At 36.8% G+C, this 254,182-nt stretch overlaps 1 protein-coding gene and 1 pseudogene across 6 annotated transcripts; both read left to right on the forward strand.

Moving 5' to 3' along the window:
- The first annotated feature begins 35,599 nt into the window (after positions 1–35,599).
- R3HDM1 (R3H domain containing 1) lies at positions 35,600–235,542 on the forward strand. 6 transcript variants are annotated; one of them, XM_054562490.1, is made up of 26 exons: positions 35,600–35,752; positions 116,356–116,564; positions 118,152–118,362; positions 133,350–133,391; positions 133,858–133,947; positions 138,642–138,756; positions 140,307–140,385; positions 147,378–147,437; positions 147,523–147,663; positions 151,866–151,974; positions 152,302–152,397; positions 154,355–154,392; positions 154,476–154,526; positions 154,634–154,860; positions 156,666–156,920; positions 159,641–159,792; positions 167,779–168,090; positions 170,229–170,352; positions 193,997–194,151; positions 196,920–197,071; positions 220,455–220,558; positions 222,553–222,725; positions 228,211–228,355; positions 232,422–232,504; positions 232,963–233,047; positions 234,011–235,542. In XM_054562490.1, the coding sequence occupies exons 3-26, from the start codon at positions 118,192–118,194 to the stop codon at positions 234,364–234,366; spliced, it is 3,315 nt and encodes a 1,104-aa protein (XP_054418465.1). In that variant the 5' UTR covers positions 35,600–35,752; positions 116,356–116,564; positions 118,152–118,191; the 3' UTR covers positions 234,367–235,542. The 6 variants fall into 6 exon arrangements, with proteins under 6 accessions (XP_054418465.1, XP_054418464.1, XP_054418468.1 ...); XM_054562489.1 differs by having other exon boundaries at positions 167,776–168,090; positions 234,011–235,541; XM_054562493.1 differs by lacking the exon at positions 156,666–156,920 and having other exon boundaries at positions 154,634–154,812; positions 167,776–168,090; positions 234,011–235,541.
- Positions 200,739–202,287, forward strand: LOC129061739 (vimentin-like; annotated as a pseudogene).
- Positions 235,543–254,182: the final 18,640 nt, after the last annotated feature.

A 254,182-nucleotide genomic window follows, 5' to 3' on the forward strand; every position in this document is an offset into this window, starting at 1 on the left:
AGAAATAAATGTAATGATATATGTGAAAGAATGAAACACTGAAAACTATAAAACCTTATAAAAATTAAATAAAGGGTGGAATAATAGATAAAAATAAATGGAGAGCAATTAAATAAATTGAAGAATAATTCACATTCATGGATTAAAATACTCTATATTATAAATATATTAATTCTCTCCAAAAGGACCTATACATGCAGAACAATCCCAGTAACATTTTTTTCTGCAAATTGATAAATGATAGCCATAATTTAGAGGCAATGCACAGAGCCAATATAATCTAGAAAAAATTTTTAAAAAAATGAAGCTATATGCTACCTTATACCAAAATAGCTTTATAAATTTACAGTAAGTTAGAAGTATGGTACCAACAAAAAGACTGGCAATCAGACAAATATTAATAAATAATCTATCTATATACTTGCACCGTCCTAAATGGTAGCCACTAGACACATGTGGCTATTTAAATTTACATTAATTAAAATTAGCTAAAATTAAAAATTCAGAGATAGAGAAGGGTAGAGGGATGATAAATGGTGAGGGAAGGAGACTTGGGGTGGTGAACACACAGTACAATATACAGATGATGTCTCATAGAACTGTACACCTAAAACTTACATAGTTTTATTAACCAATGTCACTCCAATAAATTCAATAAGAATGAAAAAATTCAGTCTTTAGTTGCACTGGTCACATTTCAAAAACTCAGTAGCCACATGTTGCTAATTACTACTAAATTAAACAGTAAATATACAGTAGCTAATTAGTAATAAATTAAACAATAAATATACAAACATTTCTATCATGGCACAAAGATCCATAAGAGGACACTTATCTAGAAAGATACACGTAAGACAATGATTTATGATAAGACACTCTAGTGCAGTGGAGAAAAGTTGGTCTTTTCAATAAATTGAGATGGATCAATCAGTCATCCATATATAAAAATTAAATAAATAAGTACATAATCAATGATCAAGCCTGACCCTTACCTCATACCATGTAAAAAAATCAAATCTAGGTAGACTATAGATCATACTTGTAAAAAATAAAACAATAAGGTTTTTAGAAGAAAACATAGGAAATTATCTTCACAACCTTGAAGTAGACAAATATTTCTAAAATATGATACAAAAAATGTCAGGCATAAAAGACAATACTGATAGAGTATTTAACGTGACATTAAAATTGAGAACATCTGCTTACCAAGATTATTAGAAGAGTGAAAAGGTAAAATCATAGCCTAAGAAAAATTATATGCAATACATCTATCTGACAAAAGGCTCATTAAAAATATAAATCTGACAAAAGACTTCCAGAAAACAAGAAAAGGGTAGACAGAAAACCCAGTAGGAAAATGGGTAAGACACAAAAAGGCACTTAATGAAAGAAGATGTCTAAATGGCTAATAAGTATATGAAAAGGTGTTAAACTTCATTTACCATCAAAAAATGCAAATGAAAACCTAAATAAATATCACTATATAATTACCAGAATACCAAAAATAAAATTAAATATAGACAATATAAAGTGTTGGTAAGGATGTGGTATAACTGGAACTGTTAGATACTATCAATAAAGGTATATATTGGTACAACCATTTTAAAAAATGTTTGGATAAATGTAGTTGAACTGTGCTCCACCGTCCCCCTCCCCCCCACCGCCCCAATTCATATGTTAAAGTCCTAAAATCCAGTGCCTCAGAATGTGACCTAATTTGGAAAAAGGATTATTGAAGATGTAATTAGTTAAAATTAGGTCATTAGGGTGGGCTCTAATCCAATATAACCAGTATCCTTTCAAGAAGGAAAAATTTTGCCCTGGCTGGTATGGCTCTGTTTGTTGGAACATCAGCCAGTAATCAAAGGGTTGTGGTTTGATTCCCAGCTGGGGCTGGGTTGCCGGTTTAGTACCTGGTCTGGACATATGCAGGAGGCAATGGATTGATGTTTCTCTCTCTCTCCCTTTCTCCCTTCCTCTCTCTCTCTAAAAGCAATGAAAAAATAAATGTCCTTGGTTGAGGATAAAAAAATGTTCTAGGAGAAAATTTTGACATGAATAGAGGGAAAATGATGTGAAAAGCCACTGGAAAAAGATAGCCATCTATAAGTCACAGAGTAATACTTAGAGGAGAACATCTCCACACAGCCTTGGGAAGAAATCAATCTCAGCAAACCTTGATTTTGGACTTCTACCTTCTAGAACTGTGAGACAATAAAGTTCTGTTATCTAAGTCATCTACTTGCGGTGCTTCATGAAGACTGACCTGGCAAATATGTACTTTAGCAGTATCTACATAGTGGAAAATATGCATATTTTATGACCCAACAATTTCTCTTCTTGGTATACATACAAGAGAAATATACCTACACTTACCAAAAGATTTGTATAAGAATGTACATAGCATTGTTTTTGTAAGAGCCTCAAACTAGAAACAACCCAAATGCATATCAACAGTAGAATCAATCAGTAAATCATAGCATATTTACACGATGAAATTTTATAATATATGGCGATGAGAATAAACCAAAATCAACAATATGGATGGATCTCACAATGATGTTGAATGAAAGAAGTCAGACACAAAAAAGTGTGTGTGTGTGTGTGTGTGTGTGTGTGTGTGTGTGTGTATGTGTGTGTGTGGGGGGGTAACAATGATATAGTTGAATATGTAAAAGTAATTTATGGTGTTAGAAGTCAGGATTATGGTGACCTCCAGAGAGAAGGGAGGTAGTGGTGACTGAGAGAAAGAAGAAGATTTCTAGGATGCTGGTAATGTAATTCTATCTCTTGATCTTGGTGATGGCTATACTATGGAAATTCTTCAAGTGGTACACTTACGTTCTTCACACTTAGTTTTTTACAAGTTGAGTAGTTGAGTTAAACAGCAGAATCATGAAATATAAGAGAGATCTTTAAAAACAGACATAATGTAACACAGACACAGAAAGTATAAGAAACACAGAATAGGATGAAAAGGTCAAATATAAGTTTAATTGAAATTGCAGAAAATAATATAGCGCATGAGTAAGAATCAATATTTGAAGAGGAAATAGCTGAGAATTTTCCAGAATCAACATGATACAAATCACAGACTAAAAATGTACAATAATTCCAAACAGGATTTTTTAAAACGGTTTTATTTATTGATTTTTAGAAACGGGAAGGGAGGGAGAGAAATATCAATGTGCAGTTGCCTCTCTTGCACCTCCTACTAGGGACCTGGCCCGAACCCAGGCAAGTGCCCTAACTGGGAATCGAACTGACAACCCTTTTGTTCACAGGTTGGCACTCAGTCGACAGAGCCACACCAGCCAGGGGCTTCACACAGGATTTAAAAAATACTGAATAGATTATAGTGAAACAGCAGAACCCCCAAAACAAAGGAAAACCTTAAAATCACATACAGATAAAATCTCTACAAAGCAATGAAAATTAGACTGATTCCTCGGTGGGGTTTTGTTTTGTTTTAGAAAATTTTCAGGAGGAATATGGCGGAGGAGTGGAAGTCACACTGACCAAACTGGAATTGTAACTAAAATAGTGGAGAAATCATCTGGAAAACAATGGAAAGATAAAGAGAGAGGAGCCTTGGAGCCTCGGACAGACAGCGGAATCGACTTTCACACATCCTAACGTGTGAGAAGTACGGTGGAGGCTCGAGAGATTGGGCTGGGCACCCACAGGCACCAGCACCAGGGGGACATTGAAACGGCCAGTTGGATCCCCCTAAGAAAAACAGGGTCTGAATCATAAGCAGGGACCCCTAGACTACAACATCTGAAAACAAAAAAGCACAAAGACAAAAAACAATTGCAAAAAGCAGAGTGGCGCTCTCTGCCAGAGACAGGCAGCTGTAGATGTAAAGAGACGTTTAAAGAGACAAAGCAAAATTTGCACTGGCAGCCGCCTTCCTTGATCTCTGGGTAGAGGTGGGAGCAGAGTGGGCTGGAGCCTGAGGAAAGATTGGTGAGGAAAGCTTTGTGAAGAGAACTGAGACGATGGCCAGGGGGACCGCGGTGATAACTCACCTCCCACTCTGAAGCTACCATCTTGCTCAGGCATAAAGGAATCAGTAAACCTGACTTCTGGGCACTCCGTCCAGGACTTGCCGGCGCAGACCAAGGTGCTAAGTACAACGCGCCCCGTCAGAAATAGTGGATCCCTGGCAAAAGGGGACACAGAGCTGCCTAGAGACCCTTGAGGAGAGACTGGAGACGGAGGCATTGGGGAAAGAACTGGAGGAGTAGCCAGGGATTCCTGGAGCCAACTCCTGCCCCATTCCACAGTCTCCATTTTGCACAGGCCACGCCCCCAAAGAGGCAACAGTGAGGAAGCAAATATTAGCTCAGCCTAACACCTCCTAGGACTGTGCGCGGGCCTGGGGGCTGAGTGCAGTGCGGCTGGCAGATATAGTAGATCCCTGGCCAAAGGGGACAGAGAGCTGCCTAGAGACGCACTTGAAGAGAGACTGGAGATGAAGGCATTGGGGAGAGAACAGACGGAGTACCCGGGTTCCTGAAGCTTACTCCTTCCCCATTCCGAAGTCTCCATTTTGCTAAGGCAGGCTACGCCTCAAAGAGGCAGCAGCAGGACAGGAAATAGCCCTGCCCTCAGGAAAGTCCAGCCCAGACAGGAGCTGCTTGCAGGCCTTGGTGCTGAGTGCAGAGCTACCTGCAGAGACGGTAGACCCTGGGCTAAAAGGGACACAGAGGTACCTAGAGACTCTTGAGGACAGACTGGAGTCAGAGGTGTTGGGGAGAGAACTAAGGGAGTAGCCAGGGGGATCACGATGCTGACTCCTTCCTCATTCCACAGTCTCCATCTTGCTCAGGCAGACTGCTCCCCTGAGTGGCAGCAGCCTCTAAGGACAGGATAGTGCCACCCTCAAGAGCCACTGCCCCGCCCTGTGGTGCCTAAGTCTGACAGCTGAGGGCAGAGTGGCTAGATTAACAATTGCAGAGATGGAAATACAGTCGATTCCTGGAAGGCTCAAACAGACTGCCTAAGGTCAGTCACAGTCAACAACTGACATCATCAGAGGCAGACAAGGAAAGGGAAAGGGAAAGGGAAAGGGAAAGGGAAAGGGGAAGGGAAAGGGAAAGGGAAAGGGAAGGGAAAAGGAAAGGAAAGGGAAAAGAAAGGAAAAGGAAAAGGAAAAGGAAAGGATAAATAAAAAAATTAAAATACCCGCCTACTACCACAGTTTAATCCACAAAGTCAGGAAAAAAGACTGATCAAATGAAGCACGAGCAACTAAAAAAAAAAAAAAAAAGGGAAGAGTCTCACATATAATTGGAAGGAAAAGAAACACCCCACAAATAAGGGGAAAGGAGGAATCCCCACAGAGCAACCTAAATGAAATACATGCAAGTAAACTACCACATATTGAATTAAAAACAATGGCTCTAAGGAAGCTCAAAGAGCTCAGCGAGCTCAAAGAGAATCACCAAAAACTACAGGGAAACCACAGAGAACTTACTGCAAATTATATCAACACGAAAAAGGACATAGAAACTATCAACAAAAACCAAGAGGAAATGAAGAATACCATTTCTGAATAGAAGAACACAGTAGAAGGAATCAAAAGCAGGCTAGATGAAGCCGAAGATCGAATTAGCAAGCTGGAGGACAAGGTAGAAAGAAGTTCCCCTAAAAAAGATGGCGGAGGAGTGAATGGGAGTCACGCCGACCTCCTCCTCCCAAGACCAAACTGGAATTGTGACTAAATAGTGGAGTAATCACCTGGAAAACAATGGAACTATAGTGGGAGAGGAGCCTTGGAGCCATGGACAGACAGTGGATTCAACTCTAACACATCCCAACGGGTAAGAAGTGTGGTGGAGGCTCGAGATGGTGGGCGGGGTGCCCACGGGCACTAGCACCAGAGGGACATTGAAACGGCCAGTTAGCTCCCCCTGAGAAGAACGGGGTCTGAATCATAAACAGAGGCCTCTAAACTACAGCAGCTAAAACCAGGAAAATACAGACAAAACGCAACCCGGAAAAACTTAGGGGCGCTCTCTGCCAGAGACAGGTGGCTGGGGATGCAAAGAGACATTTAAAGGGCCAACGCAAAAATTGCAGTGGCAGCCGCCCTCCTTAATCTCTGGGTAGAGGCAGCAGCAGAGTGGGCTGGTGCCTGGGAAGAGACTGGTGAGAAAAACCGTGTGAAGAGAACTGAGATGGCGGCCGGTGGAGCCCCGGTGATAACACACCTCCCACTCTGCAGGGACCATCTCACTCAGGCATAAGGGAATCAATTAACCTGCCTTTTGTGCGCTCCACACACAGATTGTGCGCCTGTGAGCTGGGGCACTAAGTGCAGACTGGCTGGGAGAGCCTTGAGGAGAGACTGGAGACGGAGGCATTGGGGAAAGAACGGGAAGAAGAACCAGGGAGGCCCGACTACCTCCCCGTTCCGTAGCCTTCATTCTGGGAAGGCAAGGTGCTCCCCTAAAGAGGCAGAAGGAGGGTGCGCACGAACCAGACTGCCCGGGATTGAAACGCAGTCTGCACAGGTGGTGGATCCCTGGCCGAAGGGGTCACAGAACTGCCGAGAGACCCCTGAGGAGAGACTGCAAACGGAGGCATTGGGGAAAGAACAGGAGGAGGAACCAGGGAGTCCCGACTCCTTTCCCTAGTCTCCATTGTGTGGGAAGAGGCCACACCCCCAAACACCCAAAAGCCTAAAAGCACACAATAGAGAGCCCAAAACCACTCAGTGCAGGCGCGCACACTTGCACCGCATGGCCGGCGAGGGTTGGCGAGTGTGTGTGTAGACCCGCGCAGTCTGGCAAGGCCTCCCACAGGTTGTCACTGATGGGGCCTGCGAGGGAGTGCACAGATCAGTGAGCGCAGGTGTAAATCGACCCGTGGGGGCTGCAAGTGCAGAGCAGGCCGCAGAAATAGTGGATCCCAGGCTGAAGGGGTCACCAAGCTGCCCAGAGTCCCTGGAGGAGAGACTGGAGACAGGATTAACCGGACAGTCCTGGATATGACTTCCTCCCATTTCCATAGTCTCCATTTGGCGAGGGCAAGCAACGCGTCCAAAGAGCCAAAAGTGAGGAAAGCACACAACAGAAGACCCTAAACAGACCAGTGCCAGGGTACCCGCTGGCCTGGGGGGCCAGACGAGTATGTGAGGTCGCAAAAAAGCCCCCTGGGCTGGGGCAAGCACACACAAGCACAGGTTGGCAGGGGATCCTTCCAGGCCCAGGAGCACAATCAAGGAGCTGGCATGAGAGTGCAGAGCGATCCACAGAAATAGTGGATCCCTGGCTGAAGGGGTCACAGGACTGCCCAAGGCAGGAGTCAGACACAGACAGTAGACTCCTGGAAGGCTCAAACAAATGACCCAAGGTCATATAGGGTCAACACTGATATCATGAGAGGCAGGCCCAAAAGAAAAGTAAAGGAAAATAAATAAATAAATAAATAAATAAATAAATAAATAAAAAGACCCACCTACTACCATAGAAGTTTAATCCACAAAGTCAGGAAATCTAGACAGCCCAATTGAAGCAGAAGGAAAAATAAATAAATAAATAAGTAAATTACTTAACAGACTCTCACAACAGTGGGAAGAAAAAGAAGTTCCCCCCAAATAAGTGGAAAAGGGGACTCCCCACAGAGAGAGCTAAATGAAATAGAGGCAAGGGAACTATCAGATATTGAATTCAAAACTATGGCTCTACGGAAGCTCAATGAGCTCAGCCAGCTCAAAGACAACTATGAGAAACTGCAGAGAAACTATCATGATCTTACAGCAAACTATATCAGCCTGGAAAAGGACATAGAAACTATCAAGAAGACACAAGAGGATATGAAGAATACCATTTCTGAACTGAAGAACACTGTAGAAGGAATCCAAAGCAGGCTGGATGAAGCCGAGGATCGAATCAGTGAGAAGGAGGATAAGGTAGAAAGAGCTCCCAGAAAGAACAAGAAATGGAAAAATGACTCAAAAAGAATGAAGAGGCATTTAGGGAAATGCAGGACAACCTGAAACGCAATAATATCCATACAATAAGGATACCAGAAGGAGAAGAGGATCAAGGGATAGAGAACATCCTCAAAAAAGTAATGATGGAAAATTTCCCTAATTTGAGGAGAGAAAGGGTCTCAAGGATCCAGGAGGCACAGAGGACCCCACTCAAGAAGGACTCAAAGAGGTCCACTCCAAGACACATCATCATTAAAATGGCAACTATCAAAGACAAAGAGAGAGAATCCTCAAGGCAGCAAGGGAGAAGGAGAAAGTAACATACAAGGAGGCCCCGATACGGCTAGGAGCTGACTTCTCAACAGAAACACTACAAGCCAGAAGGGAATGGCAACAAATATTCCAAGTCATGAAAAGCAAGGCCCTACAACCAAGGCTGCTCTACCTAGCAAGGCTCTCAATTAAAATAGAAGGGGAAATACGGAGTTTCCCAGACAAAAGAAGGCTAAAAGAATACATCTCTACAAAACCAGCACACCAAGATACGCTCAAGGGACTGGTTTAAGAAGAGGAAGGAAAAGAGTGAGAAAAAGAAAAACACAGGTACAAAGACAAAAAATGAATAAGTTTCTATCAGTAATATCTCTCAATGTGAATGGACTAAATGCCCCAATCAAAAGACACAGGGTAGCTGAATGGATAAGAAAACATGACCCACACATATGCTGCCTACAAGAGACCCACGTCAGAGCCAAAGACCTACACAGATTGAAAGTAAAGGGATAGAAAAAAATATTCAAAGCAAATGGGCAAGAGAAAAAGACTGGGGTTGCCATACTTGTATCAGACAAAGTAGATTTCAAAACAAAGGCCATAAAAAGAGGCCCAGAGGGACACTTTATAATACTTAAAGGAAGAATCTATCAAGAACACATAAACATTGTCAACTTACATGCTCCCAATATAGGAGCCCCCAAGTATATAAGAAAATTGTTGGATGACTTCAAAAAAGATATAGACACTAATAGTAGGGGATTTCAACACCCCACTGTCAAAAATGGACAGATCTTCCAAACAAAACATACATAAACATATTGTGGCACTGAATGACACACTGAATCAAAGAGGCTTAACTGACATATATAGAACCTTACATCCCAAAGAAGAAAAATATACATTCTCTTCAAAGGCTCAGGGCAGTTTTTCAAAGATAGACCACATGAAAGGCCACAAAGCAAACCTCAGCAAATTCAGGAAAATTGAAATGATACCAAACTTTTCCTTGGACCACAAGGGATTGAAGCTGGAAATCAACCTCAAAGAGAAACTTCAAACACTTGCAAACTCATGAACACTCAACAGTAGACTATTAAACAATGAATGGTTCAATAATGAGATAAGAGAAGAAATCAAAAAATTTCTGGAAACAAATGAAAATGAACACACAACAGTCCAAAACCTATGGGTCACAGCAAAGGCGGTCCTGAGAGGGAAGTTCATAGCAATACAGGCTTACCTAAAAACGATAGAAACATTTCAAATAAAAGACCTAACACTACAACTTCAAGACCTGGAGAAACAACAAATAAATCCCAGAGCAAGTAGAAGGAAGGAAATAGTCAAGATTATAGCAGAACTGAATGACATAGAGACAAAAAGAACAATTCAAAGGATCAATCAATCCATAAGCTGGTTCTTTGAAAAGATAAATAAAATTGACAAGCCTTTAAGCAGACTCATCAAGACAAAAAGGGAGAGGACCCAAATTAATATCAGAAACTAAAGAGGAGAAATAACAACTGATACCACAGAAATACAAAGGATCGTCAGAAACTATTATGAACAATTATATGCCAAGAAATTTGAAAATCTTGATGAAATGGACAAATTTCTAGAAAAGTATAATCTTCCAACAGTGAAGGAGGAAGAAACAGAAAGCTTGAACAGACCGGTAACAGCTGGGGAAATGGAAGCAGTAATCAAGAAACTCCTGGCACACAAAAGCCCAGGGCCGGACGGTTTCACAGGAAAATTTTACAAAACATTTAAGGAACAGTTAACCCCTGTCCTTCTCAGACGATGTCAAAAAATCCAAGAGGAGGGAAGACTCCCAGACTCTTTCTATGAGGCCAGCACGCCCTGATCCCAAAACCAGATAAAGACCCTACAAAGAAAGAAAACTACAGGCCAATTTCGCTGATGAACACAGATGCTAAAATCCTCAACAAAATATTGGCAAACCGCATCCAGCAATACATTCAAACGATTATCCGCCGCTATCAAGTGGGATTCATCCCAAGGATGCAGGGATGGTTCAATATACACAAGTCAATAAACGTGATACATCACATAAAGAAAAGAAAAGACAAAAACCACATGATCACCTCGATAGATGCAAAATAAGCATTCGATAAGGTACAGCACCCATTTATGATCAAAACACTCAGCAAAATGGGAATAAATGGGGCATTCCTCAACGTAATAAAGGCCATATATGAAAAACCTACAGCCAACATCATACTCAACGGGCAAAAACAAAAAGCTTCCCCACTAAGACTGGGAACACAACAAGAATGTCTGCTTTCACCGCTTCTTTTCAACATTGTATTGGAAGTCCTAGCCACAGCAATGAGACAGTAAAAAGAAATAAAAGGCATCCAAATAGGAAAGGAGGAAGTAAAGCTATCATTGTTTGCAGATGTCATGATAGTGTACATAGAAAACCCTGTACTCTACCAAAAAACTCCTCAACCTAATAAGTGAATTTGGCAAAACAGCAGGATACAAAGTCAATATTCAGAAATCAAAGGCATTTTTGTACACCAGCAATGAAATAGAAGAAGAAGAAATCAGAAAAAAAATACCATTCGATATAGCAAGAAGAAAAATAAAGTACCTAGGAATAAATTTAACCAAAGACGTAAAAGCCCTGTACACAGAAAACTATACAACATTGAAGAAAGAAATTAAGGACGACACAAATAAATGGAAGCATATACCGTGCTCATAGATTGGAAGAATTAATATCATCAAAATGTCCATACTACCCAAAGCAATTTATAGATTCAATGCAATCCTTATTAAGATACCAATGACATATTTCACATAAATAGAATAGACATTCAAAAATTTATATGGAACCATAAACGACCCCGAATAGCCGCAGCAATTTGGAGAAAGTAAAACAAAGTAGGAGGGATCACAATACCGGACATCAAACTGTACTACAGAGCCACTATACTCAAAACAATCTGGTACTGGCACAAGAACAGACCCAAAGACCAGTGGAACAGAATAGAAAGCCCAGAAATAAGTCCAGGTCTATATGGGCATCTAATATTTGACAAAGGGGGCAGAAGCATAAAATGGAGCAATAACAGCCTCTTCAACAAATGGTGTTGGGAGAGCTGGACGGCTACATGCAAAAAACTGAAATTGGATCATCAGCTGACACCATACACAAAAATAAACTCAAGATGGATAAAAGACTGAAATATATGTCGCAACACCATAAAAGCCCTAGAGGAGAACATTAGCAGGAAACTCTCAGATATCGCACGCAGCAATTTTTTCACTGATATGTCTCCTAAGGCAAGGGACATAAAGGAAAGAAGAAACAAGTGGGACCTCATCAAATAAGAAGCTTCTGCACGGCTAAAGAAAACATCAGCAAAATGAAAAGGGAGCCAACCATATGGGAAAATATATTCGCTAATGATACATCAGATAGAGGTTTGATCTCCAAGATATATAAAGAACTCACTCGACTCCACTCCAAGAAGACAAACGATCCAATCAAAAAATGGGCAAAGGACCTGGGCAGACGCTTTTCCAAGGAGGATACAGAGGGCCCATTGAAAGGATGCTTGGCATCACTAGCCATCAGAGAAATGCAGATCAAAACCACCAGGAGGTACCACCTCACACCGGTCAGAATGGCCATCATAAACAGATCAACAAACAACAGGTGCTGGCGAGGCTGTGGAGAAAAGGGAACCCTAGTACACTGTTGGTGGGAATGCAGACTGGTGCGGCCATTGTGGAAAGCAGTGTGGAATTTCCTCAAAAAACTGAAAATGGAATTGCCTTTTGATCCAGTGATTCCCTTGCTGGGACTATACCCTAAGAATCCCAAAACGCCAATTCAAAAGAACCTATGCGCCCCAATGTTCATAGCAGCACAATTTACAATAGCCAAGTGTTGGAAGCAACCTAAATGCCCGTCAGTAGATGACTGGATGAAAAAATTATGGTACATATACACAATGGAATACTACACAGCAGAAAGAAAAATAGAACTACTAAACTTCGCGACAGCATGGATAGAACTGGAGAGCATTATGCTAAGCGAAATAAGCTAGGGGATGAAAGACAAATACCATATGATCTCACCTGTAAGTGGAACCTAACCAACAAAACAAATAAGCAAGGAAAATATGACCAGCAACATTGAAAGAAAAGAGAATCCAACAGAGTCAAGAGGGAAGAAGGGAGGGGTGGGAAGGGAAGGGAAGGGAAGGGTAGGGTAAGGTCAAGTCAAGGAACATATAGCAAGGACTCATGGACAAAGCCCAAGTGTGAAAGGATTGAGGGAGGGAGGTGGGGGAGAGGGCAGGTGAAAGTGGTGGTGGTAAAGTTGAGAGAAATGTATTTGAACAAAAAAAAAATTTTAAAAAAAGAAAACTATCGTAAAAAATTTAAAAAAATTTCAAACTCACAGAAAAGCCGCAACACCAAGAGTAATACAATGAACAACACACTTAGACCACTCACAAGATTCACTCTGTTAACATTTTGGCTGATCCATTCAAAGTTTTTCTAAACACACACGTGTCCTTCCCTTTTAGGAAAATGTATTAGAAGTAGGGTGAAGGTAGTAGGATTCTTCACCTCCACAGTCTTTATCATTCCAAGAGCAAGAACATTCTATTCAATTGCAATACCATTACCTCACCTAAGATAATTGACGTTAATTCAATAACATCACTATAATAGAATCCAGGTAAAATTTTCCCAGTTATCCTAAAAAAGTCCTCTAAAGTTTATCTTTCTACTTATCCAGGAACTAATCAAAGTTTATGTGTCACTTTCAGACATTCTAGCTCTTATTTATCTCTCAACTTATAGCATTCTCATTCCTTCCCTAGGTTTTTCATGACATTGACTCCTTTGAAGACTTTAGGTCAGCTGTCCTGAAAAAATGTCCCACGTTCTAAACTGGTTTGACTGCTTCCTTATGATTACCAGCTCAAGTATTTCCAGAAAGGCCACTGCTAAAGAATGTTGCATATGTCCCATGCACCACAATGTGTTTGTACGTGTCCCACTACTGGCAATACCAACATTACTCACTTTGTAATTTTTCACTTTGTACTTAATAAGTCATCTGTAGGATAATATTTTGAGACTCAAGAGCACACTTTTTCATGGCAACTGTGGAAACCAGAAGACAGCACACTACAACTTCCAAAGTGCTAAGAAAAAAATAAGGCTATCAAAGTAGACCTGTATGCCAACCAAAATATCATGCATGAATGAAGGCAAAATAAGTTATATCCTGAAATTATCACTTCATGATCCAGTAAGAAAAAAGTTACTATGTACACATACACACAAAGTTTTGCAACAGAGCTTTGTTTTTTATACATTTGCCAAGGATTTAACAGTTTTACCATGTCTTCAAAAAAGTACCTTACCTGCCATCTCTTCTAAGGGCAAAAGTGATGCCATCTTTCTGAAAAGGAAGCAGCTTTGCTCTTAGTTTGTCAGGTAAAAAATCCAGCTGTTTATAAGATTCACTTGTCAAACAGGAAATCTGAGATGTAAGAGGCTTTTTTATATCATGAAGTCTAGGCATGATGATCCTAAAAATCAAAGAAATCACAAAAGGGAAGAGATCGGGGAATTAGAGAGTTAAAAGATAAATAATAATATTAACATATTTATTAGTAGCCTTGATAAACTATCTATATTAAAAATTAAATCATGTTCCCATAGTAAGCTATTAGGAAAATTTAAAACACTGCGTCCAAAAGCAATTACTTAATTCACTATCTAAAAACTCAGTATCCTCTATTTGATCTGTATCTCTAATTGAGCCATAATTTAGCCATAATCCTATTTTAATAAGCAATAAATATATTACTGAAAAGTTATAAATCAACTACATTTTTTACCAAGTGAATAACTTAAAGGACAAATTTGCTATAAAATATTAATCTTTTCATAATTTATAGATGTATATTTTTATATCACACCATATTTTCTAAGATTGGAATAAAACTGCATTTTAAAAATAATAAAATACAGTCCTGGCTGAGTGGCTCAGTTGGCTGGAGCATCATCCTGTACATCAAAGGATGTGAGTTCGATTCCTGGTCAGGGAGCATTACCTAGGTTGTGGGATCGATCCCTGTTCAGGGTACCTAAGGGAGGCAATCAATCGATGTCTCTCTTTCTCTCTCCCTCCCTCCCTCTGCCCACCCCCCTGGAAATCAACAAACATATCCTCAGGTGAGGATTAAAAAGAAAAATAATTATAAAACATAATGACATTAACTCTAAATGTATAACAATTACTCAACATTATTATTAAATGAGATTGATTTTAAATATTAAAATGAATTGTTTTAAATCAGTTGAATCCACAGTATAAACTCTGTCTGATTAGCATATTCCTTTCCTCTGGGTTTCCACAGATATAATTTTAGTATTATACCACATTAAAATTTCATATCTGAGGATAGAAAGGTAGCAAAATAACAAAAATGCAAACTTACCAGACAACATAGAAATGATATGAAGATATGCCATAAACCATGCTGTTTTCTGACTGTACATAAATCAAGTAACCAACATAGCCCTTTAGTGCATGTGCAACCAATGAAAATATTATGATTATTGAAAATGAAAAAATATTTCTGTAAACATAACCATTGAATTTACATGTCAAATTTGTTATAAAAATTTCATATCTAAATTTTTAGACCTCTGCAAGAAAAAGCCCTATAAATCACAAACTATAAGGCTTCTCTCATAATGCTTTGTATTTAGATTGTACCTATTTGTCTGTTTATATATAATCTCATTCCATCCTTTAAAAAATTTGCTTGTCTCTCGTTACTTGGAGATGTATGAACTTTAGTGCCCCTCCCCCTCAAAAAATAATTAACCTCTGTGCCCAATGTCTAAGAATCTTAAGAATTCAACAAGTATTTATTAATTTAAAAATAGGTACTATAAGCCACGATCTAGAGAAGCAAGGACCACACATCCTTACAGTTGAGGAGACTAAAAATAAACAATACGATTCATTACAATATAAATATTATGAAGAAACTTAAGAAGGCAATGGCCCCTTTCGTTAGACTGACCAGAAAAAGCCTGTCTCAGGTGATGCTTGGTCTACAGTCTCAAGGATGGGACAGAGACAGCCAGGTTCAAAACCAAGAACAGCACTCCAGACAGACAGCATCAGCAAAGGCCTAGTTGAGAAATGGATCGGTGTTTTTTAGCAGCAGAAAGGAAGCCAATGTGGCTGAATCAAGAGAAAGAATGGTATGAAATGAAGCTATTCAAGAGTCAAATCACAGAAGGCTTTGATAAGGACTTGGATTCTCTTTTAAGAATGAAAGGATGCCAAGGTTTCCAAGATGGCTGCAGAGTAGCTGGAAGCTCCCTCCACTTGCTCCCAGCCCCTGACTGGTCTTGCAGCTAAACTTCAGCTAAACAGAGCAATCAACTGGAAAATACATCTAGGTGTGAGAGTGGGTGTGCAAATGCCTGCCCACCTGTGAGGACACTCAGGATAGCAGGCCATCCAGGCTCTCCTGGCAGAGCTGCTGCCACTGTTGCCCAGCCCAGCATGTCTGCCCGTGCAGATTTGGAGCAGGAACCATTTTGTGGAAACCACAAAATCCTCCTCTGGAAGAAGCTGGAGCAGCTGCATCTTGCCCTGGGACTTGTCTCTGTGCCCTCCACCTGGGTAGGGCCACATACCCAGCCCCTGCTGGAGCCACAGTCTGGAGCCTGTGGTATTTGCCAGGGAGAGGGCTGTCACCTCCCTTGCCCCAGGTGCTACTGGAACCGCAAAAGGGACAGAGTCCAACCAAGGAGGCTGCTGATCGACAGAGGAGCTGGGAGCTCCAGGGATGGAGAGAGGCTGTCAGGACAGCAGTGGCTGCAGAGACTGTGGCAGGAGCAGAGCAGAGGGAGCCTGATGCTGAGACTCACTGGAGGGAGTGGAGCAAGCGCCCCACCACTGTCTAGTGTTACAGTTTTGCTGCTGGACTCTTCCTTTCCTTCCCTCACCCCATCAGGATGATATAAGACTTGAAAGAAGATGATGCATACAGGACATAATGTTAATTTGGGAGGGAGGGGGAAAGGTGTAGGTGTGAGAGAGAAGCCTCGATAGGTGGTCTCCTGTATGTGCCCCAACTGGGTATCCAACCCACACCTAGAAGCCCTTTCAAGGCAGAAGCAGTCATGGTACGGGTGGAGCCAGCTGGGGGGAAGTTCCCACCAAGGAACAGGCTAATAAAAATCCGGAGTAAAATATAACAGAAAAGTCCACATAACACACACAAGGGATATTCCTAGAGTACCCAGATGCGGAGATCAAGGGGACTGCACCGTGGAGGCCTTTCTGCTCTGGGAAGAGACAAAAATCCTAGAGATAAACTTATCATCTTTTTTGTTTTTCCTTAAAGGGGCAAAGCACAGGTTTTGTGTTTGTGGCTACCCAACTTGGGCCCCAGAGAGGGAAGGGTGGTGTGAACTGGAGTCGCAGGAGCAGAGTCTGGAGTGGGAGGCACTGGGCAGAGTTTTGGAGGAATGGCTGTGTGATTTTCGGGGCCTGGATATAGCTGGGCTCCACAGCAGCCATCTTTCTTGATAAGAGCTAGCTCCTCACAGGAAAAAAAATCAATCACTTTACCCTGTGGGATATTGCTTCCCCTGCCCTCTGGAAATCCCCTCACCACAAACTCTGATATCCTGTTTGCTCCACTCAGCAACGTTTTTTGTTCTTTTTTCAGTTTTGCTCTGCCTTGGTGTTCTGTTTTGTTTGTGTTGTTGTTTTTTTCTTTCTTTCTTTAATCTGATCCTGCACCTCAACCCTTGCTGAGGAGGCAGCAACATAAACAGACTCAGGGGTTGTCAGACTGGGGTAGGGTGCAACAAATCCATATGCAGATAAGGATACTTGTGTTCCCCCTCACAGGAGAGCTACAGAAACACCCTCTCCAGTCCAGCAGATCAAAAATCTGTGCTTTGGAAGCCTAATAGGGGCCCCACCCTGCAGAATACAGAGAAATAATCCTGGGCAGACTCAGACTAGTGACTCAGAGGAGGGGCACACACCCACCATCTTCCATGAAGTCTGAAAGGTACCTGCCGTGGAAGATCCAGGAATCACGGCCACCTGTTTCTGCCAGAAGCCCTCTAGAAATAGTGGGGTCTCTAGCTAACCTAAGATTGACAGCAGGCCAGCAGGCAGAGACAGGCAGAAGTGGATCCTACGGTGACTTGAGACATTTGCTGACACACCCCTGGACCCAGAGCTAATAAAAGCCAGCTTTGCAGAGCACCTTGGCCCACCCTGGTAGCTACCAAGCCTGGAGGAATCAGCCACAAACTGTGGACTACCTATAGCTTCAAGAAGGCACCTGAGGGACAGATGTGGACAACACCAGGCATTGGCTTACACCAGACTCAGACATCAGAGCAGTATCCAAAGGGAGAAAACAGAAGGCAATATCTAAACTGTGCTGAGACAAATCCACTTTGTTCTTTTTTCATTATCTTAACTATGTTTTCTTTTTCATAGCCTTTTTATTTATCTTTTTATCTATTTTTTCTTTTTCTTGTATTTTTGGTGCTCTAATTTTTCATTTTCACCTATTCCATTCTTATCTTTGATTACCCCACTCTTCCCTTCTTCTCTCCTTTTGTTACCTTTTCTTTGTTCCTTTTCCTTGTTTCCTCTTTAAATTCATTATGAGTAGTAGTTCTCTTCCCCTTTCTCCTCTCATGACTACTGTACCTTCTTTGATCTCCCCCTATTCTTTTTCCTTTTCCCTCTTCCCTACTATTACATTTTACTTTCCGTTGTTATCATTTGCTCTCTTGCAGTTTATATTTCTGGGGTGGTCAGGAGCGTTCCTTGTTTTTGTGTTGTTTTACTTTGTTTTGCCAGCACCTATATAAGAGCATACAACATGTGGTAGGGGTTGAGTCTCTCAGCTACCCGGTCAGAGGGGAGTTTCCACCACAAATGGACCAATAATAATCAGGACCCAAATGCAACAGGAAAGTCCACATAACCCACACAGAGGTCATTCACATCAGGAGATCAAGCTTGGAGGCTGCACCACTTGGTCCCACAGGAATCCTAACATCCAAGGCCGCTCCACAAGACAGAGAGTCAAAGCAAATCAATCAAATACATAGAAAAAAAGACAAAGAGAAAATTAAAATGGGGAGGCAAAGAACAACCCCCTAACAAAAGAAAAGGAGGAATCTCCACAAAAAGACATCAAGGAAATCGAGGTTAGCAATTTATCAGACATAGAGTTCAAAGTAATGGTTATAAAAATGCTCAAGTAACTTAGACTACAAGGAACTTAGTGGGACATACATCAGCATAAAAATAGGACATGGAAATCTTGAATAAGAACCAGCTGGAAATAAGAATGCAGTATCAGATATGAAGAATATACTAGAATAAATTAAAAGCAGGCTAGATGAAGCAAAGGATCAAATCAGTGAGCTGGAAGACAGGGTGGGAAAAAAACACGCAGTCAGAGCAACAAAATAAAAAAAAAAAGACTAAAAGAACAAAAATGGATTACGGGAGCTTTAAGATAAAATTAAGCATAACAACATTCTTATCATAAGGATAGCAGAGGGGAAAGAAAACAAGCAAGAGATAGAAAACCTTCTTGAAAAAAATGACAGAAAATTCCCCTAATTTGGTAAGGGGAAATGTAAGTCCAGAAACTACACTGGCTTCCAATCAAGAGGAACCAAAAAGAAGCACAATCCAAGACACATTACAACCAAAATAGCAAAATTTAAAGACAAAGAGAGAATCTTAAAGGCAGCAAGGGGGAAACAGCTAGAAACATAAATGGGAGCTCCAATAAACTATGAGCTGATTTCTCAGCAGAAACACTACAGGACAGAAGGAATTGGCAAGAAATATTCCAAGTAATAAAAACCAAGGATGTCCAACCAAGACTACTCTATCCAGCAAGGCTCTCATTTTAAATGAAAGGCAAAATAAAGAGCTTCACAGAAAAAAAGATGGCAAAAAGAGTATATCCCCACCAAGCCAGCACTGCAAGAGATGTTAAAGGGACTACTTTAAGACAAAGAAGAAATAGAGAGAGCAACACAGGTACAAAGGGAAAAACTGGCAATGAATAAGTACTTATCAATAATAACCTTAAATGTTAATGGAGTAAATGCTCCAGTCAAAATAAATAGGGTAGCTGAATGAATAAGTAAACATGATCTGGCCCTAGCTGGCATGGCTCAGTGGATTGGGCGCTGGCCTGCAAACCAGTGTCACGGATTTGAGTCCCAGTGCGGGGCACATGCCTGGGTTGCAGGCCAGATCCCCAGCAGGGGGCGCATGAGATGCAACCACACATTGACACTTCTCTCCCTCTCTTTCTCCCTCCCTTCCCCTCTCTAAAAATAAATAAATAAGATCTTAAAAAAAGAAAAAAGAAAACATAATCTGCATTTATTCTGTCTAAAAGAGACCCCCCTCAGAACAAAGATCCACACAGACTAAAAGTGAATGGATGGAAAAAAATATATATTCCAAGCAAACAGACATGAAAAATAAGCTGGGGTGGCAATACTTATATCAGACTAAACAGGCTTCAAAACAAAGGCCATAACAAGAGAAAAATGAAGGCCACTACATAATGCATAAGGGAGTCATCCAACATGAGGATATAACTCTTGTAAACATATTATGCACCCAATATAGATGCAATGGAGAGCATTAAGCTAAGTGAAATAAGCCAGGCAGTGAAAGACAAATATCATATAATCTCACCTATAAGTGAAACCTAATCAACAAAACAAATGGATGAGCAAAATAGAACCAGAGACAAGGAAATAAAGAACAAACTGACAGTAACCAGGGCAGGGGGTCGGGGGTGGCAGGAGATAACAGGGGAAAGAAGGGGAAGGGGCATGTCAAGGAATATGAGTAGAGGACTCATGAGGACAGACAAGGGGTAGGGGGGACTGACTATGGGAGTGGGGGAAGAACAGGGCAGGGAAGAGAATGGGGAAAGAGGCAGGACAACTGTAACTGAACAGCAATTTTTAAAAAAAAAAAAATTGACCTAACGTTAGCCAGACTCATCAGGAAAAAAAGAATGTGAGCTCAAATAAATAAAATCAGAAATGAAAGAACACAAGTAACAACTGATATGACAGAAATACAAAGTATTGTAAGAAATTATTATGAACAACAATATGCCAAGAAATTGGACAACCTGGGCTAAATGGATAAATTTCTACAAACATACAACCTTGGAAAACTGAATCAGTAAGAAGCAGAAAAGCTGAACAAGCTGCTAACAACTAGAAAATTGAAGCAGTAATCAAAAAACTACCAACAAAAAAAATGTCCTGGACCAGATGGCTTCACAGGCAAATTTTACCAAACATTCAAAGAAGAACTAACACCTATCCTGCTCAAACTATTTCAAAAAATTCAAGAAGAGAGAAGACTCCCCAACTCTCTTTATGACGTCAGTATTATCCTAATATTGAAACCAAATACAGACAATACAAAAAGAGAAAATTAGGGCCAATATCCCTGATAAGCATAGATGCTCAAATCCTCAACAAAATATTAGCAAACTGGATCCAGCAATACATTAAAAAGATCATACACCATGATCAAGTGGGTTTTATCCTGGGGATTCAAGGATGGTACAATGTTCACAAATCTATAAATGTGATGCATCACATAAACAAATAAAAGACAAATTTCACATGATCACATCAATAGATGCAGAAAAAGCATTAAAAAATCCATCACACATTTATGATAACACTTCTCAGTAAAGTTATAATCGAGAGATCACACCTTATTATGATAAAAGTCACATATGGAGAAAAACTACAACCAACATCACATTCAATTGACAAAATCGGGAACAACACTGGGATGTCTGCTTTCACACTCTTATTCAACATAGTACTAGAAGTCCTAGCCACAGCAATTTGACAAGAAGAAGAAATAAAAGGCATCCAAATTGGAAAGGAGGAAGTAAAACTGCCATTATTCATAGATGATAGAATATGGTACATAGAAAACTCTAAGGGTTCCACCAAAAAACTACTAGACATAATAAATGAGTTTCGCAAAGTAGCAGGATACAGAATCAATACTCAGGAATGGCATTTTTATGCACCAATAATGAACTCTCAGAAAAACTAAGAAAAAAAAATCTCATTTACTATTGCAACAACAACAACAAAATAAGGTATCTAGCAATAAATTTAACCAAGGAGGTAAAAGACCTGTACTTGGAAAACTATAGAACACTGAAGAAAGAAATTGAGGAAATACAAATAAGAGGAAACATACCATGTTCATGAGTAGGAAGTATTAACATCATTAAAACATCCATACTACACAAAGCATTTCATAGATGCAATGAAATTCCTGTTAAAATACCAATGATATATTTGATAGATCTAGAACAATTATTCCCAAAATTCATACAAAACCAAAACTAGATCTTGAATAACCTCAGCAATCTTGAGAAGGAAAAACAAAATCAGAGGTCTCAAATACCTGATATCAAACTATACCATAAGGCCACTGTAATCAAAACAGCCTGGTACTGGTATAAGAACAGGTATACAGATCAAAGTAATGGAACAAAGAGCCAAAAATAAACTGACACCTTTACGGTCAATTGATATTTGACAAAGAAGGCAAGAGCATAAAATGGAGCAAAGACAGTCACTTCAATAAATGGTTTTGGGAAAACTGGACTGGTACATGTGAAAAAATGAAAATAGAGCACCAACTTAAACAATACACAAGAATAAACTCAAAATGAATAAAAGACTTAAATTTAAGTCATGAAGCTATAGAATCCTAGAAGAAAACTTAGGCGATAAAAGCTCAGCTATCTCACACAGAAATATTTTTGCCGACGTATCTCCTAGAGCAAGAGAAACAAAGGGAAAAAAAACAAATGGAACTATATCAAATTAAAAAGCTTCTCCACAGACAAAGACACCATCAGCAAGAAGAAAAGGGAATCCACTGAATGGGAGAACATATTCTCCAATGATACATCTGGATAAGGGCTTAATCTCCAAAATATATGAAGAACTACTACAACTCAACACCAGGAAGACAAACAATCCAATTAAAAAATGGGCAAAGGACCTGAATAGACACTTCTCCAAGGAGGACACACAAATGACTCGTAGACATATGAAAAGATGCTCAATGTCACTAATCATCAGAGAAATGCAAATTAAAACCACAGTATTACCTCACATGTGCCAGAATGGCTACCATCAATAAATCAACAAACAAGTGCTGATGAGGATGTGGAGAAAAGAGAACCCTACCTAGTACATTGCTGGTGGGAATGCAGACTGGTGCAGTCACAGTGGAAAAAAGTACAGAGTAGCCTCAAAAAATTAAAAATGGAACTCCCTGTGACCTAGTGATTCCACTTTTGGGAATAGATCTGAAAAATCCCTAAGCACCAACACAAAAAATATACAGGATCTTGTGCAAATAACACACCCTTTTTGTTACAAACTCTTTTATTACAAAAAGCTTTTATTACAAAATCATAAGAATGTAATTCTGTAACATAACAATATCACACTGAAGCACACCACATGACATTTTAGGTGAAACATTCAAATTAAAATTATAAATTATTACACCCATATTACTACCCTCCCAACCACACTCATGCAGGCATTACTTCTGCTGGACCCTTTATATATACCCCTGTATTCATAGCAGCATTATTTACAACAGCCAAGATCTGGAAAAAGTTTAAGTGCCCACCAGTAGATGAGTGACTAAAAAAGCTGTGGTATATTTACACAATGTAATTCTACATAGCAGTAAAAAAGAAGGAACTATTTAGGTTTGTGACAGCATGGATGGACCCAAAGAATACTACACTATGTGAAATGACCCAGGTAGTGAAAAACAAATACCATATGATCTTACCTGTATGTGGAATCTAGTAAACAAAATAAACTAATGAACAAAATAGAAACAGAAGCACAGTTACATGGAAAAGACTGACAGCTGCCAGAGGCGGGGTGACTGGATGAAAGGTGAAGGGATTAGTCAAATTACATGTTTATGCATGACCCATCTACACAGACAGTGATGAAGGGATTGCCTGAGGGAGGGGGCACTGGCTTGAGGTGGCAAAGGGAGAAAAAGTGGGGATAACTGTAACAGCACAAATAATAAAATACAATAAAAGTAAATAAAATATTCAGACTTTTCATAAAAAGATAACAAATTGTTACTCTAGACAAACTGATTCTATAAATTCATCTTAGTAAAACAAAAATTGTCAGTGAACATGGTCCTAATTACTATGGTAATTTGGCTACACAGACACAACCACAAAATGTAGTGAAATGAACTATTTAAACAACTCTTGGGTGACTTAGGATAAAAGATTTGATTACTCAGTCCTCTTCCCCTCCCATCTCACTGATAATAAGAAGCAAATGAACAGAGATGAGGGAATAAGACTAGAAGCTTCCAATCTTTGGAAATACCTTTCCCCAATTAAATACTGAATTAACCACATAATAACATAATTAATTCCAAGTTCCCTATTGGAAATACAAGTTGGCTCGAATAAATTGCCACTTTCTATAACTAATGAAAATGGAGATCTATTGGACATTTCTCCTCTAAATAATTTCAATATATGAATTCCAGAAACTAGAGAGACACATAAAAGCACAATTTGTGATTATGAGTTTAGAAACATAGTCAATGAAGATGTCTACTTATATAGTCAAATATTTTCAAACTGACTATACACAAAGTTACTCACTTATCATAGAAACTCTTCAGATTTGATCAGGACTTGGGAATGCATCTATTTTATATATAAACATACTTCATGCTTATACCACGGTGTACATTCCATTGACATTTGTATATCTGTATATTTGATACAGCTATATTTATATTGTCATAAGTTACAACCTAAATTTAACAAGTTGAAAACATGTTTTATTGTCAGTAAAACTGAATATTCTAAAATGAATAAAGATCAATTTCCATAAGTTATAGAATTATATAATATTTTAAATGTCACATAGGGGTTTTAAAAACTGCCATATCTAATATTTAACTACTTTAAAAGCAAAGACACTAGAATCTTTCATTGTATAAATAACCATTTTCAGAATAATGATAAAATAGCTCCCACTTATTAAGAGACCTCTTTCTATGAGGTATTTACACCAGGAAACTTTAGAAAATCTCTTGTAATATCCAAAATAACTCACAAAGATAAGTATTATTATCCTCATGTAAAGGACAAGAATTATTGGTAATATTCAATACTAAGCCTGAAATTCAGAGAGGCCTAATTTAAAATTCTGAATTTTTGACATTATGCAACACTGCATCTTAAAATCACTCATTCAATAAATAACTATTGATTACCTATATGTATCAGGCAATGCAGAATGTACCAGGTATACAAAGATAAATTTGCGACACTGTATCATCACCTCCCACCCCAATCTAGGACAGAAATAAGTTCTAAACAGCCCTGACTGGTGTGGCTCAGTTGGTTGGACATCTTCCTGCAAAGCAAAAGATTGCCAGTTCGATTCCAGGTCAGGGAACATGCCTGGGTTGAGGCGTGTGCGGGAGGCAACCAATTGATGTTCCTCTCTCATCGATGTTCCTCTCCCTGTCTAACTCCCTTCCTCCCGCTTCTCTAAAAATAAGTAAATAGGATTGGCCATATTAAACGGCAGCGTAGGTAAACATGGCTTGCCTCTTCGCACAACCACATCAAAATTACAACTAAAATATAAGACAACCGCCACTCAAAACCTTCAGAAAGTAACTTAAATGGAAGACTGGCAACTACAGAATTAAAGAAACTACATCCATCCAGACTGGTAGGAGAGGCACAAGTGCCTAATCGGCTGGTCCCTCACCCAGTATGGTGGATTAAAATTTGGGAGGGATATCTCTGGAGCAAGGAGTCACAGCCCCACAGAGGCCCCCCAGTCCAGGGTTTCAGTGTCTGGAAAATAAGTTCCCACAACTGCACACTGCAAAAACCAGCCAGGACTGAGTCAGTGGAAGAAAATTCTGAAGCCCCAAGTATTTCCTCTTAACCTGCACATGGGCTTACCTACTCGGACTCACTCCCTCAGAGCTCCAGCTCTGGGGTAGCAGCCTCAAGGGCACCAGTGTCATAAAGGGAGGGACTGAAGTGTCTTGCATCACTGTGACCAGAAGCCATTGTCCCTTTTCTAAACCCTCCTCACACAGAGCCAGCAAGCTACTGCCATATCTGAGACTCCATCAACCTGGCCAACAAGGTTTGGCCCACCTCACCTGGGTGATCCCAAGAGACTCAGCCCCACCCAACTTATGGGCCCACCTAAGCTGCTTTTCCATATAAATGACTGGCCTGGGCTCCTGCTCACAACTTTCTAAACCCTCTCAAACAAGCAACAGTTGGCCTCAGTGAACCCCAGGACCTGCACCAGCAGCAGTCAACCTACATTCACAGTTTGGTTTCGCCTAGGAATTTCCAAATCCAGCATAAGTAGCAGCATTCTGATTGGTGTGTCGCTCAGTCAGGGTCTCCAAGGGTAGAATGCAGTTGGGAGCTGACTTGGCCTACACAACCCAGGAAACACCAAGGCCAGCACACCCAGTAGACAGTCACAGACCACTTCAGAATACCCTCCACTCTGCCCCTGCACAGCTGATGCTCCACAGAGGGAGGAGGTTGGTCACAAACAATCCTTGCAGCTGACTGGCCTGGGTAAATCCCTCCCATTGATCTGCTAACAGCAATCCAGGCTCAACTACAACAGAAGGGTGTACTCCAGGCCACACAGAGGACACACCTTAAGTAGCCAGCTTGAGTGATAGAGGAGGCTGTGCCACTGCACCCTACAGGACATCTACTACATTAGGCCACACTACCAAGACACAGAGGCAAAGACTCCACCTAACACATAGAAACAAACACAAGACAAAGAAACATGGCCCAAAAGAAAGAACACATCAAAACTCCAGAAAAAGAGCTAACCAAAATGGAGATAAGCACTCTATCACATGCAGAGTTCAAAACACTGGTTATAAGGATGCTCAAGGAATTTAGTGAGGGCCTTAACAGCACAAAAATATTCAATCAGAAACAAAGGATACATTAACTGAAATAAAGAAAATTTACAGGGAAAACAACAGTACAGTGGATGAAGCCAAGAATCAAATCAATGTTTTGGGACATAAAGAAGCAAAAAACAGCCAATAACAATAAGAAGAAAAAAAGAATCCAAATAAACGAGGATAGCGTCTGGTACAACTTCAAGAGGTTCAACATTTCCATCATAGGGTTGCAGAAAGGAGAAGAGAAAGGAAGGAATTGGAAATCTGTTTGAAAAAATAATGAAAGGAAACTTCCCTAATTTGGTGAAGGAAATAGACATGCAAGTCCAAGAAGCACAGATAATTCCAAACAAGATGGATACAAAGAGACCCACTCAAAGAAACATCATAATCAAAATGCCAAAGGTTAAAAGTAAAGAATCTTAAAAGCGGCAAAAGAAAAGGATTTAGTTACCTACAGGGGAGTTCCCATAAGATTGTCAACTGATTTCTCAAAAGAAACTTTGCAGGCTAGAATATCAGCAAGAAATAGTCAAATTTAAGAAATGTAGGTACTTACAGCCAAGATTGCTCTACCCAGCAAAACTATAATTTAGAATTGAAGGGTAAATAAAGAGCTTCCCAGACAATAAAAAACTAATGGAGTTCATCATCACCAAATGATTTTTAAATGAAATGTTAAAGGGACTTAAGAAAAAAGAGAAAATCAAAACTATGAACAATAAAATGAAAAAGAAATAGATATCTATCAACAATAGAATCTAAAAAACAAACTAAGCAAACAAGAACAGCGACAAAATCATGGATACAGAGAGTGTTTTGATGGTTGCCACATGGGAGAGGGGGTATGGGGTAATGGGTGAAAAGGTGAGGCGATTAATACAAATAGGTTGTTACAGAATAGCCATGGTGATGTAAAGTACAGTATAGGAAATTGAGTAGCCAAAGAACTTATAGATGTGACCCATAGACACCAACAATGATGAGGGGGCTACCTTAGGGAGTGAGGGGTGCTGGGTGGAAGGCGGCATATGGGAGATATCAGGACAACTGTAATAGCATAATCAATAAAATAAAATACAAAACTAGAAATAAAAATTTTAAAAAAATCTTTTTAAAAGGAGTTATAAACAAGTAACTGCCACACAATATAATACGCACTATGAAAAGAGTACGAGGTCTGTCCAGAACGTAGCCAGCCATGTAATATGAAAAACAGAAACATTTGTTGAAGAAGACACAAGACAAAATAAACATTGTACAAAGGACAATGATGCCTCAGTCCCCTTTAAAGTAGTCACCTTGGGATTTCACACACCTCCCCCAGCTTCTTTTCCACTGTTCGAAACACTGCAAAATCCTTTGTTGGAACTTCCATTAGCTGTCCCATCATATTTTCCTGAATTTCATCAATGGTCTGAAATCTCTTCCCTTTCAAATGTGGTTTTAGTTTTGGGAAAAGGCTCTCCTTGGCTGCCAGGTTACATTGATGGAAGGGAGGGGAGGGAAGGGGAGGGGAGAAGAGAAAGGAAGAAAGGGGGAAAGAAAGAAAGGAAGAAAGGAAGGAAGGAAGGAAGGAAGAAAGGAGGGAGGGAGGGAGGGAGAGAGGGAGGGAGGGAACCTAAATAAATAAAATCAGGAATGAAAGAGGAAAAATAACATCTGACACCAAAGAAATACAAAGGATCATAAGAAAATATTATGAACAATTATATGCCAACAAACTGGACAACATGGATGAAAAGAATAAATTCCTAGAAACATACAATCTTCCAAAAATAAATAAGGAAGAATCAGAGAACCTGAATACACAGATTATACCTTGTGAAATGGAAGCAGTAATCAAAAAACTCCCAACAAAAGCCCTGCACTAGATGATTTCACAGGTAAATTTTACCAAAATTCCAAGAAAAACTAATACCTTTCCTTCTCAAACTATTTCAAAAATTCAAGAGGAGGGAAGGCCTCCAATCTCATTTTAAGAGGCCAGCATTTTCCTAATACCAAAATCAAATAAAGATACAAAAAAATAAAATTATAGGCCAATATCCCTTATGAACATAGATGCTAAAATCCTCAACAAAATATTAGCAAACCAAATACAGCAATGCATCAAAAAGACCATACATGATGATCAAGTAGGATTTATTCTAGGAATACAAGTTTGGTACAACATTCAAAATCAGTAAATGTGATTCACCACAAAAAATAAGGAAAGATAAAAACCACATGATAATATCAATAGATACAGAAAAAGCATTTGATAAATCCAGCACCTATTAATGATAAAAATGCAAAGTGGGAATAGAAGGAACATACCTAAATATATAAAAGGTCATATATGACAAACCCACTGCCAGCATCACACTCAATGGGTAAAATTACAAACATTTCTCTTAAGATAGGGAAGAAGGCAGGAAAGTGTGCTTTCACCTCTCTTACTCAACAGAGTACTGGAAGTTCTAACCACAGCAATCAGACAAGAAGAGATAATAAAAGGCATCCAAATTATAAAGGAAGTAGTAAAACTGTCTTTCTTTGCAGATGACATGATACTGTACATAAAGAACCCCAAAAATTCCACCAAGAAACTACTAGAACTGATAAACAAATTCAGCAAAGTAGCAGCTTATAAAATTAATATCCAGACATTGGATTCATTTGTATATGCCAATAACGAACTAACAGAAAATTAAGAAGACAATCCCATTCACAATTCTTTCAAAAAGAATAAAATACCTAGGGATAAACTTAACCAAGAATGTAAAAGACCTGTACTTAGAAAATTATAAGACGCTGAAGAAAGAAACTGAAGAACGTATAAGTAAGTGGAAGCCCTTATCATGCTCTTGGATAGGAAGAATTAACATCATTAAAATGTCCCTGCTACCCAAAGCAATCTATGGATTCAATGCAATTCCTACCAAGATTCCAATGACATATTTCACAGAACTAGAATAAATATTTCAAAAATTTATATGGAATCACAAAAGCCTTCGCATAGCATCAGCAATTCTAAGAAGAACAAAGTTAGAGGAATCACTCTACCTAATATCAAAATACACTATAAGGCCATAGTAATCAAAACAGCATGATACTGGCATAAAAACAGACACATAGATCAATGAAACAGAACAGAGAGCCCAGAAATAAGCCCGCACCTTTATAATTAATTAATATTTGACAGAGGAAACAAGCACATACAATGGGCTAAAGATCGTTTATTCAATAAATCGTGCTGGAAAAACTGGAAAGATACGAACAGAAAAATGAAACTAGACCACTTTCTAGTTATAGCAAACACAAGATAAAATTCAAAATGGAATGAAGGCTTAAATGTTAGACCTGAAACCATAAAAATCCTAGAAGAAAACACAAGCAGCAAAATCTTGGACACTGCTCATAGCAATATTTTATCTAATATATCTCACCAGGCAGGGGAAACAAAAGAAAAAAATGTACAAAATGGACTATATCAAACTAAAAAGTTTCTGCACAGAAAAGGAACACATTGACAAAATAAAAAGGCAATCCACAAAATGGGAGAACATATTTACCAATATATCTGATAAGGAGTTCATATCTAAAATTTATTAAGAACTTACAAAACTCAACACCAAAATAACAAACAACCCAATTAAAAAATGGGCAAAGGATCTGAATAGACACTTCTCTAAGGAAGCCAATACACGAAAAGATGCTGAACCTCACTAATCATCAGAGAAATGCAAATTAAAACCAAAATGAGATATCATCTCACACCTGTCAGAATGGCTATCATCAATAAATCAAGAAATATCAACTGCTGGTGAGGATGTGGGGAAAGGGGAACACTTTTGCACTGTTGGTGGTAATGCAGACTGGTGCAGCCACTGTGAAAACCAGTATGGAAATACCTCAAAAAATTAAAAATGGATCTGCCTTTTGACCCAGCAATCCCACTTCCGGGAAAATGACTGGAGAAATCCAAAACACTATTTTGAAAGAACATAAGCACCCCTATGTTCATTGCAGAGTTATTTATAATCACCAAGATATGGAAGCAGCTCAAGTGTCCATAAACAGATGAGTGGGTAAAACAACTATGGGATATTTACACATTGGAATTTTAGTTGGCCATAAAAAAAGAAGAAAATTTTACCTTTTGCAACAGCATGGATGGACCCAGAGAACATTATGCTGAGTGAAATAAGCCAGTCAGGGAAAGACAAATACTATATGATTTCACTTCTATGTGGAATCTAATGAACAAACTGAACTAACAAGCAAAATAGAGACAGACTCATAGATAGAGAGCAGGATGACAGGTAAAGGGTGGCAAGGTTAGGGGGTGGAGGGATTGAGGAAAAAGGATTCATAGACATGGACAACAGTGTGGTGATTGCAAGGGGCAAGGGAGTAAAGGGGGCTAATCAGTATAGGAAGAAATATAATAAAATATGAAAAAAATTAAATGTAAAAACAAATAGAAACAATATGTTATTTTTTATTATCTAATATCTAAGTATCACAAATCCTTTTCTAAGTATCACAGAAAAACCAGAAATTATAAAGGAAAAGACAAATTTCTACACTAAAATAATTGAAACTATGTCATAGAAAAACAGTATCAAAAAGCAAAAAGACAAATTTCAAAATGAGAGTAAAATCTTTCAAAATATGTGACAAAGAGTTAAAAACCTAAGAAGTAATACCCTGACTGGTGCGGCTCAGTGGATTTGGCATCATTCTGTGAACCGAAAGGTCACTTGGGTCAATTCCTAGTCTGGGCACATTTCTGGGTTGCGGATCAGGTGCCCAGTTGGGGGTGTGCAATATGCCATCGATCCATGTTTCTCTCCCTCTCTTTCTCTTTCCCCTCCCTTGTCTCTAAGAATGAGTAAATAAAATCTTTAAAAAAAAAAAACCCATAAGAAGTAATTTCTTTGAAAGTATTCAGAATCTATGCTATTCAAATGAAATTAAATAACAATTGGACAACATAGGCATAAAAGATGATTAACATCAACATAATTCAATTAACTACAAATTATATTATTGATAGATCACTTTTTATAATCAGATTAGACAGAATGAAGGATGGGAAATGGATGCTCTCGAACACCGACCATTAAGTAGGAAATGGGCACAATCTTTCAAGAGTAATTTAGAAAATACAGAGTATTTGTGGCTAAATAATCTTATTTCTAAAAATTTAGATTTAAAGGATAATCAGAAAAGCCTACAAAAGGTGGAGCTTACAACAGTACTCCTTTTAAAAGATAATAACTGATCCTGCAATCCAACTTTGGGTATATATCCACAAGAATTGAAAAACTTTGTTTTTGGAAAAAATTTTATTAATTGATTTGAGAGAGAGAGGGAGAGAAAGACACATCCATTTTTTCTACCTATTTATGCATTCATTGGTTGATTCTTGTATGTGCCCTGACCAACGATCAAACTCGCAAACCTTGACATATCGGGACTTAGACCCAGCTGGGGCCTAAGAATAAAAAGTCTTGAGATATTTGCAAACCCATGCTCACTGCAGCATTATTTATAATAGCCAAAAGATGACAGCAATCTAAATATCCACTGGCAGATGAGAGGATAAATAAAATGTACCACATATACATAAAAAAGGAAATCCTGTCATATGCTAGAACATGGATGATGCTTGAGAACATGATGCTAAGTAAAATAAGGCAGTGACACAAGGACAAATAATGAATAATGCATGATTCCACTTATATGTGGTATCTAAACTACTGACACTGTAGAAACAGAAAGTAGAATGGTTGCCAGGAGCTATGGGAGGGTAAAAAGGGAGTTGTTCTGTAAGTTCAGAGTCTCAGTTTTGCAAGATGCAAAAGCTCAAGAAATTCATTGCATGACATGTGCATATACATAACAGAACTACACCATACACTTAAAAATGGTTAAAATGGTAAATTTCATGTTTTTTACCACAACGAAAAAAAAGTTCATCAAAACTAATGTAATTATCCATTACCTAGGAACTGACTATGTTAGAGACATACAATGAAATACCAGAGAGACATCAAAAAAAATAATATAGCCCTGGCCATGTTGCTCTGTTGGGTTGGAGCATTGTCCCATGCACCGAAATGTTGCAGGTTCAACCCCCAGTAGGGCACATAACCTAGGTTATGGGTTTGATTCCAGCAGGGGTATGGTGGGCAGCTGATTGATGTTTCTCCCTCACATCCATGTTCTCTCTCTCTCTCTCCTTTCCTCTCTCAAATCAACAGAAATTTCATTGGGTGGGGATTAAAAAAAAACCTATAATATTGATATTTTAATTAGTTATATGCACAGCCTATTATTGAGTTTAAAAAAAAAGGTTTACAGGGAGCATTTGAGTTCTTACTCCCCAGCATATGTTGTCAGTTTAGCTCAAATTAACTCTTATAAAGTTAAAAATAAAAAGTGTACAAAGACGCAAGGTAGAATGATAGCATTCACACACATCTACACCTATAAGGGGGAGACATCTTTACGGATACTCACCAAAATGTAATAGTGATATCTCTGGGTAATAGAATTACAGATTACCTTTATTTTCTTTTTTTATAGTTTACTGTTTTTAAATACAGTGAATACACATTTTATGAGTGGCAAAAGAGAGTTCAAAAGAGGAAGTAACTGCCACCATTGGTTCCAGAATCCTGGGATAGAATTTTACATTTCCTTCTCATTATGTTTCTGGCATATATTGGGAGGTTAATGAGTATTTGAGAATCAGGAGACACAGTGGTCAAGAGTTTAGGAATGAGATAGACCTCGATTTGAGTCTTAGCTCCAAAATTTACCAATCGAGGCCTTAAGGTCTTCACTGAGGCCCAATTTCTTCTATATAGTTTTTTCAACTATAAAACATCAAGTAACAATACTTGCAGAATATTGCAGAGAAAATGTACTTAAAGTACCTAACATAATGGCTCAGAGGAAGCACTCGATAAAATGATGGTCGTCATTATTATTTATTAACTTGATTTACACTGGAAGAGCTCACAAAAGGAGAACTAAGTAGACATCTACAGAAGACTATACCGCTAAACTATACCGAAAATTTCAACTGCATTAAAAAAAAACAAGACAAGGTTTTTTTCTGGTGGACCCAACAACACTGTTTGGCTGAAAGATATGGTTACATTCCTACATCTAGAAGCATTAACTATAAAATTTATCATCTATTTGGTGCATAAATGCCACTCATGTGTATTGGACAAAGACTATTTGTGCTTCAGAAAAAAAATAGAAAGAGAAAATATGCTAACTTTAATCCACAGGTAGAATGGAAAGAGGTGAAAAAAATGAATGCACAAAACATGACTACTGAAAACTTGACTTAATTTACAGAGAGATTTAAAAAGAACAAGTAACATTACCACTAATTTTCTTTGGCTTCTGTCTTCCTCGCCTCTTTGGGACAAGGAAGGATCCTGTCTTTTTGTCAATACTCTATCCACAAGGTCTGGTGTAGTGCCTTATACAACATAAATGCTAACTAAATATTTACAAGGTTATTTAGGAGTCTCAGTGAGAACATGGGGAGAAGTGAGTTAGGATTTATCAAAGAAAGTCTCAGTAAAAATGGTAACAGAAGTGAGTTTAAGAATGAAAGCCGTTAGTCTTGGGAGGAAAGGCCTCCTCTGCTAACTCCTTCTGCGTCTCTTTCAGTGAGTTTCTCGAGGTACCTCAAAGAGAACGTCAAATATCAAAAATACACTCAATGTTGTACCCTCAGTAGGGCATAAACCAAAGTCTAATGTGCTCAAGTCTATGGGCTCCTATTTAAATATCTTTATTCATCGGAGTACTACAGTTGGCACCTGTCGCCACTTGTTTGGTGTATGCTTTACTCAACAACTAAGGTAAAGTAACCATTTTTGAGTATTAGTCCTGCGCCCTTCAGTAACTTTTCTCTTTCTAACCAGCCTTCAGAAATTTGGAGAAGGTGACGGGGTTAGCTCAGAACTTGAGTGGTGCTTTTCAGAATGACTATATGAAGCCATGCGCACCGACAGCAGCGAAAGGCTTTAGAGGCACCCACAAAAAATATATAGGTGTGAAAACTAATAGTGAGCAAGTCAAAAAAAATAAGAAAAGTGGAACTCTGAGATTGAAGGCTGGGTGAACGGCTTTTTGGACATGGGAACTATCCCCATCCCATTTCACCAACCGTTTCTTAAAATGTAATTAAATTCCGTTCAATTTCTTCTCTCTCATGCAAGAAAGTACGACTTGCCCCCCACCCTACTCCCAGAGGGCCACACCTGGTGTCTTCGCTGAAGGATCTCCAACTCCCGCCACAGGTTTGGCCTGTGTCCGGCCCAAAGCGGAAGTGACTTCAAAGAGACAAACTGAAAGTAACAGAGTTCAAACACCAGGAACCTACAAACCCTGCGGTGTTCTGAGAAAACTCTGCTGTGACTACCTCGTTCTTCTAACCCTCATCTCTTCTGTAACGGCGGCGAAAAGAATTCATCAAGCCTCTACACAACTAGCGCTCCTCCCTAAACAGCAAATCATTCAAGTTTGTTCCTTCTCATTGGACGAGGCGTCAAGGGTCCCTTCCTAAAACTACAATTCCCATCTGGCCACCGCGGGAAGTAGACGGAGAAAAGGAGGTGGGCTGGGCCAAAGCATATTGGGAAAGGTAGTCCGCTCCAGACCGAATACGGCTGTCACCCCGCCTTTCCCCACTTGGGTTGGAGAAACCAGGTGTTCGGCTTAGAACCCGTTACCCATGAAAGGAGTCAAGCTTTAAAGCAACATCCCTCACTTCTTTCCACAAGGAAGGTGAAAATTTTCCTCTACTCATATAAAGCATTATAAATATTCCTTGAAAAAAATGGTTGTCTTTTCAGTATCTCCAGGTCAGTGAAAACTCCCAGAACTCCCCCACCTCAGGCTCCAACTCGTGGGAAAAGATAGCTTTTTCCAAATGGGCAAAATGGCTGTCCTCTCAGTTTTACCATTGGTTCCCCTTTGCGTCCTTCAAGGGCGGTTACTAACCACCGATTGGTTCTTTTTCCCTTGGGGTGGAGGAAGACTTGGCACGGCTCTCCCGCGGCCCTAGAGGAGATAAAGGGGTGGAGAAAGAGCCGTTTGTCTAGGCCTGATTGGATGACCCTCATATCACTCTGGGGATGTACAGCCTATGATTTGTCAACTGTCCCTCAAAGAGAACAAGTAGGTGGGGCTAGTGTGTGGTGGGAAGGGGCGGGATTCTGCCAGCCGCGGCTGCCGCTGGAGCCGGTGTCCGGGCTGGTGATGGGGTTAATTCCCTTTCGTAAGACTCTTACTTGCACCCACCCAGCCCCGCCGTCGCCCCGCCGCGCCGCGCTCCAACCGCCTCCTCCTCCTCAGTAACGCGGGTAAGAGATGCCCTCCCTTCTCCCCTCCAGCTTCCCGGGAATAACGCGCCTCGCTCCCCTCCCCCGCCGGCCAACCGGTAGCGCTAACGGAGAAGGAGGCAGGCAAGGGAGAGATGTGGTGTGTGAGAAGGTGGCCTCCCCGCCGAGCCGTTGGCGCTCCAGCGTGGGCCCCGCCGAAGTGCTGCTACTGCTGCTGCTGCTGCTGCTGCTGCTCCTCCTCCTCCTCTTCCTCCTCCTCCTCCTGCTGCTGCTGCCAGCCCACCGGGAGGTCGGGTTCGGAAGGAGCTCCGCTCTCTTGCCCGCCGCTGTGGGTGCAGCTGCATTTACTATCTTGTCCCCACCGCCCCCACCCGGGGACCATGTGAAAAGCAAACCCCTCGAGGCCTAGCGGAGGAGGCAGGGGAAAGGTTCCCTAGTCCCTGCCATGGCTGCTGCTGCAGTCCTTGCAGCCCCAGGGACTCGGGAACCAGGCACAGCAGGCCTGCCAGGGACGGGTGCTGTGCGGGGTTCTGCTCTCTCCGGTGGCTGGCGCCACTGCCCAAGGGCTCCCCGGCCCACCCCACGCCCGCGGCCCCCGGCTTTCCACCGCGAGAATTTTTAGAAAGAAAATAAGGCATTTCGACCAGTTGGTGAAATGTAGGTGCATCTTGCCTGTGGTACCTCAGAAAGCACAATGGGAAAATTAAAAAGAAAGTTGAATGACTGTCAGTGTCACAGACTCCCAGGGAACAGATTTACACACGTTAAGGTTGAGCTTTAGGCTCCCCCAAAAGCCCTGTGTTTTTTAAGTTTTTTGTCGTTCTCTCCCTCTCCTCCCCACCTTTTTGTTGTTGTTGCTAGGTGTAGAGGAGAGTGCCTCTGTTCTTTGAGCTTGCTTTTTTTGTGTAGAAACTTAAATTGTTAGGGCTATCATGTCCCATGTATAATTGTCCTGGGATAGAAAGTCAACTAAGTAAAAGCTGAAGAGGTGCTTTGTAAAATAGTAAGGCTTACTAGTAATTAGCAGATGATTTTTCTAATAAAAAAATGTATAAATATATTACATACATAATAACTCCAAGGTTGTAGTTTGCTAATTGTAATTCTGAAGAAAATGTTTGGTTCTGGCTCAAATGTCATTGATTACAATAACTTTTAAGTAATGAAAAGATGGTTAAAGTCAAACTGAAAGCCCACCTATGTATAATTTTTGAAATAATAAGAGCTATGTAATATTTAGTATAGTAGGATACTAGTATGACTAGAGGAGTTGACCACACCTCGATTTAACAGAATTTGGTATAATTGGCCATATTTGAGAGCAAAGAGTTTCTTCCTTACATATTGAGTATTCATCTTTTCACTCCTTGCTTTTTTTGCTTGGATAAATATCTCGTTAAATAATAGATGCTGTAATTTGTAGTAGATATGCTTCTAGTCAGAGATAAAATTCTAGGCCCACTTTTGAGGTTTGTTACCAGCATAAACTTGGGTTGTGAAGAAATATCTTGAGTTTTGTCTAAATGTTAGACAATTTCTTCAGGTCTGAGAAGATTATACTGGTTTAGTAATCTTCCATATTCCATAATCATACACCTAGATACAAAACTGTCATAGATCCATAGATTCAGGACCTGAAGAAATTTGGATGTGTTACAATTTTAGAAATGGAATGCATAATCCTGAAAGGTAAGTTCTCTCAGTTCCTGACAAAGTACCCATAGCACCATTCAGCCTAGCATTTTCTAGAGCTTGTTGGTTAATTGATAAATTATATAACCGATGCTTTCAAATCTCATGTGCTTTCTGTACAGAAAAGGCTGATAAAAATATAAGGGGCTTCTACATTCTCTTCCTAGCTGAGAGACCTTTCTGTGAGACTCAATTAGTTTTCTCATTTGTGAAGCGGGAATAATAATGGCTTGATTCATGGAGTTGTGAAGCTTAAAGATGAAGTAGGTAAAACCCCTAATATTGAGCCTAACGCATAGTATGATGATTAAATATTAATTGTTGATATTTTCATGGATATAAATTTTTTTGCACACACACAAGATATTGTAGGCTCACGATGTTCTATTAATAAGGAGTACTATGGGAGTTTTCATTTATATAGTGACTTAAATTAAGTGCAGTTTGCAGCTAACCATTTTCAAAGTTAAAGGTATGTGGGAAATTGATTATCCCATACAGATGAGCTGCTTATGTTATAGAAGTTTTTTTTGTTTGTTTTTACATTAAAGTGCACGTGTTTGTGGATTATATTTCAAATGGATTATTTGAAATAAAAGTGTGTGGTAAATTATTGTAGTGGTAACTTACTGTAATATCTTTTCAATTTTATTTACCTGATACATGTTTCAAGATCTGGTTCATATATGGTAGTTGCTCTCCATGATCATTGTGCTACCATGCAACTGGAAAGCAATAGATGAATTCTTAATACAGAGTTAAGAATTAAAAAAGTCATTTAAATTCATTACAGCCATAGGTTGACTACAATATTGTTGTTGTTGTTGTTTTAATTTTAATTTCTTATCAATAGTTGAGTGTTTCTTTTCTGTGAAACAACATGCCAGACACACTGTACCTTTCTTCTCCCAAGCACTTTTGAAAATGGACTGGGTCATCACACAGCATAGTGTCCTTGGAGTTTGTACAGTTAGACAAATTTAAGGTTAGCATGAAGGCATTTTATTAGGAAGTGTTCTGACAGTAATGTCTGACTAGCGTTCAAGGCGAACTGCAACTTATACTGAATAGTGAGTTGAGGTATATAATATTATGGCAGGCTTCCCAATTTATTGAGCCCAGTGCAGTTCGATGCTTCTTCAAGAGCCGTACATGGCAGCAGCAGTAGAAAATTGTATAAAATTGAAGTAAGCTTTTTCAGCTGTTATGCAGAAGATATGCATTGTCATGTTTTGCCAAGTAATAACAAAGAGATTTTCTGGTACTGGCCCTTTAGAGTAGCTGATCATACCCATTTGAGTTAATGTTTTAATTCCTCACAATAAAGAAGCACTGGGAGTTAATAACAATTTTATTTTTTCCACTCTTGAAATGTTACAATAATAAACATTGTTGCTATGTGAATTAGAAAATTTGACTGTTAACACATTCATGATCTATTGTAAATATGTTGGGCAACCTGTGTCAAAGAGGTGTGGTTGCACTTCACGGTGAACTTTTCAAATAGGTCATGGAGCTCCAAACCACAGAATCAATACGATGTCATTATGGTGACACCTGCATACAGTGATGATGATGTTATTTATAACTTACGATAACTAAACTAAGATGGTTATCGTAAAGAGAAAGAAATGTGTCAGTTTTTCTCAATATAATAGTAATCTTTTTCTCAAGAAGAAAATAATCTCCCAGTTAATCTCTCTGAATTCTGGTAATGTTTACTTATAGTGCAGATACGTGCAAAAATCAAATCATATGGTCAAACAAAATTTTTAGTCAACCTTCCTCGATGAGGATATGTTATATAATTACACAGAAATGCCCTTCAGTGAGTGAATGGTTAAACAAACTTGTATTCATATCATGGAATACTATGCAGTAAGAAAAAAGGAACAAACCATTGGTACTTGTAGCACCTTGGGTGGATCTCTAACATCCATGAGGTTCCATTTATTTAACATTCTCAAAATAACAAAATTATAGAGGTGGAGAGCAGATTAGTGGTTGCTTGGCATTCAGATGACATGGAGGGAGCAGGATAGTTGTTGACTATAAAGCACTAGCATTTGTGGTAATAAGAACACTCTGTGTCTTGATTGCAGTGATAATTACAGAAATCTATTCATGTGACAAAATTGCATGTAAACACATACAAAGTAAGTGCACTTAAAACTGGTAAAGTCTGAATAAGGTTGTGCATATCAATGTCAGTCCTGTTTTTAATATTAAAGTATACTTACATAATGTTATTGGGGGAAACTGGACAAGAGTAGAGAGGAACTTGCTATACTTTTTTTCAATTTCCTGTGTATCTATAATTATTTAAGTTAGAAAGTCAAATACAAAAAAATACCCTTTACTTTTATTTATGTTCCTATATGGTTTTGGGGGGAAAAATGCCCACTTTTAAACAGATATCCTCTGCAAAATACCATTTATATTGTTCGTTTGTGTTATTTTTACTTAGTCATATTCACATGTATCTGAGCACAATGGAAATACCCCAGCATCAAACATGTCCAAGATACAGTTTCTGTTTTCATTTTATATGCCTTGTTTGCTCTAAATGCTAATTCCTTTTTCATTCTTTTATTAGGGCTGGCTTCCCATTCATTTTCCAACTCCTCATCATATAAAGTAAAAAGAATCTGATACCGATCACCTATAATGTTCATTTTCTAGTTGCTATAAGGCTTGTGCTTTTTGAGCAAGCTCTTGTGGGGAAAGAAATCAGGCAGATAATAATTTAGCCTTTGCCTGAACTATTCCTAAGGGACTTGGTGTCTCTGCTAATTTTCTTGTTTCAGGGTCGTCAGATTAACAGATACACACACACATATTTGATGTAGGAAAGGAGGACATAGCGAATAGGAGATCCCATTCTGGTCCCAGACACAATTAAAATATTATCAATAAGGTGCATGAGTATCAATGTTACCATCCTCCTCTCCTATCCTTGTGCCCCCAGAGTGTAGAAACCAAGGTGTGGGTAGTAGGTATGGGAGACTTTACCTGCTCAGGACTAAGACTCTATTACTTAACCCAGTTTTGCTAAAAAGAGGGAAAGGGTGGAGGGGTAACACTATAGATATCCTCAGTAGGTACTTGTCTCCCCTATAAACTCCCCCTGGGCTGTTTAACACCCTCTTTAGGCTTGTCAAGTTGTATTCCATATTGTTGCAGGTTAAGAGACTAGATCTGATCTTCAAAACACACCAGATCTTGTCACAGAACCAGGCAACTAGACCATAATGGTTTCTTTGTGATTTCAGGTTTTCTCTTACTTAGGGTAGTATGACTACAGGAAGGAAATATTTTTAAGGGCAATTTTAAAACTTATTTTAGATCATTTTGATAACAAGTTGCTTTGAGAGAAATGGTGCTCAGATTTAAGCAATTTTGCAATAGCAATTTTGACAACTTCTGTGTCTTTTGAAGTCAGAAACATTCATGTTTACTATTCAATAGGCTCAAAAGATTGTAAACTTTTTTTTGGGGGGACTGGGATAGAAAAGTGTGGAACTTACTACATTTCTAAAATTATTTGGGAAGTCTGTATTTATGAAAAGCTTTTTTAAAAAATCAATGCATACACATAAAAATCAAACACTCCAGTAGATCTGTAATTGATCATATTGATTATCATACCCTTCTCTACTGTGTTATTACTGGGATTCATGAGTCTCTTTTTTTTAAATATTTTATTTATTTTTAGAGAGAAGGGAAGAGAGGGAGAGAAACATCAATGCGTAAGAGAAATATTGACTTGTTGCCTCTTGGCATGGCCCTGACCCAGGCATGTGCCCTGGTTGAGAATCAAACCTGTGACCTTTTGGTCTGCAGAATGATGCCCAACCCACTGAGCCACACCAGTGAGGGCCATTCTATGAGAACACAGATAGAATATTCTTAGCACCAGCAGTCAAATGAAGTCTTATTTATGCTTTTTATGAAAATCATGTCACATGGTTTTGTTACACATTAGAACATGATATCTCCTGTAATTTCTTCACTTTTCTTGGATATTTTAATTGTCTTTCTTTTTTTCTGATTGACAAGCAATAATGTATCATTGACATATTCTCAGAGTTATTTAGTTTCTATTTCATGGAGGTCTTTCCTTCAAAGATTTTCTCTTGTGTTCTTGTGTCATACTCATCCCTGGGAAGTCTGTGCACTGCCTTCCTGGTTGAATCACCTGTTTGCTAAATACTGTGGATCCATCCTCTTCCTTGGTTTTTATACTCTTGCTAGGTAATATAGCCTGAGGTATTTTCCCAAGAAAGGCTGCTTAGGAAGTAAACTTTTTGAAACCTTGTATGCCTGAAGTCTTTATTCTGCCATCATGCCTGACTGATAGTATAGAACAGCGATTTTCAACTCTTTTCATTTCATGCTGCAGTGCACCAAAAGATGTATTTTTTACCAACCTGACAAAAAGAATTAGTAAAATTTTGATTTACAAAAAAAAAATAGTAATTACCTACCCTTTTTGCTCTAACGTGACTTTTTGAAAAATCAGGTAGCTATACTTGTATATAGAGATTTCAGGTACCAAGAATTAACCAATCAGACACAACCTTATTATGCACCGTGACCAATAAGATGCAGCTCTGGTATATGACCTGTATATTTATGGTTCAAGACAGGGCCTTCACACCTGTTGGCTGTTGTTGTATTGGCTGTTGTCTTTTTATTTGACAATATAAGGGAAAAGAAAAAGAGATCATTGCCCTTGACTGAATAGTCAGGTATTGCCATGTTTTAAAAATTCTTGCAGCACACCAGTTGAAAATCACTTGTCTAAAAGGCTAAGTTCAAAATAATTTTCCCTTTATACTTAGACATATTGCTGGCGTCTTTTAGCATCTGGGTTAGAAAGATCTCTTTTGTGAGATCTGCTGAAATTTTCCAGGCATACACAAAATTTTATCTATTACTGAATTATGTAATTATTAATTAACATTTTTCACTTTGCATTATCCTATATCCATCGATCCCTTTTTGGTGCATTTCAAAATAAATTGTGAGAATCATTATACTTCACTCTTGAACACTTCAGCATACATATAATTGACTAGAGTTCAATATTTGATTACTTGTCTACTGGTAAATAGGCATACAATACAGGAAAATGCACAAATCATAAATATACCATTTCAGTGAGTTTTGACAAATAGTATACATCCCCAATACCCTTATGTCTATCAAAAATAGAACTACTCTCACCTCGAGAAACAATAACCAAAAGGTCTGATTCTTTTCTACCATAATATTATATTTTCCTGCACTATGACAACGTAAATAGAATCATACAATACAGAGGGGCAAAAGTAGGTTTTCAGTTGTGAGTTGTGACTATGTGAAACAGTTTATTCCTGTTATTTATTAATTATTGTATTATTTTCCATACAAACAACTGTAAACCTACTTTTGCCCAAATCTCCATGTACTCTTATGTACGACTTCTTTCACTCAACACGTATCCCAGATTTATTCGTGTTACTGCATATATAAAAGGTTCATTCTTATTACAGAATATTTTGTACAGATACACAATTTGTTTTTATGTTCTCATGATGGTCACCTGTATACTGTTTTTGGTTTTTAGTTATAAATAAAGCTGTGTAACTCACAAGAGTAATTTGGAATATGTTTTAAATACCTAACATGCAAAGTGATGCACAAAAACTCATTCGTTCATTACTTCTTTATTCCATTCCTTTTCTTTTTCTTAAATTTTGATTAATACAAAACTAAGACATAGCTGGGAATACTGTCATGCTTTTCATGATTTCTTCCTATTTTCAGTAATATGAAGAGCAAGTAGGAAGATTATTTAAATCATCCCGCTTTTGAAAATTTTGAACACTTGTTAAAACTTTAGAATTGACCTGTTTTTCCTAGTGCATTTAGGACTTTGGGTAATTAGGCATTTATATTAATTAGGTGTAATAAAGAGTGTGTCTTTCCTAGAAGTTAGCATTTCACCATATAAAGTCCTTGAGTTTTAGGGGTAGAAGTTTTTAAAGAATACATTAGTCTGACTTTAACTTTGTGTATACATACGTTACCCTTGAACCTGAGAGGCTTGACTTTTCATTATGACTGCATTTTGCTTGTTTTTTAGTAAAGATTGTCATTTCTACTTGTAGTTTTGGAGTAGCAGTTTAGGAACCCAAGTTTAAAATATATTTATGAAGAAAAAAATGAAATAAACTAACTTTACATTTAAAGGAACTTGAAAAAGAACAACAAACAGCATAGAATGAGTAGAAAGAAAAAATAAAAAAAATCAGAGCAGAAATAAATGAAGTAGAGTCTAAAACAGTGATACTAAAGATCAATGACTCTAAGAGCTGGTTCTTTGAAAAGATAAACAAGATTGACAAACCTTTAACCAGACTTAGCAAGAAAAAAAGAGAGAGGACCCAAATAAATAAAATCAGAAATGAAAGAGGAGAAATAACAACTGACACCAAAGAAATACAAAAAATTGTAAAGTATATTTATGATCTGGAGGGTCTTTTCCAATCTAAAATTTTGTTAAATCTATATAATAAATTTAGAATGTAATTTCCTCATTCCCCTGTAACATTACCCAAAAGATTTTATCCTGGTATAATGTCCAGTGTACACATTCCATGGGTTTTTGTCAGTGTTGATTTTCTTAATGAATGCTGATTTTGAAATTTAAAACAGAAAAACAGTCATGTTTTTTATAGTCTAGTGTTCAAGCTGTATTTGTGGTGTATGAAAATTACTTTATGGCTTTTCTGAGAACTGCATACAGTTGCCACACAACTTTTCATTTGCATTTACCTTACTACTGAAATGGAAAACCCAATGATAAAATAGGTGACAGATTAAGAGGATTGACTTAAATGTTAAATGCAACTTATATCTACTTGTACTTTATTGGCATCTAACACATATTCTTTAATTTTAGAAAGGACTTATTCATCTTTTCTCATATCATGTTTTTCTTGGTTTATGTGGGGTTAGAATGGTTACAGAAATGTTGTTACTAAGATCAGGTATCATTGATATTCTTGTTTGTGAAAGATAGACTAATAGGATCACAGAAATGGCTGCTAATTAAATTGCTTCTGTCCTTAAAGATATACACGCCTCTGCCTTCAAAAAGGTCATGACTTGACTTATGGGGATCCATGTGAGTCAAAATTGTCATATTGTAAATTGCCTCAACTTCCATTTCCTTTTCTTTTTTCTCCTTCTACTTGTCTTCTTTCTCCCTGTCTTTGGACACATTTTCTTTATATAAAAGTATTTGAGGTTCCAACAATTATGTAGGATTTACACCTTCTTTCTAAATGCACAGTAGAGAACCAGGTGAAAGTTGGTGGTCAGGTAACTATTAATTGAATTGCTATTCAATAGTATTCATTTTTTTTTAAGATTTTATGTATTTATTTTTAGAGAGAGGGGAAGGGAGGGAAAGAAACATTAATGTGTGATTGCCTCTCACTCACCCTCTACTTGGGACCTGGCCCACAACCCAGGCATGTGCCCTGACTGGGAATCGAACCAGCGACCCTTTACTTTGCAGGCCAGCGCTCAATCCACCGAGCAACACCAGCCAGGGCTAATTGAATTGCTTTTATATATTGTCATAAAATTAGAATACAAGCTTTTTAGTCCTACTCTTATTTTCTCACACAACTCTTTACTTGGCGCCCGATGTTTCAAAGATACTAAATTATTTACATAAGTGCTTAATATAAGTAGTTAATGCCCAGCCAGGACATTAATCTGGGTCTCCAAACTCCAAGTCCAAATTTATACCATTCCAAGTATGAAAGAATCAGGTCAACTAATGTGCCTGTTTTCATCTCCAGAAATTAATGGAAACAAGTTGATGGGGGAATATTTCAAAGTAGAGAATTTGTCAGATTCCATACTTTGTTATTTTAGACTTAAAGTTACACCTCGAATTGCTAGTTGTTTAAAACTAATTACTTATGTATTGGGTTGTCCAAAAAGTCTGTTTAGATTTTTCCATAAAATAAGAGACACATTTTTCTTCCTTTTTTAAAAATTGTCGTTCAAGTACAGTTGTCTCCATTTTACCACGAGACAGTTTTCATTTTCACCAATAACTTTATTTATTTGGATATTTTTAGTATGTCAGCTATCTCCTGCTATTGGTTTCTAGTGGGTAGAGGCCAGGGGTGCTGCTAAACATCTTCCAACGCATAAGACAGCCCGACAGCAGAGAATTATTTGGCCAAAGTGTCAGTAGTATCAAGAAAGTTTGCAAACCACTTTTGACATGTTTGATATCAGTCACAGCACCTTCTCCATACACTTCACAAATCTTTTTTTGCATTTCACTAGTGCTTCTTGAAATAATAAAGCATAATACACCAAAAATGTTACTTATCTTCTTCCATTTTCAATGTTATAATGCCTGCACAAAAATTCACCAATTTTGATGTTTTTTTTTGTTAATGAACACTGATATGACAGCTGTCACAATACAAATTGTTTTGAATGAAGTTAAAGACAACCAAGCATATTAGAAGCATCTTAGGGGAAAAACTAAATGAACTTTTTGTCCAACCCAATACTTAGAAGACCTTCCTACTGGACTCAAGTGCTAGTATTTATGATTATATTGAGATACCCAGAGTGTGTTAACTACAAAAATGAGAAGTTAGCATAAGTTGTCTGTGATATAACTGAAAAATAATTTGTTTGTTTTATGTCTACTATGAAAGAGTTTTTGCTTTCAGCTTTATGAGATTTAATGGGAAGGATATATTTAATATTTCAGGTATGAAATCATACCTGTATCTCTTTTAATTTGATGACTTGATTTAATCCAAAATTTAAATTCTTCACACTATAGGTGAAGTTGACCCGTCATAACTCCATAATTTCTATATATGACTAGCTTGCAAATGACAGTTTGGTTGCTAGTACTAGCCACTTTTTTCATGGCAAAGGTACTGTGTTTATTTAGATTGTGTATTAAATAAAAATGGCTTATATGGAAGTTGATAACAGATAAAAAAAATAAGTAATCTTAATTATTTTGTAAACCAGGATGTATTTTTTATTTTTAGGATGTAATTTTTTAATGAGGTTCTGTGAAGTAGAATATTCTGTGAGTATTCTGAATAGTTGTTTTCTTGGTTATCTAGATTATTTTTCTTTATATATGAAATCAATTTTCTGAACAGAAGTTTAGCCAAACTGGAGGAAATGCAGTCTATTTCATACTGAAATGAAGTACAGTATGTGATTCCATTTGTTTGTAAGATAAGATTTGTCCTTTATAGGATCACAAGACATCCTATGGCAAAAGACAAACTGCAGTAACTTGCATAAACTTTCAACTAATCTAGATTAACAGTAATGTTTTATGAATCATCCCCATGAAAGGAGTAGGCAGGTATTGGGATGTGTAACAGCTGCAGAAACTGGGAATTGAAGAACGTGAGAATATGGCCCTTTAAGTGTATTATGATCCCAAAGGTAATCAGGAGTTGGATTCAGCTTTCATGAGCAGGCATTTGAATATGAGTTCATCAGATACCCTTGATCAAGCACTACTATATATACATTTCTACAAAAAGATTTCATTTGTATATACCAGACATATAAATGATGGTAAAATTTATTGGCCTTTGTTAACTTTTTTCTGCTTATATTTTTAAAGAGCCTTTATTGAAATATAACTCACATTCCATAAAATTCAGCTGTCTGAAGTTTATTTTACACTCCACTGGGGTCTAGTATATTGAAAAATTATGCAACTGTCACAATAATCCAATTTTAGAACATTATTATCATTTCAAAAAGAAATCCACCTGCAGTCACTCCTCATGCATTTTACCCCTTCCCCCAACCATAGGCAACCCCTAATCTACTTTCAGTTCTATAGATTTGCCTCTTGGACCTTTCATATACGTGAAATCATATGTCATTTTTTGTGTCTTCTTTTCACTTAAGCATAAGTTTTTAAAGTTCATGTTGTAGCATGAATCAGTACTTCATTCCTTTTTGTGGCTGAATAAGATTCCACTGTATTTTTTATTAATACTTCAGTTGAGGGACATTTCAATTCCTGCTTCTTGGCGATTATGAATAACACTGATATAAAGATTCTTATACAAATTTTTGTGTACATGCATGTTTTAATTTCTCTTGGATATGCACACACATATACATATTATATATAAACACACAGAGAAATTTAATGCTGGCTCATATAGTTACTCTCTAACCATTTAAGGAACTGATAAAACTTTTCCAAAGTAGCTGCTCCATTTTGTATTCCCAGCAGCGATATAAGAGGGTTTTAATCTCTATGCATCTCACCAATGCTTGTTATGATATGTCTCTTCTCATCATAGTCATCCTAGTGAGTGTGTAGTAATATTTCATTGTGGATTTAATCTTCATTCCTCTAATGATTAAAGATGTTAAGCATCTTTTCATGTGCTTATTATTGACAACTATTGATTTTATGTATGCAGACTTTGCCATCTAGATGTTTGTGTAAGTCTTATGCACTCTACAATTGTCCAGTATTTAGACTCTGTATTCCATATAAAGTAACAGTATAGGCATACCTGATAAGACTGCAGGTTTGTTCATTTCCATACCACTGCAATAAAGCAACTGTTAGAGTAAAATGAGTCATGTGAATGTGTTGGTTTCCCAGTACATAAAAAGGCAATTCCTGACGAGGGCACACACCTAGGTTTCAGGTTCCATCCCCAGTTGGGGTGTGTATGGGAGGTAACCAGACAACCAGTAGATCAGTTTCTCTTTCGTGTAGTCCATGTCTCCCACTCCTTCTCTTTCTCCCTCTGTCTCCTCCCCCAACCCTTCCTTTGTCTTTAAAAGCAATGAAAAAATGTCCTTTGGGGAGGATAAATAAAATGCTTCATAAAAGTGCTAACCATCATCTGAGCCTTCAGTTTGTTGTAATCCTTTTACTGTGTGGAGGGTCTTGCCCCAATGTTGATTGCTGCTGACTTATCAGAGTGGTGGTTGCTGAATGTTGGGGTGTTTGTGGCATATTCTTAAAATAAAACAATAACAAAGTCTGCCACATCGATTGAGTCGTCCTTTCGCAAATGATTTCTCTATAGTATGTGATGCTGTTTGATAGCATTTACCCATAGTAGAACTTCTTTCAGAATTGGAGTCCTTTCACACCCTGTTGCTGCCTTATCAGCTGTGTTTATGTTATATTCTGAATCCTTTGTTGTCATTTCAACAATCTTCACCAGGAATAGATTTTATCTTAAGAAACTTCCATATGCAATAGGTTCTCATCCATTGAAGTTCTGTCATGAGTTAGTAGTAATTCAGTCACATCTTCAGGCTCCACTTCTAATTCTAGTTCTCTATTCCCAGTTCTCTGTTTCCACCAAGTCTGTAGTTACTGCCTCCACTGAAGTCTTGACTCTCTCAAAGTCATCTATGAGGATTGGAATCAGCGTCTTCTAAACAACTGTTGATTTTAGTATTTGACCTCTTTCCATGAATCCTTCCCAGAAGATTTACAATTTACTCTGCCCAGGTCCATCAGAGGAATCACTGTCTATGGAAACTATAGCCTTACGGAATTTGTTTCTTAAAGAATAAGACATGAAGGTTGAAATTACTATTTGATCTGTAGGCTGAGAATGGATGTTAGGATAACACATGAAAACAACATCAATCTTATTTTACGTCTCCATCAGAGCTTTTGGGTGACAGGCTACGTTGTCAGAGAGCAGTAACATTTTGAAATACATCTTTTTTTCTGAGCAGTGTGTCTCAGCAATGGGCTAAAAATACTTAGTAAACCATGTTGTAAACAGATGTGCTATCATTTAGGCTTTATTCCATTTGTGGAGCACAGGCAGAGTAGATTTAGCATAATTTTTAAGGTCTCTAGGAAATTTGGAATGATAAATGAGCATTGGCTTCAACTTGAAGTCACAAGCTACATTAGCCCCTAATAAGAAAGTCAGCTTGTCCTTTGAAACTTTGAAGCCAGGCATTAACTTCTCTCTAGCTATGTCAGTCCTACATGGCATCTTCTTCCAATATAAGGACATTTCATGTGCATTGAAAATCTGTTGTTTAGTTTAGCCACCTTTATTAATTATCATAGCTAGATCTTCTGGACAACTGGCTGCAGCTTCTACATCAGCACTTGTTGCTTCACTTTGTGCTTTTATTTTATGGACACAGCTTCTTTCCTTAAACCTCATGAACCAATCTCTACTAGCCTCAAACTTTCATTCTGTAGCCTTCTCATCTCTCAGGCTTCACAGAAGTGAAGAGGGTTAGTTAGGACTTTGCTATGGAGTAGGCTTTGGCTTAAAGGAATGTTACGGCTGGTCTGACCTTTAAAGGAGCAAGAAAAAAGGAGAAAGCTACCTACAAAGGAGTTCCCATAAGATTATCAGCTGATTTCTCAAAAGAAACCTTACAGGCAAGAAGGTGCTGGAAGGAAGTATTCAAAGTGATAAAAAGCAAGGACCTACAACCTAGATTAGTCTATCCAGGAAAGCTATCTTTTAGAATGGAAGGGCAGATAAAGTGCATCCCAGATAAGGTAATGTTAAAAGAGTTCATTGTCATGAAGCCATTAATTATATGACTTGTTAAAGGGACTTATCTAAGAAAAAGATCAAAAACTATAAAGAGTAAAATGACAATAAATTCACAACTATCAACAACTGAACCTAACAGAAAACAAAAACAAACTAAGCAAAAAACCAGAACAGGATAGAGTCACAGAAATGGAGATCACATGGAGGGTTGTCAGTAGGGAGAGGTGGAGGGTAGGGAAAAAGGTATAGATAATAAGAAGAAGAATTTGTAGGCATAAAATAGACGGGGCGGGGGTGGGGGGGGTTGAAGAATAGTATAGGAAATGGAGAAGCCAAAGAACTTGCATGTATGACCCACGGACATGAACTAAGTAGGGGGAGGGATGCTGGAGGGAGGTGCAAGGTGGAAAGGGTTAAAGTGGAGGAAAATATGGGACAACTGTAATGTCATAATCAATAAAATATACTTAAAAAAAGAAATAAGAAATGACTGGGAAGGTAGGAACTTACCTGTATCCCAACATAGCTGTTGGTTCATTGTATTTCCATTAGTTAGAACCTCAAGCCAATTCTTTTATGGACTATAATAACATGTAACCTGTCTTAAATATAATTACCCCCCACCATAGTATTTCATTTGAAAACTATTTGGATGGGGGAGGAAGGTTTTTTTTAAAGTTTTATTAATGTATAAGTGACATACAATGAATGGCATATATTCAAAGTATATATTTTGAAGAGATGCTGATTTTTTAGATTACTACTATGTCAAGCCCACCATTATAATTTGTCTTCTAAAGCATAGGGATGGACACATGAAATGGCCTGTTAATTTAACTTGAGGAAACTGTCATGAATTATCCATAGACTTACACTGGATTATTATTAAGACTTGACCATATTTGTGGAATAGGTACTCTACTCTCCACAACTCAAGAAATAGTAACTTTTCATTTGTACATATATAACTGAGAGAATGAAAGCAAATAATCACATACTAAATAAAGGACTTGAAATAATAAATGCTTGAGAAGTTCAAAAGAATAAGGAGTGGCTGGAATGGAGAGGTTAGGAAAAAAATTTTTTTCTTTTTATTGTTCCAGTACATTTGTCTCCATTTACCTGCCACCATTCTCCCTTACATCACCTACCCCCATCTCTCTCCCTCAATCCTTCCCCACCTAGGCTTCATCCATTTGTCCTTCACACCTGTTCCTTGATCTGACCCTTCCCCTTCCCTTCTCTGCTACCCCCCTCCATCCCTTCTGTCCCTGTTTTGAGGCTTTGAGGCTTTTTGAGGCTGATTTGAGGCTTTTGTGTGCCAGGAGTTTTTTGATCACTGTTTCAATAACACCAGCTGTTAATCTAGTTACTCTGACCTCCGCAGTCAGGTCTGGCAGAGTCCCTCCTGTGGGCGAGGCTGTTGGGTCCTTTTGCTGCTGCCACTCAGGGGAGTGGTCTGCCTGAGCAAGGTGGCTGCTGCCATATAGGAGAGGAGTCAGCACCAGGATACCCCGGCTACTCCCTCAGTTCTCTCCCCAACACTTCCATCTCCAGACTTTCCTCAAGTGTTTCTAGACCATTCCGTGTCCCCTTTAGCCAGGGATATACTGTCTGTGACTGTCACTCTGTACTCAGTATCCGGGCCTGCGCAACACCAGGCCTGGCTGAGCCTCCTGAGAGCTTGGCTATTGTGTCCTTTCATGCCACTGCCCCTCAGGGGAGTGGTCTGTCTAAGCAAGATGGCAGCTAGTAATGGGGGTGAGTCATCACTGGGACCCCACCGGCCACTTTCTCAGTCTCTATTCAGGTGGCTCCAGCCCACTCTGCCCTGCCTCCCCCAAAGCCCAGGGAAAGTGGCTGCCACTACAAATTTTTTCTTTGGCCCTTGAAGTGGTTCCTTGTGTGTCCAGCTCCCTCTCTCTGACAGAATCCCTGCCACTTCTCACAGCTGGCTGTTGTCTGTGTGCTTTTTGGGCATTGGTGCTGTAGGCTTGAGAATCCCCGCTTTTGGCTTAGACCCTGCTTTTCTCTCGGGCCAGCAGTGGTGGGGGGGGGGGTGTCCAACTGGCCATTTCAGTATCCCTTTGGCACTGCCGCCTATGGGTGCCCTGCCCACCTCCTCTCGCTATTTTTCTGTTGTTTTCCAGGTAATTTCTCCACAATTTAGTTGTAATTCCAGATTTGTCCCGGGAGGAGATCAGTTTGACTTCCACTCACTCCTCCGCCATCTTGAATCACTCCCAAGATTAGGAAAAATTGTGAAAAAGAAAGTACATCATGATTTGAGAGTGAAGGCAGAAAGAAGACGACCATCCCAATGAATCTTCACACTTGCCCTTTTCTCTGCTGGAGATGCTTTTCTGACATTTACACATGTCTTGTATTTGTACTGCCTTCAAGTCTGGGCTCACTATTCCGTCATGCAGGAAGACTTCTCATGTTACTGTATAAAATAACACCATGTTACTCTCCATCCCTCTTATTTTGCCTCATTTTTTTTATATTATACACCGTGAGGCAAAAGTAGATTTATTATTGTGACTACGTGAAGCAGTTTATATAATCATTTATTAATTATTATATTATTTTCCATATGAACTGTAAACCTATTTTTGCCCCACCCTTTAAATAAGTACTGATATATCATACCATTAATTACTTCGTATATTATTTTTTTATCTAAAACTTTAATTTACCGCTATATTCTTACTTTCAAACAATGCCTACATTGCATTAAATGTTTATTTGAATTTTAAAAAAGAAAAAGACAGTATATCATGAAATAGGTGAGGGTGACAGAAGAAACAGTGAATTGGAGTTTGAGCTATAGCTTAGAGAATAGATGTGTTCATCAGGCAGAAACGGGTGGAAGAACAGTTAAACAGGAGTACCAGTGAGTACAGGTGATGAAAGGTCTAGCTTGGCTGCAGTTTTAGATGGTGAGGGTAAATAACCATGAATAGTTAAATTTGAGCAAAACTGTAGGAGATCTTAAATGCCAAACTAAAGGAGCTGAATTGTGTCATTCGAGTTGAATGGAAATACCAAAGGTTTTTTTGAGCATAGAAGTGTTGAAACAAACTGTTGTCTTATTGTTAATAGGGCTGTGGCTGTGTTTTTCTTAAAGCATTTATAACATCACCTCTGCCTCTTCATGCCGTTAACTGCTTTCCTTTCAAACTTCAGTTGTGGTTGTCAGGAAACTGATTTTAAAATTGTCTTTTAGAGTCAAGGTGTTACCTCCTTATTTTTCTTAATATCAAATCTCTTATAATAAAGTAATATCACATCTGGAGAAGAGAGGGAAAGGTTATCACTACTTTTATAGAATGAGAGTATAGCTTAATTTAGAAAATGTTATGAGTTTTCAAGTAATATGAATCCTAGGCAACATATGGGATCCTGAAAGATTTAAATATATCGGGCCCTCCTTATATATGAGGATCCAAGATTATATTGTCTCATTACTTTCTTGACCTTTATTTTAAAATAAACATTTAGAGAAACAAAGCAAATTCAGCTTAAGAAAATTATTCTTTTTCTTTCTTTTTTTTCTTTTTTTGAAAGTCATAAAGAATGACCTTAGAGATTATAAACGTGGAGTTGAGGGGGGAAATGATAAAGTCCCAGGAGTATTTTTCTATGCTTATCACATTATTTAATTTTTTTAACTCAGGTATACAAATAAAACTTGTGTTTAAAATGAGAAGAAATGGACAAATGTATTTAAAAAGTAAATAAATAAAAAAATTAAAAAAAATAAAAAAATAAAATTATACAGTAATAAAAAAATAAATAAAAAAATAAAAAGTCAAAAAAAATAAAATGAGAAGAAATGTACAAAAGAAGTTCACCTGTAATTTAAAATTGAATTCATACCCTAAGTGGTAGAAATACCCTTCTTCTAGCCCTGTCTCTTGTGGCTCAGTTGGAGTGTTGTCGCATAGACCTGTGGGTAGCATGTTTGATGCCTGTTCAGGGCACATGCCTAGGTTGTGGGTTCAGTCCCCTGTGAGGGCACGTACAACAGGCAACCCATCGATGTTTCTCTCCCTGCCTCGTCATTTCCCATCTCTATGTAATCAATGGATATATCCTCCGGTGAGGATTTTTTTTTTTTTTAAAGAAGAAATTATTTTCTTTTAAAGGGTTGTGAGAATTTAATACTTGCCTTCACAGTGGTAAGTCACTTCAGTCTATGTTGGATTATGTGTGCTTTTAACATTTTTAGGCTTTTAGAAACACTTTCTTTTCATTTTGTTATCTTACCACTTTTTTATTTCCTAGGAATTAACTATCCCTTAAATGTGACACTGCATAAATTATTTTCATTTAATTTTTTATGGAAGAAAATAAAGATTATCTAAGGCTCTTACATCTGGTTCTTCTATACTGTTCATTTGTTTAGTCAGCCACTTTTTTTTTTTTTTGAAAAAACATTTGGGGATTATCTGCAACATGCCAAGCCCTGGTTTGAGCAATATAAAAATCAATAATTTGGACTTCTGACCTTCAGGCGCTCAATCTAATAGGAGAGGCAACCTAATAATTTTATTACAAATCTACTTGATAATTTTGCTTTAAAAAAGATATGTTGAGATAAATACAGAGTACAGTGTGAGCGACATCCTGCCTTAATTCCTACCTTACCATTTCTTAACCTGTAGGGTTAACTCTACGTAAAATACTCATGAGGTTTCTCACTTCCACATCTGTTCATAGTATCTCTTCTAACTGAAATTACCATTTACCAGTCCTTCTCCCCACCCCTACAACTGTGAATATCACATTTCCATAACCTGTTCTTAATTGCTGATTTCTTTTTGAAACATACCTCAGAATTCCTCTCTCCCATATATTCTTCTGTGGCACTGTATTTATGCATGTCATTTTCATAACCTTGTGTTATGCATATTTCATTATGTGTACAACCCTGCCTTCTCTACAACCTTCCTTCATTACACACCCAGTCAGAGTCACTGCTTCATTTTTAAATTACCATTTAAGGTCAAGGACTTGGTCAGCTTGGTAGTAATACCTTGTACACTGTTGTCCTTAATAAAGTTCATAAACTGGAATATAATTCGATATCTTGTGTTAATTTGAGAATATAGTAGAGGTCAAGGTTATACCTCTAGAATATTCTGTTTAGTAACAAATTTAGAAAAAGAAACTCTTTTCATAAATTCAGACATTGTCAGCTTCAAACTAAAATGCTGTCAAATAGTCGATTTGAATAAAATTCTTCTCCCTTGGATTAAGTGTGGCTCCAATAAGAAATTATTCCAGTCTGTTAGCTGATAGATACCCTTTTAAAAATGAGCTAACAACTCACATCACATTAACCTCATGTCCATATCTCAGTTAATACCATATCCCAGTCTCAACAGTGACATTAGATCAGTTTGGCCATAAACACTGAACTGTCCTTATTCTTTCTGATACTCTCTTTATTCCCTTTGGACTCAGACATGTCTTCCAGGCTGTTTGGGGAATCTGTGTTTCTGTATAGATAGGAGAATTGACTTTCAAAACGGTGTGTTGGTATTGTCCCATATTGAATTCTGCCATTGAAGGAACTAGTAATGTAATCACTAATAATAAAGAGTACTAACCTAAAAAAAATGTTTTATGGTATACTTTTGTGCTACCAAGCCACCTTAAAATTACCTTACTAAGAACCTTTTCAGAGAGATAGCCTCTTGGCCACACATTTTGTTTCACAGTATACTCTTGAATTGCTCTCCATTGTGACACAAAATGGGACCCTGAGGCCAGTGTCCTGAACTTAATTTCTAGATCACACACGTGGTCTCCTTTCTATACTTTTTAAGTGTACAGTTAAGCAATGTTAAGTATGTTCACATCACTATGCAACCAATCTCCAAAATTCTTTTCATCTTATAAAACTAAAACTTTGTATCCATTAAACAACTCCTCCCCATAACCCCCTTCCCCAGTTCCTGGAATTCAGCATTCTACCTGTTGTTGCTCTGAATCTGACTTTTCTTTCTTTTTTTTTTTTTTTTTAAGATTTTACTTATTTATTTTTAGAGAGAGAGGAAGAGAAGGAGAGACACATCAATGTGTGGTTGCCTCTCATGCGCCCCCTATGGGGGACCTTGCCTGCAGCCCAGGCATGTGCCCTGACGGGGAATCAAACCAGAGACCCTTTGCTTCATAGTCCAGCACTCAATCCACTGAGCCCCACCAGCCGGGGCTGAATCTGACTTTTCTAAGTACATTAAGTGGAATTGTACAGTATTTATATTTTTGTGACTGGGTAATTTCACTTAGCATATTGTCCTCAAGGTTCATTCTGTTTTAGCATGGGTCACAATTTCCTTTTTTTTAAAGCTTTTCTTTTGTAATTATTTTAAAGAGAGAGAAGAAGGAGGTATAGAGAGGGAGAGAAACACACTGATTTGTTGTTCCACTTATTTGTGCATTCATTGGTTGCTGCTTCTATGTCCCGTAATCAGTGATTGAACCCAAAACTGTGGCATATTGAGACGATGTTCAAACCAACCGAGCTACCTAGCCAGGGCTCAATTTTCTTTTTTTAAGGCTGAATAATATTCAGCCACATTATACACACACACACAACCAACCCCCCCCCCCCCCCCCCCACCACACACATTTCATTTGTTCACCAGTTGATGGACAATTAGGTTATTTCCATCTTTTGGCTATTGTGGATAGAGCTGCTATGAACATGGGTGGACCAACATCTTTTTGAGACCCTGCTTTCAGTTCTTTTGGTTATATACCCAGAAGGGAAATTGCTGGGTTACATAGTAGTTCTATTTTCAAGTTTTTGAGGAATCACCATTTTGCATTTCCCACCAAACATGCACAGAGGTTCCAGTTTCTCCACACCAACATTTGCACCAACATTTGTTATTTTCTGCTCTTTTTCATATGCTTGTTTGGCCATTTCTATATCATTGGGGAAGTTCCTGTTCATATTCTTTGCCCATTTTTAAACGGGATTATTAGGGTTTTGTTGTTGAGTTATTATAGGTGCTTTTGGTTTTTATCATAGTTTTGTTGGGCTTCAGTTTTTGGCAATACTATCAAAACCATATATATTAATATTGCATAAAATGTGCTAAAATGTGCTATACATGTAACTAGAAGCCTAAATATTGGATATTTTGTAGTTATATAATCAGTATTGGTATCTTTTATTTCTTAGCAACAATTGAAGCTGTTTATCACAGATAATAATTAGATACTATATTTGCTCCAAGCTGTTTTCAGAGGACTAAGTTAGACATGCAACAATATTCCTTATATATGGTTTTCAGATTAACTTTAGTCATCAATCAAATCTTAAATAACCCACCTAAGATTTTTTTAGTTTAAATTAGAATTCTGTCTTAATAAGTGAAATTGTTTTTAAGAGTCATTATATAAACATCTTATAATTTGAATTTCCACACTGTTTAAGTTAAAAGTGTGAAGCATCTAAGAAATGCTGACACTAAAATTCTGATGTCTTCAGAGAAATGCAGATCAAAACCACCAGGAGGTACCACCTCACACCGGTCAGAATGGCCATCATAAACAGATCAACAAACAACAGGTCCTGGCGAGGCTGTGGAGAAAAGGGAACACTAGTACACTGTTGGTGGGAATGCAGACTGGTGCGGCCATTGTGGAAAGCAGTGTGGAATTTCCTCAAAAAGCTGAAAATGGAACTGCCTTTTGATCCAGTGATTCCCCTGCTGGGACTATACCCTAAGAACACCAAAACGCCAATACAAAAGAACCTATGGACCCCAATGTTCATAGCAGCACAATTTACAATAACCAAGTGTTGGAAGCAACCTAAATGCCCATCACTAGATGATTGGATCAAAAAATTATTGTACATTTACACAATCCAATACTACAGAAAGAAAAAAAGAACTACTACACTTCGCGACAGCATGGATGGAATTCGAGAGCATTATGCTAAGCGAAATAAGCCAGGGGGCAAAAGACAAATACTATATGATCTCACCTATAAGTGGAACCTAACCAACAATACAAAGATGCAAGGAAAATAAGACCAGCAACACTGAAAGGAAAAGAAACCAACAGAGACAAGAGGGAAAGCGGGGGGCAGGGGAAAAGGAAGGGAAGGGGAAAGTCAAGGAACCTATAGCAAGAACTCATGGACAAAACCAAAGGGGAAGAGTGGAGGGAGGGAGGGAGGAGGCAAGGGAAAGTGGTGGGGGGAAGGCAGAGACAAATGTATTTGAAAAAATAAATTAATTAAAAAAACTAATGTCTGTGTCAGTTGGCTATTTTATAAATAGTTTACACACTTATGGGATAAGTTCAGTATTTTACAAAAAAGCTTTTCATTTTCACTTCTAGTCTTCAAAACTTTATAACAACATTGCATAAAAGCCTTTTGTATTGGAAAAAAAACTTAGCATTTACCAAGGTACAGTGAAAAGTAAGGTAGTAATGAAAAAAATGAAAGCCAGTGTACTGCCAAAAGCTTCTGAAATGTAGAGGTACTGTTGTGGCTTTTTTTTTTTTTTTTTTTTTTGAGACTAGTATTTCTTTAAGAGAACCTCCCCTTATTAATAGCTTGCTTTGATTGCATTTACAGGAACAGTTTATGAGCCAAACCATGTATTCACAATAAAGATCTCAGGCTTCTGTTATTGCTGGAAAATGTTCATAGCAGCACTAGTGGGAACCATAGTCCATGGAAAAGGCATTTTAACAGAGCAAGATCTAGTTTTAAAAGTGAATCTAAGACAGAGGTATGTCCTTTCCTCTATATCGCCTTTTTTAAACCATAAATTGAAAAAATATTGCTGTGTGTTGAATTGCCCCTCCCCAAATTCTTACGTTGAAGTCCCCCAGTACCTCATATGTGACCTCATTTGGAAATAAGAGTCATTGTCAGTGTCATACTAGAGCACAGTGACCTCTTAATCCAATATAATTGGTGTCCTTATTAAAAAGGGAAATGTGGAGCCCTGGCTGGTGTGGCTCAGTGGGTTGGACATCAGCCTGCAAACTGGAAGGTCACCCATTCCATTCCCAGTCAAGGCACATGCCTGGGTTCCGGGCCAGGCCCCAGGTTGGGGGCATGTGAGAGGCAACTGATCAATGTTTCTCTCCCTGCCTTCCTCTCTCTCTAAAAATAAACAAACTCTTTTAAAAAGAAGGAAAATGTGGAGACAGATGCTCATATAGGGAAATCTCCACATTCACAAGAATACTATTTACAAGCCAAGGAGAGAGGTATGGAACTGATACTTCATAAGGAATCAGCCGTGCCAAGCACCTTGATTTTTGACTTCTGGCCTCCACAACTGTGAGACAAATTTCTGTTATTTAGGCTACGACCTATAATTTTGTTATGGCAGCCCTTGCAAATTAATACAGACATCCTCGTTTGTACTGATGACATAATTTTGCTGTCAGATTCAGGACTCAACTTAAAAAAGTAAATATCATCAGCCATCAAGGGAATACAAATAAAAGCTACAGTGAGAACATGACCCTGTGATATCTATAATGAAAGATAATAACAAGAGTTGTTGAGGATGTAGAGAAATTGGAATCCTCATATACCACCTGTGATAATATAAAATGGCACAGCCACTTTGGAAAAACTCTGGCAGTTCCTCATAGCTAAACATTTAAATGATTAAACCATATGACTCAGGAATTCCACTCAGGCATATAACCAAGAGAAATGAAAATGTTAAGTCTACACAGAACTTGTACATGAATGTTCATAATAGCATTATTCATAATAGTGAAAGAGTAGAAACAGCCAAAATGTTCAACCAGTTGATGGAGAAACCAAAGGTAGTATGTAGTATATCCATGCAGTGGAATATAATATGACAGCAAAAAGGAGTGAAGTAAGGATTGATGGTACAACATAGATGAACCTTGAACACATGCTGAGTAAAGGAAGACACACGCAAAAAAAACCTCATGTTGTATGGTCTGTCTATATGAAATGTCTAGAGTAGGCAAATCTGTAGAGGCACAAAGTAAATTAATAGTTGATGTTGGCTGGGGATTTGGGGGGAATTAGGGGGATGATGGCTAAGGGAAGTAGGATTGCTTTTGGAGGTAATGAACATGTTCTGAAATTGATTGTAATGAATGAGGGTTGTACTGTGAATATACTGAGTCATTGAATTAGACACTTTAAATGGATGAATTGTATGGTATGGAAATTATATCAGTAAAGCAGTTTTAAAAAATGTAACTCACGACAAAAGTAGTTTGTAGTCAGAAGCACGACTGATTGATCATGTATTACACATGCTATATTTTAGGTTCTTTGTTGAATACTAGGTTTGAAAATATGATTAAGAGACTTTAGTTCTTTCTTAGTTGCGGAGACAGTACTAAGAATTAACTTTGATAAATCAAGACAGACATTTTGGAGCAACAATCATTACAATTAAGATGAAGAGGGGAAACACTTAAAATTTCACTACTTTGGTTTCATAGATCTTAAAAGTTTATCACCTATATATCTAGATCATATTGCTGTAGTCCCATAGAAATGTATATTACCCTGGTAGGAGAGGTGCCACTGTTTAAAGACTGAGGAGCATAAGGCACACTAAGAATCTTAAGATCATACAGGGTTTATTTTTTCCTTAATCCATGACTTTTAAACCCACACTTGGCTCTAGTTCAGAGACCCAGAACTGGGAATTCTGTTTTGTTCTACAATGGTAATTAATTAGCAATATAGTTATCCTAGTGTAGTATTTTTTGTTGTCAGTTTACTTCTGGTTTTTTGTTTTTGTTTTCACTTTACAAACTTGGTAGTTACACACTATTATATTTATTTTAGTGACTACCCTTTTTTTTTTCATAAGTATATTATTAGTGCCTTATTCTCCTTCCTAAATAATACCCAGAGCCTTTGAACTCTTTAAATCTGATTGCTCTTCTCCTGCACTTTTAGTTGTAAGCAATAGAAATTTAAAGCTTACTAAGTCAACAAAAAAGGAATATAGTGACTCATGAATGCTAGGTCCGGAAGTTAAGGAACAGTTAGGTCCAGGCCTCAAATGCTATAATCACTTATTTCCTTTCTACAGGCATTCTGTAGACAGCTTCATCCATCTTGCCTGGAAAAAATTGGTTGCTACAAATCCTGGCTTACTTGGTTCTTATGGCTCTTGATCCCAATAGGAATGAACTAGTGGAAGGAAATTGGCACATTCTGATGAATTGAGCTTTACATCACAAGTTCAACCCTGAATTGTAGTATAGTACAAGCCTAGGTGATGTTCTCATGCCTGGTCATGTTCCCTGGGGCTGGAAGTGGAAGTTGAGTCAGGTGCAGGACAAGGCCACTGAGGACTGACAGTACCAAAAGAAGTAGAGGAACAGGGCATTCAATTAAAGAAATAACAGAAGCCAATGAATACGCAGTATTAATTGAACAAAGTACATGAACCCATATGCAAAGAAATGTAAGTACAAAACAAATTTTGACATCAGATCTTAGAATATATTTGACAGTTTTCTTTCCATTGAGGCATGGAGTCCACAGTGCTAGGGAAGTACATTTACATATTTTAAGAGATCCAGTATAGTAGGTATAGTTAAAAGAGGCAGAGGGACAATAAAACACTGGAAATACTGAATTATAGATTAATTGGTTCAAATGTAATATCAACTCTATAAGCACACATTAGTCACATACAAGTAAGGTAGTCTTATGTAGGGGCTAAAATTGCAGACAGATCAGTACTGTCCAACAGACCTTTTGTGCAGTGATAGAAATGCTCCATACATGCGCTGTCCAGTATGGTAGCCACTAGTGGCTACACATGTGGCTACTGAGACTTGAAATGTGGCTAATATAAATAACTGAATTCTTAATTTTATCTAATACTAGTTAAATAACTACATGGTGCTAGCAGGTACCTTATTAGACAGTATAGCTCTCTAAACTTGGAATACAGTTGAATGGTATTCTGCCCTTTCTGTTTGAAATCTTTAAGGCATTAGGCAGTTCATAAAACCCTTCTTGCCTTTGCTTCCCCATCTCTAAAATGGGGATAGATACATAGCTATTTCAGTGGGTTATTTTGAGGATTAAATGGCCTAATTTATGTAAATATGTTTGACACTCATTGTCTTTTCAGTTTGAGCTGCTATAACAAATTACCAAAGAGGGGTTGGATTATGAACAGCAGAAATTTATTGCTCACAGTTCTGGGAGCTGGAAGTCCAAGATCAGAGTGTCAGTATGTCTGGGTTCTCGTGAAGGCCCTCTTCTGGACTGCAGACTGCCAACTTCTGGTTGTGTTCTCACATGGTGGAAAGGACCAGGGAGTTATGTGGGGTTTCTTTTATAAGAACATTAATCCCATTCATGAGAACTCCATGGATTGTGATCTCATGACCTAAGTACCAAAGCCCTACCTCCTAACACCATCACATTCAGCATTAGAATTTTAACATAAGAATTTTAGGGGGACAAAACGTTCAGACCAAATTACAGCACCTGGCATGTAGCACTCAAGTGTTAATTAATCATTTATTGTTTTTATTGTCATCATCATTTCACCACCTTGGAATGGGAGCTAAGGAAATGAGTAATCGAACAATGAAAATTTTTTATTGAAGGTCTTTGGAGCTGTAGCACTTGAGCCATTTATCGATAATGTATACATTGTTATTTGCTGAGTACAGAAAATGGGCCAGTTTGGGGAGATTAAGGAAGAACATTTCAACTCTTGTATTGTCAACTCTTGGAACTAGTTGCCAAGAGAGGAAGGGAACTTTCTTATTTTTATCAAACTAAGATCTCTGAACATACCTAATGAGGATTGGTCAGTATTTTCCATTTTTAAGGTGGCTACATATGTCTTTAAACCTTTAAAAAGATAGTCATTAAAAAAAAATACTTTTAAATATTTTTAAGTTATTTGCCAGTAATACCTATGACTTTACTAATTGACATATTTGGCAGAACTTTAAGGATTTTCTTTGAAAGTCAAAATACAAACAGTTAAACAAAACTTGGACATTGCTACTTTTTAATCTTCTATTTTTTCATTGTTTAATGAAACCTTAAAACTAAGATCCCTTTATCACTGGTGTTCATGATTTCACAAAATATGTTACTTGCCATCTTTTTTACTTCTGAGCATTAGTTTAATATGTTGTGTCCTGAAATGCTTTGAGATGTTTAAAAAAAATCACTAGGTTTGGCTTCCCTTTCTTCTGATTTTTTTGATTTTTGTAATTTTTTCCTATCAATCCTTGACTGAAAATAAATGCAGTACTTTAATTGCCACATTATCAATTACTTACTTAGTTAATTAGTTACTTAAGTAGTGCCAAGCCCCTGAGACCCTTGCATTGCCCTACCTCTCCAACTACAATCTGCCTGTCTGCTATTTACAGTCTAATATTTTAGACAATTGTTTAGTAGTTGGTGTCTCTTATTACTAGTTGGTTAAAAGATCTATTTCCATGAATGTTTGAACTATGCCCTGACAGAGTCCTTTATCTTTTTGAAATGTAGAACTAACTATGACTTTCTCATAGGAATATTGATGAACTTTGTTTTTGAAGTTTAGTTATGATATATTTTAGTTTATCCTCATTTAATTTCTCATACCTCCTTCATTTTGGATATTGATAGTTTTAGGGCTCCTCTGGTCTGTTAATTTAGGAGAAAATAGAATAAAATATTAAATGATTATTAAAAATTGGACTCAAAAGTCATATAAACTAGAATATGATAAACTGCATTAAACTTTAGAAAAATGAGTTGTACAAATGGTAAGATGATTTGACTCAGTTCTTGAGAAAAATACTGTCAACTCAGTAGAAAACAGTCAAATGACAATAAAAAATTGATCCAATTGTAGACTTTGCTTTTTGATGGTGCAAGTATCTTTCTACTGTACTGTGAACCTATCCAACCACATCTATTAATTAAAGGCAACCAAGTTTTTTTTTAAATTGAATTTATTGAGATGACATTGGTTAATAAAATTATAGGTTTCAGGTATACAGTTCTTTAATACATCATCTATATATTGTGTCTTCACCACCCCAAGTCAAGTCTCCCTCCATCACCATTTATCCCTCCTTTCTCCTCTTCTACCTTTCTCTACCTCCCCCCCTTTACTCTTCTAATCACCATATTTAAGGGCAACCAAGTTTTGAAGGAAAAATTGACAGAGTCTAGGGAATGAATGGTCATCAGGATGACCAGACTAAAAGTTCAGAAACCATATCACAGAGGGAGTGATTAAAGTAATTAAGGATATTTAGTTTTAAGTAGAAACAGGCCATTGTACATCACGGTGATACTCAAGTGATTTTAATGAAATCCATCTTTTCTTAGTTTTCTTTCTCTGTCTTCACAGAGAATGACTAATGGCAGTTTGTAGGAATAAGGCACATGGGCAACCAGGCTTTGAGGGAGACTGAGATAACAGATTTTCAGGGTTTGTGAGTTTTAAGCAGTTATCCAAAAATTAAATATTATCTTTACATTTCATCTTTCTAGCCAGCATTTTCCAGCATGTGTATGCTCATTATCCCCAAAGCTTCCATAGGATAATTGGTCATAACTTTTTGGAAATCATATAGCGCATAGTCTGTAGTATATTAATCATATAGTCATCCTATCAAAAAATGTGAAGGTTATAATTATACAATATATTCTCTCCATGCTAGTTCTCAGTAATTAGCTATCATATATATATTTTTGTATATCATATATATTTATATTTTTTGCTTTTCTTCTAATCAGTAATTTTCCTGGGGATTGACATCAAATTTATGAGTCTTTAAATTGTTTAAAATTGGGAGATAACTTACCAATTTGTTGAAAATTGGACATCACTTACCAGAAGCTAGACATTTTGAAAATTTTTATCTCCTCAGTTTTACAAAATTTGCCATTTCAGATTTATTTACACCTTCAATTTCATGAAGACCTTACGGTGCTAGGCGCTTTCACATTTTTATCCATGTCTTAGTCCTATACTTTTAGCAGATACATTTTTAAAGCCAAGTATGTTTGATAAACTAACCTTATCTGGCTGGGAGAAATTCAGCTTTAGAAAAGGTGAACTTCCTATTTTATCTTAAGTAAATAGGTGTTCAGTTCAGTGTTAATTTCATTCTGATAGAAATAAATGAGCTATTCCCTTTACTTCCTACTTTTACCATTTGTTATTGGATTGATAACTAGGGTAACCACGTTTACCAGTTTGCACCTGTTGTGCAGCAAAAATAACATGTCCCCTTTACTCTGCCTCGTTTGGAAAAAAATGAAGGGCATCCTCTATATCATTCACTCTCCTAAAAATTTTTTATATTACAGTTGTACCAATTTTTCCCCATTTGCCCTCCTCTGCCCAGCCCACCCTCCATTCCTGCAGTCAATTCCCACACTGTTGTCCATGTCCATGGGTCATTCGTACATGTTCTTTGACTAGTCCCTTCCCCTTTTTTCTACCATGACCCCCATCCCCTCTGGTATCTGACAGCCTGTTCCAAGTTTCCTTGCCTCTGATTCTGTTTTGCTCATTACGTGAGATAATATGGAATTTGTCTTTCACTGACTGGCTTCTTTCACTTAGCATAATATTCTTGTTTCATCCATGCTGTTGCAAAAGGTAAGAGTTCCTTTTTTCTTTCTGCTGAGTAGTATTCTGTTGTGTAAATGTACCACAGTTTTTTGATCTACTAGTTTACTGACAGGTGCTTATGCTGTTGTCTATTGTAAATAACACTGCTATGAACATAGGGGCACTTAAGTTCTTCTAAATTGGTCATTCAGGATTGTTAGGGTATATGCCCAGCAGTGTATTCACTGGAGCAAAAGGCAGTTGAACTTTTAATTTTTTGAGAAAATTCCATACTGATTTTCACAGTGACTGCACCAGTCTGCATTCCCACCAGCAGTGCACTAGCGTTCCCTTTTCTCCACATTCTCGCCAGCACTTGTTTGTAGATTTATTAATGATGGCCATTGTAATATGTGTGAGGTGATATCTCATTGTGGTTTTAATTTGCATCTCTCTGATGATTAGTGATGCTGAACATCCTTTCATATATCTCTGGGCCATCTGTATGTCCTCCTTGGAGAAGTGTCTATTCAGGTCTTTTATCCATCTTTAAATTGAATTGTTTGACTTCCTGGTGTTGTCATACGAGTTCTTTATATATTTTGGAGATTAAACCCTTCTGATATGTCATTGGCAAATATGTTCTCCCATTCAGTTGGTTCCTTTAGCCATGAAGAAGCTTTTTGATTTGATGTAGTCCCATTTGTTTATTTTTTCCTTTATTTCCCTTACCCTAGGATATATAGTGTCAAAATTATTGCTGTGTGGGATATCTGAAATTTTACTGCCTTTGTTTTCCTCTTGGAATTTTATGGTGTCATGACTTACATTTAAGTCTTTTACCCATTTTGAGTTTATTCTGGTGTATAGTGTGAGCTGGTGGTCTACTTTCTTTTTTCTTTTTTTCTTTTTTTTTTCATTTCCCAGTCCAGTTCTCCCAACACCATTTATTGAAGAAGCTATTTTTACTCTATTGCATGCCCATGCCCCCTATGTCCAATAGTAGTTGACCATAGAGACATGGGTTTATTTCTGGGCTCTATTCTGTTCTATTGATCTTTGTGTCTGTTGTTATGCCAGTAATAGGCTGTTTTGGTAACAGTGGCCTTGTAATATAGTTTAATGTCAGGTATTATGATCCCTCCTACTTTGTTCTTTCTCAGATTACTGCAGTTATTTGGGGTCATTTATGGTTCCATATAAATTTTTTAAATGTTTGTTCTATATCTGTGAAATAGGTCATTGGTATTTTAATAGGGATTGCATTGACTCTGCAAATTACTTTTGGTAGTAAGGACATTTTGATGACGTTAATTCTTCCAATCCATGAACACAGTATATGCTTCCATTTATTTGTGTCTTCCTTAATTTCTTTCTTCAGTGTTCTGTAGTTCTCTGAGTACAAGTCTTTTACATTCTTGGTTAAATTTATTCCTAGGTACTTTATTTTTCTTGTTACCTTAGTAAATAGGACTTTTTCCCCCTAGTTTCTCTTCCTGATAGTTCATAGTTGGTGTACAAAGATGCCGTTGATTTCTGAATATTGACTTTTTATCCCTCTATTGTGCCACATTTTCTTGTCTGATCACTGTGGTAAGAACTTCCAGTACTATGTTGAATACCAGGAGTGAAAATGGACACTCTTGTTCCTGATTTTAAGGAGAAAGCTTTTGGTTCTTGCCTATACAGTAAGATGTTGTTTGTAGGTTTCTCATATATGGCCTTTATTATGTTGAGGTATGCTTCATCTGTTCCCACTTTGCTGAGTGTTTTAATCATAAATGGGTGCTGGATTTTATCAAATGCTTTTTCAGCATATATTGATTGATCATGTGAATTTTGTCCACTTTGCTTATTTGGTTTATTACGTTTGTTGATTTGCAAGTATTGTACCATCCTTGCATCTCAGGGATCAGTCCCAATTTATCATGGTGTATGATCTTTTAATGTATTGTTGGATAGAATTTGCTAGTATTTTCTTGAGGATTTTATTATCTACATTCATTGAAGATACTGGCCTGTGGTTTTCTTTCTTAATTGTATCTTTACCTGGTTTTAGGATTAGGACAATACAGGCCTTGAAAAAAGAGTTTGGGAGTCTTCCCTCTTCTTGAATTTGTTGGAATAGTTTAGAAGGATAGAAGTTATTCTATAAATGCTTGATGAAATTCACCTGCAAAGCCCATCTAGTCCAGGGCTTTTGTGTGCATGGAGTTCTTTGATTACTGCTTTCACTAGTTGTTATCAGGCTAGTCAGGCTTTCTGCTTCTTCTTGATTCAGTTTTGGAAGATAGTATGTCCTAGAAAATTATCCATTTCACCCAATTTGTCCAATTTCTTGGCATATAGTTGTTCATAGTAAATTCTTATAACCCTTTGTATTCCTGTGGTATTGGTTATAACTTCTCATCTTTCATTTCTGACCGTTTTATTTGGGTTCTCTCTCTTTTTGTCTTGATCAGTATAGTTAGAGGTGTGTCAATTTTTTTTATGCTGGATTCATTGATTTAGTGTCTGTATCGTTTAATTCTGGGCTGATCTTGATTATGTCCTTCCTCCTACTCATGCTGGGCTTTGTTTGTTGTTGTTCTTCTAGTTCTTGTAGATGTAGGGTTAGGTTGTTTATTTGAGATTTCTCTTTTTTAGGTTAGGCCTGTATTGTTATGAACTTCCCTCTCAGGACTGCCATCACTATGTCCTGTAGCTTTTAGGTTGTTGTATGTTCATTTTCTTTTTTCCTTTTTTTTAAATATGCATTTTATTGATTATGCTCTTACAGTTGTCCCATTTTTTTCTCCCCTTTATTCCCCTCCACCCTGCATGGCCCCTCACACCAGCATTACCACCCTCCCCCACCTTAGTTCATGTCCATTAATCGTACGTATAAGTTCCTTTGCTTTTCCTTTTCCTCTACTAATCTTAACCTCCCCCTGCCAATTTTGTACCTATATTTATCCTTCTTATTCCTTGTGCCTTCCCCTGCATTCTCCCCCCACCCCGTACCCTGTGATCTCCATTTCTATGATTCTGTTCCTGTTCTAGTTGTTCGCTTAGATAGTGTTTGTTTTTGTTTTTGTTTTTTTAGGTTCAGTTGTTGATAGTTGTAAGTTTGTTGTCGTTTTACTGTTCATAGTTTTTGATCTTTTTCTTTTTTTTTTAGATAAGTCCCTTTAACATTTCATATAAGGAAGGCTTGGTGATGATGAACTCCTTTAACTTGACACTTATCTGGGAAGCATTTTATCTGCCCATCCATTGTAAATGATAGCTTTGCTGGCTAGAGTCATCTTGGATGTAGATCCTTGTCTTTCATGACTTTGAATACTTCTTGCCAGCCCCTCCTTTCCTACAAGATTTCCCTTGAGAAATCAGATGATACTGCTTATGGGAACTCCTTTGTAGGTAACTGTCTTCTTTTCTCTTGCTGCTTTTAAGATTTTCTCCTTATCTTTAATCTTGGGTAATGTAATAATGATGCGCATTGGTGTGTTCTTCCTTGAGTCCAACTTCTTTGGGACCCTCTGATCTGCCTGGATCTCCTGGAAGTCTATTTCCTTGGCCAGATTGAGGAAGTTCTCAACCCATGATACAAAACCCACACCCACAAAGATAACCCCAACCACAACCATACTACCAATAACAAATGAGCAAATATCAATGAAGGTTGAAAGAGATTGACTATTATAAAAAAAGGAAAAAATGTATATGAGATGACTAACAGGAAGAAAAATGATTTTCAGAGGGTAGAGGGAGGAAAAATAATAAGAATGGGGCATAGAAACAAGGCGAAGAAAGAAATGGAGGGAAGAAGGCAAAATGGAGTAAGAAAAGGGAAGAGTATAATATGAGGTTTAAAAAAATTTTTTTAATTAGTGAAAAAATAGGAACAAAATTGAAGAAAAACATCTACCACAGCAATATCAACCAAAAAATGGGTAAAAGTTAATAAAGGTGGAAAAGGAATAAAAAGGAAAAAAGAAAGAAAAAAGGATTATGAGATGTCTAAAGGAAAGAAAAGTGATTTTGAGAGGATAGGGGGAGAAGATAGAATAAGAGTGAGGAATGAAAACCAGACTTAGAGGGGAAAAATACAATTTAAAATAAAAAAAGAAAGGGCAGGAGGAAGGCAGAATGGATAGGAGAGGGGCAGAGTAAAATTTGAGATTTGAAGTAGAAAAATAGTGACCCTCGGGGAATAAAATTGAAGAAATGCAACAACACTATATCAACTGTCAGCAAATAGTAATAAAGGTGGAAAGAGAATAAGAATATAAGAAAGGGAAAATGAATGTGAGATGACTAATGGCTAGAAGAATGATTTTCAGAGACTGGAGGGAGGAGAAATAGAGTGCAGAATAGAACTATGGCATAGAAAGGGAAAAAATAAAATTTAAAACAAAAATAAGAAGAGGAAGGAAAAAGGCAACATGGAGTAAGAGAAGGGAGGAGTGAAATATGAAATAAACTAAAATAAAAAAATAGTGAAATAACAGGAAAAAACCTGAAGAAAAAGAAAAAAATGTTTTAAAAAAAATGCAGGTGAAAAATAACTGAAGTAATGAAAAAGACCGTGGTGGAATTAGTCTCACCAGAGTCTAGTGTTTGCCGCTGTTTCCTGTTTCTGTGTCTGCCCCAGGTAATGTCAGATGGTGTCCTAGTCTCATGCTAGGCAGCCTGTTGGAGACTACAAGCAATCCACAGTCTGGGGCTGTCTCCTTCAAGCTTGGCTGGTCCCCACTGTTCTGTCCTGCTGGCTTTCCATTAGCACAAGGCACAGGAGTAGTTCATTGAATGTCTGAGGGGACTGCCAGTACCACTTCCAGTTGTTTCCAGAGGGGGCCTCTGGTGCAATTGGAAGGGTGGAATCCCTGGGTCACCCCTGGGAGGTGTTCTTTAGTCTTCAGGGAGGATGGTGGGAGTGTTTTCCTTCCCCCCCGTTCCAGCTACACATCTTGGTCCATCCCAGATTATTTCCAATAATGCACAGTTTCTTATGAATTAGCTGTCCATTTCATGTGAGTAGCCAATCAGTATAAAAGAGGCAGCTGTTCCCTGTTTGGCATTGATGGCAGCTCTGTGTAAAAGCTGAGGTTGGGCGGGTCCCAGAACACCCCTTGTGGCGCCTGTATCTAATGTCTCTGTTCTGTTGGTTTCAGTGAATCAGGGCCTGAGGAACCATGGTAACTCGCAATGTGTGATAGAAGTTCAGAAAGGGCCCTTACATAGCTTCTCCTTTCCCCTGTGAATATACACTGAACAGGGGGCTCCTGAGCCTGGTCTCACTGATCTGCAGAGCCTGCACTCCTGCTAGTGGGGGTTGGGCATGTCTGCCTCTGAGGGACTTGCCTGGCTGCAATGAATCTCAGGCATTCAGCTCCTGGCCAACCAGTCCCTAGCTTGCCGCTCTCACAGGAGACTCTGGACCAAACTCTCTCTTCTTTGCAGCCCCCTGCTCACCAGCTGCACTATGGCAGGTCCCACAGTCCCTTCCTGTGCCACTTTCTGTTCTTCCTGTACAGCTGGACTCAGTGGGACCAAACTGCACTTTCACTGTGGTTTCTTTGTTGGCAGAGCCGCTGTGCACACGCGAGCACAGGGTCCCTGCCCAGTCTCTCCTCAGCTCCCTTTTTAAAAGTCTGTGTGTGGCTCCCACACTGCAGCACTGAACCCTGGGCTGGTTCTCCGTGCACTCTACCTCCCCAAAAAGCACAAAATCTCTCGATCAGGGCTAGCCACAGCCTGTGAGTTCCTCCAACAGTTTTGGAAGATAGAGTTTCTCTCTCTAGAATTCTCCCAGGTGGCACTGCAGCTATAGATGTGCTGTTCACTGTGTGTGTGTGTTGGCCTAAGTCTCCCAGACTTTGTATATTCTTCCAAATCTCTCCCAATTAGGATTAGTGGCTTCCGTTTTCTGTTTAATTGCTGCAGGTACCTCACACAGGGCATTTCCTCCCTCAACTTACAAAATCTCTTACCAGACAGTGCAAAGCATCCTCTGTACTCCTTGACTTCAAAAATTCAGATCAGTTGAGATTCCATTGATTGTTCAGGTCACTTGTCAGACGGTCAGCCAAAAACCCATGGCGGGGGGCCCACGCAAGTGGGGTCAGTTTCTATCTGCTCGGCCACCATCTTCTGAATCCTTTATTATTCACTTTTAACAATGATTGGCAGAAATGTCTTATATTAATTGACTGATAGTAACCTGGTTCCTTTATTTATCTCTTTAACAACAGCAAGTAGTCAATGAGACACTTGGGCTCCCTAAAACCTTTATCATAGGGAATAATTCATTAATGTGTCTGTCATCCTTGTACAGGGGCCATATAATCTAATTTTTATTTATGTACTGCCAAAAGCAAATATAAGAATTACCCTTTAATTTAAAAAAAGAAAAACTTTCTCTTCTGAAGGATTTGGTCATTTTCTCATTTTCTTAGAATGACAACTACGTGCCTGTTTTGTATCCCTTTTGCCTTTGCTGCTGTGACACTCAGACCCAAATTTGATCCTCAGTCAAATATCCGAATTAGTTGTTTTGATAAGTGACATATATGTCTTCCTATTGGGTGAGAGCGATTTTACTGTATACTCTTTGGCTCTTTGTTGTCCATCCCAAATTTTTGGCAAGGCATTTGATATAAAATCATAACAGGTACCTTTTTGGCACTCAATAAATGTTTAGCCATTGCTACTTTTTAAATAAACCAGAATGGAGTGAAGAAAGTACCCAAAGCCCAGTGGAATGCATTTGTGACATCGATATAGAGAGAAAATACTACTCACTGAAAATAAGCTAGTTATACTAACATTAAAGTGATTTTTAATGCTTACTGTTTGGCTCTTTATTGTGTATTAGCCTTTCTATTTTGTATGTCAACCTAGGCAGTCAGTCAGGTAGGAGCAATTACTTACTATGTGTAAAGTATTTGTTTAGAAATAAAGGGCTAGAGTAAGATAGATCTGAAAGAGTCACATTTCCCACAGTACAGATTCTAGCATTTAGATCTTTTTGATATTTTTTAAAAATAAATACATAATATAATTCAAAAAGACAAATAAGAAAAGATATAAAAGCCAGCCACTAATAAATTACTATTACTCAGAGAAAACCAAAGTTAACATTTGGTATGTATCCTTCCAGAGTTTTAAAAATGTGTGGTACACATACCCTGACACATAGTTAACACTAAATAAGTTATTTCTTTTTTTATTTTATTATTATTGTTATTACAAGAAATCACATCATATCGCATATACTGTTTCATGGTCCAGTTTGTTTTTTCTTTTACCTAAAATGTCATCATCACCTTGGCTATTGATAAATGAATGCCTGCAGTTTATTGAGTATATTTCCATTTGCTCAGCCAGTCCTAGAGTGTTTACAGGTTTTTCAGTCTTTTATACAGTGCTATCTAAGATACGCATTGTAATTTTTTCAGTAGGTTAAAATAACTCTACATAATCTCACTGGATTAAAGGATATGTTGTTCAGCATAAGGCTTTTGATCATAATGCTAAATTGACCTCCAAAGATTTTGGACCATTTTTCACTCCCAACCACACGAGAATGCCTTTTTTTCCTGGGCCCTACCTGCACATGGCAGTTCTCTTGTATCTTCTTGCCACTGAAAAATGCTATTTTTTAAAAAAGCACTCTTAATCAAAAATATTTTAATTTCTTTGTTTGAAATACCTATTTACTTTTTTGGCTACATTTCACAGATATGTTCATATTTTTCTTTATTTGCAAAGTAAAAATACTCTTTAGTAGTGATTACTAAATTTTGTTGATAGAAATCATTACACAGAGCTAAGTAAGGAGTCTTTGCAGTTTCAGCTGTAAGAATAAATTAAATTACTGCTTTATGCAATAAAACGTGTTCAAAACTTAATTACAGATATATGTATAATAAAATTAAATCATTTTCTCAGTCTTTTGGCTGAGATCACATGTAGTATTTAGTTTTATTGGTTTAATAAAATTGAAAATGTTCCTAAATAATTTATGTTTCAGATGTCACTTTTGCATCCTATTTTATCCGACAGGCTCTCCTGAATAACTATTCTCCAACCTAGACACGTGCTATTTAAGTAAATAGAACACTAGATTTCTTTCTTTCTCTTTTGTAAACTTGGCAGTTGCTTTAGAATACTGATCTAGGATATGTATAAAACTCTTGATATTATTTTACATGTTCCCCCTTATTAGAAAGGGAATAAATTAGGGCTAAGAGCGGTACTGCCAGGAGACCTCACATAACATCATTTACATTGGTGGATTTACACAATTCTAGTGTTAGGGGCATCAGTTTTCAAAAGTCAGAAGTTTTGTTTTTGTAAACTCACATACAGCAGGTACTCAGGTTTTAAATGTTAATGAAGTTACAGAGACTGAAAAAATCTGGATATCAAATTATTAATTTACTGTGAGAGTTGAGTTCTGCTCCTATCAGCATTACCAGTGCACTCTCTTCAGGTTAATCTCCATGGGCTAGTCAGATAACAATTCAAAGGCTGTTTGGTGAGTAGGATTTCAGATTAAAGTGAACTGGTTGATTGGATGGTCCGGTAAGAATATGCCTGTCCTAGGGAAGGAAATAGTCAAATCTTTAGGGCTGGGTAAGATTATTTCTCCATATTGGGATTCGTACTGTCTTTAGCACTTGTCTTCAAGGTCAAGTTCTCAACTTTTTCAAGTATGAAAGAATTTCCTTTCAATTTCAAAATGGTCACAGTTTGTGCTTGGTATATAGATGAATGTATGAATCTCTTACTGTAACTCAGTGGTATCCTAGCAATCTGTAGCCCATTGTCTGGTAATCTCTACTATGGCCTAACCATCTTGCTTCTCTTTATAGACTTGGTCCATTAGGGCCCGATATAGTTAATTAGTACTCACTCCTTGAGATTATACACCAAGTACTTTGCATGCTCCTAAACTCTGGAGTCATATTTACAGACAGTAACTTGATTTATTCCCAAATATGGATAATTACATTTTGTGTGTTGCAGGCATATAACACATAAGCTTTACTTCTCACCCCCAGAGTGTAATCTTTTTACCACTGTGGAGGAAGGGGCTAGGAGCTAACTGCTTGCCTGACATACTGTTAAGAATAGTAAAGATGATAATACACACTGGCAGAGCAGAGTATCCCAGAGTTTATCTGGATGCAACTATTATGTCTTCCCTTTTAAAAGTAAAGTTTAGCTGTTTTTATTTTTAATTAAATGCCTAAACTGGAACAGACACTTCTCCAAGGAGGACATACACAGGACCGAAAGACATATGAAAGGATGCTCATCATTAGTCATCAGAGAAATGCAAATTAAAACCACAATGAGATACCACTTCACACCAGTTGGAATGGCCATCATAAACAAATCAATAAACAACAAATGCTGGAGAGGTTGTGGAGAAAAGGGAACCCTAGCACACTGTTGGTGGGAATGCAGACTGGCGCAGCCACTGTGGAAAACAGTTTGGAATTTCCTCAAAAAGCTAACAATGGAACTGCCTTTTGACCCAGTGATTCTACTGCTGGGATTATACTCTAGGAACCCTGAAAGACCAATTAAAAAGAACCTATGCACCGCCATGTTCATAGTGTGCACAGTTTAAAATAGCCAAATGCTGGAAGGAACCTAAGTGCCCCTCAATAAATGAGTGAATCAAAAACCTATGGTATGTTTACACAATGGAATACTACACAGCAGAAAGAAACAAAGCTGCTAACCCTACGCAACAGCATGGATGGAACTGGAGAGCATTACGCTAAGCGAAATAAGCCAGGGGGTGAAAGACAAATAACTATATGATCTCACCTATAAGTGGAAACTAATCAACAAAACAAACAAGCAAGAAAAATATAACCAACAACATTGAAAGAAAGAAACCAAACAGACAGTAACGAGAAGGAAGGAAGGAGGGGGGCAATGGGGAAAAAAAGGAGAAGGGTCAAATCAAGGAACATGTATGAAGGACCCATGGACAAAGCCAAAGTGGGGAAGGATTGAGGGTGGGAGGGTGGAAGGTTGGGGTGGGTGGGGCAGGGGAAAGTGGTGGCAGGAAAATGGAGACAAATGTATTTGAATAATAAAAATATATGCATATATACATACATACATACATACCCACCTACCTAAACTGGCATGATATTCATAACAGCTCCTTGTTGAAGGTTTAAAACCATGCTGAAGTATCATCTACTGGTCCCATTTAAGGGTTTATTTTTGGATAGAGTTTTTCTGCCTTTCTTTTTTGTCTTTGAAATGGAGAGCAGTATTTATGTAAGTTTAACAATGCTTTTTAAATTTATTTTCTCATTAAAAGAAATTTATTCAAAGGGAATGTGGATGACCTGTCAAAAGAAGAAGATAAGGGGTTAAAAGTTGGCTACCAAGGGACCAGTTCCCCACAGGAAAACAGCTCAAGTAGATGAGAGGTCTAACCATTCAGACCTGGGATTTCTCTTCCCTGAAAGGCAAAAAATATGCAAGCGGACAGGGGGCAAAGAGTTACTGCTCCCCTACCCCCAGGAATCCTGATCTTAGCAAACCTCACTTCTTTATACCCTGTTGCTTAAGGAACTTGGGCATCATTTATTTTCTCTATTTCCCCAATCCAGTCACTTACCAAGTCCTGCAGGTTTTACCATGGAGGGTGGTGTTTACATTTCCACAGGCTTAATATTCTGGAATATATGGGCCAGACATAACCTACTCTGTACTGCAAAAGGTAACAAATAAGAATATATGGTAATGTTTGTCAGTTAAAACAATTAAGAATGTAGAAATATTTTGAAAATTATACAACCACAGAGAAATAGGTGATATATCAAAGTGACTAAGCACATGGACTCTTGATTCACATCCTTGCTTTACCACTCACTAGTTATGTAACCTTGGACAAGTTGCTTAACCTGTGTCTTATTTTTCTCAACTTTAAAGTAAAGGTGCTTATCCAATTGTCTGTCAAAGGACACTTTTGTTGTTTTCATGTCTTGGCCACTGTGAATAATGCTACAATGAACATAGAGGTGTATATATCATTGCAAATAAATGTTTTCAAATTTTTTGGTAAATACCCAGAAGAGAGCTTTCTGGGTTATATCCTAAGTCTAGTCTTAATTTTTTGAAGAGTCTCCATATCTTTTGTCATTGTACATTTGAAACCTCCATAATTTTATTAACAAATATCACCCCATTAAATTTAATCAAAAATAAAAAGGATACTTACACTACTTTCTTCATAGAAAATACTTACACCTGTCATATAGTAAACACTTTGTAAGCATTAGCTCTTGGTCCTTTTGTTTTTGTTCAAGAATTAGAATAATCTGTTCCTCGGCTGATAAATTGGGATCTATTATCAACATCTCTTTTATTAAATAGAGCATTTAAGATGTGTTGTTTTTAGATTTAAGCAGCTAAATTATCCTTATTTCCTGCTACTTAAATTTGTGTTTTACCATTTGATTCTGGATAATGTTCTAACTTTGTTATTTGCTGTAGAAGTTAAGTGGTCCAGGTGTTAAATGTCACACATGATTTTAAAGCATTTCCTTAAGTATTATTTAGAATGTGTGATCATGTCTTTATAATTTAGGAATGCAAATAAGCAAATGCTGCCTTGGTCCACACACTTGGCAAAAAAATTACCTTTTATTCATTTGTGGTTAGTGATTACATGGCTGCATCATAACTGGTTACCTTCAGCCTCTCAAATCTATTTTGTATAACTTAATTATCAGCCAAGATGATGATCAATGCTAGGAAAAATACCACCAAATAGACAAGAACATTTTTTGCAAACGAACAAACAAAACAAAACATAATGATTACATTATTCATCCCACACTTAGTGCAAGAATAAGAATCAATTTTCCTTCACAGCATTTGCTTCTTCCAAAGTTCTAGAAATGAGAATAAGAAGGAAGAAATTAAGTAATTCTCAGACATTTTCATAGAGATATATATAACAAAGCTTCTCACCAGTCTTGCCAGAGGTGTTCTTGCTCTTGCGTGAGATCAGATTTACATTCTCATTATTCTGGGTACTTTGGTCTTTGATTTGTCTAGTCTGTCTCATTTTCAAAACTATTTTTGATATATGTGTTCTTTCTGGCCAGATTTCCTTCAGTGAGACTTATTTAAGCAAAGACTATAGAAAAAACTGTCTTTTCGCCCCCCAGGAGTCATTATACATCTTACTAGCATTCTTTGACTCACTTCTCTTGAACCCAAAATGTAGTATACATTGTTCTTTAACATATGTTTATACTACCAGAGTTCCTAGAGTTAGTATGGTTGTTATTCTTGTCAGGAGTATAAAATGTTTGTTTTGGAAATTGTTTTTCAAGTATGTCAGGTACAGATACATTGAACTTCTTCAAAATAAAAAGTTTTGTATCTCAAATGACACCATTAAGAAAATGAAAAGACAACTCACAAGAGAGGAGAAAATATTTGCAAATATGGGGGGGGGAGGGCAAATGTAAGTTTACAGTTTTTCTTATGGAAAATAATTCAATAACTAATAAACAATACAAGAATAAGCTGTTTTGCATACTCACAACTATAAACAAACATACTTTTGTATCACCTGGTATTTATCTAATGGAAACTTTTAGACAGAAAATACATAAAGAACTGTTACAACTGTTTGTAATAAAGACACATAACTTAATTTTTAAATGGGCAAATGATCTGAATAGACATTTCTCCAAAGAAAATATATATATTATATATATATTTATATGGTCAATAAACCATGGGGACATATTTGGCATCATTAGCCATCAAGGGAAATGCAAATCAAAACCACAGTGATATACCACTTCATTCCCACAAGGATGACTGTAATCAAAAAGACAGTTAATAAATTTTGGCAGGGATGTAGAGAAGTTGGAACCATTTTGCACTGCTGGTAATAATATAAAATTGTATAGCCTCTTAGGAAAGTACAGAGTTGCCATTTGAACCTACAATTTAACTCATAGGTATACTTGTATCTAACCAATAGAAATGAAAACATATGTCCACATAAAAACTCATATATGAATGTTCACAGCAGCATGTTCATGATAGCCAAAATATGGACTAACTCAAATGTCCATCAGTTAACAAATGAAAAACAGTTTATATGAAATGCCCAGAATAGGGATATCTATAGAGATAGTAGATTTTGACTGACCAGGGCTGAGAGGGGGATAGAGGAGTTAGGAGGTAATAACTAAACAGTACAGAGTGTCTTTGTGAGATGATAAAAATGTTCTAAAATTGATTGTGGTGACAGCTACACAACTCTGTGAACATGCTAAAAATTATTGAATTTTAAACTTTGGGTAATTATGTGGTATGTAATTTGTATCTCAATAAAGCTGTTACAAAAATAAATGTTAAAGAGGACTTACAAATAATTGAAAACAATAGTGGCCATCTAGCTATTGCCTTCCAATTTTTCTTCAAAAATAGTGAATAAGAAAAATAAATCTATACAAAATTTGAGAACACCATAATGTGAGATACTTTAAGACTTCAGCTCTGAACAGTGTGACTCTGTTGGCTGGGCATTGTCCTTTAAAGCAAAGGGTCACCGACTCAATTCCCAGTAAGGGCACATACCTAGGTTGCGGGCTTGGTTGCTAGCCAGGGAGCATATGCGAGGCAGCCAATCAGTGTTTCTCTCATCGATGTTTCTCTCCCTCTCTTTCTCCCTTCCCCTCTCTCAAATACATACATACATACATACATACATACATACATACATACATACATAAAGAGACTTCAATATATCTTTAAATAAAAAAGAAAAACCCACAAAGTCCAGTATGTGATCTATTATACTCTCATTCCATTCCTGCCTGCCATAAGACACTGTGTCAAGCAAAGGCCAAAAAAAAAAAATAAAAAAACCAAAATGGAGAGGGCAAAGAGTGTAGCTAACCTTGATCTAAACTCTTAATGGTAAGACTAAGTCCTAAAAAAAATTCTAAAGTCCTAATTTCTAAGTCCTAAGAAAGTTCTCAAAGAAGGAAAAAAAGATGCAAATCAGAATTAGGAGTATAGGGAAGGGACTCAAAACTACACAATTTGAAGCAGCAGCCTCAGTGTAGAATGCATAGGTTCTACGGGAGACAAAAAGGCACATAAGACATGGAGAATCACCTTTTGGCAGTTGGATGGTAAAAGGAGAATAAAGGAATAAAGGAAAGGGAGGAAATTGAGAATACAGCAAGACAAAGAGACCACAGAATTGGAGGACTCATAACCAACTTCTCCCAAAACAAAAGAATTGGCTGAAGTATCTGGACTTTGCAATGTTGACAGAAGAGGGCATCATTAAAATAGGAATCTGTAAAGCATCCCAATAAAATATTTTACAGGTAAAAACTCATAGCAGTAAACGTTTATCTGTAAAAATGAAAATAGGTTAATTAAATTTCCAGCTCAAAACAGAATCTAGAAAAACAGCAACAAAGTAAACCTAAAGGGAGCACAAGGAAGGAAATAATAAAGGTAAGAATAGAAATTAATGAGGTAGAGATTAGAAAAAGAGTAGACCTAATTAAGTTTTATTTTGAATTTTTTAAATTATCAAATAGACATATTACTAGCTAACTTGATAATGTAAAGGAAGAATACAAAAATATGAATGAAAAGATAAAGGTGAAAATAACCACTCTAAACAATTTTTTTTTTTAATTTTAAAAATCACAAGAGGCTGTATAGCAAACCTCACAGCATTTAATTTGAAAATCTAGATGAATAATTTCCTAGGGAAATGCAGATTACCCAAATGGAGTTGGAAAATTTAAACAGACTAAATTCCATAGAAGAAATAAAGAACGTTATTAAGAAATTACCATACTAGGCTGGTGTATCTCTCCACACCATGTCAAAAGGAGAGTGAATAAAAGCTTATCCTCTACACTTTCTTCTCTTTGTGAATTGTTTCACAGTCAGTGTCACTGGCCACTCTAATATTTTGGTGGCCCATACAGGGACATTCTCTATTTCCTCCTTTCCTCCAGCCCCCTGAGACTTAACGACTAGGGAAGCAGTGGACAGTGCAAGCTCAACCCAGGTTTACCCCCTAACTCTGTCTCTGTGTGGTTTGGAGAGAGGATTCTAATCCTCCATCTCCCCAAACTCTGTGGACAGCCTCCTCACCCAATCTTTACAGCCAGCAATCGGTACAAGAAAACTTGTTTTTTCCCCTAGAACAATTTGTAATTATATCCTCATAAGCAATATTGAAACATTTATACTTTGTCCCTACCTAATCCCCCCAGAATTTAGCAACTCTTAATGATGCCATGCCTGGACTCTGGTTGTCACCAGAAAGCCTTAAGGAATTAAGATTGACGTTCAAAGCCAGTAAGAGCCCCTTGGAGAAATGGCCTGGTACCTTTCTTGGTCACATGGTTCACCACAGTCTTTCCAGGACTGGAAATTACTGGAAAGCAAGAACAGAACTAACTGCTCCCTACAGCTATAGGTGAAAGAACATTGGGAGAAACTGCAACCTGTGTTATAAGTCCCCAACAGACCACAGGCCACACAACAGCAATCCCTCCCTCCCCCACCTTCCACAACTCTTTTTTTAATCCAATAATAATGCAATAAAAGTTCAAAGCCCCAACACCTTAAGGCTGCTGTATATCTCCACACCATGCCCTTCTCCTTTCTTGGATAGTGAATAAAAACTATTTTCTACAAAAAAAGAAAAAAAAATTATCTCACTAAAAAGCATCAGCTGCAAAGCTAAATGGTTTCACAAAGGAATTCTACCAGACCTTTGAAGACCAGATAATTCCACTGTTCTATAAATTATTCCAGGACATTGAAAATTACAGATTCCTAATTCCTGTATGAAGCAAATGTGGTATTGATACTTAAACCTGATAAAAACCACACAAAATGAACAACTATAAACCTGTATCCCTTATAAATAGTGATACAAAAAATCTTAAATAAAATAACATCATTGTTATCACTAAGTAATATGCCAGGACCATGTGAGATTTATTCCAGGAATGCAGAGATGGTTCAGTGTTAGGACACTCATTAATTTATTCTATATTGATAGATTTGGAAAGAAAAATCATTTATCTCCACAGATAACTAAAAGAGCCTTTAAAAAAATTCCACCCATTCATGATAAAAATAAAATGCACATACATATACACTCAGGAAAATAGAAATTGCAGGATATGTTTTTAAAATAACTCTTAAAATCTATACCTTAGTTCTAAAGCCAGAAAGCTTATATAATGAGAAAAACAAAGCATTTTCGCAGTATACAAAAACAAAGCAAGTGCCTACTATCTCCACTAATACTGAACATTACAATGGAGATACCAAGCAATACCATTCAATAAGAAATCAGAGGCATGAGAATGAGTAAAGTAGAACTATCTCTATTTGAAGATTATATGGTAGTATGTCTAAAAAACCATAGAGGATCAAATAATTTTTAAAAAATTCAGAAAGATAGTTGGATATAAAATTAACTTAGAAAAATTAAGATCCTCAAATGCAATAACACCAGTTATTCATAATGGTAGTGAAAATCCCATTTACAATAACAACAAAAAAGATTAAATACGTAGGGATAATTAAAAAGAAATGTGCAAAACCTATATGAGGATAAGTTTTTTAAAAGTTTTAAAAATCACATAGGTACACTTGAGTAGGATGATTTGGCATAAAGATGTCAAGTGTCCTAAATTTCTAAACTTAATTCAGTCCCAGTGGAAATAACAAATACCAAGAAACCTTTTTTGTAAGTTTTTCATTGTTGCTCAACTATAATTGTCTCCATTTTAACCCCATTGCTCTCTCCTGCCCTGCCCACCCCAACTCTCCCACATAGAATTCTCCCCCCACACCCCACCTCCATTGTCCTTGTCCATGGGTCCTTTATGTGCATGTTCCTTGACCCTTCCCTCTTCTTTCCCCCGTTACCCCCTCACACCTCCCCTTTGGTCACTGTCAGTTTGTTCTTTATTTCCATGTCTGGTTCTGTTTTGCTCGCTTGCTTGTTTTGTTGATAAAGTTTCACTTATGGGATCGAATGGTATTTGTGTTTCACCACCTGGCTTATTTCACTTAGCTTAATACTCAAGAAACTTTAAATGAAGTTAGATATATTGATACTAAGTTAAATAGAGGGGAAAAAACAAAAAAGCAAACAAATGCAGCCAGGAAGAAACTACAAAAAGAAAACTGCCAGGTGGGACTACCCCTACAAGGCGTTAAAATATTTATAGTTGTTCCCCCTTATCTGTGGGGGATACATTCTGAGACACTCCCACTCCTCCAGTGGACACCTGAAACCACGGATAATCCCAAACACCATATATACTATGTCTTTTCCTACATACATACATACCTATCATGAAGTTTAATTTATAAATTGGGCATAGTATGAGATTAAAAGCAATAGCTAATAATATAAAACAATTATGACCATTTACTGTAATCAAAGTTGTGAATGTGGTCTCTCTCAAAACAACTTACTGTAGATATGTGGATATGTTGGACAGAGGGATTATTCACCTGGGCAGGACAGAGCTATACAGTGTGAGATTTTATCACACTACTTAGAACAACATATGATTTACACATTTCTGAATTGTTTACTTCTGAAATTTTCCATTAAATATTTTTGGGCTGCAGTTGACCATGAGTAATGGAAAGTGAAACTGTGGATAAGGGGAAACAACTGTAATATACAACTGCTACAATTAAAACAGTGTCCTGTTGACACATGAATAAACAGCAATGGAATAGAAAGCCCAGAAAGAAACCAAGGTACAGATGAAACAGTAAAGGAAGCACTTCAAATCACTGAGGTAGAGATGGACGTTTTAATAAGTGATCCTAGGATATCTCTGTGGCCATTTAGGAAGGGATTAAATCAGATCCACATCTTGCACAAAAATAAACTTAACATTAAAATCTATACACAGATGTTCATAGCATTATCCATAGTAGATAAAAAGTAGAAACCCAGATATTTAACACCTGATAGATAAAGCAAATGTCATATATCCGTACAATGGAATATTATATTGCAATAAAAAAGTACTGGTACGTACTGTAATAACATGGAAGAAACCTGGCAACTTTAAATAAGGCAGTCACAAAAGACTACATATTGTATTCTATTTATATGAAATGTCCATAAAAGGCAAAATATAGCAACAGATAATAGGTTGCCAGGGGTTGAGGGAGTTTGGGGTAAAGAGGAGTGACTGCTGATAGATACAGTGTGATGGTTGTACAACTATATAGATATATTAAAAATGTTCAATTTGATACTTTAAATGTTTGAAATGTCTAGTATATGAATTATATATCAAATAAAGCTGTTACCAAAAAGAGAGAGAATAAACCTCAAATGTATTAAGAATCCAAATGTTATAGAGACAGAGACAATAAACAAATATTAGAAGAAAGCATTAGTTTTTCTTTAACTTTGGTATCTGGAAAGACTGTCAAACTACAGATTCTCAAAACCCAGATTCTGTAAAAACTGGTAAGTTTAGCTACATAAAAATAAGAAAATTTTACATGGCAAAATTCACCATGTAGAAGTCAAAGGACAGCTAACAAACTAGGAGAAGATATTTTCACATATGCCACAGACAAAAAGCTGATATCCCTAATATGTAAAGTACTCTTTATAATTAAAGGACAATAAAATAAGAGACAGAGGACCAAGGACATGATAGAATAAAAAGGAAAAGACATAAGAGGACAGCTCATAGATAATGTAAATATAACCCTTAAATACAAAACACACCCCCCCCCTCAAAATTAGAAATATACAATTTAAAACAGCATTGTGATAACATTTCTTATCTTTCAGATTGGCAAAAATTGAAAAGAATGATGACATGTTCTGTTGTAATATTACTGGGAAGATAAATACGCTGCTGGTGGAAATGCATACTGGTATAGCCCTTCTTCTGGGGGGCATTTGGCAATACCTAATAAATCTACATATGCACTTCTCACCCAACAATCCCACTTTTAGGAATCTTCTCTAAAGACTTCCGTATCACAAATGTGTTCAAAATACTGAATGTACTGCAAAATATTGAAATGCCCATAGAGGAGAATGCCTGAATAAATTATGATACAGCCACACAACAGGGTACTACACAGCTGTAATAAAGAATGAGGAACTGTTATGGTGAAATTAAGTGGAAAGAGTATCTAGCATGCTATTCTTAATGTGTGAAGGGAGATGTATGCACAGGTATCTACTTATTTGTGCAAAAGAAGTACAGGAACAATAAACCGGGAACTAATGAAATTGGTTTCCAAAAGTGAATGGGTAGGTAGTGAGTAGAAAAGTTGACGATAATGGAAATGAAATACTAGGGATGATAACTAGGGATACTAGGAAGCAACATTCTCTAACTATACTTTTCAAGAGAACTCTGACTCATAAAACTCGTAATTTATCACATATCCTCCAGAAATAAATAAAAATCAATCTGGATATGTATATCGGGGCGGGGGGGGGGATTCCAAAATAGCATATAAACACTAACAAATCTAACTATATTACAAATGAATAACAATCATGCTGACTTGAGTGGGGAAGAAAGGGAACTAAGTAACTTTGGAAAGCAGTATTTTGATTATGTACTGTAAGGCTAGAGACAAAAAGAACAAATATATACTCTCTAATAACTATGTTTCTCACAGAGGTATCAGGAATGCTGAAACTATCTTTTCTATATACTGAGATTGAACACATAAGTAAATATATTATTGATAATGAAAGTACAATTTCTTGCTGTTGGGTAAGCAGTTACAGATAAAGAAAGGAATAGGCTGGAATGAGCCCTGTTTCTTTGACTGGAGTGGGAGATATCCATATGAATCCATGATTTTTTATATATGCAGATACAGAAATAAATATAGTGATATGAAGGGGTATGCTCAACTTCTCTCTGTCCTGAGAGGGGTGAACAGCAATGAGATACTAGTTACAGCAAGCACATGAGTACCCAGATCCTCTTTAAATATTCTCTAGAAATAGGAACTATGGATTCTTGAAGAAATTGATAGACTCTGAGGCTGGGGTAGGGAAAATACAAGATGAAGCTGGAACATTGTGTGGTACCAGAATGTAATTTTTAAAATGAACGTATTGGATTATGAGCCACAAAATAAAATATATATCCAGACATTTGTACTTATAAATACATAAATAAATAGGAAGAAGGAAAAGTACTTTTTTACAATGGAATTCCAATTAGTAGAGAAGAAAAGAGGGATATTAAAACTATCATTAGGCAAACAGCACTTAATAATTATTGGATGCAAGAACTATGAGTGAATGCTAAAATTAGTGAAATTATGAGGAGCAGGATATTTTGAAAGCCACAAAATAACTCCCCACAGGGTACTTATTAATTACAAAGGGGAAAATAGTAACTTAAGGAAAAACATTACAGACATCACCTTAACCAAGTTATCAAAGTAAAAATAACCAGTTATAAAATGTATCAGTGTTACGTATACCCAGATGTTGTACACTGAGAAGGGCACAATTTCAGTTCTTTGGAATTCTTGCCAAAAGTGCATATTCTTAATCTAATCAGAATGAGGCAAGTTTAAGTTAATGGCTTTTCTACTAAATAACTGACCACTATTTTTCAGAGTTATAAAGGTTATGAAAGACAAAGCCTGAGGAAGTCACAGATTAGAGGGGTGTAAGCAGACATGACAAATAAATACAGTGTGAGATCCTGGATTGTATTCTAGATCACAAAAAAAGGTAGTGCGAGACTGGAAAATTCATTTGCTAAAGGAATTTGAGTAAGGTCTGTAGATTAGTTAATAGTATTTTGTCAGTGTTAATTTTCTGATTTCAGTGATTGTGCTATAGTATTGTATCATCATTAGGGGAAGTTGAATGAAGTGTATACAATAGTATTTTGACAGCTTTAAGTCTAAAAGTATTTCCATATAAAAAGGTTTTTTTTAAAACAGATGAAGGTTTAAAATAGAGGTATCTGTTGATACCTGAACTCTTGTTACCCAAACTGAGAATCCAGATAGATTTTGATAATACAATAAACTTCGCTTATCAGAACTCTTACTAGTTGAAATAAGGATGAATAGAATCACAAGATGCATGTATTGTTACTGATGTTTCTGCATCAGCTGTCCCTCCCTAAGTGAAAAATCTGTTCACGTCAATAATCTGATGGTCTTTGTTGTCCCCTTAATTAGTCTCAGAAAAAGTTCTACATCTTAAACTTTACTCACAAGGCCTTCCCTTGCCTGTTTTGCTCCTATTCACATCTTCAGCCTCATTTTAAAAACTCATACCTTTTCTTGGTACTTCACTAACATTACAGAGAACAAATCACTTAATTTTTTTGTACTTCTATCTTTTCAATTTTATTTTTTTATTTAAGTATATTTTATTGATTATGCTTTTACAGTTGTCCCATTTTTTCTCCCTTTTCCTCCTCCACCCTTCACCCCCTTTCCCTCCACCTTTGCCCCCCTTAGTTCTTGTCCATTGGTTGTGTATGTAAGTTCTTTGGCTTCTCCATTTCCTCTACTGTTTTTAACCTCCCCCTGTCTATTTTGTACCTACCATTTATGCTTCTTATTCCCTGTGCCTTGTCCCCTCTTCTCACCCCTCGCCATCCCCCTGATAACCCTCCATGGGATTTCCATTTCTATGATTCTGTTCCTGTTCTAGTTGTTTGCTTAATTTGTTTTCTTTTTTCTTTTTTTTTTAGGTTCAGTTGTTGATAGTTGTGAGTTTGTTGTCATTTTACTGTTCATAGTTTTGATCTTCTTTTTCTCAGAGAAGTCCCTTGAACATTTCATATGCTCCTGTAGTTTCACCTTCTCTGGGAAGCACTTTACTTGCCCTTCCATTCTAAACAATGTCTTTGCCGGATAGAATAATCTTGGATACAGGTCCTTGCTTTTCATCACTTAGAATTCTTCTTGCCAGTCCCTTCTTGCCTGCAAGGTTTCTTTTGAGAAATCAGCTGATAATCTTGGGGAACTTCTTTGTAGGGGACTCTCTCCTTTTCTCTTGCTGCTTTTGAGAGTCTCTCCTTATCTTTAATCTTAGGTGATTTAATTATGATGTGTCTTGGTGTGCCCTCTTTGAGTCCAACTTGTTTGAGATTGTCTGAGCTTCCTGGACTTGTATGTCTCTTTCCTTCACCAACTGAGGAAGTTTTCTTTCACTCTTTGTTCAAATAAGTTTTCAATTTCTTGCTGTTCCGCTTCACCTTCCACCACCCCTATGATTCGGATGTTGATATGTTTAAAGTTGTCCCAGAGATTCGTAAGCCTGTCCTATTTTTTTTTTTTTAAATTTTTGTTTCTTCTTTCTGTCCCGGGTGAATTTTAATTTCTTCTTTTTGCTCCGCATTGTTGATTTGAATCCCAGCTTCCTTCCCTTCACTGTTGGTTCCCAGTATATTTTGCTTTATTTCACTTTATATAGCCTTTACTTCTTCCTTTATTTTGTGGCCGTACTCAGTCATTTCTCTGAGCATCCTGATTACCAAACTCTGCATCTGATAGGTTGGCTATCTCAACGTCACTTGGTTCTTTTTCTGGAGTTTTGATCTGTTCTTCCATTTGGACCATATTTCTGTCTCCTCTATTTGGCAGCCTCCCTATGTTTCTATGTATTAGATAGAGCTGCTTTGACTCCCAGTGTCATGCACCTGTTAAATTGTAAGGAGTGGAACCTTAGGTATTTGCCAGGGTGGGGCAACCTGCTTCACTGCTTTGTAGTGCTATATGTGCGAGAGTGGTCAGAGAGGGAATAATACCGCTTGCTTGGGTCTTGACCCAATTTTCAGTCACTTCTCATAAACGACCTTCTTGCTGATGCCCTGGTGCTGATTCCCCAAGTGGGTAGGTTTGTGTACGTTCTAGGATCCAGTGGTCCCTTTAAACAGACTTTCCTGAGAGACTGTCAGTCTCTTCCAGCACCGCAACCCCCACTGATTTTTACAGCCAGAGGCTGTGAGGCCTTATATTTCCAGCACTGGAACCCTGGGCTGCATGGTATGAACTGGGGCTGGGATTGCTCACTCCTCAGTTGTTCCTCCCAGTTTCTATCCACTGCACGTGAATGTGGGACCACCCATACTGCCAGCCCGCCTGCAGCCATCTGGCTGAGCATCCTCCGGCTGCCCGTCTCCGACCCTTCTACTGGTCTGGATGAATGTTTCTTCCTTAACTTCTTGGTTGTTGGACTTCTATACAGTTTGATTTTCTGGCAGTTCTGGTTGTTTTTGTTTTTAGATTAGTTGTTAACCTTCTTGTTGTGCGAGGAGGTGAAGTGTGTCTACCTACACCTCCACCTTGACCAGAAGCCTGTCTTTCCAGTTTTAAAATGGGGATGGTATTGTCTCTTTTAGAGTTATTGTCATGAGGACTAATTAAATTAATATTTTGTGAACTGCTCACTACCTGACATACTACATAGGCCACATTTTTTTGACATAAGTAGCAAATAAGACTATATTGACATTAATCTTAGGTTATCACTACTGAAGCATTTCTTTTTTAATCTACCCACATAAGGGTATTAATTGAATAGGAAACATTTAAGTCATGAAGTACTTCTAGGAAGAAAATACTCAAGTGCAATGTATGTTAAAAATGCTACATGGCATGTAAATGTAAGTAATAAGACAGCTGGAGACTCATTACAACAAGACACAAGGAAAACGCAGTCTAGGAATGAACTTTATGGTTCACAAGGTGAAAGGAATTCATCCTGTGAGAGACATCCCTTCATATTTACATTATACACCTTTGCAATTTATCAAATCTAATAGGAGCAAACAAGTCAACAGGTTAGTCCAGGTTAACATTGGGCCACTTCCAAATAACGTGTGACAGGAACTTGATATAGAATCTGATGAGCAAGTTTATGCCAAGACTGCTATCCAGTTTATTGTAAGGTAGTCACTGTCATTTCACTTTTTGCACTTTAGTTTATAAAACAAGATAGAGGGATACTGAGGTCCATTGCAAATGGAAAGTTCTATTACTTATTTCATAAATCAAAGAAACTATTTTGCTAAAGATACATAATATAAATAGAAGTATCTTGACCAAGCCAACTCAAGATTTTGTAGTTTTATTGTTTATTGACAGTATTAGAAATAAGTGTTTTTATTTAATGAGCTTTTGTGGCTGAAAAATAGACCAAAGGAAATGAATTTCTCCCTTTTATATTATTGTAATTTCATATTCAGTAAAAGTAGCAGAACTTTATGGGAATGAGGAAATTTCCAGTGTTCAGATGCCTAGGTTATCTTTTGTTCTCTGGGCCATCACTATGTGTTTCCAACACAGAAAACCACTTTGGGAGACTAGCTTACTCAAAACAAGGAGTAAGATGGGAGTGATGGTGCAGAATCCCATATTGTCAAGCATGGAGTAGTGGAACAAACTTTCCCTTAGAAGGATAATGTCCTCTGTATCCTATTTTTCATACTGCAAATGAGGTGTTTTTACTTCACAATACTGAGTTTTCAAAAGGAGAACATAATATATTTGCTAATAGACATTGCTATATAGTCTCCATACTCCCTCCCTTTCATAACATTGTTAAAAAAAAATCCTAGTAAAAGTACAGTTTAAAAGATGCATTAAATTCCTGAGATACGTAAAATGCTACAGTAAATATAAGACCTCAGAAAGAAAAAAGAAGACTGCTGGAAAAGGTTGCATCAAAAAAGTTTAAAGGTAGTATAATGAATGTCTGAACAGCCTCTGGCTTTACAATTCTTAACATTTTGTCCCATTTGGGAGCAGTATGTGTGTGTGAGTGTTTTTCTCTTTCTCTCTCTGGTATTTTTATCACAACATCCAAACTTTACATTGATAAAATATCATCATCTAATATCCTAACTATATTTGTACTCCTCACTTATTCTAAATATCCTTCATAGTTTTTTGAAAAACCAGGATCTGGTCAAATACAACACTTAATATTTGTTAACATGTTTCTTTAGTCTTTTACAATTATGCCTGGTGTTTGGTTTTTTTTTTTTTTGTTATAATATTGATATTGGAGGAGTACAAGTCAGCTGTCTTGTTCAGTGGTCCATAGTCTTTGTTGAACTCTTCCTTATGATTAGATTCATATTACATGTTTTCAGAGGAATACTGCATAGGTAATCAAAAGTCATATAATGTTAGCCTATCATATTATTGGTTGTGTTACATTTGGTCACTTGGTTAAGGTAGAGAATATCTTGTTTAAGAACATCTTTCATCTAGTAGGTTTTTGTCATTTATTCATGATCCTTGCCAGAATCTGTTACTACATTTTTAGGTACAATATTTGATTTTCTACTTCTCAAAAAACGTTAAATTTCTTTAAAAAAAAAAAAAGGCTCCCTTTAGATGGCCGTTAGCGATAATAATCATTTGCCTTTTTAATTTTAATTTAGAATGTTTTGGGAAATATATGAGAGTATTAGGTTCAAATGTTATTTTCACCTTTAAAGGTCAGGTACTTAAAAAGTCATGTAAGAGCTAAAGAGTTAAGGCACCAGAAAATTTAGGAAGTTTATCAGTAATGTCAATAATTAATTAGATTTAGACAATTAAATTTCTGTTATTACTTTCATAGTTGCCCCAGTTCCTATCATTCAGTAGGGAATTATCTCTTTACCTTATAACTATAGTTAAACACTATGTTAATAGAGTCAGTGTGCTGCTGTTTTTGCAGAGGAAGTTGCTGAGCATTCTAAGAAATGCAGTATGAAATTTAAGATGCAAGCACAAAACTAATCGGTTAATTTATATTTCTCTTTTTGAGGATTTATTCTTTGAATGTTTTTATTACCTTACGTAGGTTGCATGTTTTAAGTACAGTTCCAAGACATAGTAAGAAACCTTTCTAAATCTGTTTCACTCTTTGCCTTGTATACTTAAAACTAATTTTTGTAATTAATGGTATAGTGTCCAAAAATAATACTGACATTTCCATGTCTTATCAGCTAGTTGTAGATTGTTCCTAAATTGTGTTCATTATTAGAGTTCATGATTAACAGCTAAGTCTTTCCCTTTAGAATTAGAGGGATCACTCTACTTGACAGTAATAATAACTGCATCTTAAAATATTTTAATTATGGTTTTTCACTAATTCCCATTACTTAAATTTATGAGGCCTGAAAATTTTTATAACTCAGAGAAATAGAATCACTTGAAATATTATTATCCACATATACAAGTGAATTTATCCTGATCTTTCTGATTAGTAGAAATGCTCATTTTAATTTTTGCCACAGCATTCCTTCATTATTCTGCATTTTAGTTTGTCCATCTGTTTCTTAGCAAGAGCTCTTACTATGGTTTTCAAGGAAAGATGTCTTGAATGTATGTTTCTCATAAGTAACAAATATTTTATCTGAGAAAAAAATCATTTGTCTCCTCTGATGAAAGTTGAGCCATTTCTGAAAAAGTCATAGTTTTGGATATTTGTGCTTGGGTTGCTCAGGCCGGTGTTTGATTTTCACATCTTGCAGGTACAGGGCATGGTAAAGGATTGTACACTGGAGAGATATGTCTTTGGGGAAACAGCAATGTGAAACTTCTCATGTAAGAATTACTGATTAGTTGTCTTACTACCTTTGTTGTTTGAAAAGGGAGGTTTTGTGGATTTATATCTTTGATTAACTTAAATCTACTTACAGGATTGAAATAGAGCCTATTTTGAAAAAGCAATAATGTTTTCAAGTTTTCAATAAAGTCAGTGTCTTACTTTGCTGTTTGCTAAGCTGATATACAGAACACTGCTGATCTGTAAGGTAATATAAACTATAAGACTTAACCTTTTAGTGGCAAAGAAAAGTAGCATTTCTGGTTAGTGGTACACTTTTTTTTTCTTAACAATAATACAGGTAATGTATGAACCTTGCTTGATAGGATCCTTGTATAGCCTTCTTGTATTATTATGGAAAGTGTGATCTTTGTTGCATGAAATGGGAAACACAGGCATGTGCTTTACCCAGCTATTACAGAAATCAATGGTTAGAATTTTTTAAAAATCGCTTGCCTACTTAATCAGTGTCCTGCCCAAAAGACACAATTTGCTTTCTGTTTCCTTTGTTTTATTTTGTCTATAGTCTAATAGTTATTTAACATTGAGTTTGTTTTTGTTTGTTTTTTTTTTGTTTTTTTTTTAACTTGGTTTCAGTTGATTCCTTTTCTTGTAAGTTCACCACTTGAGCTGATGCAGACAAGCATCTGACACAGGCAGAATTTTCCTCTGATTATAGTTCTGTCGCTATCTCCATCTGTTGGTATGAAGAAGTAATGCTCTTGCCAGAATAAGCAAGCTCATTTTAATTTTAGCAAAAACAAAGTAAAAAATAAGGAATTATGCTTTTAATTCATTTTCTTTCTTTGTGACAATTAAGTCAGTTTGAAGATGCAGAACTATCATGGGATATCAGCTTTTATAGACAGATGGTCTTTGGTGGCTTTTCTTTTTTTAAGCTTTTTGTTAGTGAGATTAAAGTGTCAAGAGAGTTAAAAATCTGATGAATTAACTATGCCTAGATTCCATTTATCTTGTTCTTTAGGGAATTAGAGGAAAATACCGTTATATCAACTTTTTTCATGGGTGTGATGTTAAGCATCATCGGCATACCACAAAATTTTAACAGCGAGAAGTCTCAAAAATCCAGACAGTCTTTACACATTCAGAGTTTCATGGGCTTTGCATCGTTGATTCTGAAATGCTAATGAAGAGCTCAATATAGCTTCTGATGCATTTCAGATATTCTGGGTGGTGACTGGCTAGAGTGTTACTGACATCACAACATACAGCTGTTGACTTTCTATTGTCTCTGAGTCCTCCGCAAGTGCTTTAGGCTGCTCTAGCGGCAGCCCTCCCAATGCCTGACTAATCAGCTGGCTGTGTGTGCTGTGAGCTCTGGAGGAGCCATGCATAGCATCTGTCCACAGATACTATGGAAAATACATTTTCCTTCACTCTCTGTGATGAAGCAAATACCAATACAATGAAGGTATGTGACTCTTAATTCATTTGTTAAATGTGTGTAAAAGGTAATCAAATATATAAAGAGTTATATATGTTCACTTAGTACCACAGTTTTTGCTAGGGACGCATGTGACAAAATCCTTGCTATGTCCAAGCTTTTTGTTTATTTTTGCAAAGCTGTATTTGTTTAGGTTGATAGAATGAGGAGTAGAAGTCATTTGCTTATCAACTATAGTACAAGCTGCTTCTCCCAGGTCTCCCAAATTTGTGATACTCCTTGTACTTTATTGATAGAATAGTTTGTGTGTGTGCTCAGTGGTATTTGTGTATAACAAAACAAACTGTCAGTTGGAAAAATGACTTCTCTTTTATGTTTATCTCAAAATAGACATGCTATATAGCTTTTTCGATCTTAAAAATTGGATCCTTGTGGAACCAGTACGGTGTGGATGAGAGCCTTCTTTTGGGAATTAAAAACTAAGAACCTTAGCTTAAATTTCGAAATTGATGTTAATTTTTTTTTACCCTTTTTTGGGGTGAAGAGGTAGAATAATTTTAAAAGCGCATATGACAGGAAAACCCAGATCTGTCATTACTATGTTTAACATAATCAAATACCACATTGCAAAAGAGAGCAGATGCTAATCAACTGTAATTTTTACAACTATCATTTCTAATCATACTGTCTGAAAACTTTGACATTTATCTTGATATTTTATGATTCTTTAAACTGAATTCTCACCATATAGGTGATACTAAAAAACTGAAATATGTTTATTAGTGTGTTTGAAGGGTTTTTTAAAGTTTTGCTTGCTTTTTACCTGAAATTAGCCAAAATTTTAACTGTTCAGAATTGCTGTGATATTTTCTATCTTCCCCTTTCCATATGAAATAATTATTTTGATCTTGAGAAATAACTGTTCTCTTTTATAGAAGAGATAACAGGAATTCATTCGCTTTTCATCAAATCTGAATATCATTACTCTTTCTTTTGTTTCTTTCTAATTTGCAACTGTGTAAGTAATTAGGATCATCAAAATATTAATAGCCATTATTAAAATTAGAATCTTTTATCAGATACATTATTTCAATCTAATGCCAGGAGAATTTTATCATCATTTCTTTTTTAAGCTTCAGATTTTCTTTTAAGTTTTATGTTGAAAACTATAGAAGAAAAAAAATAAATAGCACATGGCCTCCATCCTTGCCTACAGCTGCTTTTATCCATCCTTTGTCACATTTCGCTTTTTTCTTTTTTATCACCTTTCCTCTTTTTCATTTCTTTCCTTTAGGTTTCTTTTTGTGTCTTTCTCTGTGCACCCCCCCACCTTGTGTATGTGTGTCTATCTCTTTTCGTGGGTGTTTTCCTCTCCCTCTCTACCTATCTTCTCTCCTCCTTCCCCCCCCCCCCCCATTTATTGGTCTTTCCCACTTTGCCTAAGTCTCTCTTCCTTTCTGTCCATCTCAGTCTGTTTCTCTCTGTCTGTATGTGTGCGTGTCTGTCTTTCCTTTTCTGCATATCTGACTCTCCTTTCGTGGTATATCCCTTCCTGTCTAGCTGTCTCTGTATCTCCGTGTCTGCTTCTCTTTTTCCCTCTCTCCCTCTCTCTTTCTGTTATTCCATCTCTCTCTCTCTCTCTCTCTCTCTCTCGTTCTCGATATCCCCTTTCTCCCTCTTTCTGTCTGTCTCTCTTCTTCCTATTTCACGCTTATTCTTCTGTGCCTCTCTTTCTTCCTACCTCACTGTTCCTATTAGTGTCTCAGTTTTTCTGACTGCTGTGCTTTCTGTCAGTCTTTCTTCACTCTCAGCATTTTGCCCCCTTCTCTATCTTACCCGTGTCTTTCCCTGTCCATGCTTTACTCACACTCTCCAAATTTTCATTGTCGTACAGATTTTCAGATTTCATTGGAACCAAATCTGCATTTGACTTTTTTTTGTTAATTAATAGCAGTTACTGAATACATTTTCATTTGTTAAACTCAGCACTTTAAAAAAGATACTATTTCATAAATAATTAAATATTTTTTGAATAGATTTTACCTTTTATTTAATTTCTTTAATTTTTAGAAACTTATGTTTTAGGCCTTACAAGTTGGTAGAGATTATCATGTATCGAAATCACAACTTAAACTATTTTGTCTTCCAAAGATACACATTTTACATTGTTAAAGGGACTTCTTTTTCTCTTAAATGATTTTTCTATTACCATTTTTTAGCAGTTTTTAATTTTTAACTTATCAAGATATTTAGGAAAATATCTCATTTCCTAATTGTGTTTCTGATTATGGGTAAACTTTTACTTTCTTATACCTGTATCTTTTTTTTTAATACCATTCTGTGTTCTCCAAATGTGTTACAGTGGATATATGTTCTTCTGTTTTTCTTTCACTTTTACCTTTTTATTTTGAAGTAATGATAAATTCACCAAAAGTAGCAAAAATGATACAGAGAGGTCCCATGCATGTTTTTAAAGATCTTTAACATTTTTAAAATGTTTTCTTCGAGACTTTTATCTCATATCTCATGTGTAAATAGTCTGAAGAACAAAAACTTAGCATTTAATTTATTTAATCATAAACCACGAAATGTCACAACAATATTGTTTTATTTTGTAAAGCAGATTGATGGTAATTTTATGAAAGCATACTATAGCTTACTAACACTCTGGTGTTATGATAACTAGTATAGAGCTATCAGGGAAGAAAATTAAATGTTTTTTCTTAAATGTATTTTATTGATTATCCTATTACATTTGTCCCATTTTTCTCTCTCCTTTATCCCCCTCTGCCCTGGAGCCCCCCTCCTATCAGCATTCCCCCCGGCCCTTAGTTCATGTCCATGGGTCATACATATAAGCTCTTTGGCTTCTCCATTTCCTACACTATTCCTAACCTCCCCCTGTCTATTTTGTGCCTACCAATTATGCTTCTTATTCCCTGTACCTTTTTCCCCCACTCTCCCTCCACCGCTTCCCTGCTGATAACCCTCCATGTGATCTTCATTTCTGTGATTCTGTTCCTATCCTAGTTGTTTGCTTGGTTTGTGTTTGTTTTTAGGATCAGTTGTTGATAGTTGTGAGTTTGTTGTCATTTTACTGTTTATAGTTTTGATCTTCTTCTTTTTCTTAGATAAGTCCCTTTAACCTTTCATATAATAAGGGCTTGGTGATGATGAACTCCTTTAACTTGACCTTATCTGGGAAGCACTATATGTGCCCTTCTGTTCTAAATGATAGCTTTGGTGGATAGAGTCATCTTGGATGCAGGTCCTTGCCTTTCATGACGTGGAATATTCTTTCCAGTGCCTTTGCCTATAAGGTTTTTTGAGAAATCAACTGAGAGTCTTATGGGAACTCCTTTGTAGATAACTGTCTCCTTTTCTCTTTCTGCTTTTAAGATTCTCTCCTTATCTTTAATTGTGGGTAATGTAATTATGATGTGCCTTGGTATGTGCTTCCTTGGGCCCAACCTCTTTGGGACCCTCTGAGCTTCCTGGATCTCCTGGAAGTCTGTTTCCTTTGCCAGATTGGGGAAGTTCTCCTTCATTATTTGTTCAAATAAGTTTTCAATTTCTTGCTCTTCCTCTTCTCCTTCTGGCACTCCTATGATTCGATTGTTGGAACGTTTAAAGTTGCCTCAGAGGTTCCTAATCCTCTCCTCATTTTTTTGACTTCTTTTTTTCTTCATTTTGTTCTGGTTGAATGTTTATTTCTTCTTTCTGCTCCACATCATTGATTTGAGTCCCAGTTTCCTTCCCTTCACTATTGGTTCCCTGTATATTTTTCTTTATTTCAGTTTGCATGGCCTTCACTTTTTCCTCTATTTTGTGACCATATTCCACCATTTCTTTAAGCATCCTGATTGCCAGTGTTTTGAACTCTGCTTCCATAGTTATCTCCTCGCTTAGTTCTATATTTGGAGCTTTGATCTATTTCATTTAAGCCATATTTCTTTGTCTCAGAGAACCAATCAGGTCGTCAGGGGCAGAACCTTAGATATTCACCAGGGCAGGGCAACTTGCTTCGCTGCATTGGTGGTGCTGTATGTGGGGAGGGGTCAGAGAGGGAACAGTGCCACTTGCTCAACTCTTGCCCCATTATCAGTCACTTCCCTGCTACCCACAAGCAGATTGTGCCCTTTCAGGTGCTGATTCCTGGATGGGTCAGTTTGTGTACTTTCTAGGACCCTGTGGGTTTCTTCAACGGACTCTCCTATGAGGCTAGGGGTTTTTCCTGCCACTGCAACTCCCACAGAGTTTTACAGCCAGAGGTTTTGAAGCTTTATTTTCCTGCGCTAGAACCCTGGGTTACGCGATCTGTCTTACTCCCCAGTTCATTCCGGCTTGTCTGCACACAATTGGGGCCACCTGGTCCTTCAGCTGCCTCCTCACCTGCCAGGTCTGCTGCCTTGCGGTGAGTCCTCTCCACCCCTCACTTGTCCATCTCCACCCCTCCTACCAGTCTGGATGAGTGTTTCTTCTTTAACTCCTTAGTTGTCAGACTTCTCTACGGTTCAATTTTTTGGCAGCTCTGGTTGTTTTTTGTTTTTAAATAGTTGTCTTTGGTTGTGCGAGGAAGCAAAGTATGTTGCTTCCATCTTGACTAGAAGTCTCCATCTTGGCCCGAAGTCTCTCTAAATGTTTTATTAACTTATAAATGTGTAAGAAGCAAAGAAGGATGTGTAAAATGAAAATCTTTTAAGAGCTGAGTCAAATGTTGTTTTCCCATAACTCCCTCCTGTGAAATTATGTAGGCCTTCTCATTTCTACATTTTTTTGATGCCTCTGCTACTTGTATAGTTCTCTTCTCTGTTATATGACTAGACTCCTGGTTGTGTGGGGCTTGGGGTAGGGTTGAAATAAGACCAAAAAGTCATTATCTTTGCAAACTTCATGTTATACCTCCATAGCTGATAACCCCCATTCTGGTTTTTATATGATATCCTTAATAAAGTTAGTACAATGATTTTTATTTTTTCAAACTAAGTTCCTCTAAGCCCTAGGGTGCCACAGATATACTTTAGGAACTAGAGAAAAGCCTGAAGCCCAATTAATATTTCTCAGCTCAGCCTATCTTGTTACTTGACTAGAGTAAGTTAGTGTTAAAAAAAAATGTATATAAACACACACATACACACAATTATCCTTCAGTATCTGCAGAGTAGTAATTATAGAACCCACCGTGAATAGCAAAATCCAAGGATTCTCAAGTTCCTTTAAAAAAGTGGCATAGTATTCCCATGTACTCTAAATCATCTCTAAATTACTTATATAATACCTAATGCAACATAAATGTTATATAGATACTTGTTATGTTGTATTGTTAGGAAATAATGACCAAAAAGTCACTATATGTTCAGTATAGATGCAGCTTTTGTAGGCTTAAATACATAGTAGTGTCAGCAACAACATAACTTTTTTAAAAAAATTAGTTTAATCCATAGTTTGTTGAAGTTGCAGGTGCAGAACTCAGTACAGAGGCCCAACTGTATATGTGTACACCTCTCTGTGTATGTGTTAGTGTTACACCCATGTATTGTACACACATATACATACATATATAAGGTTTTTGTCTCTCCAGAGCCTTAACATGAATCCTAGTTAACAACCCTCATTTTTTATTTTATATATAATGTGTAATATATAAAACATAAAACAAGAGTTGCTAACTAGAATTCATGAATAGCCTTCTGGAGAACCAAGAAACCCCTAAATTGCATATGAACAGACAAATGTATAGGTGCTACATTTATTCAGTCTACTGTGTCAATTTGATGTCTTTCTTCTTTTGCTGTGTTTTCAGTGCTTTTAAGTGTATATAATTTCCTCCTTCCACAGCAGGCACTTCCAGAAAAATCTCATGCAGCTCTTTTCAAGTATTGTGAGCTTATACAATGACTGATTCCAATGTTATGCTACAATATGAGATCACAAGAGAGAGAGAGAAGTACCCAGTATTTTCCAAGTGCTAACTAAACTGCACCTTTTTCTAACAGATAGAAAATGAATGAGAACAAAAGTTGAAGACCATATGCTTCCATTGAGCTCCAATGAGCCAACTATGAGGAAAACCAAAGAAATTTATGAAGTATTAAAACCCACTAAAACAATTTGATATGATGGACATAACTAGGAAATAATGACAGAAAGCCACTAGCAAATGAAATCTGAACTGTATTAGACTCTGATTTTATTCATTTTGTGCAAAGAAATAGGGAGTTGAGAACCAATTAAGTTAGACAGAACATTAGGTGCTCTAAAGAAAAGCTGTATCTGTTCACTCTATGAATACAGTGTATAGTGTGAATTTCTAGAGATCATGTGGTTCTCAGTGGTGTTCACTCATGCTTAGCAGGTGAGTGCCTCAAGCCATAAAAGTATTTGCACACATCTTTTTATAGAGAATGAAGGTAAATGACAGCAACAGAAAGACAGCACCTGTTCTGCCTCATGCTGTTTTTAAGCTATTTTTACTGACCACAAAATGATCTCTTAAAAGGAGAAATGAAACATTTTTGAGCCATTTTCCTAAATATAATCCCTAGGTGTTTTCTTAAAAGACAGTTGTGATCCTTTGTTAGATAGAAAGCAGTTGGTAATTCAAGAAGTGAAGGGTGGCGCATTAGTAGTTTTAAAACAGAATTTCTGTCGATTGTAACCCGACTTAAAATCCTACAAAGGGAACAGGTTTTTGTCATAGAAGAAAATGGGTCATGTTAGATCTACTGATTCAAATGCTAGAAAATACGAAGTTTCCCATGTTGATGAAACACATTAAGCCATCAAAGAACCTTTGGGTGGAGTAGATGAATGTTCCGGGAGTCCAGCATGAGTTCTGCTAAGAGTCTTTTATGACAAGCTCTGTCATATACTTTTAAGGGTTTCCATTGTGATCCTCTGATAAGAATGAAACACAACTGTTGTGGGTAAAAAGTACACGGAGATAAATTCATTTAATTATGTTAGTAATACAGAGGAAAAAATAAAGTGAAAAAGAATTTTGAAGAAGTAAAAAGAACACATCAGTCTAGCTCAAAAACCAAGAGACAGAAGGCTTCTTATAAGATGGCCTAGCACTTGCCAAGTCTATGTAAAGCATATGCCATCTCATTATCAACATTAAGAATGACTAAATAAAGAAACTGGGATTATAATCATAATTATTGAGTTCACTTTTATTCATGAACTATAAACTACAGATATTATCATACCATGAACCTTAACACAAAATACATTAGTAAAGAATGTAATGTATGATATTATGCTAAATAAATAAGTCAGAGAAAGACAGATGCCATTGATTCCACTTATATGTGGAATCTAAAGAACAACATAAAGCAACAAACAGAACTGAAAGACTCATAGACCCAGAGCAGACTGGTGGTTGCCAGAGGGGAGAAGGGGTTGGAGAACTGGGTAAGAAAAGATAAGGGACCCTGGTCACGTGGCTCAGTTGGTTGGAGTATCATCCTGTACACCAAAAGGTTGCAGATTCGATTCGCGGCCAGGGTACATACCTAGGTTGTGGGTTCCCCTGTCGAGCTATGTATGGGAAGCAACCAGTTTCTATTTCTCACATCAATATTTCCCTCTCTTTCTTTCTCTCTCCCCCACTCCACCCCATGTCTGTCTCTAAAATCAATAAATATATTCTCAGGTGCAGTTTAAAAAAAAGATGAAGGGATTAAGAAGTACAAATTCGTAGTTAAAAAGTAGTCACAGGGATATAATGTACAGCATAGGGAATATATTTAGTAATATTGTAATAGTTATGTATGGTGCCAGGTGGATTCTGAAGATATCAGGGGGAACACTTTCTAAAGTACGTGACTGACTAACCACTGTGCTGTAAACCTGAAACTAATACAAAATAATATTGAATGTAAACTGTAATTGAAAAAAATGTATAATGTATGAGACTATACAAAATACTAATAACTTCAGTGACTTCTGACACCAGTAAGCCCAGAGTTAGGCCACATTTCACAGATGAAGAGCACAGTCCTCGACAACTCTGCCCTCACTTCAGAACAGCTGGCTACAAATTAAAAGGTTCCCAATACCTGCTTAGGTTTCATAAGTCACTAGAACTTAAAAAAACTCAGGAAAGTACTATACTTATGACTACTGTTTTACTATAAAAGTTGCAAATCAGACAAGCCAAAAGGAGAGACGCATAGGGCAAGGTCTGGGAGGGTTTCAAATGCATAGCTTCCCTTTTCTTCTTCCTGTTGAATTAGGACGTTTGTTACAGTGATATGTGACAATATGCAGAATATTGCTGTCCAGGGAAGCTCACTGAAGCTTCAGCATTCAGTTTTTCTTGAGGTTTTGTTAGGTAAGCATGATTGAATTATTGGCCATGCAGTTGAACCCAGTCTTCTGCCCTACTTCCCTTCACAGAGGTCATGCTGATAGCACATGGCTAAAGCCCCAACTTTCTACCCACATGACTGGTCTTTCTGATGTGACAAGTCCCCATCCTGTGTCATCTCAGTATAAAATATGTAGGGGCCCACCATGATTCACCTTAGTAGCATAAGCTATCAGGCCGACCATCAATAACAGAGATCAACAATCTCTCCACAAATTCCAAGGATTTAGAACCAGGGACAAAGGCCAGCCAAATTCTTTATTACACAAAACCTTGTTCTCCTTTTGATAGCATCTTTGGTGTTCTATGTTAAGGAAATATGTTACTTTTATGGCTCTCATTTTAAAAGGTAATTCTGAAGTCAACAGAATAAATAGGTGTTTCTTAACCTGTTCCCTATAGCCCATTTCATAGCTCAAAAGGACCTTTCAGTAGGTAAATATATACAGTTTAAAGAATTAATTATAATCAGTTCAAACTCGATATGGAACAAAAGTATATATTCTCTCCTTACAAGCCCATTATCTTCAGTTCTCTCACATTCCCATTATCTGTACCCAGTTTCCAGGAGTCTAAACTTGAATATTCTTTATATCCCAAAGCATGTTTAGATATAAGACCATCCTTTTTTTCTTCATATGGTCATTAAAACATACTTTAGTATGTGCCAAGAGATCTTACTACAAATTGATTTATTTTAATCTTGCATTTACACATACATAGGGAGCCCCCAGTATAATTTGAGACTATGATAGGTTTAGAATTAAGGCAAAATTCATTTTACCCTTGCTAGTACTATATTAGGCGGTAATTAATAAAGCCTTCTCGTTTAGAGTTGTATTAATGATTCTGACTTTATTGCATTGTTTTTTTGCCTCCATCTGTCATTAGCTAAATACTTTCAGAATCTCACCAAGTTACCCCATGATTCTCCAGGGTCTCTAGTGTGAGCTCATGAACAGCCCTTTCATGCTCTTCCAGTTTCATCCTTCTCTGGCCCACTGCCACTTTTGCAAGCACTTGCCATAAATTTACTCATATCCCTGCCAAAGATTCTGTCTTCTAGAGTTACTACATCATTAGTCTTCAGGGTACCAAAATGACTACAATTTTCTGTGCTGAGCTTGATTGCCTGAACACCATGAGCTATGTGTTTCCCACTTCTCTGCTTTGGTTCTCTAATGAAAACACTTCTTTAGCTTCTGCTTTGGCTCAAACTAGGACCCCTGCTACACAAAGATATATGTAGAGTTCTTTTAGTACTCAAGCATTTCTAATTTCCAATTTTTTACACTTTGATTTGGTGTTACTAGGCTTTTTAAACACTGTACCACACAGTGATGTAAAGTCAGATCTGGAAATGGCTATGAAAGGACATTTAACCTGTTCTGTAGCCAAGTAGTATCTGAGCTATCTCGTTTAAATTACTGCCATTGTACTGATCTTGGTTAAAGAATTGCAGAAACCTCCAGTCTTTTAGTCTACAGACTCCTCCCCTATAGGACTTAACCTAAACTGTCCTGGGTGTTGGTGTCAGCCTTAATGAGCCTCACCTGAGAGGAGATTTTTATCCTCACCCACAGTTCTCCCCAAAGCCCACAGCCATCTCAGCTTCCTCACTTCTAGCAGATAATATTCTGAGTAAAATAAAATATGAAAAGAGTTTCTTAGATACAAATTTCTTCCACTTCCTGCAACATTGTCTTTAGTTTCTGAGAATAATAAACCTTTTAAAGGCGTACCCTTCCACTTGTGCTTCTGTCCCCATTTCTCCTTACTTTCCACCTCAGATATTCCCTCTCATCCTCATCCTTTTTCCCTCTTAAACCTCAAGCCTGTCTTGTCTTCCTCCTTTCCCTACTGGTTGCTTCTCTTTGGTCTATACAGTTTCTGTCCTCACAGTCTTTCCCCAACTTTGCATCTCTTGCCATCCTCGTTTCCATATTCAGGAGGTCTTTTTGGTCCTCACCTCCCTGCTCATCTCAAGGGCTGGGTGTTCCCTGGGGATTTTATCCCAAGACAATTATTCTCACTCAACAACTCCTGGGCAACTTCTTCTATGTTAATAATTCAAAGCTTCCATCTATACAGTGATTCTACCCAAAGAAATAACATCAGCCCTGCTTTCTCTCTTTAACTCCTTTTCATCCAATTCTCTGTTAGATTTCTCCAGCTGAATGTCCTGAAGGCACTTCAGATTTACTGTGTACAAAACTGTGATTGTTCTACACCAAATTCTCTTTTTCCTCCTTGTATATTTCTTAGGTTAATGGATAGCAAGCACCACCTATACCTTCATTGTGTCCTGTCATAACAATTCTGGCTATCACAGCCCTAACCTTTTCCCAGACACCCTCTGTATATAGTTAGCTTCCCCCAATTAGTTACTTTCTGTTACATTAATCTCTTCATTTCTAATGGCAGTATATAATGTCTGTCCAGAAGGTATCCAGCCATGTACTATGAAAAAATAGACACATTTACTGAAGAAGATACAAGAAACATTATACATAGGACAATGATGCCTAAGTCCCCTTCAGAGTAGGCACCTTGGGACCTCAAATGGTTCTCCCAATTGCCATCAGCTGCCCCATCATACTGTCCTGAGTCTCAATCACTAGTCTGAAATCTCTTCCCTTTCAAAGGTGATTTTAGTTTGGGGAAAAGGTAGAGTCGCAGGGTGCCAAATCTCTGACTTTTGAGTCACCTGGGTGATTTGATGTTTCAGAGAAAAACTCTTCACAAGACGTGATGCATGAACAGGCATGTTGTCCTGATGAAGCTGCCAGTCATCAGTTGCCCATAGCTTTGACCTTATGAATCTGAATAGTTTCCACAGAGGAGTGTTCAAGCTTAATGCAAAATTTGATGCAAATATGTTGCACTACTTGTTCAGTCATTTTGAAGGCAACAGCCACACAGTACACATGCTAATTCAATGGTGTCTACCACCCCCACTGACTCGTACAGAGAAGTTGTCATTCCAGTCCACTCTCCTTGGCTGCCAGGTTACATCAATGTTGCACAAACCATTCTCATATCAACAATGGCTGGGCTTTTTCCAGACAGACCTCGTATATAGGTAGTGGCTTAACTAGCAAGGGCTCTGGAGCCTGACTGCCTAAATGCAAACCCTGTCTGCCAGTTATTATTCTTGTAATCTTCGGCAAGGTACTTAACCTTTCTCTACCTCAGCTTCCTCATTTGTAAAAAGGTGATAATAAGAGCAGCCAGCTGATAGGGTTGTTATGAGGATTAATACAGTTAAAGCATTGGAAATAGTGCTCTGTTTTCAATAGCTACTTAAATAAGTAGCTATTTAAGGGTTTGCTATTAATATTGTTAGTTTTAAAGTACATATCATAATCAGTAATTGTCTTGTTTATTTTGTCTGCAGTAGATTATAAGCACTTGAGTACTGAGGTGCTGTTTGCTTGGTTTGCAGGTATATACTCAACACTTAAAGCAGTGCTTAGCACATAGTTTCTAATCAAAAGATTAGAATGAATGAAATCTCTTTTTGCTCTGACTGGTGTGGCTTAGTTGGTTGGACATCATACCGCAAAGCGAAAGGTCACTGCTTCAGTTTCCCAGTCAGGGCACATGCCTGGGTTATGGGTTCTGTCCCCAGTTGGGGTGTGTACGAGAGGCAACTGATCAATATTCTCTCCCTCTCTTTTTCTCTCTCTAAATATAAATAAATAAAGCCTTTTAAAAAATGAAGTGTCTTTTTTTTCCTTTTCAGCCTTCACCTCTTAATCCTTTGTTTAAACTCTAGTAACTTCAGCACAACTTGCATAACATTTTACCTGCTAGAACAGAGTTTATCTATATTGTAGTTAAAATAATTCTCCACGGCTTCTCTTAAAGTAGTTCCTCTATCATTTGGGCTTTCACATCCCTCAAAAAATCAAGACTAAATTTCTAATCTCAACGTCAAATATAGCCACCTTTGATGCTATTGTCCTGCTGTTTGTATTTATAACATTAATGAAAAGTAGCAAGTCCAGGAAAGGGAGTATTGTAACAAACATTTAGTATTTACTACTCAGAATTAGCAGATGCTGACTTTTTCTTATATTTGCAACAGATCTTTTTTTTAAGAAATAAAATAATAAAGCCATCATTACAGTCTTTTTTTAATCTAGCCTAAACCCTTCCTTTCCCTCTCTAGAGATAATTACTAACATGAAATAGGTATGTACCCTTCCTATCCATGCTTGTGTGGTTTTTAAATTTTTGCATAAGTTGCATTGTATCATGGAGATCATTCTGCTTTTTCATTAAACATTCTGACATTCTTTTGGAGACTTTAGTACAGCTGTAGTTTGTTTATTTTAATTGTTTTATTGTTCAGTGTGAGTATAGCACAGTAATGCTTCCTCAGTTTCTCTATCAATAGACGACATTTGGTCTTAACCATTTGCTTTTAAATAAAACAATGCAGTGAATGTTTTTGTATGTCTTGCAAGTCTCTTTAGTGTGTAGGTCCAGAGGAAGAAATGTTAGATTCTAGAACTTGAAGAATTTAAACTTCATTCAATATCACAAATTGTTTACTAAAATGAACTGAAGTGTTTGAGAGTTCCCATTCCCCATGTCCTTGCTAACTCTAGGTATTACCAAATGTTTCTGTCTTTATCCTCAGTTAATACTGTTTCTATTAAATGGGCTTCTCTTTTCTATCATCCCCATTTCTCCACTTAGAATGCAAGACATCTGTATAAAACCTTACCACTTCAACAACATTTTCCCTAAAAGTAATTTGTCTGATAGTCTTACAGGGCTCCACTAAAAATATTTTTTCTCCCATTCTTCAACTTACAAAAAAAAGGGGTCTTTTTCCCTCTCTTTAAATATCCTGTTAAGATTATTTTGTGTATTTGTTGATAAATGTCATTATTAACCTATTATTTGACATTTAACTAAAAACTATTTCAGGTCATGGTAGTTCTTTCTCTTTTGCTCTTTTCAGATACAGCTAATAGTGGCTATATTGCTGTCTGGGGATACGCAGTAAATTTTTTTTGGATGACAGTAATTGTTCATAAATCACATAGACATTTAGCATTTTCAAATGTTGGTGCTTATATTCTTGTTTAAGTAACTGACAAGTGATTTGAGAATGAGAATTTCCACTATTTCTAAATAAAGCATGAACCAGTTTTCCTTGCCTTTCTCACTTGAGACCTTTGTCCAATTGGTTGTGTCATTATAACCTTAGGAGAAGCTAATGTGTGTTGGTTTTGTGCATTTGGTTTATTTTATGAATGTGCCTGCTTACTTTTTTTTCCACTAAAGGAAGAAATATAGCATTGTGTCCATCTAATGAAATGACATTGAATAACCAGGTAGTCATAAGGAAAGAATAGTGCAATCTCTTTGCCAAATTCTATTCAGATCACTTCAATGATGTAACTCTTTTTTTCCCCCTCAACATTCATGTGAAGAGCACTTTATTTCTCCCTGTAGGATCCAGATTTCTTTCCCACCCACAAAATAAATAAATAAATAAATAAATAAATGATTTTTTGATATGTTGTTAACCTAGAGTAAACTGGGTTTCATTATGTGAAATTAGGGTTTTTTTTTAATTGCCTAACTTTTCAATTCTTTTGTGCTGTAGGACCAAAAATTAGGCCCTAAGCATAATAAAGTGATCCTTTGATTTAGCAGTATCAATATTGCATTTTTGTTGCTGAAAATACTATCTGAAATTTTCAAAAGAGAAACTACTCATTCATAGACTGTATATACTGATCTGCCTTTCCAAATGTTTTGAATTCTTCCCTGCTTTGTTACCTTTAGGAAAGTACTTAGCTATGCATATTTATCATTTGTAAACTACTAGGCATTACTTTGTTCCTTAGCCACAAACTGAAACTTTATTGCCAAGCAGATTTACATAGTTTGATGCGTAGGATCACAAAAGAGAAGGAGATTAAAAGAAATTGTGTGGTTACCTGGCAGTTCTGATCATTCAATAGCGATTAGCCCTACTGGCCATTAATATGAAGTTAATGGTGCTGTCTTCCTCTGTACAAAGAATAGTATGTAGCACCTGTCCATGTGAAAAGGGTAAGTTTCCTTTCTGCCTTGAGCCACAGTCTTAACGAGATACTGCATGTTATAAATATTTTTGAAATAAAGGTGTTTTATACACCCAAATTGTCCCTCTTCTTGATACCTATCAAAGGTAGCATAGCATTGTAGGTAAGAGCCTGGAGTGGAGCGCCTGTCTGCCCTGTTTATGTCCTAATTCTCGCACTTACTCACTGTGTGTTCTTGGACAAATCACTTAAACTCTCTCTACCTTAGTTTCCTAATCTGTAAAACAAGGGTAATCATAAGGCCTACTTTTTAGAATTATTGTCTTTAAGTGAATTAATAATGAAAGCTGTTACAGCAGTAAGTACCACATGACAACCTGTACACAGTATTATTTTTTGGTGCTAGTTTTTGTTTCTTTTGTAAATTGCCTATTCCCCATTTTGCTTTCTTTTTCCCCTTTATTTATAAGAAATCCTTCAGAGATTTTGATTCTTTTGCATTAGAAATATTTTGACTATATCATTTCCTTTTAAATCTCTTTGTTATATTTTTGTCATATAGAAATATTAAAATTTCATTGTAAGTTTTGTTAATATTTTCCTTTGATAACTTACAGACTTTCATGTCATGCTTGGGAAGGACTCTCCCACCCAATAATTATGAAAGTTTTTCCTGCATTTCCTAGTACTTTTATAGTTGGACTTCTTTTAGGTTATGATCTTTAATTTTACCAGCCTTTTTGGGCATATCCTTCTGACGATTTTATTATAAATATATACATGTGGCATTTCTCTTTTGTTGGCTACCTAGTAGCATAGAAATTGTATGTAATCAAATCTCTGACTTGTTACTAAAAAATAACATTGTTAGTGATTGGAAGAAAGTTTTTACAAAGTTGAATATGAATTTTGAGCACATATATCCATCTCTTTTAGGTTGAAACATTATGAGAAATTCTTTTTTTAAATATCAGTTAACAGTATGTAATTCTCAGTACTGAGATGTATACACTTAATAAATGCCAAAGTTTTGTTCAACTTTTTTGCTCTAAGTTGTCTCTCTATTATAGAAACTTAACCAAATTCATGTAACTTTCTTAGTCACTTTCATTTAATGTGTAACTATTTATTACATTTTAGGGTGGTGCATTTAGTAGACTCCTGAATGTTGTGGCCGATACATGTTCCATGCCTGTCTTGTAGCTTTCTCTGCATGGTACCCACATGCCCACACAGTCTTAGGTAACCTCAAAAGTGTAGGCTTTGTCCCAAGATAAAGGCTTTTTGTTTTAGTGGGTAAAAAAAGTTGGAGTATCTCTTTTACCTGAAGATTTGGAGAGGAAATAGATTGTTATTTAAAGCACATTAATATGTAGGAGAACGCAAAGTTTTGTGAATTTTAAATGTTGAAATGGAAGGCTCAAAATGAGAGTCCGTTGGGATTATGTATCCCAGCAAGTACGTTCACTCCATAACATACACACATTCACACAATCTGTAGTGTTCATTCTCCTCTATTGATCTTTGTAGGGTACATGCATTAGAAAACTTGAGGCATGCAAAGCCACTGTACACCCGTGATGGAACTCTTGTCAATCTGCAGGGTGTAGCCAGGACACAGCAAACTAGACTTCAGCCATCTGCTGGCCCAGAGTGATCCTGACCATGGAAGAGAGCTAACATGTTTGGAGTGCAGAATCTGGGGAAGAGGCTGTAATGGGTGCGCAGATCATTCCATCCTCCCAACAAAGTTATGAGATAAATATTCTTTCTTTTTTTTCATTTTATATGTCATAAAATTATAGCTCAGACAGATTAAATAATTTAACAAAGTCTTAACTGGCTGATCTAGGATTTAAACTCAGGTCTCATGCTAGCAAATTTGATCACTCTATTATACCATTGCGTCCTTCCAGTCAATATCTGGTCATTTTGGTTCAAAATCATTCATTCACTTAGTTTGTTGCCTAGTGACATAGCATATTAGCAAGTATTATCCCTACATATTGGTTGTATTTGGACAAATCATTTGACCTCTGGATGTTCATAACTTGCATTGTAAATAAGATTGGACTAGGTGGTCTCTAAGGCTTCATGGGGATTCTTAGAACCTTCTTATCTTCTTAGAATTCTGAGGGTTCACCTTTTCGCATTGTGCCTCTTCCTCATTACCCCTTGCAGTTATTGCCTTAGCCTGTGCATTATTTATTTCTTAAGTGGATCACAGCTTTCCTTTTTTAGAATTTCAAATTCAAGAATTCTTGATTAAATCACAGTCACTTTACAAAGAACAAATTTGGCTGCTTAGTTAATGCTGCCATCTTGTGTCTGTAATTTATGAGGGAAAATGTTAAAATGAGGAAAAATTATACTGAAATAATTTTTTATTTTTTGTTTTTGGTTGTCAGTTCATTGCTGCATATCAGGTAGCTTTGGCTAGAAATAAATGGCAGAGATTTATTCAGGGATCTTGAGATTTGCAAATCAGAAAAGCTATCAGTATTCTGAAGAAGAAAGAAAAATTGACAATTTATATAGTAAAAGGTACATTCCTGAGAAAAATCAGTTATGCATTTTTAGCCTCTTGTCTGAGATGTAATCTTCAGATATCCAGTGGTCTGGATAACGTATGCCAGATAGTCTGGAACCATGAACATTCTTTCCTAAGTTCTTCAGAGGGTTATCTATATGTTTTATATATATATATATATATGTATATATATATATATATATATATATATATCTCCAGGCATCGATACACTACTGAAAAGTTTAAGTTGCTGGGCTAGTTAAAGCAAAAACAATTATTTTTTTCCTGCCTCAGCCTACTCGATATTAATTTAGCAGCTTGACCAGAGTGACTCCATTTTATTCAATTACTCTTTTCTCATGGAGCAACTTAAAAACAAACAAAAAACACCTAGGCATTTGATTTAGTGGCCCAGTAACCTTGGGCAGATTGAGATGACAACGTCAGTTAAAAAATAACTTTGACATTTGTTTCTGCTACCTCCTTTTTTAGTATCCCTTAGTCAAACACAGTGCAACTGAAACGTAAAAACTAAGGAGAATCTCTGTGAGGGTTCTGAATGATATTTCAAAAATAGTTTTTGAGGTTAGCATAAGATATGAATTGTTCTATGCATACTTGGCAGTATTAGAATTTTATCTTCTGGTACTTTGATGTTATTCTCAGTTTTTTCACCTTGAAACTGTGCTATTCTGTTTATAAACAACAAAATTGTGAAAGGAAGGTGGCAGAGCTATAAAGGATTTTAATAGTTGTTTATTTGCTGTGATGTATTCACTTGTACCAAAAAATATAAAATGAGCCCTGGCCAGTGTGGCTCAGTTGGGTGGAGCATCATCCCTTATACCAAAATGTTGTGGGTTCAGTTCCTGTTCAGAATGCATACAGGAGACAACCTATCGATGTTTCTCTCTCATGTTGGTGTTTATTTCTTCGCCTCTTTAAAAGCAATGAAATAATGTCCTCGGGTGACAGATAGAGATAGATAGATAGACAGATAGATAGATAGATAGATAGATGGATGGATGGATAGATAGAAAGAAAGAAAGAAAGAAAGAAAGAAAGAAAGAAAGAAAGAAAGAAAGAAAGAAAGAAAGAAAGAAACTGTCTTTAAAAGTAGATGACATTGGCTCTGACTGGTGTGGCTCAATTGGCCGAGAGAAAGGTCACTGTTTTGATTCCTAGTCAGCACCTGCCAGGGTTGTGGGTTTGGTTCATGTTTGGGGCACATGCAAGAGGCAGCTGATTGATGTTTATCTCTCACATTGATCTTTCTCTCCCTCTCTTTCTACCTCCCTCCACCTCCCTAAAAATAAATAAATAAAATCTTTTTTTTAAAAAAGGAAGCAGATGACATTGGACAATTGTTGAGGAGCAGTATACCAACTGCAAGAAATGGCATGTCACGGATAAGCTAAATTGACAGTCAAAAACACATCTCCTGGCTTTGAGTTCAAGATGGTGGAGTAGGAAGTTCTTGAGCTCATCTCATCTAATTGACACCAAACTACAGCGACATATAGAACATATCTCTGAGAATAACCTGAAGACTAGCAGGACAGATTTTTCTACACCTACAGATATAAAGAAAAAATCTCATTGAAACAAGTAGGAGGGATAGAGGCTAAGCCTAGTTACACACCTACCCTTCTCCACTCCCCATGTGGTCACTCACAAATGGGAGGTATATCACAACCACAGATGTCTCCCCTGAAGACCAGGTGGTTTCAACCCTAGCCTGGGAACCTGCACCAGGAAGAGGAGCACCCATACCCTCTGGCTTTGAAAACCACTGGGGCTTACGTCTGGGAAAGCTAAGGGAGGTTGGAAACCAAGGTTGTATTCTTTCTGAGTCTCAGAACAGAGGCAGCAATTTGAAAAGCAGGTGGGTCATATATGAAGGTGATATACTGACTAATTATATGATATGTACTGGATGGACAGAAATATGTTGGTGTCAGAAGTGCTGGTAGGAGCCTTTGTTTTCCCTTTGTTCCGTAACTTCTGCCTAGCTGATGCTGGCAGGCACCATTTCTGACACGCTCCATTAACCTTGCTAACACTGTTCACCCTACCCTAGCATTTCGCTGAGGACTCACCCAGACTGGTACCCCTCCAGAGCTGCTCCTTGTCTGCCACAACCAGTGGACAGCCTCAGTCAGCACCAGCATACGGCACTGTGGCTGCAGCAGTCAAGGCTGGACCTTGCAGCCAGCCGCACTGAAGGCTTGCTTTGCACACCAGTGAGCCCACAATAGCTCTGGCCAGGACTCACATCCAACGGGATCAGGGGTCTGCCTCGCGTGCCAGTGTGTCCATGGAAGTTGTGACAGGAATTCACAGATTTACGTGGTCTGAGAGGAGACTAGTATACACAAAAGAGAATGAAGATAAGAGCAAGCACCTTAATGATAAAGGATAAGGGGTGTAAATAATGCGAAGGTCCTTCGAAGCAGCAGCTGGCCAGAGATCCGAGGGAAGAACAAAGCACACTTTAAAGAAATTACTTTTAGGCCTGATTTCCCTGGCAACCGCCAGACTGATTTAGAGCTGACTCCTGCAGTGTTTCAAGCCTGAGCCAGGTGTGGGGAGGGAACCACCAAGAGATAAGGAGACTGCTTTTGGGCTGCAATGAGGACCCCAGCCATGTCCAAGCCAAGCCGAGAGGTGTGGAGGCCTTTTTGCCCCTTCTCATGTCCCCCAATTTCTTGTCTGCCACCTGTATCAGTCGATGCCTGGCTTAGGTTGCCCCTCTCCCAAGGGGCCTTACCTGTCGTTGGCAGAGACCATCACAAAGCAAAGCAGAGAGGCAGGAGCTACACCTCTGCTGGGGGCAGGGGGACACGTTATATCTACTCAGGATCCTGTTTCTCCAGAGCCTCCTGAATATTTCCAGCCTTGGGGCCCTGCAGCCTGTTGGCAGGGTACAGCTCCTGAAACCAGGCACAGCGTTTCCCAACAAGAGACAACTGATGTTTCTCTCCCTATTTCTCCCTCCCTTCTCCTCTCTCTAAAAATAAATGAATCTTTAAAAAAGAAATCTCTCTAATAAAAGCAAACATATAGTGAAGATAGTAGACCAACCACTTATAAATTCAGTAAGAAAACAATTAAAATGGCAATAACTACATACCTATCAATAATTACTTTATATTGCAGGGGGGATGAAAATGTAGAGGATGGGGGTTTAAATGGTGGTGGAAAAAATAAAATTGAAAAAACATTTTAAATGTAAATGGACTAAGGGCTCCATTCAAAGGACGTAGGGTGACTGTATAAAAAACAAGACCCTTACATATGCTGCCTACATGAAACTCACTTCAGGTTGAAAGATGCACAGAAAGTAAAAGCAAAGGGATGGGAAAAGATATTTCATGAAAATGAAAATGGGGGGAAAGCTGGAATAGCAATGCTTAGACAAAATAGACTTTATTTTTTTAATTGAATTTATTGGTTGACATTGGTTCTCTAAACCATACAGGTTTCAAGTGTGCAACCCAATAAAACATCATTTACACACTGCATCAAACACAAATTGCCTCAAGCAAAGTCTCTTTCCATACCCAGTTCCCCCTCCCTTTTACCCACCACCACCTACTCTCAACCCCCTTTCCTTCTGTCACCACACTGTTTTCTGTGTCTACGTATATATACACATATATGTGGGGGGTTTTATTTAAACCCTTTACCTTTTTTCATCCACTTCCCCAACCGCCCTCTCTCTGACAGCTGTCAGTCTGTTCCATATATCCATGCCTGTTTTTATTTTCTTCATCAAAGACAAAACAGAATTTAAAACATAGGCTATAACAAGGACCTATCAATTCCACTTCTGGGTGCTTATCTGAAGAAAATGAAACACTAATTTGAAAATATACATATGCACCCCCTGTGTTCACTGCAGCATTAAGTACAATGGCCAAGATATGGAAACACCCTAGGTGTTCATCAATAGATGAGTGGATAAAGAAGTGGATATATGAGGTCTGTCCAGGTTAAGTCCAGCTTTTGTTAATGTAACAAGAACAGTTTGCACATCTATGTAACCTGGCAGCCAAGGAAAGTGGACTGGAATACACATGTGTGAACAATGACGACTTCATTGTACTAGTCAGTGAGGGCAGTAGACACCTTTGAGTCAGCATGTGTACTGTGTGGCCATCGCATTCAGAAAGACTGAGTGATAGAACAACAAATATGCATCAAATTATGCATTAAGCATGTACATTCCTCTGTGGAAACTATTCAGTTGATTCAGAAGGCCACAGCTATGGGCAAAACTAATGATTCACAGGTTCATCGCAAAAACACGCCCACTTATGCATCACATCTTGTGCTGAGTTTTACGGTGAAACATCAAATCACCCAGGTAACTCAGTCCCCTACAGCCCACATTTTACACCCTACTACTTCTGCCTTTTCCCAAAAATAAAATCACCTTTGAAAGGGAAGAGATTTCAGACTGTAGATGAGATTTAGGAAAATATGATGGGGCAGCTGATGGCGAGTGGGAGAACTGTGTGAGATCCCAAGGTGCCTACTTTGAAGGGGACTGAGGCGTTATTGTCCTATGTACAGTGTTTCTTGCATCTTCTGTCTCCTTCAATAAATGTCTCTATTTTTCATAGTATGTGGCTGGATACTCCCTGGACAGAACTCATATGCAGGGAGCGGCAAAAGTACATTTATAGTTGTCATATGGAAAATAATACAGCAACTAATAAATAAAAATTGAAGAATAAACTTTCACGTACTCACAACTGTAAACGTACTTTTGCCCCACCTTGAGTGTGTGTCTGTGCATGGATAGACCAACAGGGTGTTATGGCAAGTAAAATCAGTCAGAGAAGGACAAAATATTGTATCATTTTACTTATATGTGGAATCTAAAAAACTAAATAGAGTCATAGATACAGAAAACCTGATAGTTGCCAGAGGACTGGGTGTTGGGGAGGTGGGCAAAAAGGTAAAACGGATCAAGAGATACAAACTTGTATTTATAACATAAATAAGTCATTGGGATATAAAGTACAGGATAGGGAATACAGTCAGTAATATCACAACTTTGTACAGTGACATGGATACTGGACTTTTTTGTGATCACTTTGTAAGATATCACTATTGTATACTGAGCTTTACTTTCAAGAATGAAAATTGGGCATGAAAAAAGCAGATGACAGAATATTGGCATTGATCTTCTAGATGTCTTTAAAAATAGTCATTTTGTTCTTTAGAAACATTTGCCTTTAACAACAATGTGGGTTTCTTTGAAAATATTAAATGGCTTATTATAGTCTTTTGTTCTTTTAAAAATTTAGAGTGTGGTTTTTATTCAAAATTATTCTTCTCAATTCTTAAGTGTTTTACCTCTGGGTGAAAATTCTAGAAGTCATAGTTCTTGGAGTCAGGCAGTCCTGGTTGTGATCTCAGGGAAACCTTTTTTTCCTTTTCTGTAAGTGATGATAATATCTCCCTTACAACACTGTCCACATAGTAAGCTCTTATTATATGTTACCTGCTTTCTTCTCCCTTCTACTTTTACCGCTATACTCTCTAGGTGGCCTCAGTGACTTATTCAGGCTCACAAAAGAAATACATGTCAGAATTAGTTGAAACTAAGCGTTCTGACTCTTGTTTAGGACAAAATAATATCACCAGCAGTCATATCTTTAATTTTCAGTTTACTGTGTGTTATTCCATTTCATTTGACTATTTTGTTTAAATGTGTTATTTATTTTATTTTTAGGCCACTGAAAGGTATGGTATATTTGATCCACGACAGTCCATTTCAGTCCAGGAATCTACAGTGGTGACAAGGACATGGGACGACTCCTGCCAGATTCCAGATGGTTCAGTGCAATTGACATCCTGGCTGACAACTGTGAAAAAGAACCTTGGACTATTTTATTTTATTTTTGTGGGATACCACAATCCAAAATCCATAAGACACATCAGGTAACCTCTCGTCACCTGAGAAAAACATAATCCTTTTTCTTTCAAAATATTGCATGTAAAAAGCAAAGAGTCAGGGTATTTTAAGTAACTCTCTTCTCCTTAGTAACTTTATTTCTTGGAGAATGAAAATTAACATTGGTAAAAAATATAATCTAGGAAGACATATTCTTTTTTTAATAAATATTTTATTTACTTTTTAGAGAGAGGGGAAGGGAGGGAAAAAGAGAGGGAGGGAAATATCAATGTGTGAGAAACATTGATTGGTTGCCTCTCAAACATCCCCACCCAGGGACCTGGCCCACAACCCAGGCATGTGCCCTGCCCAGGAATTGAACCAAGGACCTTTTGGTTCATAGACCAGCACTCAGTCCACTGGGTCACACCAGCCAGAAGAAAGACATGTTCTTTATTCAGTTGACTCTACCTGTGAGTCTACTTTAGGATTTATTTCTCCCTGTCTTTTAAAACTTTTCAGATGTATTTTCCACCCTCAAGATTTTATCATGAAATATTCAAAAGTACAGAAAAATTTAAAGAATTTTACACGGAGCAACCATATAACCACTCCTACCATTAACATTTTATTATACTTAGGTAAACCTACACCTATCCACCTATATCCATTCCTCTACCTAGCTATCAATTAATCTTAAGTTTTTTGACACACTAAAAAATAAGTTTTTCTTGCATCCCCCCAAAAATACTGTAATTATGTGAGATGATGGAATGTGGTAATCAGTGATATATACTTGTGTCAAATCAGCATTGGATGTGATTATACAACTTTGACATTATTATAAAGCTAGAAAGAAAAAGTTGTTTACATCAGCTCTGCTCTTTAAGTCCACATTTTCTAAAATGAAAGCTATCTCTGCTACACTTCTATTTGATATTCAGTGTAAAGTCCCCAGTGTTTTCTTAAACTCACTAAAAGCATGAAATAATATTGTCACCTTATGGAGTCATAAACTAGACTGTCTGGTAATATGTGCTGTTTGGCATTGGATCACATAAGTCAGGAGAGTTTTTAAATTCTCAATTCATAATGTCAAACAGTTACTAATATAGATACACAGCTGTGTTTTGTATACCATGTTGCTGTTTAATTATTTCCTTTCAGATTTGCAGGGTAATGTAAGAAATTTGGAATTTTAGGACTCTATAAATAAAAACTATGATAGGACAATATTTTTCTCACAGGATGATACTCATAATATCCCTTTAGGGAAAAAAATTCTAATAATCATCCAAAAACACATTTTAAATACATTCATCCATTGCCTCCCATCTCGATATGGCTTACTTCTTAAAGTTTCTTAGGAACTTTCACAAGTGCTCTATGCATCAAAATTACCTCATGCCCTTATGATAGCTCTTACCTCATTGCATTGTGATTTTTTGTTTATTTGTTTAATTTGAATAGGTCTGCCACTAAACTGTGTACTCCTTGAAAGCAGGAATTTTGCTTCTATCTGGGTATACTCAACGTTATTTCTGGAACATCGAAAGTATCCAGGTGATATTGTGTGGTAACTTAATACAAGAAATATTTCAGACTAAGTTAAAATTTATTTCTTTTTTCCTAAGGCTTCAAGTTCCCTGTAGAATTCTAAAATAACCTTTGCTGATGAGGATGTCTGATACTGTTAATGTAAAAAATGAAACTGAAACAATGAAGGATTTGGAGGCAGAAGTGAAAGATTCAACCAGAGCTGAAAATCTTACCAAATCAGAGAACTATGGGAAGATTTTGGCAGAGAAGAATGAGCATTGTATTGACAACAATATTGATTTTCAGGTAAACAGGATTTTCTCTCTGGCTACAAATACTGAATATTCAATATATAATTAACCTCTTTATACAAAACTCACTTTCAGACTTTTAAAAGGATAAGTTGATCCAATTGAAACATGCTTATCAGCTGGCTTTTGAGCCATCTGGATTAGTTTGTTGAGTCTAGCTCTGATTTGCTTGTATCTTGGAATACAATTCTTTTCATTTATAGTGGCCAATACTTTTTTTACTGGCTTTCTACATTTTCATTCCATTCTGTACCTTATCAGTATTGTGAGAGTTCAGAATTTAACCTTAGAGCTCTTACAGGATAGAAAAATAAAGAGATGGAAACTGCAGAAGTTCTGTTTGCAAAAACAGCCTTCAGGAGAATAATTAAGAAAAAAGATTGGAGAAAAAAAATTCACATAAGACTTTTAATGCTACACATACATGATAACTTAGAACTAACCACTGAGAAAGCTTTTCATCCCAGGCATAGATGGAAATTGGGAAGTTGGTCAACAGATTCAAGATATGTAAAAATTTTTTCAGGTCATGCTTATAGTATTTAGTTCTAAATGTTACAGTTATCTCTTAACTCTATAACATATTACCACAAAACAAAGAGCTAACAATTTTAAAACAAAATTTGTTGAAATTCTATTGTATTTCATTTTTTAATATCTCATAATTTGTGAGTTGGAAGATGAAACAAGAGCTGGCTGACTGCACAAGGAGTCAAAAGAAGACCCTCACTAATGTTTAACTGGCAGGTGGTTTGGCATGGAAGGTCCAAAACTGTTTTACTCACATATCTGGCACTTTGGTGCCAATTGCTGGAATGTAGGCTAGCTGAAACTGGGAGTACTTACCTATAGTCCTTCCAGCATGTAGGCCCCAGGGTATTCAGACTTATTATGGTGACTCAGGAGTCCCAGAAGAATGTTAAAAGAGCCAAGCAAAGCTGCAAGTCTCTTTCCACTAGGCTCAGAAGTCCCAGAATGTCACTTCCACTGTTGTCTTTCGATGATGCATGTCAATAAAGCCAGCCCATTTTCAAGGGAAGGGGAATTAGACTCTGCCTATCAGTAGGAAAGATCTTTAATCTATCACTAAGAGTTATCTTAAAGTACTATCTTTAACTCTTTTGTTTCAGTTTAACCCTATGAATAACAAATTCTACCCCTGGAGGAAATATTCTGACATTTTTTCTGTATCCTAAAGAACTTGAGGACTGCATGCCAAAAATTATACCTTCATTTTAAAGGTTATTTCATTTATTCAGTCTAAAACTTTTCTGCCCATTATGTGTCAGAAATGTGTTAGAAAATGATAGTAAGTCATACACCTATAAAAAAGCATTTAGGCCCCACCAATTAGGTATAGTCAAGTGGTAACTAAGAAATTGGGAAAAACAACATATTTTTTCTAGTCATTTTTAGTAATAGCACTTTTCAAAATAAGACGTTGCCATCCCTGCAGTCAGTACACTTGGTGATGGCAGCATGCTGGGGTCCTAATTGAATCAGAGAAAATCTGCTAAAATTTCTATCGCATTAGTGATTGAAATACTAAAAGATTTTCTTGTAGTCTCTTTTCTATACCTAATGTTCACTCTTCCAGATTATGCTTATCAACAAGGGATTAATTTGGATTAATTTCCTACCATGTCTATTGTGTTGGTCTTGCCTGTAAGCACAAATGCATTCTGATGACCACTATCATCAGGGGCTCACTATAGTATGGTCCAGTTGTTTATATTATGGGAAAATTTCATGCATTCTCCACACACTTACTGAAAACCTATGCCAAAGAAATAATATAGTAAGCAAAAATGGGCATGGTCTCAGACATCATGTTCCATATAGCCTAGTAACTGTAAAGATTGGAAGGAAGAACAGAGAATATGAGAATTCACTTTATGTTAATCCATTGAATGCTGTATGCATTGCTTAGTCAAATGTTTATTAAGAATTTGGTTCTATTTACTCTGCTTGGAGTTTTTTGAGGCCCAAGAAGCCTCCATGCCAGGTGTCTGGCAAGAGGTTTAGAGCTGAAATAACTTATACAGAAGAGGTTTAAGTAATAGATATTAGCAATGCAAGTAGATAAAACTAGAAAAAAATGTTTTACCTAATATAATGTAAAATAAAGTCAACAGAATTTACCTTTCCACTTACTATTGAGCTACCTATTATGAAATGCCTTTTTTCCTAACATACTACTAGGTATTTCATCCTCCTTTGTTACCTCTAAGATACTGCCTAAAAGTTTAAATTTAAATAGGAACTATTATTTTTACTCAAAGTTAGATGTATGCGCCAATTAATGTAGGTTTCCTATTAAGAATATTGAATAAATCAATATATTTCTCTCTTTTCTGTCATTCTGAAAGTCAACTAGCATGAATATAACTTACTTCTGTTGTCTTGCTTCAGCATAGTAATATTTCAAGTGACTTAGGATAATGGCAGTGTTTACCAAAGGAAGCATACCTCTCGTCTCTTTCCAAATCTTAATTACCTGATCATCCCCTTAGTATTTTATTTTAAAAGACTCATCTTGTTAAAGATTTTATTTATTTATTTTCAGAGAAAGGGGAAGGGAGGGAGGAAGAGAGGGAGAGAAACATCAGTTGGTTGCCTCTCACACACCCCGACCTGGGGACCTGGTCCGCAACCCAAGCATGTGCCCTGACTGGGAATCGAACCAGTGAGCATTCACTTTGTGAGACAACACCCAATCCACTGAGACACACAGGCCATGGCAAAAAACCTTATTTTTAAATGAGGGGTTGTCATAGCTTATTTAATACTGTGAGGAAATCTTACTACTTTCTACTGTCTGTTAAGGGTAGCATTTACCTAAAAAATAATTTCATCAAACTAGAGAGAGGCCAGCAAACATTAGGCATCACCTTGGATGTTTCCAAATAATTGTGAAAAGGGTTTTTGCTTAGTAACTTCTCTATTGCTATATACTATTTCTATTGTAAATCTTAAATTATAAGTTAAGACTTTCTATGATCATTAAGTATTTGGAAGATTGAGGTGGTGAGGTGTCTGTCAGGTTTCTAAATCCAGAGGAAATTTAATATACTAGACTACTACTAATCTTTAACATTGGATAAATGGAGTAGGGGTTGCTTTGTTTCCTTTTGTATGACTTATTTATATGGCCTCTGTTGTTTGATTTTTCTCAGGGATAGATTTCTCAGATTAAATTTAGGTAAATTACTTGTTGATTATCACTGACACTTGAAATATAAAATTAGGAATCTTGTATTCTGCTTACTTACTAAAGATTCAAGCTCAACTTGCCCATTTTTTTTACAACTGTATCTTTGTACCTGACAAATGCTTTGTCTAGGAGAGTTCATCTGTATATATGCATTTAAACACAGTTCAAAACATATTTTGCAAAAGTTGAAACAGCGATCCATCTCCCCTTAAACTATTTATTGAACACTAGGATGGCCAGTCCAAATTGTATTGGTAACCCTCGTTGTGGAGGAAATAAGAGAACTCATTTTTGTTCACTATGCTCTATGTGCAGGATACATGAACAACTTCTGATATATATGAGTGAATTCTCTTTATTTATAATCATTTGAAATAGGTGTTTAATATATTCTTAGTTTCTGTCATAAGCCCTTTGACAATTAAAATGAGAATTTTACATCTGGTATTCCCCCAAGTTCTACTGTTTTTCTTTAAAAAGTGAACAATAGGGCAAGTAGGAGACAAGAAAGCAATGTCAAGACAGTAATGTTATCAGAAAAACTCAGGGTACAGGCCACATTTCTCCAACAGTGAGATAAATGGGCATCAAATTTTTTTAATACTGTTAAATAAAAGGGTTTTTTATTTTTCTAAAGGATATCTTATTGATTATGCTATTACAGTTGTCCCATTTTTTTTCCTCCCCTTTATTTCCTCAGCCCTGCATCCCACTTTCCAACAGTATCCACACACACCTCCCCTTAGTTCATGTCCATGGGTCATACATGTAAGTTCTTTGGCTTCTCCATTTCCTGTATTATTCTTAGCCTTCCCCTGTCTATTTTGTACCTACCATTTATGCTTCTTATTCCCTGTGCTTTCTCCACCCTTCTTCCCCCTTCGCCATCCCCGCTGATAACCCTCCATGTGATCTTCATTTCTGTGATTCTGTTCCTGTTCTAGTTGTTTGCTTAGTTTGTTTTTGTTTTTAGGATCAGTTGTTGATAGTTGTCAATTTGTTGTTATTTTACTCTTCCTAGTTTTTGATCTTCTTCTTTTTCTCAGATAAGTCCCTTTAACATTTCATATAATGAGGGCTTGGTGATGATGAACTCCTTTAACTTGACCTTATCTGGGAAGCACTATATGTGCCCTTCTGTTCTAAATGATAGCTTTGGTGGATAGAGTCATCTTGGATGCAGGTCCTTGCCTTTCATGACGTGGAATATTCTTTCCAGTGCCTTTGCCTATAAGGTTTTTTGAGAAATCAACTGAGAGTCTTATGGGAACTCCTTTGTAGATAACTGTCTCCTTTTCTCTTTCTGCTTTTAAGATTCTCTCCTTATCTTTAATTGTGGGTAATGTAATTATGATGTGCCTTGGTATGTGCTTCCTTGGGCCCAACCTCTTTGGGACCCTCTGAGCTTCCTGGATCTCCTGGAAGTCTGTTTCCTTTGCCAGATTGGGGAAGTTCTCCTTCATTATTTGTTCAAATAAGTTTTCAATTTCTTGCTCTTCCTCTTCTCCTTCTGGCACACCTATGATTTGGATGTTGGAATGTTTAAAGTTGCCTCAGAGGTTCCTAATCCTCTCCTCATTTTTTCGAATTCTTGTTCCTTCTTTTTTTTCTGGTTGACTGTTTATTTCTTCCTTCTGCTCCAAATCATTGATTTGAGTCCTGGCTTTCTTCCCTTCACTGTTGGTTCCCTGTGTATTTTTCTTTATTTCACTTTGTATAGCCTTCACTTTTCTTCTCTTTCTCAGCCATTTCTGTGAACATCCTGATTGCCAGTGTTTTCAACTCTGCATCTGATCGGTTGGCTGTCTCTTTATTGCTTCGTTATATTTTTTTTCTGGAGTTTTGATCTATTACTTCATTTGGGCTATAGTTCTTTGTCTCAGTCCTCCTGTTACTTGTAAGGGGCAGAGCGTTAGGTATTCTCTAGGGTGGGGCAACCCACATTTCTGCTGCCTTGTGGCACTGTATGTGGGGGAGGGATCAAAGAAGGAACAATGCTGCCTGTTCCATTCTCCACCGATTTTCAGGGACTTCCCCCACTACCTACAAGTAGATTGGGCCCTTCTGGTGCTGATGCCCAGGTGGATCGGTTTGTGTATGTTCTAAGACCCTGTGGGTCTCTCCAACAAAGTCACCTTTGAGGCTGGGAGTTTCTCCTGCTGCCACAAGCCCCACCGGGTTTTACAGCCAGAGGTTTTAATGCTTTCTTTTCCCGCACTGGAACCCTGGTTTGCGTGGTCTATCTTGCTCCCCAGTTGTACCTCCTGGTTTACCCACTTGCAAATGTGGGGACTGCCAGTCTACCAGCTGTTGCCTTGCCACGCATCCTCTCTGTCCTAGGTGCCTGTGTCCACCCCTACTACCAGTTGAGATGAATGTTTCTTCTTGGTTGTCAGACTTCCATGCAGTTCAATTTTTTGGTATTTCTGGTTATTTTTTTATTATTATTTATTTTAATTTATTTTTTCAAATACATTTGTCTCTGCCTACCCCTCACCACTTTCCCTTGCCCCCTCCCTCCTTCCCTCCCTCAGCTCTTCCCCTTTGATTTTGTCCATGAGTCCTTGCTATATGTTCCTTGACTTTCCCCTTTTGTTTTTAAATTTGTTGTTGTCCTTCTGTTGGCTGTGCGAATAGGCAAAGTGTGTCTACATACACCTCCATCTTGGCTGGAAGTCCCAACAAGCTCTAGGCCTCAGATTTTTTTAATTGATGAAACATGCAAAAAAGTTTCTGTTTAAAGGATTGATTAAAAGCCTGTCTATATAAAATCATAAAAATCTTAACTATCTTCCTATTTAACAGATAAAAATGATGTATGTAATGTACCTGGTACATACTTAGAGCCTAACAATAGTAGATGCTATTAATAATATAATACTTAAAATCATCATAATTGTTTTACTTATTATTGGCAATGTAGCACAATTGGCAATATTGTTATGTCTCCTCAGATTAGTCCCTATCTTATCATCCAACATAGATTTTTTTTCCCCTTTGGTAATAAAGTAAAAAGTAAAAGCTATTTCTTGAAATAAGCTCCCAAAAATCTCAATGCAGTAGTTTTTGTTCTTTGTGTTAAGTACCCTGTCTGTAACTTTACATTTGTTGACTTTTATTAATATTTAAGGAGTTCAAATTTTTTAAAAGTCTACTATCCCAACTCAGAAAACTTTATTCTTTTCTGTTATTCTAGTAGAAATTTGGCACTTGATCTATCTTGTTTTCACTACTCCTGACCTTTGGCTAGACATTTAACACTTTAGTTCATTATTTTCTTCCATACACTTACTACTGTCCTTACTGTTACCTTGAAAAATAGTGAGAATTAGTAAGCTCTTCAAGGTTATTAAGGGTCTTAGTTGAAAGGTGTTAGCCATTACAGTTTATTTTGTTCATAATCATTAAAATGATAGTTGATCCTCTTTTTGAAATAAGTTTGATTTCCTCTTAATTGAGTGATATTAATTGATGGTTACTTTTATAACTACCACATAATGTAACTCAAGGATTATTGTTATTTCTTAGCAATACAATCAATCTCATGATTTATGATATCAGTACTTTTGTTTTTCTTTCCCTTCATCATAAACATTAAATGGATCTATCTGAGTAGAACAAAAAATAGGCAAAGAAAATTTCTGAAAATATTAGACCAAAGATACATTATGATAAGCAAAGAAACAATAGAAAACAAAACCTATATATCATTCCTTTATATGAAGTTGACTGCACAGATTTAATTTTTGGGGTTTTTTGTTGTTATTTGTAAAGCTCTCTGGTTTAGAGTAAACAATTAAGGTAGAGATAATGTTTTAAGGATTCTTTCAGATTCATATTCTGAAATATAACTTAAATCTGTTTAAATTTCCTTTATTGTAAACAAAAGACCGAAGTACTGAAATTATTAAAGATGTTTGTTTTTCTTGGCTCTGAGATCTACTGGGCAATATATTTAAAACCAGCCTATGTGTATTTATACTACACATTAACCATTTGTTACTGAACCTCAGTTCTTCTCCAAACTAGTAGTGAGTAGCTCTAACAATATATTAATAATCCATTTCAAACTGAAATTCCATTAAGGATGTTTCATATTCTTTACTCATTTATCAGCCTAGTTTTTGTCCAGTACGTGATTATCAAGCAATGTAAATTATAAATTAGAGTCTCTGTCCATAAGTCTTTTAAATTCTAATTTAATTAGCATCATTCTGTAATAGTAAATGTCTGTTAAGCAAGTTGCTAAATTTTTACTTTGACAGTGAAATTCTGTTAAAAATGAAGAGCAAAACAACAGAAAAACCAATGAAACCAAAAGTCAATTTTCGAGAAGATAAACAAAAGTGACAAACCTTTACCTAACATGGACTAAAAAAATAGAGACAACTCACATTACTAAAATAAGAAATGAGAGTGGGAACATTACTACCAATTCTATAAAATAAATAGAACTATATTAAGGTACTATGAATAAGTGTATGCCAAAAAATTGGGTAATCTAGATGAAAGGGACAAATTCCTAGAAACACAAAACCTACCAAGACTAAATGAAAAAGAAATACATAATACACCTATAACTAGTGAGGGCTGAAGCAATAATCAAAAAAATCTCCCAACAGTCCTGGTTGTTGTGCTCAGTGGGTTGAGCACTGACCTGCAAACCAAAAGGTCACCAGTTCTATCCCTGGTCAAGGCACACACCTGGGTTGCAGGCCAGGTCCCTAGTTGGGTGTGTGTGAGAGGCAGCCTATCGATATTTCTCTTGCATCAATGTTTTTTGCCCTCTTTCCCCCTCCCTTCCCCTTTTTCAAAAAAATAAAATCTTTTTTTACAAAATCTCCCAACAAAGTCCTGACTCTGATGGCTTCACAGGTGAATTCCGCCAACCACTTGAAGAACTAATACCAATTCTTAAACTTTTACAAAATAAAGAGGAAAGAACAATTCCTAATTCATTTTGTGTAGCCAGCATTGCCCAAAAAACAAATCCAAACAAAGACTACTAGAAAACTACAAACCAATATCCCTATGAACAGTGAGGCGGAAATCTTCAACAAAATACAAAAAAATAAATTCATCACCATATTAAAAGGATTGTACACCATAACCATGTGGGATTTATTTCTAGACTGTAAGGGAGGTTTAGCATATGAAGAGCAGTCAATGCAATACATATTAAGAGGATGAAAGAGGGGGGAAACCTGATCAGCTCAAGTGATACAGAAAAAAAAATTCTACAAAACAGCACTCTGTTATGATCAGAACATTCATAAAACTAGGAATAGAAGCAAATTACCTCAACACAATAAAAGGCATATATGAAAAATCCACATTGAATATTATACTCAGTGATGAAAGACTGAAGGGATTAACCAAATAACATTTATTCATAACCCATGGGCACAGACAACAATAATGGGAATTGTGTTAGGGAGGACAGAAGGGTGGGACTGGGTGGAGGGGGGAGGGGGAAAAGGTGGGAACAATCGTAATAGCATAAACAATAAAGTAAATAAAATGTTTTTAAATGATGAAAGACTGAAACTTTTCCTCTAAGATAAGAACAATACAAGGATGCCTGCTTTTACCACTTCTGTTTAACATAGTAGTAAAAATTCTAGTCAGAGCAATTAAGCAAGGAAAGGGGATAAAAGGTATCCAAAATGGAAAGGAAGAAGTAAAATTGTCTTCTTGCAGATGGCAATTTTATGTGTAGAAACCCCTGAAGATTCCACAGAAACACTGTTAGAACTAATAAATGAATTCAGTAAAGTAGCAGGATATAGAGTCAACATGCCCCCCCCAAAAAAAAACTTGCATTTCCATACAACAGTGAACAATCAGAAAAGAATTATAAAAGCAATACCACTTACAATAGCATCTAAAAGAACAAAATACTTAGGAATTAATCAAGGAGGTGAAAGACTTGGTGTAACAAAATGGAAATACATCCCATATTCATGGATTAGAAGACTTCATATTGTTAAAATGTCAGTATTACCCAAAGAAATTTATAGATTTGGTGAAATCCCTATCAAAATCCAAATGATATTTTTGGGGGCAGAAATAGAGAAACCCACTCTAAAATTCATATGAAATCTCCAGGGACCTGGAGTAGCCAAGTCTTGAAAAAGAACAAAACTGGAGGATCCACACTTTCCTGACTTCAAAACTTACTACCAAGCTACAGTAAGCAAAACACTGTGGTGCTAGCATGAAGACATACAGATCAGTGGAACAGAATAGAGTCCAGAAATAAACCCATGCATATGTGGTCAGGTTAATTTTTAAAAGGGTGCCAAGACTGGAAAAGGACAAAACTTTTCAACAAATGCTGCTGGGAAAACTGTATATTCATGTGCAAAAGAATGAAAGTGGGCTCTAACCTACCACCATATATAAAAATTAACAAAGTTTATCAAAGACCTAAACATAAGAGCCAAAAAAAAAAAGTCTTAGGAGAAAACATAGGGGAGAAGTTTCATGGCATTGGATTTGGCAGTGATTCCCTTAGATGGGACACCGAAGGATCCCGCCAGGAGGGCTTTCTCAGGCCCCTGACCCACCTCCAAGACACTCCTATCTCGCAGGGGCATGTCCGACAAACTGCACATCCAAGAGGAAGGGGCCAAGGAGTCAAAGCTGCCAGAGCCATTTAAAGTCAACAACTTTAAGGATGGCAAAGAGGGAATACTGCAAAACCACAAAACAGAATAAAGAAGGTATGGGGGGTAAAACCCCCAAAATTCTGCATCTCAACAAGCTTCCAGGTGAGGCCAGTTGCCCATTGACAGGCCTGTGGGGCCATATTTTGAACAGGGAGGGTATAAGATGCCTAAGAGAAACACAGCAGTACTGGTGAAAGAAAACAACCATTAAGCTGTGGAAGCCACTCTAATCAAATGATTAGGGAAACCGGAGTCCCTGCCCCACGGTCGTTTTCCAAGGGCACATGCCCTCTATGACATGATAGCAGAAACAGACAGCCCAGAGCAGTGACAGGCTGGTTTTGGTGCCACAGACAATGGGAAGAAAGCCACTGAGCCAGTTCACTTTTTACCCAAGAAGGACTGTGGGATTTCCAAGAAGAGTCAACACAGAGGTCTGAGACATGATTATCAGTGGGCTCCACATCCAGTGCCATACCTATCCTCATTTGAAAATCAGGGACATCTGTGAAGGTTATCATCACTACTACCACTGTCATGGAAGAAAGAAAACCCCCCAGAGAGGGATGCCCTCTGTTATCCATTAGATGACATGTCTTCCAGAGAAGATCCTCAGTTGGCAAGAAGAGCTCGAGGTAATAATCGGCCATTTTGTCATTAGATTCATAGAACTCAAATAGTCACAGCTAAAGAGTTTTCAAAATTGATCTGAGCAACCCTTCTACTTTCCAGAGACCTACACTCATGGAAATGAATTGCCAGGGTCACCTGGAGAGCCAGTGGCATGGCCAGGACTCAAGCCTGGCCTACCTCCATTGTGCTTATTCTATCCAGAGCACCGCGCTGCTTCAACCATGACCTTTCCCAGCCTCATTTGGCCTTACTACCCTAAAATAGCACCTGTGTTTAGTGCATTTACAATAAACTCAATTTTTTTTTTCTGTGTCTTATAGATGCTAAAACATTTGCTGAAATCTGGAAGAGATAATTTGTACATCTATGTTCATAGCAGTGTTATTTACAATAGCTAAATCATGGAATCAACCCAGATGCATTCATCAACAGATGAATGGCTATTTCATTGTATTGAACATTATTAAATATTGGATTGGCCAAAAAATTCATTTGGGTTTCTTTCATAAGATAGATCTAAGAGCACTTAGTTGTTTTTTAGTTCATTCTAAACAATTTTGTTAGATTGTGTTGTGACAGCTGTCATGTCAGTGTGCGTTTTAAAAAAAAAACCCTCAAAATGGATGTTTTTGTGTAGACATTTTAATATTGAAGATGGAAGAAAATACACATCCTTTTTGGCATATTATGCTGTATTATTTCCAAAAAGGTAAAAACACAACTGAAATGCCAAAAAAACCAAAATATATTTTCGCAGTGTATAGGGAAGGTGCTATGACTGATCGAAGGTGTCAAAAGTGGTTTGTGAAGTTTCGTGCTAGGGATTTCTTGCTGGACGATGCTCCATGGTCTGGTGACTAGATGAAGTTGGTATCGATCAAATCGAGATGTTAATTGAGAACAATGAATGTTGTACCACACAGGAGATAGCCGACACACTCAAAATACCCATATCAATTAAGTTATTGGTGAAAATGAAAAATGTCTTTTATTTTACAGAAAAAAGTACACAGACTTTTTGGCCAACCCAGTATTCACCCTCAAATATGCAATATTATTTAGCCTTTAAAAGGAAGGAAATTAGGCAGTATGCTACAACATGGATGAACCTTGAGGTCATTATGTTAAGTGAGATAAGCCAGTCAGAAAAAGATATACTGTATACTATGTGATTCAACTTATATCAGGTACTTAGAATAGCCAGAATCATAGAGACGGAACATAGAAAGGTGATTGCCAGGGATTGGAGGGGAGAGGAGAATGGGAAATATATGGGTACAGAGTTTAAGTTTTACAAGATGAAAATGGTTAATGGATTGTAGTGATGGTCGCACATTATGAATGTATTTAATACCACTGACTTGTACACTTGAAAGTGATTAAAATGTTAAATGTTATGTTTTATGTTACGCATATTTTTCCACAAGAAAAAAATGGGGAAAAGTGAAAGATGAGGTATAAATAATAAAATCAATTTTTAAAATAATTTTATTTTTATCTAAAGCCAAATCTAACTTTCAAATCGATGCCAAAAATATAAAACACAAAGGCTGTTTTCTTTAATAAATGGAACTTGTTTTCTCTGGTTTATTGGGCATGCATGTGTGTATGGCTAAATTTTCTGACATAATGTAATTACAGTGTTTTGCTATTAGAAATGAAGTAATGACTTATTGAATAATGCCTTTGTCTTTATTTATGTAGTAGAGTATTAGTTTTCTCTTGCAGCATAGCATACTACCACAAATATAGAGGCATAAACAATACCCAATTATCAACTCACTTGTAGATAGCATATCTGTAGATTAGAAGTTAGTTTGGGGTCAGATAAGTTTTCTGTTTAAGGTTTAACAAGGCTGAAATTAAAGGTGTTGGCTGGACTGAGCCCTTATCTAACTAGGGAAGCATTTATTTCTGGACTGCTTTCAGTTGTTGGCAGACCAGCTCCTTGCAATTGCAGGTCTGAAGTTTACTTTTCCTGGCTGACTTTTTGGCCAAGGGCCACTGTGCTCCTAGAGGGTTTCTGAGGTCCTACTCACACAGCCCCTCCATCTTCAAAGGCAGCAGTGGTGTGTCAGTTTCTTCTCACCCTTTGAATCTCACTTGCCCTTACTCCCCACTAAAGAATATGGCCTCCTTTTAAAGGGCTCACTTAATTGTGTCTAATGAATTATATCTGTATCTTATTGTAAGACCTGTTGACTTGGGACTTAAATTACATCTTTGAAATTCCTTCCCATCCTCATTGAGATTAGTGTTTGTTTGGATAACCCGGAGATGTGAGTGTTGGGAGGCTGTCTTTAGAATTCTCTCTATCGTAAGTAGCATTTGATCCACAAGGTTTTTATAGATGTGATATAAAGTGCACTGGGCTAAGATTCTGAAGGTCTTGTGTGGTCTTTGACCATTTAGTAACTCTGAGCCTGGACTGTGAGGTTCTTGAGACCAGGAACCATGTCTTATTCACCTTTATAGCCATTGTACCTGGTACAATGTCTGGTGTATAGTGGGAACTGAGAACATATTAATTAAATAAAGTCACATTGAGATCATTTTACCCCTCTGTGTCTCTTTTAATTTTCGTTTTCATCAAGGCTTCCTATGAATTAATATTGATGCTGTTAAATGCATGTGTAAATCTATGAAAATTCTAAATTATTACTATAGAAACAATGTACAAAATCCCCATTTCATAGATTTTTTTGTTTTTAAGTTAAATCTTATAGTAAGCAGAAGTAGGATGTTGGTCTTCTGACATGCTAGGTGTCCAACCTTTAGTAACCTTTTTATATAATGCTTTAGTTTTTTTTTTTTTTCTTTACAGAGCCCTTTAATCTACCATTTCATTAAACTTTTTTAAGAAACTTGAGAATTAGTACAAATAGAATGAACTTTTAAAGAGATAAGAGTAAACTGAAATAACCTGACCAGGGATACCTACTAATAAAAAGCAAAACCAGAAATTTAAATCCAACTCCGCATATGAATACAGTTTTTACTTCTTAGTTAATCACCTCTTCTATTTTAAAAAATTTTAATAGAACGTTTTGTACCCTTCATAATTAGAATTTTAAGGAATTAAAGCAGAGGATCAGAGTAAGTTGCAAATTCTTTCCCATTCTGTTGCCTTTTTGTTTGCATTTATCTATTGATTTTCTCCCACTTTCTTCCTTTAGTCCTTACTCAGTATAGCATAACTTCTTTTAATTCTGCTTTTGGATATGAGTTACAATTAGAATTTTCTTTAACAAATTAGAGAGTGAACAGAAACAGAAGACAGTTGCAACATGCAGAAACTCTTAAGCAGCTTTGCCATGTACGTGTGTGTGTATGAGCCATTTTCTTTTCCATAAGAAGAAACAGGAAGTTATTTTTTAAAATTTTTTCCACTTTTGTGTTTGTTAATTGCTAATCTGTATTGTAGTATGGGTAATCCAAGGTCAAAATCCCAGCAATACAATGCTTCTTATCCCAGGAACTTTGGGCTCAAAATGGGAGGCAGGATACACTAGTACTACAGATTCTCATTTCTTTTGGTTCTACAAGGAAGGCTTTTATGGATGTTAGAATGACATGATGACTTTTTCATATATAAAACATACTAATCTACATATTAAGGATTTTTTAAAATCTGTTTTATGTTTGATATCAAACTGGCCCCCTGGCTTTAATGACTAAATGACAGATACCTGGGCCTTGTACCATTTGAGATTGGGGATAAAGAGGTAGATTGGAAGGAGGTTAGAGAAAGGAAAGTGTGTTTAAAACCTGTCTGGTGCCAGTTCACAAGCAATTTCAGCTGCTTTCCTAAACCAAAGCCTGGCATCACACACTAGAGCTAGTGGGTTCCTCAGTCATGTGATTGGTGATTTGAAAGTCACCATGTGTATTGGAACTTTGACCTCTTTTCTTTGTCTGCTTCATTGCCTTACTCTAGACCAGGCAGACAGGATTCTGTGATGGATAAACTGGTGGTGGTGTATTTCAGACAATGTTGAAAAGGCTCAGTAGATAGGTGGTTGTACTCTGACTCAATTTGCATTTGCAACATTCTCCTTAATAAATTTGGAACTTAGCCGAGTACAGCTACTAAAAATTTCTCAGGATTTTTGTGGGTTTTTTCCCTCCTAACTTTGCGTAAAGTGTAATACGTTATAAAACATTGAAGAAGTATATTTTATTTTGCTACTACCTAAGAAGTTACCTTGTAAGTTCCATGTAGCCCAATTAACAAGTTGTGGTCATTTGCTCACTTACAGAAAATGCCAGTCAGCAGAAGGATTTTAGAGAGTCGTCTGCAGGTGTACTTTTTGGGAGGAATCAATACTTTTTACCTGAAACCAAATTTGATTTTTTCATTTTCTATTTGTGCAGTTAGTTTCTCTGTGGTTTAGCATTATGAATTAAGAAGAAAACTTTCTGTTTCAGTATGAAATTTAATACAAATCTTTCTTGTATATTCAGCGGCCATTGCAGTCATTTGGACAGACAGGAAAAAGGTCTAAGGTATAGTAAATATTTTGCGCTGGCATGCCAAGGGCCGTCCTTCATGCTTGATGAATCCTTGTTTTCATATAGCACTGCATTCAGTTTAGTTTTACCATATTTTGGTGGGGGCAGAAAGCTTATTTTGTTTATTTGGGGTTTTTGTCTTGCCTAGTCGCTTTCGTGCATTGCTTTTATATCTTTACTGATTCTTTATCTATAGAGAAAATGGCTTTCTCACCATTCTTTGAGTTTTGAAATTAGAAGTATTTCCATTCTTGCTATTGCTATAATTTTCAAAACTGCAATTACTTGTTTTCCCTCTTAACACAGGATTTTAGGAGTAATTAATGATATATTTAACTTTCACATTTCACCTATACCTGTATGTGGAGAAACTATAAAGACTTAAGAAACTCTAGGGGGCTTTTGGATAGACACCCTAGATTTGTGAAATGTAGTGTTAATTTTAAATACTTTTCTTTAGTCAAGCTCAAAGTTAAAGCTAGTTCGGAGCCTTGCAGTGTGTGAAGAATCTCCACCACCCCCTACAGCAGAGCTATCACAGGAGAACCAGGTAAAAAAAAATATATTATTTAAAGACTTGGTGGAATAACCTGCCTCCTGGAGAATATTTTTTCATAAGGTTAAATAAAAGTGTGTGTGCATGTTTGTGTACGTTTTTTATGTATGTTTTTACTAAGAGAATTGATTCGATAATACTTGCACCCAAGAGACACATGAAGAGTGGGGAGAACCTTGTTATGTCAATCTAAGAATTGGTACAATTTCTTTCTAGAAAAACTTAGGGATAATGTAATTAACTGGGCATATGGCTTTAAGGGAGTTGTAAGTTATTTTAGAAAAGTAGTGAAGTAGAAAGTAGTACTTTCACTTAATGTAACTGTGATGAAATTTGCTCTTTTGATTTTGGCCTTTATAAATTTGTTGGGTACTGCTCATGTGTGAGGAGGAGACTACCCAAGACTTCTGCTTGATATATCACTTTACTTTACTTGAATGCATGGTGATGCCAATTCTCATATTAGCTTGACTCTAATGTCTGTCTAAAACTTCTAATTCCTTTTCTGCCTATGCTTGTAAAATATAGAACTGCTGAGGTTCAAGCAAACAGTTCAGTTTGCCTTTTGTATTTTTAATGCCGTGACTACTTTTCTGTTAATCTGAACTGTGGATTGATCATTGCCTTGTTATATTTGGGCATTTTATACTAAACATTTTTGGATCCTTTACCAATGTTTGTCAGTGGTAACTTTGGCTGTTAGTGGCTTATTCTACTTTTTACGAGTTTAAGCAACATAAAGTCCCATATATCCCAACAATTAGTTTCCAAAGAATTGAGACAGCTTTTTGGTTTTGTAAGAAATTATGACTAAAGGAGGGGAAAAAGGCCAGGAGAAAGTTGTATATCTTTTTATTTTTTAAATAAATGTCAATCGTACATTTGTTAATTCTAGCAAAGACTTAAGCTTTCCCTTGATTTAGAAGATGATACTCTCAAAAGCCTACTATGCATACTGAAGATAGTTGTCACATATTTAGAGTATGTTCTCTTTTTCAAAAGCACTACACTTGTTTCTTTTCAAAATGCAAGAAAAAGGTCTTTAAAAGATTTATTGTCAATAAAAATACTTAAAATACAGTCTCTCCTAAAAATTTTTTATTTATTGATTTTAGAGAGAGAGAGAAACATCAATTTATTTTTTTTGTTCCACCTACTTATGCATTCATTGGCTGCTGCTTCTATGTGCCCTGACTGGGAATTGAACCCACAACCTTGGTGTATCAGGACAATGCTCTAACCAACTGAGCTATCGTTTAAAATATATTCAAGTGTCAAGACCATAGGATTCAAAATGTATTTGTGATTTTTGTTTAAAATTTAACTATATAAAAAGAAGAGAACTATATGTATTTATTCTATAAAATAGATATTTTTAGCAATAAAATAACAGACTTTCTAGAAAAAGAAATACAGTCAAATATTTTAATAAAAACACTTACCTGAGAATAGTTTCAAATGTTAAATTTGGCTTTTGTATGGTTGTTAATAAGGCTGAAAAGTTATGATACACTCTGAAAAAATTAATAAAACTGTTTTTGAAATAGCAGTTTTAAAAAGTTATTTTGTACAAACCTGAATAAAGAATACAGCTGTTCAGGTGGAGCAGTGGGCAGTATGATATTTTTTAAAAATTCATTTCTTCATTTTGTTGTCCAAAATGTTACACCATCTTAGCCTCCTGGTCCAAGGAGATTGAGAAAATGAGAAGAGTCAGGCATTCACAAGACTGTTAATACAAAAAAACGCATTCTTTCTGAAAAAACTGTAATGGGATTTTTTTCAGTATATTTTACCTATTTGAAAAATATTGGGGGGAAATGCTTACAGTGCTACATAAATTAGCTAGTGAAAATTTATATGAGAAAAATTAATATCAGGAATATATTATAAATTAATGAATATACTATTGATTGCAAATAATAATTTTTGCATGTATAGTTCAAAAAGCTTTTATAGGATATGAATAATAAAAAAGGTTGTTATACCAGAATTCAGTTACTGCACTCAATACATTCATTCTGAATTTCTCTTAGATACAGTAATTTTTTTCTTTGGGGACAATAACCTATTTTTACCCTTACTGAACAAAAGATACTCCTTTTTCCAAGTCTTGAGTTAACTAAATTGCACCTGAATGGGAATAGGAAAATAAATTATTTCTCATGAAATGTGCTAGCATCTAATCCTTGGTGCTAGGAACACTTTACAATTATTAATCCTTGCTTCAGAATGTGATTTTTGAAGAATTAATTTGAATAAAACCCATTATTCAAAAGGTTGAGAGGCAATTAATGAGAGATGTTACTTGTAGCTGATGAGAGCTTATGAGAGGGAAGTGACCTTAGTAACAAATGTCAATGACAGAGTGACAAGTAAAGGAATTACAACTTCCTGTGGAGATGTTGATTATTTATAGTCAGAAGATTTTGTGTATAAGAACTTCAGCATTTAAAATGTGCCTTGTTCATTTGCTAATGAAAACAAGGTCTCAGTATCAACTAAAGACAGGCCTCAGTACATTGTCCACTAGATTTTAAATACAGTCCATCTTGATAAAAGAATTTAATATCTGTAATTATAATGTACAGTTTTAGGAGGACAATTTAGAAATGAAATTTGATAGTCATTGAAACTGCCTTTTGTGATGGTCTAAATGTGAAATTTTCCAACCTGTATTTTATAGATTATCCTTCAGAAATAGGAATAGAGGCTGTAAGTTAGGAAAACTTCCAATATTTTGCTTCTAACACATAGTTCTGGGATTCATTTTTAAATATCTATCTTACAATAATTTAAAAACAAGGAAAGTATATTGGAAAATGAGTCATAATACCACATGGATGGATCTTGAGAAATTAATGCTAAGCGAAATAAGTCAGATGAAAAAGGACAAGAACCATACCATTTCACACAAAAGCAATAATGAACAAACAAAAAAACCCTCATAGATACAATAAACAGTGATGGTTACCAGGGGTTATGGGATATGGAGTAAGGACCAAGAGGGTAAAGGGAGTCAAATATAAGGTGACTTAAGGATACTAGATTTCCAATGGTAAGCACACAATAGTGTATACAGATGTATTATAAATTGTACACCTGAAATTTATATAATGTTATTAATTTTACCCTGATACATTTAACTTTTAAGAAAAAAATTAGTTATAATGAGAAAAATGACTTACCAGTTGATGAATGTATAAAGTTTGCTAAATAAGACAAAAGAGGGCATAGAGCAAGTGTTGATCATTTTAGTGAAAATTGTCAGTGCATAGCTTGTGCTGTATATTCTGAGCACAGATTTGAACTTAGGTGGAAGGGGAAGCAGAATTGAGAAGAGATGAAAAATAGCAGTCAGCAACCCTGTAGGAAAAAAATACTATATTTGATCTCTGCCAAATGCTGGTTTTTTTTTTTAATTATGTGGAGGAGGGGGAGTGTTTAGAATAGAAATCTTAGTGACTGCAAGTTTAAGAATTCTGCAGTCTTCACCCCCTTTGATATTGACTTGCTGCATTTACCACCACCACCAGCCATCTCCAGGAGAAGCAAAATACTGTAATTGTTTGATGTTTTTCATCACTATAGAAGAACAGTATAATTTAGTCTTTACTAAGCTACACTTTTATCTTTAGTAGAAATGGTCTGGAAGTTATTCTACCTTTCTTTATTACTTTTGCCTTTCTTTATAACACAAAGCCATGTGACTTTTACCATTTTTAGGCAATATGAATTCATTTTCCATAATTCCTTTGGATTCTGAAATTGCATGTAATGACATTGTTTTAGAAACAAAATGTAGAATTGATTCTCCTTTTCAGTCTTATACAATATGGTTACTTTACAGTGAATTATTACGTATCAAGAAGGAAAATAATCTTGTTTGAAATCTTTCTGAACTTTTTAGTGATTGAAGGAGGAACAGTGTTACATAAATCTCATAGGAAATAATGAAAGTCATGTAAATTTGGTTTTAGAAATTTCATACTTAGAGTTTTTTACATATCAAAAGAATGAAGGAATATGAGATTATAGTGAATACTCAGAAAGTACTTTTATTAAGTGTTGACACTTTTGCATTCCTGTCATGATTGATCATAATTATTCTTTTGTGCCACATCTCCATTGGAAAAATAGGTAGCATTTCCCCACTTGCTTTGTCATTCACGTGTGTGCTGTCAGTACACACACTCTTTCTGAACCATTTGAGTGCAATTCTATTGTAAAAACATCTTTCCATTCTTCTATATGTAAAAAAAAAAATTAGGTTAAGAAGACCTTAGTTCTGATTCTTCCATCCAAGTACCAACCAGGCCCAACCCTACCTAGCTTCCGAGATCAGATGAGATTGGATGTGTTCAGGGTGGTATGGCCTTACACTGGTTCTGATTCTCGAGGAGTTTTGCAAGTAGATACTTTTAAACTATTACAGAAAGCATTTATTTTCTCTAAAATAATTTTCAGGATATGTTTCAATTGATATATTCAACATTTTAACATTTGCTATGTAGACTTTGATAAAATGATGAAAATAATTTTAAGCTACATTCAACTTTGAACAATCTAATTGGATAAAATAAATTTTTCTTTGTACACTTTTGTGTTACTCAGAAATTACAAATGTATAGTATTAAATGAATCACTTCATGTGTTTTTATTTAATAACTGATTTTACCGTCCAACAGGAGAAAATTCAGACCCAGTTAACACAATCATTTGAAAAAGAGGAGAAGCCCTCAAAAGATGAAGCAGAAAAAGAAAAAGCCAGTGATAAGTTGCCCAGAAAAATGTTATCAAGAGGTCTGCAATTTATTTTATAACAAAATTTTTTTGTCACTGTTGATAATTCCATAATTCCATACTTTACCCCTCAAATAATTTTATATATATGATGTATTAAAAATTATACAGAACAGACTGAAGGGATACTATAATATTTGCTCATCTGGACAAAATGGAAAAAATACAGTTCTGAACATCAGTAAGATACTGAGTTGGCCAAAAAGTTCATTTGATCTTTTCCGTAAGATGGCTCTAGTAGCCCTTAATTGTCTTTAACTTCACTCAAAACAGTTTTGTTAGATTGTATTGTGACAGCTGTCATATCATCATGCATTTAAGAAAGAACTTATCAAAATTGGTGAATTTTTGTGTAGCCATTTTAATATTGAAGATGGAAGAAAATACTCATTTTTGGCATATTATGCTTTATTATTTCAAGAAAGGTAAAACTCACCTGAAATGCCTAAACAGATTTGTGCAATGTGAGGAGAAGGTGATGTGACTGATGAACATGTCAGAAGTGGTTTGTGAAGTTTTGTGCTGGAAATTTCTCACTAGACAATGCTTCACGTTCAGATAGACCAGTTGAAGTTGATAGCAGTCAAATCAAGACATTAATTGATGGCAGTCAACAATGTGGGAGATAGCCAACATACTCCAAATAACCAAATCAATAAAGTTATTGGTGGAAATGAAAAATATGTTTTATTTTATGGAGAAAAAACATACAGAGTTTTTGGTCAACCCAATGCTTTAGCCAAAAAACTGCAGTACATTCCAGAGTCACTGAGGAAGATAGCTTTCTTTCTTATTGGTCTGTCTCTCATATTGAAATAATGGAATCACTATTGTTTGAATACTGATTCCACCAAAAATAATATTACTTAATTCCTTATGATACAAATAGTTGATGGCTAAATATTCAGGACTTGGAATATTCTTGGAAGCAAGAATGTTTATAATAAATGTTAAGGGGCTTCACCATCATCTGGCATTGCACGTCTGTGAAAGTACTCTTAATTTATAAATTCAGTTATGTTGATCAGTATTATAAACAGCATAGGGATATTACATTTAAGGGGAAGAAATAAACATGAAATTTTTTTAAAAGATTAAATCTAATTAAATTAATATTCCTTCAGGACTAAAATTCCTGCTTACTTCCAAATCATTTTCTCCACCTGTGTTCACAATTGAACTAAGCTATTTTAATTTGCTACCAATGTAGTTAATTGTATAAATCATTCTAATTTTTCACTTGAAGAATTTTTGAAAATGGGGATTGTTATGAGTATATAAAAGAAAGAATTTAGAATAAATTAAAATGGTACATTTGAGAGAGATTTTTTTTTAAGAATGGCATGTACATGCAGTTATATAAACCCATATCTGCTTACCATATGGGAATAGAAAAAACTGGTCATCTGAGTTCATCATAAATTTTTTTTCCTACTTCATTAATGTTTTCTACTTGTGGTATCTCATTTTATTTATTATATGTATCATGTAAGAGGGAAAAAGATTTATTTTCAAAAAACTTTATACTGCATTTTTGTGTTGTTTTTTAGATTCCAGTCAAGAATATACTGATTCAACTGGCATAGATCTACATGAATTTTTAGTAACTACATTAAAAAACAATCCCAGGTAAAAATTAAATTTATAAGGTTTAAATTGCTTCTGGAGTACCATAATTTGCTGTTTATATTTCCATTACTGTGTTAGAATATTAGAATAAGATTGCAGTATTTAAAGTACACCAGAAACATTTTAGATTCTTGAGCTAAGATGTTGTTGGTCTACTATATGCATATGTGTGATATCTTTTTGCATTATGTATGTCACCATGATTTAAAAATAATTCATACTTCCTGTAGGAATTTTGAGAAATACAGAATTACCAAGAAATTTTGACTTAACTGAAACACAAAGGTAACATTAATCATGAAAAAAAGAAAAAAAATATTCTCACAGTAATGCACTCAATTAAATAAGAACTCAATGTATTCATTTATAATAAGTTTTTGAACTTAAACACAAAGTATTTGTTCTTTTTTTTTTTTTTCTTAGTTTATACCCCTTCAACCCAAAGGCTTTAAAGGTGCCTATTTGAGTCACTACTTTACTAATTGTGAAATCCTTTGTTTAACCAGGGTACTGAATAAATAGATTTTAACTTTTGGCAGCCTATTGACCCCTTTGAGGCATTTCCCCACAAAAAGGCTTATCCACAAAATATCTCACCAGTGCTTTTATGAGATAGAAGACTCCCAGGTTAAAAACCCATTCCCTAAACATTAGCTTCCCAGAGTGCTAGTTATTTTATATACATTGAGAGAAAACTAAAACCATTCCTTTGGCTCTGTGTACATGGAAGAAAATGTGAACAACTTTCAACTCTCTTTAGTTTTGCTGAAATGTATGTCATACTTCAAGATAAACCTTTATTTTAATTTAGGGTTTATTGAGTGCCATCTTGATTTTCTAGTTTACATTTAACATAAACCTCAAAAAGAGAACTACCAAAATGAAAAGTGGTCTCCTTGTAATGTGGAGTATAGTTATAAAGTAGAGAAGCAGCTAGTCAACTTTGCCTGACTTTTTTGTTATAAATTCAAGCTTAGTCCTTAGTCCCAAAAGAAAAATGAATTCATTAGTTCATTGAACATCTTCTTGAGTATCTATCATGTGATAAGCATTGTGCTAAAAATTGTAGATACAAATATGGACAAGATATAATCTCTTACTCTAAATTATTCACCGTCTCTCTGCTTTAAAAAAAACCCACATGATATATAATGTAAGTAGAATAGATACTGTAAAAGAAATTTTTCAAGGTGCTATAAAAACACAAGTTGGGAGCCCCAATCTCTGTTTGAAAGGATTTGGAAAGGCTTCACTGAAAAGATAATGCCTGAGCTGTCTTGGGATCAGTCCTTCAAACAGGGACTGGTTTTACAGAGAAACATGAGAAAGACATTCCAGATAGAGATACAGAGCATTGCCAAGGCATAATAGTGTGCAAGGGAAAGTGGTATATTCAAGGAAAGACAAGATTGTACACTCTGGCTCTAGCAGGGAGGTATGTGGCAAGTAATTCTAGAAAGTGATGGGGAAGGGGTTGGTGCAATATGAAGAAAGATCATATGTCTACTTGTTCTCAACCTAGGATAGTACCAACATGATGGGTAGTGAGTCCTATTGGCTGTGGAGTGCTACTGGGAAGTCAGGGGCGCTAAAAAGAGCTGCAAAACAGTAATGAACAATCAAAAGTAATCTTACTTGTAATGCCAGTAGTGCACCATTTGAGATATACTGAATGTGGCATAAGTTGAGTAGTATTTAGAGGATTTTGAATAGGGTAATACCATAATCAGATTTGTATTTTAGAAAGGTTACTTCAACAGTGAGCAGCCAAGATCACAAGCCCAAAGGAGACCATAGAGAAAGCTAGAAAGGAAAGGACACATTAGAAAGATATTCAGGAAATACCATGGTAGGACTTGGTGATCATTTGGTTATGGAAGGGTATTGGGAGGATAGAGTGGAACAGAGTAGCTACTAGGTTTCTGGCTAGGCTGAAAGCTGGTCTCATTAACTGACAAAGGTATTGACAAAGGGGCAAGCCTGAATGGAATAGAGCAAGTTCTATTATAAATAAGTATAGTTTGAGGTTCTGTTATAAATAAGTACAGTTTTCCTGAAGGAAAGCCAGGAGTTGAGGTCTGTTGGCAGTTAAGAGGCTCAGGTTTTCAAGTAAATGAGCCAAGCTGTAGTTACAGATTCAGGAGTCATCAGTAGAAGTGAAGCTTGCTATGAATGAGTTCGTCCAGAGAGATTAAATAAATGACAATGACATAATTCCATGGAAAGACAGTATATAAAAAGTGGATGAAATGAAAGAAACTGAGTGAATCCTAAAGACAGCAGAAAAATCTTTTGAATGTTTATCTTAAAAGTCAGCCAAGGGGAAACAGTTTCACGGCAGATAAAACTACCAAACAGAAGTACAAAAAACAGTTCACTAGATTGAGAAACTAGGAAATTATTAGCTTTTTTAACAAGCTTTTTTGTATGTAGTAAGATGTAGAAACCAGAACTCAGTGGTTTGAGGAAAATGGGTGAAGGTAGAAAATATATAACTAGTTTAAGTAAAACAGGATAGAATCCTAAACAGGCAGAATTTTTCTTTCCTCTGACCTATAGGGTCCTACATCAGTAAGGACAAAGATTGAAATCTGTTTTTATGCATTTCAAAATATTTTTCTATTGTACAGTTCTGTTTTTCTCCACAGATGGAAAAGTTTGTAAGTTACCTACATATGCATTTTTCAAGTGTACAATTTAATGGGCATTAGTACATTTGTGCAAGCATCACTGCTGTCAATTGTAGAATGTTTTCATCACCTCCTAAAGAAACCCACTCCCTGTTCCTATCATCTCCCTGTGTCCTGAGCGCTACTCAAGTTTGTGCAGATTTCTGTTTTGTACATCTCATATGAATGTCATATGTAGCCTTTTGTGACTGGCATCATTTCCTTAGCATATTGTTATGGTTCATCCATATTGTAGCATGTGTCAGTACTTTATTCTTTCTGTGTATGTGTTTTTATTTGAATAAATATATAGTGAATAATTCATGTAATGGCCAATGTATAAGTTATTACTACTGTCAGTGTGGATTAGGAAGTCATAGCTAATGTTAAATTTTGTGAGAAATAAGATTTGTTTGATTGATGTCTCAGTGTTCTCTCAACGAAACACACAATTAATTGCCAGATACACATAGCCCAAAATTAATAATAAGTGTGGCAGATATTCACTAAAGCTTTCAAGATCAAATATTGCTCCAAGAATTTTTTCAAATATTTTTCAGATCATTGAATTTTTATCTTGTATTCAACCCAATAATTAAACTTCAGATATTAAATAATAGTTTATCTGGAATTCATGTTTGTAAGGAATATTTTCAGACACTACACTAACTAATCATTACTGAATTAGAACTTAGGAATCTGAAGTTGTCCTTGGTAAAGATAACACTCAATGACATGATTTTATACTATTTTTGTGTTAATGTTATACCCATTTTGTATAAATTTTGTATGTATTAAATATGGATAATAAATGTAACTGTATTAGATCACTAATGAAGGGGAGCAGCCCTGTGAATTAATCCTGAGAATGGATTTTTAAAAAGGTCATGTTTTGTTCTGAGGAATATCAAGTAATTGTTTTGTGCTTGAAATACTTTGTGAAACTACTTTTACTGGAGGTAATGTTTAAGTTATTTTATTTCCTATCTGTTGTAGATATCCGATCAAGGGCATATAGCATTGGGAAAAGGATAGTCAAATGGAAGCATTATTGTTTTCTTTTCTTTGCCACTGGTATACCAGCTGTACACATGGTCTCTAAACCAGATTCTACCATAATGACTAGAAAACTCATAACTAAAAGATTGTTGCCTTTTCATTTTAATATTAAGTAGTAGGCTACTGATGAGTTTAATTGAGATCCTTGTTTTTATTAGTTTTTCAATAAGAGACACAGTATATTTGTTCCTTTTTTAAATTTTTTTAATTACAGGTAACATACAATATTATATTCGTTTCCAGTGTACAACATAGTGACAAGACATTTATACAATATTATGGTGGTTTCTTTCAAAGTTTATATAATAACAGTTTCAGTAAACCTAATTTTAGGTTCATGTGCTAAATCTTATGCCTTCAGAAAAGTAATTTGTGGATCTTTAGTTTGAGTCCTATATGTATTCTGCCTTAGTATATTACATGTTATATGCATTATATATCATAGGTATTATATATTATTAATATATTACCATATTAAGTTTTGGCTTATGTCCATCACCAAATCGATTACAGATTTGGGAATTTGGGATCTTGGACTGAGCTATACTGGATTTGGCAGGAAGTGTCAGTCTTAAGAACTTGGGAAAGTTATTGACTTTATGTTTCTAACAAGACTGTTTTTTAGTAACTAAACTTTTAGTAAACTGAGAACGTAAACTTAATTTAAATAGTAAGTGGTTCAGATAATAAAAAATCTTCTGCAACCCATAGATGTGCATATGAAAGATATTAAAAGCCTGAATTTATATCACTGGCTAGTAATAGTGTTAAATTTTGTTTGTTTGGTCTTTTTTTGTTCATGGAGACAACCGAAATTTTTTTTCAATGGCAATACATTTACTAAAGAACATTTCATGTATTTTATGCCTGCCGTTTAGCTGTGACACAGAAAACCAATTTAATTCACTGTGAATACTGAGTAAGTTGCTTGACTGAGATTCCTTCCCCCCACCCCTACAATAAGTGTATAAAATATATCAGGAAAGCTACTGAAAATTATATTATCTCAAGACAAATTAACCCCTAAAAGTTAGATTAAAAGAGTCTTTTAGTTCATTCAGCCCTTTCAAGGGGGAAACTCTCTGAAGCAAAAATTCCTGATCCTCCCCCCAAAAATTAAGGAAAAAAATATTAAAAGACTCTTCGGGTGTAATAATTTCATTAATTCCATGCCAGTAATTTGTTGAACTCCATTCTATATAGTCCAAATCACTATATAATGATAATTGTGCTAAATGCTATTAAAAAAAGTATGCAAGAAACAGAATCTAAGAAAGAATGTAAGGTGTTGTTTTAGGCAAAGGAAACAGCATGTTCAAGAAAGCTGAGAAAGGAATGGGCTTGGCAAGTGCAAGAGATAAGCCAAGATGATGAATTTTGTGAGAAAGGGGCGGGAGATGAGGCTAAAGGCATAGGTAAAGACCCAGATTATGCCTGCCTGGTAGGCTACATTACAGGTGTTCAATTCTAACCTAAGAGCCTTAGGAAACCTGTGATAAATATTTAACCAAGGCAATGATGTGTGTTCGATTGTGTTTAAAAGATCATTATGGATGTTTTAGGAAGAATTGATTTGGAGGGAGTAAGGGAAGATAACGGAGAAACAATAAACTACTCTTGTAGTTCAGCCACAGATCGTATCTGCTTGGATCTAGGATACTGGCAGTGAAAGCAAAAGAAAAATAGGTGGAAGGTAGATAAAATTTGCAGTAGTAATTAACTGCATATGAGGATTAGAAAAAAGGATCATAACAAGCCAAAAGTGCTTAAAATACAATATTTTGGGTGAAAGGTGGTGCCACTTACTGAAGTGAGGAATGGTAAACAAGGACTAGACTTTGGGACAAAATTGAATGTTCCTACAATCTGTATTAAAAATGTAATCTTGTTTTCAGTTCTAGAGTTGAAATCACCAAGTTGGCATGTTTTTCTCTTGGTTTTTCAACTAATATTTTAAAATGTATGGTCAAATATTACTCAGTTTCTTGAGACTTATTTTATAAATATATATTATTTAGTTTATAATATAGAGGGAGGATCAAAATCAGGACTGATGTATAGACTTTCGGGCAACTTAAGCAGAACATCATCTCCTCTACTAGAGTTTGAGAGGGATCTATGTAACATTTATTTGGGAGGAAGACAGTATCCTCTTGGCCTAGTTTTCTTGATCTGTAAAATTTTAGGAACAGAACTGAATGATCTGTAAAACTACTCTAGCTTTAAGAGTCTGTGAATTTTTTGTTTGGGAGATTTTTTTTTCCCACTTGTACATGAAGTTTATAGTGAGTACAAGAATACTGTCTTGGGGCACATTCTTAATATGTGATCAAGGAGGTCCTTTGGGGAGAGGTACTATTAATTTCTTACAGCCTTAGTGCACTGAGTAAGACCCTGGTGGTCTAAAGGAGCACATACAGGTAATCCCTATAGTTTTTATTTATTTTACACGTTGGAGGCTTTTGGTTCATTTTGATTTTTATGAGGAAAATTCCCAAAGTCTTAAAACTATATAATACAGTAGCAATGTACAGAATGTTTTGAGAAGGCCTCACCCTCTGAGTTAGAGTTAGTAATGTAGTTCATACTTTTCTGTCTAGTTCCATTTATATACTAGCTTTGGATTCCCATAGGAGTATTCCTGTTGTTACTGGCATTACATGTTCTTTTGAGTACTGTTTCTATTGAGTTCATCATGATAACAAAGTCATGAGTCTAACTAAAGATACCTATTTTCCTGCTACCCCTTCTCAGTTTTGTTGAGTAAAGAAATAAAAACTAATATGCTTTTAATTATCTATATCCAGGATAGGGCCACAGTAGGTATACAGTTGTGAGTACGTGAAACAGTTGATTCTTGTATTATTATTTATTATTGTTATTTTCCATACAAACACATGTAAATCTACATGTGTTTTCAGAATAGACTCCAATGTAGTGATACTTAGTAGATCAAAATACATCTATTTTAAGAATGGCAACATGTTAATTGTTGAAGTTGGATGATGGCTATATTGAGGTTCATTTCACAGTTCCCTCTACATTTTGTGTATATGTGAAATTTTCCATAATAAAAATAAAACTAAAATATTTATCTTTTAATTTTTTAAATATTACTTTTTTAGAAAGCATGTAAATATTTTTGCATCAAGCTTGTGATATTCCTCATTGTACAGTTTTTAAGAAAATAGCAATATAAATTTAACATTTGTGATTATTTCGGTGTTAAGCTTTACATATAAAAGTCTTCATATTTTGTTTCAGGGACAGAATGATGCTGTTGAAATTGGAACAAGAAATTTTAGATTTCATTGGTAATAATGAGTAAGTCCTGACATTTAACAAGAAAAGAAATTATCATCGCATTTCTCTTTGATTTGCTAAATTAGTTTTTTTTTCCTACTTCTAGGTCTCCACGTAAAAAATTCCCCCCAATGACATCTTACCATAGGATGCTGTTACACAGAGTAGCTGCTTACTTTGGATTAGACCACAATGTTGATCAGAGTGGGAAGTCTGTCATAGTAAACAAAACTAGCAATACAAGAATGTAAGTATTAAGAATTATAGGTATATGTCATATATGTGTATAACAATACTTTATCTTTTTACAGCACCTTTCATCTGAGGTTTTCCATGTTTTAGCAGACTAACTAAGCTTCATAGTAACCTTACATAATTGGATCAAAAATACATTTAGTTTACTAGATTTAAAATGCACCAGTCTGGCCCTGGCCTGGTAGCTCAGTTGGTTACAACATTGTCCAGATATGCCAAGGTTGCAGGTTCAGTCCCTGGTTGGGGCACATATAAGAATCAACCAATGAATGCATAAGTAAGTGGAACAGCAAACAAATGTGTGTCTCTCTCTCCCCTTCACTCCCCCCCCATATTTATTTATTTATTTATTTATTTATTTATTTATCTCCTTCTCTCCTTCTCCTTCTCTCTCTCTCTCCCTCTCTCTCTCTCTCTCTCAAATCAACTAAAACACCAGCCTGAACTAAAATGAGATGGATGAATGAGGACTGGTTTAAAAAACAAAAGCAAAAAACCCCTGAGAGTTCATAAAATCAGTAATATTTGATAACCATTCTCTTAATGGATTTTTAAATTAATATACTTTAAAAGATAGCTGTGTCTAGCCTCAGGCAAATTGTGGGGCAAAAAGAAGCAAATTTTGACAAAGTCACCTTTAATCTTCTATGAGTTTACCATCCTTTTCATCTCTGTTTCTGCTACAAATCTCAAGAAGGTGAGTCTACTGGTTAATACAGTATTAACCATAATGTTGTGTCCACCTTCTCGGCTATATATAATTTACTGAGGAAAATTTTTAAGGAGTTAGGAGGAGCCTTTTTCTTTAAAAAGTGATAGCTTTATACTATTGGTAAAATAGATCATCGGTCCTGGCATTTGGGAGCAGAAGGCCCAATGCAGAGGCACCTAAAATTATAAAATGTAAATAGCACTTCTTCTGACTATTTGTAAAGCAGATCCTAAAACAACTAGTTGATTTCAACAAAATTTGTAGTTTGGTGGTGATTCCCTATCAGTAGAATTTTCTGTATTAATTTATATATGAGAGCAATGAATTTGTGGTATCGAGCAGCAGTCAGCTTCAGATACCATAAATAATGCTCTTTAGTTCATTATTTTTCTGCCTTTCTTGAAGCTAGACTTCTCTCCGGATTTTATCTATGGATCATTCAGTTTGCATGATTATACTTAATTCACTTATATCCTTTCTGTTATAATGGCTTTTATCCTTATAGTTGCCATTTTGTTTGCTGGAAGTAAATTGGTTTCTCCCATTTTAAATAGAAGGTTGTCAATAAATTAGAGATATTGATGGAACCTAGTATTTTTAAATGATTGTTCCTACAACTAAAATTAAATTAATGAAGATAGATGTCTTTGCAAAGGATCCTATCTTTAGGATTAAATTTCATGTGCTGCAAATGTGAATCTGATTTATTTTTTTCTCTGTCTGTTCTTCCTTTAGTCTTTTTAAACTATCCCCATCAATTAATCTTTTTCCAATTAGTTACATCATAGCTAAAGTAGAATAGTAACCATAACATATGAGCTGGAATGAAAATGAATATCACTCTAATTAATCTAACCAGTACCTTTCAACATTACTCAGAGCTGCTGGATACCCAAGCACATGCACATTAGCAGGCATTTTTGACCAGCATTTCAACTGGTGACTCTAAGGTTTTCAGTACAGTGTAACCTCAGTTATTTGAATGCTCTGAATGATTTCACATACCTTAAGGGTTCTCTTCATCAAGGTTGTCAAAAGTTTAGCTAAACACAGGTGTTTATGATGTACTAAAAGAAGAATGGATCAATAGCATAATTACAACGACATTTCAAATCACTGATGTTACACTGTATTATTCTATCTTCTGCAATATGAAGAAGGTTATAAATCAGAAAACCTTAGAGATCTGCTCCACATTGAATAAAAACAAACTTACCTTTTCCTCATAGGCAGATTACCCACTCCAGCCTTGAACCAGTGGTATTGTGGATGTCAAAAACCCAGTGTCCACTGGGGTATCTCAGTGGAGCGGGAAGTTGGAGATTACAGGGCAATAAATTCAGGCATCTAAAAAAAGAAAGAGGTAAGACAGTCAAGGTTAGCTGAAATGCCTGCTAATGCTATTTGGTGTGGGAATCCAGCTGCTCTTAGAAAAGTTGCCAGGCCCTTGGCTAAACCTTACAGTTCACTTTGGAATTACAGTCTCTCACCTGAGTAAAAACTCCTTGAATAAGAAAATATGTCTTAAAATAGCTACAAAAATAATTGATATGAGTAAACAGGGCAATCATGTGGCAGAAGTAAACAACAAACTGCCATTGTCAGAACTACATAGACAATCTCTCAAACTCCTAAGGAAAGCAGTCTTTTTCTCATTAGTTTGGTCATAAAACTGTTTTTACTCTATATTTTTTAATTTAATTCTCTATATAGTTTAATGTGGAGATTTGCTCACTGTTTCACTTCTAGTACATTTTAAAATAGAGATTTCTTTGACTTACTTAGGTAATTCTTATTTTAAATCTTATTTTGTATAATTTGACAGGTAGTAGATATTATTAAAAATTCACTAGGTAGAAACAAATATTTAGAAGTGTTACTTAAGTACTATGTGTAATGAAATATCTGGTCAGTTTGTTGAAAATGTCATTATTCAGGTTTACTTGGTTTAGAAATTTACTTTATGACATTCATAATATATTATGTAACTATATATTTTTAACTATATGTAAAAAAATACTTGGGGGTTCAGTTGGACTTTATAAACTCTAAATATATTTTTATTCATCATATATTTCAAACAAGTAATCCCAGTTTCATGAGAGGATAATATTAATTCACAAGAGTGTTGAATGAATTAATTTGAGGAAGTGAAATTTTACATAATTGTAATTTTCCAAGGGCCAAAACTTATGTCCATCTTCTGGATCTCAGTAGAACTTGCAATATTTCCATAGAAGAAAGACCAATTAGCCATAAAATACAGGGTCTGTCAGAAATAACACCTGCTTGAGTGTGCTTGGTAAGGCAATAATATGGGTGTAATAATTTACAGTTCTAATTTGAACATAGCACCTAATATGTCATATTGTGTGCTTGAGTGTGATATTGTTATGTTACAGAACATGCTTATAATTTTATAATAAAAGATTTTGTAAAAAAAAAAAAGAGAGAGATGTTACTTGTGCTGGACCCTATATATTAAGATTTTAAAATCATAACTTTAGCTTACAACGTTAACCTCCAAGAAAGAACTTCTTTTTTCTGGTTTGAGTTAACTGAGTAACTGGTTTGAGTTAATATAAAACAAAGATGTACCCTGCTGTAATTAGTAATTCTTAAGAATTTGGTTGTGTTTTTAAGTAGTCCCTTAAGCTCTAGTCAGTTCAACCACAACATACTTGATTACTTTCAATTATGTAACACCAAACCAGGTACTAATAGGAGTGTAACATGATACTGTGCTATTCTTTTTCCTTTGTCCTAGAATATCTTCTTAGATTTAGAGGAGGCAATGCGAAGAGGACATATAGTCTTTGGATCTTACATATACTTGGGACAGCGACTTAAGTCATTTGAAGCTGTTTTCTAAGTATTATTTATAATAATAACGGACTTCTAGTGGGTTTTTACTGTTTTAAGTGCTGTTTATTAATTCATCTTCAGAATAACCCTATGAATTAGATATACTATAACTAGGGAATATAAAAGTTAAGCGACTTGTGCAAGTCCCAAAGCAACTAAATTGGTAAAGCTGAATATTTGAACTTGAACAGTCTGATTCCAGAGCCTACAGTGCATTTCATATGGCCTTTCACACATATAATGGGATAGTTAATATTAAGGAGTAAATAAAATAACATAAGTATTGTCCTAGCCAAGTAGTTCCATTGGTTAGAGCGTCGTCCCAATATGCCAAGATTGCAGATTCAATCTCCAGCCAGGGCACATACATTAAGCTGCCAATGAATGCATAAATAAGTCAAACAATAAATCAATGTTTCTCTTTCTTTTTCTCCCCCTTCCTCTCTATAAAAGCAATAAAGTTTTTTAAATGTTTTTTAAAAAGAAATAAGTATCTATTAATGGCATCAGTGAGTGGGTAACTTTTATTACTTCTTTTACTTTTTATAAAATGTTATATTGACCTTTTCTGTAAATGTTGTATGTTATCTTTCTTGTTCCCTTGTTTTGTTTTTTAGACCTGATCAGAAATTTAATGAACATATTAAAGATGATAAAGGTGAAGACTTTCAGAAACGATATATCCTCAAGAGAGATAACTCTAGCTTTGACAAAGATGATAACCAGGTAATCCAGCACAATTAGAGCATTCTTTAAAATATTTTATGTATGTATGTATGTATTATGTATGTATGTATTTATTTTTAGAGAGGGGAAGGGAGGGAGAGAAAGAGCAATGTGTGGTCGCATCTTGCATGCCCCCTGTTGGGGACCTGACCTGCAACCCAGGCATGTGCCCTACACTGGGAATCAAACCAGCGACCCTTTGGTTTGCAGGTCAGCACGGAGTCCACTGAGCCACACCAGCTAAGACCAATTAGAGCATTTTTATATGTACAGGATTTACACTAGCAGATTATTTTCCCAAGAATTGTCTTTTTTTTTTTTCTTTAGATAAGAATACGTTTGAAAGATGACAGAAGAAGCAAATCTATAGAAGAAAGAGAAGAGGAATACCAGAGAGCTAGAGACCGTATATTTTCCCAAGATGTATGTATTGTTTTATTTAACTATTCATGTAGGAATATGCACTAATTGCATTATAGGGGCTCACTCCTCCCTTAATCTACTGATTACCTTTTAAAGCACATTTGTTACATATCAAGTCACCTTTTAGAAATACTGAGATCTATCTTGTTAATAATTTAACAGCATATAAAATACTATATAGCAGCAGTTATATAAGTTTTTCAAAAGTTTGTAGCAAATTGACTACAGGAGTAATATACTGGACTGAGTATATAGGTTTTATAAATTTTTTTTTCCAGGCTTGAGATTTTTAGGACATTGATTCACTGTCTACAAAATCATATATACTCTAAATGCTACTTGTTAGTGAACTTTTCTTGATAAATAACTTTCTTTCTTTTAAAATAATGCTAACTGATTTTTTACATTAATATTTGTTTTCCACTTTATAAGTGATTATATGAAACAATCCTTTTAAGTGGCTAATTATTTTATGCATACCTTTGAGAAGAGAATGAGGTTAGTTTTACTAATACTGTTAAGTACCTGTTCTGTGCAGTATTGGTTACTATTCAAGAATATATGAATGTATATAGTTTGTGTTAACACTGCCAGAGATAGAAATTGCCTCTGTATTAAAAAAATCTAGACTATCAGTTAAGAATTTATAATATTAACAAACTTTATTGAGCACCTATAAATAGGTGCTATGCTGGACACTGTAGAACATACCCATGGATAGTTGTGATAATTTATCACCCAAAGAGCTTTTATATGGTAGATACTATCATTGTTTTTGTTTTACAGATAAGGAAACTGAGGTTCCAGGAGGCTAAGTAAAATAGCCAAAGATCACGCAGTTAGAAAATGACAGAGTTGGTATTTCAACCCACGTCCTCTGAAATCGGAGCCTAAACAGGATGTATTTCTCTGTAGCTTATAAGATAGATGAGATCTCTACCCTTGATAAGTAGCCAAACAGTGACGATAGGATGTGTGATTTGTGTAGAGACCTAAACATTAAATGAGGACACAGCAGAGAAGCACCATAAACCATAATTGAGGGATGCAAGTTAGCTTCCAAGAAGAGATTTAAAGGACTGAAGTATTCCAAGTAGAAAGTCAGTATTTGCATAAGCCCAGAGATGAAGGACATTTTGACAACAAGGAATTGAAATATTCAGAGTACCTTGATTATAACGAGGTGACATAGGAAGTGAGGAAAGTGTAGATTGGAAAAATAATCAGGGGGCAGCAGATGACTTGATCCTGAAAGCTCATTAAGGTAGGTGGGTTTTTTACCTACAGCAGGAGTCAGGAAACTTTTTCTTATAGAGGGCCAAATGAAGTATTTTAGACTTTTCAAGCCATATAGTCTTTATTGCAACAACTGACGTCTGTCTCTTTAATGTGAAAGCAGTCATAAACAGTACATAAATAAAAGGATGTGGCTCTGCAGGTCTGGCCATAATTTAGTGACTCCTGGTAGTTGGAAAAATAGTTAAAAGACTGTAGTAATAATGGAAGCAAAAATGAGGGTTGCCTGAGCTAGCTTCGTAGCATTAGAAAAGCTGTATTGAGGTATACCTGCTTGTTCATTGCTACAGCACAGATTAAGTACAGGTGATCAAAATATTTGTTGAGTGAATGAGGCAGAATCTACAGACTGGTGTATACCTTGAATATATAATAATAATCTGTTCACATGTTTGGAAGAGAATATTTTAATTTCAGATTAATTTGTACCACAGAAATGAATGGCTTCAAGACGTATCTGTTAAAAGTAACCAGTGTCTCCAAGCCAAAAAAATTCTGTTATCATTATTTGTGTACTTTTATCACCATGTGGATTTTTTTATGGGGGGAAGATACATTTTAAATATTATTACGCATGATATTTTTTGTCATCATTGGTTTTACAGATGGCACTGTGTATTTGACAAAAGCTCAACTTTGTATGTCTGTTCTTTCTTTCTAGTCCCTGTGTTCCCAAGAGAATTATATTATTGACAAAAGGTGAGGGAATTTTTAACATTTGTTTTGGTAACTGTCTGACTGATGGTAATAAAAATAAAAATGTGTTATTAAAATACCAACAGAATCCAAGATGAGGATGCCAGTAGTACTCAGCAGAGGCGCCAGATATTTAGGTATTGTGAGCGTGCTTTCATGTAGTATTGAAAAATTAAAGTGATTTTTAAAATATTTTTTGTTTTTGTCTCTATTCACTTTTCAAAGATTTATTTCTAAATTACAGAGTTAATAAAGATGCTTCAGGGAGATCAACAAATAGCCATCAGAGCAGCACTGAGAATGAGCTGAAGTACTCTGAACCACGACCCTGGAGCAGCACAGATTCAGACAGCTCTCTCCGCAACTTCAAGCCTGCTGTAACCAAAGCCAGCAGCTTCAGTGGAATTTCAGTCCTGACAAGAGGTGATAGTTCTGGAAGCAGCAAAAGCGTAGGCAGGCTTTCAAAAACAGGTATAAATATCTGTCTAGATGTATGTAGTCAAAACGTTAGTTTCCAGTGTTATCTGAGCAATTTGTTTCATATGACTTGTGTAATTATCCTAAAATATAAAATTCCTATCCTATTAGCAGTGCATTGAGCACTTCCAAAGTACTTAAGAGATAATACATTTATTGACATTACAATTTATTATCTGTATGAGAAATTTTAAAACATCAATTAAAATAAGAATTCTCTACTGTGACATAAATTTAGTCAGGTTGGTTCTATGAAATGTCATCTCTTGTTTGAGTATTCAGTGGTTGGAAATTCTTCATAGCTTATTTATAGTTGGAAGGCATGGTGACTCACCTAGGATTATTTAATAGTGACTACATTTTCAGCTAATACTTTTATAATTATTGATTGCCTTTTTTACATTTACCATTCAAAAATTAGTAAAATACCAGAGAGACTTTTGAGGAACTAAAGAAAAATAATCTGATGTAATTATTATGAATGAGTGGGAATTTCAGTAACATCCTCCTCCTCTTAGTTTCCTTGCAGTGAGAGTACATAACATTCAGACTCATTACATTTTCTGTTTTCAATTTCACAAACTGGCTTCCGTACTAAAACAGCTCACATTTCTCTTGGATCCTTATAGATGCTTATTTTTATCTCAAAATAAGCATGAACATCAGCAGAAGTGGCTCCCTCTTTTTAGCCTATTTGTGTCAGCCTAAACATTTGATGTTACAAAATGAGAACATCATTTAGACACTGCCCAATTAAAACAGTACTACTTATTTATTATCTGTATTTTTACAGAGAAAAAGAAATATTATTTAACTCAATAGGAAAAATTATTTTTACATAGTTCTGGTTAATAGTCATTTTGGCACAACTTAAAGTAGAAAGTTACCCTTCAAAGGAAATTTGTATAGTGTATCATATTTGTTTTATTCCTTAAAGATTAATTATCCATTCCAGCATCAATTCAGCTTTTCAAAATTTGACTAACTGAATACATTGTCAAAATCTTTTTTTCATTTTCTTATTATTCACCTTTAGCCATTATACTGAAAGTCAGTGACATTTTCTATTTCTGTGTAATAGAAAATGAAATCAGTTGCAGGCATGAAAGTAGTTAAAAATAAATTATGAAATTAGTTTATTAAGTACAGTGAGAAATTGTAAGTTGATGCTAATATAAGTACTTCATTTTTTTCATGCTATTTTTGTCCCTTGATATGACAAAAATTGAAAGGTAACTTTCCATTATAGGAAGATGCTATGAATATGAGCTGAAAATGAAATTCTACAGTGAAACTTGACAATTGTTTCTGTCGATAGAGAATTTATCTTCTATTTTTAATTCCTATACCACTCTTAATCTTTCTGTGTTCTTATATATCAGGGGATTCTGATATAAGAGGTTCAGGGCAATTGGCTGTGCTGAGCTCTTTTTCCTGGGGGGAAATTATAATCTGTATATTTTAGGTGTTAATCTGAAAGGTGAAAGATAAGTATAACTTTGTTATTTTGGGAATGTGGGTAATGTGCTTTTTGTGACTCTCTGTGGCTGGTATTATAAACTTGTCAATTGATGCTTTGGCTATGACTTCTCTAACAACTTATGTGATCAGTTTGCTGTATTAAATAAACTTGTTTATTGTGGGGAGGGAAAGCAAACTTGTACAGTAAATCAAAAATAGCCAGTGCTTTTATGTGCTAACTGCATGTTATACAATGTGAATTTAATTGTTACATATTTAAAACCTGCCTTTATATATGAGGTTTAAAAAATCCATATTTTTCATTACTCCTCCCCCAGGTTCTGAGTCTTCTGGTAGTGTAGGGTCATCTACGGGCTCTCTTTCTCACATCCAGCAGCCTCTTCCAGGTACAGCTCTCAGCCAGTCTTCTCATGGCGCACCTGTCGTCTATCCAACTGTCAGCACTCATAGCTCTCTTTCCTTTGATGGTGGCCTAAATGGGCAAGTCGCATCTCCTAGCGCTAGCTTCTTTTTGCTTCCCTTGGAAGCGGCAGGCATACCACCTGGCAGTATTCTGATCAACCCACAAACAGGTTGGTATCCCGAAAAAAGTGTTTATTTCAGTTGAGCTATCAGGAGTTATCTGAAAATGAGAGAATACGTGTTAAATGCTGTGTCTGTGTATGTGTTGTCAGCTATTCATTTCTAATGCATAATTAGCATTTTCCCTAGAACTTTAATAAAATCATTTATGCTAGAAAATGTTAAAAGACATTTATATCAGAAAGTATTTTTCTCCTTACAACATTATCTTTTAGGCCAAATAATGGCCTCACTCTAATTAAAAACAATTTATTTCCCAGAAATGAGACAACTACCTTTGAAAAGAGCTTTATTTGGTAAAAGCTTTATTCTGGGGAAAATAATTTACACTTCATGAAGAAGGATAAAGTCAACAGCTCTTACACATTATATAATGAAGTGGAAAGAACCTATAAGTAATTGTCCTTCTGAATATGGTAATTGTTTTCTGCTGAGGAAAAGCTAAAGGGGATCTTTTTAGTAAAGAAAATACATAGACTTTAAGAATTAGTATTGACAACACATATTCTTTGCAATTAGATAATAATGTGGCTATACTAAGCATTTACTGTGTCATATACTGTATTAGGTGCTTTAAATACCTTACTTACAATCTTTATAACCCTGTTGGGTAGATTAAATGCCCATTTACAGATAAGGAAACAGTCTCAGAGAGATACAGTCATAATACATTTATTATGTACATTGTCAAAAATGCCTTATACAGAAAAAATAGGATGTATTAAAACATCGCAAGAAGTCTTGGTCTCTCCTCAAAATAACATAGCCCAACCAATTGGTAAAAAAAATGAAAACAGCCTTAAATCATTTGATAACCTTCCTAAGAAATTTACAGACTTAGCTGACATGGTCACATCAGCATGGTAGCAGTCTGGCAAGGTAGACGCAGGTGGCAGGTGCGAGTGTCAGGGTCTGTGAGTATTCCTTTTGTTGTAGAGAAAACCATGGCTTGGAATTTATTGCCTTCATTTGCATCTTTTTTAAGATAAAGTATTCAGACATTTGTGTCTGTATAAGAATTGAATTATCATAAATAACTGACTCTTTAGAAATTCAGTTTTTGCTTAATAACAGTTATCTTATCCTTCAGATTTATTATATTACTAAACCTATTTCCGGGAGCATGATATAAGATGATTTAATATTTCATTATTTCTTATTCTTTTTCTTTCAAAACGCATTAGTTAATATATTTTTGGTAACATGAAAGATTCAGTTGAGTAGGGAATAATAGAGTGAGAAATTAATCAATCTGAAATTGAATTGTATCCTCAGTTTTAAATAAGTTCAAAAGTGAGCTCTTTGATTTTTTGAGAACAGCATTACAACACATCTAACTTTTTTCAGACAGTCCTTAAGTTACTTTTAAATGTACTTTCAACCCTACATCTTCCCTACCATTTTGTTTTCAAAATTACTTAGCATTTGACAAATATCCAGCATTACTTATTTTTAGTTATTTATAACCAATGCATAAAATTGTCAGGAAACTAACTGAAGAGAATAATTTGACTTTGGAGAACTTTGCCCACTTGATAGCAATGGAGCAGTGGATTCTTCTTTTCCAAAGATTATATGTCATAAATTTTAAAAAAAAACAGAGAGGGATTCATCACGTAAGAAAGGATGTTTTGAAGGCAATGTAAGGAACTGTTACTCAAACTTCTCTTATTTTCTTGTGTATTCTTCCCATACTAAATGGATATCATGTCAGTAATTTATTTCACATAATCTTTTCTTCAAAAAGAAAATCTAGTGTATAGTGATGAAAAATACTAATCTTTGAATCTATATGTGCATTGAAAAAAAAGTTTAGAAGATATTCTAATTGTTAACAGTAAGATTATGGGGGATTTAGTTTCTTTTAGACCTCTATTTCGTGGTTATTTTCCCAAAATAAAAACACTACTTTTTATAATAAGAAAAAGTTGTTTAGAATGTGTGTAGGGAAAGAGTAAAATGTACTCAATTACTTAAAATATCCCTTTGATAATTAATTAGTAAGCACTAAAACAAGCCTCAAAAGCAGTATCAAAGTTCTCTCTGGTTTCTCTCATCTCTGAATAAATCTCACTGGAATTAAAAAGATTATTTTAGAAAATAAAATTTAAAAATTATTTGCAACTTTTAACAACTTAGAACCTACAAAATGATACTGCCATAAAGTCACATTTGAAATTTGAAGCCATTGATTATTTTAATTTTTATTCAGTTTTAATTTTATTAGTTAAATATATGCAGGGTGGTCTCTAAATTAGCTATTTTCCGCCACCTAAAGGGCTAACTAATAATTTTCCAGTATTCCGAAGTCAAGCATTTTTTTCCTGAAACTGAAATATATTACAGCACTGAAGCACCACAATCTTGTAACTAAATTCAGGAGCAAAATGTATTTAAGAATTCAGAGGTTTCCAGTAAATACTATGTATTATAAAATAACTTTGGTAGATCCTGGAGCAACACCCTTACAGTAAAACACTGCAGCAAAATTTTTGAATATTTACTCTGGGAAAAATAAAGACAATAGTCTTTATTCTAATATTCTCATATAAGGTCAGACTTTGCTTCCTAAGCTTGGAAAATCTTTTGGTTTTCAACTTGAGACCTTGAAATTGTCAGTAAGGATTGTAGACATGTATAGTAGATTGTTACTAGAATGACCTTTTTTCAAATTCTGTTGCAAATGAAATTTTTCCTCCTCTTTTTTTAGGTCAGCCCTTCATAAATCCAGATGGGAGTCCAGTTGTGTATAATCCTCCTATGGCTCAACAACCAGTTAGAACCCAAGTGCCTGGACCTCCACAGCCACCTCTGCCACCCCCACCACCTCAACAACAAGCAGCTAATCACATTTTCTCACAGGTGCTCATACCCGTGATCACATAATGCTGAGTTCAGCTGCCTTTGCATATTTTGGACTAAATCCACTAATTATTTTTGAGATAGCCCATGTAGATATCTCTTAGAACTTTAATATTTTCCACCAGTGATGCCTCACTCACTGCTTATAGGAAGAGAGGTTAACCTCAAGGGCTTTTCAGCTAACAAATACAGAATATATTTTAGAAAGAAGGAAATTTTGTATCTCATGAGCCTGTATGGTAAGTATTTTATCCGTATTTCACAACAGCAAGAAATGGGCAAGAGGAATAAAAGGAAACTAAGAGTGTTCATTATCCCAGTGAGTAAAGTGAGTTTAAAAACAGTTCCAGTGATGTGAAGAAACTGAGTTGAGTTCCTCAAGTTCTATAATGTACTCTCCATCCCACCCACCCTATGAAAGAAAGAGACAGAAACATGTCAAGTTAGAAATCACTAAAGCGCTCAATAATATCTCAATTTTGTTTAAATGTTTAGAGTTTACACATAGATTTTTGCATTCAGGCTTTTCCCCTATAGAGATGTTATTTATAACATCCTTGCAGAACTTGATTAGACCAGTGTGAATTCCTATTTCATTTTGTCTTAAAGGTTCTGTAACATCAAAAACAGTTCATACTGTTGTTAAACCTTTTTTTCCCTCCTTTTCCACTTTTAAGAAAATACAGAGTAATTTCTTGTGAAAGAAATATGGTGATAAACTTGAATTGGAAAAATTTAATTAGTTTTCCTCACAAGTTATATCATTTGTATTGCAGGGGTGAAGAATGTATGAGCAATTTGATAAAGTGTACAAATATTTTGAAGGTCATGAAAATAATTGTCCTCTGGTAACTAACATTCTTAATACTGGGCAAGGCGGTTTATCTTAAGTAAATGGACTTCACCCTATGTGGCTCAGTTGGTTGGAGTGTCATCCTGTAAACCAAAAGGTCACAGGTTCGATTCCTGGCCGGGACATGCCTACTTGCAGCTTCAGTCCCTGGTCAGGGCACATACAAGAGGGAACAGATTGATATTCCTATGTCACATCAGTGTTTCTCTCCCTCCCTTCCTTTCTCACTAAAATCAAATAAATTAATTAATAAAATAAATGGACATCAAGATTTTGATGCATTTCTAAAAGCATAAATATGAATTCATGTATGTAGAGGAAATTGCCTAAAACTATTTCCAAAGATTCCCATATTCTCTTTCCAACCCGATTTGATTACGTACACTCAGTTGCATATTAGACTACATAAAACTTCCCCTCTGTTCTCTACCCTGACTTCATTCAACTTGATCCTTAAGTGTTTTTTTTTCATTTTACTATCATGTGGTTGCAGCACTGTATATTTCACTAGGAGCTTTACAGGACTGATTTTCATTTTGTTTAATTCAGTGAAAATAATATTAGTCTGTTGGCTTCAAGAAATTCAAAGGATTTACCTATGGTTATAAATCTTAGAAATAACTGACTTAGTTATAAGAGACAATTGTAAGTGAAGGTGTAGACAGTTTAGTTTAGAAATAAATGCCTTAATGGACTATAATTTGAAATCTTGGGGTATTCATCCAACTCCATGTCTTTTTTCCTGGCATTGCTTCAAGTATTTTTGGTAATTCATCATCAGATACAAAAATAGAGAAATGATACTCAGTAACTATTTTTTACACACTGAGATAGTCTATCCAAACAAAAATTTCAAATAACCAAACAAAATAATACTGTGATTTCCAAAACCTGCAAATGGGATGCATTTCTTGAAACCAATCTCTGAGTATTGTTTTGCAGCCAGTTGCAATTTAAGAAGGAAAAGGAAGTGCTAAGGCTTTTTCTTTTCTAAGTGGTATCAGAATTCCACTTTGATCAGCCAGTTTTCAGAAAGCCCACATTTTTCTCATTACCGCTTGACACCCTGGCAGACATTAATTCATACCCTTGGTGCTCATAGTGCTCTTCTTCTTTTATCCCTCAGCAGACTAAAGCTTTTGTTTCCTCTGACACTTACATAGCAGGTGAAGTTGTCTGGAAAAAAGTTATGTCTTAATGGTTGTCTGACTTAGTAACACATTGCACAGCCAGTATTTGGAAGTTCTAAAGCTACTACACCTCATTTAGTGTGATAAGTGCTGTCATCAATTAGGAATCTTGCTAATTTCTAGTTGAGAGGTTAGTGAAAAGCCAGTGGCTACTATGTAGATCTTTCAGCTTTTCCTTTATTTTATTTTATTTTATTTTATTTTATTTTATTTTATTTTATTTTATTTCTTCTACTACTTCTACTTTAATTGTAGATTTTTTTTCCCCTGGGATTCTAAGCTAATATAAGCCTTTAATAGTTTCAGAAACTATTATGTTGATTTTATGTTAAAAGTACAAGTCATTGTTTATACATCTTAGTTGTTGTAACAGTTTCTTCTTATTCAGATTATTCCCTGGGCAATCTTATTCAATTAGTTTATTTTGCAATTTTAAAGTATTTTCTTTGGAAATATTCCTGAGGAAGATTCATATATATACCTTTTGACCAAAACTAAGAATTTTTATTAGATAAAATCACCTGGGTTCCTCCAGTGCTTGCTTATATGACTCTGCAAGTCACTTAACTTACCTTAGCCTGATTACCACCTATGAAATGGATTATGGTACTGGTTAAGCCAATATGTATATTACCCCCTTTGTAACGAACTATATAAATAAAGATTGGAAAACTCAATCAGATGTCAATGTTAGCCTGTAGATGGCCATCTGTATTCCATAAAATTTTGAAATGTTTCGGGGTTTTTTCCTTAAACCCCTGTTTTTTTGAGTTCCCCTCAGAAACTTTTTCCTGAAATGCTAAAGTATTCAATTAGTAAAATAATTTTAAGAACTAGTTTCTCAGCTCTTAATAAAAATTTTCAGTTACAAGAAAAATGTTTATCTTCCATATATAAGAGGTGTGTTTGCGTGTTTGTGTGTGTGTCTGTGTCATTTCTTTAAGCTGTTAATCTTAATGGTACACCTAGTACATTTTTCTTTGATGCTTGTGAATGTCTTTTGTGATTATTTTAAAGTGAGGGATACATATATACTGAAAAGTGTTTCTAACCTGTATTAGAAATAAATTAATTCTCTTCCATGAAATATTTGTTATATTGGCTTATCACAGTGATTGTATAAACCCTAATCTTCTTCATAATGAAATAATTTTCATGTTGACTATTCTAGTCCTAACATGTTTCAACTACTTACCGCATTGAGGTCAGTGCAAAACTATGCAATCCTGGGGTGGCAGCTTTCATGTGGGTTTAAGGTTTCTGTCCTTTCCCCAGTGCCATAGGTCCAGTAGACTTAGTACCAGTAATTAGGGTGAATTGAAGCTTAAAACCACAGAAGATATCCCCCTAAGTAAATTTCTAAGGAAGATCTCTAGATATATCTGTAACTATAAGGGACTGCTACCTCCTTTAACCCAGCGTATGCCCCAAGTTATACGACTGATTAAGAACTCAGACGTCCCCTGCCATGTGTTTTCTGCGTGATCTTTGGTTACTGACCACATGAGACAGCGATGTGAAATATCTCTTGCATAGTGCCTAACATGAAATATTCAATAAATATTAGTTTCCTTCCGTTAAAATGAGTCTCCCTAACAGCCTACATACGTTTTTCCAGTGATGCTACTATTTCTAAAGCTGCAGAGCATCACATTTTGAAATTGCTTTTCAAGTTAAATTACAAGCTATATCTTAAAATCACTCTACAGTTTTTAGAAACATTACTTATTGGGGGTAATTTTGTTTTGAGTTGGGGACAGCCTTATTTACCACCCTTGGCTCTAAATGATTTTTAGAAATCACTTTCAGTCTGAAAAAGTGAAATTTTGCCAGCATTTAGAAGGTTAACAACTTTAAAAGGATAGCATAAAAGCCTAAAAAATGTTTTTAAAAATGGTACATCATAGGTACAGCAAAATTGAGTTTTTGCCAAGATGGTTGTAATAGTGGTGTGCAGTTAGGGTAGCTCTTTTTAAAATAATGGCCATATTACTTTGTAATTACACCTAGTATATTTTTCCTTTTTGGAATTATGCATTGAGTTAAAAAAGCAGAGCAGCCATGCGGGAGGAGTAAAACCATGTATTTCCTTTTTTTCCCCAGTTTTTTAGGTATATTTTATTGATTATGCTGTTAGAGTTGCCCCAATTTTTTTCCCCTTTCTCTTCCTCTACCTGGTACCCCCTTTCCTCCAGCAGTCCCCATCTCCTTAGTTTATATCCATGGGTTTTATGTGTAAATTCTTTGGCTTCTCCCTTTCCTGAACCATTCTTTACATCCCCCTGTCTATTTTATTGCTACCAGTTATGCTTCTTGATCCCTACATCACTTCCTCCTTTCTCCCATTGTTCCTCCCAGCTGATAACCCTCCAAATGATCCTCATACCCGTGATTCTGTTCCTGTTCTGGTTGTTTGCTTAGTTTGTACTGTGTGTGTGTTTAGATTCAGTTGTTGGTAGTTGTGAGTTTGTGGTCATTTTAATGTTCATAATTCTGATCTTATTTTTCTTAAATAAGTACCTTTAACATTTCAAGTAATAATGACTTGTGATAATGAACTCCTTTAACTTTACTTTGTCTGGGAAGCACTTTATCTGCCCTTCTATTCTAAAAGATAGCTTTGCTGGATAGAGTAATATTGGTTGTAGGTCCTTTCTTTTCATCACTTTGAATACTTCTTGCCAACAAAGTTTCTTTTGAGAAATCAGCTGATAGTCTTATAGGAACTCCTTCACAGATAACACTCTGCTTTTCTCTTGTCGCTTGTAAGATTCTCTCTTTATCTTTAGCCCTTGGCATTTTAAGTATGATATGTCTTGTTGTGGTCCTCTGTGGATCCAACTTGATTGGGACTCTGTGTGCTTCCCGGACTTGCATGTCTATTTCCTCTGCCAAATTAGGGAAGTTTTCTTTCACTATTTTTTCAAGTAGATTTCCAATTTCTTGCTCTTCTTCTTCTACCACTCCTATGATGCAAATGTTAAACCTCTTGAAGTTGTCCCAGAGGCTGTTTATGGTACCCTCATTGGGGGGGGGGGGGTTCTTTTTTTCCCCTTGTTCTAATTGGTTGTTTTTTGCTTCCTTAGGTTCCAAATGATTGGTTTTATTCTCAGTTTTGTCCACTCCACTGTTTTTGTTGTTGCTTACTGTAAGTTCTTTATTCCAATCAATGAATCCTTTGTTTCTGACTGGATCTTTTTTTTTAGGCTGCTGAGTTCCTCACTAAGTTCCGTGAGCATTCTTATAACCAGTGTTTTGAACTATGCATCTGATAGATCACTTATCTCCATTTTGCTTAGCTAGTTTTCTGGAATTTTGACCTATTATGTCATTTGGGCCACATTTCTTTGTCTCCTCGCTTTGAAGCCTCCATGTGTTTGTTTCTATGTATTAGGTAGAGCTGCTTTGACTCCATGTCTTGGTAGTGTGGCCTAATACAGTAGATGTCCTATAGGGTCCAGTGGCACAGCCTCCCCTATCTCCCAAGTTGAGTATTCAAGGTGTGCCCTTTGTGTAGGCTGAGTATACCTTACTCTTGTAGTTGAGCCTTGGTTGCTGTTGGCAGATCAATGAGAGAGATTTTCCCAGGCCAGTCAGCTTCAAGGATTGGCAGTGACCACTCACCACCAACCTCCGCCCTCCATGGAGGATCAGCTGTTCAGGGACAGGGTGGCAGGGCTTCAAAATGATCTCTAGCTGTCTACTAGGTGAGCTGGCCCTGGGGTTTCTTAGGTGGTGCAAGCCAAGGTCAGCCCCACCCTGAGTTTAGCCAAAGGCCATCCTTCCTGAGTTATAAAGCAATCAATGAAGCCTTCCGCTGGGCTTGGAGATTTTCAAGGGAAATCAAGCTATGAAACTAATCTGGCTGCTGCTAGTGCCTAGCCGGGAGCTCATTGGGGTTGCTTGTTTGATAGGATTTAGGAAGCTGTGAAGCTTGAGCCAAGACCAGTTATTCGTACGGAAAAGCAGCTTGGATGGGCCCATAAAGTTGGGTGAGTCGGAGTCTCTGGGGATCTCCAAGGTGGGTCAAAACAGTGTTAGCCAGGTCTCAAATGTGGTGCCAGCCTGACAGCTCTGTGGCTCCAGTGGGTGAGGGCCCAGAAAAGGGACAATGGCCTCTGCTTTCCCCTTTGACAGACACTTCAGCCTTTCCCAGTGCCACTGGTGCCCTTCAAGCTTCCACCCCAGCACTGGAGCTTAAAGGGAGTGAGTCTGAGTAGGTGAGTCAATATGTGGGTGTTTTTAAGAGGAACTGTTTGTGAATACCAGTTTCTTCTACCGACTCAATCCTAGCTGGTGTTTGCAGGCAGAAGTTGTGGGGACTTACCATCCTGACTCTGGAACCCTGGGCTGGGGGGACCTGGTGTGGGACTGGAACTCCTTGCTCCAGAGATTATCCCTCCTGCATTTTTATCTATCACACATGGGTGAGAGACAAGCCTGTTCCGCATCTGTGCCCCTCCTACCGGTCTGGATGGATGTGGTTTCTTTACTTCCATAGTCAGACTTCCATTTAACTCGATTCCTGATGTTTCTAAGTGATGATTGCTTTATATTTTAGTTGCAATTTTGATGTGGCTGTGGGAAGAAGCAAGCCATGTCTGCCTACACCACCATCTTGACTAGAAGCCCATATATTTTCAATCATTAAATCAGGTTCCCCCTTTCAATCTCTTATCTTTGCTATAGCCTTAATTTAGTTTGCAAAAACCAGCAGACTATAGAAATTGCAGACATGTCAACTTTGATCTGACAACTCCATTACCACAATTTCTTAAGTAACTTTTTTTCATAGTTTTCCTGTTAGCAAAACGTGGTATATATTGTTGCCAATCTGTGACTCCTTGGTAGCAGCGAAATTATTTTAACCCCATTATTTTCATTTCAGTGATATTATCTAGACAAGTCAGAACTGTTCCTTATGTTGTTGTTGAGCCAGAAAAACATTTGTTAGGTGACATAAATCACAACTCTACTTTGTCTGGGCACCATTGCTTGCCTACCAAGTAGCAGAAGTAGTAGGAAACTAATTTGGATTACATTTGTCTAACATTTGATGTAAGAAACAGACTGAATCACATTAAGAAAGAATAGAGTTTGTGGTTAAATTATTTTTGAGAGACCAGAGAGAAGACTAGAGTGGATGACTTTTAATTTAATTTCATTTCTTCTAATATATTTGTTAGGTATGATAGGCAATAACAGAGATGTTTAAGATCTGAATCTTGGCTTCTAGGAAAAGGGTGGTGATTTTTTTTTCGTTATTTTTCTCTTTCCTAATTATATTGTGAGGTCACTATAGTCAGAAAAAATATACTAATTTTATTTTAGTGCTTCGCACACTACTTGGTACTTAGTGGATATTTAGTGAGCTTTGGGATAAATGAGTGCTAAAAGTATGCTGAGTTTATTTAGGTCAAAACAAGTAAAACTACGTGTTTACTTCTCAGCAACCAGTGACAATCAACCTGAAACTACCTAGAGGTTAATTCAAGGTCACTAATGCTAGGTCAGACTTGTGTTTCAGAGTATCATCATTTAGTTTCTATATGCCATCTATATGCCATATGATTTAAAGTGAAGAATAATTAGTAGTTACCTGGTATTTGAAGTCCTTTAAGTTTCACTTGCACATCCTAATGTGCTTTTAATCTTCATTTAAATAAGTGATTTTTCATTTTTCTACATGCTATGCATTTCCATTACATGTATGATATTTTATAAGTAATTTGTAATGACAGCATTGTAATATTCCTACTTTACTGCCTTAGAGTTTTAATTTTCTTGAAGCTGTTCTTTTATTAAATTATGTCTGTTAATACAGGCAAGATTTCCATAATATGTACTACTAAAGCTCATCTAAAAATATATAAAGTATTTTTCTTTGATTAGATTGGTCTGTGTATGAAAAGAGTACTGATATAACTTTTCCTTTTTTAGCAGGACAACCTTGGGTCTCAGTTTAGCCACATGAGTCTTGCCCGCCAGCCATCTGCAGATGGTTCTGACCCTCATGCTACCATGTTCCAGTCCACTGTTGTTCTTCAGTCCCCACAGCAATCTGGTTATATCATGACCGCAGCTCCACCACCACCGCTACCACCACCTCCACCTCCACCTCCCCCCCCTCCTCCCCCTCCTCCCCCCTTACCACCTGGGCAGCCAGTCGCTACTGCTGGCTATTCTGCCCCTGGCCATCCTGTCAGCCAGCCTGTGCTCCAGCAGCAGGGATATATCCAGCAGCCCTCACCACAGGTACATCACTTTTTCATTGTTCCCCATAAAAGTTTCTCATTTAAGATCAGTTTTAATACTAGAGTATTTATTTTTAATTTCACAGGGAATTTGTGACAATGTGTAAGCAAAGCTTGTCATCTTTTTCTCTGGAGATTTTTCAAGTGCATGCTAGACAACCACATGACAATTAGGTAGTTAAACTATGTGATCTTGGAATTTCTTTCTCCCACTGAGAGGTTTTTTTTAATAATTACTTCTAGAGGAACACAATACAGTAAGTGCACTACAAAATAAAATGCATTTCAAGAAGAAATAGATCAGTTTAGGGAGAATTAACACCTCAACACTCTTAACACTATTGAATTTTCCAGTGCAGGATTATGTTTTCTCCATTTACTTTTTTCTTCCTTAATTGTTCTCAACAGTATTTTACAGTTTTCATTATACAAATATTACACATATTTTATTAATATAACCTAAGTAGTTAATTTTTTTAAATATTCTGAAGGAGATTTTGTTCAATTAAAGTTGACATTCAATTATTACATTAATTTCAGGTATACAACATAGTGGTTAGTCATGTATTTATATAACTTTTGCAAAGTAAACTCCCCTGATAAGTCCCAATACCCACCTGACACCATATGTAGTTATTACAATGTTATTGACTATGTTCCTTGAGGGGTGGCACCCCGTCCCGCAGAGCACCCCCGCCCCCAGCCGGGCCGCCACAGATGGAGGAAATAAGTCATTCCAGACACTCTGAATAAGTTGTTCCAGACATTCTCAGTCTTCCAGGAAAAGGGGGTGGTGATTCCCTGTAGTGGAGAATGCCCTGAGCCCTTCTCTTGAAGTGGCTTTTATTGAGAAGGATATGCAAAGGGGTATACAGCAGGCACGCAAAGTTTGTCAATTTATGTCAAAAGGCTATGTTTGCAGAAAACAGAGATCATAGATAACAATTGAAGGAACACAGAATTACCTCAGGTCAGGGTCTGGAAACTGATGACATTCTATGCTTGGACCCCAAACATCAGTACTCATTAACTCAAGGACATTCTTAGCAAAGTAAGTTTCATAGGATTTAATGCATTCCTTTTCCAGGCCTAATTGTCCCTGGACCTGCCCTATCCAGTTTAGGGCTATACCTGCCTTTAGTATTGTTTTACTAACCCAGTCAGGTGGGTGGAGCAGAACAGCCAAGAGATAAGGAGACTTTCAGATAGAATGAGGACTCTGGCCATGACAAGCTGAGGGGTGAGGGTCTTTTGCCCCTTCTTTGTGCCCCCCACGTCCTTCCCTGATGGCCCCTATGTGATTGTGCATGTCTTAGGTTGCCCCTGCCATCAAGGGGTCTTACCCATCATTGACTACCAGCCATCCTCCAGGGCCAAGCAGGGTGATGTGAGGGAGAACAGGTTCTGTCTCCTCAGTGGCCTATTTTCCCAAGACCTCCTTGCTCAGCTCCAGCCCTGAGGCCCTCTTGCCTGTTGGCGTGGCTACAGTCCTTGAAACCAGGTGGGACACTTGCCTACACCCTACAACCCAGATTTGGGATCCTGCAACTTCTGTCTTTTTCCAAAACTAAAATCACCTTGGAAAGGGAAGAGATTTCAGACCGTCAGTGAGATTCAGGAAAATACATTGGGGCAGCTGATGGCAACTGGGAGAACTGTGTGAGGTCCCAAGGTGCCTACTTTGAAAGGGACTGAGGTATTATTGTCCTATGTACATGTTTCTTGTATCTTCTTCAATAAATGTCTTTTTCATATTGCATGGCTGGATACCTTCTGGACAGACCTTGTATTCTAACTACAGGATAATGGGTTGTTTTTGTGTGTGTGTGGAATAGGCCTTCAGCTATTTCAGTAGTGTTTGGTTTTGCAAAAGAGAAGAAAATCTGAAACAAATATTGGTAAAAAAAAAAAATTTTAAATCTACTAACTCTCACTGATGGGCTTATCATTAGGCATCTTTTGTTATGCATGCTATATATTTGAAATTTTTAAAAATTTTTTCAGTTAAAGCTAAGAAAATCAGTTTTCAGGGGATTTGTGTTGGAAATAATTATTACTCAATACAGTCTGATGTGCCTTGCAGAAAAAAAATTTCATTTCAAGTAAAACTAATTTTTTTTTCCTCATTTCTTATCCTAGGTGCCAGCCTGTTACTGTGCTCCAGGCCACTATCACTCCAATCAGCCTCAGTATCGCCCAGTCCCTTCTGTCCACTACAATTCACATCTAAACCAACCACTGCTACAGCCTGCACAGCAGACAGGTGAGTAGTATTTCTGTCATTAATTCTTAGCTCTTGGGTGTTGCTTTTTTTCTAATCCTACTTTATTTCAGTCTTACTGTTAAGATACTGCCACACTCAGTCTGTAAGTGGTCTCAGATATGAGATACATACGGATATTCAAACCAGTGATATTAGAAGAGTGGGCAAATCTTAGCACCTGCTAGCAAATACCACATTGTCAGGTTTATATGCTAAAGGGTTAGGAGCCATGATGAAAAGATTATACCAGGCTGAGCAGTGTGGTGAACAGCTTCTTGGTGCTTGTTGCCATTGTAGTCAAATCCTTCTTTGCATCCTAGTAATCCACAGGTGGTAACAGCAAAAGAGAGGCAAGACAAGTTAAAATACCTCCTGAGTCTAAATTTGATTGAGAACTCTAGTGAAAATTTGTTGTCTCAGTATCAGTAGGAATGTCTTTTAAAGGAATGATGTTCTTACCCATCTGTTTTTGTGTTTTCCAGTTTGCTAGTTATATAGTGAAAGGTATTTTTAAACCAAATACAATCTAATACTAGTTATATCAAATATATTAAAAGTCAAAAGATTGTTTTCCTTTTGTCCCTTTTAAATTTTCTTTAAACATTCATTGAAAACAGTTGATCTCAATGCATAAAACTATCTTATTTTACTGAATTCATTTCTCTGTGCTTCCCATCTAGATGTATACCTTTGCCCTAGAAGTTTAAGAGGGTATTTTTTTTCTGCATTTCATAATTCTAGGTGTTGAAGTAGTATTTTTATTGATTTCTTTTTGGGCCTTTTTAGCTGCTTGTAACCCTTAGAGGCTCTCAGACTGTATCAGCGTAACTCCCCAAGGCCACATAATCCTCTACCTCCACTTAGGCAGTTTCTTGCTCTTGATATTGTGTGGAACCCTTAAGGAGTACTGCAGTTTCAGAAGGAGGACTTCTGCACCCAGCAATCTGATGAGCAGTGTTCTTGCTTCTCATCATTTGCGCAATCTTCAGTGATTACTGTGACTTACCAACTTCCTTTACAAGATACAACTCTTACTTATCATCCCTGCAGGGTACTTCCAGGTCCTTAATCTGTTGCTCCTAGGAGTTGTCTTGTACTAGTATCTTTCTTCCTTTTTGTGTGTTACTGGCCCTGTATTGTATGTGTGCAGATGTACTTCTAAATTAAGTACAAGCATTGGTCCTTTTTCGCCATCTTAGAATTTGCCCCCTGTCTCAAATACAACTCTTTAGTTTCAGGTTTTCTAGAAGTTTAATAATGTAGTCCACTTATTATGTAAACTAGTATATGCTATAATTTTGAAGGGCATCAAAAATTCTTCTTTATACATAGAAACGTTGGTTGTGACACTGCTCATTAGCTTTAATATATTATTGTTTTAATATGGAAATTACTTTCTGAGTTTTCCTAGAAGAACCTCAGTCACTCATCCTCAGTGATTGACCTTTCATATTGTTTTTTGTCTTGATTTTTTTCTCTCAAAATTATAATTCAGATTATAGCTAATGCTATGATGAAAAAGATTGTCTTCACATTCCCCATTCAAGTACCTTGTGTGTGACTAATTAAGACAATTCATTAATACAGCATATTAATGAGGTAATGAAAGATCCTTTGTTTTGTATTTGTGTGAGCTTATTAGTTTTGATCTTTTTTATGACTAAATTTTTGTCAAATTGCCTACAAAATTATAACTTGTAATTACAGGTCAGACCAGTGGGCTTGTACAAATAAATCCCAGCAGAAAAAAATGACACTTCTAACTGAAGGCCAAAATATGAGTGTGTCAGATAGCATGTGTTTATCATCAGTCATATTCTAATTTGGGGTGTTTTCCCCCCTAATGCTAGTTATGATGAGAAGAAAGAAAACAGTAAGTTAGATTGGATCTGGATAGTTCAGGTACAGAGAGAATATGTCTGAATGGTTTTTGACATTGTGTTTGATTCGTAGAGTTGGTCATAATATAATACTTTATAACTATAGTTGTTTCTTCCAGTTATTTTATGTAGTGTCCTCTTAACTTACAGCTTAAGTTAGTTGAATCTCATTTAGTTTGAAGAATAAAAGAGAAATAGCCCTGGCTGGTGTGGCTCAGTGGATTGAGCACCGGCCTGTGAACCAAAGGGTCACCAGTTCAATTCCCAGTGATGGCACATGCCTGGGTGGTGGGCCAGATCCCCAGTAGGGGATACCTGAGAGGCAACCACACATTGATGTTTCTCTCCCTCCCTTCCCCTCTCTCTAGAAATAAATAAAATCTTTTCTTTTAATTTTCTTAAATAGATAAATCCTCAAAGCATCCTTATCTGAAAGAGAAAGAAATTTTGTTATGCTAATAAGTACAATAGAAATTTCCCTTGAAAGAAAAGTTCAGTAGTGCCAGTGTCAAGTGTTGTGTTGGTAATTATATTGAACCTTCTTATAGAATTTATAGGATTTGAATATTTTAAAAAGTTATCTAAAGACTTTTGTGGTTAGCTAATGGTTATTTTTTATGTCATATCTTACAGAAAATGTACATTTATGTTTGTAGGTGTCCTAATAGAAAAGTAAGATGCACTGGGAAAATAACAAGCTGTGCTTTGTTTGTTTTTCTTGATTTTGAGGAGAGAGAAAGAAAAAGAGAGAACAATTTCATTGTTCCACTTACTTATGCTTTCATTGGTTGGTTTTTTTATGTGCCTGACTGAGGTTTGAACCTGCAACTTTGGTGTTTCAGGAAAACACCCTTGCCAATTGGGCTACCTGGCCAGGGTGACAGATTTTTGTTTCTGATTCTTTTCACAGATTTATACGAACTTCTGTCTCAGTAATTTACATCTTTATTTTAAAAATCAGGCTTTCACCCTAACTAATGTGGCTCAGTGGACTGAGTGCTGGCCTATGAACCCAAAGGTTGCCAGTTCAATTCCCAGTCAGGGCACATGCCTGGGTTGCAGGCCAGGTCTCCAGTTGGGGGCATGTGAGAGGCAACCAATTGATGTCTCTCTCTCACATCAATGTTTCTCTCCCTCTCTTTCACCCTCCCTTCCCTTCTCTATAAAAATAAATAAAATCTTTTTAAAACATTTAAAAAATAAATAATCAGACTTTCTGGATTTCTTTTTCATATTGTTTACTTATATTTCCCTGCATTCTACTATCCCAATCTGATTAAAATTAGAAATCGTCACATCTTACATCTTTTTTATTCAAACAACTTTCAGTTGCTCATATTGTTTTCTTTTATTTTTTTGGTTTTTTTTGTTTTGTTTTGTTTTGCATAAAATGGCGAAACTAATTATTCAACCAAATAATGAAAACATTGCTAGATTTGGAACAATTTTTCCTCACTGAGGCACAGATAAATAATTTTGAAATGTTTGTATGTAACTTTAAAAAGTTTTTGCCATAAATTAACAAACCCAAATGAATCAAGTATTCTTAGACCAGGTAGGATAGGGGCAGGAAAATGTAGGATCCTCTTTTTTTCCCCCTTTTGGGGAAAGAAAGGATGAAATGCTTTGCTCTTTAATCCAAGTGTGTGCCAGAGGACCACAATAGTTATTGGTCTCCTTGACAACCTCCAGTGTGTTACGGGAACTGAATTGACATCAGTACTAACATTACTACTGGGAAATGAATATACACATCTTTCGTTGTGAATGTGAAACTACCATGGTCATTCAAAACAAGGTAGAGTCAATATCTATCAAAAAAAGCAGAAGAAATTCTGGCAACATAAGGCTTTTCAGACAATGTAGTGTATAATGTGAAAGAAAACAAAATAGGAGTCAAATCCTGACAGCACTTAAGTTGTTTTTAACTGGCTTTAGGTGTGTCAGTTAAAGCCTCTGGGTTTTAATTTACTTATTTTCCAAGTAAGGGAGTTTCACTATATTGTCTGTTGAAGCCTCTCTGTACCTTAAAATTCCATGATTCTGTGTGTCTTTCTTATGTGTCATTTCTAGTTCAGAGAGATGGGAATATTCAAGAATTGGTTTGTAACAGTGACTTACTCTCAAGAACTGGAGTCATATAAGCAACAATTTCAAAAGATCTAGTTATTTGCCAGTTGGAGTAATAAAGATTTGTTACCTTAATTCTTTATCATAAAATGTACAGCTCAGAGACTATAAAGTATACTATATGTAAGGAGCTTGGTATACTTATAAAAAAACCTTTTTCTGCAGGTAGTGATTATAGCAAAGATTTTAGGTTTATGAGGCCCTGGCTGTTTTCTATGTAGCTGCTTTCATTCTATTGACTCTTTTGAAAAGTTTGCAGCTTCACCATGTATGTTTAATATTTTGCAATAATTGGCCTTGTTCCTGAGCTGTTGGATTCGGGGCCGTAGCACTGTCTGAGAGGTTTACATTTCTCACAGTGAACCGGTCTCTTTTTCAGCTGCTTCCTGGCTTCTTTTTACTCAGGTTGCCACTGCTCTTTTTTTTTTCTTTCTTTTTCTTTTCTTTTTTATTTTTTATGCTGTATTAAGGTATTAACATTTGCTATATTTTCCATCAACTGTAACTCCTGTTAATCACACATCATACTCAGCAATAATGATTTGGATTTAAATGACAACCTTGGCTTAATATAATTTACCTTTTAAAAATTTGTGAAAGTTATTGCTTTAATTTCTTTTCCAAAGCAGATTTGGATGGCATATTCAGTTTGGTTTGGAGCTTTTAAAAGTTTAATGTCTTAATTATGCCAAACTCAGTAGCAAAAGTCAAATATATCTCTCTTTCTATAGCTAAATAACTTTTCAGGATTGTTATGCATTAAAGCATGTCATCAAATAAGACATCTAAAAGCCTCTGAAGCTACTTGGGCTCTGACCAGTGATATAATTTAATTTTTTTCTAAACTCTGATATTGTGTGCATGTGGGAAGCAAAATGACTCTGTAAAACTAAACATAATTTTACAACCAGGTGATAAATTCAAAGAATATCAATACGTTGTTATCTTCAGTCTCAGCTTTTCAAATAATTCAGAACCATTTGGTTGCAAACTGATTAAGTTTTATTACCAGCAGACTATGGTAGAGTCCTGATGAATCACAGTGTAGGAGGAACATTTTAGGATAAACAGTCTGTAATATGCAAAGAATAGTGGCAGCATTACAAGGTGCAAATTTCAAGTAACTAGGATATAAAAGGCCCTGCTGGGTAAAGAGGGGAGAGGTGTTAATAATAAAGGATTTAGCTGTGTCAAATAGGGACCCTGGGGAGTAAAGTCATTTTCCTTACTGACAACTTTTGGTGGGAGTAATAGGAATTTTGTATTTATACTACTAAGTTGCTGGCCCTGTCTATCGTTTTATCATAGATTCTGTGAGCATTTCTTAGTATTGTATGACCAGCACAGATCCACACATTATATAATACCTACAAACGCACCTATTTCCCTTTTCCCTTCTCCATTAACCTGCTGCCACTGAAATCTGGAGCCCAATGTATCTGGTAAGTACCCACAGATTTTCTTGAGTTGTATAGACTCTTCCTAGGTACCCTCATTTAAATAGCTGTGAGCTGTAATCTCTGTGGCTGTTTTAATTAGATTTGTTTTTTGTGTTTATAGATATATGTTTAGTTCAGGCACAGGGGTAGGAGACCAGTGAGTGATACAGGAGAAGGAATAGTGAAGGCGTGCTGGCAACCGTGTCTTCCTCTGAATTCACCTAAGGGGCCAGTTAATCTTGCCTGCTCACTAAAACAGTACCACGGACATAAGACAGACCAGCATTACATGCTTGAAGTTTTGATGGTATGGAAACAGTTCTAAATTATCCTATAAATACTTAGTTAAAGTTGGCAAAATGGCTTCTCAAAAATACTACCCCCACAGTGCTTCAGCTATAAAAGTTTAGTCTCGAAAAAATTTAATAATAAAATTTAATAAACCTTAGTTTTATGGCTGTGCTGACTAAGCAGTTCTTAATTCTTTTTATCTTTCTAATTATATCTAATCCATATTAAGAATGCTTTTCTTTAACACACATGCTAGTTCAGGTCAACTATATAAAATAAAACTTGCCTGTCGTAGCCTAGGCAACATTTCTCTGCTGAGCACTCTGTTTCCTTCTTTGTATCTTCTCTGTTGAAGTGAAAGAGAGTTAAAAATAGAATATTCTTTGGAGCCCTCCAGGGAATTGTCTGAGCCATCAATTTATACTGTCCTAGTTCTCTCAGCTTACAGAATCGATTGTGCTTTCCTCTGAAAGTGCGGGCAGAAATGGTATAATACTGCAACAGTACAGTTCTTTAACAAAGGAGAGAATGGCAGTGTTAAATAACATCAATATTGAGGTCTGGATGTTTATTCTGTTTGATATCACTTAAATAGGCATTGCTTGCTTTACAAAAACAGGTGTTTTCCCACAATATTGACACAAATTTCTATTTTTAAAAAATTCTGTTTTCCCCTAACTTCTTGGTTAAATCCAGATATATCATAGGAAGGATTTTTCTTTTTTAATTCTGATACACTGAAACACTTTTTATTGAAGAAAGAATAATTTAGGTAGTAGCCAAGTTGGTTATATATTGAGTGTCAGAATATTGGAAATACTTTTCTTGTAGTATATTTTAAATGTAATGGTACTTTTCATTCTCTAGGAATCTACTTAATTCTTCCTAATCATCAACCTTCTCCCTCTTTTCCAGATCATTGGATTTTTTTCTCATACTTGACAGTCTGCAGACTGTACTTTTGAAACTATTAGGACTATGTTCCTCCCCTTCCTTTGTCTGAATAATTAGATAATGACCTGAACTACCCTGCCACTTCTCTAAGTGCCACCCTGTAACAGTGGATGCTGAACAGCTTGAATGTTTAAACACAGGTTCAGAAGAATTTGTGAGGAACTTGAACACTTCTTTAAGATGTAAATTTTATTAAGGAAGTGTGCATAAAGTGAGGCATGTCATTAATTAGATGATCTTTTATTTTATGTTGATAGATTATTTTATTAATGATTTTATCTAACAAAGACAATAGTAAGGTTCTTCTTGTATTTACTTGGAATAGTAAAAATGGTGTTGTGGATATTTTGTTTTGTTTTTTAGTGTTTTTCAACTGAATATTTCTAGTTTTGCTGGTGATTATAGTAACTAACCAGTACAGAGCCCATGGTCTATATTTGATTTAATATCCTGCTGTTTAGAAAGTATACTCCAAAATTACATACTTTTAAACCAGTTACTGCATTGCCATTTGTTGTAATTATTGGAATGAATAGTCAAACGTATCATTTCACTATTGTAAAAACAATTTAGGTACCTGTCCTAATGCCAGTAGAATTTGCCTCCTGGGGTACCAGTTATACAAAGCATCAAATATTAAATGATGCTTTTTTTTTCACCCAGCTGTGACAGCCTTAGAAAGATTCCTCAGGCTCTGACAATTTCCTGCTCAATGTGGGTCAAACCTGGTGAGGTTTTCTGCCTTTAATACAAAAATGAATGTATAACTACTCAACGAATAAAAAAGAGGCATTGCTTCATAAAACTTCGATTTCACCCACGATAGAGAATATACCCTCTTGCATACAAGGTGTCCTGGTTAAAGCTGGCATTGCGTGCGTGTGTGTGTGTGTGTGAGAGAGAGAGAGAGAGAGAGAGAGAGAATTTTAATTTCTCACAGTTCTGGAAGCTGAGAATCTCCAGATCAAGAGGACACCAGCAGATTCAGTGTCTAGTGAGAACCTGCTTCCTGGTTTATGGACTGTCTTTTCACTGCATCTTCACATGGCTTAGGGATCTCTCTGTGCTCTCTTCTCTAAGAATACTAATCCTATGCATGAGAGCTCTTCCCTCATGGCCTAATCACCTCATGACCTGATCAACAGAGGAATTTGGAAGAGACATTAACATTCAGTCCACTGCAGAAATGTTTGGGGTAGGAAGAGATGAATGGCTCATAGAACATATCCTAACCCCGAAAGAAATTTAGTACAACTTTCCAAAGCTCCCTCACTTTTAACTGTACCTAAACAGCCTGAACTGAATCCTGGCACAGTACAGGAGAATGCAAAAATCTTCCCCTCTGTTAATGACCTGTGACCACAAGAAGTTAACTAAATCTGTTGATCAATTGCTTCAGAAATTAACAATCCAATGTCAAGTATGCCAAGACCCAAATCTTCCTTTTTTCACATACAAACTTCAGTAGCACTTAGAGAATACTAAATAATTCAATAGGTCAATTACAGTAGTTATCTGAGGTTATATCTTTTTTTTTTTTTGCTTCTAAAATAGGCTTATTTTCTCCTTATAAAAGTAATACATACCATTACAGTTGGAAAATACAAGTAGTATTTACTTTATCACCCATAATCCTGCCACTTCAAATACCGTACATTAATTTTTTCCTCCAATTTTTTGTACCATTTAAAAATTTTTGAACAATAATAACTGACTTCTTGGCAAAGCAACTCAAACTGTGGAGAAGAAAGCCAAACTTAGGTTGACTTCTGTTGATGCATGTGGAATATGGCAACAGGGTATATTTTGAGCAGAGTCAGCCTTTGAGATGAAATAGCAAAGGTAAAACCCAAAAAGGAACCTTGGAGATTGACATGACAACAATTAGGCTGACAGGCACAGACCAAGAGGTACCTAATATAAGTCACTGTTTGAGCATCCTCTTCTCATTCCTAGTTGTTTTATACACATGTGAAATCTAATTATAATTAGTGGAAGTGTAACCTTGAAATACGGAGGTCACAAACCATGCATCTTGGGAGTAGTGGGCAAAACAAGCGAAGGAGAGTGCCTCCCTGGGAGACGACATTATTAGCTGATCATAAAAACTCTTAGATACCTGGCCTTTTTTTATCTAAATTCATACAGCTACCATCTGGACTAAATGTTCAGCAACCTTTCGCTCTGATTCCTAATTTGGATAAAAAATGCTTGCCCTTACAAATAATCTTCAATTCAAATTTTTAAAGTTTCTTGGTTGATTATTTACAATAATTCTCTTTTCCTATGAATAAGTTTATCTTGAGACTTGGGGATGTTAAACTACAGTAAAAGTCTTCGTTAACAGAATTCTCAGAAAATGGAAAGAGGCCAGGTTATTCAGTGCTCTGCTTATTTGAACAGTATTACTGAAATGTTCTTTCCACTTCAACATTTGTCCCTGAGAAAAGTAAAGTTTAGAATCAAATTGCTATGTACAAATCCTAACTACAGGATTTATCAACTGGTGACCTTTGACAAGGTATGAATTGCTCTGTTTTTGTTTTCATCTGAAAAATGGGGATAATAATTGTACCTATTTTGTGAGGTTATGAACATTAAATCAGTTAGCATGTGTAAAGTATTTAGAATAGTGCCTGAAACCTAATGAATGTCTTGTAAATCTTAGCTACTAATACTACCTTGTTATACCATCAAAGAAATGAAAATTAGGTAGTATTCTAACTAAAAATGCATAGGAATTTTTGGCTAAATTGATCTTTAGGCTGAATTCCAGAGTGGACGCAAGAAACTAATATAGTTTGTTCTAAAATATTAGTCTTTTGTCTCTTTAGCTTCTTGACCCATTTCTTCCTTTAAATAAAGTTCAGTAGAGAATTCAGATCAGTTGAGTTGTTTCCTCATTCTTTCATTGTTAACTTGAGGTCTAAATATGTTCTAAGAAAATTTACTTGATTACTTCCTTCCCATAGTCTTGTAAAACCTGTTAATCACCTGTGGAAATATTTCATGGAAAAAGGTTTTGAAAGAGCATGTGTCTTACAGTCCCATTTCTGTAAATAATGTAAGTGGCTATGTATGTTGCTATCTCTGCATAGAAAGTGAGGCTAACTATAAGTGATGAGTTTTGTTAAAAAATGTTTCCAAAGTGGTTTTTTCCCTTTCTTGTATTTTTCATATTTTCTTCCATGAAAACCTATTTTATAATCAAATAAAGCTTAAGTCTTTTTTTTACTTTTTTATTTTGTTTTATTTTTTTCCATCACCATTTACCTCCCTATACCCACCTCCCCCTCCCATATTTTTAAAGATTTTTTTAATGTCCTTTTTTTCTTTTTTTCAGAAATGTTCAAATAAAACCTTCATTTAGAGCTTTGAATATTATAAACTAAAACAGTTCTATGTACTTCCTTATCAAGTAAGCACTTTGAAATTAATTACATAAAATCTCTGGCTCACCTCCTGTGCAGTATTCAGAGAGTCTTAATGAGTGAATCATGAATTTCAGACTGAGGTTACTTGTATTCATGGGATTGTTTTATCATCCTGAAAAGGCAATTAAATGTGTTTAACCTTACTATAAACATGTTACTTTACAACTTAATTTTACCTTTGCTATCAGAAGCTATTCACTAATATGGACAGTAAGAAACTGGCCATTCTCAGCCATCCTGTCAGCACATAATAAGCTCCTGGTCTCTCTCTCTCTCTCTCTCTCTCTCTCTCTCTCTCTCTCTGTGTGTGTGTGTGTGTGTGTGTGTCTGTGTGTGTGTGTCTGTGTGTGTGTGTGTGTGTGTACATATACATGCACATGCCTATATATACATGCACACAATGTATGTTTCCATTTTTAAATAAAATTTATTGGGGTGACATTGGTTAATGGGATCATATAGGTTTCAAGTGTACATTTCTTTGATACATGATCTGTATATTGCACTGTGTGCCCACCACCCAAACTCAGATCATCATCTGTCACCATATATTTGGCCCCCTTTCCCTTCCCTACTTCTCACCTCCTTCCCTCTGGTAACTACCACACTGTTGTCTGTGTCTATGAGTTTCAGTTTTATATCCCATATATGAGTGAAATATAGTTATTAGCTTTCTCTGACTGACTTATTTTGCTTAACCTAATATTCTCAAGATCCACCCATGCTGTCAGTATTTCATCTTATGGCTGAGTAGCATTTCATAGTACATAAGGTGGACCCCCCCCTGCCCCGCAAAAAAACCAGAATTATCTTTTGGAGGGTAATATTACCAGTTCCCCTGCTAGATGAGTTTCCTAGGAACCTATCTGTTTAGTGTACCAATTGGTGGCATTGTGAGAAGCTGCATTTGGCTTAATTGAATTTTTGAAGTACATTTTATTGATTATACTGTTACAGTTGTCCCATTTTTTTCCTCCCCTTTATCTCCCTCTACCTTCCACTGCCTCTCCCTCCAGCATACCCCCCTCCTTAGTCCATGTCCATGGGTCGACATATAACTACTTTGGCTTCTCCATTTCCTATACTATTCTTAACCTCCCTCTGTCTGTTTTGTACTTACCATTAATGCTTCTTATTCCCTGTACCCTTTCCCCATTCTTCCCCACTCCTGGTTCCTGCTAGTAACCCTCCATGTGATCTCCATTTCTGTGATTCTGTTCCTGTTCTAGTTGTTTGCTGTTTGTTTTTTAATCATTTTGTTTTTTTAAATGATAGCTTTCCTGGATAAAGTAATCTTGGATGTAGGTTCTTGCCTTTCATGTCTTTGAATACTTCTTTCCAGCCTCTTCTTGCCTGTAAGGTTTCTTTGGAGAAATCAACTGATAGTATTATGAGAACTCCTTTATAGGTAACTCTCTCCTTTTCTCTTACTGCTTTTAAGAGTCTCTCCTTATCTTTAATCTTGGGTATTTTAATTATGGTGTGTCTTGGTGTGTTCCTTCTTGGGTCCAACTTTTTGGGGGCTCTCTGAGCTTCCTGGACTTGCATGTCCCATTTCCTTCACCAGTTTGGGAACGTTTTCCTTCATAATTTCTTCAAATAAGTTTTCAATTTCTTGCTCTTCCTCTTCTCCTTCTGGCACCCTTATGATTTGGATGTTGGAACACTTAAAGTTGTCCCAGAGGATCCTAAGCCTCTCCTCATTTTTTTGAATTCTTGTTTCTCCATTCTGTTCTGGTTGAATGTTTATTTCTTCCTTCTGCTCCAGACCTTTGATTTCAGTCCTGGTTTCCTTCCCTTCACTGTTGCTTCCCTGTGTATCTTTCTCTATTTAACTTTGTATTGCTTTCATTTCTTCATTTTGCGGCCATACTCAATCATTTCTATGAGCATCTTGATTACCAGTATTTTGAATTCTGCATCTGACAGGTTGGCTATGTCCTCACCACTTAGTTGTTTTTCTGGGTTTTTGATCTGTTCTTCCATTTGGGCCATATTCCTTTGTCTTGATGCACCTGTTAAAAGGGGCAGAGCCTTAAGTATTCTCCAGGGCAGGCAACCCTCTTCTCTGCATTGTGGCTCTGTATGTGGGGGAGGGGTCAGAAAGGGAACAGTGCTGCTTGGTCGGCTCTCCCCGTGCTTTCAGTCCCTTCCCTCACTGTCCACAAGTGAATTGGTCCCTTCTGGAGCTGATTCCTAGGTGGGTGGGTGGGTACATTCTACGACTCCATGGGTCTCTCAAACAGGCTCTCCTGGAAGGCTGGGAGTTTCTCCCACCACCACAACCCCCTACAGGTTTTTACAACCAGAGAATTTGAGGCTTTATTTCTCTGTGCTGGAACCCTGGGTTGCTCAGTCTGTCTCACTCCCTAGTTGTTCCTCCCAGTTTATGTAGGCATGTGAATATGGGACCGCCCAGTATGCCAGCCGCTGCCTCACCTGCCCCAATCCACAAGCTGTTGCCTTGCTCATGTTCTCTCTGCCCCAGCTGCCCATTTCTGCCCCTCCTACCTGTCTGGATGAATGTTTCTTATTTAACTCCTTGGTTTTCAGACTTCCATACAGTTTGATTTTATGGCAGTTTGGGTTGTTTTTTGTTTTCAAGTTGGTTATTGTCCTTCTTTTGATTGTGCAAGGAAGCAAAGCATATCTACCTATGCCTACATCTTGGCCGGAAGTCCTTCGCTACATTTTCTTTATCCAGCTTCTGACTACCATGAGTAATGCTGCAGTAAACATAATGGTGCCCATATCTTTGAAAATAAATGTTTTCAAGTTTTTCCAGAGGATACCCAGAATAGGGATTGCTGGGTCATCTGGTAGCACTATTCTTAGTTTTTTGAGCAACCACCCACATTGTTTTCCACAGTGGCTGTATCATTGTACATTCCCAGCAGCAGGGATTGAGTGTTCCTTTCTCTAACAACCTCTTCAATAATTGTTATTACCCGTCTTGTTGATAACAGCCATTCTAACAGGTGTATGGTAGTATCTCATTTTAGTTTTGATTTGCACTTCCCTAATAGCTAGTAAAGTTGAATGTCTTTCATGTATCTGTTGACCATTGGTAGGTCTTCTTGGGAAAGGTGGCTCTTCAGTTCCTCTGCCCATTTTTTAATTGGATTGTTTATGTGTTTCGTGTTGAGTTGTATGAGTTCTTTGTATATTTTGGATATTAATGCCTTATTAGAGCTGTTTGCAAATATTATCTCCCATTCAGTTGATTGCCTTTTTGTTTTATTATCACTTTGTTTTGCAGAAGCTTTTCAGTTTGATATGGTCCCATTCATTTATTTTTGCCTTTACTTCCCTTGCCTTTGGGATCAAATTCATAAAATGTTTTATATGACCAAGGCCCATAAGCTTAGTACCTATGTTTTCTTCTGTATAATTTATTGTTTCAGCTCTTATTTATAGCTCTTAGATCCATTGTGAATTAATTTTTGTATATGGGGGGGGCGAACAAATCTAGTTTCATTCTTCTGCATGTGGCTTTCCAGTTTTCCTATCACCATTTATTGAAGAGGCTTTCTCTTCTATATTGTGTGTTTTGGTTCCTTGTCAAAAATTATTTGCCCATATACATCTAGTTTTATCTCTGGACTCTCAATTCTGTTCCCTTGGTCTGTGTGTCTGTTTTTCTGCTAGTACCATACTGTTTTGATTATTGTAGCTCTGTAGTATAATTTGAAGTCAGATAGTGTAATATCTTTGGCTTCATTTTTTTCCCCTCAGGATTGCATTGACTATTCAGGGTCTTTTGTGTTTTCATAATATCTGGTGATTTTTTTTTCTTCTATTTCTTTAAAAAATAACATTGGTATTTTGATTGAAATTGCATTAAATTTGTATATTGCTTTGGATAATATGGTCATTTTAACTATGGTTGATTCTTCCAATCCATGAACACAGAATATTTTTTCATTTCATTGTGACATTTTCAATCTTTTTCAATAAGCTTCATAGTTTTCAGTATATGGGTCTTCACATCCTTTGTTACATTTATTGCTCCATATTTTATTCTTTTGGTTGCAGTTGCAAAAGGAACTTTTTTTCATTTCTTTTTCCAAAGTTTCATTGTTAATATATAGTAAAGCAATGGATTCTTGTACATTGATTTTATATCCTGCAGCTTTACCGAATTTGTTTATTGTTTCTATAGATTTTTGGTGGGGTCTTGAATGTTGTGATCTGCAAAAAGTGACACTTTTAGTTTTTCCCTTCCAATTTAGATGTATTTTATTTCTTTCTCTTACCTAATTGCTCTGACTAGGACTTTGAGAACTATGTGAGAGTGTGCATCCTTGTCTTATTCCTGATTTTAAAGGAAAAGCTTTCAGGTTTTCACCATTGAGTATGATATTGGCTGAAGGTTTGTCATTTATGAGCTTTATTATGTTGAGGTACTTTCCTTCTATACCCATTTTATCGAGTGTTTTAATCATAAATCCATGTCTTATCAAATGCTTTTTCTGCATCTGTTGCTAAGATCATATGCTTTTTAGCCCTTGCTGTGTTTATGTGGTGTAGTACATTAATTGAATTGTATATGTTGAACCATCCTTGTTCTCTTGGAATGAACAGCACTTGATTGTGATATATTACTTTTTTAATGTATTATTGTAGTCAATTTGCTGGTATTTTATTTAGGATTTTTTCATCTGTATTCATCAGAGATACTGGTCTGTAGTTTTCCTCTGGGTTTTTTGTTTTGTTTTATTTTGTTTTTTGTCATCCTTCTCAGGTTTCGGTATCAGAGTTATGCTGGCCTCATAAAATGTCCTAGAAAGTATTGCTTCCTCAATTTTTTTGAAGTTTGAAAATAGTAGGTATCAAATATTTTAATGTTTGGTAGAATTCACTAGTGAAGCCCTATCATCTTGGAGTTTTATTTTGGGGGAGAATTTTGATGGTTGTTTCAATTTCCTCACTGTTTATCAGTCTATTTAGATTTTGCAATTGTTTATGATTCAGTCTAGAAAGATTATATATTTCTAGGAAGTTATTCATTGCTTCTAGGTTATTGAATTTGGTGGCATATAGCCTTTCATCGTATTCTGCTGTGATCCTTTGTATATCTGTGCTGTCAGTGGTAAGTTCTCTTTCATTTCTGAGTTTTTCCTTTTTTTCCTTAGTGAGTCTAGCCAGGGGTTTGTCAACTTTATTAACCTTTCCAATGAACCAGCTCTTTGTTGTATTAGTTTTTTTATAGTCTTTTTCTTCTCTTATTCAATTCTGCTCTATTTTTTTGTTATTCCTTCCTTTTGCTGACTTTGGGTTGCTTTTATTCTTCTTTTTCTAGTTTTTTAAGATGTAATATTAGGTTCCTTACTAGGGACTTCCCTTGCTTCTTGAAATAAGCCTGTAACGATGGAAACTTCCCTCTTATCAATGCTTTTGTTGCATCCCAGAAATTTGCTTTTTTTTACTGTTCAATTACAGTTGTCCCCCATTTTTCCCTCATTACTCTCCCATGCCCTACCCACCCCACCTCCCACATTGAAACAAACACACACACACACACACACACACACACACACACACCACCCCCCCACCCGCCCCCGCCCCATTGTCTTGGTCCTCTGTGTATGTTCCTTGACAACCCTTCCCTTTTCTCCCCCAATATTCCCCTTCCCTCTCCCTTTGGGTTACTGTCATTTTGTTCTTTATTTCCATGTCTGTTTCTATTTTGGTCACTTGTTTGTTTTGTTGATTAACTTCCACTTATAGATAATACCATATTGTATTTGGCTTTCAGTGCCTGGCTTATTTCACTTAACATAATTCTCTCCATTTCCATCTGTGCTGTTGCAAAGGGTAGGAGTTCCGTCTTTCTTTCTGCTGCATAGTATTCCATTGTGTAAATGTACCACAGTTTTTTGATCTACTCATTTACCAATGGGCACTTAGGCTGTTTCCAGCACTTGGCAATTGTAAATAACAGTGCTATGAACATAGGGGTGCATAGGTTCTTTTGAATTGTTGTTTCAGGATTCTTAGGGTATAATCCCAGCAGTGGAATTGTCAGGTCAAAAGGCAGTTCCACTTTTAGTTTTTTGAGCAAATTCCATAGTTTTCCACAGTGACTACACCAGTCTGCATTCCGACCAACAGTGTACTAGGGTTCCCTTTTCTCCACAGCACTTTTCTCCACTTCCCTTTTCTTGCCAGCACTTGTTTGATTTGTTAATCATGGCCATTCTGACTGGTGTTAGGTGGTATCTCATTGTGGTTTTAATTTGCATTTCTCTGATGGCTAGTGGTGCTGAGCATCCTCTCATGTGTCTCTGGGCCCACTGTATGTTCTCCTTGGAGAACTTCCTGTTCAGGTCCTTTGCCCATTTTTTAATTGGATTGTTTGTCTTCCTGGAGCGGAATAGTGTGAGTTCTTTCTATATATTGGAGATCAAACCTTTGTCCAAGGTATCATTGGCAAATATATTTTCCCATACGGTTGGCTTCCTTTCCACTTTGCTGATGTTTTCTTTAGCTACACAGAAGGTTCTTATTTTGATGAAGTCCCATTTGTTTATTCTTTCCTTTATGTCCCTTGCTTTAGGGGACACATTGGTGAAAATATTACTGTGTGGAATATCTGAAATTTTCCTGCCTATGTTCTCCTCTAGGACTTTTATGGAATCGCAACTTCTATTTAAGTCTTTTAATTCGTCTTGAGTTTATTTTTGTGTATGATGTAAGTTGGTGGTCATGCATTCCAGAAGTTTTGATATGTGATATTGTCATTCTCTTTGGTCTCTATATATCTTGATCTCACCTTTATGTCCCTCTTTGACCCAGTCACTTTTTAATAGTATATTGTTTATTCTCCACATATTTGTATATTTCTTTACTTCCTTTTTGCAATTGATTTCTAATTTCAAAGCATCGTAGTCAGAAAATATACTAAGTATAATTTCAGTCTTGAATTTGTTGCGGCTAGTTTTGTGATACGGTCTATCCTTGAGAATGTTTCATGTCCACTGGAGGAGAATGTATAATCTGATATTCTGGGACAAAAGGCTCTGAAAGTGTCAATTTTGTCCATTTGCTCTAATGTGTCATTTAAGACAGCAGCCCCCAACCTTTTTGGCAGCTAGGACCAGTTAGTTCCATGGAAGACAGTTTTTCCACAGGCATGGGAAGGGGCAACTCAGGCAGTAATTTGAGCAAAGCTTCGCTCACTTGCCAGTACTGGTCCATGGCCTGGGGACTGGGGACCCTTGGTTTAAGGCCAATATTTTTTTTTATTGTTTTTCTATTTGGCACATCTATCTATCTAGTGCTGTCCATGGAGTATTAAGCCCTCCAACTATGATTGTGTTTTTGTGTTTCTCCCTTTAGTCTGTTTGCAGTTGCATTATATTTTGGTGCTCCCTGATTGGGTACACATATATTAGGAAACACTATGTCTTCTTGATGTAGTGTCCTCTTTATCATTATAAAATTAAAATATCCATCTATGTCTCTTGTTACCTTTGTTATCTTGAAATGTTTTGTCAGAAATAAGTTTGGCTTCCCTGCTTTTCTGTGGATGTTACTTGGTTAGAGAATCATTTTCCACCCTTTCACTTGGATTCTGACTTTGTCTTTATAGCATAGATATGCCTCCCAAAGGCAGCATATGGTTGGGTTTTTGTTGGTTTGTTTGTTGTTTTTCATCCATTCTGCTACTCGTGCCTCTTTATGTTGAATTCAGTCCATTTACATTTAGAGTAATTATTGATGTGTAAGGATTTCCTCTAGCCCTTTTATCTTTTGTTTTCCGGTAGCTGTGTGCCTCCACTCGTTCTCCTTTGTGTTCCTGTTGTTTTTTTTTAGTGGTATTCCATACTTCCTTCTGTTTTCTCTTTTTTTAAGCCCTGTGTCTCAGCTTTGGGTTTTTTGGTTACCATTAAGTTTATGAAAAAGAAACAGTATGTACAATAGTTCTTTTTCTTGGAATGCATCTGATCTCCATTTGCAAATTCATAACTTTACCCCCGTTTTATGTTTTTATTGTCACAAATTACCCATTTATAGTGTAAGTTTGTCAGTGATCTCACTTTTAGTTTTGTGACCTTTTCTTTTTTGTTTCAGGTAGAATAATCCCCTTGAGTATTTCTTGCAATGGAAGTTCTCTGGTGATAAATTCCCTCAGCTTCTGTATGTCTGGAAAAGTCTTTATTTCTCCTTCATGTTTAATGGATAACTTCACTGGATATATTATTCTTAGCTGGTCATTTTTCTCTCAGTACTTTGAATATTTGGTTCCACTCTCTTCTAGCTTGTTGAGTTTCTGCTGAGAAGTCCAGTGATAACCTAATGTACTTTCCTTTATAAGTTACTTTCTTCTTTTCCCTGGCTGCCTTGAGAATTCTTTCTTTGTCATTAATTTCTGAGTTTTAGTAAAGTGCCTTGGAGAAGGCCTCTTTGTATTGAGTTAACTAGGTGTTCTGTTTGCTTCTGGGATTAGAGGATCTGGCTCTTCTTATAGGTTTGGGACTTTCTTATCAACTGTTTGTTTGAATAGGCTCTCCTTTTCCTTCTCCCTCTTCTGGTATGCCTGTTATTCTTATACTGTATTTTCTAATGGAGTAAGACAATTCTCATAGAGTTCTATTATTCCTTTTTATGCTCAAGTCTCTCTCTTCTTCCCTCTGAGTCACTTCTATCTTTGATATTACTAATCCTTTCCTGTACCTTCTCTATTTCCTGTGCTTGCTAGTTCATTCTTGATATCTTCTATTGAGTTCTTCATCTCCAGAATTTCTGGTTGGTTCTTTTGAAAACCTTCGATCTCTTTGATATAGTGCTTGATTTGTTCATTGACTTGTTTTCTGAGCTCATTAAATCGCCTGTTTGTATTTTTCTTGCACCTCGCTGAATATTGTCAGCTGCAACCTTGAATTCTCTGTCGTTTATATCACATATTTCTATTTCTTTAAGTTTGTTTTCTAGAAAGTTTTTCTTCTTTTTCTGAGCTGCCTCTCTACCTTGGTTATTCATGGTATTTGATCAATTTCTTCTCTGTCTAAGTATCTGTGTATGAGTGGCACTTACCCACCAGATTAATAACAAGAGGTCTTCCTCTTATTTTTCAGTAGGTGGTGCTGAATTGCATTTTGTTGTTGTTATTATTGATTTTAGAGGGGGAGAGAGAGAGAGACTTCGATCTATTATCCTACCCACTCATGCATTCATTGGTTGGTTCTTGTATGTACCTGACCAGAGATTGAACCTGCAACCTTGGCATATTGGGACAACACTTTAACCAATTAAGCCACCCAGCCAGGGCTGAATCATAAGTTTTTTAGCTTTGTGAAATCCCAGTGCTGTTGCCCACAGTCATCAGTGTAGCTACAGTGTAGCCAAGATGCATGGGTATAAGGTGAGCTAGAGGAACCAGCCAGCTTCTTTGTTGTTTTTCCCTCTTGGTAGTCATGACTTTGGACTTCAGTGGAGTCCCCACCCCATTCCCCCACCCCAAGACTGGTCGCAGAGTGCAGCCTTTAGTTAGGAAATGAAGTGATTGTGTAGTAACAGTTCTCAGGTTAGCAGATTTGCTCTGCAACCTGACACTAAGGGAGAAAGGAAGCAAACTCTGGGAGGCTACGGGGCAGCAAGGCTCCCTGGCTTTGTTTCTCTGCCTGGAATACCAACCACCTGACAACCATGATTGCACCCTCATTCTGTGTCCTTCCCAGGTCTTGGCTCAACTGCAGCTCATACTGTTCACACCCTCAGGAATACCCTCCAAATGAATCTCTTTTGCTTCTCCAGGCTGAGTCCCACCAGGATCTCCTGGATGCAGGGCTGCATCTGTGGCTTATCTCAGCGTGTCTCCCTTTTTGCCATCCCCTTTTGCTCCCACTTGCCTACCTTTAGATGTTTCAATGCACAGATCTCTCAGATGTACTTTGCATTGAGTAGGGAATCCTTTGAACAGTTATAGCTGTTCAAATTGTTGGAACTTAAAGGGGATCTTTCATGCCGCCATTCTTTCTTCCATCATTCTGGTGTGTTTCTGCTTAAAGACACCTCTTCGTATGCTATATCTATCTGCTTGTCACTCTAGGTAAACTGCCCATGCTCCTCTCCAAAAATAATGCCTTCCCTTGGGCACAAGATTCCATCCTCTATAATCACATATTGTATCTTATTTTGGCTTCATTCTGTTAAGAATATGTTTTTTCCTATTGTTTAATCAGTCAGCATAAATACTGAGTAAGCAAACCCACTGTTTTGGCTTGGCTGTGTGATAGCTGGATATGGGTGTTTTAGGGGGAGGGGTTGTTTGTCTAATGAGGGTGATGTTAAAGTTTCTAACTTCACCATTAGAAAACACACCATATTTCAGTGGTTTTTAAAGGCATACACAAACCATGAGTGAACAGTTAGTAAGAACAGTTTCATATTACATGTAGAGTTTTAGTGATATTGAATAAGGCAATGAACAAAATTATGAGATTAATAAAAGAACTTCTTAAGGAGGATATTTTCTTTTAAAGTTCTTGGTATTCTTATTTTTAATAGCTCCACTATTATTTAAGATCTTGTTTCCGTTCATTTATGCCGCTTCTGAGTGAAGTACTAAAAATAGTCATTTTCTACTTTCACAGTCTTTAAAATCTAGAACTTCTCGTTACTTTTCACTGCTCCTTCACTTGTATTCTATTCTACTTCATTTTCTATGTTTCACTCTGCATACCATATACAGCCACTCCTGTTTCCTGATCCTCAAACATATTCACATTTTACTTTTTCCCAGACTTTTTTCTTTTACTTTAAGTCCAAGCTCAAATGTCACTACCTCATATCAGTCAGGATTAATTTCTTCCTCTTATTTTAATAAGGCCCTATTTATTCTGCTATTCTGATATTATGTCATTACTAAGAACACCTAATTTCAAATATAGGACCATGTCAGACACATCCGTTTTACTATCTTCTGTAACAAATGACTAAGTGCTAGAGCACACATTTTAGGTGTCATGTTAAGTTGTCATATTTTCAAAGCATGCATGATGTTTGTGTGGAGATGTACATACATATGTATATATTTATGTATGAGTATCTCTGTTAATAGTCATGGATATTAATGGAGATTCAGTTGCATTCAGGATTCTAAAATGTCACTAGAAATTAACTGCAAATTCCATGGTATAGTGTCCCAGAGACTCTACATTACACCACTATGACATAAAATCTGTAGTTAGAGCTTTCTGTGTCAGACTTCCATAAGAGAGGATTTTAGGCTAGACGACTCCAAGATGCATCTCCAAAAATTAGTAAATATATTTCCATTTAAAGGCCTTTATTTAAATAGTCATAACTTTAAAGTTTTCACATGGAATGTTTTAAATAATCAATTAACTATTAGATGATTAAGTTTTATTTTTTTAAATAGTTCATTTATCTTAGAAGGGGGGCTGGGGAAGGGAGTGAGAGAAGCATCAGTGTGCAAGAGAAACTAATGTGTTCCCTCTCGCACACCCCCAACAACGGACCTGGCCTGCAACCCAGGCCTGTGCCCTGACCAGGAATTGGACCAGTGGCCTTTTGGTTTGCAGGACAGACATCCAACCTCCTGAGCCACACCAGTCAGGGCAGTTGAATTAGTTTTCAGTTTGAGGGAAGCAGAGCATTTATTTATTTATTTATTTATTTAGAGTTAGTAAACTTAGATAAAGAAAATTAGAAGTACATTTGCACATATATTGGCTTTTTTTCCCCAAAGTTTTCTTTCATAGCAACCTGTAACTTTGAATATATTGTGGAAAAAAAACAGAAGTAATTCGAAAAACACTTGAGGTTTCTTGGGAGATATTTCTTAGTCAAGGTATTTTAAGACAAATTACATTACACTGAATTCTGCCAGGTGTCCACATTCTTCTTTTCAATTTTAGTTGACTGTAATTCTAACAAGTCCATTGTAAGAAGTTACTTTCCCAGTTTATAAAGAACTAAGCCTAGATTCTAATGCTGCAGAGTGTGTGTGTGTGTGTGTGTGTGTGTGCGCGCGCGCGCGTGTGTTCAGAGGTGACATTTCCAGCACAAGAGAACATATGATATTCACATCCCATTTTCACTCCTGCCTCTTTATTTCCCTAGGGGTAGAAGTGTGTCGGTATGTTTTTTGACAGTGTTTGGTATTTAGGGTATGAATTCAAAATACTTGTCATTTGATAAACTGGAAATAGGATTGACTGTTAACAATTATGCTAAAGAGCAAGAAATAAATTTCTTCTCATCTTTTATCTGCCTACAAGTTTAAGTATTCTAGGAAGTTTACAGGGAGAAAGGTTTAAGAAACAGCATATTATCGATCACTTATTACAGTAAGAACTAGAATATTTATTTTTTTGTTAAAAGTTAGATTGGTGTGAAGTCACTTGAAACATGACCGTAAAGTACCATTGTCATAGAAATAACATCATTTTCCAAAACCCTTCACTATTAAAAAATTCACTATAACTACATTTTTACTCTGTTGCTCTTAATATGTTCCTTAGTCACCAGATATACTTTGTATTTATATCTTTAAGAAAGGTTGATACTAGAGTTTATTCAATTATTTAGTCATTGAGCAGAATCATCAAAGCTTCTGGGTAACTATAGTGATGCTGTTGTTTACAATCAATACCTGCGATGGGATCTATGCCATTTTTGTTGCTTCAGGGATGAATAAGGATGAAAATGAAAACTGACATTTATTAGCTAGCAAAATATATTTATGGTGTTATCAGAGAAGTCATTTCACTGACCTTTAGTTATAGAAATTTGTATAGGCAGTGCTATAGTTTGCTTCATCCTTGTAGAAACTTAAATACCCTGAAGCTGGAAGATTAGTTATTTATTTTTATCTTTTTTTAATAAAGGATTTGTTGTAGCTTCTAATAATTTATGTAGGTCTTTAACTAAAGGCTTACCTAAAGGAATCCTCTTAGGATGAGGAGACAAAATTTAATTCATATTCACTATTAAAATTTATCATTGTGGATTCTTATTTAAATAACTGAAATTCACTTGATAAAAGTAAATTTATATTCTTAACTGACTACTTAAATTACCACCAATGCCCTCAGGTTAGGAAAGAGTTGTCCTCTTCCCTTCGATTTGTGACTTCTGGAAGATTACTTGATCTCTTTCAACATCTTTTTCTCCGTCTAGTGACCTTAATAATACAATAAGGAAATAATCTAAAAATTAATACAAAATAATTCCATTTTTCTTGTGCCCTTGACACATTCCTAATATAAGGATTTATATCTTAGCATGAATTGGCAGGGGGTAAGGGAGTTGCTCCAGAAATGCTAGCTTCATAAATGTGCAACCTCTACAGTTACACAGGGCCCCATGCTTGGGGTAATGTTCTATTACCAGTGCAAAATGCTCAATAATTTTTTAACAAGGGGCCCTACATTTAAACAAAATTACGTCATTATAGAACACAAAGTACTTCTTAATACATAAAAACATCCTACTAGATGAAATAAAATAAATTCAAAGCAGAATTTAACTCTTTGTGCCATTACAGGTTATCAAGTAATGCCCAACCAGCAGCAAAACTACCAAGGAATAGTTGGAATTCAGCAACCCCAGAGTCAGAGCCTCATTGGTGGCCAACCCAATGGCATTGGAAATCAGATTCAAGGAGTGGTCATCCCCTATCCTTCAGTGCCAACATATCAGGTACATTATCACTCACCTACTTTGGGTAGAGATAATTTTGAGTAAATAAAATGTATAGCTACAATGTGTTGTCTCTCTTCTTTTATTATAAAGATGTTACTCTATAACACATAACTTCATAGTCTTAAGAGTTTTATTAGTCATAGCAGCTTTATTTTATCCTCATTTTATTGCTTTATTCATTCACTTCATTAATTTTCAGGAAGAATATCTGAACAACTTCGATATTAACAGTAAATTTTGTCTAGCATTGAATGTGTTTCCAACTATATAATTATGTGAGCAAGTGTCTTATTTTATAATTTAGGTCCTTAGAAAGTCTCTTTTGAGAAAAGAGTGGGATGGAAGTGAAAACGGAAATGGAAGTAGACATTTGGACTAGTGAGATGGAATACAGACTGTAATTAGTATTCATAGAATAGAGATTATGCAGTTTCCCATGCTGAAACATTTTTTTCCCCTACCTCAATCCGAAAAGGAGTGAAATAGATTAAAAATGACATGGATTTTAACTTACATATCTAAAGTGGAAATACCTACTGCTTCACAAATAAGTGATATTTTTTAGTATAATATGCCACATTTTCAGAAATTTGTTTTACCTCCCTTCACCTTTCTGGAATAACTGCAAGTGGATTTGTTTTATTAGCCTCATGGTTTTCCATAACTGAGTCTAATATTAAGAAATCCAAAGATCATTTTCATTCATCTCAACAAAGTAAAAACAATCTAGTTGGAAAGATAAACATACATGTATTTTATATAAACATACGTAAACCAATTTGCCATAGTGTTTAGGCCAGTAATTGTAAGAATCATGGAATACAGCCATGAATACATTAAGGACTAATACAGAAGTCTTCTGGGAAGATGTAAACTTTTAACTATCTCTTAAATAGAAGTCACAGTCATAAATTGGTTAGGAAAACATTCTGGGGATAGAGAAGTATATGAGCAAAGGTGCTATCATATTCCATTAAATTCCAGAAAATTAAAATTGAAATTAAAATGTGAACTTGTCAAGGACTGTTCAGCACCAAAGAGGATATCTGAGTTTGAAGCCCCTAATTATAAAAAGCAACTAATGAAAAAGAGAAAAAGATGCATTATGAAACTAGATTTTGCATCTTTTCTCACATTTTCCATGCTTTTTAATTTATATCCTCTGTGCCTAAGCCTAGGTGCATGAGACTGTCCATCCCCTACTTCTTTCATAGCTAGACATTACCATCAGTACCACAGACTCTTTACACTTCACCTACATTGAGTAGATGAGCTAGGTGGTGATAAACTGTTATCTGAGAAATGTCACCTGTCCTCAGTAGAGTGTATTCCATGGCTATACATTTTAAAGGGCTGTTCCCTCTTTCTTTTTTGGTATTTCATTTTGTTTATTTACCACTAATTACAGATTTATTCTATAGTTTAAATCATCTAGATTGAGTTGTGTCATTTTTCCTGAATCTGCCCTGTATAGGTATTAACTTAGATGCAATCGGAAATAATGTCAGAATGTTAACACTGCCTCAGTAGACAGAAAGACTGAAATATATTGTGTTACACAGGGTTGGACACATCAAACCAGTAATTTTCTCCTTGCAATGATGGAGCCAAATTGAAAGTAATTAAGAGATTACTGTGTATTTTTAAACGACCAGTTATATTTCAGAAACATGCAGTATAGGCAAGACTAAGAAGTTATTCATGAACTTCCAAATCATGGAGCCTGATTATACAGAACAGGGCAAAGTAGTTAAAGAAATGAGGCTCTGGAACCAGAGGGCATGGGTTCAAATCCTGACTTCCCTACTTTCTAGCTAGGTAACCTTGGGCAAGTTATTTAACCTCAGTTTACCCATCTATAAGTCAGGGGTGATACAAGTATATTATTAGGGTCGTTAGGAAGGCAATGCAATAATACACAAAAGTGTTTAGAACAGAACCTGACCGTGGTAGTAAGTACTCAGTATTGTTAACTTTTATTGTCTTTGTTATTAGTAATATTGCTATCATTGGTACTACTGTTGCTAACACCATCATCATAATCATCAGAACCGTAGTTTCTATTTTAGAAATCATAGAAATTAGAGAACTGAAATACAGAATTGAAGACTCTATTATGTTCATGTGGTTTTTATGCAGATAATATAGAAAACAGAGAATTGAAAGATCCACTGCTCACTAAATGCCTACTCTGCTAGCACCTGTAAATGGAGATTGTAATAATATTCCCCTGAGATAGAGGTGTCATTTAATTTTTTTCAGATAAGAAACTGGGATCTAAGAATAGTTGTTATTTGCCCAGTGTCACATAGATTAGCAAGTGATGAAGCCAATATCACATCTAGATATCTAATCTCCAAGGCGCACATTCTTTTCGATCCATTGTATCTCATGGGCGCCCTGCCTGGGTTCTTAGCTCTACCTGAGATAAACTGTATTACTCTTTCCATGTAAAAGGTCATCCTTACTTGAAAAGTTTATTTTTTAAAATAACTCTTAACTAGGGACATAAGCCTTATTTCTTAATAATGGAATGCATCTAGCTTAGTGTACAATTGATAAATGCTAGCAGAAAAACAATAGCTGGCTGAAAAGAACATAGAAATAAAGTGGTAGTGTTATGGCCAACTTATCAGGACAGTCTATTGACAGTTTCAGCTTATTCCTAACTGGTACTACTTGAGAAGTTTTATGAAGGCTAGAGACACTAACGTTTGCAAGGTTTTGAAGAACATTTTCCTTTTAAATTGTCTGTCAAATTTTAGGTTTCACTGCCTCAAGGTTCTCAAGGAATTGCCCATCAGACTTACCAACAGCCTGTTATTTTCCCTAATCAATCTAATCAAGGATCTATGCCCACAACAGGAATTCCAGTTTATTATAGTGTCATTCCACCTGGCCAACAAAATAACTTAAGGTGAGTATGACTAGGAAACCTAATTCTTTACCTTCTCATTTTTTATCAGGATGCTGGTCTGTTGTTAATTTTAAAGTTGCCTCTGGAGCATTACCTGAGATCATTCTCGAATGTAGAATAGAGAAACTATGATACAATCCATGTTGTTACTGTTTCTTTTAACAAAATAAGTGTAAGTTAAGCATTCCCTATATAAACTAAAAATTCAAATTTTCTCTTAAAACTGGTCTCCTTTTGCTTCTCCAAGTGGAATAAAATAATTGACCATAGACCTTGGAGTTTAAAACATTTGTTTGTTACTATTTAAGGATTTTGTAGGAGTTTGATGAGAATATATTTCCTTTATACAGCATCAGAAGCAGAATACCATGCTGAAATTTTTTAGATTCTGGGGAGCTCTTTTTTTTGTCAGCAAGGGGAAGGAGGTATATAAGAGAAGCAAATGATAGTACCTCTATATTAAAGCAAGTCGCAAAGTATTCCATTAGCTACTTCAACTTGGAAGAGCAGATGCTCCTCTGATAAGCCTAATGTATTAAAAATAGTAATCTTTCTTTGAATTAGGTACTTGTTGTTTGTGGCTCAGAGTGTATTACCGTCCTTCATTTATTCTCATGATATCCCTGTAAGGTTGCCAGAGGGGCCTCAGTGCGTATACTGAGAAGGGGCCCTTAGTTATAATTGCTGATAAGAGGTGCCACCTAGTTATGGTTACAGGTGGTATTTAGGAGTGAAGAGAGGATTGACATACTTGCTTCATTGAATCTGCTTGGACAATGTGAACTTAGCTCTCATTTTCTATGTTGTCAGAAATACACATACCAGAGGAGCTCACATAGCTCTGTGGCTGCCAGAGATTGAAGAATCCCAGGTTCTTTAAATAACAGGTTGTTTGTGAATCTTAAAGGCAGCTTTGGAATTTTATGTTGTAATGAGCCCCAGGTCTTTTGAGGTAAAGTTGCTACAGAATAAAAATAGGAATGTATACTGCATCAGATTTCCCATTTGTTGTATGAGTTTAAGTTCTATAAATAGGGAGAAAATACTCTCAATCTGACCCTCTTTTTCTAATTTATGTAAGTTTGGGATCTATAATGCCAATTCAGTTTCTGAATTGTCAACTAGAGGCAGAATTCTGTGCTAAAACAAGTGAAATGGATACTGCAAAAATTGCTGAATTATCTGCTTTTTGAGCCAAAGTGTAAGCTTTCATTTATTTGAGAGAAAATTAAGAAAGTAATCCTTCCTTTGTAGGGCAGAGGCTGAAACAGGTATTATTTACTACAGAGACCAAAAAGACACCTGTTTGTATATGTTACTTCTATAAGCCTACAGGCTCCATGAAGGGAGGAAACCAAGCCCATCAGAATCTGTATGTTTGTTATATTATCAGTCCCTTGAAACAAAAAAGATCTTGTCTACCTGACTTCTGAGGGACCTGGCCCTAGTAGTATGTGTGGAGGTGAGAGAGCACAATTCTGTACCTACCTTTTTTAAACATGATGGCAGAATCCAAAAGCTGTCAACTAGACACTAATAACTACACTTTAAATGAACCACACATATTTTTAGCCCCTGTGCCTGCTTTTCCAAGGAAAAAAAAAAATTTGAGACGTATTCTTGGCCTGAAGAATTGCTTAGAAGCACAGCAGTTAAAAAAATAAGTGAGATTCCCCAACAACTTTCAACTTGAGTCTTGCAGAATAGTCTTCAGAGTTACTCCTGTTAGGGCCGTGACCTCTAGATATGGCAGATATATTTGAAATAAGCTAGCTAGAAATCGACGGTAATGATTGGTTACCATGTAACAAGCTGGCAGTGATGTATTCCACCTACAGATTACCAATGTTAGAAATAGAATGTGTTGCATATAAAGCAGGAATGTGTATCCTGTCAGACTTGTATCCTGGTACCTTTTAGACTAGTTATTCAGTAGGAAATCAAGTCATATACAGGGTTAATTAAAGACTCCTTTGGGTAAAAAATATTTGTTAACTAATGACTTTTTTCAAAATATAATAGCATTCTTTACAGAAAAATTTATTTCTAGTTCTGGGTAGTATTTAATAAACAAATTGCCATAATATTCAGATTTCCACTTAAAGATCAACTGTTGGCATTTACCATTAATCAGATCATTGAATTACCATCTAAGTATTAATATATACAGACCATCCCTTTATAAGTCTAGATGTGCTAGCTTGTATAAATTATATTTTATTTTACATATTCCAGTGTATTTACATGCAGAGCAGAGGTTTGTCTGACTATTTACACACCTACAACAGGCCCAGCTGAGATAGAAGCTTGGTAAATCCTTGCACATATGTGTTTGTCCATATATATACTTAATTCTCATTTATGTAGTATATCATTGGCCTTAATATTATTGTTTCTGTAACTTCTGTATACTTTTTAAATTTATTAGATTTTTTAATTACAAAATAAATGATACTTGCTGGCACAAGTGGAACAACCAATATAAAGATGTGTAAAAGGAAAGCTAACCATCATGTTCCCACTCTGCCCCCACCTCCAGGTCACAAGCACTCACAAGCTGGTGTGCATTCTGTTAGTATTGGCCTGCTGCTCATACAAATACGCACATATAAATACACACCTATTGGAATTGGTAGGGTAGGTTCTAATGAAAGACATTATTTTGCATTTTTCCTTATTAATATGTCATGAATATCAGATGAGTAAGTATTAGTCTGAAACATTCTGTTGTGGCTTTTGTTAGGTGTTTTTTGGTATTGTTGATTTGTTTTATTTTTAAGAGAGAAGGGAAAGGAGGAAGAAAGAGAGGGAGAGAGAAACATTGATGTGTAAGAGATACATCGATCGGTTGCCTCTCGCACACCCCCAGCTGGGGACCTGGCCTGCACCAGCCAGAGCTCTTCGAGTTTCTTTACGAACATAATTCAACGTATGGAATCATGTTACGCAGGCAATTTTTTGTTGTTCTAACCTCCTTTCTCCCCCCATCCCTTCCACTTTTATCATTTCCCGTCCACACATAGGTTGGGTAACCCATGTTTCTATCCTAGTTTTTTATCCTTTTTGACATTTTCTGTGCCTAATTATATACTAATATAATATTCCTCATGTTTCCATAGATGTGGGTATGGAAACATGAGCAAGATTAAATAGCAGAGGCACATGAAATGGAGTTTATAAATAATTTTACACATAAATTAGTCTAAAACTTTTATTTTTATACTGTTGTATATGTTTACATATATGATTATGGTATTTGTATATAGTGTGAGAATTTGGTCCGTTCAAATTTAGTTTTACAACTGATACAGTAGATTTTTTTCTGCCAGTTTACATTTGTTTATATTACTACACTGTAGTTATAGCTGCATGCTTGATTGGTTGTTACGTCATTTTATCAGAAGCCCAAATGTATGCCGCATTCCTTGAGGCTCTTCCTCATGAAATGTCACTGATCTGATATCAGGGCATGTGGTGATCTAAATTAGCTACTTTTTTAGACAAGTGAATCCTGCGCCATTAGGAATTAGTAATCATATGGCATGATGTGGTTATTAAGAATACAGCTTTGGAGCTCTGCCACTCTCACACCGGGGTCCCCGCACCAGAGACGCAGCAGCTCTCCCACTGCCCACATCTACCGTGCCTCGCTCCCCTCTCCGCCAAGAGCCAGTCCCACCACCGCTGCGCCTAACCCACTGCCTCCCTCCACAGCCACATCTACCAGGTCCATGTTCTTGTCCTCCTACCACTAGATGATCGGCCGTCGCGACACAGCCCGCTGGCCGAGCACCAGCCAGAGCTATGTGACCACATCCACCCACTCCTACAGCTTGGGCAGCGCACTGCACCCCAGTACCAGCTGCAGCCTCTACGCCTCATCCCCCAGCAAAGTGTACACCACACGCTCCTCATCCGTGCACTTGCAGAGCAGTTCTCGGCGTGCAGCTGCTGCAAGACTCCGTAAACTTCTCGCTGGCCGACGCCATCAACACCGAGTTTAAGAACACCTGCACTAATGAGGATGTGGCGCTGCAGGAGCTCGATGACCACTTCGCCAACTACATAGACAAAGAGCACCTCCTGGAGCAGCAGAACAAGATCCTGCTGGCCAAGCTTGAGCAGCTCAAAGGCCAGGGCAAGTCGTGTCTGGGGGACCTCTACGAGGAGGAGATGCGGGAGCTATGCCATCAGGTGGACCAGCTCACCAACAACAAGGCCCGAATGGAGGTAGAGTGCAACAACCTGGCAGAGGACCTAATGCCGCTCCGGGAGAAGCTGCAGGAGAATATGCTTCAGAGAAAGGAAGCCGAAGGTACCCTACAGTCCTTCAGACAGGATGTTGACAATGCTTCTTTGGCACGTCGACCTTGAGCGTAAAGTTGAATCCTTGCAAGAAGAGATTGCCTTTTTGAAGAAACTCCACGATGAGGAAATCCAGGAGCTGCAGGATCAGATTCAGGAGCAGCACGTACAAATCGATGTGGATGTTTCCAAGCCTGACCTTACGGCTGCCCTGCATGATGTACATCAGCAGTATGAAAGTGTGGCTGCCAAGAACCTTCAGGAGGCTAAGGAATGGTACAAGTCTAAATTTGTTGACCTCTCTGAGGCTGCTAACCGAAACAATGATGCCCTGCGCCAGGCGAAGCAGGAGTCAAATGAGGACCGGAGATAGGTGCAGTCCCTCACCTGTGAAGTGGGTGCGCCTAAAGGAACTAATGAGTCCCTGGAATGCTAGATGTGTGAAATGGAAGAGAACTTTGCTGTTGAAGCTGCTAACTACCAAGACACTATTGGCCACCTGCAGGATGAGATTCAGAACAGAAGGAAGAAATGGCTCGTCACCTTCGTGAATACCAAGACCTGCTGAATGTTAAGATGGCTCTTGACATAGAGATTGCTACCTGCAGGAAGGTGCTGGGAGGTGAGGAGAACAGGATTTCTCTGTCTCTTCCCAACTTTTCTTCCCTGAACTTGAGGGAAACCAACCTGGATTCACTCCCTCTGGTTGACACCCACTCAAAAAGGACACTTCTAATTAAGACAGTTGAAACTAGAAATGGACAGGTCATCAATGAAACTTCTCAGACTCATGAGGATCTGAAATGAAAATTGCACACAGTCGGTGCAGCAATATATTAACCAGCAAGAACAAAAAAGAAATCCATATCTTAAAGAAACAGCTTTCAAGTGCCTTTCTGCAGTTTTTCAGGAGTGCAAGATAGATTTGGAAGAAGAATAAGCTCTTGTTCTTAAGAACCAGCACTCCTAAGAGATTTAGAAAACAGTTTACAACATAATCTAGTTTACAAAGAAGACTTCTGCTAGAATACTTTTTAAAAAGTATTTTGAATACCATAAAAACTGCTTTTTTCCAACCAGCATCTGAACAATTTTGTTTCTGCTTCAATAGATCTTTGTAAACTTAAAAAAAAAAACAAGCAAACAAAAAAAAAAGAGCTTTGGAATAAAACAAAATCTGACTTTCAAGCCAGTGTGACTTTAGGCAAGTTAGTCTTTTTGCACTTTGGTTTTCTTATTTGTAAGATAGGAATTAGTACCTCACAGGATTGGTGTGAGTGATTACATGTCTATACTTTGGGTATGGAAATTCCATATTCTAAAATATGTATACACTTGCCTGTGTTCTTTTGTTTTGTCTTGTTTTTGTTATATTTTTTCCGTTTTCATTTAGTCCCCTTATACCCTCCCCCTCCCAGCAATCACCACACTGTGGTCCATGTCCGTGAGTCCCTTTTCCTTTTTGCTCAATCCCTCCACCTCCTAAGCTCTCCCCACATCCCCCAGCTGGCATCCTGCTCTCCATCTATGAGTCGGTCCCCATTTTCCTTGTTAGTTCAGTTTGTTCATTAAATTCCACATACGAGTAAATCATAGGGTAAATCTTTCTCTGACTGGCTTATTTCACTTAGCATAATGTTCTCCAGGTCTATCCATACTGTCACAAAGGGTAAAACTTTCTTCTTTTTTTACAGTCGAGTAGTATTCCATTGTGTAAATATCCCATGGTTGTTTTATCCACTCATCCACAGTATCTTGAAGCATGTTAGGGATATTTTCATTTATAGATGCTCTTTGACTTATGATGGGGTTATATTCTGAAAAACCCATCCTAAGTTAAAAATATCGTAAGTCAAAATGTTCTTAATATACTTAACCTACCAAACATCATAACTTAGCCTAGCCTTCCTTAAACTCACAGTAGCCTACAGTTGGGCAAAATCATCTAACCCAACGAATGCACTGCAGAGTGTCAGTTATTTACCCTCTTGATCATGTGCCTGACCAGAGCGGTGGCTCACTGCCACAGCCCAGCATCAAAGAGAACATCATACAGCGTATTGGTAGCCCAGGAAAAGATCAAAATTCAAAATTTGAAGTACAGTTTCTACTGAACGCTTATCTCTTTGCACCATTACAAAAATCAAAAAAATCATAAGTTGAACTATCATAGGCTGCGGATTGAACTAAACTTATGGTCTTTTCCTTGCTGTCAGTTATTGTCAGTGTACTCGTTTTAATTTGGTAATGGAGTTGCCATAACTGGGTTTTTTAAAGAAAGGCTATGAGTCTGATTCTGGAAGACTCTACTATGAAAAAAGGTTCTGGTGTCTTTGAGGAATTTGTCACATCAGTTCTAACAGTTCACATGCCTTTAAGTGTTACCTGATTCTGAGCTCTGTTCCAGATTATTGTGATGACTAGACACTTCCCCAAAAAGAAAATAAGAAAGGTGGAAGAAATCACGGATTATCACTATTTTGTCCTTAAGACTGCAAATATTTTTTATTTTGGGTATTATTCCCAAGTAGACTATATAGTAAGATGTGAATTTCTGTACTGTTACATATTTTTTTCTCATTTACTTATGTGTTCTTTGTAACCATAATCTCCCTCTTTGTTCTTTTCTGGTATCCCAAACCAAAACTGCTTTAATGATACTCCCTTTTTGAGATTTAAGAAAATGTATTTCTTTATTTACCTCACTGAAATTGAAATCTATATTTTTACAAAAACAGGTGAAAAATGAAAAATATATTACATTATCTCTCAGAGTTACTTCCGTAAAGAAAAATGTGTACGGTTGGTTGAATCTCATCATGAATCCTATTTATGAATTTGCCTATTTGCTAAAATGTATTTGTAATGCCAAAATAGATATTTACAAGCACTTTCTCAGTCTTTCACAGACATGCACAGACAGTAAAAAATGAGAGTCACCCGGCATGCACTGTCTCAGCTGAGATCAAACAAGTTGACTACTCTGCCGCCTTATTTCAGCTCTCATTCTACAAACAGGTCTTTTTCACATTCTATTCAGTGCCACAGATTCTGCATTTTTCTACTATTATTTGGTGATTTCTCTGCTTAAAATGGCCCCCAAGCATAGTGCTGAAGTTCTGCCTAGTTTTCCTCAATATAAGAAGGTTATGATGTGTTTTACAGAGTAAGTATATTTGTTAGAGCATGATCAGTTGACAAAAATATTGTGAGGTTCTCAGTAACCTAACCATGGATTTCCCATGGGAACAATGACACAGTATTTGCTAATTCGGTGTTCACCTGACTTTATAGAATATATCTGTTATGAATAAGGAGAATAAACTGAATTTTGTACCTACTACTTTTTTAGGCACCAAAAGGTATGCAGAATGCTCCAATAATGGGTTCATACTGTTACAGAGTTTTAGTTCATTTCCACTGTTAAAGCAGACTAAATCTCACCAAAGCATGATGTTCAAGTAAAAAAAACTAAAAACTTGACAAGTCTATAGCCTTTTTTTGTCAGAATACCTAAATGTTTGCTTTTTCTCTCCAATTCAAAAGACTCATTGCCACAAGAATTTGCATATTAAAATATACATAGATATGAAAGAAAGATGGGACATAGTCCTTGTCCTTAGGAAACTATGGTTTTTAAGGAAAGCTAAATTTATATGTATGAAACAATTAGAAAGCCAGGAAAAATGAATATAAGGAAGGGATAATTTGAGACTAGTAAGGAGTAAGATAAGCCTAGATCCTAGATAGTTTGTTAACCGAATGGTGTATAACATTAGCATTATAGTTTGAGCCTTGTCTACTTGGTCTTCATCCTAAGTTCCTAGTACACTGATGGTTGGTTGGTTTGTTTTAAATTTTATTTATTGATTTTTTTCAGAGTTGGGGAAAGGGGGAGAAGAATTGCTTTGTTTTTTTTCACTTGTTCATGCATTCATTGCCTGTTTCTTGTATGTGCCCCAGCTGCAACCTTGGCTTATCAGGACAACACTTTAACCATCTGAGCTAGCCGGCCAGGGCTAAACTGGTGTTTTTAATATAGAAAGCTTAGGAATTCAAGTAAAACTTTCTTGAAAAATTTTCTTGCCCAAAGTTTTTACATTTCTCAAACATTGTCTTTCACAGTGATCCTTCTGAAAAGGGTAAGAATATGTGTTTATTTTTATGTTATGTATTGGAACTATGGAACAGAAAAGGTTAACCATAGAATTTAACTGGAAGGCCTGAACTCTTTTTTCTGATTTCTAGCAATCTTCCTTATTAACATATCTACCAGTGATGTCCAATCTTGGCAACATGTTAGATTCACCTGTAGAGCTCTTTAAAAATACCAGTCATAAGTCTCTATATCAGTCTGGGACTGATCTTAAGCCTAAACATCATTATTTTTTAAAGCTGTCCAGTTGATTCTTCAGGCAACAAGCATGAAGACCCATTGGCCTACACTAACCAACCCTCTTGTCTTGTTTTTATCCTTAGACTTCAACTGTGCATGTGTAGCCATAACCTAGTATTATTTTACACATTCACAATGAAGTCATAATGTGTTTGCCTTTATTAGTAAATTTTCATCCAAGACAAATATCCCAAGATAAAACTGTCTATGACTCCATACTAACAAGTAAAATAAATTTCAGTTTGTTAGACGGCACATATATCTTAAACACTAAGCTACAGGGTCCTGATCCAAACACTCTTCTGTTTTTACTAAATGGACTGTAATGGCCTTCACTCAACTACCAGATTATAAGAATTAAGATTTCTTCAAAACACTAAATGAGACTTTGTTTTGAAAAATGTCTTTGGTAGTTTGTATTGCTTAACAGCCTCACTTTCTTGCAGAGGCTCCGTATGCAGAAAAGTAGAATTTGAATTATTTTTACTTTTGGGCCAACCTCTTAGTTATTGGCAACTTATGTTTGGAGTGGATTATGTTTTTGTATATACTGTAAAGATTTAGCATAGCCTAATGTAAGTTATGTGACCTTCCACTTTAAGCAAACCATACATGTACTGGCTAGATGAGCTAGTTTTACAATGAATCAGGGATTTCTCCACATTCTTTGGTGTGGAAAGAAAATTAACTTTATTCCTATAGTCTTCAAAATTGGCAAATTAGTTGGGTAATATCTTCAAACTTCTCTTGTTTTAGTGGGTTTTTTCTCCTATTTTATATTTCATTTTCCCATTTTTATCTTGAAACTCAAAAGGAGATTATACCTTTGTCTTTGATCTATAATCTCAAAGGGCTAGCATACATAGAGAGAAACTTAAAAAGACTAACCATTATTTTTTAGAACTCTCAAAAATATTTCACAAGATACAAAATAATGAAAAAGAAAGTCTACTTTTAACTATTTCCCTCTTTCCTCCCCACAGTCTGTTTTTCCTCATTTTTGTATCCTAGTATTCCTCCAGTGTCCCTTTATCCTACTTCTGGAACCTATCTTAGATTCATTATATTTCTCCTAAACTTCTTGTTTCACATTTTCATTTTGTTTCCCTAAGCCACCCATGGAAATACTTATCAAGAACAATTATTTCCAAATTGAACCATACCTTTTAGTAAAGTTTCACTTCTATTATTATTATTAAAAAGGAAGTTGTTAACACCTGTCCTGAAAAGTTACTTTTGGTGCTAAGACAATGCCTTTTAGAACATTCATTTTATGTAGGGGACCGCTTTTTATTATTTTGTAGGCATGAATTTATCAGCAAAATTAATGAGTAAATTAAGTTTTATGGACAAAAATAATGTTAAACGTGAAAGGAAGAGGATGTATGCTGTAGGTATTTCATTTCTTTTAAACTAACTAAAAATGAGTGATAGTAATACTTTATTTTTCTTTTTTAATTTATTTTATTTTTCCATTACAGTTTACATTCAATATTCTGTATTAGTTGCAGATGTATAGCATAGTGGTTAGACAGTCATGTACTTTACAGAGTGGTCACCCCAATATTACTGTTTTAGATTATAATAATATTTAAGTAGATAACTTTAAAGAATTAGGGGGGAGCCCTGCCTGGCATCACTCAGTGGGTTGAGTGCCAGCCTATGAACTGAAGATCACCAGTTTGATTCCCAGTCAGGGCACCTGAGTTGCGGGCCAGGTCCCCACTGCGGGTGTGTGAGAGCTTTCTCAGATGAATGTTTTTCTCCCTCCCTCCCTTCCCCTCTTTCTAAAAAATAAATAAAATCTTAAAAAAAAAAAAAAAAAAAATGAGGAGGGGTGATATTTCATGCCAAAAGCTCTTCATTTTATGCCTAAGGAAACTGGTCACACTTGTGGCTCCTTCAGTCTTTCTCTCTTTCTATTGTTGAAAAATACCCAAAATATTTTTCCTACATCTGTGCACATCTGTATTTTGTCTATTAAAACAATCTTTTCTCTAACTAACTTGTTTGGATCTTTTGATTGTATATATGACATGGTCATTTTTGAAAATTTGAAAAATTTCAAAATGTAAAAAAGTGTGAAAAGGCAAATCAACTATAATCTCACCACTCAAAAATAACCGCTGTTAAATTTTGGTTCACTTAACTCATTTTTCAGTTCACACATAACATGTGAATCATGTTTAAACATTGTGTCTTCTATATTTTTTAAAAATTTCATTCATAAGCTCTGGCTTAAAAATTAAACCATATAAAATACATGGAATAAAATATTAAAATTCTACCTTACCCATTGCCCTTTGTGCAAAGCAATTACTATTCACCAGGATAATCACTGTTTAGAGTATGATGTGTATTTTTCTATTACTTTTACTACTTTCTTAAGTAGATATGTGAAAAAATTATGGTTTAGGAATGGAGGATTGGTGTTTTTATTTTTGATGTAGAGGATTAAGGATGTTTTTATTTGTGTTACTGAATTTTTGTGCATATGTGTAATTATTTTTATGAATGTTTTGATTATTTTTATGATTTTTTTCGTGAAACAACATCCTTGAATGTCTTTCCACAGCGTATCTGAATTTTCCCTAATAGGTTGGAATAGAGAGAAATCAGGTTGAGTAAGAGGTCAGGTAAAGAATTTGTATTTTAAACTCTTAATAGGAAGTAATTCTGGTTTCTAAAGTATAAAATTGATGTGATAAAGTTTATCTTTTAAAGAAATGAATTTACTAGCAGTCATTTAAATGGATTTTATTTGGCAGGACCACAAGCAGAAAGGTGTCATAACATAAGCATCCTCCTCTACCGTGGTGATAACAGTAGAAAGGAGATAATATCTGAAAGGCACTTTGAAGGAAGAAATGAATATTTGGTGATTCTATAAATAGGGATTAAAGAAAAATTTGAGATAATCTTAATGAAAAATATTCTAGCAACAGTAGAGTCTTGGGGCTGGATATTAGCATACTTGTAATTTGGATATCTTTTACTTTAAAATACATACTAGATCTAGGGTCAGCACAATTTCTGTATTAGGCCACACAGAAAATACTTTAGACTTTATAGACAAAGAGATAAAACTAGATACCATTCTGGGTATTTCTATAACAAGAGAAAATACTTCCAAACATTTTTACTGACACAATTCAAAATATAATAATAATTGAGCACATTAAAAAAAAAAAAACAGGTCTACTAATGAGAAGAATAGAATTACTTTAGGTGGGAGTAATATTTCTCTTAATTGGGGTTCAAAGTTAAATTGGGGCTCTCTGTCAAATTGATTGCAAATGTTTATCTGTAAAAACCATTCTCAGTTTTCAGAGCACGCAAAAGTAGACAATAGGCTATAATTGGCCTAGTGGTCAGTTTGCCAGTTCCTATACAATATAATTATTAGACAGCAAAAAAGACCAAAAGGAAATCATCTGAAATGAAGGCTGACAGTGTACAAAAAAGTGTTATGGAAGCCAACAAACAAGGAGATTTCAAAGGTTAGCAGTCAGATGTTGCTGGGGATGAGTGAGACCATTAAGAAGAGTGGGGAGAGGGCATTGGATATAACAAGAAAAGCTGATTTGTAACCTTTGATATAGCACATAGTGGATTAAAGAGCTCTAAGAACTAAATCACAAGTATAGACAGTTCATGATGTCTTGTGGAAAAAAGATGAATTCTTATTCAAAAATAGTACTGTTTTGAAACATAGAAGAGAAGGAATTTGTATAAAGGAGAAATTCAGATAATAAAATATATTTTTAAAACATAAGGGAAAAGATGAAATATTTTAATCTACCCTGCCTACTCTTGAATTATCTATTAGATTTTTACAGCTTGCTTTCCCAAGTAAATTTCAAACTTTGTAAATTGCTGAAAATCCACAGTGACTTCATTTGCAGCCCAAGATTTTGAGTGGCCTGTTGTTCTATTTGATATTTCTCTAAGCCATAGGTAACCTAGATAACAAGCAATCCCCTGAGATAGGCCCAGTTTAGGAAGCAGAAGTGGTTTGTTTTAGTAGAGCCTTTCTGGTATATTCTCTGTATAATTTGTGTGGCTTTGGAGTGTGCTGATTTCTGAACTTTACTTAACTGATGTTGGGGACAATATGAGGCATGTTGAGGGAAGGGTCTTAATAATCTACATCCTCTTGACTTTAATTTCCAGCCAAGATTGAGTTACAGGGACTGGATTTATCCTTCTACATTAACTTAACCACCCCCACCCCTGCCCTGCCAAAAAAAAAAGAAACATGAAACAGTTTTTAGTAGGCAGTAAAGGATGATAAAGCCTGAGAGAGGGAAAACAGTTTTATTGTCCAGCTTGCTACTTAGAGAGTTTTTTATTTACAACTGAGGGAAGGAGAACCCAAGAAGACCATCTCTCTAAATCAAGGAGACGGAGTTAGGAGTTTGAGGAAGCCAGAGTGGCTAGAGTTTACAGGGCAGACTACTGAAGACAAGATAACGACAGAAAGAACTGTGGAGATCTACAGAGAGACTTCAACTAAACTACAAAACAATCATTATTCAGAACTGCCAGGAATCAAGCTAAATGGAAGGAAGTCTTACAACTATGGAATTAAAGAAGAACCTACATTGAGGTTGGTAGGAGGGGCAGACACGAAATGGGCTGGTACCATATGAATGTATTAGCAGATAAAAATCAAAAGGGATATCTACGAAGTGAGGGGTCCCAGCCCATACCAGACCTCACAGTTCAGGGTTCTAGGGCCAGGAAGATAAGTCCCTATAACTTCTGTCTATAAAAACCAGTGGAGATTGAGGCTGGGTTGTGGGACAGAAATGGCTTGAGTTCCAGAAAGTTCCTTGTAAAGCATTCACAGATGTACTTACTCAGACTCACTCCTTCTGAGCTCCAACTCTGGGGCAGCAGCTTGAAAGGCACCAGAGGCATATGGGGAGGAACTTAAGTGTATGGCATCAAAACAAGTGCTGGGGGACAGCTTTCTCCTGGACAGAAGTGCTGGCAGAGGCCACTGTTTCTTTTCTGAGCCCTCAACCCACAGCTGGTAGACAGGTGCCATATCTGAGACCCATCAACTTGACTGACAGTCTTTGCCCCACTGTAGTGATTCCCTGAGGCTCTGCCCAACTCATCTTTCAGGAGCCGCCCCCCCCCCCAAACAGTTTCTAGTGTCTTTTTCATACAAATGGCTTGTCTTGATTCATGCTTCAAATTTTTCTAAATTCTCTCAAACAAGCATTATCTGGCTTCAGTGAGCCCCATACCTCTCACTAACTGACCCCAGTGTGGGCACTAGCAACAGTCGGACTTGATTCACAGCTTGGCCTTATTTGGACACCTCCAAGCCCAGCAAATGTAACAGCCATTGGCAGATCACTTTGTAACTTATGCCTGGTAGTCCCAGGCAATATGCAAGCAGTGGCCAACCTTGGCCTGCAACTCCCAGGAGGTCCCAGAGACTGCCCACCCAGTAGACAGGGATACTATGTTGGAACACCACTACTCAACCACCTCCACAAATGACACACTCAAGGGGTGGATTCAGCAGACACCAGAGTCATGCAGAAGTAAGTCCCACTCTGTGGAGTGGACCCCTTTACAGCTGATCTTCCACAGTGGTCGAGGTTGGTGGTCAATGGTCATAGCCAGTCCTTGCAGCTGACCAACCTAAGTAAATTCCTCCCATTGACCTACCAACAGCAGTCAAGGCTCAACTATAAGAGAAGGGTGTACTCAGACCATAGTATGGGTAAATATCAAGTAACCAGCTTGCTTGATTGGGAGGCTGTGCCACTGGACCCTACAGGACACCTACTACATTAGGCCATGCTATCAAGACAGGGAGTCATGCTAGCTATACCTAATACATAGAAAAAAACATGGAGGCTGCTAAAAGGAGGAGACAAATACCCAAATGAGAGAACAGCTCAAAACTCCAGAAAAAGAACTAAACCCAATGGAGACAAGCAATCTACTAGATGTAGAGTTCAAAACACTAGTTATAAGGATGTTCAGTGAACTTATGGGAAAAGTACATGAACGCAAGAGAAAACTTGAACAGCATAAAAAAAGAAATGGAAACCATAAAAAAGAACCAGTCAGAAATGAAAGATACACTAACTGAAATGAAAAACAATTTACAGGAAATCAGCAGTACAGTGGTGAAGCTAAGAATCAAATCAGCGATTTGGAATATAATGAAGCGGAAAAACCCAATCAGAACAGCAAGAAGAAGTGATGATCCAAAGAAAATAAGGGTAGTGTAAGGTGCCTCTGGGGCAACTTCAAGCATACCAACATTTGCATCATGGGGATGCCAGAAGGAGAAGAGAAAGAAAGAAATTGAAAACTTATTTGTAAAAAATGACAGAAACTTCCATAACTTTGTGAAGAAATAGACATACAAGCGCAGGAATCCCGAAGAGGTCCAAACAAGATGAACCCAAATGGACCCACACCAAGATACATAATAATTAAAATTCCAAAAGTTAAATACAAAGAGTGAATCTCAAAAGCAGCAGGAGAAAAGCAGTCAGTCACCTATAAGGGAGTTCCCAAAAGACAGTCAGCTGATTTCTCAAGCTTTACAGGCTAGAAGTGATAGGCAAGAAATACTAAAAGTGATGAAAAGCAAGGAACTACAACCATGATTACTCTACCCAGCAAAGCAATCATTTAGAATAAACAGACAGACAAAGAGCTTCCCAGGCAATAAAAAGCTAAAGGAGATGATTGCCACCAAACAAGTATTACAGGGTCTCCTTTAAGCGGAAGATCAAAACTATGAACAATGAAATGGCAATAAATACATATCAACAATTGAATTTTTAAAACTAAGCAAACAAAAAGAACATAGAATCATGAATACAGAGAGCATTTTGATGGTTGCCACATGGGAGGGGCATATGGGGAAGTGGGTAAAGAGGTAAAGGGATTAAGAAGTACAAATAGATAGTCACAGAATAGCCATGGAGATGTAAATTACAGGGATAGGAAATGGAGTAGCCAAAGAACTTGTATACAGGACCCATAGGCATGAACAATGGTGGGAGGATTGCTTGAGGGAGTGGGAGGTGCTGGGAGGAGAGGGGCAAATGGTGAAATACTGGGAAAACTGTAATAGCATAAATAATAAAATATAGTTTACATTTTACAAAAAGAGAAACAAAAACAATACCAGTCAGAAAGTAGTAGTGCAACATCTTTTTTTGAAGTAATGAAAGAAAAGTACCTAGAATTCTTAAAAGTAAAAATTTTTCAGAGGCAAAGGTAAAATAAAGACTACTTCAAACATGCAAAAACTAAAAGAATCACCAGCTGACCTGCACTGACAAATACTTCTGATAAAGCTTATATAGATTTTTATCACTTATGTTTTAGAATAGTAACAGTGAGACTCTACTAATAAATTACATTAAAATAGTTTACTCAATGAAAACTAATTGTAAATTATGACATGAGAAAATGTTCACTCTCACAAGCAGTCGAACAATATTTAAGGCAACATTAACCAAAAAAGGAGGGTAAAACAGTTAACTTTACAATGTATGGAAACAGATATTGCTGTTTGCTTAGGCATGTCAGCCCATGTTCCTATAAATCAGTCTGATGATACTCAACAAAACATAAAATCACTGTACTTTATTCTGTAATTCTGCCTCTAAAAATTTCACCGCCAGAATTAAAATTGCTGCAAAACAAGTTATAACAGTGCTGTTATTGATAGGAGAATTCAACAACAACAACAAAAAGAATCAAAAGAAATATGGAGTATCCTTTGAATAATTTAAGCTCCCACTTTCCTTGGCTGATTAAGTTTGGTTTAAGTTATGGTGAAATTTGCTTATTTGTCACAGATGGTGAATCAGACATTGGAACCCATGAGTTCAAAGTTTTCATTCTATGTTAACTGCTTCAGTCTCTTTAAAACAGCATTAAATATGTGATGCATACTACAGTCCCCAAATTTGTTATAAATTCCTTACAGCATCTTTATGGAACACAGCACATATCTACCAAGTAATGTTATTAAGTTCAGGAAGCTTGTTTAACTATCATTAGTATTAAGACATTCGATGGTCTAAAAAAAGCAGGAAACCAAATAACTTCCCAGCACACCTTGCCAATTGGAGACATCAACTTCAGGAGCCACTAAAAGCTGTAGCAGATGTGGGCTTTCTTTTCAAATGAATTAATTATTGCTTGAGAAAAATACACAGTTTACTATTTTTCCCTTCAAATAATGATGATAATTTGAAATACCATCAAAATATTTGCAAAATTATGAAGAGAAGCATGAGAGCAGTAACATTTGTATTGCCTATACACTTACTTTTCTTAAATAATCAACCTTTTTGTGGACAAGTTCATATAATAGAACTTCTGTGTGAATACCTTTTACATATGCATCACTTTTGTCTATTTTGCCATTTTCTAATTTATCTTGTTTGTGAACAGGATTTGTTGAGTGTCGTCCCCATACACCAAGGTTGCAGGTTCCATCACCAGTCAGGGCACATACGAGAAGCAACCAATGAGTCCATAAATGAGTGGAACAACAAATTGATTTCTGGTGCTCTCAGTCTCCCCCTCTCTAAAACCAATTTAAAAAAAAAAAATTTACCCACTTACAGTATATAGTTTAATAGTGTGTAGTTTATTCACATATGTGCAACCATCACCACGATCAGTTATAGAGCATTTTCATTGCCTCAAAAAGAAACTGAGGTGAAAGCAAACCAAATCCCCATTAACAGATAAATGAATATAGAGAATATGGTGTGCACATACAATGGAATGTTACTCAGCTTTAAAAAGGAACAAAATTCTGAGCATGCTACAATGTGAGTAATCTTGAAGACATTATGTTTTGTGAAATAAGCCAATCATAAAAGGACAAACATTGCGAGAGTCTACTTTTGAAACCAAATGCATAGAAACACTAAGTAGGATGGTGGTTGCCAGGATCTGGGAAAAAGAAGAATGCGTAGCTACTGTTTAATGGGCATGATTTCAATTTTGCAAAATGAAAACAGCTTTGGAAATGGGTGGTGGTGATGATCATACAACTATGTGAATGTTGATTTGCATTGAATTTTTAAGAGTTCTTATGTATTCAGATACAAATCCCTTAGCAGATGGTTCACTTGCAAATGACATTCTCCCATTTTGTGGATTGTCTTTTAAAAATGGTTAAAATGGTAAATTTTGTGTATTTCACCCCAAGCAAAATTTTTAATGTGAATATACTGATGAATATAAAAACAGGAAACTGTATTCCCTTTTTTTTTCAATTATAGTTTCAATATTTTATACTGTTTTCAGGTACACAGCATAGTGGTTAGATAATCATATACTTTACAAAGTGTTTCCCTCAATATTTCCAGTACCCAACTGGCACTATACATATTGGAGAGTTTGACACTATTCCCTGTGTTGTACTTTACATTCTTGTGACTATTTTGTAACTATCAATTTATACTTCTTAACCCCTTTACCTTTTTCCCCCCGAGGCCCTCAACTCCTCCTCTCTGGCAATCACCAGTTCACACTTTGCTTATTTATGTTGTCCTTTAGATTCCACATATGAGTGAAATCATATGGTATTTGTTTTTCTCTGGCTGACTTATTTCACTGAGTATAATATCCTCTAGGTGCATCCATAGGAAGGAAATTCTGTTTTCTTTAGCTGTCACTTTGATCCTGACCTCACCACCACCATCATCTCCCAGACAATGAGTTACTTTCTCTGTAGATTTCTCTGTAACACAGTTCATATGAATAGAATAACATGTAGTCTTTTCTGACTGGCTGGTTTTACTCAGAATGTTTTAAGTTTCCTCCATGTTGTAACATAAGTTTCATCAATTGTTTCTTTATGGAGCTAAATAGTATTCCATGGTATGGTTATACCTCTGCTGTGTTTAACCAGTTGTCAGGTGATGGACATTTAGGTTGTTTCCACCTTTTGACTCTACTAGTACTACTAGAAACATAAGTTTGTAAATTTTTGTGTGGGCATATATTTTTATTTCTGTAAGGCATATACCTAGAAGTGCAATCTCTGGGTCATATGGTAATTCTGTAATCATTTGAGGAACTGCCTGCTGTTTCCAAAGTAGCTACACCATTTTACATTTCCATCAACAACTCATGAGTGATGCAATTTCTCCATGGTCTTGTTAACACTTTTTCTTTTAAGATATTATATGTTTATTTTTAGAGAGGGGGAGGAGGGAGAAAGAGAAGAGGAGAAATATCAATGTGTGGTTGCCTCTCCCACGCTCCCTACTGGGGACCTGGCCAGCAACCCAAACATGTGCCCCAACTAGGAATCAAACCAGCAACCCTTTTATTCGCAGGCAGGCACTCAATCCACTGAGCCACACCAGCCAGGGCCCCGACACTTTTTAATTAGAGGAATTTCTTAGAATAGCCATTCTAGTGGATATAAATGATAGTGTAATTTTGATTTTTGTTTCTCTAATGACTAATGATATTTAATATCTTTTTGTATGCTTATTAAATATTTGTATATCTTCTTTGGAAAACTGTCTATTTCAATACTTTGTCCCAGTTAATTGGTTATATGTCTTTACTATCAAATTGTAAGTGTTCTTCATATATTCAGAAATAAATCCCTTAGCAGATTTATGCATTGAAAATATGTTCTCCCATTTTGTGGGTTGTGTTTTCACTTTCTCCATTCAAAGTGGTTTTTGGGTTGTTTTTTTTTTTGTTTTGTTTTTTTAGATTTTATCTATATATTTTTACACAGAGGGGAAGGGAGGGAGAAAGAAAGGGAGAGAAACATCAATGTATGGTTGCCTTTCGCACACATCACACCAGGGACCTGGCATGTGCCTGACTGGGAATCGAACCTGTGACCCTTTGATTCTCAGGCCAGCACACAGTCCACTGAGCCACACCAGCCAAGGCTCTCAAGTCTTTTCAAGTATAAAAGAGTTTATCTTTGATGAAGTCCTGTTTGTTTGTTTGTTTCTTTGTTGCTTGTGCTTTTGGTGTCTTATCAAAGAATTACCAAACCCAAGATTACAAGGATCTTGTAATTTTTTTATTTTTTAATTATATTTCATTGATTATGCTATTACAATTGTCCCAATTCCACCCCCCCACCAAGCCCTACCTCTCTCTCTCTCTCTCTCTCAGGTAGTCCTCACACCATTGTTAATGTCCATGGGTCATTAGTGTTAAGTTCTTTGGCTACTCCATTTCCTATACTGTACTTTACATCCCCATGGCTATTCTGTAACTACCTATTTGTCCTTCTTAATCCCTTCATCTCTTCACCCATTCCCCCACAACCCGTCTCAAGTGACAATCATCAAAACACTACCATATACATGATGTGATTCTTTGTTCTTGTTTAGTTTTTTAGATTCAGTTTTTGATAGATAGGTATTTATTGCCACTTTATTGTTCATAGTTCTGATCATTTTCTTAAATAAGCCCTTTTAACATTTAATAATGGTTCGGTGATGATGAACTCTTAGTTTTTTTCTTGTTTGGGAAACTCTTTATCTGCCCTTTGATTCTAAATGATATTTTCCGGGTGCGGCAGTCTTGCCTGTGGGTCCATGCTTTTCATCACTTTTAAATTTTCTTGCCCAGTACCTTTTAGCGTGCAGAGTTTCTTTTGAGAAATCAGCTGACAGTCTTATGGGAGCTCCCTGTAGGTAACTGACTGCTTTTCTCGTGCTGCTTTTGAGATTCTCTCTTCATCTTTAACCTTTGTCATTTTAATTATGATGTGTCTTGGAATGGGCCTCTTTGCTTTCCATCTTGTTTAGGACTCTCTGTGATTCCTGAATTTATATATCTATTTCCTTTGCCAAATTAGGAAGTTTTCTTTCCCTATTTTTTAAATAGATTTCCAGTTTCTTGATTTCTCTTCTCTGGTGCCACAGTGATGCAAATGTTGCAACACTTGAAGTAGTTCCAGAGGCTGCTTACACTATCCTTGGGTTTTTTTTTAGATTCTTTTTTCTTCCTGTTGTTCTGATTGGTTGTTTTTGGTTTTTTGGTTTTGTTGTTTTGGTTTTCGTTTTGGTTTTTTGTTGGGGTTTTGTTGGGGGTTTTTTGGCCTTTTTTTTTGCTTCCTTATGATCCAAATCATTGATTTGATTCTTGGCTTCATCCACTCTACTGTTGTTTCCCTGTAAATTGTTTGTGATTTATTAGTGTATCTTTTGTTTCTGACTGGATCTTATGTATGCTGTTGAGATCCTCACTAAGTACCTTGAGCATCCTTTGAACTCTGCATCTGATGGATTGTTTATCTTCATTTTGTTTAGTTCTTTTTCTTGAGTTTTGATCTGTTCTTTCATTTGGGCAATGTTTCTCTATCTCCTCATTTTGGCAGTCTCCCTGATTTTCTCTCTTTATTAGGTAGAGCTATCTTTGTATTAGGTTGTCCCTGTCTTGATAGCATGTCTTAATGTTCTAGGGTTCCTATAGTGTACAGTGGCACAGCCTCTCCTATCACCCAAGCTGCATATTTGAGGTGCACCATTCATGTGGGCTGAGTATTCCCTCCTCTTGTAGTGGAGCCTTGATTGCTGTTGGCAGGTCAATGGAAGGGGTTTGCCCAGGCCAATCAGCTGCAAGCACTAGCTGTGACCACTAACCACCAACTTCCATCCTCCATGGAGGATCAGCTGTGCAGCGGCTGGGTCATGCAGCTCCGACATGGTCTGTAGCTGTCCACTGGGTGCACAGGTTCTGGAGTTTTCCGAGTGGTGCAGGCCAAGGTCAGTCCATACCGGTATTCTGCCCAGGACCATCCTGCATGAGCTATAAAGCAATCTGAGATGGCTTCTAATTGTGCTGGGCTTGGACATTCCCAGGCAAAGCCAGACTGTGAATCTTGGCTGGCTGCTGCCAGTGCCAGGCCTATGGCCACTTAGCAAGAGGTATGGGGACTGGAGACTCTCTGAGATGCAGCCAACTGTTGCTTGTTTGACAGGATTTAAGAAGTTGTGAAGCATGAGCCAAGACCAGCCGTTTATATGGAAAATATAAGTTTGGGTGGACCTATAACTTGGGTGGGATGGAGTCTCAGGAGATCTCTAAGACAGAGCAAACAGTGTTAGCTAGGTTGATGGAATCTCAGATATGGCACTGGCCTGCCAGCTGTGTGGCTTTGTGGTCAGAGGGCTCAGAAAGGGACAATGGCCTCTACCTGCCTTTCTGTCTCAGAGAAAACTGCCCCAGCTCTCGCCTTGATGCCAAACACTTCAGTTCCTCCCCCTATGCCACTGGTGCCTTTCAAGCTGTGACCCTAGTGCCGGTGCTCAGAGAGAACGAATCTAAGTCCATGTGTGGGTTCTTTAAGGGGAACTGCTTGAGGCTCCTGAAGTTTCTTCCACCAACTCAATCCTCACTGGTTTTTGCAGGCAGAAGTTGTGTGGACTTATCTTCCTGTCACTGGAACCCATGCGCTGTGGTGCCTGGTATAGGGCTGGGACTCCTCGCTCCAGAGGTGTCCCTCCCAAATACTTACCCGCCACACATGGGTGAGAGACAAGCCCATTCCAAGTCTCCACCCCTCCTACCCATCTGGATGCATGTGGTCTCTTTAACTCTGTAATTGTCAGACTTCCATTCAGCTCAATTTCTAGCAGTTCTGAGTGATGGTTGTTCTATAGTTTAGTTGTAATTTTGATGTGGTTGTGCGAGGAGGCAAGCCATGTATACCTATGCGCCCATCCTGACTGGAAGTTCCAGATATTGCTTATCTTTATACACATTTGTCTCACAAAGTATCCCATAGTGTGGATTTTCCTCATGGTATTATCATGGTTGTTTATTATTTCTCCCTGTATTTATAATTCAGTAGTTGGATCTGATGTAATTTTAATGCAATTACATGATATGTGAATGTAAAAAGTTATTAATGCTAGATTAAGGAGTAATACTATGTAAAAAATTATTTAAATCATAAAAAAAGACTAGTAACTAATAGGGTTTTATATATTAAAATTTCTAATTAACTTGAAAATTCTCAGAATTAATAATAAGTATGAGTGATTAAAAATGATTTTTCTCAAAGGATCTGCCAAAAAGAAAACTTTAAAAGATTGATTACAATGAATTTCATATTAGACTCTCAGAGATTTATTCTTGACAAGTACAGCAATAACTTATGGCTCTATGCTGACACCTTTTTTGTACTTTTGTCAGTAGTTATGTTAAAATGTGTGAGAATCATGTTCTTTTGTTTCATTTATTCTTAGTACATTTTTAAGCAATAAAATACTGTTTTGAGTCTCATCATTGTCAAACTGCATATTCTTCTCAAATATAGCTTAGTGAGATCCCAATAAATTACCTTATTTTATACAATTAATGTGTTATTTATCTTTTTTAAAGTAATTTTTTGAACAATACAAAAGGCATATTTTAAAATAAGTTGTACAAGAGTAAGAGCAATCAAATTAGTTGTTTTTCCTAGTTTTAAAAGACTGTTAATATTGCCATAAATATAAGGTAATTATCTAAAAGATAAAGTATTTATAACTCAGAGAAGAGTTAGATTTGACTTCTGCTAATCAATTTAAAGAATAATTTTATTTTATAAATTTGTAGGACTGTTTGTTCAAAGTATTTTTATAGTCATTTCCATCTCAGTGTGCTGTGTTTTTGTTTGATTTTTCCCCACCCCCATAGTTCATCAGTAGGTTACTTACAACATCCAGGATCAGAACAAGTACAGTTTCCTCGAACTACTTCACCATGCAATTCCCAGCAGCTTCAAAGCCACCAGTGTTCAGGTATGAATTATAACTGAACAACAGGATAAAGGTTTTTTCATTTAAGAAATAATTAAGTTCCTTAGGCATTTCTAGAAAAAGGTTTTCAACTTGGTATGTGCTGAGATGTACCTAGGATATTTAGGATACCCTCCAAAATCAGAATTGATGTTCCCTAGGATCCTTTCCTAGGAATTTTGTCATTACTCTTCAGAGTCTTCCTAAGTAATCCAGCCACCTCTTAGACTTCAACTACTTCTCTCAGCTAACACCTCCTAAATCTTGTTTCTGCTGAGACAAGACCATGTAGCCAAAAATGTACTAGGTGTATCAAAAGGACTTTATATTTACTATTTCTCCCTCTTCCAGCATTCCTTATCTCACCTACCTAGGAACAAAAACAAAGTTCAAAGTCATAATTAACTCTCTGTTCTTCCCTTTCACATTTATGCTGTAACCATTTCCTCAAGTCTGCTGCCATCTTCTTTCCTTCCCAGCTGCTGCTACTTTTGATCAAATCTTTTCATATCTTATTTGTAGTAGTCTCAAGTGTTTTCGCTTATTTAATGCTTCCCCTATACCCAGCCTTTCTCCTCCCCAATACACAAGCACATACAGACAATTCAAAAATCGTTGTCCTGAAACAGGAGTCTCTTCATGTCATGCCTCTGAATAAAAATATTTGTATGGGTTCTCTATTTAAATTCTAGAAGATATGCCTTCTGATTATACTTATATACTCAGTTCATATTCTCAATTCACACAGAACTTTGTTTCCAGAATATACTATGCTTTTTTTTATGCCAAAGATACTTTTGTACCTGTTCTTCTCCCTGCCTGGAATGCCTGTCCACCACCCTCCGTTTGCCAAAATCCTGCTCATCCTTAAATTTTGACTTAAAAATTATCTCTTCTACAAAAGCTTCCCCAGTCCTTAAAACAGTTTGTTGCTTCTTTTTTCTGCTTCCCTAGTGTCTTAAACAATCTTTATCATAACACTGTATTATATTGTAATTATTTATTGACATTTTGTTGATAAGAAACAGAGAAACAATAAATAATTATTAAATAAATAACTAATAGTGGCTGCATCCTACATGGATGGGCTGCTGTGGCTGAGGAGAACTCTGAGATGTCCCTAAGCAGTCAGCTTTTCTATGGTTGTTTAGCCAGGTCAGGTTGGTTCAATTTCTAGAGTACTAGAAACTTCCATGGTTACTGCAATGCAGACTGTGGCCCTGTTGGCAGGGCACAGGATCCTCCCTTACCTTACACTAAAGTGGCGAGTGGCAGGCAAAGTGTATGCCTAATACTAGCAGTGCTGGTACACAAAAGAAATAAATCAGATAAGATAGATAGAATAGTCCGCTTATCTTTGTTGTACAATTAGCAAAGTGTTTTGACATACGTGTAATCATCACAGGTCTTTATAGTTGGCCAAAGAACCCTAGCCTCCTTTTTCAAATGAGAAAACACAATCAAAGAGCTTAAATTTTCACAGAGTAATAGACAATTCAGGGTACTAAAATTGTGCTTTGTTAATCCCATTCCCATGTTCCAGACTTTTCCACTGCATGAAATCGATTTATTACAAGTTAACTTTTTACCCTGTCAAAATTTCTGTAGGATAATTTTTCCCAATTTTTCTTTGTAGTTAGAAAAAAATGCCTGTTTTAAAATTAATTAACTTTAAAAATTAAACACTTTTATAGGTCATATCTAAATTGTTCTACTCTCTACTAGTTTATGCAGTAGATAAGTGGACTATCCTGAGTAACTATAAACCTATTATATTTAAGAGTAAGTGAGATATTTAGGTCTACAGAGTTTATTTTAATGTCTTTCTAAACACACAATGCTTTTTGCAAGAAGCGGTAGGGTTTAAATCTGCCTTACACACATAATAGTAAAAGTTTATTCAGAAATGTAAAATTATTTTCACTTATCGTGGTGTATAAAGATACCAGCTGTTTGCTGAAGTGTACTGATTGTAGTATCCTACTTCTGATTTTCAGCTGTGCCACCTCCACCACCTGGTGGAGGTATGGTGATGATGCAGCTTAATGTACCAAACAATCCACAATCTCGTGCCCACTCACCCCCCCAGTGGAAACCAAACAAATATTACTGTGATCACCAGAGAGGACAGAAGTGTGTGGAATTTAGCAATGTAGACAGTATTGTTCAGGTAAGATGCTTATTTTTAAAACTTTCAATATTTTAATCACAGAAGATTGACCTAAAGGGATTGATACTGAATGGGAACCTCAAACAGATTAGTAAAGAAGTTTGAATATTTTTTATATCCAGTCAATTTCTTTCAAAATTTAAATATTGCCCTGACGGGTGCAGCTCAGTTGGGCACTGTCCCACAAACCTAAAGGTCACATGTTCGATTCCCAGTCAGGGCATATTCAAGAGGCAACCAATTGACGTTTTTCTCTCACATCAATATCTCTCCCTCTCTCCTTTTCTTCCTCTCTCTCTAAAAATAAGTAAAATCTTTTTAAAAAGATTTAAATATTATTTCCCAACTTTTGCATATTAAAAAAATTTTTTTTAATCAGAAGGTAAATTAGTTCTCAAATTTCATAAAGAAAAAAGAGTTTTCTTTTTCACATAAAATATATTTTAGTATAACCAGAAAGTTTGTGAGGTAATGCTCTTTATCATAGAAATTAATAAATGTAAAAGCAGTGGTAGAATTTAAAATCACCAATTTTGAAATCCTATTAAAATAATGTATCAAGGAAAAATCTTTAGCAAATGCCAAAAACATTAGGAAAAGGTTTTGGGGGGACTTTAAAATGGATAGATGAAGCAGACAACACTTGAAGCAACTAATCAATAGTAGCATCACTAAAAGTGGGTCAGCCAGACATTATTTGTCTCCTGATGTGGTGTAGAGGAAATACACAGTATCACATGATGTACTCTTGTCAAAAAAAAGAAAATTAAAAATTGAACCTGAGTCTAATCGAGCCTCTAAGTCTAGCTAGTAATTTACAGAAAATCCAAGAATTAAAAAAAAAAAACAAATCATACGATATTATATTCTTATTTTACTGGACAAATTGGCCCCATTTCTTTAACAGATAAATGGATTTTTTTTTAATTTTTTTTTATTGTTCAAGTACAGTTGTCTCCATTTTTCCCCTACCACTGCCCCTACCCCATCGATCCCCACCTCCCGCCCTTGATCCTGTCTACCTTTGGCTTTGTTCATGTGTCCTTTATACATGTTCCTTGATGATAAATAACATTTTGAAATGAAGGCTGGGACTGTTATAGATTAAAAGAGACTCAAGAGACATACTAATCAAATGGAACATACTGATCTTCCTTGCATACTGACAAGTCAAAAGATGTTTTAGGGTAAAAAGAGGATATTAAATATATTGATTTTTAGTATGAAAATGGTGTTTTTTAAATAGTTTTATCTTTTAAAAATATTTATGTACTGAAATATTTTTAGGTGAAATGCTGTGATATATGAGACTTGCTTTAAATAATTCAGGGAGAAAAAAGCAGGGGAAATGACAATCACAGTTGAATTTTGGGTAGATGGAAGTTTGTTATACTCATCTCTCTATACCTTTATATACATGAGAATAACAGAATTAAAAGCTTTTTGAAGTATTTCTTAAGAGAGAAACTATACACAAAAACTTAAAATGCACCTGACAAAATCATAGCAGAATAAAAAGATCAAAAGTCATTTATAGGCTAGCTCACAAACTATATATAGCCAATGGCCATTAAACAGATGAAATGTAAAAATATTTTTTATTTAGATAATTGGGAAAATTTAGGAGACTACTAGTTTTCAGTGTTGGCAGAGATATGAAGTTCCACTGTACACTCTTGGTATACTGTAATTTACTACAACTCTTTTTTGGAGTGCAGATTAGTGACTTATTTTCAAAATGTAAAGGTACATAGCCTTTGATCAACAAATTTACTTCTATAATTTTTTTGTCCAGTAAAAATTGTGGAACAAGCATACAAAAATATGTGTACAAGGATAGTTCTTTGTACACTGTTGTAACATTGAAAAACTGGGAATAGTCTTGATATTCAGCACAAGCTCTGTAAAGCCCTGCAAGAAGACCTTAAAGTTAGATTTCAGGCTGATCCTTGATGCAGAAACAGCCTGCAACAATCTATAAACAAAAACAATAACAAAAAAATCCCAGCAAATCCTGAAAAAGCGGAAGAATCTGATCCCACTCTTACCACACTATCAGACTAAAGTAACCAGTATTAAACAAATGAACAAAATGCAAGGCATACAAAGAAACAGGAAATTATGGCCCATCCAAAGGGAAAAAATTCAACAGAAATTGTCCCTGAGAAAGACCTAATTGGATCTCTTAGACAAAGACTATGAAACAACTGTCTGAAGGGTGCTCAAAGAACTAATGTGGAGAAAGAAAACGATGTTTGAACAAAATGGAAATATCAGTAAAGAGATAGAACACCTAAAAAGAAACCAAAAATACTCATAGATTTTGGAGTAGAAAATACCGTAATTGAAATGAAAAAATACTCACTAGAGGAATTTAGTGGCAAATTTAAGCAGGCAGAAGGAAGAATCAAAGTACTTAAAAATAGGACAGTGGAACCGTGGCTGGTGTGGCTCAGTGGATTGAGTGCGAGCCCTCAAACCAAAGGGTCACTGGTTCAATTCCCAGTAGAGCACATACCTGGATTGCAGGCCAGGTCCCCATTAGGGGGCACACAAGAGGTAACCACACATTGATGATTCTCTCCCTCTCTCCCTCCTTTCCCCTCACTCCAAAAATAAATAAATAAAATATTTAAAAAAAAATAGGACAGTGGAAAATATTATGTTAGAGGAACTAACAGGAAAAAAAGAATGAAGAAAAGTAAACAAAGCCTAAGGGACCTGCGGGGGACAACATCAGGTGGACCAACATATGTACTGTGGGCTTCCCAGAAGGAGAAGAGAGAGAAAGGGCAGAGAATATTTGTAGCAATAGTGGCTTAAAACTTCCCAAGTTTGATAAAAAGACATGAATATAAATGTCAAGCAGCTTCACAGACTCTTAAGATGAACTCAAAAAGAGACCTACATGGAGACACAGTATAATCAGCCTTTCAAAAGACAAAGGCAGAGTATTAAAAACCGCAAGAGAGAAATGACTCGTCACATACATGGATCCTCAGAAAGATTATCAGATTTCTCATCAGTCTTTGGGGGCTAAAGGCAGCAGGTCAGTATATTCAAAGTACTGAAAGAAGAAAAACTGTCAACCAAGATCCTTGATCTGGCAAAACTGCCCTTCAGAAGTAAGGGAAAAATTAAGAATTCCCAAATTAAAGAAAGCTGAGCCCTTCCCTGTAAGAAATCCTCAAAGGAGTCCTGCAGAGTGAAGTGAAAGGACACTAGACAGTAACACAAAGCCACAAGAAGAAATAAAGCTCTCAGGTTAAATACATGGGCAATTATAAAAGCCAATAGTATTAGACCAATGGTTTGTAACTCCACTTTTTGCTTTTTTACATGATTTAAGAGCTTCATTTTTTTTAATTATCTAAAAGGCAGTATTTTTGTAACTTTGATTTGTAACTCCACATTTTGTTTTCTACATAATTTAACAGACATGCATTTACAAGAAATATTAGTTTGTTTTGAGCACGTAGTAGATAAAGATGTAATTTTATGACGCCAGCAACCAAAAGGGGTGGTGACAGCTGTAAAGGAACAGATATTTTGTGTGTCAGCGAAGTTAAACAGGTATAAATTCAAATTAGAGTATCACAACTTTAAGATATTAAGTGTAATCCCCAGGGTAACCACAAAGAAAAAAATCTATGTAATATATACAAAATGAAATGAGGAAGGAATTTAAATATTTTACTACAAAAAAATCAAGTAAACACAAAAGACAGTAATGCAGGAAATGAGGAGCAAAAAGCTATAAGGTATTTAGAAAAATAATGCCCAGGTGACAAAAGTCCCTCTTTATCAATAATTATCTTAAATGTAAGTGGATTAAACTCTCTGGGTCAAAAGACAAAGATAAACTTTAGAGCAAACAGCTTGCAAGAAACAAAGGACATTGTATACTAATAAAAGTTTCAATACAGCGACAAGATGTAACAAATATTTAAAAATGCACCTAATAATCAAAACAAATGAAGCAAATACACAATTGTTCAGAGAAATAAATAATTCTACAATAATATTTGGAAATTTTAATGCCCCTACTCTCAATAGTGGATAGAACAAGGAGATACAAGATAAGTAAGTAAATAAACAGCACAGCAAACCAACTAGATCTAGCAAACATACACAGAACACTCTATTGCACAACAACAGCATACACATTTTTCTCATGTGCACATGGGACATTTTCTAGGATAGACTATATGTTAAACCACATAGTAAATCTCAATAGATTTTAAAAGATAGATATCATGCAAAGTATCTTCTCCCAACCAGCATCATACTGTAAGTCCTACCCAGGGCAATTAGGAAAAAGAAATAGAAAACATCCAAATTGGGAAGAAAGAAGTAAAATGATCTGTGTTCAGAAATAATATGATCTCCCCACAAGATGCATATAACTAGAAATGAAAAATAGTAACTTGAAAATGGAGAAACCAAGCAGACACCACTTTAACCCAGCCATTGAAATAAACATCACCAATACTGTGGTGACAAATGGCCAGCATGTTCCCTCTCCTATAATGTACTGAGAAGGACACAACATCACTTCTCTGGTATTCCTTCACCAAATGTATATCATGAACTTTTTGAAGAGAAAACAGCAGGCAAACCAAAAATGAGGAACATTTCACAAAATGACTGATCTTTAAAATGACCTTCAGAAATGTCAAAGTCAAGAAGGAGAAGATTGAGGCCCTATACCAGATTAAAGATCAAAGAGACATGGCAACTAGATGCAGCACTTCGTTTTAGTTTGGATTCTAAACTAGTTAGGTTTTTCTTTTTTTTGGCTATAAAATACATTTATGGGACAATTGGTAAAATTTCAATAAATTTACATATTATATAATATTACTGTTATTAGTAACAGTATTAGTAGTGTTAATTGCCTGATTTTGACAATTATACTGTAGTTATTTATATAAGAAAATTTTCTTATTTTTAGGTAATAGACAAATTACTTCAGGATAGAGGGGTTTTGTGAACAACTCATTCTCAAATAGCTCAAAAAAAAAAAGATAAATCCAATATAATAAAATATTAACATTTGGGGTATCAGAGAATTCTTATGCTGTTTTTGCAGCTGTTTTTTATGGGTGAATTGTTTAAAAATGAGATGTTAAACAGTTAATATGGAAAAAAGAATGAGGTCGACGTAAATATTCTGTCATCAAAAAGTACTTAAAATATTGTCTAAGTGCAAAAGCAGGATTCAAAAATTGGACGTATAGTCTTTCTATTTTTGTAAAACATGGTTGTATGAATGCATATGCATAGAAATAATGTTACCAGTGTTTTTCTTTAGGTGTTAGAAATTCTGAATTTCCATAATGTTTTTATATTTGTAATAACAAGTATATATTGCAATAGTAAAACAAGTACATATTTATAATCAAAAAGAATAAAAATTTTTGTCCAAAAGAAATTTGCAAAAAGTCTGACTAAAATGCTGACCATTTTCTTGTTGTAATTACAGCACAGCCCTCAACTTAGTAGTCCCATTATTTCACCAGCTCATTCGCCAGCACCAGCTCAGCTATCCACCCTGAAAACTGTTCGTCCCTCTGGACCACCACTTTCCATCATACCCCAGTTTTCTAGACCTTTTATCCCTGGGCAAGGTACGTATGCACGAAACTAGTCACAGCCTCAGAGAATTTTAAGACATCAATCCCAATAACTTTGTGATTTACGTTGGTATTGCTATCTTTTAGTTTTCCACAGGACTACATTTTCACCTCCACCCAGACATATTTGTTTATTACCATATACTCCTGATGTTAATGCTTCATCACAAATTAATAATTACTAATTTACTAATTACTTACATTCAGTAACTACTTATATGACAAAATTAAAATGGTTTTAACTTACTATCCTTAGACTCCATTCCTCTGTAGTAGTAATAAGCAATTTCTATATTTGTTTTATATTGCTAATGTCCATATTACAGTAATATAGCAAAAGTGTATTCAAAAATATATCCAGCAAATATTTATTGAGGACTTACTGTGCCCCTGGTGTACAAAAATGAGTAAGATGAAGTCTTTTTTTTTTAACCTATTTATTTATTTTTTTAGAAAGAGGGGAAGGGAGGGAGAAATAGAGGGAGAGAAACATCAATCAGTTACCTCTCACACACCCCCAACTGGGGGCCTGGCCCACAACCCAGGCCTGTGCCCTGACTCAGAATCAAAACTGGCAACTTTTTGGTTTGCAGGCCAGCACTCAATCCACCAAGCCACACCAGCAAGGGCTAGGATGAAGTCTTTATCCTCATCAATTCTCAGTCTAGTTGGAGGAACAGACACACAAGCATTGATTATAAAATAATATGGAAACCACCCTGGCTGGTATGGTTCAGTTGGATTGAACACCATCCTGTGACCCAAGAGGGGAGGGGTTCAGCTCCCAGTCAGGACACAGGGCTGGGTTGTTGGCGGCTCCCCAATTGGGGGTGAGCAGGAGACAGCTCATCCATGTGTCTCTCGCACATTCATGTCTCTCTCCCTCATTTCCCCTCTCTCTAAAAGTAAATAAATAAAATCTTTTAAAATAATATGGAAACCATTCATTTTATTTCCTGGAATTTATTTTAAGGATAAATGCACACAGTCAATACAGTAACAATTTATGCATAGAAGTTTATTCTTTGGGGGGAGATTTTTTTTATTTTATATTTTTATTATATTTTATTGTTTATGCCATTACAGTTGTCCTCACTTTATCACCCTTTGCCTGCCTCTACCTAACTGCCCCCCCACCTCAGGTAATCCCCATGCCATTGTTCATGTCCACGGGTCACGCACATAAGTTCTTTGGCTACTCCCTTCACCTTCATCCCGTCTCCCCGCTGTCCCCATCAACTGTCAGTCTGTTCCTTGTGCTCATGTCTCTGTTTCTATTTTTTCATTAGTTTATTTTGTTCATTAGATTCTACATATAAGTGAGATCATATGGTATTTGTCTTTCAATGACTGGCTTATTTCACTTAGCATAAGAGTCTGTAGGTCTATCCATGCTGTTGCAAAAGGAAAATTTCAAAACAACCTAAATCTCCATCCGTAAGGATTACTTAGATTATAGTATATCCATAGAAGGAATACTATGCAGTTATCTAAAAATCATGTTTTACATGTTTAGAATATTATGAATGATTTTGAAAAATAAGTTACATGGATATTTCAAAAAAGAAGATGTCCAGTAAGTCTTTAAAAAGATGTTCAACATCATTATTCATCAGGAAAAATTTGAATGAAATATCACTTGGCCCCCACTAGAATGGCTTTAATCATAAAAACTACCAACACTGAACATTGGTGAAGACACAGAGCAACTGAAATTCTCACACGTTGATGTGGAAGTATGAAATGATAAAAACCATTTTGAGAAAAGATTTCTTACAAGGTAGCTATTGCACTCCTGGGTATTTATTTACCCAAGAGAAGTGAAAACCTATCTATGTGGACTTGTAACCGAACATTTATAGCAACCTATATTAGCCCAAACTGGACAGACTAAATGTTCACCAATGGAGATTAGATAAACAAATTGTCGTGTATCCTTACAATGGAATACTGCTCAACAATGAAAATGAACAAAGCAAATTACTGATATGCGACAACATGGAAGAAGCTCAGAGCTATGTTAAGCAAAAAACAAACCAGACACACAAAAAAGACACTCTGCATGATTTAATTATATGAAATCCAATGACAGGCAAACTAAACTATGATGTTAGAAATCAGATAATGGTATGGATGGGATATGGAGTTTACTGGAAATGAGCTTGAGGGAACTTCTCAGGAAATGGGAACCTTTATTATCTTTTTTGGGTCATGGTTACATGGACTTTCATTAAAGATGTGCGTTTGATGTTAATTATGCCCCAATTTTTTTTTAATATAAAATACATATACACGTGAGCCTACACGTAGAAAAAAGACTGAAAAGACACACCAAAATGTTGGAAATGATTGAATTACCAAGTTGATTTTTATTTTCTCCTTTGTAATACTGTGTTTCCAAATTTTCTACAAAGCCAGTTACTTTAATCTAGAAAAATAAAGCATGTTACAAGAAATAAATTGAAACAGAGTGTAGGTTGAAACTGTGTGGTGATGTAGTAATAACAAAATGTTATTACTACCCCAAGAAGAGTGCCCCAAGAATGCCCCCAAGAAGAGTGCATAGCATGGCCTGTAAGGAGGGATCTTTGGTTACTGCTGACTACTGTCTCATCTCCATTGGCCTAAACTTAACTCTGACTTCTTTGCAACTGTTTTTTATGCAGTTTTTTATGTTTCTTCACAATTCACATGTGCATGTCTGATCTCAGTGCTAAGCCTCTATGTTATATCTGCTGTTCAAGTAGTAAATGGGAAGGAGTAAGTATATCATGGATGTGTTCTGCCAGGAAGCTGCCCAGACATCTTCACCATGTTCATTAGCAAAGAGCACCATAGAGTTGTAGGAAGCTCACACCTTGCTTCTCTCTATTAACAAAAGTGTCAAGAGAAAGGGTATGTATCATTTCCTGAAGATGCTTTCTAGCACCTACTTATAACTCTCTTCCAAACACAGAATGTGCTAAATTTGGGGACATGTGGTTAAAATAAAATGAGAATATAACAAACGAAAGCATTCTTTTCCAGGACAGGGTTTTTTGCAATTCACATTTTTTAAGCCCCTTTCATGGGATGACTTTAGGAATCCCAGCAAAAGAAAATAATTGAGGGATCTTCATCCTGACAACCCCACACTTAGTGATCTAGGAAGAGGATACTTGCTCATGAATAACACTTAAAAACTGTGTCACTCTGGCCCTGGCTGCGTGACTCATTTGGTTAGAGAGTCCCATACTGTTGCGGGTTCAATTCCCAGTCAGGGCACATACCTAGGTTGTGGGTTCAAAACCCATTCAAGGCGTGTACGGGAGGCAACCTATCGATGTTTCTCTCTCACATCACTGTTTTCTCTCTCTCTCTGCCTTTCTCTCTCCCTCCCTGTCTCTCCTTCCATCCCTCCCTCCTCTATCCTCCCCCTCCTCTCTCTCTAACATCAATAAACATATCCTCAAGTGACGATTTAAAAAATAAAATGATTTTTTTTAAAAACTACTGTGCCACTCTTTATAAGCAAGTCAAAATTTTAAATACAAATTTTCATTTAAAAACAGCTTACAGCGTAAATACACCTATTGATTAAGACTAAAAATGTTCATATATGTATATGTAAATATATACATGTATATATTTATAGTAGTTAATAGTGAATTTGAGGAGCTAGGGAGCATACTGTTTTTTCAGGGTCTTCTCCTTCCCCTGAAGTTTAAGTTATGTTAATTTTTAATCATCAGACAAAATGTGGATTTTAGTATCTCAAGTGGTTGGAGAGGGTATCACCGTTATTTTAGTGGGTTTCATATGAATGTCAAGGTATATAGAGAAGTTTCTCTTCACTTTATCCCCTGTCAACCCAGTTCCCACCACTTATGCTCCTTCATAACCACTGTTTTAGTCCTTAGTCTTTTGAGAAGTTTACCCCAGCTCTTTAAAGGATATTTGAAACTTTTAATTCTTTTTAAAAATATGTCAATACCTACTCAACTGAGGCAATTTAGTAAACTCTAGGAAGAACTTATAACTGAGTAGAGAAACATGTAAAAATATTTCTCTTGACTTTCAGGAGATGCCAGATATCCATTACTTGGCCAGCCACTGCAGTACAATCCTCCTGCTGTTCTGCACGGACACATTCCAACCCAACAGGTAAGAAAGCCAGCTGTCTGACCTCCTAGACTTTGTTGGCAGAACATCATACTTCCGTTGCTGAGGGTGTGGTGCCCTGGGCCCTCCTGTTGGCATTGCACAGGGAGAGAGAGCTCTGCGCCTCAGCAGTTGATTTCTCACTGTTGCCACTGGCCCCACCAAGATCAGAGCAAGGGAGAAGGTGGAACACCGCTTGGCTGAACCATAATTCACTTGTGCTATCCAAAAATGGGTAGTGGCTGGGCGTTAGGGCACCCTTGCTTCTGAAAGACCAGCAAGCGACTGGTCATAGCATGAGACAAGAGTGCCATTGCCACAAGGCAGAATTCAGAAGGGCTGGGATTGAAGTTTTTTTGCTGAAATACAAAACCCATGCTGAGTATGTTAGGTGTTTAAACATTAGAAACACATTTTTCACCATTATTAACCCTGTTTCTCATCTGTCCATGGGTTTTCAGGGTCAGTCTGGCAACAGGCATGGAAACCGAGGAAGGAAACAAGCTAAAAAAGCTGCATCCACTGACTTTGGTGCAGGAGAAGCAGGTGTGTTGTGGAGCCAGCAACTTGATGTGATTTTACCAATTGTTTACCAGTTAAATAGTCTTTAAAACTGTACCACAGCACAGAAATGGGGTTTCCTCTTCCTAGAGTCCTGCAAAAAGTCACAGAAACTTATACCATCTATAATGTAGGGTGCTTGAATATGTTCTTGTAATGCTATGTAATTTCAGGTTTGAGCGCATACTAAAATACAGGTGGGGTTTTGGAGGGGTGAAGGGACCAAAGGGAAAAGACACAGGAATAGGTAGAATGAAAGTCATTGCCCCTATTCGTTGAGAAAGGAAGTAGTCCTTGTAACCATACAGAGATAGTCTGAATAAACAAATATATCACCTTTCTGTGGGAAAGTGCTTTCAAGTGTTTAACTTTCTCTTCATCTTCCTTCGGGTGGTTAGGGAAAGTTCTGTTATCTTTAGTTTACAATGGTAATGTGGAGTTCAGGAAACTGTTTACCGAAGATCACGTGCCTTGTCCTGGCCAGCGTGGCTCGGTTGGTTGGAGCATCATCCCATAACCAAAGGATGTAGTTTCAGTCCCCAGTCCAGGCACATACAGGAGGCAACCAATCGATATTTCTCACATTAGTGTTTCTCTCTCTCCCTTCCTGTCTCTCTAAAAGCAAAGAAAAAATGTCCTTGGGTGAGGATAAAAAAAATTTAAATTAAAAAAGTCACGTGCTTTATTTAGAGAAGCCACTGTACAATGCTGTCTTTTGTATGTGCATCTATCAGGGAAGGCTGAAATGGGTAGTTTAGCACCATTAGCTCTACACCCCTTGCCTAGGGGGTAAGAATGATTTAAAAGGTGGCCGTAACAATTATAATTTTGTGGGTTTGAATGGTTTTAAAAAAATTGGTTCATTTTTTATGTCATATTTGGGTCTGCAGTACTTTTTGGTCCCTCTTCAGTAACAGGGATTATTAATTCTACACCTTTTCATTCTAGTTATTGGGAAAGTCTTGGAAATTACTGAACTGCCAGATGGAATAACTCGCATGGAAGCTGAGAAGCTTTTTGGGGAACTCTTTAAAATTGGCGCCAAGATACGGTGGCTGCGGGACCCCCAGTCCCAGCCACGTCGTCACCCCCTGTGCTGTGGAAGCGGGGACAGCACCGTCAATTCTGAACGCTCTAAACCCAGTGACTTGGCCTCCACATATACCGTCTTAGCCACATTCCCTTCCATTTCAGCTGCGCAGAATGCGTTGAAGAAACAAATTAACTCAGTTAACAAATTTAAACTGAGAACAAGCAAGAAGCACTATGACTTTCATGTTTTGGAAAGGGCAAGTTCTCAGTAACAGAGCCACCTTGGACCCTTGGCCTTTATGATTCCCCTGTCCACTCCCATCTTTAATTGGCTTGGTACTTGGAGCTTCTGTTAATATGATAGAGATTCCTAGGATGTGTGGTCATGGCGTAACAACTTTTGAAGACAGGCCAATGTTTCAGCAAAGGGGGGAAAATACACACTCACCCCAAATGACTGTAGGAATCCACATCGGAATGATACAGAGTCAGCAGCTTTTTCTGAGGAAATGCTGTTTAAATGCCTCCTAACTTTTATAGTTATTTTGTTTTATATTTCTGAATTCTTGTATCAGATCCAAAGCTCTATTGTACAGCAAATTATTCTTCAAAATTGTTACAGTCAGTTGCAACCTGTATTTCTGTTTTTGCAGCCAGCACAATGTGATCCAACATAAAATTCATGGGGGGAAAGGAATACAGAAATGGAATAACCAATTCAGAACCATGTGCTATCTTTTCAAGGGGCTGAAGGGTGACCAAGGAGAGCCCACAAGCAGATTACTCTTCCCCTGTGTCTCTGAACAGAAACAATTTCCAGAAGATACCGAATTCCCTCATTGGGTTCTTTCCTTATTTGTTTAGGTAGTATGACCATTTAGTGTAAATTAAATTATGTTATGTTTAAGGCCTCTTAATCAAACCACTTAGACTCAAAGGGGAATAGAAATCATTCTAGGCAGGAAAATACTTCCAGTTATTTTTAATGTCCTTCCAATAACTAAATGCCACTTGTTTGCATTTCTCTCCTTGTGGCTGTTTGGTCACCTAAGTAAATGCATTTGATGAGTGCTGGAAACTTCTTTGGCAGTTTAAAATTTGTTTTCATTGTTTGCAGCAGATCACTGGACATCAAAGATTCATTGCACTTATGAACAAGGAACCTTTTTTTCAATTTCTGTGTAATTTGAAAGGCTGTACAATGTGTGCTGATACAAGCCTTTTTCAGTTGAAGAGAATAAATGTTTACAAATATATACCCACTTTGTCTCCTGTAAATTAAAATCACCATTTTTAAATAAGTGTATTAAAGATTTAACCTGTCCAGAAGATCTCAGTTTCAGACTAAAAGAAGATGAAGACAGTAAACCCCTCATCTTTTTCTTTTTTTCCTCTATTTATTTATTTATTTTTATTTACATTTATTGGGGTGACATTGGTTAATAAAATTATATAGATTTCAGAGGTACAATTCTATAATACCTCATCTGTATATTGTATTGTGTAGTAAACTTCATCTTACACGTGTTTTACAAAGCATCACTTTCTCTGTGGCAGTGATTCTGGTGGGTATGCTTCATGTAATTTTGTTCTCTTATAAAGTTAATACCAATCAATTGTAGACAATTTTGAGTATGAACATACTTACCTAACTAAAAATAGAATATTGTTTGGTTAGATAAAGAATGTGTATTTTTAGCCAGTATACTGATCACACAATTAATTGTCCAGTTTAGCTCAAATGCTATATAGAAGTTTTTCCCATTTGTTAGCCAAGCAAGTGCTGAGGACCTCAAAAGGTGGAAGGGTCTGTCATATGCAGCTTGCCTGGAGCCTGGCTTGCTTCCAGCCCAGAGTAGGAGCAGCTCAGGAGCAGCAGGTGTTATTAGCACAGATGTTCACACACTCCAGAGCATATGCAAAATCACACTTAGTCCCTAGGAATCCCAGGCCTCCCCACAAGCTTGCGCATCCCAATTACTGCTACTGTACCCCAGGGTGCAAAAGTTGGAGCTGCCTTTGAACCATGTCAGATTAAGGAGCGATATGCAGAAGAAAAAGTAAAGACTATAAAAATCATTCCCAAGGCCTGTTGAATTTTTATTATTTTTGACTGTAGAGAGTTGAAGATCTAAAGAATATTTAATTAGGGCCAGCATTGCAAAAAGAATTATTCAATCATACGTGGGGGTAGAGACAAAAAATACAACCCTGTGGTTTATTTCAGTTCTCTGAATATTTTCTTTAACCTCCCCAGCAGGAATCCTAGTAAACCTAAGTGGAGGTTTAGTTGACTTTTTTTAAATTGAGATATGATCAACATAACATATATTTGTTTCAGTTGTACAACATAATGATTTGACTGGATATTTGTATATATTGTAAAATGATCACCACAATAAGTCTACTTAACATCCATCACCCCACGTAGTTAATAAATATGTTTTCTTGTGATGAGAGCCTCTAAGACCTACTCTTACGAACTTTCAAATATACAATACAGTGTTAACTATAGTTACCATGCTGTACATTTAAACCTAAAGTTTTGCTTTATAGTCTTGCTTTACCCTTTAATAATTGAAGACTGCCCATAAGAAATAGATAAGAAATCAGAGCAAGGCTACTATTAAGTCACTCTCAGCCACTACCAAACCCCCCATTCCCTGATAATCACATGGGAATAGTTATGAAATTGCCAAGACATCCTCACATGCACACACGTTACAAAAATAATGCACCCATTCCCTAGACTATTTTCCCCTGTTCTCTTTCAAGAGTCTGATTTTACCTATAGAAAAAATGGTGAAAGGAGGAAGCATTTAAGATGTGATTTGATCTAGACTTTAAATCTTCCTAAAGATAGCTTCGGATGTCCCAGGTCCCTGACTGGTTTTTCCCAGAGCACTGACCGTATTTAGGGGCAGACAGTACTTTCACAAATGGGCTATCTTAACTGTGGATATACAGGATGGGGCAAAATAGGCTTATAGTTTTTAATACAGGAAATTTTATTCTTGTGTTGTTTTCTATATGAACAACTGTAAACCTGCTTTTGCCCTACCCGATATTAGCAGTTGCAGCATCCCCTTCTTTGGGAATGACAGGAGTCAATAACTTTATACCTCTGCTACTTTATATACTAGAAAGCTGAGAATATGGCTTATTGTTTTTAAAACCTTGGTCCACCAAGAACATAGATATGTTGGGTATGTGTGTGAATCTAGTGCGTAGTGGTTTGCCATGATGTTAACAGTAGTTAAAAATAATTAGCTTGTCATCTGAGCTGAAGACAAAGAATCAGATCCATGCCCCCTCACCCCACCTCAGGCTAAAAAAATTATTTTGGTTCCACTAGGTAGGAACCTGTGTATAGCCTGGAAACACAGGTTTCAGTAAAGCCCATAATGCTGGAGTGGCTTGGGAAGAGTCAAGCCAGCACATCAGCACCTACCTCAACATCCGAAGGGTGATGGTCTTCACATGTCAGCAACAGAAAGAAATGGAAATGTACGATTTCAGCAGACCAGCTGCAGGGCCTTTGTGAAAATGGCCAGATCCCCCAACCCCAGTCTACTGCCTGCCCAATAGATAGAAGATGTGGTCTGTATAGTCTTCATGGGCAAAAAGCACAGCAGATCTTACCTTCAGGTTCCTGGTATGGCCCTAGCATAAAGGTGCTCTATACGTGGTGGCATGATTCAAAGCTAGCCCCACATGGCTTGGAATTCTGGAAGTCTTTATGACATGAAACTAAAAGAACCAAAGGCTCATTGCAGCCATTAAGTCCACACACCTTCACCAGCATGAGAAACAGGTAGACAATCTACCCTCAAGCCCACTATGCTCAAACTGCAGATTGCGTATTTATTAGTTGTCTTCCCCTTTAGTGTCTACACTTAGATTCATTGTGGTTTGATTTCACCAGCATAAGAATATTGGAGGAGAATAAGGAAAAGACAGCAGGACCTCCTGAATCAATACTGGCAAACACTGGTTCTTTGCAGGGGAAAAGAGGGGGAAGCATTGAAATAGATAAGTCATTAACTACATAATCCCTCCTCTCTTTGCCCCCCCTCCAAAAAAATCTGACTGTTTCAGTTATCTCTTGCTGTTTAACAAACCACCCAAATTTAGTGGTTTAAAGCAATACTGTGAGTCAGGAATTTGGGTGGGGCTCAAAGAGGATGGGTTGGCTCTTCAGCTGGTATCAGCTGCCCTCAGCAGGCTAAGCTGGGCTGGAATTTCCAAAATGCCCTCCTTCACATGCCTGGGATCTCCAATATCTGGAGTCCAAGGGCTGATTCTTGGCTATGATGCCTCAGTTGCCTATGTGAGCATGGATACTCCCTCCTAAGGTATCTCCTCCAAGGCAGCTCTGATGCAGCAGGCAGTTACAGGAACAATAAGCCAGGTAGAAAGGTCACCAGAGCAGAGAGATCCTGGTGCCTAGCAAATTGTTGGTCCTGCGGTTTAGACCTTTGACCTTTCATATCACTGGTCATGTGACTTGGACCCTTCCCTAATCTTTTCTCCCCTTGTGTGTCTCTTGTCCTGTAGTAGACCCTCAAATGAGAAAAAAAGGGGACCAGAGAATAGCCTCATATGTTTCCCTTGCACAACCACTCCCTTAAGCATTAAGCCCTCAAGATAATGAGGTTCTGACCCACATCAAATCTTGGGAACAAAGCCTCAGGTGTGATAACCACAGAGACAGTTTTGGTCAAACTAGACCCCAGCTGTGTTTCAGCTCCAAGCCCAGAAAAGTGGCAAAACCAGATGAAATGATGCCATGGCATCAAAATCAGATGCAATAATTAATGACACTACTCTAATGTCAACCAGTCAGTAGAGACCATGATCCTGAAAGGACACACCTGGGAATTTGATAAATATTCCATTGAAATCCTCCCCTGGGACCTCTGCAAAGCTCCCCACCGTTAGGGAGCAGATAAAAGCCCTCAGTGAAACCTGAAAAGCCAGTGTTCCCGCTGTCTGTCACCTACCAAATCCAATAAGCAGAGACAGGGATTGAATCTTTATAGGTGCTTTGTTCAGATGGTTGGCGATCTGAGAGAACGGTGGCTTTGTACCCTAACAGACTGTCTTAAATTCCATTTTAAACCAATCCTTTTTATAAGGAGAAGAAAAGTGTAGGTAAAGGGATTGGAATTCAGGGGAAAAAGTTAATCAGATAAAAGCTGCAGCATTCTTTCATCTGTGTCCTGGGCAGTGGACGTCTCACCCTAAAGTACAATAGCTCAGATACCATCGTGATTGGTTGCAGTCCTCCTGAGGCACAAAGGTGGAATCGCTTATGCTTTCCTGGAGACAAAGTGGGTCATATCTTCAGGTCCTGAAACAATAGCTTTTTACATGTATCAATCGCTAAGCTTATTAGCTATCACCTGAAACAAATTTTTCCAACAGTTGAGTCCCCCATCATCATGGTGGAGGACCTAGTGCCACTCTCTGTCTGTAGCAGGCCTTGCACCTTTCCCCATCTCCATCTTCCAGGTGCATTTTCTTTGCTTTGCTTTCACCTAAGCACCAAGGGCCCTTCTTCTGCCTCCGTACCTTGTTTCCTGAGTCCATGCAGCCCAGATGGCTCGCTTCTCCCATGGCTCACTTCTATGGCTGTGGCTCTAAATAAACGTTTGCTTATATTTGAATCTTGGCCCTGAATTCTTTTCCTAGCCAAACTCAAGGACCAAGGTCTAACATTGGGTGCTACTCACCATTAGCTTGTCCACGTGGCATCCCTCTCTAACCACCATAGCCTAGGCTTATTTATAGTCACCATGCTGTATATTGGATCCCCAGAACTTACTCATCTTATAACTGGACGTTTGTACTCTGACCACCTTCACCCATTTCCCCTCACCCTACACTCCTACCCGACTGGCCCTGGCAAATACCAATCTACCCTCTGTTTCTAAAAGTTCAGGTGTTTTTTTTAAAGGTTCTACATATATGAAGTATTTGTCTTTGTTTGACTTACTTAGCATAAATGCCCTCAAGTTTCATCCATGTTGTCACAAATGGCAGGACATCCGTATTTGTTTTTATTTATGGCTAAATAAGAAAAGTCCTCTTGAAACCTGATCTTGGAGTTCCCGAATGCCATTTCTGTTACATTCTATTTGTTAAAAAAAAAAAAAAAGCTATAGGACTAGCCCACAGCAGAAGAAAGAAACCCCTCTTCCAGTAGAAGAAATAAACCCCACCTCTTGAATGAGAGAAGTGACAAAAAGGCATTTAGGATGGAAGACATAGTTACAATCATCTTTGGAAACAATTTACCACAAGAGAGGCAGGAGATAGAATAGGAAACCCTGAGACACTGCAGCTATCTTCATTCACATCCTGATTTCCAAGAATCTCCTTGTGACAGCTGATAAAAATTAACATTGCGGTTTCCTCCCCGAGTGGGCAATCAAGGAGGATTCAGAAATCGCATATGTAGAAGCTTAAGTAAAAACTGTATAAAGCCTGTAACCCTTCAATAGAAGGGATCCACTCTCTGGCCAAAGATGGCCTGCTCCCATTTCTTGGGGGGGTGTACTTTCATTGATAATTTCCCCACTTGCTTTGCTTCACACTATCTGTGTGGTCAGTCCAATTCTTTGTTTGCAACCACCAAGAGCCTAGATTCTGTCTCCATCTGCAACACAAGGACAAATACACAAAAAGTTCCATTGGCTCTGCCTCCAAACCAAATCCTGATGTTAACAGGAAAGAGGATCTGACCCTGATCAGGTCAGTCTAGGACCAGTCGGTGGTGTGTGGGTTCTTCGTGCAGGAAACATTTCACAACACAAGTTCAGGTGATTTTAGAGAGTACATTTATTAAAACTGGGGCCAGTGAAACAAGGGGCCAGCTTAAGGTAGGAGAAGCAACAGGAGAGGGACTAGACAGGGAAATGAGCCTAAGCTGGGCTGCTTTGGCTTACTAAGAAATCAAAGAAAAGGAGGTCTTGGGGAGAGGTTCCGGGAGTTAGCCAGGGATGAGCTGCCAATGCCCATTGCCTCAGAGTTGCAAGCCTCATGGGATCTCAGGGTTTAGGAGATGCATGCCTGCAAGGGAAGATGGGGGGAATGGAAAGATGCCTGTGTGCTCCTGGGAGGGAGAGTGCACCAGGTCCTCCATCCTAAAAGCTTTTAAAAGCTGTAGGTTTAGGGGAGGTCTCTGGGAAGATCTCAATAGAATATGCATCAGCTTTATGCTGATGGGCCAAAATGAGATGTGTTCCCTTATTCATCTGTTCTTGGGTGTGGTTGGCACAAATGGCACTAACTGGATATCTAGTATTTATCTCCCTGAATCGTGTGATTTAAGCTATTTACCCTTGGTTGGGGAGAAGTGCAAACCATTTAAGTGTCCTTGGTTTAGGGAAGATAGAATAGCTACAAACTGCTTGTTTAACTATCTGTCTTGGTTTCCCTCTTTCACTTGTTCTGGCTTACTAGCCCATCTCACTGAAGTTTCTCTCAGGCTATCCAGGATTCCCTCTTCCTCTCCATTAGCACCTCCCTGGTCCAAGCTATCATCATCCTGGGCTTAAACTACTGAAATGATCTTTCTAAAACCACTCTCCCTCCTTCCACTCTTGTTTCCCTATCTGCACAGAACAAGAATGATCCAAAAGATAATCAGCTCATTTCATTCCCTGGCTGAAAATCCCTCAGTGGCTTTCTATTATTAAAATAGCAAATGTTTTTTATTTTGGTGTTACAGAGTTTGTCCACTGAGCACTAGCAGAGCCAAACACTGAAACCAAGAACTGCAGTAGAGAAATAACGGCTATTTCATTATGAATGGTGCCACACAGGAGAACATGAAAGCCCAAACTCCCCAATTCAGAGTTTGGTGGGTTTTTAAGAGTGTACAGGGAACAGGTTTGTGGAAGCACTCGTGGGGCAAGTATTCATTGGAGGACTTTGGAGCTTGGCTGCTTATGATAAGGGGCATAAGCACAGGATGTTTCTGGACAATGTACCCTCTGCTTCTGAAGGGTTCTAATATTCAAGTTCCAGTTATGTCCCAGTCCTTTGGTTTGGCGGAAGGGGAGAACTTTGGTTTTGGGTGCAGCTGGAGGTCAAAGTTCTCTTTCCTGTGCATGCTTTGGCTGCATGATGCAGTTTTGGTCTGTTGTCTGAAAGCAACTCAGTATCTTGCTAAACAGGATAGGACCATTTTGAGCTCATTCTGTAGTTACATTGGTTTACAGAGCTCAAGGTGATCTAGCCCTATTTATATCTGTGATCTTATACCACTCCAGTACATATGTATTGTTTTCTCTACCTGGAATGCTCTTCCTCTGAACTTTACCTGACCAATGCCTCTATCTTTCATATAGATGTCACTTCAGCAGTGAAGCCTTTATTATTTGCTGCCAGTCTAATGTAGCTACCCAATCACAATCTCCACCATCACTTTACTTCACTTCTCTGTATATCATCACTATCAAATCTTTTGTTTATTTTTTTGTCTCCACAGCTGGAATATAAATTCCATGAGGTCAGAGATCTCATTTTGCCTGCAGCTATATGCTGAAGCACTCATTGGTTTTTTTAACAAACTACTTGTTGATTGTTTAATGACACACAGAATATTAGGAGAATCCTACCTAGCTTCCAGACCTGGTTATTTCACTGGTTTGGATATCTCCTAAGTTATACCAGTGGATAGGAGAGAGCTGTAATAGAAGCATGATTCAATTCCTTAAGGGCTGGGACTGGGGCAAGGTGGGGGCTGGTCTTCAGGACATAGGCTGGCAAGGCGAAATGAAATAAAATGTGTGTATGAATCCCCTTGACAATCTTGTTAAAATGCAGATCCTAATTCAATAAGTCTAGGCTTAAGATTCAGCGAGTTGGTGATGCTGCTTGTACTCAGACCACACTTTGAGTCACAAAGTACTAAGGCATCTCCATTTTCAGAGTTAAGCTAGAGTGGGGACTTTCATGGATATCCTGAGAAAAGGAGATTATTATTATACTAGGTTATAAGAAAATCATACAGCTCAAATATATCATTAGCTTGATTAACCCCACATTAAAACAAGAAACAGGCTTCTTCAACTAACACAAGGACAAAGGCCAACAAAATACTCATTTTACAGTTTTGTCCTTATGGTGTCACATCAGTAAAAATATCCGTGAGCAAGCGATTCCTCTCTAATTGTAGTCTATATCATCCTACATTCCACCTTCATTTACCAAAACATCACTCTGTCAAATATGGAAACTTTTACATATCCTTTCTGTATTTGGGGAAAATCTATGCCAAATAAGCAGCCAGGGAGACTCAGCTCTCATCTTCCCTTTTGCTCTGAAAAGCTGCACCCCAGCATGGCTGTGATCCAGGCAAGTGACCTGGAGCTCCACCAGCCATGTTTACAGCCAGGATAATCTGATTGGGAAGAGAACAGGAGAAGAAGTAGATGCTACACAGAATTTCTGTTATAGTTTCTGTGTGGAATTTTAACTGAATGCAGGCCTGGCTGCCTGCTGCAATGAAAGCCCAACTTGGGAGACAGGTGCTGGTGAAAAGGAAAGTGATTTACTTGAGTGCTGGCATCATGAGACAATGGGAGGTTCCTGTTTCAAAGCCCATCTCAACATCTCACTGCAGGCAGAGGTTTTTATAAGGAAGGAGAGAGAAAGCAGAACAAAGACATCAAGGGGAGGAAGTAGAAAAGTTCTCTATATGCAACTAACACAGTCCATTGCAATAAGGACCTCGAAAGTGGTCAAGCCATGGTCTGGTTTGCATCATCCTGGTTTTTGTCATCCTAGTTTAAGGTTGAAGGTCAACAAATCTCTTATTACATCTGGGTTGAAAGTCAGAGTCTGTATCTTTTGAAGTTAGTTTCTAGGATTCTTCAACAAACATGCTGCTATCTATAAGCTACAAATTAGAGTCAGCATTTACAGAAACAATGTTAAAAATATGGTGGGGTGGGTTACAATTCCCCACTGTTACAGAATCCCAGATTTCAAAACTATGCAGCCTTATCCTCCTGAGAGTGTGTGAGCAAATAACCTTTAATAAATCACTTTTCTGCTGAAACTGGCTAACACAGATATTTCTGTTTGCACCACTGTTCTCTTTCAGTGGTGAAGAAAAGCAATGAAACCTACTATAACAATAACTTCCTTCTCTAGCAAGACTCCATTTTACTTTCCAAAAATTTGGATTTTGGTTCCCTTGAAACCTTTCCACACCATCATCTGTAGTTTAGGCCCTTAATGTTTCTTACCCAAGCTATTACAATAGCTTTTAGTTAGGTAGAAAATTTTGAACTTGAACTCCCTTTCTTACAAACCTATAATAGTTACTATTTCCCAGAGGATGAAGTTCAAATCCCATATAATATGGCTCGAGTTAAACTTTTGGCCTCATGCTCCTATATTCTGCCACTTCCTACAGCTGCAACTTTGTGTTGTGCCACATTCATAACCATCCTGGGCTGTGTGCAGCCCACAGGCCATGGATTGGACACCCCTGAAACCTCTGTATCCATTTCTTAATTGTGTATAATAGTTTATACTATACCATGTGACATATTTGGTTTGATCATATATTGTCATGTATTGTTGGTTATCTTCTCATGTAAACATTTTATTCCCACTCCTGAAGCTGTGTTATCCAAAAAGGTAGATACTAAGCCCTGGCCAGGTAGTTCATTTGGTCAGAACATCATTCCAATTGTGCCAAGGTTGCAAGTTTGATCTCTGGTCAGGGCACATACAAGACTCAACCAATTATGCATAACTAAGTGGAACAAGTCAATATTTTTCTCTCTCTCCCTCCCTGTCTTTCTCTGTCTTAAAAAAGAAAGTAAATATTAACAATATATAGCTAGTAAGTTAATTAAATTTAAATGAATTAAAAATAAATAAAATAGAAATTTGCTTCCTCCGTTGCACTAGCCATATTTCAAATGCTCAATAGCCACATATGGTTAGTGGTGATCACATGGAACAGAGCAGATACAGAACATTTCCTTCACTTTTGGAGGGTAATGACAGTCTTTGGAGCCACCTTAGGAGGGGGAGGTGTCATCCCCTCCAAAACCAATAGAGGGTGTACTGCAATAAAAAAATCATTTATTGTTGAAAGTTCAATCAGACAGCACTGTCCTAGAAATGTGAGATGAAGTCTCATATATCTTAGTCTCATAGAATCTTATGAACGACAGACAATAAATAAATGTTAATTAACAAAGACTACAAATACAGTGAAAATTGAGTGTAAGTTGAATGATTTAAAAGTAAGTTCAGGTCTTTGCCGAGTAGCTCAGTTGGTTAGAGCATCGTCCTGATGAGCCAGCATGGTGGGTTCAATCCCCAGTACACCCAGTACACACACAAGAACCAACCCGGAGTGCATGGATGAAGGGAATGACAAATAGATGGATCGATCTCTCTCTCTCTCTCTTTTCCTCCCTCCCTTCCTCTCTCTCAAAAATAAAAGATTTTTAAAAAAGAATATAAGTTCAAAAAGATGCAGAGAGATGGGCTGCAACAGTCAACTTGCTACCTTACCTATCTTTGGTAACAAAGGAGAGCAATGTATTGTGTGAAATCCCCTGTTGCTTCTTATCAGGACAACTGTGATAGTTTCTGAATGCTTTCTTTACACACATTTTCCTTGTCATCCATTCTGCAATCAAGATGAACTTCTTAAAACACAAGTGGAATCATGTCTCTTTCATATTTAACACCCTTCATAGACTTTCCACTGTCCAAAATCCTTAACAACATCTCCCAGGTCCTGTATTCTCTTATCCTTGCTTACTTACCTGTGCAGGCTTACTTGGCACTTGATCTTTCCCTTCCTAGGTTCTAGTCACACTGGAACCTAAGTTCCTGAAGCATGGCATGCTATCTCGTCTCCAGGTTTTATACAGTGATGATTGTCTGCCAGAAACTGATGGGTTTCTTCCCATCTGTGGCAGAGATTCATTAGTTATTAAGCAAACTTTGGTAGTGGGTGGGTGTATCTCTTCCCTAGCACATTGTTAGACTAGGTTTTCTAGCCCCCTATACCTATATGAGCCATGTGTCTGAGTTTTGGGCAATGAAATGCAAGCAGAAATAATGCATGCTCCTTCATGCCTGGCCCCTAAAACCCTCTAAGAGATTCTCCCTGCCCTTGATAATCTGAGGGGGCGCTAGAGACCAGTAGTTCTCAACATCACCAGAGACCCTGATATAAAGGCAGAATCTCAGGTCCCAATCCAGACCTATTTGAATCAGAATATATGTTTTTAAGAAGATTTTCAGCTGATCTTTACACAGTGAAATTGGCTTGTTGGGTGCATGGAGAGGATCTAATGAAGATCTGTGGGGCATCAAGAAAAGTAAGAGCCACTGGATGGGAAGACTCAAGAGTTCTGGAAGGACTGGGTGGAGCAGAGGCCCTTGTACCAACAGCTCCTTACACCTCTGACTGGCATTAGTCTGTGAAGTGAATAAGAAATAAACCTTTTCTGTGTTAAGCCACTCAGGTTTGAGGTTTATTTTTTTTCCACATGTCATTTACCTTTTGCCTGGAATATTTATTTTTCCCATCCTACCCTCCAACTTCTGGTTAATTTGTACTCACACTCACCTCATATTACTGCCTGCTGGTAGGCTGCTCCTCCTCCAGACTATTTCAGTCCTCCAGACTAAGTCATATCTGCTAGTAATAACTCTAATGATGTCTTGTACTTTCTCCTCAAAGCATTAGTCATGATGGTAACTACATAAGTAATTGGCCAATTAGTTGCTAATGTTTTCTATTCATCAGTATGTAATCGTCAGGGCAGGAAAAATGTCTATTGCTTTTGTTTACTAATGTATCCTCAGCTGCCACCAGTGCCTTTCTCAATAAATATTTGTCCAATGAAGAAGTGATCTGGCTGTGCCAAATGTTTCACATCCTAAAGGCATATATGTATATTTAAGCAGAATTTTAGTAGACAGACAGAAATAATAGCCAACATTTGTAGAGCAGTTAATTACAGCTGACTCTTGAACAATACAAGTTTAAACTGCACAGGCTATTTATATGCATATTTTTTCAGTCACTATTCAGTTGATCATTCTTATCAGTAGGTTCAATCAACAGCAGACCAAAGACAGTATTTTTGATCCATGATTGGAAATGTACTGATGTGGACTGTATGCATTGTTCTATGTCATTTTACATAAGGGACTTAACATCTGTGGGTTTTGGTGTCCACAGGGGTCCTGGAACCAGCCCCCATGGGTACAGAGGGATGACTGCAGTTATGTTTTGATGGAGTCAAAAGTTATATGCAAATTTTTGGCTGCATGGGGAAGGTATGGAGCCCCTGACCTTGCGTTGTTTAAGGGTCAACTGTACTATGTGCCAGCCACTTGCTAAGCCCTTACAAAAGTCTCTATTTAATCATCACAATAGACCTAAAAGGGTAAGTTCTACTATTATCCGAATTTAGGAGTAAAGCGACTGAACTCTCAGAGTTGAAGAAATTTGCCAAAGGTCATACAGCTAGTTTAAGTGTTGGCTGCATACATGAATCAGGCTGTGTACTGCATACATAAGGCAAGCTGATTCTAAGAGCTCACGGGCTTAACCCCTAAGTTACTACAGCCTTGCTAACATAGTGATGGCCATTTCTGATTTGTTACCTGGATCTATAGGAGAAACCAGAAAGGGGTGCCATCCTATCCTTACTTATGAAAACTCAGTTGTTGTGAGTGAAACTTAGAACATATTCAAATGTTCCTTCTCTCCTTTTTAAGTTTCATATTCATCCATAAGCCTTATATAGTATCAAAGCTGTTCTCTTATTGTTCATTAGGTAAGTGACTATGTTTGGTAAAATCAATTTACTTTTTTACACTTTTCATCCCTTCACTCAAGCAAAAGACAAGAACAGAGATTATTTTTCCTTTACAGGCTTTTAATATAAATTGTCTTTGCAATATGTAAGTCATACAGCCTCCTCTAGTGGTAAACTGGTGCAAACTTCTATGGAACAAAAAAAAAAAGTTTTTTTAAGGAATTAAAAAAAAATTGATTTGAGCGAGAGAGAGATTGAGAGAGATTTGTTGTTTCACTTATTTATGCATTTATTAGTTGATTCTTGTACGTGCCCTGAGCGGGGCTCAAAACCACAACCGGGGTGTGTACTGGAACAATGCTCTAACCAACTGAGGAACCCAGCCAGCACTGTCTTTTTTAAAAAAATTTTTTAGCATGGTGTGCGACTGTGTATTTCAAAGTGATATTACCAATTCAGCTTCATTAAGAAACACCCTTTTATTTCTTTTTCAAGCAATGGTGACGATTTGGCACTGAAGAGTTCACCTTCTTAAGAACATTGAAATCTAAGCGACCACAGTTCAGAATTCAGTTTGGTTTTTTAAAATTGTATTTTATTGATTATGCTATTACAGTTGTCCAAATTTTTCCCACATTGCCCCCCTCTGTCTGGTACTCTCCACTCTCTCAGGCAATCCCCACACGTTTGTTTATGTCTGTTGGTTGTGTGCATAAGTTCTTACTCTACTCTATTTCTTATACTCTACTTTACATCCCCATTACTATTCTGTAACTACCTATTTGTACTTCTTAATCCCCTCACCTTTTCACCCATTCCCCCACACACCCCTGTCATCTAGCAACCATCATAATTGTGTATCTGTTCTTCTTGTTTGTGTAGTTTGTTTTTTAAATTCAATTTTTGATAGATATGTGTTTTTGCCATTTTATTGTACATAGTTTTTAATCCTATTCTTTCTCTTAAATAAGTCCCTTTAAGATTTCATATAATAATGGTTTGGTGATGGTGAACTTCTTAAGTTTTTTCTTGCCTGGGAAGCACTTTATCTGCCCGTCCATTCTGAATGATATCTTTGCTGGGAAGAGCAATCTTGGCCGTAGGTCCTTGCTTTTCATGACTGACTATTTCTTGCCAACCCATCTGGCCTGTAAAGTTTCTTTTAAGAAATCAGCTGATGGTCTTATGGGAACTTCCCTGTATGTAATTCTCTGTTTTTCTCTTGCTGCTTTTTAGGTTCTCTCTTTATCTTTAAACTTTTACATTTTAATTATGATGTACCTTGGAGTGGGCCTCTTTACATCCCTCTTGTTTGGGACCCTCTGTGCTTCGTGGGCTTACACGTCTACTTCCTTCATCAAATTAGGGAAGTTCTCTTTCATTATGTTTTCAGATAGATTTCTAATTTCTTGCTCTTTCTCTTCTCTTTCTGGCACCCCTATGATGTGAATGTTGGAATGCTTGATGTTGTCCCAGGGGCTGCTTGTACTATCCTGGTTTTTCCTTTTTTTTGGATTCTTTTTTCTTCTTGTTGTTCGGATTGCTTGTTTTTTGCTTCCTTGTGTTCCAAATCATTGATTTGATTCTCAGCTTTATCCACTGCACTCTTGATTCCCTCTTAATTAGTCTTTATTTCAATTAGCGTATACGTCACTTTTGACTGGATCTTTTCTATGCTGTTGAGGTTCTCACTAAGTAGGTTGAGCATCCTTATAACCAGTGTTTTGAACTCTGCATCTGATAGATTGCTTATCTCCATTTTCTTTAGTTCTTTTTCAGAAATTTTGATCTATTCTTTTATTTGGGCCATGTTCTTTGTCTCCTCATTTTTGGCAGTCTCCCTGTGTTTGTTTCTATATATTTAGGTAGAGCTGCTTTGACTCTACCTCTTGGTAGTGTGGCCTAATGTAGTAAGCATCCTGTGGGCCAGTGGCACAGCCTCTCCTATCACCCAAGCTGCATATTTGAGGTGCGCCCTTTGTGTGGGCTGAGCACACCCTCTTCTTGTAGTTGAACTTCGGTTGCTGTTGACAGGTCAATGGGAGAGATTTACCCAGGCCTGTCAGCTGCAAGCACTAGCTGTGACCACTAACCACCAACCCCCACCCTCCATGAAGGATCAGCTGTGCAGGGGCTGGGTGGTGGTGCTCTGACATGGTCTGTAGCTGTCCACTGGGTGTGCAGGCTCTGGAGTTTCCCCAGGTAGTTCAGGTCAAGGTCAGACCCCACCTGTGTTCTGCCCGGGGCCACCCTGCTTGAGTGACAAAGCAGTATGAGATGGCTACTGCTTCTGCTGGGCTTGGAGGTCCTCCGGCAAAGCCAAGCTGTGAACCTAGGCTGGCTGCTGCTAGTGCCAGGCCTGGGGCCACTTAACAAGAGGAGCAGGGGCTGGGGGCTCACTAAGGCCAGCTATTGCTTGTTTGTGAGAATTTAGGAAGTTGTGAAAGATTAGCCAAGACCAGCCATTCATGTGGAAATGACACTGTTAACAGCTTGGATGGGCTGCAAGTTCGGTGGGATGGAGCCTCAGGGATTCACCAGGCCAGGAAAAACCGTGTAAACCAGGTTGATGGAATCTCAGATATGGCATCTGCCTGCCAGCTCTGTGGTTCTGTGGAGGGAGAGTTCAGAAAAAGAACAATGACCTCTGCCTACCTTTCTGCCTGAGAGAATGCCATCCCCTAGTTCTTGCCTTGATGCCTGACACCCTAGTTCCTTCCCATATGCCACTGGTGCATTTCGAGCTGCTACCTTGGTTCTGGAGCTCAAAAGGAGTGAATCTGAGATAAATCCTTGTGCAGGTGCTTTAAGAGGAGTTGCTTGGGGCTCCAGAGTTTCTTCCACCAATTCAATCCCTGCTGGTTTTTGCAGCCAGATTATGAGGATATATCTTCATGACACTGAAACCTGGGGCTGGGGGGCCTGATGCTGAGCTGAGACCCCTTGCTTCTGAGATATCCCTCCCAAATTTTTATCCACCACATGTGGGTGTGTGACCAGCCTGTTCCATGTCTTCATGTTTCTGCCCCTCCTACCAATCTGAATGGATGTGGTTTCTTTAATTCCACAGTTGTCAGACTTCCATTTGACTCAATTTCTGATGGTTCTGAGTGATGGCTATTCTATAGTTTAGTTGTAATTTTTACGGTTGTGCGAGGAGGCGAGCTGTGTTTACCTATGCCTCCATCTTGACTGGAAGTCAAGAAATCAATTTTTGATGGGTTTTTAACCTGTGAAAATTGAAATAAACTTTTTTAATGGGGAAAGTTCAACCTCAAGACACTAATTAGTCATTTGTTTCACAAAGGAAGCAAGGCATTGTGGGGTATAGAGAGAAGATTAAGATGCTGCTTTTCATCTTTTAGAGGAAAGAAGACGTAAACCCAGAAATGTAAATAACTGTATAAAATAAAGTGTTCAAAGGATAAAATAACCAGGAAGAACTGTGTACTTCCTCCAAAGGTGCTACACTACCTGACCAATTGTTTTTCAGGTTCTTAAATGGAAAGCTGGTACTAGAGCTGATTGGTGAAATATCAACCGATGTTGTTTATACGTTTGTTTGCCTGATGCCAACTAAATGTGTACAACAGGGTTGGCAAAACTCAAATACTTAATACTGCCAGAGAGTAAATAAAGGAGTGAAGCTTAGAAGTGGGAGTGTCTGTGACTTTTCTAAAACCTCGTGCAGGCCCAGGAAGAAGAGGGCAAGACCAGAAACAGTTCATGGGCTCTGGCACAAGTGCAGGACTCAAACATCTGAAGATACCACAATGCTAAGGCATGAAGAGAGTTAGGGGTCCTGTCTTGGCTAAAGAGTTGCATGATCTCTGTTGATTCATCCTGAAGCAGCACATAGTGATTGGTTATAGAATAGAACTGATAGATTTTGAGAGGTTGAAGGGCAGAGAGTTTATGGTCAGCCAAAAGGGATAGTTCTCCATCTCAGCCCAGAACCACTGTGAATAACTTTTCTGTTTTTGACAACAAGAAGCCAAATTTTTTTAATTCACAGTAGGGTCAAACGTGTGGGTTAAGGTGCTATGATGGGGGTTCTTCAAATGGTGAGAGACACACCAGCTGAAACCTGACCTTCTTCTTCACTGCCTCTAAATCTGGTAACAGGTCTGTATCTAAAATCATCCAAAGAGCTCCTTACAATGAAACCACTCTTTTCTATCAAAGAAGCCCATAAACCCTTGGAACCTAGCTCATGGAAAATCTTTCGTTTCTATAATTTAGGGGTGGTAGTGAGAAGGAAAAGAACAGGATATATATAATTCATTTCATGGTTTGCGTGCTGCACACCAATAAACAAACTTCTGTTTTAACGGCCTGATATAAAATGGAGCTTAACTTTTCATGACTGATTACGGTCCATTTGCAAAAAGGGTGATGCTACCTCCTCCAGGAGGCCATTCCTGTCCCTCTCTTCCCCTCTGCAATACCCTGTATATGGCTCTTTCATTTTATACAAGTATATATGTAATGGTCACCTATTTATATATTGGTATCTCCCACTGACAAGACTGTAAGCTTTTTGAAGACAAAAATGCTATCAATCATCAATCAACTAATATATAGGTTTTCCAGAGCATTTGATCTACTAAATATTTGTTGAATGAAAGGAGAGAATTCCACAAAAGAGGCATGGTATGAACAGAAGTAGAGATGATGAGAAATACGGCATGGACAGCTAATAAATTAATCTGGTTGTCCTGGAGAGCTCAGGTGGGGAAGGAGAAGAAACAAATGTTGAAAAGTTGGTTGAAGCCAAATTGTAGAAGATTTTGAATGTTGGGCCACAGAATTTTTACTTTATTTCTGGAGGCATTCCAGAGCCAGTAAAGGTTTTTAAGCAGGAACTAACACAATAAAAATAATTTGGGGGAAAGATGGATATGACATCATTTTGTGGGATAGACTGGAGAGAAGGCAGAAAGAGTAGTTAGGTAAGTTGTATGAATCTTTCAAGTGATTAAGGTTCTGTCTTATTTAGGTTCACGGAAACAGGCTGAGACAAGATCAACTTGCAGAAGTTTATTAGGGAGTGAACTACATTGTTAACAACATTGGCAAAAAATGCAGTTGTAACAGAGGCCAAGAATCACCCCAGGGAGAGGGCTGGAGATAGAAGGTCCTTCGGAGGTCAAAATGAGGCAGGGGAGCCAGGCCTTTGTGCCCTCAGCAGAGTGCAACTCTCAGAGAAGCACACAAAGGCTTTGAGCCTTTAGGTACAGTGCTCCAGCAGCAGGGTGAGCGAGTGCCATGGCTCTTAAGCAAAGCTCTGAGTGGGGCACCACAGTCTATTCACTACCTTCAAATGAAAAGAATTTAAAGTAATACAAAAGGATCAAAAGTTTTCACTCCGGTTTCACTCTGTGGAAGAAGAAAGTAAGGGGTGCTGATTCAGGAAGGAATGTGTTCTGACTGATTGAATTTGACAATATTGGACTTCAAGAATCTTCAAGAATCTCAAAGAATCAAGAATTTCCATAATTCTCATTTTCCCCCAGAAAATTTAATATTTTAAATTCCATATTGCTGACCAGTCTCTTGCCGGCACCTGCCCTGCAGGCCGTTGCCTCCCCTCTACTTTTCTTTTTGTATCCATTGTCTGCTGCCCACATTTAATTGTCTCTCATTCAGTTTAGATCATGTTCCATCACATTGTTCAGTCTTGCTAATCTCCTAAATTCCCATGTTCCTTTGTTCTTTCTCACAGTGTCTAACATCCACAGTCCTAGATAATTCCATGTCTCCACTTTCTCTGTGCCTATACCCCAGGAACTGAGTGGCCATTGGAGAAAATCACTCTGGGCAAATTCGGGGCCACCAGTTTCACCCGGCCCTCAGCACTGCCTGACACACTATGTTCTCACCCCTACACCTCCACTCCACCCTGTCCTTGCCCTGAAACACTCATCAATATTATTTCAAACCTTGTTCCCTATTCTCGAGGAACCAATTTCCCTATCTCCCTACCCTGTCACTCTCAGCAAATGACCTCTCCTTCAAAGGGAAAAGTTCAACCTTTATATGAAAACTTACTGTTTTCTTATAGTCAGCTTAATGTCTGAAACTTACAAACTTATGTCCAAAATTATTTTTCTTCTCTTGTTCCTGTTAAAATGGGAAGAGTGTCTCTTCTGTCTGCCTGGGCTCTGGATCCCATTTGAGCTTGTTAAGAAAGGTGGTGATTATAGGAAACAATAATAGCAGCCTAACCAATGAGGAAAGTTATTATCCCACAAGAGAAGACTTGTGT

Source organism: Pteronotus mesoamericanus, unplaced genomic scaffold, assembly GCF_021234165.1.
Source record: "Pteronotus mesoamericanus isolate MK-2021 breed Mesoamerican mustached bat unplaced genomic scaffold, CSHL_Meso_final scaffold_651, whole genome shotgun sequence".
NCBI lineage: Eukaryota > Metazoa > Chordata > Mammalia > Chiroptera > Mormoopidae > Pteronotus > Pteronotus mesoamericanus.

Bases quoted from the DNA above. Each gene is read 5' to 3' on its own strand.
- R3HDM1 (XM_054562489.1), top strand. From the start codon at position 118,192: ATGAGGATGTCTGATACTGTTAATGTAAAAAATGAAACTGAAACAATG. The intron at 133,948-138,641 runs GTAAAAAAAAAT...ACCGTCCAACAG, and splicing joins AGCTATCACAGGAGAACCAG to GAGAAAATTCAGACCCAGTT. The intron at 138,757-140,306 runs GTCTGCAATTTA...GTTGTTTTTTAG, and splicing joins CAGAAAAATGTTATCAAGAG to ATTCCAGTCAAGAATATACT.